The 288,358-nt window shown below is 38.3% G+C and overlaps 1 protein-coding gene across 4 annotated transcripts; it reads left to right on the top strand.

Annotated features, from left to right (window-relative positions):
• Window positions 1–97,503: 97,503 nt before the first annotated feature.
• Window positions 97,504–265,431, top strand: LOC126281255 (protein ABHD18). 4 transcript variants are annotated; one of them, XM_049980052.1, is made up of 11 exons: window positions 98,158–98,888; window positions 98,967–99,051; window positions 131,673–131,855; window positions 131,933–132,045; window positions 132,124–132,262; window positions 173,112–173,201; window positions 191,013–191,114; window positions 195,998–196,532; window positions 224,147–224,405; window positions 260,963–261,194; window positions 264,586–265,431. In XM_049980052.1, exons 1-10 carry the CDS (start codon window positions 98,794–98,796, stop codon window positions 261,021–261,023), a joined length of 1,662 nt encoding a protein of 553 aa, XP_049836009.1. In that variant the 5' UTR covers window positions 98,158–98,793; the 3' UTR covers window positions 261,024–261,194; window positions 264,586–265,431. The 4 variants fall into 4 exon arrangements, with proteins under 4 accessions (XP_049836010.1, XP_049836009.1, XP_049836011.1 ...); XM_049980053.1 differs by lacking the exon at window positions 260,963–261,194 and having other exon boundaries at window positions 97,504–98,888; XM_049980054.1 differs by lacking the exon at window positions 173,112–173,201.
• Window positions 265,432–288,358: the final 22,927 nt, after the last annotated feature.

Raw genomic sequence — 288,358 nt, 5'->3', positions numbered from 1 at the left:
CTTATTAAACTGAAAGTTCGGTAATTTTCACATCTGTCGACACCTGCTTTCTTTGGGGTTGGAACTATTATATTCTTCTTGAAGTCTGAGGGTATTTTGCCTGTTTCATACATCTTGCTCACATGATGGTAGAGTTTTATCAGGACTGGCTCTCCCAAGGCCGTAAGTAGTTCTAATGGAATGTTGTCTACTCCGGGGGCCTTGTTTCGAATCAGGTCTTTCAGTGCTCTGTCAAACTCTTCACGCAGTATCGTATCTCCCATTTCATCTTTATCTACATCCTCTTCCATTTCCATAACATTGTCCTCAAGTACATCGCCCTTGTATAGACCATCTATATACTCCTTCCACCTTTCTGCTTTCCCTTCTTTGCTTAGAACTGGGTTTCCATCTGAGCTCTTGATGTTCATACAAGTGGTTCTCTTATCTCCAAAGGTCTCTTTAATTTTCCTGTAGGCAGTATCTATTTTACCCCTAGTGAGATAAGCCTCTACATCCTTACATTGGTCCTCTAACCATCCCTGCTTAGCCATTTTGCACTTCCTGTCGATCTCATTTTTGAGACGTTTGCATTCCTTTTTGCGTGCTTCATTTATTGAATTTTTATATTTTCTCCTTTCATCAATTAAATTCAATATTTCTTGTGTTTCCCCATGATTTCTACTAGTCCTCGTCTTTTTACCTACTTGATCCTTTGCTGCCTTCACTACTTCATCCCTCAAAGCTACCCATTCTTCTTCTATTGTATTTCTTTTCCCCATTCCTGTCAATTGTTCCCTTATGCTCTCCCTGAAACTCTGTACAACCTCTCGTTCTTTCAGTTTATCCAGGTCTCATCTCCACCTTTTTGCAGTTTCTTCAGTTTTAATCTACAGGTCCATAACCAATAGATTGTGGTTAGAGTCCACATCTGCCTCTGGAAATGTCTTACAATTTAAAACCTGGTTCCTAAATCTCTGTCTTACCATTATATAATCTATATGATACCTTTTAGTATCTCCAGGGTTCTTCCATGTATACAACACTTACTGTATATAATTGTAATTTCTGTGTGAATAATTTTTGTAGAAATGTCAATATGTGCAAATGTTCTATTTTATTTAATGTGTTTGGTTGCTGCTATGTAAACTGCTGATCCTCACTTAGGGTTCTTAGTTATTCTGTATGTAAAAGTTGTTGTGGTTCCCCTCGGGAACGGAACTGTGTAGCGCGCGCAAATTGTGGTTGGCCTAGGTAGAAAAGGTGGAACAAGAGTCAGTCGGGGACGAGCTACGAGTCGAGGACGAGCTACCAAACTGTGCATTGCCATGTAAAAGATGCATATTGTGCTGGTTCCGAGAGAGGTTTTTCTGCTACTTTCCAATGCCTCGGAGGATGGATAAATAGCTGGAACTATTCTGGAATTTGTATCTATCATCGCCACCAAGAAATGACAGAGTCCAGCAATTCTACCTGCAAATCTATGTAGTTGCCACCACATTGCGCAATCACTGTATTGGAATGCTATAATAATGTACAGTGAAGGATCAGCTCATCGGATGTTTCAGTGTGCACCAATATAAGGTAACTTATAACTGAATTTATGTACCTACCTTGATTTTTTCCTTATAATAACACCTCTCAGGTTCCTCTCCATTTGAACTAAAGTGATTACCGAGTGTCCCTACTGAAATAACATTAAAGATCAGTGTTTTTGCTAATTAATGCCTCTTGAACATAGTAAAATGAAAGTTAAAGTTAATGTGGCAAGAGAGTGAGTTAAAGTTAATGATGCTTGCTGAAAATAATTTTCCTAGTGAAACTGCTTATTAATGTATTGTTGCCAACTTCAAATTAAGAGTTCTTAAGACTGAGGCTTATAAAGTTTTGCTTAGTAAATGATCACATTACTGCCTGTTGTAAATCGCAGAAGGTGAGTCAGTATCTTACATATATGTTAGTCTCTCAATGTAGTAAAAGTGGAAAACTGCAGTGTGAAACGTTATATACTCATGTTTGCTAGGTGTTTGTCTATCTTGTGTATTGGAAGTGCATATTAATAATATAACAGGATCCACAGTCTGTTGTGTTAATGCTAGGTAACAAGTAATGGGAAAATCACTAATTATGAAAAACATTATTTCTTTATTCAAATGATAGTGAGAAGCAACCTGTTAATGGATTCCAATTAACTTTCATTTTAAATAGTAAAGTATTTAACTGAGAGAGACTTAACCTATATCCAATTAATGATTCTGCAGTGAATAGTAATGATAACCTTATAAAGACCATTCAGTTTGTGTAAGCCCTGAAAGTAACAGTGTGTTTCGGTATCTGTTATAATTTTACAAATAGTTTGTGCTGCTCTAACTGTTAGTTTCAATCTTAACGTAAACATATGTATGTGTCAAGAGTTCACTGCACTTGCGTGTGACAAAATATAGGTTGTGTTTATCCTTTAAAGTTATTAATAACTATTTTCTTGAACGAGAATGTTAATCACTCTCTTGCCTAGTTAGGCTAGCGACCGTTTTCTTTATCCGTTGAACAGTGCAGATAGGCAAAATTTTGTTACTGTTCAAATATTTACGTAATTCTGACTTTCATTTCCGATAAGCCACCTCCGTTAGGTACAACACGGTCAACATAACAAAATTCCTCTCATAGGGTAACACTGCTCTGTTGCTTTATACCATAATTGCTTTAACAAGATAGTTTTATTTCACGACCTGCCTACAACTTTAAGGTTATGGTATAGCAGTAGCGGACGGTAGTGTTATATCCTGACCTCAACCCCCTTGACTTTTATTTATGGGGGCATTTGAAAGCTCTTGTCTACGCAACCCCGGTACCAAATGTAGAGACTCTTCGTGCTCGTATTGTGGACGGCTGTGACGACAATACGCCATTCTCCAGGGCTGCATCAGCGCATCAGGGATTCCATGCAACGGAGGGTGGATGCATGTTTCCTCGCTAACGGAGGGCATTTTGACCATTTCCTGTAACAAAGTGTTTAAGTCACGCTGGTACGTTCTGTTGCTGTGTGCTTCCATTCCATGATTAACGTGATTTGAAGAGAAGTAATAAAATGAGCTCTAACATGGAAAGTAAGCGTTTCCGGACACATGTTCACACAACATATTTTCTTTCTTTGTGTGTGAGGAATGTTTCCTGAAAGTTTGGCCGTACCTTTTTGTAACACCCTGTATATAGGTCAATGGAAGTATGGGATACAAATATTATGTACGTAGCTCCTTCTGCCATCGGTATTAGTACTATCTACGTAAGAATATACTATTAGTGGTAGCGGAGGCGAAACGAACAACACATGTACAGTTTGTATCCTGTGCTTCAGCTGACCTACATAGTTCAAATGAACAACAGGGTATTAATGCTGACGAAAACGAAGAAATCGGTTTACGTTAAACTTTTATCCCGTACTGCAGTTAACCAATACAGTTCGAATGAGGTTCGAGATAAACCCACATATATGTGACGTAAAGTATTCTATGCTACCAATATTTCCATCCATTTCTCCCCTTCATTCTCCACAGAAATAATACGATACAAACACGCGATATCCTTAAAGTGAAAATACTACTTCCCTTGATATATGTCAACTATATTTTTCGTCTCTCGAATTCCTTTGTTTCTGAACAGTCTGGTCAGCTCTTTCATTTGTGTAATAAATACTCTGTGGCAGTGTTATTTTTCATGTCTGGTGCAGAGTGATATCAAAAGAGCGCGAGAGTTTTTTTTCTGGTCATGTGTTGTTTTCTTACCTTTGCCGTAAGACTATAGAGTCTCCTAGTTTTTGTTACTTCACTGTTGTTTTTTTAGTTTCTTCTCATTGCGAATTTTTGCGAATAAATATTTTTCGTTAACACATTATACCGGACGGCTATGCAATTATTTGTTGTAGGCAAGTCGCCTACAACTCTCTGGCCAATTCTGACTTAATTGGTCAAAGCCGACGGTCTGCTTCACCAGACCCGCTGTTCGCGCTTCGCGGTATAAAGTTGTCAAAAGCGTTGCCATATGTCAGGGATTTCATTTAGTTGACTCGGTTGTAAGAGCTTCTTAATAGTGAAGGTTAAATTTATTAAAACTTTATGCCTGATTCGACATTTTTTCACGTATGTCGGTGTATATGACGCCATATCTCATGAGCTATATGTCGTACAATGATATATTTGTGTAGGTACACTGAGCAGCATACGTGGATACTATCAGCGAAATATGTTGCGAATAGAGTTAGTAGCAAAGAAGTAATAAACATACGTCAAGCATGCTGCGGCAGTTTTTCACGTATCTGTTTATTACATCATATTTCCTGTTCTAAGTTTCAGGTAATGATACGATTTTGTAGGTACATTCTGCTGCATATGTGGATACTGCCTCCATAATGTGTTGCGAATAGAGTGTGTAGCAAAGAAGCAATAAATTTAACCGTTATGCACACTGCTGCAGCTTTTCATTCATCTCATTGTTTATGACGTCATACCCCTGAATTATGATAGGTGGATGGTTCTTACCCCCACAGCGATTGGTGCCTTACACTAAGAGATAAATGTGTACCAAGTTTGGTTGAAATCGATCCAGTGGTGTAAGACGAGATGTGGAACATATAACACGCACACGTACACACATACATACATTTTTATAGCATGAAAGGATCGCGCGTTTCCTGTTGCATTCTGCTGCTAGAGGCTTGGCGGTTTTGCTATTTTGATGCACCCTCTTGAAAATGCTGACCATGGAATATTTGGTGTTCGTCCTCTTTCTGTGTAACTCATTTCTCAATTCAAAGTTTGCTTTGCAAAACAGCGCACACTTCCGATGATGAGTAGAAAAGCCCGATAATAACCACTCAGTGTGCTAGAGAAGGTTGCTGCCTATCGCCAGTCTCATTCGTCCTGTACTCACACATTTGATAAAACTATGGAAAGTAATATGTCCAGGACATATTCAGATCTAACGTATAAAGCTTTTAATACCTTACTTTTCCCTGGTAACGAGGTTGTTGGCGCCTGCTTTGAAGATATATGTTTTGACTACGTTGTGTAACAGATCTACTTCTACATTCGTACTCTACAAAACACTGTGAAGAACGTGGCAGAGGGTGATTTGAATGCACCATACCACACATAATTGTTTCCTCCTATTTCTTTCGCTCATGGAGTATGGGAAAAAAGACTGCTCAAATGTCTATTTGCCTGCTACAGTTAGGCTAATCTTGTCTTTGCGATTCCTACGGAAACTATACGTAAAGGGCTGTAGTATACTCCTAGAATCTTGCTGGTTCTTGAAACTTAGTAAGTGCCCTTCGCGGGATGGCTGGCGGCTGTCTTCGAGTGGCAGACGCTACACGTTTTTCATTCCTGTCAAGCCCACCCGTGAGTCAAACAAACTTGTATGCATATACGTTTAATCTGCCATATGTATTACCTACAACTAAGCCTATATGGTGCTTTAGTTTAATATCCCCATAAGCTGCAACACCCAGGTTCCTCATTCACATCGTTGTCATAGAATATCACTTCTCTGCGTTTTGTGAGGCGCCCAATTTTAAAATTCTGAATATTTAAAACGCAAGTTGCCAATATTTGCACAACTATGAAACATTATTCAGATATAACTAATATTTGTTCAGCTTTTTAGGCTTCTGTGCCCCAGTCGGTAAATGGTAACCCTTATAGGACCACTTTGAAGTCCATCTGTTGGTCTATCCGACTGTTAATACCTTTTTCTAAGGAACAGATAGAAGCAGAAGGGCAGTCTGAAAAGTTCTAGGCCTTAAAATGAAAACGCCAATTTACCCTTTCAAAGAAGTTTTATTTTTCAACATAATCACCTCCAATATCAACAAATTTCATCCAGCAGCGTTCGGATGCCATTATCCCCTCTCAGTAGTGTTCCTCCGGAACTGCTGCAAAGTACCCATTTGCAGCTGTAATGGCTTCTTGACTGGACGAAAAACACTGGTCAGCGAGGAAATTCTTCCATTTCGAGAACAGATGGAAGTCCGAGGGAGACAAATCCACGGAATAGTGTGAATGTTCCAGCACCTCACAGTGCAAATCCCTCAGTTTCCCATTACCAAGGCTCTTTTGTCAGCACACGCGTTGTCCTGATGGAAGATTATTTTTTTTTCTTCTATACTCCGAGTCTGTTTTCACGAAAGGTTACTTCCAGTTTCGTTAGAAGTTGATAGTGTGTTTTCCATTTATGGTTTTGCCTTTTTCAAGATAGTCGACCAATAAAATTCTTTTCGTATCCCAAACACTGAGGCAGTATCCTTTCCATCGATGGCACCATCTTTGCCTTCTTTGTATGTGAATAACAGGCTTCTGTCCATTGCGAAGACTGCAGTTGGGATTCGGCTTTGTAGAGGTGAATTCATGTTCATCCATTGTCACATATCGACGGAAAAATTCACTTCCGTTTTTCTTAAGAAGCACCAACCATTTTCCTGAAAGTGTCGTGCGAATGCGCTTTCGATCAGCAGTGAGAATATGCGGCACCCATCTTGCGCAAAACTTCCTCATGTCGAATTCCTGATTCAAGATGCGACCAACGCGTTCCTTCGATACCGCTAGAGCATTAGCAATTTCTCGCACCTTTATACGCTGATCTTCCAAAATCAGATCATGCACTTTGTCCATGATTTCCCCGTGTACTTGCAGTCTTTGGATTCTTTGACGCTTTCATAGTCATATATAAACTCGGCCGTCCATTTCTTAACAGTGGAAATTGAATGTGAAGAGCTGTTATACACAGTTACAAGCCGCAAATGAACTTCAGCCGGTGTTAAACATTCTTTTGTGAAGAATTTAATCACTTTAAGGTATTCGATTTTTTCCCTTTTCAGCACTACTTCTTCTTCGAAAGACTGCCTACAGTCTAGAATGACGTAATTTTACGTGGCATTTACTAACATCTGTACCAAAGGGAAGGGGGAAAAATCATTTGACTAGTGCTGCAATCTCTGGACGAGGCCGAGAACTTCTCAGACAGCCCTCGTATCAACTTGAAATCCACGTCATACACTAAGGTCAAAGATCCCTTGGCAGTGTAAAAGATATAAGTTTCTAAGTCAATGCAGTCAAAAGATTCATCCATGTCACGTATTTCGATACTCGTAAAAATTTAAGCTTTTAACTCAACGTAACAAAAAGATACAAACTCGTATGTCACATTTTTGATACTCGCAAATACACTCCTCAAAACCTATAGATGAACTATCTACATACATGTCGGGCCTGGTGGCCTAGAGGTAAAACTTGTGCCTGGAAACTGAGAGGTCCCTGGATAGAATCTCAGTTGGTCCAAGTGTATTTCTGTCTTCGTTTCAACCTAGCTTTCACGTGTCAGTGATGTGAGGAATCTCCAGAAACAACACACGGTTCGCATACTAAACTAAAAACTAAGGTACACCACAACCATCTGGTTGTACACTATCGCATCAGTCCTCCTGCTATACTGGACTCAGACAACAAGCAAAATTTCGATATTTGCTAAACTTCCCCGTGTCATACTTTCAATGACTAGCAGTGTACTTTATAATCTCTCTATTTAACCATTACGTCTCCAATAGATGACAATCGTTTCAAGACGCCCAGATAGACACTTGCTTTTAAGAGGGGATACTATAGGGGATTAAATTTAAAGCAGGCTGTAAACTTGAATTGTGAAGACTGATACAGGTTCTCACCCTGTTGAACGCCAGCAAGCGGCGCCCAGTGGGCTGACACTTTGAGAGGCTACCGCATTAAACATGGGAGTGAACGCAGCGGGAGTTCCCGGGTTCGATTCCCGGCGGGGTCAGGGATTTTCTCTGCCTCGTGATGGCTGGGTGTTGTGTGCTGTCCTTAGTTTAGTTAGGTTTAAGCAGTTCTAAGTTCTAGGAGACTGATGACCATAGATGTTAAGTCCCATAGTGCTCAGAGCCATTTGAACAATTTGTTTTAACGCAGCGCCCGAAGGCACGAACGCACTGGATTTCTTTGGCTGCCACCGGCCTCCGCGGGAGCAAAATATTACCTTACCACATTGGCGTTTCAGTCAGTAAAGAGAGGTATCGCGACTGCGGTTTCCGCAGATTTTTCTAAGTAACAGTACGTAACTACCAGGGTGGTACATTTGAATACACACGGCCCATTTTTTCCCTGTCCTTAATCAGCCGAACTCATTCGTATCTAATAATCTTGTCGTCGTTGGAACATGAAACACTATTTGATGAAAAGAGAGATGAGTCAACAGTGTAACAATATCTTTTTACACAAACAACTTCTTTGGTAGGATGTATAAGTATTGTAAAAAATTGTAAATTTGTGGTAAGGTCTTATGGGACCAAACTGCTTATGTCGTCGGTCCCAAAGATTAAACACTACTTAATGTAACTTAAACTATGGACAATACACACACACGCCCATGTCCGAGGGAGGACCCGAACCTTCGTCGGGGGAAGCCGCGTGGACCGCGACAAGACGCCCAAGACCGAGCGGCTACCCCGCGTGGCCATAAGTATTGTAAGTTTGGGACAAACCGAATGATGTTGCATTATGTTAAGCGGAATTGTTTTGTAATTAGTCAGATAAAGTCTTAATCACCATCGTATGCAAAGATGGCGGCGAGTGAGTGACGTGCGTTAGCTTGGCTCGCAAGTTTACGTGAAATCTGGAGGTGTTTTAAGCAGTTACGCTAGTCTACATATACTGAAGCCGTATATCTACTGCCGAGTGTCGTATTTCACATCACATACTGAGCACCAGTTACACGGAATCGCACTTAAAATGGAAAATCGCCGAACAACGCGCAGTGCAGCCAACGGCCAGGCCGGAGACAGCGCAGCCGTGGAGTCCACACCGGGAGTTGCGGCCGCTTCGCCCGGCATCGCTGACATCGCCGCATTCGTGAAGGCTGAGGTGAGTGCCGCGCTGCAGGCTAAGGAGACGCTCGGGCTCGTTGTTCAAACCATCACTGATGCTATCACTGCAGCAGTGACGGACAAAATACAGAAATCTCTGGAGGCTAATGCGAGCGAGATCCGTGCACTGGACACATCGTTAAAAGCAAGTGAGGAGAAAGCACGACTGCTCGAACAGAAATTGATCGGGAAGACAGACGAGCTCGAACAATATCAGAGACGCAATAATCTCAGACTGTTCGGCATTCCAGAGAGCAGCAGAGAGAGCACAGATGAACTTGTGATAAACCTTGTCCAAGAAAAGCTAGGCGTGCAGGTGACTCTGAGTGACATTGACAGAAGTCATAGAGTGGGTCGTAAGTCGCCAGGATCTACAAAACCAAGACCTATAATAGTGAAGTTTATGTCGTATAGAAAAAGATCTGAAATCTTCATAGCAAAGAAGAATCTCGCGAAGTCGGGTCTGACAGTACGCGAGGATCTGACCTCTGAAAGACTAAAGATTTCGAAGAGCGCGATTTCGAAATTTGGGCTACACAACGTATGGACAAATGACGGCAGGATAATGGTTAAGACCGAAAACGGAAAGAACACAATTTGCAGTGTTAATGAACTTGAAAGCCTGTGCGTTAGAAGCTAAATCATGTCTAATCTTGCTGCCACTAACCTGTATGTTTATACTGTTTACACTGTCAACTATATCGTAACTAATGTATTATCAAATTATTCGTTTCTCCACATAACTATTTTTTTATCTCTAATTATTTTTTCTCGTGTAATTTTTGTTATTATTTGTGTTATCAACTTTTCGTTTCTCCACATAACTATTTTCATCTTTAATTGTTTTTCTCATGTAATTTTGTTAATTATTACAAAGGTAGTCTCACTTCCATGCTTAATTAGCAACCCACCATCATACTTTAGTTGTAATCCTCATAAGTGAAATTAATATCACACTCTGTCGTAACGTGCAGATTACTCCCGTTGTGTTTAGCGAAATTCCTTACCCTGCCAGCCCACGGCTGCTTCCAGAACCGTTGCAGACCTTGCTGACCTTGGCCGCAGATCCCGTTGCCTCCCCGGGAGGAATCGTTAGCGCTAGGATTTCACCCGGAACAAGTCCCGCCCACTCATCCCCGGCTTTCCCGGTCTTTGTTCGGCGCTTGGGCATCGTTTCAGTTGACCCAAGGGTTTACCGCGTTCGGCTGCACCTGGAGTGAATGTTACATTAATATCTTGCTAGGTCTTAAATTTTGCCAGGTAGTTAAAAGACGCATTACAAAAACTGTGCACAATTGGCCTCAGCTGTGTCAGGTACTTCCACAGCAAACATAAGAGAAAACAATTTAGCACTGAATTCTTTAAATACGGGAACTCAGTATTCAGATGACTAGCCTATGAAGAAACATACTTTTATGTGAGAAAAAACACCCAAAGCTACAACATGAAAAACCTACCCTCAAAGAATAATTTGCTTGGAGAAACAGGAACCACAGTATACTTGACAATTGTTTCAGAACTCAGACAGTAGATTGGAAACAAGCACCAACGTTCACTATACTTCCAGAAGGCATCAAGATTACTTTGTTCTTGCTAGATCGATCCAAGCTGTTTTGCGTCTTATTCACTGAATAGTTTTGCTGACAGGTTTTAGAGGTGGAAGAAGCGCGATCACAGCATGAAGGACGTTTTACAGCCGTGAATCACTGCACTGTGCAGCTGGTCCCGGTGGAGGTTCGAGTCCTCCCTCGGGCATGGCTGTGTGTGTTTGTCCTTAGGATAATTTAGGTTAAGTAGCGTGTAAGCTTAGGGACTGATAACCTTAGCAGTTAAGTCCCATAAGATTTCACACACATTTAAACATTTGAAATACTGCAGCATTTATATGCTCCATAAGTGCTCTGTGACAAACAGACACATCATCATTATTATTTTTAAGAAATGGTGTGAATGACATTTACGAAATTAATAAATCTTTTGGTTAAAAACAGACAGGAGAAAGAATAACGACAGATTATTTTCCTGAGACGTTTCCAACAGCATATAGGACACTAATCACACAGAAACAGCCACAATTCTTTATAACCTCGTTTATACAGTGCATTTATGGCATTGGAAGAATTTACAAGTTAAAATTCACTCATTACCCATGCAAATACTAACGAAATATGGCATATAATCAAATATCTTACTGCTTTTATTAGGCATTTCTACTTCATGGCATTCTTATAATCTTTAATTTTTGTGAGCTTCTATGAGGGCCTACATAAACAAAACGACTTTCACTTATTTCCATATAACGTTGATTTTGGACAACAGAGTTAGTCGACTGCATCCGTGGCTTTACTACCGACATGACACATTCAAGACCATTGTTTTCGCACGGTATGTTTGCTCTGCTGTTTCCCTCAAACAAACGTATTATAAAAGTGAATTACTTAATGAAAATTTGTCCCTATTGCCCTTAAATAACATCACGTTATTTTTTGTTTTCTATTGCTGGCTATGCTTTCAATTCTCTATAAATACTTTCATTTCTTAAATAATGCACATTCATATTATGTTACTGTCCAGAAAAACTTAAATTTCTTATCATAACTGACTATATCACAGTGTAACGTGTGTTGGTCTGTGACGATAACAAGTTTGATGTAGCTTCCAGTTTGTGGAACTGGCGGCTGTTTAGGGGAGGGCCTTACACTACGGATAGGCGTGGAGGGGGGTGAATGGGCGGGACTTGTTCCGGGTGAAATCCTCGCGCTAAGGGCACGTCACCCCGGGGACCTACCCCCTCCCCTTCCTGACCGCTTTCACTGCACAGAACTGGGAGGACACTCCCCCACCCCCCTCCTTCACACGCCTTCCGCATTCCTCATGCCAGACCCTCTTGTCACCGCCAACCACGACCCGCAAACATCGGTCGGCAGCCTCCTCGGGCAATCAACACCCGAACGCACCAAGTTGCATATTGCACATGCAAATGTCCAGTCTCTGCCAGCTCACTTCGACGAGTTCAAATATATATTTCAAACTGCTGATATACACGTAATACTTTTGTCAGAGACTTGGCTCAAACCAAGTATTCCTACAACTTCCGTAAACCTAGATGGCTATATCTTTCTCAGGCACGACAGATGCAACAGACGAGGGGGTGGAGTAGGGGCGTACATACACTCTGATTTGTCACCTACAGTACTACACACATCCGACAACAATGTAGATAAACAAGTGGAATATATGTTCATAGAGATCAAATCACTTAACAGAAAGTGCTTAATATGTGTCCTTTACAAACCTCCTAAAGTAGGTGGGTTCGCCTGCTTCAAAACTGCCCTCTCTAGTCTCGAATCGTCATATGAACATTAATTTTCTGTGCAATAGTCCTTCCACTGAGAAATTTAAGAGGATGCTTTCTTCCTCAAATATGACGCTACTTCAGCTGGCACCTACTCATCACACGACTACCAGTCACACTTTCATTGATATATTCGCAACGGAATCTCCGAACAGAATAATCCGCACCTCTCAAATATCTGCGCCTGGCATGTCTGCCCACGACATCATTTCCATGACGTATTCACTAGAATGTCCTAGAAACAAACAAAAACTGTCTACATACCGAGACCTCAAACGCTAAATTTGCCTGAACTCGAAACTGAGGCACAAGAAATAGTTTGGGGGATGACCTCTACTCCCCTCATGGACATAAACGACAAACTCCAGGATTTCACTAACAAAATTACTCAACTGTATGATAAATATGCTCCAATAAAGACCAGAAAAGTAAAAAGGCAACCTGCACCCTGGCTGACTGATGAACTAAAACAGCTCATGAATCTCAGAGATGCTGCACATCGAGCATACAAGATACACCCTACACCTGAAAATCATGCAGTATACAAGCAGAAACGAAACAAAGTCAGTCAAGCGGTGAAAAACGCTAAGCTCAGACATGCCCGTACCTTAGCTGACAATAGATGCAGACCAGCTATCCTATGGAAAATCTTCGTAGTCTCGGTTTAGTCAAAATAAAAGTTGCAGAAAATCAAATGGTCCCAGCTGAAGAGCTAAACCGATTCTTCATGTTAACTGCAACCAAAATTGTACCGCAAAAAAAACAGAGACTCATTGATTACTTCATGGGGTTGAACGACGGTAGCAAAGAAAAATTCTATCGACAGCACGTCACTTGCAGTACTGTCAAGAAAGCCATAATGCAGATTAGATCAGCATCTACTGGACATTATGGTATCACTATCCAGATGGTAAAACTTATTATTGACCAACTACTGCCCTCTATAACAGACATTTTCAACGATTCATTAATCACAAGTGTTTTCCCTGAGGCCTGGAAACTGGGACAAATTAAGCCACTGCCTAAAAAGGACATAGCCACAGCACCCTCTGACTACCGCCCCATCTGCCTTCTTCCTGCACTATCAAAGGCCTTAGAATATATAGTTCATGACCAGCTCACCATCTACCTCACTACTAACAACCTACTAGACGAATACCAATCAGGTTTCCGTAAACATCAAAGCACAACATCTGCTTTGATAAAGGTGACAGATGACCTGAAACTTGCCATGGACAGACAAGAACCGACTATCATTTGCTTTTTAGATTTCAGCAAAGCGTTTGATACTGTCGACTTCGACATCTTACTGGCCAAACTTAGCGGTCTAAATTTCTCACCAAGTGCAGTGCAATGGTTTCGCTCATACATGACGTCTCGTCAGCAACGCGTCCTATCTGGGAATATAAAATCACAATGGCGGCAGGTAGTGTCAGGCGTTCCCCAAGGCTCAGTATTAGGTCATATACTCTTCTCTCTGTATGTCAACGATGTGTCATTGGTTCTGACGTATTGCAAATACCATATGTATGCTGATGACGTTCAGTTGCATCTAAGTGCAAAACAAAGCAATCTCAAGAAAGCTATTGAAAATTTCAATACTGACCTCGATGCACTGTCAAAATGGGCACAGGACATAGGTCTAAAACTAAACCCATCGAAAACCCAAGCGGTACTTGTTGGTCACTCTAAGCTCATTAGCCCAAAACATCGGGAATCCTTACCACCTCTTATCCTAAATGGAACAAATATTAACTTCTCTCCCTCAGCAAAGAGTTTGGGAGTAATAATAGATGAAAATCTAAATTGGACAGAGCACGTAACTGCAGTGTGCAAAAAAGCATCAGCATCCCTTCATGTCCTACAAAAATATAAAAAACTCATCCCTTTCGATCTGAAAAAGAAATTAGTACAAACGCTTATACTCCCAATCATTGACTACAGCTATATTATCCTACAAGGCCTCTATCAGGAAAATTCCTGACGTCTAGAACTGGTCATGAATGCCTGCGTCCGATATATCTGTGACGTTCGACTTTTTGATCACATTTCACCAGCATATGCAAAATTGTCCTGGCTGCGTGCAGACAAACGCAGAGATTTCCATACGCTCTGTCTCATCTACTGCGTTATAAATATAAACTGTCCCTCATATCTCTCCTCGTCCCTAACGCTCATGTCAGAAACACACGTTCCCATTATAATAAAATCCTCTCCGTTCCACTGCATCGCTCAGTCACCTTCTCCAAGTCCTTTACAGTAGCGGGAACCCGACTCTGGAATAACCTCCCTCGTTATGTTAGACAACTTAAAAACATGTCCAGCTTCAAAAAACAGTTAATGACGTATCTACTTGAACAACAGTAGTGCCTTCCTCTGTACATGAATGCACTTCACCTCATTACTTCCCTCTTTCCCCCTCCTTAAATCTTCATTCCCCAAAACACGCTAAACTAGTAAACATCTACTTTACACACCAAGATATTATGTACATCTGCACAAACCTTCATTACTATTGCCAATCCTTCTCATGTTTGTCATTATTATTTGATTTTTTTACTGTTATTATTATTGCTTATTATTGCTTTTATCATAAGCCGTATGTATAGCACCTCCTGTAAAAATACTGCCAGCATTTAATTTATTAAGTCTTAGTCATGTTTATCATTACACTTTTTTTACTGTTATTATTATTGCTTTTATCATAATCTGTATGTATAGCACCTGTTGTAAAAATACTGCCGGATTTACTTTATTAGGTCTTAGTCACTACTCTTTATTCATATTGTCACTAGAGTAAGCTAATATTCTCATTTAAACTATGGTCATGATGTAACTCTGATGTGTGAAATGCTGCATGTGTGGAACACTGGTCCGATGTAAGAGAGGGCCTGATGGCCCTAATCTGATCAGGTTAAATAAATAAAATAAATAAATAAATCATTTTAGTCCATAGTTTCCCTAAAGTAGTTCAGGCAGAAGCCCAGATGTTTCCAACTATATTAGCATAACAGAGATCATATCCCATTATTGACCTGAAACTTCATGATAGATTAAAAATTGGTGCCGGACCAGTTCTCGAAATTGAGACCTTCCCCTATCGCGTCACGTGGTCTACCGCCTCAGGGATCCAAGCGCGACTGACGGCCCAGACTCACAGCTTCACTTTCACAAGCACGTCATCTCCTACCTTCCAAATTGAAGTGTAACTGTGAGGGTGGATTGTGAGTCATGTTTGGATAGTTCACTCTCCGGACGGTGACCAGCCTTCAGGGAGTGTCAACGGCAGTACTCATATAGCGCATTATTAAGAGAGATCGACTACAGGCCACGTATTCCGCACTACACGCTCACTCTAATTCCATATAATCCTCCGAGGCAGCCGACCAGGTCATCGCCATGGCAGGGCTGTGTATCAGCGGAAATCGTAAGTCAGTCTCCGAAGCGGGGATGACGACGTCCTACAGTTACCTTAGTCACAGCTGGACTATAAACCAACGACTGCTGCCTGACGGCTTAACCGTCTGGGCGCCAACACTCGTCCGTCATTCCCGCGGTGCTGACTGGCCGCCATGTCATCCTCACTTCATAGGCATCATCACTGGATGCGGATATGGAGGGGCACACTGCTCTCCCTGCCGTACGCCAGTTTGTCTCAAAGCCGCTGAGTGCACCCCGCTCATTAGACCAGATGGTCACCCACCCAAGGCTAGTCCAGCGCGACAGCGCTTAACTTCGATGATCTGACGGCAACCGGTGTTAGAACTTCGTCAAGGCCTTTAGCACTTGGTTCGGCCACTACGTTGAAATGTAGGTCCCCTTTCCCCATATTAGGGACATGCAAGTCGCCGTTGTGGCGTATAATTTCACCACATCATGGATTCACACGACTTTGTACGGAGCCCTTTATGAAGGTAAAAAAAGAAAGGGGATGGCGCTATACACTTCCGGTGTACGTTATTTTGAAGCCAGATTGAGCGGGGCTGCCGCCATCTGAAATAGCCTGAAACGCTAGCTTACTACCGTTTACGATGGTTTCTCGTTCATTATTTCTGTCTTGTGCACGGAAGAGCTGTATACTCGCAACGTACTAAAGTAACAGTGCTTACGTGAATAACATAGTCTACTGAAGGCAACTTCGAACGTTTTGCTGTTCTTATGCGTATTTACTCTAGTAATATGACAGGTACCAGGAGTAAATCTAATGATTATGTCTAACTAGAAGTCTGAAAATATATGTGTATACGAATTAGCTTATTTTAATTTGGTCTAAGCCTGTAATTACTTTGACATGTCCTATATCATTGTAAACAGATATCTGCGAATGAATAAAGCTAATACTACAATTTGGTCTCGTTAATGTAACTTGTCTACTTGTGAATGCATTTTGCATAACCAGGAAGAGGAGGACGTGATGTGAAAAGGATGTTTTCGTAGTCCATTTAATTCACTTTTAGTGTATTTGTATCGATAACAAATGAAGCTGGAACTCCAAAATCAATGCCTGTTTGCTTACGGGTACTGCTTCTTCGCCATATTATCAGTTTCAGATCGTATGCACAACATTTTTAATGTTCACATTGGCGAAAATCTTACCTACGTGTTCTTTGTTAGCCCGTAAATGTGTGCTGTGTAGCATATAGGGCTATCCTTTCAACAGTAGCCTATTTGCTTATATTCACGGAATATTTTCCGCCAGCAACTCTGTCAGTTTTTAAGGAATAACCAAACGTACGACAACCGGATTGTGTGTCTACTTTGATCATATGCTTCATTTTACATTTACATTTCATTTTGAGATTTTAGAAGTATATGATCTGTACCATCCCTTCTGATAAGCCAACTGTTAGTTAATTTCAGGTTCCATGTATCATTTGCACGATAAATCGTAGTGTCACGGAGCGAGTTATTTTATATTAACATAATATTTTCTTCGAAATATGCCTCAATGCTGATAATTATTACATTTCTTTTTCTTTTAAAATCGAAAGCATACAGATGATGGTCTGCAGTTCCTGCCCATCACCATTTACACATTACAATAACAGATAGTCTTCTGTGCAATTCGGGAAGTTCTCAAAGAGAAACTTTTCAGTATAGTTTCAAATTTTACTATGCTGTCTGTCAGACATTTCATATCAATGGATAAGTGACTCAAAAATTTTGGTTGCAACATTCTGAACCCATGTTAGTGCTACCGTCAACTTTATAATCTGGCGTAATGAATATATTTCTTTTTACTTGTGGTATGGTAACTATGTACATTATTGTTCCTGTTGAAGTGAGGGGATAACTATGCTGTGAAGCAAATAGATTGCTACTGCTAATGGTAGCAATTAGACCTGGACAATAGGATTTCCACTGGCACCAGTGACTTTTACGACGTTGTAGCAGCAATGCAGAACGTAGTGTGCCAAACTTTTCGTCGCACTACGTTTCTGGAGAGATGTGGAACGTTAGCATAAGCAGAGACGAGCATCACGCTCTTTATTTGTGATGGGTCAGATGCGTGACGGTTGCTTAAGACCTGTGAGCCGACGGCCAGCCTGTAATAGAAGATTCCGCTGCACTTGAGTGCGCCCCAACTGTTATTTAATGATTGTACGCTGTTTAAGAAAAATCTGTGGCTTGGTTCTAACAGAGTCAATGTCAATATCTTTCAAAACTGGTTTTATTGGTGTACGCCATTTAGTTTCACATGCTCTTCATAATGTTAAAACGGCCAATCTCTAGGCCACGTAGGATGAGAGATACGGGGGTTTTAAGTTGTAAGCCCCAAAGTGTTTTTTCAAGTTACAATCAGCATAAAAGGGCCAATCTTGACATTGGCCATTTTTGCTGACAGATGGTTTCAACATTGAAACAGTGCTGTGACATTGGACTTAAATCTGGCGGGAATACACAATAATAAGAGTTGTTCCTTTAACAATTCCCCTTACCATTTGCCACCTTGTTAGAGAGGAGTCTAGACAGTTTTGGTGAACACAAAGGCGATAAGGAAGAGCTTGAGGAACAAAATGCATCTAAAATATCACTGCTTAAGTCATCACTTTGCCTTGAAGACAAATAAAATAAAATAAACTGGTATCAGGAGCATTTATCCCTAATTTGTCCAACACAAGACCATAAATTGACTGGTATCTCTATTTAGTGCCAATCTAATATATTATCAACTGGTTTTTAAATTTATTTCATTTTTACTTTCTTCAAGGTCATCCCAGTACCTGTACAGAAGAAAATGCATGTTCGTTATTATTGGCAGTCGTGACTTCAAGTTCTGATGAAGCTGTATTTGAAGATTCTGATGAATATGTTCCAAGTGGTGGCGAAAGTAGTGGTGAAAGCAATGATGGAGAGAATATAGCTGTACGAAAGACAATTAAGAAATCTTCAAGCATTGAAGGAATTGATCTAATTCAACAGCAGCCTGGCAATGAAATAATAAAGTTCAGTGGAAAGGGGAGGAAGAAATGTGGTCTGTGGGGTTCATCCCGAAAAAGAAAGCGTAACGAAGAACTACGGAAGAAAAATTGGAGGAAAGAATTTAAAACTGCTGGAAATGAATGTGTAATGTCTAAAAAAAAGTTATACCTGCTAAAGTTATGAAATCATCGTGCTAGTGCAGTAAAAATTGCGGAGTAAAAGTAAATGACGATGAGAGAGAAAAAAATGTTCATAGAATAGTACAAATTGTCCCCAGAAGCTCAAAATCAGTTCATAGCTAATCATGAGTCTGAGGAAAAGAAACATGGGGAGCATTTAAGGAACAAACCTGAAGGAACTGCAACCAAGCGAAAATATCCCAGGAAGTACTTTCTTTATAGTCTTTCTTTGTAGACTAAGATAGAAGTATGTCAGGATATGTTCCTTAGTACATTTTCTTTAACACAAAAGAAGGTAAGAATAATTGTGGAGAAAAGACGGGGCTATGATGCAGGGGTGTGTTCTGAAGATGGACGTGGTAAACATTCTAATCATCTGTAAGTTCTATCTGATGACATTGATTTAATATAGGAACACATTATCATGTTTCCTTCCAACGAAAGCCATTATTCATGATTTCATTCTTCTAAAAAATATTTATCTCCAGACTTGAGTATTACAGGAATGTACAGCCTCTATCAAGAATTTTGCCAAACCAAAGGTATGAAGTGAAGAAGTGAAGCGTGTTGCTGAAGAGTTTTTGTGACCTGTTTCAATCTTAGCTTGCACAAAACGAGGACTGACACTTGTACAAAATGTGACAAATACGTCATGCTGCTCAAGAATTGTACTGATGATTCTGAACGTTGTAAGGTTGAAGTGGAATGACAGCAACTTTTGGATGTAGCCCAGACTGCTAACGGCCAGAAAGATAGTGATAAAAAGAAAGCTGAGCAGAATTATAATGTAGTAACCCTGGCCTCTGATTTGCAAAAATGTCTACCCACTCCTTTTCTACGCTGTGGTGTGGCATTTTACGAAGGACAACTTTGGACCTTCGACTTGAACATCTATGTAAAGAGACATAAAGAATGTTCTGCAGTATGTTACATTTGGAATGAAACAGTGGCAGGAAGAGATGGCCAGGAATTAGCTTCTTGCCTATGTCATTACTTGATGAAACTGGCCGACGGAATTGATGAGGTACACCTGTACAGTGATTCGTGTACCAGACAAAACAGAAATATTTGTATTGTCATCGTGTTTCTGAGAGTAGTGGAAGAATTCATGATTCAGGGAAGACGTTTGGAAATCAACCCCAAGTTTCTTGAAGTTGGACATACTCACTTCGAAGCTGACTCAGTTCAAGCAGCCATTGAGAAGACAAAGACAACAACAATTACTGAAGTGCAACTGCCAAGCGACTGGTCCAAATTAATACACATGGTTCCCCAAAAGCCATCCATAACTGCAATAGAGCTGGAACAAAAAGACTTCTATAACTTTAAAGACCTGATGAGAAGTCATTATCTGCACAAGAAATTAACACAGAAGGGAATCCTATTGTTTGGAACAAGATAAAATGGATAAAGTATCACTCAGGTATACCAGGAATTGACTCCTACAAACACAGTTACTCCTCAGAAGAACTATTCAAGATGATAGATGTGAACAGAAAGAAAACTCGATGCTTGTCTATGCCAAAACTTGCACCTATTTCAGATGCCATCATACCCATTTCAGAAAAGAAATTAAAGGACTTAAGGTATCTCCTTCTGTACACCAATGTAAGCAGTCGTCCATTCTACAAGCAGTTCATCAATCACCTGAGAGTCAATACACAATCAGATGAAAGAGATAAACAGATATCTTACGAAGGGGAGGTGGTGATGATGACAGAAATGAGTGATATATTTTTCTCTCCCCTTTTACAGTATCAACCATAAACAGTGTTTTCATGATTTACCGTGATAAAATGTGATTTTTGGAACATGTAATAGTTGCTATCAGTTATTAAATTCTAGAGGAATAAATAAAGTGATTTAATTAATGAGTACAAGGACATATTTATCTTAAAATTACCTGTTCTTGGTTATTCAGTGTACCTGACCCTTATTTCCAAAGGGCCAATGCCAAATAATTTAAGAGAGTTCATGAATTTAAAAAGGGCCAATGTCCTCTAAAGTCCTTTAATTTTGAAGTTGAAAATTCTAGAAATTTCTTATTTAAAAATAAGCTTTAGTTAAGATGATTTACTATAATGATAGTAACAAATAGCCCAAAATATACTGTTAATAGTTGTCAGGAAATGATTGACTATATTCAGAAGCTTATAACTTGAAACTAAGATTCTTGACAGTGGCTCATTTAGAACCAAGCTATAGAAATATGAACTATGTGTCTGTTTTGAGAGGAATGAGTGTTCTACTAGTAGCCCATAAGAGTACATGTGCAGCTTTGATGTGACATGTACAACAATACCTTTGAAGCTAACAAGTGACATTGGTGGACACTAATATGTGGTTTGTCCACCCTACGCCTTCAAGATGGCTTGAACTCTGTTGCAGATACATTAAATGAGATGTCCAGATGTCTGTGGAGGAATGACTGTCCATTCTTCCTCAAGAGCCGAAATCAGGGAAGCTATTGAAGTTGTACTCTGGGTTCTGGAGTCAAGTCAGGTGTTTCATTGAGTTCAGGTTGGGTCTCTCGGCAGACATTCCATTTCAGGAACGTTATTGTCCACAAACCATTGCCTCAAACATGCCACTTCATGACACAGTGCTTTCTCATGCTTTCACAGGCAACAAAGACTCCAAACTGTTCCTTCATTGTACGCAGTACATAATGCTTCCTTCAGCACTTAGTGTTATCTTAAGTGCAATAAGAGGAAAACACCCTAACCACAAAAAACACACCCATACCATAAAACCACCTCCTCCAAACTTTAATAGGGGCCCTACATATGATGGCAAGTAACGTTCTCCATCATTCGCCAAATGCAGATCCTTCCATTGGATTGCCAGGGGGTATAGCATGACTCACCACTCTTTATCACTCGTTTCCAATCTTTACACCAACTCGTTTCTCTTAGCGCTGACTGCAGAAATGTGTAGCTTGTGAGGGACTGCTGGGCCATTGTATCCCATCTTTTTAACTCCCTGTGGACAATCATTGTGCCAGCTGGACTGTTGCTAGTACTTTAGAACTCACGAGTGATTCTTTCTTTTGATTTCATGTGATTTTGTACATCGACCCTCCACAATACTTTACGGTCGCTGTCTGTCAGTTCATGAGGATTCCCTGATCTTGATTTTGCTGTGGTTGTTCACATGTCTGCTTCACAATCATGTCAGAAACAGCCGACTTATTAGATGGTCGTGGTGCGATATTTTGAGAGTATCAGTAGACGTACAGCTGTATTTAAGATATCTAAATCCAGCAATTTATGTTTGTTTTAGCGTATGTAAGGACTGGTATTGATAGTTAGCATTATGTGTTGACAGAATGTCTTTCCTGGGTTGCATTTGAAGACAGTAACAAGTGATGCTGCAGACACTTTGTAGATTCTCTCTCGCTAAATTGAAGAATGTGAATCACCGATGGATGGTAGGAAACCTGATACTGCAAGCAATAAGGGCACAAATTAAAATATGGAAAATGTGGAGGAAGTATGGAAAAACATGCAACATATGGAAAAATATGGAAAAATCCGGATACGAAAATCGGAATACAGGATTGCTATACTTATACATAGGAAATAATCGAAATTTGCTGCATAAGTGCTAGATATATAAGAGAGGGATGCCACCACACATACGCTTAGGAAAAAAGCGTTATACAGAGAAGATAATCGCAATTTGTGGTAGCATCTGTAGCACTTTAGTGTAAGCACAACACGTATTTCAGCGGTGACACCAAATATGTGTACTTTAATAATGGGGAGACGGAACATTCTACAGATGTAACTGCTACATGTAGTGGTAGACCATACTGCACCAGCAAATGGCATCTTGGAAAAATTTAGCAGAGAAGCAATGGAACACTGGTTAGAAGATAATCATATGTAACGACGCGTAGCTGTGATGCGGTCCAGCACCAAGAGAGATGTTCCAATGCTTCTCAGAATAGCACAGGGTGCATTGTTCCTCCCACAACATGAAAGATGCTTCTACCAATGCTTAACTGACCAGCGTGACTGATACAACGCCCCAAAGTGAGCATGCATAGCTACAAACCCTTGCAAGAGCATCTAACAACATTCTCAATCTCATACTGATGTCACATGACTATGTAAAAAATAAGAGCCAAGTCCACCTCGCTGAAATTGTATAGTGTACTAGAAATAGTTAACGCTCGCTTTCTTGATGTCTCAGCTTGGATGCACGGAAATTCTTGCCCTAACAGAACCTGTTTATGAAAACAGCGGGGAATAACGCTGAATGCAGTCTTTCTCGCAGACCTAATGTCGTACCCAGTCCACGCATTACCCTTCCTACTTTCAACACACACAAACGTTCCCTCCGCTATGTAGAGGCTCCTATACCCCAGCACAAAGCATGTGAATGAATCGATCATTATGATTGGCTCTTATCGAATTTATCCTCCGAATTACTATTGTCGCCAGTACCAAAGCACCATCAGCCTTTTATCCTTTGGCAGACGAGACTTTCAGCGGTTATTTTGCACAGATCACTAAACTACATTGACAGTTAAACCTGCAAAGTCATTTATAGATCATCAAATACATATGAGACTCACAAGAATATTGCCATTTACCAGTGTAACTACAAATAAATATAATAAAAATATTATATATGAATATAATATATATATATAATAAATATAAAATAACTATAATAAAAATATTTAAAAAATTAAATATAATAAAAAATAATAAAACTAGTCTGACACTGATTGATATACAGGTAATGTCTCCTCTTAACGACTCCTGGAATGAATCTCAGTATCTACAGCAAACATAATTTTCCACGTAAAAAATCTATCTCATACCCTCACAGTTATGATGTGCTGAATTGTATGTCCCTCATGATAGAACACACACTCATCGTTTCTAGTCATGCCACAACATAACCCATAGTAACTCTACAATGCAATATATACATATTTACACAATGTAAGCCACAATAACTTTACAATACAACATATACACATTTTACACAAACAGTGGTAGTTATCTTTTATATCTGTACAGCAAGCAAAAAAAAGTATGGTTGCCTATACTCACACTGGCTATATGTCACGATGCTCCTCTTTCTGCAGACGCAACATTTAGCGGCAATAAACCATTTTACACTGATCACCATATTGACCAACAACTAAACCTCGCAAAGTGCCCTACATATCATTAAATATGGAAAGACTATTACTCAGTTGCACTGCTATCCCACTGAGGACAGGAGATTGAATATTAGAGCGTGAAACTGATCTCAAACCCAGCAATATATCACCACATACTGTGTCCAAGTAGTAAGCATACAATTCATATCCTCCACCATACAAAATCATCCCTTTTACATCAAAACACCCTCAGCGGACCAAAGTCGCTCTCAGAACTGTTCTATAAATTCGGGATCGTTTCCGCTCAGCACAAACACGTTACTGTTTCTGCTCTGAACCTGCTTCCTTGCTTGTGCTTTTTCTAAACACATCTCCAGTCTCGGGGATTACAAGGACACACATATTTTCGCATGGTGCGCAATAATATTATATCATTTTGGCGGTACTTCTCGATATCAAGCACCAGGCAGCATCATGTCGATCGATAGCGCAACATAATTCCGAAGGTGTAGACTGGAAAATATTTCTCTACAAACCCCAAACTTTAGCGAGGTTCAGAGTGCTGTAAAGCACTGAGTAACTAGAATCAAATAGAGGAAACTCATATTTCCACTCTCGAATACCAATCACGGTGATGTAACAGATTCCAAATCACGCCTATGATTTACAAGCCAACTAAGGTCTTTCCCATTTCTAGAGAACAGGCAAGCATGTCTTCCACATGCTAGATGCACACACCACAATCGATCTTCTCTCAACTAAATAAAGGCTCAAAATGTGCAAAAGCAGTCAACCAAAAAATTCACATGGGAGGGAATAACGGTCCAGTGCAAACGCATCTCCATACACAATCTTCTCAAATTTCTGCTTGATCACAGAAGGTGCCCAACACATACTAGGTATTAGTTCGCTATTCGGTCGTCTAGAGGACGGCAAAGTTAACTCAGATACATTCATACACTACAAAAGGCCTCTGCATTCGGACGGGAATGGGAAACATGAATCATTCCCACCACAGGCCACGTATATACGGAATCATTCTAGAAAACCGTTCCCATATACGTTTTATCCCTGTACTTACAACTAAATGTTACGCTCGCACTCTCAATTGAACAGAATTCGACAATGAGCGAAGGCTGAAGGCTGTGGCTCTCCAAATGGAAATATCTATACCTTCCTTATGACTAATCATAGTCGTCTCCTTTACACACGTCAGAACACAAACACATACATTATTAGCCTGATGCTCAAATGCGAACATATCACGCACCCCCACTACTACTAAGTATAATACTTGACCAATAAATGATTCCACACGATGCAAAATAATACTGACTGAAAATCAAAGGTAGGTGGGCTTGTCTCTTGGGTTTTTCTTGTGAGTGCTACCACTGTGTCTCAGAAAGAGAGACGTAATCGGCCAGATGTTAATAAAACTCGATCGCAAGAACTACTGTATGTTACCATCACAAACGGTCTTGGTTCTACAGCTGCACACAAGTATCCATGTTAAAAGCTATACCTGCTTTACAGGTTAAGGTACGACATTACCTCTGAATGAGATGGCTTTTTTCCAGGCAAATACCATGACGGTGATCGTAGGAATGTGTATTATCAGACCAACACGTAGCCCATGATGCAACCTTGTGATAAAATTACCGCACTTTGAAAGTGATTCGGCTAAAGAACGTGGTATGTAAGCGGTATTTGCGACTCCCTAACACCACCCCAGCTAGATAATTCTATAGCATTTGTAGTGCATTCTGTCTCGATGCCATATCAGAGGTTCCACGATATATCCACTGAGTTTGAGGCGATGACTGATTGAGAAGGAACACAAACAGTAGTAGTAGATGATGTGCTGATTGAGGTCATAAGAAAATGTAACTAGCTTCTCAGATCTCTAGTGTTACACTATTCACTAGAAATGATGTCCATGATTTGGAATAAGGACTTTCTATTCAAGCACATACATGTGTTGGATCCTATTGACAATTCCTTTACTGATTACAACCACTACTCAGTTATATTTTTGGCACTCTCATATCTCGCAATGAGTCACCTTTCTCGAACCAGACTGCTACAGTAAAATTACAACCTGGCTTTAGTCAGTCCCTACACATCTTGCAACTGATCCCATTTCTACAGCTTTACACATGTGATCATTCCATTTTAAGTCGGAACTGAACAGTAGTAAGAGAAAACCATATCCACCACCTCCTGCAGGCCGCGTAGAAACAGAGCGACTTGAGTTAGTGCGACAGTAGCATGTTTTGACTATTTGGCGGAAATGAGCATGACGTGGTGCATCCGCAGACTACTGTACACACAAGTACCACAGATCCGTGTCCATTCAACTCAATCAGCCCAACATGCTATCATCGATATTCTCTACCCCCCAACAGAGAAAAATTTACAAACTATATAAGCTCTACTATCTTTATCCGATATAAGAGTCACCTAGGCACCAGTGCTGGTGCAATGACACATAGCTGCTGTGCAGTCCAGTGCGGAGAAAAAGATTTTGCAATGCTCCCCAGAATTGCGCAGTGTGCAGCCATCCAAGCATTCCTAACAGTATACCATGTCCCTCACCGAATTTACACCTCAAACTGCTGCTGCTACTATTGCCTGTGTGGCACGATCCTATTAAATATACAGACACTGCAGAGGCCACTTTAAAGTTTGATCACCTATACTTTAGACGAATGATCGTACCCCACAGATTATACTAAATCACATGAGACGCTCCCTCTGGTCCTGTTTAGTTGTTTGAAACACTGTTTTCTAACACGTTTATGTACAATGCCAAACATTTCGTTCTTTCTGCCACGACTTCGAGGCCTGTGCCAGGTTCTAAACTGACATTAAGAAGTTCTGACCCACGGCCTTTCACAGGAAACTAGACGTTGCATGGTGTAAATCATGTTCTTACAGAGAACAGCATAACACGCCACACATCAGCTGATTTTAAATAAAAGACAGTTACAACATAAGCAAACTGGAAGAGTTTTATGGCGTTGGCGTAGCTTTCCAAATTACAGTCCAAAGGTGATTCACGAGCTCTACATTTAGACTCATCTCTCACGCTGACGGAATAGCTGATAGCTCTATGTTCCCTTTCGACTGATTCCTCATATTGCACTCATGTAGGCAATCAGTGTTTCGGTGCTATACACCCCAGAAGGTACTGTTCATCTCCATCCAGCAAAACTCTTTCCCTAACTCAAAGAAGTGATATCAGTCAATCATTATGTTGTAACCAACAGCGTGACATTGCACAGATGGGATGGAAAAGACGCCATCGATGTACTCTAATAATAAGCATCACAGCTCATAGTGCGAACAGTTTTAGCAATTTTACAGTAATTTCAACACTGGACAATGATGTGACACCATGTTTCCCTCAATTTCAGTATCATGGCTAAACTATCTCTTCTCCAATTTGCGAGTATAATTGCGAACGTGGATAGAAGGCTGTGCAATACGTCCACTCAGTGTTAATTCTCGAACATATAAATCATCAAAGTACACCAGACAGTGCTCCACATATTTCTAGCACCTCGAGCGCAGTGCTTAATTTACGATCTATCTCTCTGCATATGGGAATCACAGGACATTATCGCTGTCTTAGGGTATAATTAGAATGTAAAGACCCTCCTCACAAAGTCATTGACCAACCCGCCATGCAGCACCGTTACCGAATTAATCTGCAACCGACCAGAAGAAGACCGATACACTCCACGTCTCGTGAATGAATGGAACCTTCCGAGTCCTCACCCATCTAGAGATGCATCCATGTCGAGGAGCTTAGCACTCCTTGTCAATGTATAGTAAAAGATTTCAAAGTGCTATGATGTAATAGCAGACAGTTAAGAAGAACAAGTAACGAATGATTTTTATGCGCAATGGAGCGCCATACAGATGAAGTTCGACGCATTTTTACGTAAATCAACCAACCTATCTACTCTAAAGTATTGTTCTGGAGTCTAGGATCGGTACCTGGAAAGGTATTGGTAAGAGAGAACATAAACACATTCACTGCTGAGACTACAACGTTTTGTACTTAAAACGGACTATAATGTTAGATCGCTTGCATTTCCGACCTATCAGTCGTATGGAATATAGTGCTGTTAATATTCCAATGTAAGAAATATATATCAAGCGCTGGACATTCATCCTTCTTCCTGGTTTCTCTACGATAAACTATGTTATCGAACTGTAAAACGAAAAAACTACCTCAGTAAAAGACTTAATGTGCGTAATACATGCACAATATAGCTTTCTGGAAACGTATCCACTGATCACATCTGATCATGGTTCTGAAATCATTCGATGCCTGCATCTGGCGTATATAAAATTATCGTTATTAGCAAGGGATATCTCCTACAAGGAAACAGATAAACGCATAGCAGCAGCGTCCGACGTGAAAATTACAAGTCATTCCATCACTAACCCTGTACACAGCACATCTGTTGGGCAAATGTGTACATGGGGATTGTAGCGCCTTACAAGTACCTATCGCTAACTTAGTTATGACGCTGAAGTCTCGATTTTGCATCCTAAATGCGACGCGGGAGGGGGTGGGTTGAGTACATCGCATAAATCAAAGTTCGTTTAGAGGAATGTGTCAAGTTTCATCACATATGAGATGAAAGTCCTCTGATGACCGACAGGTTCACTTTTAACGATTGTCTGGTACCACGCACCGTGGAATTTGAATATGCACCAGACGTCATGGACATCAAAGACCCCTAGAGGTCTGCTCTATCGCGGCTCCTGGTCCATATTAGTGATAATTTACTATTAATAAATGAGTCTGTTATTTCAAATCAGTGGTTATTCATCATTTCTGACGATCAGATTAAATGTACCTGTAACAAATAGTTGTAAAAACCCTACACTAGTTGGTTTTTATGCAACATTTTAACTCCTAATGCCACATCAAATAACAATAAACTGTATTATGATATAGAAACAAATTAAATTTCCATTTTCAGTATAGTTTAAAAAGTAAAGAAAAATTTATTCATACAACTAAACCTAGGAAATACATTATAGCAGATCAAATTTTAGATAGATTTATTATTAATTGTGATTTTAAATTGTGTATGGAAATGAATGATAGTATCAGAATTGTGTTACGACTTAACAATCATATTATTCTGGTTAATGAAAACATTATTGCTAATAATATTCCAGAAATTATACCATTCGAATTAATTTATCTTAGTTTTAACTTAGCTGGTGGAATTCCTGTAAAAGATGATTATTGTTTCCATCGAGAAACTAATATTATTCCTTCATTTAAGAATAATGTTAAATTTGGTGCACAGACAATTTTTGAACTACATTAATCTTATCTTTTCCAGTTCATGACATAATTCAGAATTTATAAATAAATATTCCTGATCAAAATGATAATTTCATTGATATGAAAGGTCCTATTGTAACAGATACCTTAGAAACCAGTTAATATTTTCTTTTTAAATTAACAAGACAAAACTATCAGTATTATTCTTTTCCTGTGAATGAGAAAAGTAAAATTTTTTTAATATACTCATAAATATGTAGAAATTAACATTCGTATTGCTGATAGTTGGATACATCCAAATCATTATAAGAGGTTTAAAACTGCTACAGCTAATGGAACAGATTATCCAACATATGATGGAAAACCTAATAAAAAATGAATAGATAACTATGTGTTAAGTTATCTTATTCCCTCACCATCCAGAATTAATATAATATTTTGCCTAGATTCGCACATAATTTTTTCTCTGCATCTGTTTTAACATGTTTAATTTCATCTCTTGCTGCTAAAATGTTTATGGTAGGACATATACTTAATAATGGTAAAATAAGGAGCAAAAAATGAGTTATATATCCACAGGAGGTATTTGGTTATTTTTAAAGAAGTAATGTGGGAAGGAGATCGTACTGTAATTTTTACTTGGAGCTTCAGTTCTAATGATGTTATTTTTCGATGGCTGATTATAATTAGTCAATAAAATTGCAGCAAAATAGCTATATAGAGTTACTTTGCTTCACATTTTACATTTATATTTTACATTTTTGTATTATCATTTATAGATTTCACTCTTTTACTGCACATTTCTATGTGATATCGTTACCATACTTCGTTACACAATTCATGTACACATGTTGTGGTGGGTCATAATAATTTTTGTTTTTGCAAATTAGATGATGGAAGCTGCTAGTAGATAATCTAGGTATGACATGTTGCAGTTCAAAGTTTGGTGCTGTTCAAGAGTGGTTCATCATTGCTTTGTTGCCATAGAACTCCGGTCATATTTTTTCTCTTTTATCCACCATGATCTTCAGTTGATTTCTGGAAGCCTTGACGTATGCCATCATGTACCAAAGTTTGACGTCTTCAATTAGGAATGTCTCGCTACCAGGTACACTAGTCTAAATCTTGTTGTCTTCAAGAGATCTAGAGCTCTTTTTAGATAAGTCGATTGTACCTTTTCTAGTATTTCTATTTTTTTCTGTCAAGTGGTCCCATACAACCTCTATCCCTTAGGCCAGGATTGGCAAGATTTTTGCATTGAATAATTTCGTGGCCATTTCTAGACTGAGTAGGTGGATGTTTTTGATGTCATGTATTGCTATTATTGCTTGGGCTGCACGTTCTGTTGCATGTTTTGTGAAGCATTTGGCTCTTGGTTGCAATGTCACCCCTAGGTATTTAAAGTCTGATGAGATTTTTATTTTTTGTCCTCTGATGTTGATTTCCGCATTCTTGGGTGTTTTGCCTCCTTTTCTGAAAATCACCATTTCGGTCTTTGTTATGTTTATTTGTAGTTTGTGTTCACTGCACCATATATCTATTTTCTCAATGATTTCCTGCAGCTTTTATATATCTGTTGATCCTATGCCTATGTCGTCATCATATGCATATATCTGTACATCTTTATTTTCTCCAGTTCGCAGTACTTCTTCAGTGGCAAAAATGTACAGCAAAGGGCTCATTGGGTCACCCTGTAAGTCTTCGTTCAATTGCAAAATGAGGTTCGAAAAAGAGAGATTGTCTGATATTGTGATTAAGTTGTAATGGAGGAGTGACTTGATTATTCTTGCCCATACACTATCTTCTTCCATTGTGTTTTCCAGTTTTCGGACCATGAGATCTCTTTCCAGTATGTCAAAGGCTTTGGTGAAGTCTATGAACACTGTGAAGAACATTTGTCTCTTTTGTATCGCTTTGTCAATGTTATTTACAAGAAGCCTGACTGTCCTAAGTGTTGAGCTTCCAGATTTGAAGCCCATTTGTGGTTCTGGTAGGTGAATGTCCACACAGGCTTTGATTTTTTGTGTAATTTTCTTTGAAAACACTTTTTATTTTCTAGGGCTATGCCTGTGGTCTTGTTTGTGTCCATTGGGTCTCTTCTACCTTTCGAGAGAACTTTTATTATGGAGTGTGTCCATTGGGTTGGAATTCTTCCAAGTTCCAGGCATTTGTTGAATACTTTGATCCATATGTCTTGGAGACCATCTTTCACATATTGCATATGTTCATTATATATATTATCAGTTCCTGCTGCTTTCTTGTGGTCAGTGTTTTTATTATTTCTTTTACATCTTATTCATTTAGAGATTCCCATACATTGTCTTTTTCCTTTGTTTCATATTGATTCTCTTTCCTTGGGAGTAATTGGATTCCTCGTTTGTTTAGTGTCATATTAAAGTCGTCTTCCCATTCCTTCATGTCTGTATTTGGTGTATGAGCAAGTTTTCTGGGTCTTGCTGCTATGTATGAGTCTTTCTCTGCTTCATCCACTTCTTTTTTAGTGTAAGATCAGTGTCCAGTGGGAAACTCAGCCATGCAAGTACTAAAGATGTCAAAAAAGTTCAAGATAGTTGCAAAAGTAAAATGAAAAATGTTAGTATATTTCATCAAAATATTGGGGGATTGAACAATAAAATTGATGAGCTTCTGCTTTGTTTAGAAGATATAGAAACTGAGAATGTAATAGATGTACTATGCCTGTCTGAGCATCACATTGTCACTGATATGCAAAAGGTTAGCATCAATGGGTACAAATTAGCTGCACATGTAAGTAGAGATAATATGATGAGAGGAGGAGTTGCCATATATGTGAAAAGCTTCCACAGTGCAAAAAATTTAGAAACTAAAAAATTTTGTGTAGAGCAACATATGGAAGCATGTGCCACTGAACTTAAACTAAAGGATGGCACTTTCATAATTGTAACAGTGTATAGGTCCCCCTCAGGGAATTTCCAGCTATTTCTGGAAAACTTGGATGCTTTGTTGTGCTATCTGTCAGACAGGGGGAAGCAAATTATCATTTGTGGGGATTTCAATGTTGATTCCCTGAAAGAGTGTAATAGGAAGAATGACCTTTTAGTATTACTCAGTTCTTTCAATTTGAGCTCCGTCATTGATTTTCCTACTCGGATAACAAAGAACAGCAGTACATTGATAGATAACTTTTTTATAGACCAAGATAAGTTTAAGGACATAAATGCTTATCCTGTTGAGAATGGTCTTTCAGATCATAGTGCACAGCTTGTTACAGTACATGACATAGCTCCATGCAGTATAATAAATCAGACTTTCAAAGCAGTGCGTTCAATTAACAATATAAATATTGCAAACTTTAGGGAAAGCCTACAGCAGCTAGACTGGGATGAAGTGTATAAGGAACCCGATGCAAACTTGAAATATAACTTATTTCACAATACATTTTTAAGGGTATTTGAAAATTGTTTTCCCAAGAAAATAGTTAAACATAATTCCAAGAAAACATATAAAAAACCTTGGCTAACTAAAGGAATAAGAATATCTTGCAACCGCAAAAGAGAACTGTATCTAACAGCAAGATGGAGTACTGACCCCGAAATTGTTCAATATTATAAAAACTATTGTGCGGTACTAAGAAAAGTTATTAAAAAGTCCAGAAGCATGTGTATCATGTCTGAGATCAGTAACTCTGATAATAAAATTAAAGCAATTTGGAATATTATTGAAAGGGAAACAGGGCAACCAAGAGCACAGGAAGACTTTAGTGCAATAAAATTGAATGACAAGTGCACTAACAAACAATCAGAAATTGAAAATATTTTGAATAATCATTTTTTAAATGTTGTGGAGAAAATAGGATCTAGATCTTCACTAGAAGAGGCAAGGCTATTAATAGAAGAGGCCATACCTGCACAGTTTGAAACAGCTGTAATTCCACCAACCTCTCCCTCTGAAATCAGTAAAATAATAAACTCACTGAAAAGTAAAAGCTCTTACGGAATTGATGGCATTTCCAGCAAAGTACTTAAAGCTTGTTCCCCACAGATAAGTAGAATTCTCAGCCACGTATGTAATAGCTCTTTGGAGCAGGGTGTTTTCCCTGATAGACTGAAATATGCCATTGTAAAACCATTGCATAAAAAGGGGGATATGTCGGATGTCAACAACTACCGCCCAATCTCTCTTCTGACAGCTCTATCAAAAATTTTTGAGAAAGTAATGTATTCAAGAGTAGCCTCCCATATTTGTAAAAATAAAGTACTAACAAAATGTCAGTTTGGTTTTCAGAAAGGCTTTTCAACAGAAAATGCTATATATGCTTTCACTGATCAAATATTAAATGCTCTGAATAACCGGACATCACCCATTGGTATTTTTTGTGATCTCTCAAAGGCCTTTGATTGTGTAAATCATGGAATTCTTTTAGATAAGCTAAATCATTATGGTTTGAGTGGGGCAGTGCACAAATGGTTTAATTCATACTTAACTGGAAGAATGCAGAAAGTTGAAATAAGTGGTTCGTGTAATGTTAAAACAGCTGATTCCTCAAACTGGGGTGCTATCAAGCACGGGGTCCCACAGGGTTCGGTCTTAGGTCCTTTACTGTTCTTGATATACATTAATGACTTACCATTCCACATTGATGAAGATGCAAAGTTAGTTCTTTTTGCTGATGATACAAGTATAGTAATAACATCCAAAAACCAAGAACTAAGTGATGTAATTGTAAATGATGTTTTTCACAAAATTATTAAGTGGTTCTCAGCAAACGGACTCTCTTTAAATTTTGATAAAACACAGTATATACAGTTCCGTACAGTAAATGGCAAAACTCCAGTAATAAATATAGAATTTGAACAGAAGTCTGTAGCTAAGGTAGAATTTTCAAAATTTTTAGGTGTGTCCATTGATGAGAGGTTAAACTGGAAGCAACACATTGATGGTCTGCTGAAACGTCTGAGTTCAGCTACGTATGCTATTAGGGTTATTGCAAATTTTGGTGATAAGAATCTCAGTAAATTAGCTTACTATGCCTACTTTCATTCACTGCTTTCGTATGGCATCATATTCTGGGGTAATTCATCGTTGAGTAGAAAAGTATTCATTGCACAAAAACGTGTAATCAGAATAATTGCTGGAGCCCACCCACGGTCATCCTGCAGACATCTATTTAAGGATCTAGGGATCCTCACAGTAACCTCACAGTATATATATTCCCTTATGAAATTTGTTGATAATAATCCAACCCAATTCAAAAGTAATAGCAGTGTGCATACCTATAACACCAGGAGAAAGGATGATCTTCACTATGCAGGGTTAAATCTGACTTTGGCACAGAAAGGGGTAAATTATGCTGCCACAAAAGTCTTTGGGCACCTACCAAACAGCATCAAAAGCCTGACAGATAGCCAACTAACATTTAAAAATAAATTAAAAGAATTTCTAGATGACAACTCCTTCTACTCATTGGCTGAATTTTTAGATATAAAGTAAGTAAAAAAAAAAAAAAAAAAAAAAAAAAAAACTTAATCATTAGTGTCATGCAATATTTTGTGTAATGTAATTTCTTGTACAGACATCTTTTATTAACCTGACACGTTCCACATCATTACGAAGTGTCGTATTCATGATCTATGGAACAAGTATTAATCTAATCTAATCTAATCTAATCTCATTTTGCATGTATTCTCTTTTCTTCTCTTCTGCGTATAGTCCGCACGTTTCTTTGTCGTGCTGGTTTCTTAATCTGTGGAGTGTTCTTAGAACAGTGTTCCTTTTGCTATAGTATTCAGCACCAAACCACCTTTTTGCTCTCCTTGTTTTTGGGTCTGTTTGTATTACTGAATTTTGTAAGAGGTCTTCTGTTTTGTCTGCTGCGGTTTCAAGGTCGCATTCCTCTATTAAACTTTCTACTTGTGTTATATGTTATTGTTGGTTTGTTATTTTATCTTTATCTATTTTTCTTTGTGTTATGTGGTGGGTCTTTCTTGCTGGTGGAGAGGTGACGTTATTTATTTTTTATCTTTATAGGAATGTGCTTATGTGTATGAATGATGGAGTCATGCCATATTGGTTGAATATTTCCTTTTATTTCTCGTCTTGTAAATGTGATATCAATGGTGCTTTTCCTATTGTGGCATATATATGTAGGTATTTGTCTATTGTGCAGTAAGGTGAAACCATCTTCTTCTACGGTTTCAATGACTAGTCTTGTTTTATAGTTCTCTGTGACTATTCTGCAGTTGAGATCGCTTGCAATAATGATTGGTTTGCTGTCACATTGTGTGATGAGTGTGACTATTTTCTCAGTTATTTCTACTGCATTTGTGTGGGGTTGGAAACAGGCTGCAATTATATTTATGTTTGATGCTTCTACTAGCATACTCTTTTCTTGTTTTATGATTTTTTTGGTGGGGGTCATCCTGGGTTTCAGTAGGATAGATATTCCTCCCATGGATAGTCCTCTTTCTCCCTTCTTTGCCATTAGGTGAAAATTGCAGAAATCGTTATGTTGCCAGTCGTCTATCAAGAAGGTCTCTGTTAGAATTGCGAGACCCAAGTGTTTCAGAATGTCTGTTAGTATTAGATTAAGAGCACTTTTTATTGCCTCTGTATTCCACAATACTGTTTTTGATTTTTGTTCTTCTGGTTTTCTCTTAGTTTAGTTGAGCTCTGCTCCCTCTTCCATTGACCTTCTTGGGAAACGAAATCGACATACTTTTATGTTTTCAGGACAAAATTCTGGTTCTTGTGTGATTTGTAGCTCTTCAAATGGAATGCTTACTTTGAAAGCTTTTTTGTCGCCTAGTGTGATCAATTCTTTAGGTTCTAGTTGTCCTAGTATTCCGTTCTTGTTGAGGTGTTTCAATACTGTATCAGTTATGGTGGTTCTCTTTAAGTTACCAATATATAGCCATGCTGTTGTTTCTGCTGCTTGTATTTCTTCGTCTTTTTTATGGTTTTCCTTTTACTCTGGTTTCTTCTCCTGTGCCAGCTCCTCCCTACCACAGTACTCCAAGATGGTTCCTCTATTCATTCACCTGATTTCAGGTTTTATTATGTTGCTCATGTGAGCTCATTTGGACTTGTGGCTGATTTTGTTGCTGGAACAGAGGATTTCTGTATACTGTCGTTACCCCTGGTTCAACATTGTTGTTATACTTAGTTTGTATGTTGTTTCCATCAGTTTTGGTTTTCTCTGGTTCTAAGTGACTTCTCTTTTCTAGAGTTTTCTTTATTTGCTCCTGTATTAATATCGCTAGTTAGTTTTTTAGGAAATTGGTTATCTCCTCCATTTTATGCCTCAGTTCTCCCATTTCCATCTGAGCTCTTGATATTCATGCAAGTGGTTCTCTTTTCTCAAAAGGTCTCTTTAATTTTCCTGTAGGCAGTATCTATCTTACCCCTAGTGATATATGCATCTACATCCTTACATTTGTCCTCTAGTCATCCCTGCTCAGCCACATTGCACTTCCTGTTGATCTCATTTTTGAGATGTTTTTACTCCTTTCTGCCTGCTTCACTTACTGCATTTTTGTATTTTCTCCTTTCATCAATTAAATTCAGTATCTCTTCTGTTACCCAAGGATTTCTACTAGCCCTTGTCTTTTTACCTACTTGATCATCAGCTGCCTTCACTATTTCATTCCTCAAAGTTACCTATACTTCTTCTACTGTATTTCTTTCCCCCATTCCTGTCAATTGTTCCCTTATGCTCTCCCTGAAACTCTGTACAACCTCTGGGTCTTTCAGTTTATCCAGATCCCATCTCCTTAAATTCCCACCTTTTTGCAGTTTCTTCAGTTTTAATCTACACTTTATAACCAACAGGTTTTGGTCAGATTCCGCATCTGCCCTGCAAAAAGCCTTACAATTTAAAACCTGGTACCTAAATCTCCGTCTTACCATTACATAATCTATCTGAAACCTGAAACTTCCTGGCAGATTAAAACTGTGTGCCTGACCGAGACTCGAACTCGGGACCTTTGCCTTTCGCGGGCAAGTGCTCTACCAACTGAGCTACCGAAGCACGACTCACACCCACTACTCACAGCTTTACTTCTGCCAGTATCTCGTCTCCTACCTTCCAAACTTTACAGAAGCTCTCCTGCGAACCTTGCAGAACTAGCACTCCTGAAAGAAAGGATATAGTGGAGACATGGCTTAGCCACAGCCTGGGGGATGTTTCCAGAATGAGATTTTCACTCTGCAGCAGAGTGTGCGCTGATATGAAACTTCCTAGCAGATTAAAACTGTGTGCCCGACCGAGACTCGAACTCGGGACCTTTCCCTTTCGCGGGCAAGTGCTCTACCAACTGAGCTACCCAAGCACGACTCACGCCCCATCCTCACATCCCACGAAAGGCCATTTAGCTGGAACACATGTTGTTATGGGTGTTCTGGGGTATGCACAAATTAAGCTGTACTGGGAGCAAGATACTCAGGTTCCAGTTATTGCTAAGTGTATGACAAGAGACCGTTTCTGTGAACTGAGAAATTATATGCATTTTGTGGATAACACAAGTGAGCACAACCAGAAGCTTTGGAAGGTACAACCTTTTCTTGATTGTGTGCAGAAGAAGTGTCTAACCCTTTGAAGATCACATCATCTTTCCATTGCCGAACAGATAGTGCCATTATCTGCTAAATGTAGCTTTGTGACTTACGTACCATCAAAACCTAATCCATTAGGTTTAAAATGCTTCATTCTGGCTGCACCTGGTGGCCTTGTGTTGGACTTCATGTTTTATATTGGGTCAGGTACTGTCAGCTGAAGATATGAAAGAATATGGTCTTGGTGCAGCAGTTGTTAAGATGATGACAGAAAGTGTTTGTAGAGACAACCACATTGTGTATACACCGATAGATTTTTTACAAGTGTAAAATCTGTAGGCATGTTGCTGGGAAGGAAAATTTATCACACAGGTATAGTTATGAAGAACAGACTGGGTTCAGTAGTGAAGAAATTGAAAAATGACAGGCTATTTCAATGGAGGGAATGGGAAGAAAGTGTTAGGGAAGATGATAAAATTGGTCTTATTAAGTGGAAAGACAATAGAAGTGTCCTAATACTCTCATCATGTGTTGGAAGCAGCTCTCCAACCACATGTAAGAGGTGGTCAAGAGAACAGAAAAAGAAGATAGATGTTCCTCAGCCAGTGGCTGTGAAGCATTACAATGAAAACATGGGAGGTGTTGATCTCTGTGATAGATTTTTGTCATATTACAAATGCTACATTCACACATGAAAATGTCCTGTAAGAATGTTCAATCATTTTATAGATATTTTGATTGTCAATTGTTGGCTGATGTACCGCAGATGGTGCTCAGAAAATGAAATACCCAAACAAAGAAGGTTGTCACTGATGGATTACAAAATGCACATGGGCAAAGCTATGATTAATTACAAATATGTTGAGCCTGTAGCTAGTAGAAGAGGGCGCCCTTCTGTAGTCAATTCCTCTGATAGTGAATATGTAGATGATGCACAAAATATGGAAAAAAAGCTAAGAAGAGCTCTGTCACAACCAATTGCAGAAGTTAGGTTTGACAATGTAGGCCATTTACCAAAATTTGTTGAGACAAAGAATGCCTCAAAATGCAGGAATCATGGCTGCAGTTCCAAGACAAGGGTCATCTGCATCAAATATGAAATGTATTTGCGTGTCATAAAAATTATTATTGTGAAGCCTATCACAAAAAGTAAAGATTCATTTATGGGCAATATCAAATTAATATTTGGCAGAAATTGTTGTATGATTTTTTATTTTCTTTCATTTGTGGAGTATCAACAGAAACCTGTATTGGAAACACTGTATTTAAAAATACTGAAATTAAAATACTTATTTTCTGTGTAAATTAACACATTTAGTTAAGTTTACAATAAAATAATTATTTTGTTGAAAAAAAAGTTTTTACTGAGGAAGAGAGAGAAAATGTAATCAAAGACAAGTACATTATTGTGATAACTGTGACCCGAGGTCCACACATGTGGACCTCCATTTATGCACTAGTGAATAACCATTTTTTTTTTTGGAGTATGTGTCATGCTTGTATACTAGTTTGTTGGAAAATATAAAAATAAAATTTCCTGTAAATTTTTTTCATCTCAGGAGTGAAAAGGTTAAGGAAAGGCAAACCTACATCGCTGGCATTTGCAGACTTAGAGAAAGCTTTTGACAGTGTTGACTGGAATAATCTATTTCAAATTCTGAAGGTGGCGGGGGTAAAATACAGGGAGCAAAAGACTATTTACAATTTGTACATAAACCAGATAGCAGTTATAAGAGTCAAGGGGGACGAAAGGGAGCAGTGGTTGGGAAGGTAGTGAGACAGGGTTGTAGCTTATCTCTGATGTTATTCAATCTGTATATTGAGCAAGCACTAAAGGAAACAAAAGAAAAATTTGGAGTAAGAATTAAAATCCATGGAGAAGAAATAAAAACTTCGAGGTTCGCCGATGACATTGTAATTCGATCAGAGACAGCAAAGGACCCGGAAGAGCAGCTGACCAGAATGAGAAGTGTCTTGAAAGGAGAATATAAGATGAACATCAACAAAAGCAAAACGAGGATAATGGAATACAGTGGATTTAAATTGGGTGATGTTAATTAGATTAGGTAATGAGATGCTTAAAGTAGTAAATCAGTTTTACTATTTGGGGAGCAAAATGACTGATGATGGTCGAAGTAGAGAGGATATACAATGTAGAACTGCAATGGCAAGGAAAGCGTTCCTGAAAAAGAGAAATTTGTGAACATTGAGTATAGATTTAAGAGTCAGGAAGTCGTTTCTGAAAGTATTTGTATGGTGTGCAGCCATGTCTGGAAGTGAAACGTGAACGATAAATAGTTTAGACAAGAGGAGAATAGAAGCTTCCGAAATGTGGTGCTACAGAAGAACACTGAAGATTAGATGGGTAGATCACACAACTAATGAGGAGGTATTGAATAGAATTGGGGGAAGAGAAATTTGGGACGCAAATTGAGTAGAAGAAGGGATTGGTTGGTAGGACATATTCTGAGGCATCAAGGTATCACCAGTTTAGAATTGAAGGGCAGCGTCGAGGGTAAAAATCGAAGAGGGAAACCAAGAGATGAATACAGTAAAAAGATTCAGAAGGATATAGGTTGCAGTAGATACTGGTAGATGAAGAAGCTTGCACAGGATAGAGAAGTATGGAGATCTACATCCAACCAGTCTCTCGACTGAAGACCACCACAACTCCCATCTGTATGTTATTTTCCTCTTTTTATGGTTTTTCCAGAGAGCTCCACACTCTGAAGATGTTCAAACGTCCCCTTAGAAAATTTTTATGAATTACTGTGCTGATACACCCCTTTCGTTATTTGATTTTCAAACAGCCGAGCAAAACTGAACGTACTCAGACATTTCACTCTTTACTTATTCTGATCAACACTAAACTGACACACAATATTTTTAGCACAACTCAATCCAACTTCCAATAATCCCTACAAAAGTATGGCCCTCACTAACAATAACCTATACCTTTCATGAATCACTTTCCTCACAAAAATCTTCATTACTTGAACTTCTGCAATACAGCAAGCATTAATACTGGCAGCTGAATAAAAGATTCTAACTACTGAAGGCACTAACTACTGATAGGCATAGTTAGCAAAAGAAAGATTTTGAAAGAGACAAACAATGTATTTACTTTAATAGTGTTCAAAAGTCATAATATATATATAGCAGTTCATGACACCCAGTCTTACAAATTTACTGTCTCTGATGGACACTGGTCCAGATCATCCCGTCTCAAAACTCCGCCATCTCTCTCCCCACATCCACCACTGCTGGTGGCTCACCTCCAACTGCTACATGCTGCTCACATCCAACTGCCCAACACTACAATAGCGAATATTCCACAATAATGCCAACCAGCCACCTACTGCACACAGCACAGCCAATGATTTTCATATAAAGAGCTATGTTATGTTACCAACATAAAAACCTAAACAGCCTACTTACATAGCTTCTCACCAAAAAAAAATACAAATTGTTTTGGGCAGTTCCCCATACAGATTTGAAAAAATTTCATAATTACAATAACAAATATATTAACAGTACACACTTATTGATACACTCTTGGTCAAAAGCAAAGATTTTCTCATAGTTCATAAAGACATTCCTGATCGTTCATCACAGAAAAATTGCAATGTTTTTCTCAAAAGTCTGAGCAGTAAAAGAAACACAGAAGTAGTGGATGTCCGTGCAGTCTTGAAGAAGTAGTATTGTCCTTCCAACGGGAAGACGGTGCTCACTCTTGACACACAGACAGGTAATGGGCCACAACAGAGCAAACCCACAGCAGAGTCAGTCGAAGTTCTTTGAAGAATATTGGTAGGTAGGTCATCACAAAGTAGACCCACCGTAGTCCTGGTAGAGATTATGGTATTGGTGGGCGACCAGATTGCAGACCCACTGCAGTCCTTGTAGAAATAATGGTACTGGTAGGCCATCGAAGGTGCACAACCACTGTAGTCCTTGTAGAAATAATGGTATTGGAGGGCCATCGAAGGTGTAGACCACCTGCAGTCTTTCTAGAGATGGCCAGCAGATATCTGTTGCGACTGTGTATTTGCACAATCACCATCAAAAAGTCTTGCAGACAATATAGCAAGTCCATAAACCACCACTTGTGTACTCACAAAGTTTTTAGAGTAGTCCTTAGAACCAGCAATGCTGTTAACCAGTCCCTTGCTGAATTATTAACACATATACAAACACTAACGGTCCCAACTTCTCACATATTGTGCATATACTATGACCAAAAGAAATGTGTGCACTGAAATGAATGCTTACAAGTTACTTAATTTGATGAACTGGTGTCAATTATAATTTTATAACATGAGAATACAATTACAAAGGTACAGAAAACATAATTAAAAACATAATAATACAGATAAAATTTGTAGTAATACAGGCTAAACAGAAGAATAGAAATAAACATATACATCAGTGTTACAGGAATTATGAAATAAGTAAATACATAAAAGATCAGAATAGCTTTCGAAAATAATGTCTAAACATTTTTACAAAGTAAATAACATATTATTAGAAAAATTCTATAACATAACTCTTATCAGATAAACACATAAAGACAGGAAGAACACAAATACACAAAGGTACACAAACACGTAGCAGAATAACACAAAAGGAAAGGACAGTGTTTGTTTTACTGCAGTATTTTGCAAACAAAACTTTCTTTATGTCTTGGAGATCTCCCTTCGTTCATCATTATTCCCAAAAAGTCCTATCTATATCTGCTTTCTGTATTCTATTCATATCCTCTTCCAAAATAATATTCTTAATTGTACAGCACCCTTTTTTTAAAAAAAACTTTTTCTGTATGACTTCTCAATGCATTTCTTCCAATTCATCACAACTCATTCTCATATACAGCCTACCCCCTCTTAAGCTAACTTATATCTACTGAGCTCAGATGCATAAACTAAGGGACAAGGCAATGTAGCAGCACATAACAAATTAACACAAACAGTAATGACAAAAATATGCAAATTCGCAAAGCAAGCAGCAGTATATCTAAGTTGGCAAAGCAAGTGCAACATTGCAACTAATATGATGCAATGTGCAGCAACAAGAAAAATAAATCAGTAGTAAAACTGGCTTAACAAAAGGTAAAATTCACTAGGTCAATGCCTGATAAGCAGCAGCAGCAAATGCAATAACTTAAACCTAAACATGACAAAGCTCAAGGAGAAAAAATATCACAGTAAAGATAGAAAATGTCTAATACCTATGTCAGATCTTAACTCTAGAGTGATGCATTTCAAAAACTTGCTCTGCAAAAATCACGAAATCGTTAAAAAAAATATGTATGCAATTCCTGTGAAGGGAAATGTCTATTTGTGCTCTCTTTTCTAAGAAAGTAGATCATAAAATTATTCTTTGCTGGGTCTGTAGACAGAAAATAGTGATATTAGTACATCTATTACATTTTATTTTAACCAATGCTGCAGTGCAAGTAGAAACTAGATATTAAACAAAATAGTATATATATATATATATATATATATATATATATATATATATATATATATATATAATGATGATGTAAATAAAATAGAAAGAAACTTCCACATGGGAAAAATATATTAAAAACAAAGATTCCAAGACTTACCAAGCGGGAAAGCGCCGGCAGACAGGCACATTAACAAAACACACAAACACACACACAGAATTACTAGCTTTCGCAACCGATGGTTGCTTCTTCAGGAAGGAGAGGGAAAGACGAAAGGATGTGGGTTTTAAGGGAGAGGGTAAGGAGTCATTCCAATCCCGGGAGCGGAAAGACTTCCCTTAGGGGAAAAAAAGGACAGGTGTACACTCGCACACACATACACACACATATCCATCCGCACATACACAGACACAAGCAGACATATTTAAAGTCAAGTTTTTGTTAATGTGCCTGTCTGCCGGCGCTTTCCCGCTTGGTAAGTCTTGGAATCTTTGTTTTTAATATATATATACAAAGCAAAGCATGAAACATCATTCACTAGCCATATTGCAATTCATAAGGTAGTAAAAAATCTCTCAACTATAAAAACAGTAGTCATAACCAGGTGTATAGACATAAAATATTTATCATCATTTCATTACACATTTCAGTAAATATCAGAAAGAACAAGCTCCAAACTGTAATCATACGTTTTCAGGTGTCGTATTTGCGATGCTTTCTACAAAGGAATGTCAATAGCGAGGTTAATGACCTCTTTTTTCTCCACCTAATGGCTTTTTCTCCAGGCGACTGGCGCAGCATTACGTCAAGGTCACTTAGCTTCCTTATCGAAATATTTATGACAGCAGTTTGTGCTACAGTTAAAGTCTCATACAAAAAAAATTTACAGGTCGAGAATTTGCGTTACAAATATGTAGAAACAAAATCCTGTAAATCTAACAGTGTCCAAAAAATTTTCGTCCGCATTGTGATCCATTCACGCATTTACACACATTTCATAACTCTTAAAGTACGATCCTTGGTTTCCAACATCCTTTTTCACAAACCAGAGTCCCTAACGACTACTCATTATTCCTTACTTTATTACACATATTGTGAGTAGGTTCTTTAGGGTTTTTTTATTGGTAACGCCACGTAGCGCTCTGTGCTGTGTGCAGTCAGTGGCTGTTGGCATTGTTGTAATACTCGCCATTGCAGTGTTGGGCAGTTGGCTTATAACAGCGCGTAGCGTTGTGCAGTTGGAGGTGAGCCACCAGCAGTGGTGGATGTTGGGAGAGAAATGGCGGAGTTTTGAAATTTGTAAGATTGGATGTCATGAACTGCTATATATGTTATGACTTTTGAACACTATTAAGGTAAATACATTGTTTGTTTTCTATCAAAATCTTTCTTTTGCTAACTATGCCTATCAGTAGCTAGTGCCTTCAGTAGTTTGAATCTTTTATTTAGCTGGCAGTAGTGGCGCTCGCTGTATTGCAGTAGTTGAGTAACGAAGATTTTTGTGAGGTAAGTGAATTGTGAAACGTATAGGTTAATGTTAGTCATGGCCATTCTTTTGTACGGATTTTTGGAAGTCAGATTGCGTTGCGTTAAAAATATTGTGTGTCAGTTTAAGCACAGTCTTGTATAATTGTCCTAAAGGGACGTTTCATATGTCGACCCTCAGCCGAGGATACCTCACGGAAATCTTCTGACTTTTTTCTTGTAGTTTGTGCAATTAGTGCAGCCTCTGTTTATTGCTAGTGCGTAATTGTAGAGAGAATTTCCTTTGTAGTTGTAGTTTTTCATTCTTGTACAGTAAAACAGTTGTGGCATGCATGTAGATTTGCACCAAGTATTTCGCAGCTGCGATTGCAATTAACGAGATATTATTTTCAATGTTATCTTAATGTGTTTTCTTGTTTTGCTCTTCAATTTGTGTTTTTCTGTGTTTTCGTGTGAAATATTGTGACAATAATGGCCTGTGAAAAACGTAATACTAGGCTCCAAAGTAAATTGAGAAATGACAGTGAAGACGAAAGCAGTGTGTTAGCGCCGCCATGTAATGAATTAACTAATCTTCAAAGTAGTAATGTGGTAATTGTGCATAGGGAAATGGAGCGGGCTGCAAATAATGGAGTAGGCACTGAAACAATTAGTGAACAGGGAAGCATTATCGATCGATCGGTCGGCAGCAGCTTGCCTCAGGAATCTGAAATGACAGGACACAATCTTGAAAATACTGTAGATTCCGGTTTTGCGTCCTCTCCGTTTTCTCAAATAAGTCCAGACACATTTTCTGCTTTTCAAAATGCCAATATTGCCGGTTCAAATGGATTGCCAAATAGCACTGAGGTACATGTTTCCGACACCAGTGCATTGTTATTACAATTAGTGCAACAAATGGGACAAAAGCTTCAAAAGTTAGACACAATGAAACAACACCAGGGACAAACACAGCAACAGTTAGACACAATGGAACAAAATCATAGACAAACACAGCAAAAGCTTCAAAAGTTAGACACAATGGAACAAAAGCTTCAAAAGTTAGACTCAGTGGAACATACGCTTGAACAAACACGTGAAGATTTAACTACTGAGTTACATAAAAATGAATCGAAATGCCAAAAAGTGTGTAATGACGTAAAAACACAAATTTGTGAGCATTTCCAACCCATTTTTTCGCAGCATGAAAATACATTACAGAATTGCGAATCAGCCATAAAAGAACTGCAAACTATTGTTCATGAAAATCATGAGACCTTGCAAGCTAAAATTGACTCAGTTGCATCCACCGATTCGGTTACGCAACTTGCAAAAACTCAGGAAAACTTAAAGGATACAGTAGATACGATTTCAACACAAATGGACACTCTGAAATTTGGTTCAGAAAAACACACTTAGAAAATAAGTACACTATCGGAGAAAGTAGCCGTACTTTCGGATCAGTTCACTAACTTATCTGTAAAGGTAGATGATGATCTGAATGACACAAAAGAGTGCGAACAAATTAGGAAATTCAAACAAAATCAGAATCAAATTAATACGCAACATCAAAGAGAAATCCGGGAAGTACAAGATCAGCTGACACAGGTAATACAAGAATTACATATTTCAGAGGACACTCGCGCTCCAACACGGGAAGAGGGACTTAGAAATACGGAAAAGCACAAAATAATAACACAGGGCATTTCGGAAATAATGAAAGAAATTGACAAGGTGCACCGAATTTTGAGATAGAACCGCCGACATGGTGTAACAATGATCGATATGCTACTCGCCGACACAATGATTTTGACTATAAGCTGTTGTTCATTACTACACGTAAATTCAAAACATTTAAGAATTCCGGCAACGACATCCATCCACAAGCGTGGCTTCATCAATTCTCTCATTGTTTTCCTACCAACTGGTCATTAGAGCACAGATTAGAATTTATGTGTGGCTATTTAGAGAATGAACCAGCTGTAAGAATGCGATCTGTCATTCACGAGTGCCACAGTGAAGGAGAATTGTATCATACCTTCCTCTCAGCATATTGGTCTCAAGCTACAGAAGACCGAGTAAAACATAGCATCATAATGATGAAACATTTCGAACAATCTGAATTCTCCAGACTTGTGAAATTTTTTGAAGGCATGTTGCACAAGTATCAGTACTTGTCAAACCCTTACAGCCCCTCAGAACTCATCCGCATTTGCCTAATCAAACTACCTGACCATTTACGACATATTATTTTGGCAGGACGTTGCAAAGATAACATTGAAGCTTTTCAGACATTGTTACAAGAATTGAAAATTGACACTGACAATCGCGGAACGCGGAAACAGAAACACAACAATTACAGGTCACATCCGTCGCAATCCGCGATGAAAGAAATAATAACTGGGCACGACAAGGCTATTCTCACAATAAAAATCGTGACCAAAACAGACACCACCCGTATGACAACCGCTTGCAGAGTAGTAATAATTACAGGGGAAGATCACCTCTCCACGGTAGTGACTATCACAGAGACAATCAGAGAAACAGACAATATGGGAACAAAAATAATTAATATCTAGGGAGACAGAATAACTTTAGACGCAATGGTCCAGCGCGCAGTTACGATGCAGGGAGAAATTCAACACCACTTGACCGACAAGAAAGAAACTATGGAATCTACCGACATGACGACAGACGATATGATCGTAAAGACAGACCTGAACTGCATCGGAACTGGCAGGATTCAAACATGGTGGGGCCCTCTCGAGAAGGTGAATTTGTAGAAGTTAGGTCTCCAAATCCCAATAACGACGCACGCCAACAAAGAGACAATAGGCAATGACTCATACCGGTAGCAGCCACAAAACGTACTTCTGAAACTGACGACGCAGCTGCCGTAGATAGTAATTACGCAAAAATGGAGGATATTAGGGACATCTTACTCCAGGAACACAGTGTAGCACATAACAACATTGCATATCCTGTGATTCACATTGCAGTAAATGACGTAAAATTTACGGCAGTAATTGACTCTGGCAGTCCAATTTCAGTAATTAATGAAACAGCCTTTAGCAAATGCAGCAAATCGAACGATTGCCCCACACTTCCGTTACGTAAGATTAAATTACAAGGTGCAGTCTTTGGAAAAAGTGTAGATGTACGCCAACAAACCAACTTAGAACTCTTTTGCCAAAGCCACAGATTCTCTATGAACTTTCTTATTGTTCCATTATTGTCGACGGAAATTGTATTGGGAGTAGACTTTTTGAATTTATACAAAGCGATCTTAAAAGTTCAAGAAGCTGAAATAAGTTTAGAGAAAGAAGGTAAGTCAATAGCTTTGAAATTTGAAGATTGGCTCTCAAACCATGACGAAGAAATTAGCCGGCTTTACCTCCTGTTAGACAACAGTTCGGAATTTTCGACGGAACTTGACACTAACAATCACTCTGCAAGAACTGACAGGGATGATATCGATGGCGCATTTGATACTAATGAGTTAATTCAGAATAAAATTCAAACAATTGAGAATTGTAATGACACTGATGGGCAGGACCTTTTTGAGATTTTACAAGCACATTCCACAGTTTTTATTCACAAAACAGGAACAACCAAGGGAATTCAATACCATTTCGTGTTCGTGAGCATACTAAAATTTGTGTTAGACCATACGCAATTCTGGCACGTTATAGGGACCGTGTTAGAACAGAAATACAATATATGCTTGACGAGGGAATTATTGAGCCTGCAGTAAGCTCATACAACAATCCATTACATGTTGTTGAGAAGAAAAATGGATCGATCAGGCTTGTCTTAGATTCGAGACAAATCTATACTATCATCATTCCTGAAACAGACAGGCCGCAAACGTTGGAAGAACTTCTTCAAAATTTTAATGGTGTAAAAGTGTTGTCTTCTATTGATCTCAGATCCAGCTTTCATCAGATCGAACTTCATCCAGAATGTAGAAAATACACAGCTTTCCTTTGTTTCGGCGTTTGTTATCAATTTCGGAAACTTCCTTTTTGTTTGAACATTTCTTCGTCAGCATTCATTCGCGGGCTAAATTCCATATTACCTGAGTTCTTAAAACGTCACATCACCTTATATGTGGACGATATTCTGATAGCAGAAGCCTCATGGGAACAACACAATCGCATCCTCAACAGTGTGTTACATATTTTTGCAGAATCTGGAATTACAGATAACTTGGAAAAGTCTGGGTTCGGTAGAACAAAGGTGAAGTTTTTGGGAGATATTATTTCTTCTGAAGGGATTCAGCCGGATCCTGAAAAGTTAGAAGCAATCAGAGCCATTCCAGTTCCATCAACAAAAAAACAAGTCCGTTCTAAAGCGGGTCTTAGTGCCCATTTATTTCAAGAAACCACAGAAAATGACACTACTGTTCAGAAAACCATTGCTTTTGCCAGCCGAGTGCTAACAAAATCTGAAAAAAATTATTCCGTTACTGAATTAGAAGCTTTAGCTATCGTTTGGGCATTTAACAAATTCCGTTTCTTTCTTTTTGGTAAGCATGTAAAAGTAAACAGTGATCATCGTGCATTACAGTTTCTTATGTCTTCAAAATTAAATCATGACAGGTTAAAACGTTGGGCATTGTTTCTGCAAGAATTCCACTTCCCAATAGTCTACATTCCTGGCAAGGAGAACATTGTTGCGGACGCACTGTCACGCGCACCGGCTGGGCTTGAGAAAAGTAACACAGAATGCAACCTCGACAAAAATTTCAGTATTCTTTACATTCAGAAAGTCGCCTTTGAAAACTTCATCTCCACATCTTTAAAGGACATTGCTCATGAACAAGATAAAGATCCAATTTGGAAACACATCAAAAGTAAATTGCACGAAAAGACACACACTCAGATTCGGCATTATTATCTGGTTAGAAACAACATACTGTTCAAACGCTCCACTGTTGATAACAAGCTATAGGTACATTGCATTCCAGATGATTTTGTTAATAAGCTCATTTGGTACATTCATTTCAGCTATGCACGTTTTGGTCCACGAAAATGTTATCATAATCTTCGAACGACTTGTTATTTTAACAATATGGAAAAGAGAATTCGAAGAGTCTTGTCTATTTGTAAACTTTGTCAAAAGGCGAAACCATCTACTATCTCCCAGCGTGCTCTGTTGTTTCCGATTATTCCTTCTAAATTGAAAGAATTTGCTGCTGTTGATCTCTTGGGACCACTTGTCAAAACATGTAATGGATTTTCGTATGTTCTAGTCGCTGTTGAACTTACTCCAAAATATGTTTCTTTCACACCGTTACGTAAAGCCACTGGACGGTCTGTATCCATCGCCTTGGCTAAAAATTTCTTACGTGAAGTTGGACACATTAGTAAAGTCATTTCAGATAACGGACCGCAATTCAGATCTGCTGTTTGGTCACGCATGCTTCGGAACCATAAAATCAAACCTGTTTTTATTTCATTGTACTCACCACATTGCAACCTGTCTGAACGAATTATGAAAGAAATCAATAAGCTTTGCAGACTTTATTGTCACAGAAAGCACCAGGATTGGGGCAGATATTTTCATTTATTTCAAAACGTGCTGAATGAAATGCCTCATGACTCCACTGCTTTACCACCTATTCTTGTACTGAAGAATGAAGAACCACGGAACAGAATCAGAGAGCTTGTACCTTTTCCGAATACACGTAAACTTCGACACAAAGACATTATTGATTTGGCTATTAAAAATATTAAATCTGGAGCAGACAAAAGGAGAAAACTACACGGTAAAAGAAATGCAAAGAAATTATATATTGGTCAGAACGTTCTCATTAAAGCTCATTCATTGTCACATAAGAAGAAACACCTGAGTCACAAATTATTTCTGATTTACAATGGACCTTACAGAATCCGACGTATACCACATGATAATTGCGTTGAAGCTGAAACTCTGCGTACTAGGAAGAGTAAAGGATTGCACTACATTTCACATGTAAAACCGTTTATTCAAAGATAATCTGCCTTTTAACTAAGTCTTTCCTATAAAATTATTCACTTCACATTTCTAGTATGCGTTGTCAGACTTAAGAAACTGTTAACATGCAACAATGTTTGAAGTTAAATATCCAGTCAAGAACCAAGAGAACATATTTAAACAGAAATTAGGAATGCATTGTTATAGTGAACAGACGACACAGTGTTATTGTGTGTGTACATTCTTGCTTGTTAGTTGCACAATTACGTAACGATTATAAGGCTGACATATTTAGAACATGTACTGGTACTGCCAATGAGATTTTAATGCAACATTTTGGTTTACTTGAAAATACATTCTGGATTTAAATACTTTTTGAGAGATACCAGATGACACAGTGGTTAGTTTATTTGACAGCCACACGATTATATCACGACGCTACTAATATGTGACACAATTCACATTGTTGCTTTTGCGGTGTATCTGTTTTATATCACAGTTTTTCTGTATTATTCTGGAAAGGAAAACAAGTTTTAGTAGTAACATTTGTCGTATAGCTACAATGTGACAGCCTTTTTCGTAGCACAACAATACGTTACAGTGTAGTACTTTCTTGATCATGGTAAGGTATGTAATAACTACGATATCTATACGCAAAGCACTTCACTTTCGTTTATGATGAGGCAAGTAAGTACATTGACTTTAGCAGAACTTTGCTCACAGAGGACGATGAGCACGACACATCCACAGAATTATCTTACAGCAAGACGCACATATAGTGCTACAGGACACGCATTTGAGTGATTAATTTTGTACTTAAACCATTTATTTTTCAAGATTTGCAATTATAAAGAAAGTTTTCCGTGATACATTTCATTCCATTGCTATAATCTGTAACACCTGAGGGTATAATTACATTTATCATCAGGGGGTACACACTTACTTTGTGTACCATGTGTACATATTTCTCTAACACAAAATTACACAGCTATCTGATCATTTAACTGAGAGAGACAAGTATTTATTTTACTACATCAGTGACAGATGTTTACGTAATTACACAGTTGGATAACTCCACACTTATGAAATTGTATTTTGTCTGTACTTTGCGAAATGTTCATATTTTTTCAGAATCATTGTGATACTATGAGAGCTTTGAATGATGTATTTGATATGGGATCATGATTTTTAAAGTACGTTTGAGGTTGATGACACTTTTGACATGAGCAGAGAATTTTTTTTTAGGTTTTGAAATTATTGGAGGAAGCTACGAAGATTTTGAGATTCGGCTGAAGTTTTATGATGTTATGATGACGATGTTTATTACGCTGTTGCGGTATGTTTATGATCAATAAGCTGATGCTATATGAGGAATTTGTTTATGCTACGTATTTATTATGATGAAATATTGAAGAAGTGGTGACGAATATGTATATGTGTAATAAAGGTAGGAATAATGAGTAGTGGTTAGGGACTCTAGTTTGTGAAAAAGGATGTTGGAAACCAAGAATCGTACTTTAAGAGTTATGAAATGTGTGTAAATGCAGCTGAAAATTTTTTGCACACTGTTATATTTATAGGATTTGTTTCTACGCATTTGTAACGCAAATTCTCGTCCTGTGAAATTTTTTATATGAGACTGTCAGTGTAGCGCAAACTGCTGTCGTAAATATTTCGGTAGGAGAGTTAAGAGACCACTTTCACTTAATGCGTCGTGGGCACCCAGCTGTGCGACAGTCGCCTGGAAAAAAAGCCATTAGTGTGTGCCTTTCAGAGGCACAGGTGGAGAGAAAAAAAGAGACCATTATCCTCGCTATTGACATTTCTTTGTAGAAAGCATCGCAAATACAACACACTCAAACTTGGAAACATATGATTATACTGTGGAGCATGTGCTTTGTGCTACTTACTGAAATGCTTATGAACTGATGGGAAATATTCTGACATCTGCACACCTGATTGTGACAAGCGTCTTTCTACGAAAGTTGAGACAATTTCTACTAACTTATGAAATGTCACATGACTATTGAATGATATTTTTATGCTTTACTTTGTACATAGTTGCTTATTTCATTTGATATCTGGTTTCCATCTCTGTTGCAACATTGGTTTTATTAAATAAAATTAAATGCATTTGCTAATGTGAACACTTTCTTTCAACAGATCTATTAAATAATTATTTTTTGATCCACATTCTTCGAAAAAGGAACTCTTGGAATGGAAAGAACAATATAAAGGGACTAATAACAGTAACTGCATATATAATTTTCTTTACAAGTACTTGGTAATTTTTTTGTAGAATTGGTTTTTGTGGTGCATCACTTTAACTTCATTGACATTAAGATGTGAATATACATTTCCCGTATCTGCATTGTTGTCTTTAGTGTACTGTTTTTTTCTGCTTGTGGGTTTGTCATGTTTAGATATGTTATTACATTTACTGCTGCTTGCTTTGCCAGTTTCCATTTATTTGTCATTTCTGTTTGTTTTAATTGTTTTGTGCTGCTGCATTGCCTCGTCCCTTAGTTTAGCATCTGAGCTCAGTAGATTTAAGTTAGCTTAAGAGGGGGTAGACTATATAAGAAACTAACTATGATGAATTGGATGAAATGCATTGAGAAGCTATAAGAAAATGGTTTGGCCAAAAAAAGTAGCGTACAGGGGAGAAAAACTATTTTTGAAACAGGATGTGAACAGAATACAGAAAGCAGGTTTCGATATGACTTTTTGGGAATAATGATGAACGAAGGGAGATCTCCATGCGATATACTGCAGTAAAACAAACCCTATCCTTTACTTTTGTGTTATCCCTCTATGTGTTTGTGTTCCCTTGTGTATTTGTGTTTTTCCTGTCTTTTTATGTTTAGCTGATGTTGTTACATTGTAGAATTTTTCTAATACTATGTTATTTACTTTGTAAAGATGTTTAGACATTATTTGTTCTGTTTTGGTTTTAATGCTCATGTGTGAAGTTGATGTTTCAAAAGTTGTTCTGATATTTTATGTATTTACTTATGTCATAATTCCTGTAACACTGATGTATATGTTAGTTCGATTCTTTTGTAAAGCCTGTATTACTACAAATGTTATCTGTATTGTTATGTTCTTTAATGATGTATTTTGTACCTTTGTTATTGTATTCTTATGTTATAAAATTGTAATTGACACCAGTTCATCGAATTAAGTTACTTGTAAGTTACATTTCACTGCACACGTTTCTGTTGGTCATAGTATATGGACAATATGTGACAAGTAGGGACTGATAGTGTTTGCACATGTGTTGATAATTCAGCAAGGGACTGGTTAACAGCATTGCTGGTTCTAAGGACAGTTCCAAAAACTTTGTAAGTGCACAAGTGGTGGTTTATGGACTTGCTATATTGTCCGCAAGACTCTTCGATGGTGACTGTGGACGTGCACAGTCGCAACAGATGGCTGCTGGCCGTCTCTACAAGGACTGCAGTGGGTCTGCACCTCTAGTGGTCCACCAATACCATACTCTTTGCCAGGACTACAGTGGATCTGCTCTGTGATGACCTACCTACCAATACTCTTCAAAACTTCGACTGACTGTGCTGTGGGTTTGCTCTGTTGTGGCCCATTACCTGTCTGCATGTCAAGATTCAGCACTGTCTTTCCATTGGAAGTACAACACTACTTCTTCAAGACTGCATGCAAATCCACTACTTCCGTGTGCATTGTCTTTTACTGCTCAGATTTTGAGAAAACAAACGGTAGTTTTACTGTGATGAATGATCAGGACTGTCTTTATGGACTGTGAGAAAATTTTTGCTTTTGACCAACATTGTATTAATAAGTGTGTGCCTTTGATACTTTTCTTACTGTAATTATGAAAAGATTTTTCAAATCTCTATTGGCCAGTGCCCAAAACAATTTGTAAAATTTTTTCTGGGGAGCATGAGAGCTATGTAAGTAGGTTGTTTAGGTTTATTATATTCGTAACGCCTCTTAGCGCTCTGTATGAAAATCAATGGCTGTGCTGTGTGATGTCAATGGCTGGTTGACATTGTTGTAAGACTCACCATTGTAGTGTTGGGCAGTTGGCTGTTAACACCGCGTAGCTTTGTGCAGTTGGAGGTGAGCCACCAGCAGTGGTGAATGTTGGGAGAGAAATGGCGGAGTTTTGAAATTTGTAAGACTCGATGTCATGAACTGCTATATATATTATGACATTTGAACACTATTAAGGTAAATACATTATTTGTTCTCTATCAAAATCTTTCTGTTGCTAACTATGCCTATCAGTAGCTAGTGCCTTCAGTAGTTTGAATCCTTTATTTAGCTGGCAGTAGTGGCTCTCGCTGTATTGCTGTAGTTCGAGTAACGAAGATTTTTGTGAGGTATGTGAATTGTGAAACGTATAGGTTAATGTTAGTCAGGGCCATTCTTTTGTACGGATTTTTGAAAGTCAGACTGCGTCTCCATGAAGCTGGGCTACGGTCCCGCACACCGTTAGGCCGTCTTCCGCTCACGCCCCAACATCGTGCAGCCCGCCTCCAGTAGTGTCGCGTCAGGCGTGAATGGAGGGACGAATGGAGACGTATCGTCTTCAGCGATGAGAGTCGCTTCTGCCTTGGTGCCAATGATGGTCGTATGCGTGTTTGGCGACGTGCAGGTGAGCGCCACAATCAGGACTGCATACGACCGAGGCACACAGGGCCTACACCCGGCATCATGGTGTGGGGAGCGATCTCCTACACTGGCCGTACACCTCTGGTGATCGTCGAGGGGACACTGAATAGTGCACGGTACATCCAAACCGTCATCGAACCCATCGTTCTACCATTCCTAGACCGGCAAGGGAACTTGCTGTTCCAACAGGACAATGCACATCCGCATGTATTCCGTGCCACCCAACGTGCTCTAGAAGGTTTAAGTCAACTACCCTGGCCAGCAAGATCTCCGGATCTGTCCCCCATTGAGCATGTTTGGGACTGGATGAAGCGTCGTCTCACGCGGTCTGCACGTCCAGCACGAACGCTGGTCTAACTGAGGCGCCAGGTGGAAATGGCATGGCAAGCCGTTCCACAGGACTACATCCAGCATCTCTACGATCGTCTCCATGGGAGAATAGCAGCCTGCATTGCTGCGAAAGGTGGATATACACTGTACTAGTGCCGACATTGAGCATGCTCTGTTGCCTGTGTCTATGTGCCTGTGGTTCTGTCAGTGTGATCATGTGATGTATCTGACCCCAGGAATGTGTCAATAAAGTTTCCCCTTCCTGGGACAATGAATTCACGGTGTTCTTATTTCAATTTCCAGGAGTGTAGATGTAGCATCACAACCCTATAATTACTCAGTTACCTACGAGATAATTAGTAGTCGAATAAGTATTTGGCAGGGATGTAATGCAAATGTGCTGTTTAATTCTCCGAGTGGGTCATTACTGTATGGTAACACTGAACACCGCAACACTTACACAATGAATGTTTATTTTGTAATTAAACAGTGCTGTAACTTATTTGGCGTAACTTTATTTCATTGTTGTTTATTTGAACTAAGATTAAACTGATTTTGCTCATACATGTTTACCTTGGTAACATAAAGACATCTGTTCTTTACATATGTACAAAGTTATGAAAATCAGCGAGCCTGCTCGAGCGTTAGTGAAGGGAATGCATATGGATCAGCGTCCCAGATGTGCGAGTTGCTCAAAGACTTCTTAGTAATAAAACCCAGTCTTTAATCCTCAACAGCAAGTGTTCAACAGATATAAGGGTATCGTCAGCAGTGTCCCAGGTCAGTGTGACAGGAACCCTCTTGTTCTCTATACACCTCAATGATCTGACAGACAGGATGAGCAGCAATCTGTGACTGGTGAAAATGAAGTAGTGTACAGGAAGATGTCGTTATTGAGTGACCATAAGAAGATAACAGTTTTAGTTGGTGCATAGAACGTCAGCGTGATGTAACTATGAAGTATTTCAGTTAATGAAGATGATTAGGAAAAACAGTCCCACAGTATTTGAATACATCATTAGCATTATCCTTCTTGGCATGGTCTCATTGGTTAAATATCTAGGCGTGATTTAGCAAGGCAGTATGAAATGAAATGGTGATAGGGAAGATAAATTTTCGACATAGGTTTAGTGGAAGGATTTAGGAAAGTGTAGGTAATTTATAAAGCAGACCATGTACAGAACACTAGTGTGAATCACTCTAAAATACTGCACAGGTGTTTGTCATCCCTGCAGGATCAGATTAAAGAAAGACTTCAAAACAATTCAGAGGCGAACCACTAGATTTGTTACATCAGTGTTAAAGAGTTGCTTTGTGAACTCAAGTGTGAATCACATGAGACAGAAAGATATCTTTTCATGAGACACTGATGAGAAACTTTAGAGATGAGATGTGAACTGCAGAATCCTACTGCTGCGCATGTACATTTTGCTATATGGACCATGAAGATGTGATCTGAAAAGCTAGGGTTTGTATGGGGGGATATAGACATTCGTTTTTCCCCGCTCGCTTTAGGAATGGACAGGAAAGGGAATGACTAATACTGGTATAAGGTGTCGTCTGTCATGCCGCATATAGTGGGTTATGATGTATGTATGTAGATGTAAATGGAGATGTAAAAGTAGAAAACATAATTACATTGTTCCTCTCTAATGAACCACTAGTTAACATCGGTCCCTCATTCCAAAATACTCAGAAAGATTCCCTGAATAACGTCTGAAGGTTTGTTGGTGCAGTTATGTTTCAACTTGTGTGTGAGTGTGTGTGTATGTGTGTGTGTGTGTGTGTGTGTGTGTGTGTGTGTGTGTGTGTAGAGCATAGATGAAATTTAAAAAGGTTGTAAAAATTCAATTTTTTTTCAAATAAATATTATTCTAACTATATGGAAGGTGTCCAATATAAGATTTGGAAACACCCTTTGCTAGCGAAATCAATTGATAATTTTACTTTACAGAAATTTACAAAAGATATAGAACAATGTGTAGACCTTGTTTGAACCCATATTTGAAACAAATCCCGAATGGATGACACACAAAAATATTATTTTCTAAGGAGATCGCAAAAAAGATGATGAAAAGACTGCCTTGGAAGACGCAAATGTTTAGAAATTTGCAAATTGTCAAGAAATTAAAGATTTAGGTTGTATGGATAAGAATATTACTTGCAAGGAAAAACAACAAATTAATGTAAGAAATATATTCTAGAACAGAACAGTGAGTCTATCTGAGAGTAATTTATTATTGGAAAACATAAATATATTAAATGTGAATTTTAAAACTAATTATTTATTTTATAGTTTGATATGGCAATGTATGTATTTTATTTTCCAAGAAACATATGTCTTATAGATGTTTAGAACCAGTGTTTTCTTACATACTGTACCTTATGGATTACATGTCTTTGCTTCAAATCATGATCCTTGTTCTATATTTTTCAGTATTGTTGAACAGACAGTACTTGTGTCCTGAAGGAGTTTTCTGTTCTTTATGACACATTTCTTGATGCCATTTGAATTTCCTGATCCTTATCATCAACTTTATGAATAAGCATATCCGCTCTTAAGTCACAAAATTTGTCCAATTTAATCTCTTTACATTAATCATTTATTTTTCATAATATTTTTTATTTACTAGAGAAACATTATAAATATTGTTTTCTGGATAATTACTCGTATAAAAAATTAATTATAGAATATTTGTCTTCACAAAAATCTCCACACACAAACTATCAGAATGTTGACAGCAAAGTTCAATATTTTTCATAAGTTGGCTTCATAAGTTTATAATGAACACTGTTTCTCTTCATAAATCGAGTGTAGTCATTCCAATATAAACAGATTTATTAAGGAAAATTCAGTTTTATTCATATGGATGAAAACTAAATTTTCATTAAATAATCTTCAATTTCCATAATTTGGTGTAGCTATTAATTTATCACATTTATCTCTTCCTGAGGTTAATTTGACATCAACTCTGTTTTGCCTAGTTTCCATTTTTTCAAATCCTGAATTTTTTATCCATTTTTACTATTGTTGTTCAAAATAATTTTTTGCTCTTGACCTTATTACTGTATTGAAACTCATACACATTTTGAAAGCAAACATATTGTTTAAATTTTAAAACTTTATGTATTTTTGTTATTTTCTTTCCTACAGGTAAATATAATTTTGGATATCTATAATGATCAACATAATTATATTTATTATCGAAAATAATTGACAATTTTTTGTTTAGTCTGTGGAACAATTTAATAATTGTGTCTTTATTCAAATTTTAACCAACAACAGAAGTCTTATTAGGAATAAAATCATAATCGTAATTATGAATTTTTCATTCATTTCCTGAAATAAATGTAAATTACAATATTTCTATATCTTGGATTTTCCGCGTTTAAAGGGCATAATATGTAAAACTAATTCGTTCAGTAATAAATAATCAGATAATGCTTCTTTTATTTCTTTTTTTGTAAAGTAATTAGTTAGTCCCAGACTAAGTTGCTTACTGAAGTCAGCGATAGCTAATACAAAGTCTGCTTTAGCTGATGTTAATACTTGTTTCGGAACACAATTTCTGAATTCTGTCAGAACACTTGCATATTCAGCCATTTTTCTCTAAAATTTCTTTACTACCAGAAACATTCCCAATTAATGGATCTTTTATATTGACTATAATTTTTACCTTAAAATTAATATATCCAATAGGTGTTCAAAAATATTATTTAATTCTTTCTTAAATGATTTAATCATGGACTTAGACGATTATAAAGTCGATTTTATCTTTTGTAATTCTCCCAAATTTATTTGGCTGCCTTTAGGGCACATCTTATTTCCAAAAATGTCCATTTATTATGTATTGCTGCATATGATTTCACTAACATTTTCTTTTTGCTGCCCATTATATAATAGCTCACTTGAGCCAAGATATTTCAGTAGTTCTTTGGGAGTATTTCCTCCAAATGAATCGAACACAATTTTTTTAACATTGTTCTTATAATAACATATCCAGCTCTTAAGTGAAGCGTAGCTAAATATTGTAATGTCACCGAAAATAATAGAAAAAGTCCTCCTTCACGTTTTGATAAAACAGAACCATCTTTATTTTTTGTTAGATATTTTATCATTTTTTCTCAACATGTATATCTTATATGATGAGTAAATCTCCATCAGTTTTCCCTTCTGCCTTTCTTTTTTGTGCGTCAGTTAAAAACTTGTCAATTATAAGTAACTGATCATAACAGACTTTAAATTTAATTGATTATGGTCTAGTTTTGCTACTAGGTAGCAAAGTATATTGAATGATGAAGTTATTCAGTTTATATAGATAAAATTTTTGATAAAGATTGATATTTTTATAGTCCCTAACCATTATCATCAATATCCAAACCCATGCCTAATATTTTTCCCTTTCCATATATAATTCCTCCAACTGCTGTAGCAGCTAATTTTTCTCCAGTTGATACATCAAAAGCATACAATTCTTTCTTTTGCAGCTATATCTTTATTGTCACTATACGCAATAATGTGCTTTTTCCAAGCTTCATCAAGTGGATGTATTCCCAGATCCGCTTTACCTAATCTTTCTTCTAATTTTTTTCTTAGGCTAAAATAATTATAGCCAGAAAGAAGCATTCCATCTTTTTCATTATGATAATTTTTATTTTGAGCCAATTGTTCTGTGTTATTGCTAATCAAACGATTACATCTCTAACACCATTCAGCCAAAGACATTCAATAGGTTTTTCTGTAAATTTTTATTAAGCCTTCACTTTTTAAATGTAAAATATCTGAACCAGAAAAGGGGTTTTCTTAATTTTGGAAAAAATCTTCACCAATTTTTCATCGAACTATTATATTTAATACCTTTACGTGATCTTATTTTATTCCAATCATTACGAGAATATATTGCTCCTGAATTGAATTATGTATTTGCATACTTTAATAAATAAATACCAACAAAGTTTTCAACTATATCATCCATAGTAACGTGTTTTGTAGTTAGCAGTTCAGTCATCAATCTGTACCATCATATACTTTTTCACCAATGGTTCATTTATCTATATCAAATGTTACTGATAATTTACCAACGAATTTAAATGTACCGATAGGTCTTAATCCAAACACTTTATTCTCACTGTGATTAATATATTCTAGCAGTCTTTCACATATGTTAATTTTTTAATGTGTTGCTTCTCTTGTCCTTATCTATTTTTTACCTCTTCTTGATAGTTCTTCAACAAATCTTGCATTTCTCATTTCTTAATGTATAATCTCTTTCATTACTTAATTGCTGGTGCATTATTAAATTCTTCAAAATATTTACAAGGAACCATCTGCCTTCTTACTTCTCTGTTTTCTTCTATAGCTTTCATTCCTGGTTTAACTTTTTCGATTGCATCAACAACAGGCTGATCTTCTTATATTTTTCACATTGTGTTGTGGGTTGTTCCTTCCATTTTTTTAACTTCCTTACGTTTCTATTTCACTTAGCCTTTTTAACAAGCTGGGGGTCATACACAGAATGCATTCTGAGCTCATTCAGAAAGATCGTATTTTGCAAATATTTAATGAGAAGAAAAACATTAATAATTTATTTTTAACGTTTATTGTTTTGTTTAATGTCTATTTTTTATGTTTAACTTTTGAAACAATTTGATCGTACCATTTTCTTGTCATATCTATAGGAATAAAACCAAATTTATCTTCATTCCAGGATTTATTTAAAATTATTTTAGAATCATCAAATTTTAACTCACCACCTAAAAACTCATGATAAATATGATTTAAATTTGTGTCTTAATATTTCACATCAAGAACAATTTGGTAAAACCTTCCTATGTTTATTTGTTATCTCTTCTCTGGAAGTCTTATTTTAGAGTGCCAAACAGTTTTATTCATTTAATTACATACTTTTTTATCAGTATAGAAGAGTCACCAATCACAACTGAGTGCAAGTCATCTGTTCTCAAATATAGGTTGAGACAGCTAAAATAATGTTTCTCTAGACAGTTGTTATACAATATTTCTAACGCCAAAATTATATTTAACAATAAATTGTATTGCAATAGAGAAATTATAGAAATTACTGTTGGAAAATATACCTTGAAAAATTTATGAAAATTTGTTCCCACAAAAAGTCTAATATACACATTAAAGTGGATAAATTTGAAACAGAGTTTTTTTCTTTACAGTCATTATATATTAGGTATAGATTAAAGGATACCATTGGAAGTATATTAAGTTTTAATATACACTACTGGAAATTGAAATAAGGACACCGTGAATTCATTGTCCCAGGAAGGGGAAACTTTATTGACACATTCCTGGGGTCAGATACATCACATGATCACACTGACGGAACCACAGGCACATAGACACAGGCAACAGAGCATACACAATGTCGGCACTAGTACAGTGTATATCCACCTGTCGCAGCAATGCAGGCTGTTATTCTCTCATGGAGACGATCGTAGAGATGCTGGATGTAATCCTGTGGAATGGCTTGCCATGCCATTTCCACCTGGCGCCTCAGTTGGACCAGCGTTCGTGCTGGACGTGCAGACCGCGTGAGACGACACTTCATCCAGTCCCAAACATGCTCAATGGGGGACAGATCCGGAGATCTTGCTGGCCAGGGTAGTTGACTTAAACCTTCTAGAGCACGTTGGGTGGCACGGGGTACATGCGGACGTGCATTGTCCTGTTGGAAAAGCAAGTTCCCTTGCCGGTCTAGGAATGGTAGAACGATGGGTTCGATGACGGTTTGGATGTACCGTGCACTATTCAGTGTCCCCTCGACGATCACCAGAGGTGTACGGCCAGTGTAGGAGATCGCTCCTCACACCATGATGCCGGGTGTTGGCCCTGTGTGCCTCGGTCGTATGCAGTCCTGATTGTGGCGCTCACCTGCACGGTGCCAAACACGCATACGACCATAATTGGCACCAAGGCAGAAGCGACTCTCATCGCTGAAGAGGAAACGTCTCCCTTCGTCCCTCCATTCATGCCTGTCGCGACACCACTGGAGGCGGGCTGCACGATGTTGGAGCGTGAGCGGAAGACGGCCTAACGGTGTGCGGGACCGTAGCCAGCTTCATGGAGACGGTTGCGAATGGTCCTCGCCGATACCCCAGGTGCAACAGTGTCCCTAATTTGCTGGGAAGTGGCGGTGCGGTCCCCTACGGCACTGCGTAGGATCCTACGGTCTTGGCGTGCATCCGTGCGTCGCTGCTGTCCGGTCCCAGGTCGACGGGGACGTGCACCTTCCGCCGACCACTGGCGACAACATCGATGTACTGTGGAGACCTCACGCCCCATGTGTTGAGCAATTCGGCGGTACGTCCACCTGGTCTCCCACATGCCCACTATACACCCTCGCTCAAAGTCCGTCAACTGCACATATGGTTCACGTCCATGCTGTCGCGGCATGCTACAAGTGTTAAAGACTGCGATGGAGCTCCGTATGCCACGGCAAACTGGCTGACACTGACGGCGGCGGTGCACAAATGCTGCGCAGCTAGCGCCATTCGACGGCCAACACCGCGGTTCCTGGTGTGTCCGCTGTGCTGTGCGTGTGATCATTGCTTGTACAGCCCTCTCGCAGTGTCCGGAGCAAGTATGGTGGGTCTGACACACCAGTGTCAATGTGTTCTTTTTTCCATTTCCTGGAGTGTACAATTAAAAAACCTATTATTAATGATGTGGCTAAAATTATTCCTTTTTAATTGGTCAATATAAATTTTAATTTGGCTGATCGAACTTATGTAAAGCATGGTTATCATTTTCATACAGAAATCAATGCTACTGTTTCATTCAAACCCAGAATTCGGTAGACGAAAAATTGATGAACGTCACTTCAGTATATTTTCTAATTTTTTATCCTACACAAGAATAAGAAATATCTCTAATAAATGAATATGATATTTCGATTGCCTTCAATGGGGCTAGTGTAAAAGTTGTTTTAGAATTGTGTCTTAAGAAATTTTACCCTTATTAAATGAATTACATTGAGAGTTTCAGTTTTATTCATTCAATGTGACTCAGAAGATGAAAAATAATGTAAATATTCCTTATAAAGAGACAGAGATTAATAGTCGTATTGGCGATGGTTGGGTACTTCCTAATCATGAACAGTTGTCTATGAGCTCCTCTATTATTAGTGCTGATGCTACAGATTATCTGGCAAATGATGGGAAATACGGTAAAAAATTGATTGGAACCTCTGTGGCAAAGCTATTTGATGTTATCACCATGAAAAAGTAACCAAAATTTTGTCTAGAATTGAGTACCATTTCATTTCTTTGTATGTGATTGAATTTTGCTCTGTAGAAAGTCGTATCCTCAATAATGCGAAGATAAAAAGTAAGAATGAAGTACTCTTTCCACTAGATTTCCTTGCAGTGTTCTTTGAAATCTAAAAGGAGGTTATGTGAGAAGTAGGTTTAACTGTAATTTTTAGCTGGAGTTTTACTGAAATGATGCGATTCTTCATTGGTCTGACAGTAATCAAGCTGCAGCTGAAATAAATGATACTCTTTCAAAATTGCAGAATCTATAGAAATTCGTGTTCCTGTTGTCATATGTGAGTCAGTGTATTCACTTAACCAGAGCAAGACAGATTAAAAAATCCAAAAACTCCCGCATCTTTCTTGCAATCACAAACGACTGAGACTGCCAGACTAATTGGAAAGAGAAATTTTGAATTAGATATCATTAGTCGCTATAACTGGAGAATTTGATATGCTTATTGTAGTTTTGTATTTTTCAAACTAATCGAAAAAATATGCAGTTGGGTGATTCTTTTCTTTATTCGATATATATAAGGGAGGAATGAGGCTCTTTCTTTCAAGAGATGTGGAATTTAGATACAGTAAAAACTTTTTGAAGGCTTATGATGTCTGAGATTTTAAATGCATTTCACAAATAAACAGTGATATCAATGTAAATCCATACAATCTCATAGAGAATAATCCTATTTTTGATACAAATATGTCTAGGAGAATACACTTGGTAATCTCACAAAAAATTACTATGAGATTATGTTCCATACTCAGTGACACAATTCCTATTGATACTCTTGTTTCTGTAATAACGTATAGTAAGAAAAATTTAACATTTGACGCTCAACATACGATATTAAATGAAAATTTAAAAAAATATTTTTTTTGTATCTTTTACCCATAACCATCACAACTATCTGGAATCTCTCGAAAATTCAAAAAATTATAAAAATTTGAACTTCATATCAATTCTTACATATAAATCACATTTTAAAATTTGCAGATAAATTTTCATTTTTAGATATTTCATGCCAATCTTTTATAAAATTATATGGTAACATTTGCCTCATAGATACATAAGACCATTTTACTTTATCTTTAAATGCTCTTAAAATTTTCTGATCATTTTAGCTCATTGAAATATAAAACCAATCTATCTTATCTTTAGATCTCTAATAAAATCCGATAATTTTTGGTACTTAGAAATACAATGCCAATCTACTTTGTCTTTAAATTCTCTAAGATAATTTTCTGATAATTTTTGCTGACAAGAAATTAAAGCACTAGTAACTTTATCTTTAAAATCTCTAATTAAGGCCTCTTATAATTTACAAGTAAATTAAATATCTCCCCATTCATATTCATCTTCAAATGGTTTTTCCTTTTGGTAGAATCAACATCAGAATTTCTGTATATCTGATTCATGAAATATAAATTCTATAAATCTGTAAATTTTAAATTCATATGTATATTTTCAGATATAAGGCGTTTATTAAAGAGTAATAACAAATTATTATTATACTTAATAATTTTTCTCTCTCCATTTATAAACAAAAACATTTATCAGATATTATATATACGTCTGTGTATATATTTTTATGGAAAGAACGAAAATTTAATATATAAAATATTTCATCCCTTTATTCACAAACATAAATTTTTTCACGTGTAAGATTTTTTTAATCCGCTAAAATATATAATTCTTCCGATTTTTCTTGTCAGTTATTAGATACAGTTACGTTTACTGAATAAATTAGATTATGATGTGAGGGATGGTCGGGATTTGGCAGTAGTAGATAGATAGTGCTGGTAGCTCCAAGCCTTAGGGTAGAACCAGCAATATCCAACTATAGAAGGCTGTGCCTGGTAAAGACTCACTTGTATATAATAGTTGTAGTACCTCTCTCAACCCCTCCTAAAAACTGGAGCATTTTGCATTGTAATAAAATAGTGTATTTATTAAATTTTTTGCTGACAATTTTGAACAATGTAAGTGTGACAACAGTGATTTGTAGCATATGTTCACAACACATCACTGGATAATTCAGAAAATTTTCTCAGAGTAATTAAGAAAAAGGATATTTGCTTTAAAATTTTACAATTAGTAAGTCACAAGGACAGAAATAAATACAGCAGATAAATCCACTGTTGACAATTCAGTAATTAATGTACAAGCACAAAATGGTGCTGCATCTAATGCGACAACAAATGATAATGAGCATGAACATGTCAGTAAGCCAGATGACAACCATGAGTATTATTTGAGCTCACCTATACTTGAGGATAACAATGTGGTGATCAATGACATGGCTTTACTTATGGTAGACAACATAAATTCACAAACTTCACTGGGTACCCTAATTCACATGAAGCTAGTGAAAGGCATGGTAGCGCAGGTAATAGTAGGTCTAAAATTTTCACATCAGACAAAACAAACTGAAATGTACTCATACACAACTCAGTAGGCCTTCAAAATGATAACCCCACATTGATGCAACTTATGCAAGAGATGATAAAAACTTTTAATAATTTTAGGCATGAACAAACAAAAATGTAATGAACAAACACAAAACTCTAATTATTTAACAAAAAGTTGAAGATTCTTTAAAACACAAACACAAGCAATGATTTTAGGAATCATGAGAAAAAAATCTCACAAATTTTCAAATGAACAAATGCAAAAATTTCATAACTAAGCTTAAAAGTTGCACACTATCTGTCAAATGATTTAACATGTAAGTTGTCTGAAATGGGAAAAGAATTAAAAATGGAGTTATCCATGGATCCGTCTCAGGGAATAGATAATCTAGGTAAAGAGGTATCGGATGTTGACAAGGCACAGGGTGAAATGGCAGGTAAGCTGAAAAACGTGAGTCACACATCGATAGAAATGAAGGGAATTCAATCAGTAGTTAATAAAACTGTAAAGGAGATGCAAGATATTATTACTGAGTTGCAAAGCATGTCTAGAGATTTGCCTGAAGAAGTATAGGAGCTGTATGTAGACGTAATTAATTTAAAATAGAGCAGTAAGTTTGTAAAGAACACACTAGATAGAATTCATAATGACATAAAGAACTTAAGGGAGAGAGTCGAATCATGATTACTAGATAATGGTACAACATTAGCACAGAGGATAATGCAGGAGTATAAGACATACAAAGAAGTGGATGAAGAGGTAATCAGGAATTAAGAATATGAATTAATTACAAGGATTACATCAAGTTTACAGGCTGCTAAAGAATAATTGCAGAACAGTTTAACTAGTGGCACTGATCTCACAAAGGAGCCAATAATCGATAGCAATCAGGTGCAATCTAGTCCAGTCAAATTGCAGATATACCCAGATATACCTTCCAAAAGGTGGGGTAGAAGATTTTATTTTTTTTACTCGTTCATATTGTTGGAAACGTTACAAAACCAAGTTTTGCCAACAAACTTTCTCTTGGGAAAACTTTCTGCAGTCAAAAAACTTCGAAAATTTCGGACTTTTTTCAGTTTTTTCAAAATATCTCAGTTTCATTTGCTCCTATCGCTTTAACATCTATTTTATTTTTTAAAGAGTACAAAATTCTCTACAAATTTTATTCTTACGATTTTTTTCTACTCCAAGTATCTACGGCGCTACAGCGCGTCAAAAAATACCAATTTTTCAATTTTTGAGCATAGTGGCATGATACCTTATTTTTGAACACTATTTTTTCAGTTTCTCTTTGTGTAGTATAAATACATTATACATCATGCTATATGTTGGAATTTACCACCTCACTTTCAGGTATTCAATTTCTCTGTATGCAACATGAGGATTGCTGGGCAACAAACTATTGTGATTCTTACATCACTACCTGAGTTCACTATGGGCCACCTCAGCCCTGGTATTTGTAAAACTATAAATATAAAAATACATCATTAAGAGACACACACACACACACACAAAATAAATTGTCTCAGGAAACTGAACTATTATTAGTGCAATAGGCAACCTAATTAGGTAGGTAATTATTCTTGTGTAAAAAGGCCACACAGCTGACATTAAAAATAAGTAGCTTTATTACAATTAAAATGCATTGTCAGTTACTAAAAAATGTTGACAGTTCTGGGTGTGTAATACTTGTAATATCGCACTTTAGCGCACTTGAGACAGATACGAGCATCACTTCCAACGTTTTGAGTTACGGATTCAGGGTCTGTACATAGAGTTGATCCCAGATTGACCTCTTATTTAAACATCGAGTCAGCCTCAGCAAGTTCGTTGATTTCGTCAGCGGTTTCCTCAACATCCTCCATAACATCTGCTTCACTGTCTTCATATAAAAATTTTGGCACGTTTTCACACTTGACCCCAATGCATTTCTTGCAAATTGAAGAATATTTCAAACCCGCTTTTCTGCAGGAGCACGCTCCGCCACAGTTCAGCTTGCGTGAGCATGAACAATGTGAAGAAGTGCTTCAGGTGCTGGATCTTGGCTCATTATAACGGGCATTGGACCGTGGTCACTGTGATTCCAGCCCCATTTCCCAAAAGGTTTCCAGTTTCCCATCCAACTTTGGACTTGTTGGTAAGTCCGCAACGAATGATGTTGTGCAGCACCTTGTGTAGATAGCAACCATGCAAGATTCAGCTTGCTTTTTGTGGCAGACTTGGCGAATAGGTGGTACCGCAAATGGTCTAGTGTGTGGGAACTGCTGACACCTCCACTATACTATGCGATAGTAACCTGTTCTTCTGCTGTTATTATTTCTTCATGGGTAGCATGTGGTTTATTGAAGTTGCAAAGCGCTGAGGTTAGGTGTTCATTTTTGGCAACAGTATTGCAGCACTTAATTTTTCCATGACCAAAAAAAGCGGATGCTGCATCACATCCGCTAAAGGCGTGAGTGAACAGAATATATTCAATGTCAGACTTGTAAGATGCAGTGGAAAACCACTTGTCTTCTGCGTTTCCTCTTCCTGGCTTTAAGAAAAATAAGTTCTCATTGCATTGCCCCTAACCGGTCATGAGCAAAAGTAGGTCAACATCTTCTCCTACAATGACAACAATTTAAAAATCTTTGGTTCTTGAAATGGCAGATGTTACAATCATAATGTCAACATCTTCTTGTGCCTGGCTTTGAAGCTGTTTCAGCTATCACCACATCGTCACCATATTTCTGGAAAAGGCAAGCCTTGACAGTACGAATATCAGGACAAGGTGATGTGGGTAATTGCTCTAACAGATCGTCCATAGAAAACTTTCTTCCATATTGGTTTCTAGGTAGGCAAATATAGCCTCCATGTCTTCATCTACCTGTGTTGCAGGTAGGTAACCTCGATTCTGTCCTTAGCTGAAACATGGTGAAAGAACTTTCTGTAGCAAATTCTGTGGTATCACCCATCTGCAGCAACCAAATCATTTGCAGTTCGTATCCGCTCTATCACTTGTTGACCAAATTCATCACCACGTCGTTTAGCCTGTTCTAATACGGTCGGTTGCACTTCCAATTTCATTACTTTGTAAAAAAAAATTCATTTGGCATATGGCAATCTTAACTGCTTAGTTAAAAAGTCATCAGAATTCCCTTTTGCAAATAAGAAGCATTTGTCTTTGAAATTGAACTGACCTTTTTCCTGCGACCGAGGTAGCACGCCTGTAGGTTCCTGAGGATGTCGAAGGCTAGCTGTTATCATTCTCTCATGAATGTACTTCTTGTGGCATGCTTCACGCAACATCACTTCACTGAGTGTTTTCAAAAAACGGGGGTCGGCAGACTCCCTGCGTTTACCACTACAATCGATAAGTGTGCTCAGTCCTTTCTTTTTCACAAATGGTTCAAATGGCTCTGAGCACTATGGGCCTTAACATCTATGGTCATAAGTCCCCTAGAACTACTTAAACCTAACTAACCTAAGGACATCCCACACATCCATGCCCGAGGCAGGATTCGAACCTGCGACCGTAGAGGTCACGTGGTTCCAGACTGAAACCACACTGGTCGGCTTCTTTTTCACGTTGCGTCCACCACTCACCACAGTTTTTTCGCAAATGAAACACAAATTAATCTCAGACATACTCATTTCCAGCACCACAACATATACTGAATGGAAGCGACTCCAAACTGTAGGACCCTTATTGTTGTGTGCTAATAGCTGTCAGCATGCTGCGAACATTCAAGATGAGAGTTGGTTAGTACCCTTGTTATTTCTGTGAGAGGGCAGCAGCATTCGAAATGCTTCAGCACTGCTCTATAAATTTTTTCCCATTTGTTTTTGGACTGTTTAGTCTGGTAAATAGTGTCCTATTTCTCCTCTGCTAACTTAGTTTTGAAGGTGCTGATGTTGTTGCTAATAAGTTTCTGCTTCTTCTCAGTTATCTTAGTTGCTGTTGGTACAGCAAATCTTAAATATTCTACCACCTGACAATAGTGATCTGTGTAACGAGAATCAACACTTTGAACGTTAACACCGCCTTTTACATTTTTATTGACTATTAGATAATCTATCTTACTGGATCTTGATTCTTTTACCCTAGTGTCTGAGTTCGCTATATTTGTGAGTTTATATGAGTTTAATATATCTACTGCTGGAATTTGCATCAATATTTAAATCTCCAAGTCTGCTATGGTCTGCTATGGTCAGTAGCACCTGTCTGTCTAATTGCCCTGTTAAGTCTATCAAGGTAGTACAACACATCTGTATTTTGTGGGCTGCACATACCAATAACTTAATGTTTAGCTAACCTGCTTGAATGAGTATTTATGTGGACCACAACACCAGCCATTTTAGTTGATCCTTCTTTACAGTATTGTTTGAACAAATGAGATTTTCTTAAATGGAAGATCTTCATTTACATATATTGTCACCCCACCCCCTTTGTGTTGTTGCCTACCGTAACTATCTGCTAACACATAACGATCTATTTTGTAATACTCAATTTCATCATCCTTCAGTCCATGTTCTATAATTACTAATAGGTGTGGTGAATTCTCATCCACAAATACTTGCAGCATATTGAGTTTATTCCTGCGATACTGCACATTTAGATGCATTATGCTAAAGGACACTGATGTTTTACAACACTTTGTGACATGGTATTATGAATCAATCGAATTATTCCACAAGTCTTTAACACTGCACTGTAATAACAATTTACTCACTTTGATGAGGTCTGCTAATATCATGTCTATGCCAGAGGCCTTCCCATTTTTTAGTCTTTTTATTGCTTCCTTTGCCTCCCTCAGAGTTGGTTCTTTGACAAAGGGTTGTACTTTCTGACTCTTTCATTCGTTGTTTTCTTTGTTGTAGGTATCTACCGGTTTGTTCAGCAGTTCTTTGAAGTATTTCCTCCAGTTCCCTAAATTTCCTTCATTTGTAGTGATCAGTTTTCCATTCTTGTCCTTCATTATCACTGACTTAGCTCGCCACTTTTCAAACCTCATAGAAAACAGTTCATTTAATGAAGTTATCTATAGGACAAAAAACATTTCTAGTAAAATTCTACATGAGGTCAAATGTATGTTTAAGCAAGGTAATTAGTTTATGAGTGCTAAAATTTGAAAGTAAAAAACGATGACATGTCTTTTAAAGCAGACTTTTATTTATATGGAACAGTTTGGCTTTATAGCTTTTTGCTTTAGACTTATGCAACCTAAATTATTGGAATAAAAATCACTTTTTATGAAAATTAAGAATTACTGTAAAACTAATCAACAATTATTTTTGTTGTAATATATTTACAATCATATGTACACAATTGTAGACAGTGAAAATACCGCAATATCTATCAAACAAATAAATTATTGTAAAAAAATTTTTACATAAAATTATCATCCAAATCTTCTGTCAAATCACTGCAAGGCATATTAGCACAGCTTTGTTCACAACCGTTTTTGCACATTGTTGTGCAATGTGGGTCAGCCATCACACATTCCCACTTTCTCCCACAGCCTTCAGTGCTGCCACATGAAATCAAAGTATTTTCTCTGGAGCAGGTGGTCTTTTCATGTGAAATGGGGAGAGGGATGAGTTTGATTCCCTCTAGCCCCAGTTTCTGTTATCGAAGTTGTAAAGCTATCTCTGGACTTGTAGGTAAACTCGGTAAGAGTGGAGTCATCCTGTATCAGTAGTGGGTGGCAAACGAGAGAGTATGACAGCATTGTTTGCTTGACACACAAGTACATTAAAACATTTAAGTCAAACCGAAATTAAGTTATCATCAGGACTCTAGTGTATTTATGTAGAGAGAAAGTATAAATTTCTCTCATGCTTTTGGATTTGTATCAGGAGAGGAAGCACGATCGTTGAATATCTGTGAAATATTATGAATTTGGGGATACCAGTTGAATAATTTGAAAACTTGCAGCTTTCCTTTCCCAAGCAAGGCTGAAATGCTGTCACAACCACTTACTGCATGAAGAAACAGTATAGAATTGATGGTATACAATTGTTGCATTCATGAATGAGTGGGAAGTTATGTATATCTTTAGAACTTTAACATCTTGTTCTGATGCTACGTTTACCTTCCTTTATCAGGATTATGTCTGTACCGTCTGGAGCAAGAGCGATAAGTAGCACTAGAACATCTACATCTTGACCCACTATAATCAGTTGTTGGTAAAATTTTGAAGCATTTATTGCTTTTGCAACAATTTCAACACCTGCATTGTCACTCACAATAATGGTTTCAATACCAAAACTGTCTAGTTTTTGTACAAGCTGTGTAATAAACATTTCTTTATTGCTGGGTTACTAAGAAAGCCAGACTGTGATTCAACACATCCAATCTTGACATTAAAGAAAATTTATCGTGAGCTGTGCTTCATCGTTCGCCTTTGGCGTTCAATAGTTTTATGTTGAATATCCATCAAATACAACAGTAACATCATCTTTATAACGTCTCTGAATGTAGGTTATTAAGATTTTATAAATGTCACCAAAATTTCCATTAAAAGTAAAAAGAATGTAGCAATCAGTTGCGGGATTATAATTTATTTATCTTGTTGCAAATCGATATTGACTGAGATTTGGCAGATTTCTATCAAGCACTGATGATGACTAATATCAGTCAAATTCGACTTGGAACAAGATAAATAAATTATGTTTCCGTGACTGGTTGCTACATTCTTTATAATTTTATATTCCACAGTTGCTGCACAGAAGGGGAACCTTATGGAGCCCGACATTCAAAAGTTCCATTCTCAGGCCATATGACATGGTGGCTAAGAAACCCTCCATCTATAACAAAGAACGTCGATTCATGATTGTCAATATTCCTTTCAGGACCTTGATTGAAAAGACTGTACAGTGACGACTTTTTTGTTCTTCTCATCAATCCACTGCAGTCAAACAGAGACATAAGTACATTCAATAATTCATACATGAAGCAATCCTTTAAAGCATTGGGCGAATGAAATGTGCACAGTATTCTCAGAAATAACTGCATTGTATATGCTTCAGTTTCATTGTTTTCAAGCCTAACAGTTGACATGCACATTGTCATAACCATGCTGCATCGCTTAAGCTTCAGAGAACCAAACCTTGGCGAGACAGTAAATATTGTTTGAGGAGCTTCTTCCCCAACAGACACAACTTTGTAGCAGTTTACTTCCTGAAAAGCTACTGATCCATATTCAAATCAATACAACTGTTCCTTACAAGCGAATGGAGTGTGTTGTTGTAACCATAGCTGAAATGTTCAGCGAATTTTCTCATAAGTTTCTATCCTCCCACTCCTCAGTTCAACATGTTCATCACTCGAAACCGAAGGTAAGTTGCAGAACTGTGACATGGCTTCACATATGTGATGGGCTGTTGGTATACTGCAAATGCATCGTTTCAACACACTATCGGTGAAATCTCTTCCATATGAAACACCTCCACAACTGTTCACGTCTTCATAAACATTTGGTCCATCGTCTTGAGGGTAAATACTCCATACTAATATTCATAAGAGCATCGAACTGTGTAGAAGCTTTCCTTGGTGAATTTATCGACTCTCGGGTTTCATTGTTTGTTTCAGTTTTTCTGTGTCCTGGAAGTACAAATAACATATCTTTGCATAAGGAAAGTGAGCAGTTGCATGAAATACTGGGAGCATAGCTCTCACAACTCTTTATGGAGCTACCAATTCCCTATACTCTCTGCCTGCATGAAATGTGTAAGGTGTCAGGCAAATGCAACACCTTACATGAAAACCCTGACATGATAAGCAAATCCAGTAGTATGTCACATAGCTCCGAATAAATCGTGACATTAAATTAACCAAAGTAATACGAGTAACGAGTGAGCAAATGGAATACCACAGACTAATACAAGAATGCCTAAATGCATGTCGTACCTTCCCACCGTGAGGCAGACGCAGTTCAGAGGGGAGAAACGAGGACAGAAGCCGAGAGCAGAACCATGTTAAGCTAGAAGGCCCTACGATAAGGGACGGACGGGCCAGCCTACCTGTACGATCACCACCCACACGTTTTAGCGTGAGGCTTTTTCGCGTCTGAGGTACGTCAAGGACCACCCCCAGCCCATGTTAAAAGCTACAGCCCTCCAGAAAAACAGTATAGATCTTACGATAAGACAAAAAAGGGCCACTACCACCCGCAAGTTTTAGCGTGAGACTTTTTCGCGTGTCTGTTACATTAAGACAATCCTCCAGCCCATGTTAAAAGATAGAGCCCTCCAGAAGAACAGTATAGATCTCACGATAACGCTAAAAGGACCACACCAGCTGCAGGTTTTAGCGTGAGACTTTTAGCGTCTCTGTTGCGTTGCAAACTTTTAAAAACATTGCCCCACCACGGAAAGTATAACGTTTCTCATTGGATAGACAGAATTTTTGTAGGCGGAGCTTAAGGTTAACATTGAGACCCTGACTGGTCAGATGAAAACATAGCCAGATAGTTTTTTTAAAACAACTTCGGTAAATTGTAGTAAGGAGAAGTTAGAGGAGAGTTAGTTCCGAGACGGCGAGCTGGATGGCTGCTGCGCCGGCCGCTGTTGCCCTGACGCTGCCTAAACACCGACAAGGTAATGAACGCACGCGATGCCGCATTTTTGAGCGCATAAGGCTTCACTCAGAACTGCAGAAGACTCATCTGTTACACCCCCTTTTTGCGTAATACTAGTGTCGATCGTTAATTAAAACTCATGGTGTTCACATTTGCCACTTGAAAAACAGATCTGAAACGCGATGATTTTTCTTTTATATAGTTATTGAGAAGCTACATCAGCCACTGTAATTTACGACAAGTTAGATAAGTAATTAAAGATAATTGAGGGTCACTGTAGACCATTTTGATAGTTTGCTCTTTTGTGAAACTTAATTTAAACCTAGATTATAGATGTGATATGGCATAGGTCATCCTTCGATCCATTGTAGAACTTGGAAACCCATTCAGGGAATATTCGTTCACATTTTTGTTGAACGCAGTTGGTTTTTACCATCCTGTATTAAAACATTTCCTTTTATCAATAGTGCAATTTATAAACGATGTTTTGTGAGTAGAATAAAATTCCCTATGGTAAACTTAACTGCTTTTTCGAGGTTATTTTACCAGCTAACTAAAAATAGGAAAGCCTTGAACCCTTTCCACTAAATTTAGTTAGTATTAAGATTCTTTTTCAGGGAGTGCAGTGGAGCTGACGCTGAGATCATTAAGTATTTGGTTATATCATCGCTAGTCTCACTGAACTCTTCTGAATTCTACATGTCATGTGTGGTCTGGCGTCTCCTTACCAGCAACAGGTCCCAGATTCAAACTAGTTAATTCCCTAAAAAACACGCTCAGAGCGTCGTTGCGCGAAAGTGGTAGGGAGACACGATATAGAACAAACAGACACCACCATGAATGTTCAGAAATGCAATGCATAGATGACAAGCTGAATGTACTGTATCGATAACTATGAAGTTATCCCTCTTTGTTTAATATCACCTAGTGTGTTGATAAACTGATTTCTCAGCTTTTCAATCACTTTGTTCTTTTTCCAAATCGCCAAAAGACACACAGTTTCCACTCAAATAAGAATTTTGCTTCTCCTCCTCCAAGACTGCAATTTCCTCCAGTATTACAGTGGAAAGAGCAGACTTGACTGCAAAGTGAACTTGAATTGTCCTTGTGTATGCATGACCAGAAACTATATGAGGAACTCAAGCTGCAGATTATTCAATCTCCAAAAGTTGAGAGAGTCCACTGTCTCTCATTTAGAATCCTATTGCTCCTAGAAAATTCATTATCAAGTGAAAGGTGACTAATCCAGTAACTACATTAATGAATAGCTCATTCCCTCCATTTGCCTCCACACAACTATATCTTTTGCTTTCATGTAGAGCAGTTGATCAAACGTCACAATACATGTTTGCTGTGTGGCCTTCTTACCCTCCATAATGGCATAAGTTAAAGTAGTTACAATAGTACTATAATCTGTAGGCGGGTTGTTGATGGAAGCGCTAATACATTTGATTGCGTATAAGATTCTCCAATTGTGATTTTGTCCATAAAACGTTGCCAAGCAGGAACAGAAAGCTGTAAAAACTTTCCCATCATCCAAGTAAAATCGTGATCCGTAGGCACTATTGCTTTAGTGAATGATTGTTCTAGTAGACATTTTACAGAACAATTTCCTCAATTCAAACTCTATTCTGCCTTTGGAATGTTGGCAGACTAATATTTTGGGCACTTGCTGTTTCAGTAGAGCTCAGCATGACAGAGAGTTTCGCTACTTTCTGATGTTCTATCACTCTCCCAGGAGTCACACGCCTGATTCCACCTGCAGCATGGAATGTACCTTTGGCCATCATTGTTGCAATATTGAAGTCAGCATTTTCGAAAACGAATTGTGAGAACTTATCATCTTAAATATTTAGTTTCCAGAACTGAATGGCAGAAGCCTTAAATAAAGCCACAGAGCTGTATGAAGAGCAGAAACCCATTTTCGAGACAATTTCAACAATTTTATTTGATCCCACTTTACGAAACAAGTACACTGCAAGACCAATTTGCAACGGGGAGACAAATCAACGAAGCCTGGTAGTTGACACAATAGCATGGGGTATTGGTGTACATTTTTTTAAAGGGAACTGTTCACTACCTTCCTTCTTTGACAAACCCACACCCATCAAAAATTCGTGTTAAGTGTCAGGAATCATTACTTCAGCATTCTCTGTCAAGTCATTGATACCTGGTGATTGGTAATACTGTGAGAAGACATTCTTACATCTTCATGGACGATAGTTGCTGCTTCTTGTACTAGACTCTTTCTCTCATCTTTTTCTTTAACGGCTCATTCATTGTAGAACTGATTAAAAAGTTTGTGGCCAGTGTCAGGAAAACGTACAACTGGGGGATGTTTTGGCGTTGTTAACTTTCTGCAACAAATTGACATTCCTCTGAACTATCCATAAATTTGCATAATTCTTGAAAAGTGCTGTCAAAGTTGGTATCTTGAGGGCAGCTCTTTTTCGAACACAGGAGGGGTTCGACACTAATTTAGCGTAGCAATCTTGATAATAACGGGCTTCTGCAGCTACTAAACATAACACACTGTTGATGTGTTTGGCAATTTTTCTACTGGAATATAATGGTAGGGAAGCACTGAGTGAATAGGAACGGAAACTTTATGTTTTCGTTGTTTGCATGTACTACTGATTTCAACAATACTGATTGCAAACAAATATCATCAATTAGAATGTATAGGTTAAGAAATATTTCCACACCTAATTATGCTTTTCATTGTAATACTTTGCAAGTTAACAAAAACTGCCAGCTATTACATTAATAGAATTCTTTTCCAATGTATCTCAAATACCTTTCATATAAATGAAAAGATGCATGAGATCTTTTTCGTGTACGATTTTATGAGGTATATATTTACTAATAAGAGCTCTGTTCGAAAAATGAGACTTTTTGCTTATAAATTCAAAATATGGTACAAATTGACTTTTGGAGGGTATAACAGGGGGATGCCCCTCCCCTGACCCCGTCACGAAGGGGAACTTTTCTATTACTTTCCTATTACTACACCTCATATGAGGATTTTCATGAAGTTTCAAAACTTTATACATTTTTCCCCATTTTCTGATTTTCTTACTAATTTGCCTGAGGTAAATGTGACAGAGTGGTTTTCTCTCTTTCAAATGAAATACACACTATTTGTTTTCTTGAAGTTCAGTGTTTTCAGTGTTAATATATGAAGCACTATACAGTTGGACGCAGCTAGAAGTTCTGGAGTTTTATCAGTGACTATAACGTTTCTGCCATTAGCAAAGGGAATATTTTCGCTCTGTCTTATATTGTCAAATCTGTCCAAAATAATAGAAACACTGATTGGTAATTGGATTATAAATCTTCAAAGAGAAACAAAATATATTGTACAAAGCACAAAATGGATTCATAAAGAGGAGATCCACAAGCACAGCAAGGGCAAAGTTCATAACATACATAATTAATTCGTTGGATTACATCAAGAAGGTAGCTGGTGTATAATTAAATCGCAACAAAGCTTTTGATTGTATCTGTCTTAGAATTCTTCTAGAGAAACATCACTGCTCTGGCATAAGAGAGAAAACAATAGTAATCAAAAAACATTTGTTGAAAATGGGCAGCAGTGTTTTGAAATGAACCATAAAGCTTGAAATGCTGAGAAAATGTGCACTAAGAGTTTCTGGAGGTAAAGTATGGAGTATTGCAGAGTTCAGTGACAGGATCTTTGCTGTTTAAATAAATGACATGCTCACTGCAGCAAACGAAAAAAGTGGTTATGTATGTCAATGACACAACTTTACTAGTATGTAATGACTCATAAAGGATTTGGAAATAGAGAACCTGTGAAAACATGTAAATGGAAGAGAGATACTTTAGGGAAAATAATCTATTGATCAACAGGAGGAAAACAACTTGTACAAAAATTTCAAACAAACAGAATTGTCAGTTCAGGAAATTTAATTCTGACTACTGGTGATGCAGACATAGAAGAAGCAGCTTGTAAGAAATTTACAGAAATAGAGGAGGACAAATTTCTGGTATGGAAAAAGCTCATAGGTAAAACCTGTTTACAAATGGGTACAAATGTATTCCTAACTGAGAAAATGTCTTATACTGTGGCTACTAAAACCATGCTAAAAATTTAACATAGAATTATTGTCAAATATATATTGTACTGTATACCACTATGGAGAGGAGCAGCAGATGTACATAGGAAATGTTATAAATTCATAAGTAAGCCATCAGACGTCTAGAGATACTAACACCAAAAAAATCCTGCAAAAACTAAATTAAATAATTTAACATATTAACTCTACCTATCCTGTACATATTCATGACAATATTTCTCAATATTTCTTTTAATAGTAAATTACAAAACACTTGTCAGTTGTGATTCTTAAGGCCACAACACAAAAGCTAGAGATTACTTCATACATCTTTAGCAGAAGCTGGAAATGTAAGGTAGGGACCTTAGAAATGTAGGAAATTTATATTATAACAGACTGCCACTTAGCACAAAGAACATAAAGGAACAGAGCAGCTTCAACGAAAATGTAATGAACGTCTCATTTCTGGATGGTAATATGAGGTGTAACAATATTTCACCCAGGGAAAATACTAGATGAAAGGTAAATTTAAAATTGGGATCAGTGTAAAACACTCCCAGTCCATATGGAAGGCAGCTTCAGAGAACTGAAAAAAGAAAGATTAATTTTAGTGCTGAAAATACAGAAAAAGAGACCTTATTAGGTGTAAATTTGTGTTTCTGGTGTGTATTGGTGAAAAGCTTATTCTAAAAATTTCCTTTCCTTATATCTGCAAGACTGTGTATGAATTAATATAGGCTGCTATTGTTTTTCATTATTATATATTACTAAAAACATTGTTTTTCACTGTGTTTGCTATATTTACAATATATGGTTACTGTTTATTATCTGTTTACATTATTATTTCTTTAGCAAACATTTTTTTCTGTGTCAGTGGCCAATTTGTAACAAAATCTTGTTTATTCTGTATAAAACTTTCACAAGTTATGTCTAGCATCATTATTAAAGAAAATCTACAGAAAAGTAAACTAAATATACAGTATGTTACAAAAAGTTTTCCATATTTTGAGATGTGGGAGAATGGACCAATACAAGAAAAAAATCCAGTAAACGTAGGCTCTAAAATGTATACCTTACTAGCTGTAAGCACTTGTTCATCTTCAGTTGTGTGAAATGCATAATTTCTAGTGTAAGCTCTTTGCTGTTATGAACAACCTACAGAAAGCAATGAACAAGTTAGTAAACAAATGTGAACACATTATTCCATTACTGCAAAACAGCAAAGTATCTAACATTATCTGCTTTTATTATGTACACCCTTAATTTGTGAGTCATCATTAAAGGAGGTGCTCTATATGTAGTCCAGCCATAGTAAGGCATCCTTCTGCTGACTTCTTAGGAATTTGTATACTCTCTGAAAAATTCTAGATTGGTCACAGATGCGCTTAGAGACACTGATGATATGCTCCTGTAGTGACTGTACATCGTTGTGTCCATCACAAGTTTAACTTATCCCCACAACTAAAATTTCAAGGGATTAATTCTGGGAAATGAGCTGGCCAACTTACTGAATCTCCCCGACCCACGCATTTCCCAGTAAATGTCTCTGTGAGGTGTTGTCATGCTTTTCAGACGAAATGGGCTTATACTTTATCATCCATAAACAGCACTCCTTCAATTGCTGGAGTAGTACCTCTTCTAGCAAGACAAATTAATCGTTTGATAGAACTGACATTACCTTCCATCAAATAACCTTTTTGGTAGTATGTAAGATCTTATTAGTGTATGGTCAAAAATACCTGTATATACAGTCACTGAATATTGAAGCTGATTCTTTTGCATCTTCAACTGTGTATAGATCTCCAGCAGCCCACACATGCTGGTTATGAAAATTCAGTTGTACCTAACATGTACCCAGCTTCACCTGTGAACAATATCTTTGTTGTGACAAGTGGATCTTCATCCCATGTTCAAAGCTGATATTGGTATAACTGCATTCTGGCAGGCTGATGTCGTGACCCAAGGGCTTGTACACGCTGTAAATGATACGAGTGTAGCAGTTGTTCACACAGGATAGACCAGGGTAAAGGATGACTAAACCAATAGATGCTGAAATTCTATGTACACTAGTTCCAGCATATTCTTACACTTAATGCAATATTCGCTCCTCCACAACAGGAGTAGAAATGATGCGAGGTCTGATATGTTCTGCCAATGCTGGAGCTACACAACCAGAGTCCGCTGGACACTGAAAATGACGGCTGAATAATTGTGAAACTGTTTCCCTCCTTTCTGAATGTTTTTCAGCATACAGAGGTGCAATGGTTGCTTCCATTTGTCATATTATAACAAAAAATCATGTCTACCATCCCCCATTTGGAATAACAGACTTTCATTATGCTGGTGAGTGTCAAGATAAACTGCAAAGTAAAACCATTTCACAAACTTATCAAAACACGAATCATTTCCAATAGAGCCTATATTCTGTATACCTTGTGCTTATCCAGAACTATGAGTACAGTGTACAGTAACAATACTACAAGGTGTCTGCTGCATGCTATATCCATGGACAATAACAGAATAATGTGTTCTCATTTCATGCTTTCTGTAAGTGGTTTATATTGTCATAGAGCTTGTATTAGAAGACATGTGTTTGACAGTATTGAATATGAATACTTGCTCATAACTACTAAGCTGGGTTACACAAACACAATTAACATGACGCCACAACTAGTGGTGTACTGCGTGGTGCCATTGTTGCATATATGAACACAAAGTTTACAGCTCTGTCACTAAAAAGGGGCAACTTGAGTCATGCCACAAACAGTTCAACTTGGTCGATTGCTCCCTGGTGGCTGTATTTCGAAGTATCAGCATTCTGTCATAGTTATCGTGGAATTATTGCTGATGTACTCAGTTTGATATCATTGCATTTTGAATTTCTTATTGTAAAAAAAGTCGAGACATTAGTCAGCAGGTGCACTTTTTAAAGGCACACCTATGGGAAGAGTGTATTTTTCAAACAAAATTTTTGAAGTATAATAAATAAATAAATAAAGTATGGATTAAAAATTAAGTACTATGAACGGTTGTATCAACTGTAGGGTACAACCTCAGGAACAAACGTAGAATTAGGCCACTGAATTGTTTTGGTGAAGGGGGTTTTAGAAGCCAGCCAAGGCGGACGCTATTCTGTGATTGCAGTATAGAGTTATACTGCACACAGCCAATATTATTTATATTTTGCTTAATGTACCACTGTAAATTTATTCTTTATGTGTGATAATCGAATACAGTGCTATTACTTAATATTTGTTTCATTTTATGTTAAAAGTCATCCTCAGCTATACTACGTATTGACATGGTGAAAGGTTCCATGCTCTTTAAATGCACATAAATAATACAGTACGAACCATTTCTTCATTGAGTCCTATAAATGAAGTTTTCATTTAAACAGATATCTGTGGTCGAGTAAAAGAATCAGAATGGACCTCACACACAAAACCATTGTCAAGCATACCAAATAAGAGAAATAAATTAACAAAAATTATTTATTTAAGAAATTACTTAAGTACACTCCTAGCATTTGTCCATGCACAATCCCATCAGACTTCATAATAAAAGAAAATTTAGAACTCCTAGTCTGCAGGTACACTTCTGTAACTTCTGGAACTACAAGAAGAACAATCTGATATGCCTGTTAAATTTTCTTCAGCAGTAACTGTGAATGTGTGTGTGAGTTTCCGTGTGTGTGTGTGTGTTCACACACAGTATGTTGCGATAGTACGCCACATAAATATTGACATTTTTATCGGTTGTAAACCATAGTTAAGTATTTTTTGAATGTAATTAGTATAAAAGGTAGCGTTAATGTTCTTGAAACAACTGATATGCAGTGATAATTTAAGAGTAGCATCTTTATTTAATGTCTATGAAAATAAAAAAGGATCGAAAGAGATGCTATTGTACGGCCGAAGAGGAAGGACATATTTTATGGGACACACAATGTTTTGTTTCGCTATATGGAAGGCAGCCATTGAGACAGCTACACATATTTTATGTAAGTAGTTCGTATTTCTGGTACAATAAACTTGTTATTGTTATCACAAATTGAATTTCTTTGTAATAGTTGTCACCTCAAATGCTCGCACTGGCTACTTATTTTTAATAAGCATTTTTTCAGTAATTTGCGCTGAAAGCAGCTCATCTTCCGATACAGCCTCTGGTCGGCCATTACGCGCCAAAGTATTAATTTATTTTTCAAAGTGTTAACAGTAAATGTAATTGCTCGAGATTTCGTTGTAAGAACCTTTCTAAATTGGAACAGATAATTTATGTTGAAGTTCAGTTATTTAAATTGTGCAGATTCCATGAGTTCAGTAAGTTTTATCTTGGCCAGTCCATGGCAACAATCGAATTTCTCTCGAGCCTTGCTTTGTAATCAATAAATAGAAATTAACAAAATTACATTCAATTCAGTTAATGGCGACTATATTTTAGTCATCATGTTCAAAATCTAAGGTTGCTACATGAATAACAGTGGCCCTTCAAGAACCCATTTCATATTTCTTTATGCACACAAGTAAAAGTGATAAGAAAAGATAATATCTCTGAGAGAAAATAATCATGCACTAACAAAAGAAAAATTCATGCTGTTAAATTAAAAATAAAAACATATAAAATATATATGTAGTTTTTTGTATATTAAGTAACAAATGTCACTGATGTCACAAATGGCACCCAACAACATGAGGGCCCGAAATTTTATGTACCAATATTGAATACACAGAAATTGACTGAGATATTGTTGTCTGTCTATAAAACTATATTTAAAAGAAAAATTTTTATGTATGTAATTATATGTATGTGAAATTAATGCCATATATGTAATCTATTTCTAACACAAAATACAAAACTTGTACAAAATCCAACCAGTGAAGATATATGGACATGAAGCTGACTAGATGCATACCATTGTCTCGACTAAGACAACACCAAGCAACAATAACTAATAAGGTAAGGGTTTAAATGCATGCGCTTCTGGGCTGGAAACCAAAGGAAGAAAGGATCTGGGGGGAATGCACTGTGTTCAACTTCTTGAGTTAAAATTTGTCAGAAGTGTTAATTCAATTTTTTTAACGTCAGCGGATAGTGAAACAGGTTCATTTACTACCACTGAACAAAAATAAGTGTTAGAATTCTGAGGCAGTGATTAGTGTTCTGCATTTGAGGTCACACAATCAGCGGTGTGAATCAAATAAATGCTAGTGCAGTTGATTGTCAAAGTAGTGTGTCAGCAGAACTAAAATTTTTCACAGTGCAACGGAAATATTACGAGTGTGAAGGTGTAACTGTTTGTTTCAGTAGTAATAGCAGTAGGTAGCTTCTTTGCTTTACTTGATTTCAGTGTTTTGTATGTGCTTTGTGTAGTTAGTATATAGTTAGTATATTTTGTGTGTTTGTCATTTCTGGGGGAAAATAGATTTTGTGCGTACTCCTGTCTTGCCACTCAGGATTAATACTAATCGAAATGGTGAAGGCATGCAAGGACAAACGGTCAAAGGGGGAAGATCTATCAGGCTATGACACAGACGAAAATATACATGTGTTTCCAGTGAGGAACCCACCCACCCACCCACAATGACAGGTTATCAAACCTCCAAAACTGGAAGCCGAGCAACCTGAAACGGACAAAATATTACGCACTGATCAGGATCAAGCTCAATTGAGCAAAGAAATCCACTCGATTACTGGCACAGGAAAGGAGGTTACTACTGCATCGACAGCAAATGTGCAAGTACCTGTACCAATGACCGATTTTCTAACGGTGCTGATGGCACAATTAGACATGAGAGACAAGCAATGGGAGCAGGCATTAATTACCCAAGTTAAGGACATTTTAGCGGACGAACGTCTCGAACGTGAGGAAAAGGAAAGACAGGAACGCCTTGAACGCGAACGCAAGGAACAGTAGCGTGATGCTGAGTTCCTGGCAAAAATGAATGAAATGTTTCAACAACATGACAAGGCGCTGGTGTCATATTTGTCACAGGAGATCGATGTAGTAAAACAGCAAGTGGCTGAGTTGGTAGATAAGAACAAAGACATTCCACAAATAGTCACACAATGAGACGAACGCGTAGACCAATTAGACAGAGCGCAGTGCGACTTAGAAAGTCAAGTGAAAAATGTCGTCAGTGCAGTTGAAATTTCCAACTCGCTCGACCAGCGAGTTGAGGATTGTATAACACAGGTGGTAGCTCGATTAGAGCGGACCGAACAATCATCGACCCCCGCGCCGTGTAATAGTACGTAAATGTACCGATAAATGTATACCGAATGGGAAAAGCTGACTGCGAGAAAGTACAACTCTACTCGCCAGTCAATTGTTCAGGCTTTGTCGCCGCAAACGGAGAGGTAATACTACCAACTGTAGCGCAAGTAATCACGAGGAATCACTATTAAAACACAGGCAGCTCCAGACGTTTAATGATGAGAAAAAGAATGTCCATCTGGTAATCTTTATAAAAAGTTTCCGGAATGTACTCCCAACAGCATGTACTAAGCACCAAAAGGTTCAGTTTGTGATCTCTTTCATCATTGGCGACGCGGCACTGTGGGCGATGGAAACCATGGATCAGGATCCGTCGTTGTCTGAATTCGAAAGTAAATTTCTTGCCAGGTACTGGTCCAAGTCTGTTCACGAGTGTCTCCGTAAACAAGTGTATAGCCCGGAACCATTCAATCACCGTTCAAGTAACTTGAGAAAATATTTTGAAAGATACCTGAACAAAACGAGATACTGGGACGAACCCAAGCCTGCCAGGGACGTTCTAAGAATTTTGAAGGGTAAACTACCTATAACGATTAGAGAGAAGCTCGTACACGTCCCTGACACGGACTTGGAGTTGTTTATGGCAGCCATAGACTCCCTCGATTTAATACACGAGGATGCCAGGCAGGGAGGTCAGGGGAGTACAAACAGCACACAAGCTAATGGTAAAGGAAAACACCAATCCAAAAACAGCCCTCGTAAGAATGGGTATTCAAAGAATGACGAATATTCGCAACGGTAAAACTTCTCTAAAAAAGGAAACACTATGAATAGTGTTCCCACTGTGGATGGTCACTGGCGCAGCACTGGATACAATACGTACCTGCATGGCCAGTCAAACCTGTCTTCACCAAAAAGAGGTGGAGAAAACTACAATCGAAAGAGACGAGGCGAAGGGTGAGGAAACTCCAACTTTGGCAATAAAAATATGAATTCTAACAATGAGCAGTGGCAACGGGCACGGCCAGCAGACTGGCAGGTACATCAAAACATACCGTCAGGTCATGTGCCTGTTAATCACATCAATGTCATCCCGATGCCACCGCCTCCACCTCAGCCTCCAAACAATCAGTCATATATGTATGCACCGCAGTGCACGTCACCAATTGTGACATAATGTTCGAATAACCAATGTGTCTGATCATGTGTCAGCAGGGTGCGACAGGCCATCAAACTCTGACCGGCCTCTGTAGGCCCTTCCCAGACAATCGGTAAGATGAAAGAGGGAGCAGACAGAATGTGAGGGTGAAATTGCTCCGCTACAATGACGGATGCTAGATGAAAGATGAACTGACAGTTGATCCTCGACCTGCAGACCAAGAAGAAATAGAACATGTGCAGGCTGCCTTTGCGGCAAAAATAAATGGGGTCGAAGTAATAATAATATTCGATACAGGGGCTAGTGATTCTTGTATTTATGAGCAGCTATTCAAGTGCGAGGATCATGTGAAAAAGTTACCAAGCCTGCCAGTAGAAAATTGTCGGATAGCAGGTACCCTACGGGGCAGGGTGCAGCTAATAAAGTATCAGGTGCAGGCTGAGATTGCCCTGGAAAACGAAGCCATACTGTGCTCATTCCTGGTGGTCAAAAATCTCACAGTACCTTGCATCCTGGGCCTTGACGTGCTTAGGGAATTGAAGCCAAAAATTGACCTCCCCCGAGCCAGATGCACTTTAACCTATCTAAACCGACAAATTGATCTGGCATTAATGAGGACTCCGGACGCGTGTGTGTACTGCTGCCAGAACGCCCGGGTAACTTTACAGGATCCTGACGCACTGAATCACAACAAATGTGTTGTAAATCAAGACAGCAGCGAACCGGAACCCAGTTGGGAATGGGAAAATGCTATTATTAAGCAACATATTTGCATCAAAAGTAGCCGAATATTCGTACCTGAGCCTGTCACTGCAATCTGATTTGAGCCAAGTGCTGAACCAATTTGTACAAATGTTTTCAGAAAAACTGAGGATAATAAAAGAGTATGAGCTCTACATGCAAGTAAAACCTCACCAAACTTTCTGCCGTGCCTCCTATTCAATGCCGTGGTCGAAAAGAAAAACTGTGGGGAGAGAAATTCAGAGAATGCTGCGGTGGCAAACAATAGAACCGTCAACATCACCATATAGTAGCCTGCTGTTAGCGGTTACAAAAACAGACAGCAGCGTTCGTCTGGTGCTAGACGCGCGGGATATTAATAATATAATAATACCTGTTCGGACCCGGCCGGAAAGTATAGAGGAACAAATTCAGAAATTTCAAGATGTTAAGTACCTAAGAAGCCTGGATTAAAAAAGTTCGTACTGACAGGTCCCATTAACGCCAAATTCAAGAAAATATACCTCGTTTATATAAGCTGGTAGAAGCTATCAGTTTCGAGTTCTACCGTTTGGACTGAATATATGTATGGGCGTGTTCATTGCAGCTCTGGACACCGTGCTAGGAATTGACCTTCTTGAAAAGGTTACGGTGTATGTCGATGACATTCTCATCACCATAGAAGCCTGGTCTGAGCACATCGAGATTTTGTACCATGTGCTGGCAAGATTTGCAGCTGTCGGGGTTACTGCCAACCTCGAAAAGTCAAAATTTGACCGGCAAGAAATAAAGTTCTTAGGACATACTATTTCTCTGGTGAGGATTCTACCTAACCCAAAGAAGCTGAAAGCGATAGAGGAGATGCTGTACCCAAAGACGAAAAAGCAATTGAAAGCATTCCTTGGAATGGGATCCTTTCTTAGGCGGGTTTTACTGGCGAAGTTGCTAAACAGTGAGATCTTACTAGGTGTGCTTAGAAAGAATCGGCCATGGAATTTTACGGAAGAATGCAAGAGAGAATACGACCAAATTAAAGCAGCATTAGTGAATGCAGAAGTCCCACACCATCCTGACATGTCACGAGATTTCTATCTAGCAACAGATGCATCTTTTTGCAGGCTAGGATGTTGTTTATTCCAAGAAGACAACAATGGCCAGCAAACAGAAGTAAAGATAATAGGATTTGCCAGCCGAGTGTTGAATTCATGTGAATGGTCCTATTCTGCAACTGAATTGAGGCGCTTGCAGTAACTTGGACCTTGAAGAAATTTCACTACTATGTATATGGAAAAAGAGTCATAATCTTTAGCAACCACCAGGTGCTCAGCTATGTGCTTACGTGCCATTTGTTGCACAAGCGACTCACAAGGTGGATATTAGCTCTACAGGAATATGATTTTCAAATCAGACATGTGAAAGAGTCAGACAATATTGTGACAGACGCATTGTCTAGATTACCCTGAGCATTACCAGAATTTGCAGAGCTCATAGAACAATCTACGGAATTCAAAATCTTGGTACTGGGAGATTCCATCCGGCGGAATAAATATGTGCGTATGTGTCGAAAGATCACACACATGCAGCATGATGATCCGTTGTGATGTAGAATAATGGATTCTCTAATAAATGATCCATATGGGGTACTTGCCAAATTATATATGACACAAAATGATATTTTGTATCACCAAAGGACTGAAACATTTGAAAACTGGTTAGTGTGCATACCAACACAGTCAGTAGAGAACTTAATATGGGGATACTTATATGGGGATACTTTGGCGGAAAGAAATGCGCAGACTTTGTCTAGGTACTGCTACTTCCCAAATTTACATCGTAATGTGAAGGCTCTAGTGAGAACTTGCCTTATTTGTCAAAAGACAAAACCGTGCACTCATAGTGCGAGACACGAGCTACACACAATAGTGCCAACAGCACTAGCACAGATTGTTGCTGTTGATGTGACAGGACCCTGCTGGTACCAAGAGGCGGATTAAAGTATGTTGTAGCAGCCTTGGACATTTTTTCAAAACATTTGAAGTTGTATCCTACAAAAATGTCTACCACAAAAGCAATAGTCAGGAAAATGGTATCAGATTACATAACGTACGTCGGAAAGCCGATGACCTTATTAACTGACGATGCTACTTATTTTGAAAGTCCCGACTGGAAAGTGTTTGTTTGGGAACATAACATCAAGCATGTTTGTGTGTCATTGTATAACCCGTGCGCAAACCCTGTGGAATGTTGCTTCCGCGACTTCAACAGGTTTGTCCGCACATACGTGGCAAATCATCAAATGAAGTAGATTGAATTAGTACCTCAATTCGAGAAAATACATAATAATTTAGCCCATAAATCTACTGGGTGCACACCAAATGAACTCATGACACAGGATTCACCCAACGAGGATGGGTTAAACCCTTTGCCACGAATTCCACGACGTGTAAACAGAGAGCAGAAGCTACAGCAAGCCCTGCTCTCAATGCAACACAATACAACCATTACGAAGAAGAAGTATGGTCGCACATTGAATAAACTCTACATGTACAACAGAGGAGACTTGATGATGCTCAAGAGTCATCCCAAGTCCTCGAGTATCAAAAAAGTCAACAGAAAGTGGCAACTCTTGTATACAGGACCAAAGCAGATGGAGCCATCGAGAAAAAAGCATTTGAATGGAATCCCCAGGGAACAAGGAAGACAGGATGAGCAAGGGCCACATTGAAGAGGACAGTGGAAGGGGAAGCAAAAAGAGTTGGCAAGACCTGGGCAGAATTGAGGCAAATGGCAAAAGACAGAGACGCACGGCGAGTTCTCCTGAATGCCCTGCGCCCCCACAAGGGCCAAAGGAATTACGTCAAATGACGGGTGTTACCTGTTGGCACACCTAGACACAGGAAAGATAAGAGGGTTGTTCCCACACAAGGAATTAAAACCGTTTATATCCAGGGATACTTAAGGGTTTAAGTCTAAAATGTGTAGTGTGTAAAGATAGATGTAAGTTGTACCCCTAGTTAGTAAGATTTATTTCATGTTCATTTGATTTTATACTTGTGCTTGTTGTATACAGAGTAGTTGCTAAGTGTATGTATGAGTGAGTTGTGACAGAAGAAGAATACTGCAATTAAACAAGTGCCATGACAGAAAAGAGATTAGGGACTGAATCTGCTTAAGGACGCTCTGCACAGGATAAACTTTGAAAAGGGAATAGGCATTGTTCATGGTGGCCAGACGCGCACATTAACAGCGAATCGCTGTACAAACGCGAGAATTCGCGTAATAAAAGATTTCAAACAGAATAATATCTCTTAACTTCCAAAAATGTTGTAGTCGACGATGAACTGATACACCATGTAAAATTGTAACAGTCAAAAACACAAAGACTAAAACAACTATTGGTACAAAAGAAAAAAAAAGACTGTTGGACGTTCTGTAATTCCATCTTTTAATGTTGATTTTTGTAATGTAAATGTATATGTATATATTTATCTGCTAATTTTTGTGTATGTGCTACACATTTAATCTAGAAGCAAAATTAGCAATCCGAAGGCTCCGGGTGGGGTTTTTTTGGCCCGTTTTTTCCCATTACGCCTGTAACCCAAATGGGGGAGAATAAGTCAAAGTGCATTGGTCTGTAAGATATTAGATTGTTCCTGTTCATAATAAAACAGAAATACAGATGGGTCTGATAGATGTACTCACCTGCAATTGTGAATAATGTATGACACCCATAATAGTGTAATGAACAGAGTATTGAATAGTGAATTGAAATAGGTGGGCCAAACATAAACTTTTGGTCATCCACAAAACTGAACAAAGCATAAAACCATAGTGAGTCTGTACATAAACAGTGGACTTTATTATGTACACCCTGACAAGGACCCATGTGACGGTACATCACATAAATATTGACATTTTTATCGGTTGTAAACTGTAGTTAAGTATTTTATGCATGTAACTAGTATAAAAGATAGAGTTAATGTTCTTGAAACAACTGATATGCAGTGATAATTTAAGAGTAGCTTTTTTATTTAATGTCTACAAAAATAAAAAAGGATCGAAAGAGATGCAATTGTATGGCCGGGGAGGAATGACATATTTTATGGGACACACACTGTTTTGTTTCGCTATACGGAAGGCAGCCATTGAGCTGCATATTTTATGTAAGTTATTCGTATTTCTGATACAATAAACTTGATATTGATGTCACAAATTGAATTTCTTTGTAATAGTTGTCACCTCAAATGCTCGCAGTGGCTAATTATTTTTAATAAGCATTTTCCAGTAATTTGCCTTGCGAGAAGCTCATCTTCTGATGCCGCCTCTAGTTGGCCATTATGCGCCGAAGTATTAATTTATTTTTCAAAGTGTTAACAGTAAATGTAAATGCTAGAGGTCTCATTGTGAGAACCATTCTAAATTGCAACAGATAATTTATGTTAAAGTTCAAATTTTAAATTATACAGATCCCATGAGATCAGTAAGTTTTATCTTGGCCACTCCATGGCAACAATCAAACTTCTCTCGAGCCTTGCTTTGCAATCAATAAATAGAAATTAACAAAATTACATTCAATTTAGTTAACAGCAACTATATTTTAGTCATCACATTCAAAATCTAAGGTTGCTACATGAATAAAAGTGGCCCTTCAAGAACCTATTTCATATTTACTTAGGCTCATAAGTAAAGTGATAAGAAAAGATAATATCCCTGAGAGAAATAATCATGCACTAACAAAAGAAAAATTCATGCTGATAAATTAAAAATAAAAATATATAAAATAAATAACTATTTTTTTGTATATAAAGTAACAAATTGCACCGACATCACAATGTGTACATGAATGATGTACCATACAATCTTGATTTTTGGTTGAATAAATGAATAAACTTAATCTGTGCCATAACCAAAAAAGCAAATTGTATGAACCTTGTAGTTTCAGAGACCAAGCACTGTATAAATTGTGGACTACATCTGGGAAACAGCTCCCAAGTGGGATGTGGATACTGAGAAAGAAAAATTAGTGGTACTGTATTCGAAATGAAAACAATAAAGTTCTAAAATCTAATTTACAAGACATTTGTTGGTTGATTTTCCGTATCAGACAATATTTTCGAATTAAGAGTTATTTTTTTTACAGAAGTGTTTGTTGCTCTATTTTTGGATCCAACATTTCCGTTTTGTATTCCTTATATTTAACTCCTGTCACGGTTATAATGCTATAACTTGATTTATAACATTAATATGATTTCAGTTGTTGTAATTCTGAAAACTGTGCAACTACATAGAATTTGTTTCATACTTTGTGAGCTCTAGCTCATAGTGACGCTACAGAACGACACAAGCTGTGGCATCACTTTAATGCATGTGTGAATCTGATAGATTTTAGAGCTCTGGGAGTTTTTTTTGCTTTGGACTGTAATGCCATATTTCAAAATATGGAACTCTTTTTTTTTAACAGTCTGTATTATAAGAACAACATGGGTCCAATATACTCCCCTGAGGTCTACAACAAATTTGTGTCATCCAGTGATGATTTACTAATCCTTTTTGAAAAAGTTGAGGATTTATGAATTTATTTTCAAAGTTCCCAGTGGAGAACGTACAGTATAGTAATTGGTGGTGATATAAATGCTGAGCATCATGTAACAAAAATATACACAATGTAAATGAATTTAAAAATCTATTAAGACAATTTAATTTTAGTTTTACAAATGTAAACCTAAAAGAGAGACTTCTTGTCCTGACAATATAGTTGACAATGTTAGTAGAAATTTACTGTGTTCTGATGTAGCTGTTTTTTGCTTTCTCAGATAATGATTCAGTTTGGGTAGAAGCAAGCAGGCTTAAAGAGCTCAAAGAATCTAAAGTGGCTACAACAATTACAATAACACAAGAAAAAATTTCTCATTTTATCGTTTCAGTCTTGACTTATGATTGAAAATATTTGTTTAACAATAATAATTATTGTCCTGCTAATGTGTCTTTGGTAGATTTTTGTGCTTTCCTAAGCATTTTTGGGGATAAACTTCCCAAAGTACAAACGTTAAGTCACTCACAACATATGTAACATAAATAATCATTGGAATAAGAATGTGAAGCCAATATAAAAAACAGATTGTTAAAGTACACAGATTTTTTTTACACTATGCAAAACAAATATGACTTAGCATGTGGCTAAGTCAAGACACTCAAGAGCCGGAAAGGATTATAAACATGCAGCAATAAGGCTAAGAAACAACATAACTTGTTCAGTATAGCATCATCCAAAAATAAATACAAGAGATCGTGGTGTGTAATAAACACAGTGGCCAAAAACAAATAAAAAGAAGCTCTAGTAGCACCAGCATTTAAATTTAATTGCTTTTGTGTATGGTCTATTAATGAAATTTGTGAAAACATAATTAGGCTTCATGAAACTAAACCTGACCTCATAAAATGTCATAATGTGAGCTATACAGAAAAAGATAATTTTTTTCTCAGAGGTAACATCAGATGTAGTATTACGTATTGTAAATAATTTTTGGTCTGCCAATAATGTAGATAAATACGATCTTTCTAGTAATGTTTTAAAAAAGATAACTGTTGTATAGTATTTCCTCCCACTTAATGTGTGTATAAATAAATTTTTAAGGGAAGGGGTATTTCCAGAGGTGTTAAAATTAGAGTTGTGATCATTTATAAGAAGGGAGAGTAAAACTGTCCCCCTAGTTAACACCTAGTATCCCTGACAAAAGTTTTCTCTAAAGTTCTAGTCTCTGTCGTCTATTACGAGTAAGTGATTATTTGTAATTTAATAACATTCTTCCTGCTGCACAGTTTGTCTTTTGAAAGGTCAAACCTATTGTTCATCCTACTGACTCTGTGATTAAAAAGGTGTTTATTGCTTATAAGGAGAGAAACTTTGCTGAGATTGCTTTTTGCCCTTCAGTTGTGTAGAGAATGATTTGCCTCTCAACAAATTACTCCATTATGGAATCATTAACAATAGAGTTGGTAACATTTTTGAATAACTTCTTAATCAAGGTTAACAATTTTGTGTATTGAAAAGAAGAGACTGTAGATAGCTAAATTAAGTATGGTGTGCCACAAATTTCAGATTTGGGAACTTTGTTGTTTATGATGATGGTAAATGATTTGCTGATTTATATAAATACTCATTCCATTCTCTGTACTGGTGAGACCATTTCTTTTCGATGACTGTTCAGATTTGATAGTCTTCAATTTATGACTAAAGATACTTTATTGCAAGCTTCAGTCCCGTTTTGAGTAAATTGATTTTTGCTCAATGACAGTGAATCTCAACAAACAGTATTAAGTTTAGGTAGTGTTAAGTTTTTATATATTGTTACTGATAGTAACTGTCTTGGGATTTACACAGTAAATATAATAGTGCAACATTGTCTAGAGTGGTATACTTGGTAAGAAATTTAATAAATCACATATCTATGTCTTATGTAAGGTCAGCCTATTTTGCTTTTTTCATAGTACTATATTTTATGGGCTTTTATTTTGGGGCAATATTACACAAGTTCAGGACATTTTGATACCTCGATACACAGTTATTGCACTGTTAGAATCTCTGAAAAACGTCCCACTGCTGATCTTTGATTACTGTCCTAAAAATGTTAACTAACAGCTATAAACTTGTACATTTACAGTGTTCTCTTGTATACAGAGAATCACTCGTAAGAATATCAGCTTAGACAGGCTTTACACTCCTGTGGTACTAGAAATAATAGGTATATTGACATGCCCACTGTAGACTATCAAAATCAATGAAAATGTTCAACAAACTGCCTCTAGAATAAGTGGAAGCTCCATTCGAATTATTTAAGCACAGATGTACAGTTGGTCAGTTAATGACTTCTATGAATGTGTAATTTATTGCAGTTTTAGCGTTCATAAATTTATCTTTTTTGTGTACTTACTGTATATTTAAATACATTTGTAAGCTGACATTGTGTAACAGATGACTGACATTGTTAATTCTCTTTCACCTTGGTTCATTTTTAAGTTTTCTCCTTTCATTAGTTAAATTTAAAACCTCTTGTGATATCCAGGGATTTCCACAAGGCATAGTGTCTTTATCTATTTGATTCTCTGCTGCCTTCGCTATTTTATCTCTCAAAGCTACCTATTCGTTTCCTACAGTATTCCTTTCGCTTGCTGTAGTCAATCGTTGCCTAATGTCCCCTCTGAAACTCGCAACAACATCTGGTTTTTTCGTCTTACCCATATCCCATCTCCTTAATTTCTACTTTTTCGTTATTTTTTCAGTTTTAATCTATAGTTAATAAACAATAAATTATGGATAGAGTCACTGAAAATCTTTTACAGTTTAAAATCTTGCAAAAATCTCAGTCTTAGCATTATATAATCAGTCTAAAATCTTTCAGCGTCTACAGGTTTACTCCACATACACAACCTGCTTTCATGATTCATAAAGTAAATGTTAAGGTCAGTTCACATCAGCTGTCATGGCACTGCCACATGAAGGTGTATTCACACTGTCTGTCACGATGCAGATCATCAAGTCAATTCATGTCACATGATCTCAACTTGCATGGCTGTCCTCAGCTGCCATTTCTTTTTTTTCTTCATTGTAACTGCGATCTTCGCCAGATGATTTTCATGTGTTTTTAAACATTAAGTGCCTACACACAATGCAGTAGTTATAGACGTGAATACTGGAGTCCACATTTGTAAGACAATGACATTTATTGCACTCAAATAGTTTGCAACTTGCAGAGACAGCTATGGAGAAGAAATACAAGAGCAAAACAACAGAAAAAAGCGTGGCTCCAACATACGTGGTACAGAAGAGGAATGGCACACATTATACAAAGAGCTTGAGGAAGAGGAATGTGCATTTTATACCTATTTTAGAAAGTCTAAGCTCCAAGTTTTTAAAATTTATGACGTCAAATTGCACCCAGAGTTACTGATAGGAACATGGTGTCATGGAAAACTGGTCTGTTTAATGTTTAGTCGCCAGTTCCGTGCAACTTTTTCTCCAGTAGTCATATCTCTCTCAATAACTTTCCCTTTAAGATTTACCAGTTTTCTTTCACATCGTGCATTTGGCTTTTAATAGTTTAAGTGCCTTATTTGTAGTGGGATTTGCCAGTGAAACCCCATAAATATTGACCACTGAGACAAAATGTTTCATACATGATGCAGAGAGCTGCTTAACACTATATAACCCTGCAACAAGCACATATTTAAATAAACAACTGTAATACATTACTTGCTGTATAGTTCACAAAATAGCATTCTGCCACTGTTGCAGTGTCTGCATCTTTCAGTCCATTTCTTTACGAAACACTACAAATACCTAACAGTGTACGCATTCCATTTACTGCTCAATCTGAATCTACCCACAGTGTTTTTTTTCTCTTCAAGTTGTAATGATATTGCAATTCATTTCATTGTAACATATTAAATACAGTATCGACATGTATAAAAATCCACTTTATAAATGTGGTTGGTTGGTTGATTGATTTGGAGGAGGGAACCAGACAGCGAGGTCATCAGTCCCATCGAATTAGGGAAGGATGGGGAAGGGAAGTCAGCCATGCCTTTTCAAAGGAACCATCCCAGCATTTGCCAAAAGCGACTTAGGGAAATTTAGACTGCTGCCTCACTGCTTCAATTAATCTTTCGTCAATTACTATAAAATTACAAATAACGAAACGAAACAGTTTATAACAAGTGACTAAAAATGACGAATAACAACTGATATCAACCATGCAAACCACAACGAAACGAAATATGCAGATGTGTGCATGGCCGTGCATCGGGAGGAAACGAGCTTCAGGGTCATGTGATCGATAATGGGCAGATTAGGTCAGTCACAAATATACATGTATGTCGGTAGGTCAGTCATCAAAACTTTCTTCCCGGTAAGCTTTGACAGTGGCGTGCTGTGATGTGACATGACGAGACAGCCGGAGTGGATATCGCCATTTGAAATGCATCGCAGAATGTTTTGATGTGACGTGACGTGATATGATGGCCAGCTGAATTGTCTTTAAGTTAGGCTCTGTGCAAAATTCTACAAGACGAATTCCTCTTTCATTTCTTTCCCCAATCAACGTTCACCTACTATTTTTCCTTCTGTTCCTTTGTCTGCTATCGAATTCCAGCTGCTCATCACAATTAAATTTTGGTCTCCCTTAACTATCTGAATAATTTATTTTTGTCTCATCACACGTTTTTTCAGTCCCTTCCTCATCTCATGTATAATTCGTATTGTCGAACATTGTAATATTTTATTTCTTGTTATTATTAAATGTAGTGCATTATTAATCATCTCTAATAATGTCTCTGCCTGACTATCCCTGTCTTCTTAACCACATCCGTATTTGCAATAACATCGTGTGACACAATCCATAGTAGCGCTATGTCGACTTATTGCCCATCAAACGTACCTGCAGTTCATCAAATGATTTATGTGTTGATAAAGTACAATATTACAAAAGTCATCAAATTGAAAGAATTTATTACAGCAGAAAAAACCATGAGTAGTTAATCCGAATTCGTGAAGGCAATCTAATCAAAATCGAGTCTAAATTTTGGAAAACACCTCTTTTTTTTTTAAAGGAAATTACATTTTACATCTACGTTGGCGAGTCTCGGAAGCCTGAAATCCCATTGTCTTTTAACGCATGTACATATAAATATGAAAGGGAACCTTACATATATCGCACTACTAGTAGAATGAGTAATAGCGAAGTTTAAACGAATCTCCTACCGTAGTTTATTGGTGTTTCCATAACGGAAGAATTTCATGGCTAAGAAAGGAAAATTGAGTTCATGTAGAGTGAGATGCTACATTTCATTTTTGTAAAAACATATATATCACTTTACTTATAAAGATATTCAGTTAACAGCAACTATATTTTAGTCATCACATTCAAAATCTAAGGTTGCAACATGAATAAAAGTAGCCCTTCAAGAACCTATTTCATATTTACTTAGGCTCATAAGTAAAAGTGATAAGAAAAGATAATATCCCTGAGAGAAATAAACACGCCAAACGTGATTGCTCATAATTTGAAGACGTCTTCAGTTTCATTCCAAAGTACGGAGTTCTTTGAAAAATTACAGCTGCTGAGAACTGTGTGGAGTCCTACTCTATTTGCCACGTAACGAATGATAAGATAGCTATAATTAAATTAGCGGAAAGATCCGGGAAGTCAGTGTTCCGAAATGACTGATAAGCGATAGTATCCGCCAGCGCTCTTCTTGAAGAAAAAAAAGAAAAGAAAAAGGAACTTTTAAGTAGAATGAATGGACATTCGTTGACAGTGAGTGGAGAAAGATGTTCGATTTGCGACGAGTTACTAAAGGATAAATGGGAGATTCACTGAAAGATGTGTGGCTGATACACAGGAAAATACTTGACTGCATTAAAATAGACGACTAATATGTCGCGTGAAGATACTTTCTTACACTGCTGGAAAGTAGAATTGACAAAAAAGTAAAACATCTTCGTGTTGACGAGAAGTGTTAGAGTCGGATGTGCCTCGGGTGTGAACAACAGGCTTAGCGTCTGCTCGAATTGCCTGTTTGTAGTTCTGTGCAGTAACATCTGTTCTGTTATCATAAAGTTAAATGCGATTGTAACATGACATATTTCTGCGATAGGTGCACGTAACTACGTGTTGTAAATATGTCTTCTAGCAGTCGTTTGGATCGTGTTTACCGAAATATTTTACAGACAAAATTTTTTACGAAAGGTTGGGGGAATACAGAAAATCTGAAAAGGTAAAAACAAGGAAAGTATGTTGTTACCCTTAGATTTTGTTGCACCTGACAGATATCAAAACTTTTGTTTTGTTCCAGGCTGTTTGAATTTAGAAAAGTGGTTTCAAGGCGAGAATCTTGTTTTAACTTGGTACCCCCGGATTATCCCGTTTCTGTGTTCAAAGTAAGTAACGACGTTCCTCAGTGGTTCGTGAATTACAGTTACAATTGCAAAACATGTGCCTTAAAGACCGCATGCGGTTATCTGACTTGCAATAGGGATTTTTTTTAAATGTGCATTGTTTGCTAATGATTGAGACTGTAATGTATACTGACGCAAAAGAAAAAGAAAATCCCTGCAGAACGGCAGCAGGACTTGCGGTTAATATGAAACTTAGGTTGTGCAACAGGTAATTCTGTGGCGGCCTAAGGAAGTAATGACGAATTTGTGGCCCTTGTTATTTTGTACTAGCCCAGTACATTTTTGCGAAGTGCATCTACAAAATTACAAAGGCCACGAATTAGTCATTACTTCTTTAGGCTGGCATAAAATTATCTAGTGCACCTCCTAAGTGGTTGCAATGTCTGTCTATGTCGAAAATAATGGTATACAAAAGATGTAAAAGTTTCCTGCTGTAAACTACTGTATGTGGATCGGCCATAGACTTTAATGTGTATGTTAATGTAAATATTTCCTGACTCGTGTTGTATTCTTATGTGCGCCGAAACATACTATAATAAGAGTGTTGTACACACTTGCTTCATGCCCCAATTAGGGAGAAACAGCCTTCGGTCAGCAACCAGCAAAAACCACGTAAATGCTTCACCTTGTGAAGCACTCACGTGGAAGTCTCCAGTTTCCATGAGAAGAAACTGTTCACTACGTAACTGGCAGACAGTAAAGAAAAACTTGATGTTTAATGTTATTTTATAGAACAGACCTATTGTAATCTTTGAATAAAGTAGTTCAATCACAACTACTTATATAGAATTCATGATCACGCACACACACACTTGACTGAATGAATAAAGAGTCCTTTCAGCATTTTATTTACATATCTGTTCAGTGCCACAAATTCATGCATGTAAATTTATCTAATATGCTGATTTTTCTCCACTCTCTCCAGCACTGCACTTGGGCAGCTGACCAAGACTGATCTTTGATCATATTTATGCGTAACTATGTTTTCATTACAAAATGGAGACTTTATAGAATCTAGAAAGTATATTAATAAAGTGTGCTTTAATAGCACCTTACCCAAGTAAACTTTAAAAAACATGAATGCATAAGCTTTACATTTTTACATTAAATGATTTTGTATCAGGTATCAATTTAATATTAACTATATTTCAGCATGCTGGATCCCATTGTCTGTATTACCTATGGATGGAGATATCACATTAAATTTTACTGTATTCCATTGTTACTGGCAACAATTCATACCAGGGCACCTATTAAACACTCCTGGAATTCTTGAGCTTTACTTGAATCCATGTACCCACTGTCTTCTGAACTTCCTTTTTGGATACTGGCTAGGCACTTTGGGAGATTTTATTAGAGGAAGTGTGGATAATATGTTTGGAAGTATTCTGAACTTTAGCCAGATTAACATATGGCCCATCATCTGCTACATGTTGTGGTGATGTATGTGGACAGCCTTAATTAACACTTAATGGGGTTTACTATAACATGAATTAGACTGTTATAAACACATTGACTAGGAACAGTCACAGTGCTTGATTTGTAAAAAGAGAGGCCGTGGTACTATGACGTCCTGGGGGTTGGGGCAACAAGGGTGATTTTTTGACATTTAGGTATCTTAAAGTACTATTTTAACACTTTTTTCCGTAAAAGGTACCGGTACAGCATAATGTCACGTACAATCACAAATGAAGTACTGAGCAGTTATAATATTAAGCTCTTTGAGAAACTGTCTTCATGATTTTAATTTTAAAATTTGAGAAGTGTTCCAGATACCCTTTTCCTGAAAAAATTTTGAGACCATGAAATTACAGCTTAGAAGCAATTTGACTTCAGTTGGCAATCGAAGAAGGCATGTAGACCTATACTTGCTGTCCTTAAACTTAACATGTGTTTATGTGCATACTTTGCAAACCATTTTACAATCTGTGAGACAAAGTGCTTCTTATCATTCCCTCCCTTTACCTTTCCATTTGCAAAAAATGTGTGAGAAGAACAATCTTAACGAGCCTCCATATGAGTTCCAGTTTCTCTTATATTTTCGTTGTCATCATTTCACAAGACATAAGTGAGAGGAAGGAGTAATGGCCTATATTTCATGATTCTCTCCTGTAATATCTACCACAGTAGCTTTTTAAAGCATGTGTGTAACTGACTAAAGGAACCTGTGACTGAATTCACTATTCTATGTTTCATCTTACCTATCTCATGTATTTATCCAGCCTAGTAAGCATTCCAGGCTGATGAGCAGTACTCCAGAATCTGTCAAACAGATGTTTTGTTTGCCACACCTTCCATGGATGAATTATGTTTTATGACCATGTAACATGTGCTTTCCCTACAGCTAATTTTATGTGAATATTGCATTTCAGGTTCTGTGGACCATTACACATAGTTAATTTACAGTTATTGTTAAATTCAGTGATAATCATTAATACTTTTACATCCATTAATTTAATCACATTAACAACATGTTGAGTTCTATCTACTAAAAAGTCCCAAATGTCATACAGTAGTTGGAAGCAGGTACTGCAGAAATTTTCAGATGCCCTATGAAAGTCAATGAACACATCTGACCCCTTTAGATCATCTTGTGAACAAGTAATTTGTGTCGAAGTTCACAATATCTCTGTTTGTTGAATGCATGTTGATTTCTGTAGAGTAGCCTTTTGTTCACCAATAAAGTCACAATATACTAGCACAAAATGTTTTCATTAATTCTACAACAGATTCATGCCACCAAAGTGTACCCCTAATTATGTGCATCTGACAACCTGTTTTTGAAAATAGGATTGCCTTAACTGCTCGATACTCTTCGTTGCTCTAATGACATCCAAAATATTGCTGCTAATAGAGCAGCAAATTATTTAACATAATCCATTTAGAATCTTACAGGGGGTCACCCATCCGCTGTGACATGTGATGTAACTATGCTGTGTTGTGTGACATCATAGAGGCATGTTGTTTGTGAAATGGTTTGCGTTTACAGAGGGCATGTTAGAGGATATGGGGGTGCAATCTAGTGGTTGATGTTTCTTTTTCTAATTCATTTGTTAGTGATTTTAGTATGGCATTGGTTTTTTCCTGTGTACTGCACATTGTTTTTGGAGGTGGTAGAATTGAGATTTTCAGTAATCCTATTTATCTCACTGGATCTGGTCACAGCAGAGCAATTTTAGTTGATTTTCTATTCTATGGTGACTTACCTCAGTGTGTGTCATTTCAGCTTTTCTGTATGATTGAGCTATATTATGATCACGTGCAGTGAAACAATTTTGGAAGACCGAATTCAGTACAGCAGTTGTCTCTGTCACCATCTGCTTCATTGTGGGGAGTGATGGGACAACCGTCTGGTTTCGTTCCATCAGTTTTTTCAGTAGAATGAAACTATTATCTATGTCTCACTCACTGTCCAGGTTCGAGATGTTTCACTTAATGAGACACAGCCACAAAGCTGTAAGTGGTACTGTTACCAGCAGCCTACTGCTGCTGCTGCCAGGAGCACAACTGACTTAAGGAGTTGGCCCAGCTGCCAGCACTTGCAGTGACCAGTGGTACTGGTAATGTGCCGCCATTTCACTCTGACTGTGCTCCTGATGAGAGCAGGAGGCTGACGTGTAGGGTGCAGGACACATGCAATTACAGGGGGCTACATTGGTTCTTTGAGTGATGGATATGATCATACCTTTCAGTAAATAGGATGCAAACAGTTGCTGAAATTCTGTGTCAGCTTTCTGACATGGCCATTGAACTATGGTGGGGCTGCGTGTCCCTCTGAACCGTGCTCGGAACTTACATTTTTAAGGTGTAATGTATTATGCTTTCAAATTATATCTATTTATATGCTACATTTTTGTCCTCAGAGGTGATTGAGGTTGACTGCCCAGATACTCTGCAGTTTGTTTCCTATTGTTCTTGCTAAACAAAACCTTTTCTACCTTCCTTAACATTCCTTGTTGCCTCTGTAGTCATTAATGCTATAGCTGGTCTGTGGTCATGGACTCTCAGCTCATTAAGTGATTTGAAGGTTTGAGTCTGTTAGTTATTAGGAGGTCAAGGACATGAGTTGGTTCTGTAAATGGATGAAGTATATTTCCATAAAAATCTTCAGAATGATATTGCATGAATCCCTATATCTGGCACCAGTTTTAACCAGACGACTCTCTCATTCTAAGGGTGCCAAATTAAAGCCACTATTTATTACAGTAGCACGGCAGGGAATTTATCTGCAACGTTCTCCAAATTTTCTCAGAAATGCTCTGGAACTCAGTACAGCAGCGATTCCATGTTCCATTGATTTCACAAGCAATTGGTACATTTTCAGAGGTATATGGACCATATGACAACACACAAGTCATTCAGTTCTCATAAATTACGTGTTCATCAAGCACTTTATAGTGTTGTCAAGTTCCAGTTGACCCATCTTCTTTAGTGTAAGGGAATCCATGTGAGTTTACTATAATGCTCCTCAAACCACTGTAATATCCATGGAGCTATTTTCCATCTGTGCAAATAATTGAAGGCAGTCTGTTTATTGCCATATGCATTTTGCTGCTTTTATTTGTGAAGCATTTTCAGTGGGCAGTAATACATGTTTCTTTTTATACATATAATAAAACTATTATGTGGTATTTACAGTATGTTATTATGTTTCATTTTGTTGTGTTTTAGCCCATGTGTGTCGTACTGGAGATGTGGTCACGAGTCTCCATGCTCCAGTTGGCCAATTTTTGCTGTTCTTTCACCCACACAAATATGTCTGCTTGTGTCTGTCTGCTTGTGTCTGTCTGTCTGTCTGTGTGTGTGTGTGTGTGTGTGTGTGTGTGTGTGTGTGTGTGTGTGTGTGTGTGTGCGCGCGCGCGCACACCTGTCCTTTTTTTCCCCTAAGGGAAGTGTTTCCGCTCCCGGGATTGGAATGACTCCTTACCCTCTCCCTTAAAACCCACATCCTTTCATTTTTCCCTCTCCTTCCCTCTTTCCTGACGAAGCAACTGCCAGTTGCGAAAGCTCGTAATTCTGTGTGTGTGTTTGTGTGTTTTGTTAATGTGCCTGTCTGCCGGCGCTTTCCCGCTTGCTAAGTCTTGGAATCTTTGTTTTTAATATATATAACACACACACACTCAAGAAAGAACACCACACATGCATGCACACGACGAACAAAAATGTCAAACCACACACACAAAACACGCTAAGGATGAATTATGAACGCTCAGCGACAGTTGACAATACAATTTGCAAGTGATGTATGGAATGTGTTGAATCAAATCTGGGTGGAAGAATGTCGGAAATTGGCCAACTGGAGCATGGAGACTCATGAACATATCTCCAGGACCATGCACATGGGCTAACAGTGCTGGAAATCATAAGTAATACTGAAAGATATTGTTGCATCACAAAATTTATGCTACAAAAGTTGATTCCAGCCTAAAAAACAAGAGAATAACATGTCAGAATGTAACATATTGCAACCACCACATATTAAGTTTATTATATGTATAAAAGGAAGCATGTATTACTGACCACTGAAGATGCTTCACAAATAAAAGAAACAAAATGTGTATGGCAATAAACAAACTGTCTTAAATTATTTGCTTAGATGGAAAATACCTCCACAAATTTTGAACCAACTAAGGAACGGTGAAAAATAAAAAAAAAAAAATGATGACTGTACTATCATTCTGGCCTTGTGACATGGACAGTTATCTTGCTGGAAGATGCCACTGCTGCTGGGGAAGATGTCAAGCATAAAGCAATCCAGGTGTTGTACAATAATTTTCATGTAGTTCATAGCTGTCATGGTGCCTTCAATTACTATCGCAAATATAATGGAAACCCAGGTGAATGTCCCCGATACCATGCTACTGCCACCACCATCTTGTGCCATCCAATGCGTGGTGCATATTTAGAGCATTCACCAGAATGAACTCCCGTGTCCAATCAAAAATGGTCTATAGGTGTCTCGTTTACTCATCTGCATCTATACAATCCACCATTGAGGTATATGTTTGGCCTCTGGAGCTTTCTACAGTATTCCAGTTACGAATCTCTATGTAATTGCTGCTAAATTACATCTCTCATAATGATGTGATGTTCTCATCAGCAGATATGCATGCTGTCTGTCCTCCATGTCCAACCATCCATCCCATGCATCCTTTTTTTATGACTCTCATGAACACCAATATGGTATTAGTGCAACTTCTTTGTTGCCTCCCAGAGTTTGCTTTTGTATACGGCTTTGGAGTCTCAACCTTACATTACTTGCCATGTTCCTGATGGGTGAGAGACTTTCACCACCTTGGCTTTGCGCAGAAAACTCCATTCATGTTGGCCTTAGTTCGCTTGCCAAGGACATTACTCTAGATTTGACCTACGCTGTACGTTTCTCAAACTTTGCATCCAACTTCGAGAAAGCACCTTCATCTACGGTAATGGCTGCAAGACCATCTGTGGTGTCAGTTGCGCCCTTGTCATTGGCAACAAACATTTTAGATGCCAGCTTTTGGACCAGAGCTCGTTTTTTTACTGCAGAGCTTTTTGCCCTCCATCAAGCCACCCAGTACATCCGATAACACACTTCTCGATTGTGTATTATGTTCAGATACACTTAGTGCCCTCCAGAGCCTCTGTGCTATGCACGTACCACCCCTTAGTACAAAAAATCTAAGTATGCCTCCACTTGCTCTCTGATGATGTAGCCACTGTGATGTCCATGTTGGTCCCTGGTCACACCAGAGCATCAAGAAATGAAACTGTCAAGGCTGCACTTCAATTACCCAGGACTTTCAGCTGTTCTGTTGCTTCAGATGATTTCTGTGTTGCTGCACCTAGTAAAATTGTCACTCCAGCATAAATATATGGGAACAAACTTGAGGAAATTAAACACTTCCCAACAGCTTGGACAACTTCCTCTTGCCCCCCTCATTGTGAAGAGATACTTTCAGCTGGGCTGTGTATTGGGTACTGTCATTTCATATTTGGTACTGTCATTTCATTCAGTCATTTGTTAAGTGGCGAACACATAGCATTCTGTGCTTACTGCAACCAACCATTGACAGTATGCCATTTTCTGATCTAGTGCCATTTTTAGAACTGTTTATATTAATGTACGTTTGCCATCTGAAGTATCAGATATTTTAGCGGATACAGCACAAACTGTAGATCACATTTTACTTTTTATTCATCGTAGTAATATGGAATAGGATATTTGTCAACCATTTGAGCAACCTCCTCAGAGGGGACGTGATCATTGCTATTCCTCTGCTCTAGTCGATTATGCTGATTATATTATCAACTTCAAATTGATTCAGTAATTGACCATTTTAAGCTATGACACGGGCACTTATGACCTCAGCTGTCTTCCACCCTAAAGAAATATCAGTCAATTAAACAAATAAACAAACAAACTGACCAAAATGATGGGCTATCCAGACACAACCGTAATGCTGGTGTAACATGAGGCGTGATTCATCTGATCAGATGACACATTTGCATTGATCCTCAATCCAGTCTCAATGGTCCTGTCAATATTGGGTTAACATAGGAACCCGTGTGGGTTGCCTGCTATGGAGCCCCATGTTCAACAGTGTGTCCTGGACAGTGTGCTCCAAAACACTTGTGGCTGCACCAGCATTCTTCTGTCATTAGATCTGCCACCAATCCTGCTTGACACTGCAGCAATCCTCCAGCCTCTACGTAATGTAGTGAGATGTGGACATCCAATATCTTGCCAACTGCTCATGATTTCACCATCCTTCAGTCACTTTCCACAGATGCTTACAGCAGTAACCGACCAGCTTCGTTGTTCCAAAGACAACTCATTCCCAGGTGCTGGGCCATAGTGATCTAGCCTTTGTCGAAGTCACTTATGTAATTGGATTTCCCCATTTAAGGGCTGTATCATCATTAGAATGTTTCCACTGTTGTCTCTGTTAACTACATTCCTTACCACATCGCATGCACATAAAGCCGCATTCAGTCTCGTAGAGGGCAGTGGTTATGATGTTTTGGCTCATCAGTGTATGCCTACTTCGATTTACAGGCCTGAGCTGCAACTGTATTTAAATAGTGACCGAATGTTTCTTGGCATTAAAAAAGGGATACAACAATGATTCTCTTAAAATGTAAAAAAAAAAAGTTATTGCTGTAAAATTTGATCCATTCTTAGCTATGATAATAGTTCTTTTAAAATATAAGAAATTGTTGTAAAATGTTATTGACTGTTGGCTAATTTGTAAGAGTGGATACATTATTCATTTTGTAGCCTCTATGGTGGGGGTTTGATACACATTGATTGTGATCATGTTGGAAAAAATAATTGTGCAAATATTATTCTTTCTCCTTAGTTGAAGTCGGAGTTATGTAACTTATTATCCGACACTAAATGTGATTATATTAAATCTCATATACAGAATAAAAATATAAAAAAAATGAATGAACTTTGATGGGCATTAGTTCACAGAAAAGAATATGGTTATCGATTTTCGGATTAGATATTTTAGAATAAGAAATATGTGCAGTGGGTGTCATCATGAATGTCTGTAATTTGGTTCAGTTGTGGAGAAGAAATTGCAGAACATAAATTGATAATGACTGAAAAATTGTAAATCAGTTATTTAGAATAACTAAAAACGCAAGATTTTTGCCCGGCAGAATCTTGGAAATGTGATTAATTACAGTTCATATATTATATATGAGCTTATGATATTGCTTTTGCTCGGTTCTAAATATAGTTGGGAAAAATAGTTGTGTTCTATGCGATACACATAATTACTTTGTTTGAGAGTGCACTAAGTTATATTCGTGCAGGTGATCCCAACTGCTAACATTAAACATGGAAAAAAATGGTCTTATTGCCCAACAAAGACGATTGTAGCCACACTTGTCACCAAATGCGTTTGGAAATGATTTACATTTGTCTTTTACAAATAACACTGAAACTGTAGATACATCCTTTTGTAAGACAATGAACTAATTCTAGCAGGTACACCACGCACACACTAGATGGCAGTTGTGAACACTGTGTATAGTGAAAGGACGCCACTTGTTTGTTGTAAAATAGAAAAAGCTATGAACAAGATGGAAGTTGACTATCATGGACAAAGATGAACCGTATGGTTTTTGTGGAAGGAAGTAGTGAAAAACAACAAATATTTGTAAACATTTAATGGTGGCATGTGGTGAAGAAGTACCTGCTAAGAGACAGTTTACAACTGGATTGCTGAGTTTGGTAGTAGAAGGGAAACTGCAAGTAAGAGTGTAAATCGTCTTCAAAAAACCGCAGTCTGCAGGAACGTTGAGGTTGTGTCAACAGCAGGTTGTACCGTGACACCCTTATGTGATTTAGATGTAGGATTCAGCAAAGGCAACAGAGACATTTGTGAAAGGAATGCCCTTTAGCACGATAGGGCATGGTCCAATACCAGCAATGCCACAACTACAAAGTCAACATCGCTGGGATTCATTGCTGTGCTACACCTACCATATTCACTGAGTGTCACTCAAACAGATTATGCTTTATTCAGTAATGTGGAGGATGTGCTATCAGGTAAGTGTATCAGCAGCAACAAAGAATTGCAGGCAGCTGTCCACCAGTGGGTGCATAATACCCCAAAACAGTGGCTCTGTGATGCAATAATGAAGTTGCAAGAAAGGTGGCAGCAGTGTGTTGTCATTGGGAGTGTATTGAGAGATCCCATGTACGTTGACACTTGCTCATTAATAAATAATGTACAAAAAGCTGCTGTTGTAAATCATTTCCGAATGCCCCTCATAATAAGAAATATCATTTACTTAGTAATAATGTATTGATTACCCTTGAATTCACATTTATGAAATGGGTAACATTTCTGTTTCAGTTGCAAGGAGAATTCAAAAAGTAAGTTACACTTGTCGCCTAAATATATGACAACTGTGGAGCAACAGTGGTTCATGCGCAGAACACATTTAATATCCTGACCTTCAAGAGGGAAACCAGTGTTCTCAGAATAAGGATTCTATTACAGAATGGAGACAAGAGCTGAGCATCAATTGGAAACATCCCATGTAACACTGTATAATGCATGTGGCCAAAATCCCTTTCACATTCAGATGAATAACGAAGCATTGGTTGTAAATGCACCTTTTGCTGAAGTAAGGGGGATACACCCTGAGCTTGTGTTAGAAATGGACAGAATTGCACAATACATGGAGAACTTTATTATTGTATTTCTATTTGAGAGTTATGGCAAGAGATACAATTAATGTGCAGATTCTTATTGCTAGACAAGTTGTCTTGAATGGCGAGTTATTGGCAGATTTAGAAGCAACTTGGTGTGCCCCAGGGGGGAAGTGTTGAGTCCCCTGCTGTTCATGTTGTATATTAATGACCTTGCAGGCAATGTTAATAGCAACCTTAGATTTTTATGCAGTTATCTATAATGAAGTACTGTCTGAAAGAAGCTGCATAAATATTCAATCAGATCTTCATAAGATTTCAAAGTTGTGCAAAATTGGCAACTTGCTTTAAATTTTCAGAAATGTAAAATTGTGCACTTTACTAAACAAGATGGTGTAGTTTCCTATGACTATAATATTAGTGAGTCCCAGTTAGAATCATTTAACTCTTACTACTACCTGGGTGTAAAACTTTGTAGTGATGTGAAATGGAATGAGCTTGTAGGCTCAGTTGTGGGCAGACTTCAGTTTATTGGTAGAATAGTGGAGAAATGTAATGAGTGTACAAAGTACATTGTTTACAAATAACTCTTGCAACCCATCCTAGAATATTGCTCAAGAGTGTGGGATACATATCATATAGGACTTACAGGATATTGAGTGTGTACAGAGAAGTGCAGCACGAATGGTCACAAATTTTTTGACCCATGGGGGAGTGCCACAGAGATGCTGAAGAAACTTAATTGCTAGACTTTTGAAGGCAGACATAAACTATTTCAAGAACTCTTACACAGTTTCATAGCGATTGTGAGGACAAGATTCAATTAATTACAGCACTCAAGGAGATATGTACACAATCATTCTTCCTGCTGTTGATACGTGAACGGGATGGAAAAAAAAAAAAACTTGATAAAATGGGATGTACCCTGTGCTAAGCACTTCACTGTGGTTTACAGTGTGTAGATGTTGTTGTTTTTGGGCAGAGCTTTGAAAACCAGGTGTTGGTTATAAGTTGAGAAGATTCATTGTTCAACTTCATGATAGTGCGAAACATCTTTTGACAGGCAAAATGCATTATAGGTGCAACATAATGTGTTTCCACAGAGCTCTCACTGATATATACAGCAGCATGTGGCACTTTAACAGTGCAAGTATGCACCTGTAAGTGCAGTAATGTTCCTGAGGTTGATAATTTACCTTCAGATGCAAATGATGCTCCTCCAGTGGCCTTGCATTTGGAGTGGATTCATGTTGTCAAGCACTTAAGACTGCAGTATATGAGGAGTAAATTTATTGCAAAAAACCTATGTTTTAGTTACAATATATTTTGTTGTACTGCTGTAATCAATAAATTTTTGCGTTGGAATAATCAAGTGTAACTTACTTTTTGAGACCATTTCCTCTCACCTGTGTTCTACTCCTCCACCTTCTAGGTTGTAATCTACTTTATTGATACAGCGATACTGAATGTTCGTATAGCTGTATCTGTATTTAGAAAAGTTATATATAATTTTTGTATGACAGATAATTAAATGCATACTTGCAAATTAAACATATTGCAATTAACATTATTTAAGACTGGTGTTGCCTTACTCATTGCCAATACAAGAACTCCTAGTGCCAGCTGACAAGACATGTCCACCTGTATTACAAAAGTGGATGTATGTTCCACATCTCCTCCTAAACCACTGGATTAATTTCAACCAACCTTTGTAAACATATCATTTGCTCTCTGGAAAGAAGCCCTGTGGGAGCAAGATCCACTACCTCATAGAGGGCTGGAGGTGGATAAGGAGACTATTTTCATCCTGTATTTGAGAATGACAGCAGACAGCATTTAGTTAGTTGCAACTAACTTTACACCTAGTTTTAAACTTCTACAACACTTTTTCTTGCTGCCAATCCTGCTTCTCCCCCCCCCCCCTCCCCCTTTCCCCTTCTCTCCCACCCCACCCCCTCGCAGACAGAAAGAAACAAAGGTTCAAGCAAAGTCAAACAATAGAAAGTCCAAGAGAGAATAAAAACAATATAGAAAGTAGAGGTTGCATCTCGTCATATACAGGGGACAGTGAGTCACATAGTTGCAAAACAAACACACAGGCATGACACACACAGATATCACCACTGTCATCTGCAGGTGCTAAGGCTCAACTAAGTCGGCCTTAGGGCCCAGAGAAGACTGGCCGTGTGTGTGTGTGTGTGTGTGTGTGTGTGTGTGTGTGTGTGTGTGTGTGTGTGTTTTTTGTGCTTCTGATGAAGGATGTAGTCGAAAAGCTGAATATTTCTAGTGCTTTTTTTCATTGTCTGCTTCATAACCCCTCTGAACATTTCTAGCATTCTTTTTCGTTGTCTCTGTGACATAACACCTACTCTAGCAGTCTATCCTTTCCTTAATGTTAAAGTTTAAATAGAAGTGAAGATTGAAATAAACCTTCAGTTTGAGAAAAGAGAGAATCAATTCTGGCACATTGCATTAGTACAAACAGCTATTGATTGAAAAATTTTCAACAATCATCAAAAATGTCGTTTCCACCCAGTTATATCTGTCATTGTGATATAGCAGCTATCTTTATCGTATCACAATATTCAACGGTTGAGAAGTAAAATTAATGAACTGTTGTACTTTTCTTCATCAATGAATTTGTCATTAGTTGATATAATCTTCTCCGAATACCTGAACTTCATGTGATCACTGGTGCAGGGGTATTAAGTGCAACAAGATTTAATTTGGCATCTAACTTCTGTAGAACAGAAATGAAGACTGGAGCAGATGCCATATTCATCAGGAATTGTCATAAATTTAAGAACAGTCATTTGTAAATTTTGTTTAGAACAGCATATGGAAGCATGTGTGACAGAAGTAGAATTTCATAATAAATTCTTTATAGTACTCAGTGTATGCTGTGCATCTGCAGGTAATTTTAGTCTGCTGAAAAATGGCCTCAATACTCTGTTGACTTATTTAACAGTAAAAAAATTAAAAAAACTACAGAAAATAATGGTTGCTGGTGATCTTAATGTAGATTTTCTTTAAAAAAATCCGCCAGTAATAATTTATTATATTTAATAACATTATCATTCAACTATTTCCTACTTCAAGAATCCCAACCAGGATAGCTAATGTCTCAGTCATTCATAGTGTTACATTACAAAACCTGTAGTCAATGTCTTCTATGATTGTGACATGCAGTTCCTTTTGTTAAATGTTAATACCAGTCAGAATATAAAAGTTATTAAACCTGAGTACATGAGGATAATCAATAAGCCAAAAATGATTATTTTAGGAAACTTCTGAAACACATGAGATGGTGGACTGGAGTGATGTATACAGTCTTCATGGTATGAATGAAAAATATGATTCTAAGTTATCACAATTGAAAGCTTTTTCCTCCCAAAAAGTGACCCAAATCTACAAAGATTGTGCAATGAACAAAGGTATCTTGTAACACAAAAAGGAAACTGTATCTGTCTGTCAGAAACAGCTCTGTTGCTGATTCTGTCTCTCGTTACAAGAGATAATGCAAAGTGTTAAAGACAGTAATGAGGACAGTAAGGCAAATGCATTATGAGGAAAAGATTATCACATCAGATAACAAAATAAAGACAATGTGGGGTGTGGTGAAAAAGGAGACTGGTAGAACCACGTGTGAAGAGTAGTACACAGCATTAGGAATAAATGGTACATGGTGAAGTATGTGTGCAGGGTTGCAAAATTTTTTAATAAGCACTTCATAAATGTTACTGAATAGATGGGATTGTCAGGTTCAGTAGATGCTGCCATGGAATGTATCAGACTAGCCATTAACAAATAAATCAGTAATATAAATATGACCCTCAGTGCACCAGTAGAAGTAATGTGCACTATAAAATTTTTAAAATCTAGTATGATAAAATATGAACAAAGCTGATTGAAGAGTGTGCTTGTGAGTTTGGTAACATATTAAGTTATCTGTATAACCTGTTATTTACCAGTGGAACGTTTCCCTAATGGTTGAAATATGCAGAAGTTAAGCCTTTGAGACAGAAGATACAGTTATGCTGTCAAATTTCAATTTTGCCACTATTCTCAAAAATTTGCTAAAGGTAATACAAAATCGGCTTATTAACAATCTGACTGCAAATAATATAACGTCAAAGTTACGTTTCAGATTTGTAAATGGAACCAATGTTGAAAAGGTTGTTTACATTTACCTTGAAAATGTAGTTAACTCTTTAGACGATAAATTACAGCCTACTATTATATTTTGTAATCTCTCAAAGGCAGTTTACTGTATAAATCCCAATATCTTTTAAGTAAATTGGAATATTACAGTTTAACAGGAAGTGCGGAAAACTGGATTTGATTGGATTGATTTGGGGGAAGAGACCGAACAGTGAAGTCATCGGTCCCGTCGGATTAGGGAAGGAAGTCGGCCGTGCCCTGTGAAAGGAACCATCCCGGCATTTGCCTAAAGTGATTTAGGGAAATCACTGAAAACCTAAATTAGGATGGCTGGACGTGGGATTGAACGGTCGCCCTCCCGAATGTGAGTCCAGTGTGCTAACTACTGCACCATCTCGCTCTGTCGGAAAACTGGTTCAAATTTGTATCTCACTGACTGGAGGTGAAGGGTGTCACTAGGGAAGAGTCCTGTATTAATCTATCAGATATCATCCAACTGGAAACTAGCCCCAGGAGGCTCAATCTTAGGGCCCTTGCTTTTTCTTGTGTATACCAGTGACATTTCACCAGGAATGTTACCAGAAGCAAAGTTGGTTTCATTTGCAGATGATATAAACATTGCAAGAAATACCAAAACAAATATAGTTTTAGAAAAATCGGCTAATGAAATTTTCAGGGACACTAATAAACGGCTTCTATCCAATTCTTTGTCATTAAACTTTGAAACAGCACAGCATATGCTGTTCGAAACTTCTAAGAAATTGCCTTTCGCTTTATATGCCTGAAATATGAGGAGAAGTGGATAGAAGAGGCTCACAATGTTAAATTCTTCGGATTACAGCTTGGTAATAAATTCAATTAGGAGGAGCATACTACAGAATTTCTGAAGCTCCTAAAAAAATTTTCATTTACAGTGTGGTGGTTTTGGTGACATAAAAATAAAAGTTATCACACTTTACCTACTTTTAATCCATAGTGTCATAGACCTTTTTGGGGTAGCTCATCAAGCCAAGTTAGAGTTTGCAAGTCCAAAAAAAGTGTAATTCAAACTATTTGTGGTGTTAATGCAAGAACATCCTGCACAGGCCTGTTCAAGGAGCTGGGGTTACTAACTACTGCTTCCCAACAGATTTAGTCCTTAATGAAATTGATCATAAAATTATTGAAAAACAGTTTGGATTGCAGCCGATGTTAACTTCTAACTGGTTTTGGCCTCTTAATTACGGGTCCTTATCAGAGTTTGCACCCTCTGGATGACGACGATAGCACCTGATGTGCTGCGGAAGCCTCAGTCCCTGTAACGGTAGTCACCACAGCGGGTCAAGCGCCATCGCCGTCATCCAGATGGTGCAAACCCTGATGATGGCTCATAGTTAAAAGGCTGAAACCAGTCAGAAGTTAACATTGGCTGCAGTCAAGACAGTTTTTAAGTAATTTTATTATGATGAAGATCGCTGTTCTCCAACAATGTTGTATAAAATTGGGAAATTTGATCATAAATAATATCTCTCTTTTCTAAACTAACAGCTTACTTCATGGAATCAGTACTAGAAATAAGAATAACTTTCAGAAAGATTATAAAGGTCACTTTGGTCCAGAAAGGTGTCCATTAGTCAGGAATACACATTTTCAGTGATTTGTCAGCAGCTGTAAAAAATTTAACTGCTATTAAAGTTCATTTAAGATGAGCCTAAAGGATTTATTGGTGGCTGACTCCTACTATACTTACGAATTTGTTAGTAGAACCGACTGATGTGTATATACTAAAATATCAAATAATGAGTTCACTTAAAAATCTGACTTGTACATCTTCAGTGCAATAATGTGATCAAAGTAAATAAATGTTTTAAAATCTTTAACATGGCTGAAGGCAGCAATAGTAGAATGCTGTCTTTGTGAGGAAGAGCTGAAAAACAGCCAAATCAGTTGCAATAGTAAAAAGATTTATTAAAACATGTTGACATAGGTTTTGATACCTGTAAAAAGTCATGCTTTTTTAAAGATATCGAAACCTATATCAAGGGGTTTTAACAAACCATTTTACTCTTACAACTGATTTACTGTTGTTCACTTCTTCCTTAAGAAGATTGCATTCTACAGTAGTTACAACCATGTTAAAGATTTTAAAGTTTATGCCTGCCCACAGTTCACAGGGTGTCTCCAAACAAAATGGAAATATCTTTTAAAATTCCCAAACAGCTGTCAGTCATTGATTCGTCTGAAGAAGATGTTTTCAAATACCTCAGAACGTAGGTTAAAGGGTTTAAATAAATCTTTTTACTATTGCAACTGATTTGGCTGTTTTTCACTTATTCCTCACAAAGATTAAATAAATGCTGCAACTGATTTTGCTCTTTGATGTTGATGGCTACAATATCCTGAGAATTATTATATGGATTTCAATGTATTACACATTTATGTGTTTTGTTCTTACCTTACAAATGATGAGATATTCAAGTTTTTTTCTTTTACTTATTCTACATGCATGAGAACCATTTCACTTGGGATCTGTGGAAGATACATCAGTATATTTTCTTTATCTGTGTAAATATGTATTGTTTTCTTGCTTTCTTTCATGTCCTACATTCTTGAGAACCTCCTCACTATGAATCTTTGGTATGAAAAATACATTTAACCTAATGTTGTTGAAGCTTCACTCTTAAAACTCAATGTTTGGAAGCAACTGTAGAACATGTTGTCTTGGAATATGATTCAGCTAGTCATCTTTTGTAGTTATTTATAAGCAATTGTGGAATAAAAGGAAAAAGCTGTACTTTAAAACTGTTACTGTAAAATTGACTGCCATTGTAGTAACAAGGGCTGTTCAAAAAGTAAGGTGACTTTTCAAATTGTGGAGGTAACGTACATTTGAATATCGAACTTTTTTTTTTCTTATGTTGGTACACTTGTCCCAAACATATCTTCACATTTTCAAGTGTACAGCATATGTCATTTGTTTACGACAGGTAGAAAGGATACACATGTTTTAGTGTGCTCGACGATTTTTTTTTATTATAAAAAATGGCATAAGGAATTTGCATCAAATTTTGTGTGAAAAATGGTATCCAAGTGCTCTAAAACACTTGAAATGCTGACAGTGGCATACGGTGAGTCTGCTCAAAGTAAAAAAAAAAAAAAAGTTTACAAGTGGTACAAGCTCTTCCAAGATGGCCGAGAAGATGCCAATGATGAACTTCACTCTGGATGCTACAGCACATCAACAACAGGTGATAACGTGGAAGCTGTGAAGAAAATTGGTTTGGAAAATCATCAAATTTCTGTAAGGAAGTTGCTGAGAAGGTTGGCATATTGGTCAGCTCATGTCATACAATTTTTCAGATGTTTTAGGTATGAGATGTGTGTCAGTGAAGTCTGTTCCAAAACTTCTCAATCTCGATTAGAACCACCATCACATTGAGCATCACTCAGGAACTCTTGAGCGACGTCAATGATGATCCAGATTTGCTCAAATGGGTCACGAAACATGGGTTTATGGTTATGACATCGAAACCAAAGCCCAATCATCCCAATGGAAGCATCCCCAAGAGCCAAGACCAAAAAAGCATGCCTAGTTCAATCAAATGTCAAAATTTTGCTTACTATTTTTTTTTAATTACTGTGACCTGGTGCATCATGAATTTTTGCCTCAAGGTTGTACGGTCAATAAGGAGTATTACCTTGATGTTATGTGCCATTTGCAAGAAGCAATACACAAAAAAGTCCGGTATTACGGAAAAACAATTCATGGCTTTTGCATCACAACAGTGCACCTGCTCATTTGTCGTTGCATGGGAGAGATTTTTTTGGCCAAAAACAACACAACAATCATTCCTCAGTCACCATATTCACCGGATTGGGCCCCCTGCGACTTTTTTGTGTTCCCAAAACTGAAGAGACCTATGAAAGGATAAAGATTTTCAATGATTTAGGAAATGAAAACTGCATCGCTGGAAGTACTAAAAGCTGTACCGTAAAGTGCTTATGACAAGTGCTTTGAGGATTGGAGGAAGCGTTGGCATGAGCGTATTTTATCTGAAGGGGATTATTTTGAAGGGGACAACATGAATATTGATGAATAAATAAATATGTTTTCATAAAAATATGAAGCCACCTTACTTTTTGAAAACACCTCGTGTATCCCTAGAGGATTTGTCAGTATTCAGGCACAAACAGGAAGTCCTGTAAAAATGGGCTCTGAAATGCATACCTTAAGAACTATGAGCACTTCTCAATCTTTGATACTGTGAAACAAATCACCACTACTGCAATCTCTTTGCTTTCCATATTTTCAGAGGAGGAACTATGGACCAAAACAAGAAAACTTGTCCAGTAAACATGTGCTCTAAAATGCACACCTTGAGAGCTGCTTGGTCAGTAAAAGAGATGTGTTTTGCAATAGTGAAGGTGAACAAATGCTCATAGCTCTTAAGGTATGCACTTTAGAGCCCAAGTTTACTGGGCATTTTTTCTTGTTTTAGTCGATATTACCATCTCTCAAAATGTGGAAAGGAAAGAGGTTGCAAAGGTTGTTTCAAAGTACTGAAGGTGAAGTAGTGCTCATAGCTCCTAAGGTATGCTGTTTAAAACCCATGCTTACTAGACTTAGAAAATCATCACACAGAACAAGGAAGCAAAAGTGAAATGGTTACAGAAAAAATGTGAAGAAATCAAAAAGGGCATGATTGTCAAAAGGACTGATTCAGTATATAGGAAAATTAAAATAACAATCAGAAAATTTAAAAGCGAAGTTGTCAATGTTACGAGTGCTAAAAATATGCTAATGTCTTATGCAAAGGAGAGAGAGGTATATGGAAATAGGACACCGAAGGTCTCTAGAAGAACATGGTAGGAGAAGAAATTGGTTTCAGTTTGGATCCAGTATTAGTCAGTTCAGTAGAATTTTGGAAGACTTGCAGTGAAACAAGGCAAATGTGATAAACAATGTTCCTTTGGAGTTTCTGAAATGATTGACAGCAGTGACAGCCAAATGATTGCTCAAATTAGTATTAAGAATCTACAAGAATTGAGTTGTACTATTGGACTTAAGAAAGAATATCATTTATACAATCTTGAAGGAGGAGTAGATAAATGCAATAATTGCTGCACAATAAGCTTCACAGCTCATGCATATGAGTTGTTGACCATAATAAATAGGCAGAAGAATGGAAAAGAAAATTGTTGATCTGTTAAGTGAATCAGTTTGGGTTTAGAAAAGATAATGGTGTTTTACTTGATACTGGGTGCAAGAAAAATCAAAACACAAGAATTTGTCAACCTAGATAAAGCATTCCACACACAAGGAGGTGCAATATGTTTGAAATCCTCATAAAAATAGATGTATGCTATAGGGAAGGACAGGTAATATACAAGATGCACAAGAACAAAGAGGGAAAAAGAAAGATGGCACACCAAGAGAGAAGTGCTCAGATTAAAATGACATAATGAAGGGATGCACTTTTTCTTTTCTGCTGCCCAAACTGTATGAAGTAAATAACAAAAAGTTGGATTAAAATTCAGCGTGAAAGGATGGTAACGAAAAGATTTTATGATGACATTGATATCCTCTCTGAAAATAAGAAAGTGTTACAGGATCCATTGAATGGACTGAACATGTTACTGAACACAGAAATGGACGGAAGTATTGGGAAATATCAGTTATGAGGTTAGTGACAAACTTAGTATCAAAACTGAAGACCGTAGAGTGCATGAAGTGAAGGAATTCTGCTCCCTTGTAAAGAAAATGACACAAGATATATGAAATGAGGAGGCCATAACACATGAATTAGCACAGATGAAAAACCATTCGTAACCAAAATATGTCTATAGATATGAAAAAATATGATATTATCTGCGAGAGAAATTTCTGAGAACGTACATTTTGAGCAAAACATCTTGTAGAAGTGAATCACGGACTGCAGGTGAACCAAAACAAAGAGAATCAAAGTATTGGAGATGTGCTGTTGCAGAATGTTGATAACTGAGTTGATGAATACGATAAGAAATGAAGAGTTTTTTAATACAAAATTGATGATGAAAGGAATATTTGGCAAACATTGACTTGGAGAAGGGTCAGATGATAGGATATGTGTTAAGGTAACAAGGAATAACTTTCATGGTACTGGAGGAAGACATAGAGGACAAACATTGTAATGGAATACAGAGATTAGAATATATACAACAATAATTGGAAATATAGGGTGTAAGTGCTACTCTGAGGTGAAGCTATTGGCACAGACGAGAAAATAATGGCCAGCCAGAAGACTGGCTAAAATCCCCTGCTCACCACCAGTGGGGAAAAAATACACACCTCTGGCATTTGCCACAATTTAACTTATGCGCTCAGCAGTGTCATGTTTCTCAGTATTGTATTGTGTGATTGATTCCAAGGATCATTAAGTGATGGTGTACTTAATCATATTTGGGCCTTATCGGATAAAACCGCATATTTCATTATCATTTAATGTGTTGGAGGTCAGCAGCCAGTCTTGACTCCAGTGGTTAACCATCTGTACATCTTTCTACTTTTCACAGCTGTTTCCTGATGAAACCACTTTCTGTGCAGGGTTGTCACCCAATAACAGTCATATTTAGGTATCACTGTTACCTTTCAATTCTGTTATTATTGCAGTAAATAATAACTGTCATACCTTACATGGAAGACAGCAAATGCCAATAAGAATACTGTAGCTAAGCCAGTGAAAGCACGGGAATGGTATTGTTAATGATTGTCAGAAATAATGCCCTCCAACTGTTATTCTGTGGAAAAGACATGTTAAATATAATTGCGTAGACTTCCGCAGCTAGAGTCAGTTGACATAAAAGTTTTCTGGGTGTGGTAACACGTCATAATGTATAAAACTCTCCAGCAGTAGTTTTATACATTATGACATGGTACCACACCCAGAAAACTTTTATGTCGACAGACATGTTAAACTTTAAGTTATCACTTCTAACAGAATTAGTAACATTTTTACTATTTGAGATAAGTGGGAGCATCAAATCTACGGCAGTCAGCTCCACCCAGCTTAAAAAAATGGTAGTGTACTGGAAGCGAAGGTGGTCCAAATTCCAAGGATTCAATTCATACATTTATTCATTTCGGAAATAGCATTTGGTGAGTGAAGGCAAAATGTGCATGGCTTTGAATTACATCAGTGACGGGATCTGAGTGTCTTGACTGCTGGCACCATGAAAGGCAGCTGCGAGATGATCCCAGCCACTACAGACAGTTTGATGATTGGACAAGTCACTCACTCAGTTGTGATGGCAGTGCTCGATGGTCCTGTCGGGATGGACTGTGCTCTGGCATGGCTTCAGGGGCAGTGAGCTGGTGATGTTTGGTAGGTGGTATTTCTGGCATTGTCGGCACTTCAGCTCTTTACACTAACTCCAAGGATTATGCAGTATTCAACACACTGTCAACAGTAGCGTCACGTAAACTGAGAGTGATAGACACAGCCATCTATCACAAGGCATTTTGTACCAGGTTAGCCTGTATGATGATGATAGTGTATCATTTAGCTCATCCATAGCTAATGTAGACATGCCATCAGTACTGACTCAGGCTTTATAATGTGCTGGGTGTCCAGGTGATTGGTGAACTGGGAAAGAAAAAGAAAAGTACACAATTTCTTGGACACAATATGTGCATGCCAGTCATTGTAGGGGCAAGCATGTTGATGGGTTCCTCAAGAGTGAAAATAGAGGGCTCATGCTTGCAGGCAGTACCTGATAAAGACTGAACGCCCGTTCTTTTAAATTGCAGGCATGACCTGCTGTGAGTTATGAAGATGTGAGGCATACAGCAGATTTTTCCATGCTTTAATATTTTGATGCAATAGGAGCTCTTGCTACTACTGTTTCTAGAATGGAAACCACAAAGGTGAAACTCATATAGGGACTGCCAGTAACATGATCTTGGTTTGTTTCCAGGCCACTTGGAGTGCTGCAGGTTTACCAAATCTATCATCTCGATTTCTTATTGGGTGATTTTAGTCTTTAATATTTGTTTTGATTTCATTTGAAACAGATGATGTTTTCACAACATTGTGTTCCTTATTAAAACCTTTGTATGTGTATTGCACTCTTTGAATTGCGCGATAAATTGCTTATATTGTGCTTGATTTTTGTTCGCATTGGTAATGTTGGGTGGAGCAAATGATTCCAAATTTGGTTTTGAGACAGGTGGTGGTTTCATCACATAGTGTTCTGGGAATATTTGTTCCTGCCTATGAATCCATGTGAACTGCTCTATTTAAATCTGTTGTAAGCATATTTCATCCGTTTTTCATACTTTCTCACATTTAATGGAGATCTCTTTGTTAACAGCTTTTGACAGAATAAGTCATCAACTTTTTAAATCTTGCCACAGATTGAGTATGTACTTATGCTTTGAAAGGTGTTGCTCCTTGTATGCATTTTAGTCTTAGTAACATAGTATTTTGCTATTGTGCCAAGTACTATAATGAAGCAAAAATATTCTACATTGAAGTGCAAATTTGTATGTGATATAGTGTGAACATACTTCTACCATACTGAATGATACGACATTTAGTAAGCTTTAGTAGATCCAGTGATGAAAATGTGAGTGTGTATACTACATGCTTTTAAATTTTCATTGGAGTGGGAGGATGATTGTTGTACATTGCTTTCTGCTAAAATGCATTCTATGTAGTACCTGTTAACAATGTGTGAACACATTTGCGTGACTACTGTTGTGTCTTTAGCACTTGCAAAGAAGATTGCCTTAGTCACTAAGACTACATAGCATACTCAGCTGCAAGAAGCAACACCATTCAGAGCAGATATACATATTCATTTTGTGACAAGATGTCATAAAGATGAATACCAGTTGTGTCAAAAGCTGCTAACATGGAGTTCTTCAATAAATGGGAGTTGCTCCAAGAAAGGGTGCAAACTAAAATAAAGTAGAACATAAACAGAATACCTAAAACACATTTAAACTGATAGGTTCAAGACAGCTTTGTAAGCAGGAACAAATGTCCACAGAACACTATGTGACTTCTGTTTTATGTGAAGCAAAAACAAATATGAAATCATTTAATCCACCCAGTGTTATGGATGCATACAAAAATAAAGTAGAATGCAACCAACATATTCATAATGCAATTCTAAGTGTGCATTCCAAACAAGAACTTGTAGTGAGGAACACAATGTGATGGAAGCAGCTTCTGTGTTATGTCATGTCCATATGATGTTTAGGTTTTGACATGTGTTGAGGCACACTTATTTTACACTTGATTGTGGCTATATGGTCAAAATTGCAATATTTTGTTTTATAAGTAAATAATTATACAGTTAAAAAGCAATCACAACACCATTTACAAAATTTTACATGACTTCCCTAGCTACGAGTGTTTACTCTTAATTATCGAGTGAGATTTCTCAAAAATATTACTTTGCAAGGTCACCTAAAACACTTCTTTTTAAGGTGTGCCCTTATACTTTATGTCTGAGCCTCATAGTCTAGAAGTAAATGAAAAAGATTGTTATCTAAATTGTGAATTTCAAATTAAAAATACAGATTTTCGTGCCATATTTTCTCATATTCAGAGTTCACTGCCAGGCCTGTTGGAACACCGCTGTCGTTCTCTGTTTCTGTGTTTTAACATGAGCCTTGCACTTCTGACATTTCGGTGTTCTGTGATGGCAACATCCTTTGCTCATGCTGCTTTTTGAGCAGCACTGTTTGTTTTTTAAACTGGCATTGCTACTGCAGTGCCTCTAAAATTTACAGTGTGAGCAGTTCCACAAGGTCACCAAGCATCCCACTGTCCGTCAACTGTAGGAACTAACAGGCTATGTTTGACAATTCTCATACCCAATTTTGTCTGTCCCCCACTTACCTACATTGGACACAAAACTTGTCCTACAACAAAAGCTACTGCATTCGCTGATAATTGTGAGTTTTAAAGGACACAAACACTGAAGCTCTTGGTTGGAACAATTGCAATCTACGTAGTGTTCCTCAATCGCTAAGAGTTAAATTGGCTGCCAAAGTTTGAAGTCCTGTGAAGTTACAAAAGGTGAGTTGCTGGCAGTGAGAAGAGACAGAGTTCCATCTGGAAACCTCGGCTTCTATTTTTGTTTACTTCTGATAGGCTTCAGATGTCTCATAGGACACCTCCATCAGAAAATTTCCACAGTAATTAGTTTTAAAGAGTTCAAACAACTTGCATGGCTGCCGCAGGATGTTTCTTGTGACACGATCTCTTATTTAACGCCACCTGTGATAGGATGATGGAGCTGACATAGTTGCTGATTACACTTCCATGGCAGGCAGAGAAACAATACATATGTGGGCTCTTCTTCTGTAAGCCCATATTTTGTTTACAGGGTAACACTCCAAAACTGTATTAAAGGCTTTTCAGAAGTAGAGAAAAAAGCATCAACTGTAGGCACATGTTCCATACTCTATATTTTTAAAGAGGGTATCATAGTCCAGCTATCTTTCTGTGATCTTCCATTTCAGTGCCAGTGTAGTTAAAAAGCAATTGTGTATGTAATTTTGATCCATTACGTAACTTTATGTGGGTCTGAAATTTTTTCAGGTATTCTTAGTAGATTGTGCTTTTATATTCTTTGAATGGTTCTTACTTAGTTGTCCTTACATTGGTTTTTTTCTGTTCGTGTTTTTTTGGTTCAATAAAACTTTAGCTTTGTTGGAATGCGAAGCTCACTTTACATTTCTGGCACCATCCTAACATTATCATTGAATCATTGTGCCACAGTACCACACAGAGCAGAAACTAATCTAGTATGTACCTTAGAAAATTGTATGTAGTTTCCATACCCTCCAGATTTTGCTTTCAGTGTTTACCACCAGTTTCTTGACAATCAGCTACTTTACGACATATTTTCCTCCTTCCTTAACAATTCTTTCAAAATCAGTAATTGTTGATGGTTTAGCAGCCTTCTGGTCACGACTTATTTCCATTTGTTCACTTAATTGAAAACTTTGAACATGTTTGTTATGAGGAGATGTAGGATGTCATCATTGCAAGTTTTTTTCTCAACATACCAGTCAAGGTTACACATGAGGATCGTGTTTTATACAATATCCCACACGTATCTTGGTGGTACATTGAAGCTGATTCCTGTTACAGCAGTGTAGTTGAGAAAATTGAAATTTGCAGACTCTTGGAAGTGTTCAGCTACTTTGGTATTCTCTGAAGATGGTTGGTAGACACAATCAGTTACCTTTTATGCCTGTCTACACCAAATTATCTTTCATTCTGAACTGGTATTTTTCTCACTGCTCAATACCTTTTTTTCCCCTTTTTTTCAGCAATAAATACACCAGCACTATTGCCATTCTGTTATTTTTCCAGTGTTTATTCCATTAAGAATTAAAGATTTTTCTATGTCTTATTTCTTTCTTTGATCAAATATCCATTCCAAGTGTTAAGAAATGAGTGTAATTGCAGATTTTCACTCAGAATTTTCCTCCAGTTAACTTATATCAGGTTTACAGTTTCTTTTTCTCATCTGCAAAGACATAAATTTCCAGTTCTAATGAATGACTTTGTTTCACGAGGTTTATCTTATATAAAGCCCTCCACGTGTGAACGTCACACATACTCCTATTGCCTGGATAGCAGCTTCTTGTGTATACTGTGTGCTTAACCAGTATTTTATAATATGAAAGTAAACATAAGATCTTATCAGTACAGTAATGGGCTAAAGGATAGCAATTGTACTATTCTGTGTGGTAAGCCAGTTTCATAGTGTGCATAAAACAGTTTAAGAAGCATGTAATAATTCATAAACTTATCCAAATACAGAAACAGACAAAATAGAGAAAGGAAATCTCCAGTAATTATGCTGCATTGACATCTAGAAACACACATCTAAATGGAAGTGAGGTAACACAAAATGGAAGTAGCCCAAATCTGAGCAGGGTTGGAGGAATCAAAATGAAAGTGATGAACATTTGCTTTTCAATAAGTGTATCTCCACCCCACCCCACGCCCCTACCTCTGCGTAATATCTCTTCTAGTTTCTCCTGTTTCTGCATCTCCACTTTTAAGCGTTTGTAATAGTCAGCTTCAAATTAGTCTTGATTTGTTGATTTATTACTCTTCTGTTATTTGATTTGATTAACTGCCACTCTTTTCAGATAACAATGAACTTTTATTACATATATGTGAGTGTGGTGTAAATCAAACAATGGAAGATTCATGATGGAATGTAACAATATTATGAAAAGGAAAGTTGCTACTCACCATATAGTGAAGATGCTGAGTCACATATAGGCACAACAAAAAGACTGTCACAAATAAAGCATTCGACCAGTAAGGCCTTTGTCGAAAATAGAATTAGCATCTCCTACTAACAGTTTTCAGTCCATACGGACGAGTTCCCTACATTTGTTAAATTTTACATGAAAGTTTGGACATTCTTGCCTGCTGTACACAAGAAGGGGAAACCACCAAAACAATTACATCATAAATTACAAGCCTGAACAAACTGCCTGTGGGAGCCCTGGAAATGGGGAAGCGAAGCTAACTGCAGGCAAGTCCTGCTTTGCGGCGTCGCATTCAGTAATGCCTTATTAAGGCATTGCAGATCTTCAGTCTCTACCAGGATTTGCTCGAGCATTCCTTGCAGCTTGTAGGCATCCCTTTAAACGGAGCACATCTAAAGAAACAAAAGTCTTCATTGACAGTTTTCTACACACCACGAGGGGTGTAGTCAGAATTGTAAATTGGTGTTAGTAAATGGTACTCAATTTTAGAAAAAAGAACTATATCAGTTTGCTCATGGGGATTACATGTTGAGAATTGCTGAGCCGACGAGAGAAGACAACTTCATACTGTTGACACTTTCACATTGTGTTCATCATTCACTTTATAGGTTTGATTTACAAATTGTGCGTTTGTAGGAAGAAGGAAGTTTAGAGGTTGACATCCTGCTGACAATGAATTGATTAGAGGCAGAGTACAAGTTCAAATTGTGGGAGGCTGAGAAGTAAATGAACTGTGCACTTTCAAAGAAACTATCCCAGTATTCATCTTAAGTGACTTACAAAAACTGCATTAGGACGACCAGATGTGGACTGGAATGACATCCTCTCAAATATGATTCAGTTGTCTACCCACTTAGTGGTAAATTTCAGAATCCTACAACAAAACACTCTTTTGATGGAGTGAGCATCGTATTTCTCAAGTAATTTAAACTCATATTTCTGGTGTACGCAACACTAACATCTTTGTTCTGTTAATGGGTCTCAGTAGTTGGAAGCATGTGAACTCATGTGGTTATCGCATAGCTACAACATAAATTTTAGATGTAAATTTGTGCAACAGGCAAAGAACCGAGCTTCTGTGTTTCATTGTAGAGAACAATGCAGAGTACTCTGATGTGAAGCCAGTAGCATGCGGTTTCTTCATAAGATCCTGAATGTAAAACTTCCAAGAAATCATTCCATTGAGATATGAATCCATCTAGACATTAAAATTGGCCTTATGTAGTAATTTCTTAATATTAGGATGTTACAGAAGACAGAAGTTATCTTTTCCGGGCACATAGCGCCGCATGGATCAGGCCAACTGTGGACCAAGCCGACACTCAGCTTCCCCTCCCCCCAGAATTATCATGAGCTCCATTTATTCTTAGGAATTTGGAACTTTAACTGGCATCATCTGCCACAAGAAGTAGACTTACAAGCACCCCTCACCGACGTGCTGGCAGGACCTAACAAGAAAGGGAGAAGGAAGACACATTCGAACTTGCTAAGGATTTCCTTGCACACACAATCTCATTGGCCCACCTCATTTCAGATGCACAACTCTCACTCACCACTGATGCATGTGACACCATGATTGGTGCTGCACTGCAACAGCTAATTGCCAAAGGGGTACACTCCCTTCATTTCTTCTCACGGAAACTTGCATCCCCTTGGTCCAAATGGTCAGCCTTTGAATGAGAAGTTCTCACTATTTTTGAGGTATTGAGATAATTTCATGAAGATGTCGAGGGCAACATGTTATGATTTTTACAGACCATGACCCACTTGTTGATGCTTAACAGCATCCGTTAAAGGATGTCAGCCCTCCACAGTACTGACAAATGGACCTTATCCCACAGTACATTGTGGGTATCTACCAGCTACATGGGGCTGAAAGTGTCATTGCCAACTACGTATCATGAATCAATGTCATTTCCCTCCAACTTGATTAGGAGGAACTAGCCACCAACCAGTGCAATGATGAGAGCATCGCAGAATTGATGTGTAATGATGCTACTGGCTTACAAATTGCACAGTGCACTGTTCCAGGGACAAACACTAAACCTCTCTTAATAGGATCTGTCTGTTGTTGCCACAAACCATGTGTCATGCAATTTTAAACCATCTCCACAGCAAGCCTCACCTGGGTGTCAGATGCGCAGTCTGGCCCATTACAGAATGCTTCGCGTGGCCCAACATCAAGTAGGACTGCCACACCTGGACACAGGAATGTGTACTGTGCCAATACAATAAAGTTGGAAGACATGGTCAACCACAGTTAGTCATTTTGAAATTTCAATTGCCATGTACACATTGATTTTTGTTGGCCCTCTCTTGAACTCAGAGGGATTCAAATATCTACCGTCAGTGGTAGACAGAGAGTCCCGGTGGGTGGAAATGGTCCCCCTTAAAGACATCCTGGCAGAGTCTACCATCTACTCCTTTATGGAAACACCGGCAGCACATTTCAGCACACCAAACACGATAACTACAAACTAAGGGCACCAGTTGAAGTCACACTGTTCAGCACGCTGTGTAACCTCTGCGGAATGAAATGCAACTGCACTACAACCTATCAGTAAAAGAGTAATGGGTTAGTTGAAAGATGATATGGCACAGGTCTCTCAAAGCCATCCTTATGTGGCATGGCAGATTGTGGACCAAAGCTTTAATTAAGTTACTACTTGGTGTCTGAACTGTCTTCAAAGAAGACCTACAAATGTCTCAGGCCGAAATGCAGTATGGGAAATCACTGGTGCATTCTGGCAGTTTTGTTATACCCTGAGCATATGGACCTTCCAACACTAGTTCAACACATTAAACGTCCTGAATGAAATTTTCACTCTGCAGCAGGGTATGCACTGACATGAAACTTTATGGAAGATTAAAACTGTGTGCTAGGCTGAGATTCAAACTTTGGACCTTTGCCTTTCCCAGACAAGTTGTCTACAGACTGACCTACCCAAGCACAACTCATGACTAGTCACAGCTTTACTTCCACCAGTACTTAGTCCCTTACCTTCCAAACTTCACAGAAGTTCTCCTGTGAAACTGTCAATTGACTAATATCGATTAGGACATGCATAACTGGCAAGCAAGGAGAGGAACATTTACACTGTGGTGTCTTTGACTTGTTCACATTCTGAGCAATGATATCTAGTGGATTAGCTATTCTGTCAAGTTTCGTGAATGCAATATGTGTACAGTTAACCACTTTAACTCTGTTTCTGGGACATTCCCTGTCACCTGGCAGGGCATACTTCTGCAAACTTAAACAATCAAATTATTTCATAAAATGAAACTAACAATGTGGAAAAGATAGATTGCTACTTACCATAACGAAGACACGTCAAGTTGCAGACAGGCACAATTAAAAGACACTCACATGTAGCTTTTGGCTACAGCCTTTGTCAGTAAGGAGAGACACCCGTACAACATTCACATACACACCCAAGCAAGCATACCTCATGCACACGTGACTGTCAACTCCAGCATCTTGGGCCTGAATGCAACATCACATGGGATGCAAGCAGCAATCTGGAGGGGGTGGGGAAGGGGTAGGAGAAGGGGAAGGGCAAAGGATAGTAGTGTATTGCTGGGTAGAGAGATGAATGCTGTCTGGTGGAGTGTGCAGGGAGATTTTTTAGGGAGGGAGGTGGGGTAAAAAGGAGTGAGAAGTTATAAGGGCAGCGAAAGATGGCTGGATGCATTGGCAGAGGGCTGCAAATAAACAGAGTGTGAGATGATAATGGGGAGGAGATGATAGGACATAGAGGGTGGAAACTATTGGGTGGAGGGTGTGGGGACAGTATGTTACCATAGGTTGAGGCCAGGATAATTATGGGAATGGAGAATGCGTTGTAAGGATAATTCCCAATTCCCTGCCACAAAGGATCATATCCCTGTGGTAGACTTGTGCAAAACCTGCCCAATCCACCCACCCAGCACTCCCTTTCCAGTCCTGTCACAGGTTCATCCTACTCCATAAGGGGCTGGGCACCTGTGAAAGCAGCCATGTCATGGCCTACGGTTTTAGACTGAGTTTTTAATATGTTTCTCGGTGGTTGGCTTTTCCTTTTGTTTTCTCTGTTGTCGGCCAACCACTGTCACACTCTGTGTGATTTTAATTTGTTTTGTCTGATCTCTGTCTGAGTCTCTCTTGTCCTGTCTCGTCTGCCGTCTTTTCTGTTGTTCGTTTTTTATTCTCTGTGGGTGATTTTCGTTTTTTGGAAAAAGGGACCGATGACTGTCACAGTCTGGTCTCTTTAACCCCCACAAACCAACCAACCATTTTCCAGCTCTGCTGCAGCCATTGCACAGCTTTTTATATTGGTATGACTACCAACCAGTTGTCCACCAGGATAATTGGCCACTGACAAACTGTGGTCTCGAGCAAACTGACCACCCTGTGGCACAACATGCAGCTGAACAAAACACACTTTATTTCAATGGCTGCTTCACAAACTGGGTCATCTGGATCCTTCTCTCCACTCTCCGCTTTTCTGAACTGCACAGATGGGAGTTATCCTTACAACAATTTCTCTGCTCCCTTAATTACCCTGGCCGCAACCTACAGTAACATACTGTCCCCACACCCTCCACCCAACAGTTTCCATCCCCTATGTCCTATCATCTCCTCCCATTCTCGTCTCCCACCCTGTTTATTTGCAACCATCTGCCAACTCATCTGCCCATCTTTCCCCACTCCTCTCATTTTCTGTTCCTTTTTTCTTCAACTCCCTGCCCCACAACCTCTTGACGCTGCACCTGTTGGAGTCTAGTACTTGCATGCTCCACCAGACAGCATTCGTCTCTCTCCCCACCTGTACACCCCTCCTATGCCTCCCCTTCCCCTTCCCATCCCATTTCCCCTCCCCTCCCCCTCCCCCTTCCCCTTCCTCTTCCCCAGCAAAGGACTTGGAAGAGCAGTTGAATGGAATGGACAGTGTCTTGAGAGGAGTATATAAGATGAACATCAACAAAAGCAAAACGAGGATAATGGAATGTAGTCGAATTAAGTCGGGTGATGCTGAGGGAGTTAGATTAGGAAATGAGACACTTAAAAAAGTAAAGGAGTTTTGCTATTTGGGGAGAAAAATAACTGATGATGGTCGAAGTAGAGAGGATATAAAATGTAGACTGGCAATGGCAAGGAAAGCGGTTCTGAAGAAGAGAAATTTGTTAACATCGAGTATAGATTTAAGTGTCAGGAAGTCTTTTCTGAAAGTATTTGTATGGAGTGTAGCCATGTATGGAAGTGAAACATGGCCAATAAATAGTTTGGACAAGAAGAGAATAGAAGCTTTCGAAATGTGGTGCTACAGAAGAATGCTGAAGATTAGATGGTTAGATCACATAACTAATGAGGAAGTATTGAATAGGATTGGGGAGAAGAGAAGTTTGTGGCACAACTTGACTAGAAGAAGGGATCAGTTGGTAGGGCATGTTCTGAGGCATCAAGGGATCACCAATTTAGTATTGGAGGGCAGCGTGGAGGGTAAAAATCGTAGAGGGAGACCAAGAGATGAATACACTAAGCAGATTCAGAAGGATGTAGGTTGCAGTCAGTACTGGGAGATGAAGAAGCTTGCACAGGATAGAGTGGCATGGTGAGCTGCATCAAACCAGTCTCAGTACTGAAGACCACAACAACAACAACAACAACAACATGGATGGATAGCTAACTCAAGATATGTTCTTATGTGTGGTAGAATAGAAATAAAATCATATTGGTTGACTGTACAGTAGATGTGAATTTTGTGTGATGCCGGTGTATTTAAAAATTATATACAGTGGTAATTACATAGTGTATGTGATAATTATTGTGTTAAACTGACAATGCAAATATGTACTTGGATCTGATCCATACATGTACATCGCAAGCTGTTCATTGCTGTAATGCAAGTTTCTGGCAATTTGATAGTATATTAAAATATAACACACAGCACAGCTGACAATTCTTGATAATCAAATAAAATACTGATTTTAGTACTGGTAAAACACAATTCTGATGCAATTGTTTCCTAATAATTATTTCAGGATGAAACTGTGGGAGACTATAGGATCCTTGAAGGAAAATTTTTGTCACCATTTGTGAAGCACCTGCCCAACATTTTGCCCAAAGAAGCAGAAACTGCCTATTTTCAGGCTGTTCTCCCAGCTGAATGGCAATCAAAGCAATACAGACCAGTATGCATACATTTGGCTGGTACAGGTGACCATGTAAGTTGCAGCACAGATGCCATTTTAAACAATATAGTGAATACTGGTAATTATAAATTAAAATGACCATTCCTCAGGGATACTGGAGGAGAAGACAAATAATGGCTAAACCACTTATAAAGGAATCTGGTATTGGTGCTGTATTGCTGGAGAATCCATTTTATGGCCTGCGAAAGCCTAAGGATCAAGTGTAAGTTATCTAGTATTTTAGCCCACATTAGAAATTATTTCATCACCATGACTTAAATGTTCATATTTCCTGTTTCAGTCGTTCCAGTCTCCATAATGTTTCCGACATATTTGTTATGGGTGGTTGCCTGATACTAGAATCTCTGGCAATTCTTCACTGGTGTGAGAAGTCTGGGTTTGGACCCCTTGGTTTAACTGGAATATCAATGGGAGGACATGTAAGTATACTGGCTACATCATGTACTCTGAAGCTTAATAAATGTCTAATGAAAAAGAAACAATAAAAAATGAAACTTCAATGATAAATGAAAATACAGAAAAAATTACTTACATGCGTGAAAGACAGTGCAAATCAACGTCCATGCATTAAATATATTGCTTGCACATTAATAGAGGAATAAACCATTCTGCGGCGTCAAGTCATACTGTTGTAATCTTATATGTAAACCGAAAGAGAGAAAAAGGAATGGAAAGGGAAGGGATTACTGATGTCAGTTGCATCAGAACAATTAAATGGAATCAGTGGAAAGGAATGGAAAGGGAAGGGATTACTGATGTCAGTTGCATCAGAACAATTAAATGGAATCAGTGGTGATGAGTGAAAATGTGTGCCAGGCTAGTATTTGAACCCGAGGTCTTCAGCTTACTAGGCAGATGTGTTAGCCACTGCACCATCCAGTGATGTTGTTAATCCCCTCCCCGATTTTTGAAGCTTTCCCATTGCATCCAAATGTCTCATGTTGGTGGTTGCATGCAAATGTCGCACATGATGTAATGATCACAGTTCATCACATTTGCCAGTTGTCAAGTACATTGAGATGAATCATTCTGGATTAATGCATTTAAGCAATCTTCATAAAACCCCAAAGTTCTTCCTGAATGTGGACAGTCACTAATGTCAAAACGATCCTCCTTAAAAAAAGAGAACCATTTTCTTGTGGTGCTCTGTCCAGTGGTATTATCCCCATACATGGCACAAATGTCTCTGGATGCCTATGCTGCTGTCACCCCTTTATAGAATGCAGACAGAATAACATGGAAATGTTTCTGATTTCTCCACTTGGCACTCCATTTTCTAGCACCTACAGTTCCACTCACTGTATCCAAATGAGAATGTATAAACTCAAATAAAAAAAAGTGAACTACAAATATAAAATTATAATCAATAAATAAACCCATAGCAACCATAATACTAACATGCAAAACAAAAATGCTACAAACTTATGTACCAACCTATTAAAAGTGTAAGATTTGGCAGTGAAATTAAAATTCAGGCGGAAAGTATAATATCAGTGATAAGGTTCACTGATGTCACTACTGCATCGGCGAAAGTGAAGAAGAATTATAGAAGCTGATGCATGGAATGAACAATTTGCTGAGTGCAGAATATGGAAAGTAGCGAGGGTTATCAGAAGTGGGATTGGAGACCACATAGTAGATAGAAGAGAAGAAAGCTAGATGATACATGACAGACAAGGCATGGTGGAAATAAGAAGCACACTAGCACAAGCAAAGTGAGCATTCCTCGTTAAGAGAAATCTACCAGTATTACACATTAAGTTTAATGTGAGCAAGAAATTTCTGAGAATGTATGTCAAGAGCACAGCATTGATGGAAGTGCATCAGGGACAGAGAGAGAGAGGGAGGGAGAGAGAGAGAGAGAGAGAGAGAGAGAGAGAGAGAGAGAGAGAGAGAGAGAGAGGGGGGGGGGGGGAGAGAGAGAGAGAGAGAGAGAGAGAGAGAGAGAGAGATGAGGATTATAGCATTTGATGTGTTGTTACAGAAGTGTGCTGACTATTAAGTAAGCCGATAAGTAAGAAATGAAGGTGTTCCACATAGAATCGGTGAGAGATGGAATATGGGAAAAACACATACTAGAAGAAACAACAGAGTGATAAAAGAGATGTTAAAACGTTAGGGGACAACTTTCATGGTACTAGATTAGAACTATAGAGGGCAAAAACTGTACGGAAAGACAGAAATTGGAATATATTCAACAAATAATTGGATGTAAGTGCTTTAGTGAGATGAAGAGATTAGCACAGGTGTGGAAATTGTGGTGGGTCACAGCTAATCAGCCTACTCCAAATGCTTTGTTGGAACTTAGGTCCCCATCAGTCAGTTTATCATAAAAGTAAAATGTGGAATATGGGAAGTGCTATAAAGGTAAAAAGCTGATACATTGGTATGAAAGTTGGTTCTACTAAATCAGTTTCACCACACAAAGAACATTTGGGCATTAAACAGCACTGGTGTATTCCTGTAAATTGACTCTCCAGCCTTCAACTTTCTTTTTCTCCTCCAGACTCGGGACATGACTCCTTGTTGCTTTGTGTAGTCCCTCATTTCATGCTTATGGTTGGTGAACCTGATACCATAACAATGGTGCTCTTACAGAACTAGATACTTTATGGTTTGAAATATTAAGCAGTAGAGCTCAACACCTTCCCCATAACTGCCAGCAAGTCAGAACTTACTGAAAATGGCTGTCTAAATGCAGCAACTGATCAATCTTAGCAACTTTAACTGTTTCTTGACTGTGGCATAACAACATTTAAATTTCAAGAGCTGCTGTTTTCTTGTATTTATATCATGAGGTAACAACTACTATAATGTCAAAAGACAGTTCAAGCACCACAGCATCCTCGGCGGTAAAAGCGCAAGTAACCCTCTCATTAAAATATATTTCCATGCTTGTCCTTTCTGACAGTTATCAGCTTGTTTAAACAGTATGGTTCATTCTAATTACTGACTGAAGTTATTTTATATTTACTATTTCCCTATGTTTCTTACTTGTCTAAAATAAAGGATTTCATTTCCAACAAAGGACAAAGCTGACTTAATTAATAAAGCTGCTTATTGCAGAGAAGGAAAAAATAAACTTTAAATGATGCAGTTCCTATAGTAGAAATTAGGAATAGATTTGTGTATGTTCACTGCAAGTTTCATACAATCCAAAACTAGTAGTTACACTGTTATACGGGTGTTTCTTGAGGAATGGTCAATATTCAGAGATATGACAGACGTGATCATTCAAAGCAAAAATGTCTGTTAAACATGAGCTCTAAAATGCATACCTTAATAGCTATAAGCACTTGGCCATCTTTGCTACTGTGAAATACATCTCTTCTACTGGACAAGTGCCCATATCTCTTATGGTATACATTTTATATCCCATGTTTACAAGGCTTCTTTACTTCCGATGATCGTTTCTGTCATATCTCTGAGTTTTGCCCATTCCTCTGTGGACATCCTGTGTCTTATAAATAATGTTGTATCAGGCAGATAATATAAAATTAGTAAAAACTTAACATAAATTATATTTGTGTTGCATCTACTGAATATTTGTTGGTGCCAAGTATTGTTGTGTTGTTGTTGTTGTTGTGGTCCTCAGTCCAAAGACTGGTTTGACACAGCTCTCCATCTTACTCTATCTTGAGTGAGCCTCTTCATCTCCCAATAACTACTGAAACCCACATCTTTCTGAATCTGCTTAATGTATTCATGGGCCTCTTACATGACTTCCTGTTGGAGGCATTTGGGAACCATGATTCTTGCCGCGAGACTAGTTGTTGAACACAGGACCCCATCCTCTAAACAAAACTGCCGCTGTGTCACATATCTTTTGTAATCTGCATCTGAAGCCTGTGCTTTTCGCCATTCTGCTGCATTGCAACATACTGCTTCTAATACCGCTACCATTCTGCTAAGACATCTACATCTACATTCATACTCCGCAAGCCACCCAACAGTGTGTGGCGGAGGACACTTTATGTGCCACTGTCATTACCTCCCTTTTCTGCTCCAGTCGCGTATGGTTCGCGGGAAGAACGACTGTATGAAAGCCTCCGTGCGCACTCGAATCTCTCTAATTTTACATTTGTGATCTCCACGGGAGGTATAAGTAGGGGGAAGCAGTATATTCGATACCTCATCCAGAAACGCACCCTCTCGAAACCTGGCGAGCAAGCTACACCGCGATGCAGAGCGCCTCTCTTGCAGAGTCTGCCACTTGAGTTTGCTAAACATCTCCGTATCGCTATCACGGTTACCAAATATCCCTGTAACGAAACTCGCCGCTGTTCTTTGGATCTTCTCTATCTCCTCCATCAACCCAATCTGGTACAGATCCCACACTGATGAGCAATACTCAAGAATAGGTCGAACGAGTGTTTTGTAAGCCACCTCCTTTGTTGATGGACTACATTTTTTAAGGACTCTCCCAATGAATCTCAACCTGGTACCCGCCTTACCAACAATTAATTTGATATGATCATTCCACTTCAAATCATTCCGCACGCATACTCCCAGATATTTAACAGAAGTAACTGCTACCAGTGTTTGTTCTGCTATCATATAATCATACAATAAAGGATCCTTCTTTCTATGTATTCGCAATACATTACATTTGTCTATGTTAAGGGTCAGTTGCCACTCCCTAGACCAAGTGCCTATCCGCTGCAGATCTTCCTGCATTTTGCTACAATTTTATGATGTTGCAACTTCTCTGTATACTACAGCATCATCCGCATGGAACTTCCGACACTATCTACTAGGTCATTTATATATATTGTGAAAAGCAATGGTCCCATAACACTCCCCTGTGGCACGCCAGAGGTTACTTTAACGTCTGTAGACATCTCTCCATTGATAACAACATGCTGTGTTCTGTTTGCAAAAATCTCTTCAATCCAGCCACACAGCTGGTCTGATATTCCGTAGGCTCTTACTTTGTTTATCAGGCGACAGTGCGGAACTGTATCGAACGCCTTCCGGAAGTCTAGTAAAATAGCATCTACCTGGGAGCCTGTATCTAATAATTTCTGGGTCTCATGAACAAATAAAGTGAGTTGGGTCTCACACGGTCGCTGTTTCCGGAATCCATGTTGATTTCTAGAGAGTAGATTCTGGGTTTCCAAAAACGACATGATACTCGAGCAAAAAACATGTTCTAAAATTCTACAACAGAGTGACGTCAGAGATATAGGTCTATAGTTTTGCACATCTGCTCGATGACCCTTCTTGAAGACTGGGACTACCTGTGCTCTTTTCCAATCATTTGGAACCTTCCGTTCCTTTAGAGTCTTGCGGTAAATGGCTGTTAGACGGGTGGCAAGTTCTTTCGCGTACTCTGTGTAGAATTGAATTGGTATTCCGTAAGGTCCAGTGGATTTTCCTCTGTTGAGTGATTTCAGTTGCTTTTCTATTCCTTAGACACTTATTTCGATGTCAGCCATTTTTTCTTTTGTGCGAGGATTTAGAGAAGGAACTACAGTGCGGTCCTCCTCTGTGAAACAGCTTTGAAAAAAGGTGTTTAGTATTTCAGCTTTACGCGTGTCATCCTCTGTTTCAAAGCCATCATCATCCCGGAGTGTCTGGATATGCTGCTTCGAGCCACTTACTGATTTAATGTAAGACCAGAACTTCCTAGGATTTTCTGTCAAGTCGGTACATAGAATTTTACTTTCTAATTCACTGAACACTTCAGGCATAGCCCTCCTTACGCTAACTTTGAGATCATTTAGGTTCTGTTTGTCTGAGAGGTTTTGGCTGCGTTTAAACTTGGAGTGAAGCTCTCTTTGCTTCCCCAGTAGTTTCCTAACTTTGTTGTTGAACCACGCTGGGTTTTTCCCGTCCCCCACAGTTTTACTCGGCACGTACCTGTCTAAAACGCATTTTACAATTCCCTTAAACTTTTTCCATAAACACTCAACATTGTCAGTGTCAGAACAGAAATTTTCGTTTTGAGCTGTTAGGTAGTCTGAAATCTGCCTTCTATTACTCTTACTAAACAGATAAACCTTCCTCCCTTTTTTTATATTCCTATTTACTTCCATGATCACTGATTCCCTGTTCTGCACTTACAGAGGCCAAAAGTTCGGGTCTGTTTGTTATCAGTAGGTCCAAGATGTTATCTCCACAAGTTGGTTCTCTGTTTAATTGCACGAGGTAATTTTCGGATAGTACACTCAGTATAATGTCACTCAACGCTCTGTCCCTACCACCCGTCCTAAACATCTGAGTGTTCCAGTCTATATCTGGTAAATTGAAATCTCCACCTAAGACTATAATATGCTGAGAAAATTTATGTGAAATGAATTCCAAATTTTCTCGCAGCTGTTCTGCCACTAATGCTGCTGAGTCGGGAGGTCGGTAAAAGTAGCCAATTATTAACCTAGCTCAGTTGTTGAGTGTAACCTCCACCCATAATATTTCACAGGAACTATCCAGTTCTACTTCACTACAGGATAATCTACTACTAACAGTGACAAACACGCCACCACCGGTTGCACGTAATCTATCCTTTCTAAACACCGTCTGTGCCTTTACAAAAATTTCGGCTGAATTTATCGCTGGCTTCAGCCAGCTTTCTGTACCTATAACGATTTCAGCTTTGATATTTTCTATCAGCGCTTGAAGTTCTGGTACTTTACCAATGCAGCTTTGACAGTTTACAATTACAATACCGATTGCTGCTTGGTCCCCGCATGTCCTGACTTTGCCCCACACCCTTTGAGGCTGTTGCCCTTTCTGCACTTGCCCAAGACCTCTAACCTAAAAAACCGCCCAGTCCACGCCACACAGCCCCTGCTACCCGTTTAGCCGCTTGCTGCGTGTAGTGGACTCCTGACCTATCCAGCGGAACCCGAAATCCCACCACCCTATGGCGTAAGTCGAGGAATCTGCAGCCCACATGGTCGCAGAACCGTCTCAGCCTCTGGTTCAGACCCTCCACTCTGCTCTGTACCAAAGGTCCGCAGTCAGTCCAGTCGACGATGCTGCAGATGGTGAGCTCTGCTTTCATCCCGCTAGCGAGACTGGCAGTCTTCACCAAATCAGATAGCTGCCGGAAGCCAGAGAGGATTTCCTCCGATCCATAGTGACGCACATCATTGGTGCCGACATGAGCGACCACCTGCAGATGGGTGCACCCTGTACCCTTCATGGCAACCAGAAGGACCCTTTCCACATCTGGAATGACTCCCCCCCCGGTATGCACACGGAGTGCATATTGGTTTTCTTCCCCTCTCTTGCTGCCATATCCCTAAGGGGCCCCATTACGCGCCTGACATTGGAGCTCCCAACTACCAGTAAGCCCACCTCTGCGACTGCCCGGATCTTGCAGACTGAGGGGCAACCTCTGGAACAGGACAAGCAGACATCTCCGGCCGAACATCAGTATCAGCCGGAGACAGAGCCTGAAACTGGTTAGTCAGACAAACTGGAGAGGCCTTCCATTCAGCCCTCTAGAACGTCTTTCGTCCCCTGCCACCCCTCGAGACGACCTCCCACTCTACCATAGGTGAGGGATCAGCCTCAATGTGGGCAGTATCCTGGGCAGCCACAGTCGTAATCCGATCGGGGGATGTGTGGGACGAGCTGGCCTTCCCCTACAAACCCCCATCCGGACCCCCACAGTGATGCCCATTGGCAACAGCCTCAAGCTGTGTGACTGAAGCCAACACTGCCTGAAGCTGGGAACGAAGGGCTGCCAACTCAGCCTGCATCCGAACACAGCAGTTGCAGTCCCTATCCATGCTAAAAACTGTTGTGCAAAGAACGTCTGAATTAATCTACAGAGAGCACAAATAATTCGACACAAAATTTAAACGGTTATTAAAATACAAGAATCCCTAGTAAATGCAGTAATGCTGCTACTTGCGCACTGTTGACACACTGCTTGGCAGCGGAAGGAGACTATGCGATTTTACGCTATTCAGGTTTCTAAAACGCGATGCTACAACTCTCAAGTACTATAATACGCCCAAAATTGATGAATTAAACAATGCAAGTACCAAAAACACGCATCTGCATTGGAGTGTTTCTTCCCCAGTTTATGAATGACTTCAAAGTCCATTTCAGAGAGGCATAGTGATCAATGCCACAAATGACTTGATGTGTGTCTTTTATCCCAAATAACCATTTGAGAGCAGCATGGTCCGTGGTTATCTGGAATTTATTCCCATACAGATAGCACCTGAAATATTTTAAACCATAGATGATACTCAATAACTCCTTTTCTGTTGTTGAGTAATTCTTTTCTGCCATATTTAATTATCTGAATGCTTGTCTGGATGCATAGGCTACTGGATGTTCTGCACTGTTAATGTTTTGACCCAAAACTTCACCGATAGCATGTCCAGATGCATTGCAAGACAGGATGAATTCTTTGCTGAATCTGTGTAGATTAATACAGGACTGTGTGTTAATTTGTATTTCTGTGTTTCCAGTGCTGTGTCACATTCTGTTGTCCAGTGAAATTTAGTACCTTATTTCAATAACTACATGAGAGGTCATGCTATTTCTGCATAGTCTTTTACAAACTTTCGATAATAATTTGAGAGACCTAGAAATTGCTGTACTTCTTTGGTAGACTATGGTGTTCGAAAATCTTTAACTGCAGCTATTAGCCATGGATCGGTGTGGATACCTTGTTCACTGATAACATGGCCTAAATATGTTACTTTCTTTAATGCGAAGTGACACTTTTCCAAATTTAATGTTAATTTAGCATCTCTGAGATGTTGGAAAACTTCTTGTAAGCGAATCACATGCTCTTTGATGTATTTTAAAAATATGATTATGTCATCAAGTTATATCATACATTGTCAGTTTTTAATCCATGTAACACACCGTCTAGCAATCTTTGGAATGTTGCAGGGGCAGTCTTTATTGTGAAAGGTATTCTTAAGAATTGCCAACAACCTGAAGGTGTGGAGAAATCGGTTTTATGTCTGTCCTCTAGTCCAACTTCTATTTGATGGTACGTGCTCCTCAAGTTGGCTGTAGAGAAATATTTACTGTTGCTGAGATGGCAGTGGTATCTATGATATTCGGTACTGGATACATGTCTGAAATTGTTTTGCTATTTAAATGCCTGTAATCATGGCAGAATCTACAATGTTTTGCACCGTCAGCAGTTTTTTTTGGCACAATTATATTTGCACTGTATGGCGAATCTGAAGGCTCTTTTATACCATCTTTTAACTGGTGATCTGTGAATTCATCAAGTATTGGTTGTAACTGGTGAGGAACTCTGTATGGTCTCCTATAAACTGGGGCGTTATCTCTTGTTGGAATCCTGTGTTCTGGGTCGTTTGTTGCTGGTAGTGGTCCCTGTCAACTAAACAGGTTGTGAACCTCGCCCAACACTGCTTCTATCACATCCTGTTCATTTCCTTTTTAGTGTGATATCTTCTGGCACAATGCAGTTTTGTAGGCAGCTGGTTTGTCACTATTGTCTACATCTGACCAATCAGAATTTGCCCTCCTCTAAGGCACTTATGTTAGCTAATAACATTCCCTTTCATAACTCCTTGTCTTCTGCCCCAAAACTATCTACAGGGTGTTACAAAAAGGTACAGCCAGACTTTCAGGAAACATTCCTCACACACAAATAAAGAAAAGATGTTATGTGGACATGTGTCCGGAAATGCTTAATTTCCATGTTGGAGCTCATTTTAGTTTCGTCAGTATGTACTGTACTTCCTCTATTCATCGCCATGATTTCATACAGGATACTCTACCTGTACTGCTAGAACATGTGCCTTTACAAGTAAGACACAACATGTGGTTCATGCACAATGGAGCTCCTGCACATTTGAGTTGAAGTGTTCGTACGCGTCCCAACAACAGATTTGGTGACCGATGGATTGGTAGAGGCAGAGCAACCCTCTTGACTTTCATTTATGGGGGCATTTGAAAGCTCTTGTCTACGCAACCCCTGTATCAAATGTAGAGACTCTTCGTGCTAGTATTGTGGACGGCAGTGATACAATATGCCATTCTCCAGGGCTGCATCAGCACATCAGGGATTCCATGCGATGGAGGGAGGATGCATGTATCCTCGCTAACGGAGGACATTTTGAACATTTTCTGTAACAAAGTGTTTGAAGTCACGCTGGTATGATCTGTTGCTGTGTGTTTCCATTCCATGAGTAATGTGATTGGAAGAGAAGTAATAAAATGAGCTCTAACATGGAAAGTAAGTGTTTCTGGACACATGTCCCCATAACATATTTTCTTTCTTTGTATGTGAGGAATGTTTCCTGAAAGTTTGGCCGTACCTTTTTGTAGCACCCTGTATATGCACTGGTATTTCCATCAATTGTTGCAGCACGATCTATACTCCTGCACACAAAACAATGTGCTGTATCTAATTCATCATTTTCCTCTAACAGTTCCACTATGCATAGTTCATTTGCAGGTAAAGCAGCATTAATGTCCATCCAAAGTAGCTTTCCTGTACCAAATGGTATTTTGTCCCATGAATCTATCTTCAAGAACATTGCTCGCGGTTTAATTGATTCCTCTTTCCGGGGAGAGGGATCTTATGGCAGAGCGTCCTTGGCAGCTGTGTCACCCAATCGAAACAATGTTCCGCTAAGCTCCACTGTTTGCTGCCCGAAGTTGATTATGACATAATGTTTATTTAGAAATCTAACCCTAGAATAGCATCATATTTGTCGCTTGCCTTTGATACAACTTCCAAAACTCCTGGAATCTTAAACACCCTCAATGTGAAATGTCAGTGACATACAGCCTAATGAATGTGTATCACCTCCACCTACACCACTTAACTTATATCTTGGAGGGTCATATCTCCTCACCTCAGTGCACTGTTTACTTATGACTGATACATGAGCCCCGGTTTCGACTAATAATATATGTGTTTTACCATTAATAGTGCCTGAAAACCAGCACTCTACCTTTGCATGCATTCTAATAGTGTGGAATTTTAATGAGAACGCCTGGCGGTGGTTCTGGGGTTCTCATTCCTGTTTAATGGACCCCTGTTTGCAAATTTCCCAGTACTGCTACACTCAAGATATGTATGGCCCATCCTTAGACAATATATACATTTTGGTTGGTGACAGCTTTTTGCTGTGTGTCCCTGCTGACCACATCTGAAGCAATAGATCCCAGTGGAAAATACATTTTTTCTTTCTTTGCACCTCATCGCGGCTTCTGTTTCCTCTAAAGCTATAGCAAATTCACTGCATCAGTTAAATTCTTTGGAAATTCTACACTAACTTGGCACAATGTTTCGGGTGGCAATCCTCTCAAAAAAGTATCTTAGGCTCTATTCTCTGCTTCTTGTAGAGTATACATATTGGCTTCATCACTGCGTGAAAATTGGTAAGTGCTACTATTAACCTTTCGTATTCTATACACAAAGCTTTCTATTGTTTTTTTGTGCCTTCGGGACTTGGTGTTCAACTGCACCGTATAAAAACAGCAACTGTTCTGCTTTTTAAACCCTTTGAGCAAACCTTGTTTCAATTCTTCAAAAGTTAATGCATTTTGTAACTCCTCATGATATAGTACATGCAACTTAGCTTCCCCTATTAACCCTAACTTTGTCATTTGCAACATGTGTTCATCTGACCAAGAACCAAGTTTAGCGGCTGTTAACAAATAAGCAAAAAATGCTTCTATATCCTCGCTTGGCTTGCCAGAAAAGGGAGTCACAAGGGTGGCTGCTGACAAATCTAGTATGGGAGAGATTGCACTAGATGTCAAACTATTGACTCAACAATTCATTATTTTCAGACCGCAGTTGGGCTACTTGATTAAGTAGACTCTGAATAATGTCGTGGATGGGAACTCCTTGTGTCTTACTGTCTTTCATTGTAATCCTTTCCTGTTTAACAAATGGTTATTCCCATACTTCCTGTGGCTACAAGAATATAGAAACAGCTATATAACAAGTAACATTAGAAATTCAATTACAATTTTGATCAAAAGAAACATCTAACACCCCCTGAAAAATTTGCTAGTGTCAAATTTGTTTGAAAATATGTGAGCTTTACATCATTTGTTTTTTACACCGCAAAAGCATTACTTGAAAAGAAAAAGTCTGGAACCAATTTGCACTCACAAGTGTACTAAAATACTGTCTGCTGTTCACGGGCTGTCACTGATGATGGCATTATGAATTTCTTGTACCACAAATTCCCTATCACATACACCTCAAAATAGAGCCAAGGTTATCTGACACCAAAAGTAGCGAGCGGATCAGTGTTTAGTGACTCTAGATATTGAGCATCAGTGCCAGAGGGTAGCAAAGGTCATTATTTTCTCAGGGTTGGTGGGAAGAAAGTGACACTTTGAAGACGGTGGAGTGGGCTCTTTCCTCAGCTCAGTGGGTGAGGTGTGAGTGTAAAACATTGGTGGTTCCAGTAAAAGTCATTTATTAGGACATAAGACTCTTAAAACAAACAGACTAATACATTATCTTTTGACTCGCTCAGCTTCTTGGGGCTGCAGAATGGCAGAGTCACAGCGTGTACATTCCAGTAAGAGCTGATATGGCAAAAGTTCGTGTTGCAGTGGGACGCCAACAGCATATTCTTCCCTCAGCACCACGCCCGTAACTCTCTGCGATGGTTGTGCAGCCTCCTTCTTGTGAATTCGCTTGTTGCGTATTAACAAGCAGCTACGGCATGATGTGAAGTGCTCCATTCTGAAATTGAACCAGTGACCCTCAGGTGTGATGTCTTCTGGTGGAGTTCATCAACCTCTAAGTTGACAGGTGACCTATTTGGTGCCGCCACAGTCCTTTCATCCTCGCCAGTCACCTGGGTAAGTACCACATGAACTTCTTTCTGGTGACATCTGGGATCGCATCCTCTGCATTGGCCTAGTGGCCCGGTACTGACATCTTCTGTTGAGCAGCATAGCAGCTAAGTCGTCATAGCGAAGTATGCCGTCCACTGACTGACTATCGGGCCATCCGTCCAGCCGACATTTCATCATATCTTCTTTCTCCCCTCAAAGGACCTTCCAAAGGACCACCTCGCACCCATTTGTCGGAGGTATTTATTCATTTTCTTTTACAATACTGCTAAGTTTCTAGGGCGGTGACTGACTCTTCAGTTGTTGATCTATGCTGCTCACATTGGGCAGAAACGTGACGAATATTGACACACTTCCCAGCTTTCCAGTGTTTTACCTCCATTCTGGTGTGGTCGTCTCCCGTGCATCGCCATATATGTCACACACCTGAGTTCAGTAAATTGACGGTTCCAGGAGCATTGACCACTAATGTGCAAAGAGTGCTGGCCGTTGTTCTACTTGGAAGCATTGCCCATCTGCTCAGTCATTGATCTGTCGAAGTACTGACTGCTGCTGCACAAACTCTGCTGGTCATTGGCCTTCTCATGTTGGTCAGAAACATGACCAGTGTCACACATGTGCCGTCCTTCTTTGTTTGACTGCAGCCACTTCCGAATGTTGTGGCTTAGTGTGTCAAAGTCTCTAAAATTTTCACTTAACCTCTAATAAGTCTACCTGCTTTGAACAACCATAAATAACATGTAATTATTATAAACAATTATTATACACTCTACGTTTCTAACGGAATGCCGTCTACTCCCGAGGCCTTGTTTCAACTTAGGTCTTTCAGTGCTCTGTCAAATTCTTCACACAGTATCATATCTCTCATCTCATCATCATCATCTACATTCTCTTCCATTTTATAATATTGCCCTCAAGTACATCTCCTTTGTATAGATCCTTTATATACTCCTTCAACCTTTCAACTCTCCCTTCTTTGCTTAGGACTGTATCTCCATCTGAGCTCTTGATATTCATATAGGCAGTTCTCTTTTCTTCAGAGGTCTCTTTTTAATTTTCCTTTATGTGATATCTATCTTTCCCCTAGCGATATACACTTCTAAGTCCTTACATTTCTCCTCTAGCCACCCCTGCTTAGTCGTTTTGCACTTTCCGTCATTCTCATTTTTCACTGGTTTGTTTTCCCTTTTGCCTGTTTAATTTACCACATTTTTGTATTTTCTCCATTCATCAATTAAATCCAATAACTCTTGTGTTACCCAAGTACTTCTATTAGCCCTCATCTTGTTACCTACTTGATCCTTTGGTGCCTTCATTATTTCATCTCTCAAAGCTACCCATTCTTTTTCTACTCTATTCCTTCCCCCTGTTCTTGTCAATCATTCCCTAATGCTCTTCCTGAAACTCTCAGCTACCTGGTTCTTTCAGTTTATCTAGGTACCATCTCTTTAATCTGTGACCTTTTTTTCAAATCTCTTCAGTTTCAATCTACAGTTCATAACCAAGAAATTGTGGTCAGAGTCCACATCTGCTCCTAGAAATGTCTTACAGTTTAAAATATGGTCCGGAAATCTCTGTCTTACCACTATATAATCAATCTGAAACGTGCCGGGTTCTCCAGGTCTCTTCCACATATACAGCATTCTTTCATGGTTATTAAACCAAGTGTTAGTGATAATTAGGTTCTGTGCAAAATTCTACTTGGCAGTTTCCTTTTTCATTCCTTCCCCCCAGTGCACATTCACCTACTATTTTTCTTTCTCTTCCTTTTCCTACTATCTAATTACAGTTCCCCATGTCTATTAAAATTTTGTCTCCCATAACTATCTGAATAATTTCTTTTATCTGATCATACATTTCTTCAATCTCTTCATCATCTGCAGAGCTAGTTGACATATAAACTTGTGATGTTGTACTGGATGTTTATTGGCTTTGTGTCTGTCTTGGTTACAGTAATGCATTCACTATGCTATTTGTAGTAGCTTATCTGCGTCCTGATTTTCTTATTCATTATTAAACCCATTCCTGTATCACCCATTTTAGATTTTGTGTTTGTAACCCTGTATTGACCTGACAAGAAGACCTGTTCCTTCTGCCACCGAACTTCACTAACTTGTGATATTTATCAGAATTAAATAACTATCTTTTTTGTAAATAGTGATATTAACAATTCAGCTTCTAAGTAATTAATATAGTTACCTTAGAAACCATTTAAAAACTAATAATCTTTCTAGTATCAGTGCTTCCTTTTATCACGTTAGTTTACAAGACAGTACCACTATGGAGTGCAAAACAGAACAAATAGCTCATGGTACTCTACACCTCCCTTGAAAGCCTGTTGTTTGGCATTAATCATTCTCATGTGGTTAAAAGATGGTTTTAAAGGTGTGACACTACACAGTTTCTAGAAAGATTTGTAGAATATACTATTCTCAGTCTTCCCCCACATTATGTTTTTGTAAACTCTGCAGAATCAGCAATGAAAGGAATATATGGAAAAAAAAGTCTGTAAGAAGGGACAGGATGATAGGACATGTATTTTGATCTCAAGGAGTAACTTCCATGCTATTATCATGAGCTCTGGAGGGCAAAAACTATTCAAGACAATATGTATTTGAATATATACAACGAATAATTGAGGATATTGGGTGTTTGTGGTACTCTGAGGTGCAGAGATCAGCACAGGAAATGAAGTCATGGCTGGCTGTGTAAAATCAACTCCACAACATTTCCTCGGCACAGTTGCATGACATCTTCATTGAAGTAGCTGAGCAATTGCTTTGTGGAAACATTGCAGAATCTACATAATTCCATCTAATGGCAAACCCTAGAGCCAGTTTCATGGGTCTCAGCTATCCTGGTGTAGCCTCCAGACTAACATAATTCACTGTCTTTGCCTTAATGAGATTGTTTTACTCATAGTGTGATGGCAGTTGGTGAATAACGGGATCTGTTTCTTCATGAAGTATACAGAACATAAGTAGAATTTATCTACATCTGTATCTATATCTAGAACATATCCAGAACGTGTCTACATATGCGTATGGGATCTGTACTTCTTATAAATTTTTTTTTTTAACTTGTACTTCCCCCTTCATTTTGTGTGTATAACATGGATAAAACAAGCTGCTCCATGAATATAACAGAAGATATTTATTTTCTGAATGTATTTAAAGCTTAATTCCACTCCAATAGTTGATTATTAAATATACTTTATTGTTGCAAAAATATGTACAATGAGGGAAAGGCAACCACCTACCTATAGAGAACTGGTGTGTGGTGCACAGAAATGTGTAACACAAAATAGTTAACTCTAGCGCTCAAGCTCTTGCTCTTTTTCTAGTGAGAGTACACATATTTACACACACAACCATGCACACACACACACACACACACACACACACACACACACACACATACACACATGTGCATGCTGGCAGTAGCAAGAGTCTTGCTGCTACTGTGGGCATGTATATTATGGTGTCTCTAAATCTGTAGTTGTATATGGGAACGTGTGTTTTTGCTAGAAAAAGGGCAAGAGCTCAATGCTGAATGCTGTTTCCTGTTATATGTCTTTGTGCTCCCCACATCGGTCTGCTATAAGTGACTGATTGCCTCTACTTTACTTTATTTTATGTATTGCTCCATTCAGTAGTGATTTTTTTTTATCTTTAATCAAAATAAATTTTTTTCACGAGTGATTGTTTTATGATATACCACCATGCTGAAAGTCTTAATAAGCGAGGCTGTGTTTAAATTGTGCTTTAGTCTGCTCATTACTCCTTCCCTCCTTCCAAAACCTATTGACCATCACCATCGTCAGTATTTTCTGAGTAAGGAGCCAAATAGATGACCTCAAGAATATTGTGAGGCATTCCCAGACCCATTCCACATAACAATAAACTTGTGTAGGAATAGGCTCCATGGAGCTAAACTTTGAATTTGCATTGTGCTTCTGCTTATTTCCAAGTAACTGAGAGGTTTAATGACTCAAATGTTGTTACTCTTTATTTTTATAAATGAGCAATCCTTATTTGACATCAATGACTTCTAGTGAGACAGACTTAATCACAGATACTTGATAATAGTGTGGGTAAGTAAATGGGTATAGCTCCCATCATATGTTAGTGATATGCATGTCATATAACTATCTTCTGTTCATTTATAAAATAGGTTATCTGACAGCTAATTATGCAATTTTGTTCCAAAAATTGTAAGTGGCTTAGTCGATCAAAGTGAGATAATTTACAAGTGGCATAGTTGATTAAAAAAAAGGTTGATTCTGAAAGATTCTAATAATATTCACATCCTGTATGTTCCAGTTTTTGCTAACCTGTGCCTTGGAATGTCAAAACAAGCTTTAGTTATGGTGACATAGTGAAGGATTTCTTTCCCTGAAACTCATTCTGTATTGTTGTTCCTAACATAAGAGTATAGAGACATGAATACATGGATGTAGATGTTTAAAACTCTTATTACACTAAGCTTTATTTAAAGGGGACAGCAGGGGATGGCATTGCTCTATAGAACATAACTTATACAACAAACTAGTAAAATAAAATTTTGAAACTCTCTCTTCTCAACATGTTCCTTAATACTACAACAGCAAATGGTTCCACTTAATTTCTCATGCTCAGCATTCCTCTTATTTATCAGATGGTTTTAAAGCACTGCTTTGGTAAGTCATTTGGAAATTTGTCTTTGCAACAAAAGTTTCCCTTACGTCTTCTCAGGAACACATTGTTAAAACTATGCTTATACAAAAACCACATATGGCACTACCAGACACAAGATATTTGTTAATGGTTTCACTTATTCCCTTTACTTTGCAACAGTGTATCATTAAAAGCAGTCACTCTCAGCTGAAACAATGTCTCCCTAATTTCAAGGATGTGCTGCCAAAGAACAATTACATGACATTTCCTCTTTCCTTCAGTGCCTTTAACATTGCCAGTATAATCAAATTTAAAAACTTCCAAATCCTCAGGTGCACATTCCCAGTAGCATTCTTACTTGTTGGCCCAACTGTTAGCCTTACAAGCGTGTTTCCCCTTTCTTCTCTTCCTCCCTCCCCCTTCTGAGGAGGCAATGCAATCACAGGTGGAAACAAACCTGTGCCCTTAAGAAATAAATGTATCCCTGTTGTGTCATTATCTATGACTTTTACGACACTATTAACATTATCAATAGCTTCCTGTGCATCCTTGCAGTATCTAAAACAAAATTACCATCTGTAGTTCCAATCTGCATGGCACAGAAATAATTGGAACATGTAATTCCTTGTAGATATGGCCCAACTCCACAGCCTCTCCACAACACCTGTTACCACCCAACAGTGTAGATACTACCACGGCTAAATTATTACCATCCATGTTGCTATTCAAACACTCATTTGCTTCAGTACAGCTCACATTCTCTGTGTCTGGCCCTATAGATAATTCATATTCTGCGTTATCACAAGGTATTGCAGTTGGTAATTTGATATTACTCACTATTGGAGTACTCCATTAACTTTTTTCTCATTACTACCTACATCCACACATTTAACGTATTAAGATTTTGCACAAATTTATTGTCAGACAACCATGCCGGTCCTTGTTTTTAATCCACTCATCATCCCATTGTTGCTGCCTCTTCTCTACATACACTGGAGTAACTCGCCATGCAAAGCCCACTTCTTTCCCTTCTTGAGCATTTGCATTGCCTGCTCCCAAAGCAATGTTCTTTTCCTTCTCAACCTTTATTTTCTCTGCTGTATCTGCCATCTCTGCTCTCACACAAGCTAACTGAGCTGCTAAAATTCACAATGTTTCTCCCTTCCCCTCTGTGGTACCAATAATGACATGTTTAATCCTCCATCAGTCACTCCCCCCCAAAAAAAAAAGAAAAGAGAACAAAATGCAATGATGCGAAGAACCATTAAGTATATTTCTAACATAACAGTTTTTCTGAATGGCTGTCCATGCCTACTACTTTACATGTTTCACAACAATGAGCCATGCTGCTTGCTATAGCAAGATACAACCATGAGCATCAGCATGCCAACTGAAGATAATGGTATGTGCCCACTCCAGGCAATGGCCAGTAATGTTGTAGGCCTGCACAAGCTGGATGACAGTGACACTGTAGCTGGGCAGCTAGCTGGCTCAGGTTCAAACTCACAGCCCATCAGGAAGTTTGACGACGACAGTAGGTATTCACCTAACAGAACAGAAGTGATCTATTCCCCCGAACAGAGTGGAAGCTACAAGTTGACTGCCTGCATATTTCAGCTCAGGTGAGACCCTGCAACCACAGTGGCAAAGTCCATTTATGGTGGATGGTTGTGCCATTTGTGCTGCAAGTTGTTATCATCAGTTGGCATAGAATGTGCTGCATGCCACACTGTATGTCCTTGGATGTTGCTGGATACAACAAATATCTAAGAATAAGGGTCTGATTTGGGGGGATATAAGTGAGCCGGCTGCTTATTATTTTTCCATTGAAGTTCTGCCACCACAGAAACCATAACAGGCAGAAACAGCCAGACATTGCCATTAGGTGGCAGTGAGTCATTTGCCCGGGATTGCTTGTTTAGTCAGCACCTCCAGAAGCCATGTGTGATCTGTAAGAAATTGCAAGTTTGGCTTTGAAGGATGTTGGCTACCATATTTCATGTAATCGGTTTACTGAATGAGTGTTCTTTCTCTCTTGCTGAATGATGCCTGGTCTTCAGTCTGACAGCCGCTTCTCCATCTATGATGTCAGTCTGCTTATCAATGCTTGAACATTTCATCACCTCCACCAAATCCATGATTCAACAAAAAGAAACATGCTATAGAACAGCAAATGATTTACACATTACGTGTTCTCCCAGTTATGTTAAGGCTCAGAATGAATTCCTAAAACTTTATTACTTTACTTTTCTACAAGTTCTGGTAAAAAGGAAGTAAATAATGCAAACTTATCAAGGTACTATTTATTGTGACAGATCAATGTGTGACTGATTTTTCAACCTTGAACTGTATCCTTAAGCTATGACAAATTTCACACAGTAGCAGTGCTAGATAATTTAGCAGTGTAATACATCATAAAAAAATAGTTCCATAGTAATGCAGGCACACATGTTCCATTTCCATCAAATTTCATCTGTTCTTAAACTAACCTAACGTAAGGTATTGGAACTTTGTTTGGTTTACAAATGGGTTTATAACTGAGCCCAATGGTTTGTGCATCACATTATCAGGAACTGAAATTTTATCACACGATGTAAATAAAGTTGTATCATCTGTACGGCAGATGACAGACTGTAATACACTCCAGAAAAAAAATGAAGCATCTAATCTCGAAGGTAAGAAGGAAATGTAATGAATCTTCACAAGTGGATTATCGAATTGAGTAAAATTACAAAAAACGATCTTATCAGTATGAAGTTGGAACCCTTTGACCTGTATGCATGAACTGATTTCATTGGGAATGATATCATAAACCTATTGTATCCTCTCCTGAAGCAAACTGGCCCACAGCTGTTGCAATTGGTCCTCGATATGTCCCCCATACTGGCACGAGGACGAAGTTGACTCTGAGTTTGTTTGAGACAAGTTCTATCAGGGATAGATCTGTGGATCTTTCTGGCAATTGCAATACCTCAACATCATGCAGATGTTCCATAGAGACAAGTGCCATGTATGTACAAGCATTGTCCTGTTGAAAAATGTCACCATGATACTGTCAAATGAAGGGTTACTCATGAGGTAGCAAGAAGTCATATTGTAGCATCAGTGTCCTCAGACACTACCAGTGTGTGGCCTTAAGTTACACCTCATACATCCCCATACCATGATGCCAAGTGTAACACTGCTGTGTCACTCCATATCAGTGAAAGAAGGGGTTACCACCATACTTGCAAATGATTATTATCTAGTATAGTTAAAAACTACAATTCATAGTTTAACACAGTGTGACGGTATTCATCAGTGGTCCATCCTTCCTAATCACAGCACCATTCCAAATGCAGCTTTTTGTATTGTGGTGTTAATGGCACCCTACACATGGGACAGTAATTCTCTGCTTCTAGTCTCTGACCAATGGTTCAGGATAATACGGGATGTTGCAAGGAGTCCATTACTTGTTCTGATATTGCAGGCACAGATGCAAAGCAGTTAAGTTATACTTGGCGTACAACAGGGCTGATGCACAGTAAGGGAAATCTTCTCTTGTGATGGTCAGACATGCTGAACTGGAAGCTTGACAACGAAAATGCTTGCTGTCACATTCCCATTCAGTCCAACATTGAGCCACCATTACACCCTAATCTCGATATCGCACAATTCAACCAGCTGGCCAAGTGATGACACTTTCAAACTCTTTTCACATGCTAATAGTGATGTCTCACACTAGTTTGTAGCATCTCTGTGTCCTTCACAGTGGTCACTTATCATTTGATGCTGTTCAAACCTTTTGTACACCCTATCAGGTCTGGTAACAACAATAAACACAAACAGCGCTAATGTACTTCGGTGGCTATTCTACTTGTCAGACAGAGTTGCAACTTGAATCAACTACATACTCACCAATGGTACCTACATGCATGATTTTATATTGACATCTGTCCAAGTCTTTTAGGTGCTTCACATTTTTGGTCAAGCACTGCATTTCACGGAATAACTCATTTATGTTGTTGTTGTTGTTGTTGTTGTTGTCATCTTCAATACAAACTCTGGTTTGATGCAACTCTCCATGTTACTATAGTGTGTGCAAGCCTCTTCATCACCAAATAACTACTTCAACACACAAGAGTGGTTCAGTAAGAAATGCCCCCAGCCCCCGACAGAACATATTTATTGTTAAGTGTCAGAATTTGGTGACAATATACGTCAACATATCTTGTCCATGTCCTGTTTTTCTATGCCATGTTCTGTGGCCATATGCCAATGTTGTGGAAGAGCATGTATTCTGTGCTGGGAAAAGCTCTTGTCCGGTAGGCATAGCCATGTTTTCACTGCGTGACTGACACACTCACACTTCACCAACAACTGTAGAGCCAATTGTCAAGTTTTGATGTGCCAGTTGGCATGAATAATGACATCTGTACAAGTCAGCATGTCTGTAGGAGTGGCTGTGAAAGAACGTCCCGAGCATGGCTGATCGTGGAGCTCTGTTTCTGCATATCCTGAGGCTGTAGTTTTCTATACCCATCACCCAACTGTACTCCTATCAACTGCAGCATCGCCATACACTGCACACAAATGTTTATGGATGTTCATCACAGTTTCTTTTTCTGCACACAAGAATTCAATAACAGCACAGTGCTTGTAACGTGAGTCCTATGCAGACGCCATTCTGACACTGTGCCACGACTCTGCCATCTGCCAGAATGGTTCGAAATTTCGCTGGTCCACAGAACAACATCAAATGTGGAACACCAACAAGAATGTTTATCTATGTATGTTAATGGCTTTTTAAAATAATATAGGGTATTACTTATTGAATGACCCTCGTATATCCTTCAGAACGTCTTGGTCTCCCTCTACAACTTCGAACACTTAAATCTATGCTTGGTATTAACAAATTTCTCTTTTTCAAAAATGCTTTCCTTGCCATTACCAGTCTATATTTTATACCCTCTGTACCTTGGCCATCATCATTTATTTTGGTGCCCAAATAGCAAAACTCATCTAATGCTTTCAGAGTCTCATTTTCTAATCTAATTCCCTTAGTATTACCTGATTTAATTTGTCTGCAATCCATTATCCTTGTTTTGGTTTGATGATGTTCATCTTATATCTTGCTTTCAAGACACTGTCCCATTCATTCAACTGCTCTTCCAAGCCCTTTGCTGCCTCTGATAGAATTAAAGTGTCATGTGCAGTCATCAAAGTTTTTGTTTCTTCTTCCTGGACTTCAATTCCTGCTCCAAATTTTTTCTTTGGTTACATTTACTATTTGCTCAGTGTACATTGTGGATAAGCTACAACCCTATCTCACTCCCTTCTCAACCACTGCTTCTCTTTCATGCCCCTTGGCTCTTATAACTGTCATTTTCTTTCTATACAAGTTGTAAATAGCCTTTCACTCCCTGTATTTTACCCCTGCTACCTTCTGAATTTTAGAGAGAGCATTCCAGTGAACTTTGTCAAAAACTTTATCTAAGTCTACAAATGCTGTAAGCATAGATTTGTCTTTCCTTAGCCTTTCTTCTGCAATATCTCATAGAGTCAATATTGCCTCATGTATTCCTTCATTTCTCTGGAATCCAAACTGATCTTCCCCAAGGTTGGCTTCTACCAGTTTTTCAGTTCCCCTATAAAGAATTAACGTTAGTATTTTGTAATCATGACATATGAAATTGATAGTTTGGTAATACTGTCAGTGCTTGCTTTCCTTGGGATTGGACTTATTATATTCTTCTCAAAGTCAAGCCAGGTGGAAGAGCTCTGACTATCAGTAGTTCTGACAGACCGTCAGTAGTTCTGATAGAATGTTATTTACTCCCAGGGCCTCATTTTGACATAGGTCTTTCAGTACGCTGTCAAATTCTTCATGCAGTGTCATATCTCCCACCTCCTCTTCATCTACATCCTCTCCTTTTTCTATAACATTGCGCTGAAGTACATTTCCTTGTATGAAGACCCCCTGTGTATCCCTTCTACCTTTCAGCTTTCCGTTCTTTGTTTAGGCAGGTTTTCCACCTGAGCTCTTGATATTCATACAGCTGCTTCTCTTTTCTCCAAAGCCATTTTCAATTTTCTTGTAGGTGGTATATATATTTTCCCTAGCGATGTGTGTGTGTGTGTGTGTGTGTGTGTGTGTGTGTGTGTGTGTGTGTGATCTTCAGTCCAGAGACTTGTTTGATGCAGCTCTCCATTCTACTCTATCCTGTGCAAGCTTCTTCATCTCCCAGTACCTATTGCAACCTACATCCTTCTGAATCTGTTTAGTGTATTCATCTCTTGGTCTCCCTCTATGATTTTTACCCTCCACGCTGCCCTCCAATACTAAATTGGTGATCCCTTGATGCCTCAGAAGTGCCCTACCAACTGATCCCTTATTCTAGTCAGGTTGTGCCACAAATTTCTCTTCTCTCCAATTCTATTCAGTACCTCCTCATTAGTTATGTGATCTACCCATCCAGTCTTCAGCATTCTTCTGTAGCACCACATTTTGAAAGCTTCTATTCTCTTCTTGTCTGCAGTATTTATCATCCGCGTTTCACTTCCATACATGGTTACACTCCATACAAATACTTTCAGAAACGACTTCCTGGCACTTAAATCTATACTCAATGTTAACAAATTTCTCTTCTTCAGAAATGCTTTCCTTGCCATTGCCAGTCTACATTTTATATCCTCTCTACTTCAACCATCATCAGATATTTTGATCCCCAAATAGCAAAACTCCTTTACTACTTTAAGCGTCTCATTTGCTAATCTAATTCCTGAAACATCACCCGATTTAATTTAACTACATTCCATTATCCTCGTTTTGCTTTTGTTGATGTTCATCTTGTATCCTCCTTTCTCAATATTGCCTCACGTATTCCAACATTTCTACGAAATCCAAACTGCTCTTTCCTGAGGTCGACCTCTACCAGTTTTTCCATTCGTCTGTAAAGAATCCATGTTAGTATTTGGCAGCTGTGGCTTATTAAACTGATAGTTCGTTAATTTTCACATCTGTCAACACCTGCTTTCTTTGGAATTGGAATTATTATATTCTTCTAGAAGTCTGAGGGTATTTTGGCTGCTTCATACATCTTGCTGACTAGGTGGTAGAGTTTTGTTAGGCCTGGCTCTCCCAAGGTTGTCAGTAGTTCTAATGGAATGTTGTCTACTCCTGGGGCCTTGTTTCGACTTAGGTCTTTCAGTGCTCTGTCAAACTCTTCACGCAGTATCATATCTCATATTTCGTCTTCATCTACTGTCTCTTCCATTTCTATAATATTCTTCTCAAGAACATCACCCTTGTATAGACCCCTCTATATACTCCTTCCACCTTTCTGCTTTACTGTCTTTGCTTAGAACTGGGTTTCTATCTGAGCTCTTGATATTCATGCAAGTGGTTCTCTTTTCTCCAAAGGTCTCTTTAATTTTCCTATAGGCAGTATCTATTTTACCCCTAGTGATATTCACCTCTACATTCTTACATTTGTCCTCTAGCCATCCCTGCTCAGCCATTTTGCATTTCCTGTCGATCTCATTTTTGAGACATTTGTATTCCTTTTTGCCTGCTTCATTTACTACTTTTTTATATTTTCTCCTTTCATCAATTAAATTCAATATCTCTTCTGTTACCCAAGGATTTCTATTAGCAGCGATATACACTTCTAAACCCGTACACTTGCCCTCTAGCCATTACTGCTTAGCCGTTTTGTGCTTCCTGTCAATCTAGTTTTTTAGATGTTTGTATTCTCTTTTGCCTGTTTCATCAGTTAAATTCAATATCTCCTGTGTTATCCAAGGTTTTCTACTAGGCCTTGTTTTTTTATGTATTTGACCTTCTGCTGCCTTCGTTTTTCATCCCTCAAAGCTACCCAACTGTATTCTGCTGTATTCCTTTCCCCGGTTCTTGTCAATCATTGCCTAATGCTCCCTCTGAAACTCTCAACAACCTCTTTTTATTTCATCTCATCCAGCTCCTATCTCCTTAATTTCCAAATATTATTGTTATTATTATTATTATTATTATTATTATTATTATTTGCAGTTTCTTGAGTTTAATAAACTGTGACCATAGTTCACAACAGCCCCTGGAAATGTCTTACAATTTAAAATCTTATTCCATAATCTCTGTCTTACCATTATACAATTTGTCTGAAACATCCCGGTGTCTCCAGGTCTTTTCCAGTTGTACAACCTTCTTTCCTGGTTCTTAAACCAATTGTTAGTGATGATTAAATTATGCTCTATGCAAATTTCTACCAGGCTGCTTCCTCTTCCATTCCTTTCCCCCAGTCCATCTTCACCTGCTACTTTTCACTTCTGTTCCCTTTCCTTCCATTGATTTCCAGCTCCCCGTCACTATTAAATTTTCATCACTGTTAACTATCTGAATAGTGTCTTTTATCTCTTCATCATTTCTTCAATCTCTTCATCATCAGCAGAGCTTGTTGACATATAAACTTGTACTACTGTGCTATGTGTGGACTTTGGCTACTATAATGCATTCTCTATACTGTTTATAGTAGCTTACCAACATGCCTCTTTTCATATTTGTTATTAAACCTGATCCTGCAATAGAGCTGTTTCATTTTGTATTTAGAACCCTGTATACAGCTGACCAAAAGCCTCTTCCTCCTGCCATCGAAATTCACTAAGTCCCACTATATCTAACTTCAACCTACTTTTTCCCTTTTAAAATTTTCTAACCTGGCCAATTAAGGAATCTAACATCCCACATTCCAACCTGTAAAATGCCACTTTTGTCCCCTGGGGATGACATACTCCTAAGTAGTCCCTTCCTGGAGACCCAAATTGGGACTGTTTTACCCAGAATATTTTACCCAAGAGGATTCCAGCATCATTTAATCATACAGTAGAGCTGCATGCCCTTTATAAAAATTACAGCTGTAGTTTGCTCTTGCTTGCAGCTGTTTGCAGTACCAGCAAAACAAGGCTGTTTTGGTTTATTTTACAAGGCCAGATCAGTCAATCATCCAGACTTGTTCCTGCACCTACTGAAAAGGGTGCTCCCCCTCTTAATGAAGTAGACTTTTGTCTGGTCTCTCAACAGATACCCCTCCATTTGGTTGCACCTATGTTACAGCTTTCAGTATCGTTGAGGCCTGCAAGCCTCCCCACCAATGACAAGGTCCATGGTTATTTATAAACATATTGAAAAACAACAGCTCAAGAAAAGAACTCTGTGGATCACCAATACTAATTTCAGCCAATAGAGAGTGTGTATATTTCTGATATTTAGTGTATGGACATAAAGCTGTGTCCCTAGGCATAATTCTCTGCCTAACATTTCATATTCCCCTGCTGGAGACTTCATCAGAGGCTTTAATGACTCAAAAAGCTGTTTCAGACTCAAGCAAGCTGAACTGTTTATATGTATCTACTCAACGATTGACTCATGACATTAACAGACCACTGCCTAATATCACGGAGCCGCGCAGGTGCATGCTGTGGGGCTTGTAGTGGGGGAGAGCTTACACTGTTTGTTTTATTTAGCACCAGATCCCTCAACTCATCAAATTTCAATCCTCCTCCTTTTCTATTGAAATTGTTTATGTGCTATTGAGTCTCAAAGCCTCTCTGTACATCCGAACAAGGTGTTATTAGATCTTGCTGAAACTGCAATGTCAGAGAAATTAATTTTGGTGTTTTTTGAGTCCTCGTGAATCATCTGATACTGCTGGTTTAACCATATTGCCCAGGGAGCAATTGCTCTTGTATTCCTTGAGGCGGATTTTAATGCTTCTTCTTGTGGTTCTTATGTACAATTGGCCACAAGTGCATGAGATTTTATGTATTTCTGCAGTGTTCAAATATTTTCGCACCTTTCTTGTTGGTCTAAACAGTGTATCAGTTTTGTGTTTTCTGAGTACCTTGATGATGCAATCTGTGATGTTTTTTACAAATGGAAGGAAAACTTTCTCTTTAGTTGGTTCTTTTTCATTAGAAACTCTATTGGTTCTTTTTCATTAGAAACTAGACCTTTGAGGATGTAGCACCCTATTTATCTCTTTGTCCCCATAGCCATTTCTTATGAAGGCCATTTTGAACGATCAAGCTTGTCCTCCAAGTACTGTGCTTCCTAGGTTCTCTTAGCTTGGTCTGTCAATGTTTTCATCACTATTCTATTCTGCTCAGGATGGTGATAGGAATTTATGTTAAGGTATCTATCTGAGTGAGTGGGCTTCCTGTAGGCTTTATATCCTGAAGTTTTGTCATGTTTTCTAATTACCTGTAAATTCAAAAATGAAATGTGGCAGTCTCCCTCTTTTTCCATATTGAACTTTATGTAAGAATTAATATCGTTCAAAAAATTAGAAATGCAGAGAGTTCTTTTTCTGGATGAGACCAGATAATGAAAACATCATCCACTTTCTGAAGCCAAGATGAGGGTTTCTTCTTCATCGTCTGAAGGGCCACTTTTTCATATTTTTCCTTGTAAAAATTCACTACGACTCTGCTGTGTGGGTTCCCCATAACCACACCATTAGTTTGCTCATAGAATTTGTTGACCCGCTGAAAGTAAGTTGACATGAGACAATGCTTAAAGAGATCTACTGTATCCTTTGCGAAAATACTTTCCAACAGTGACATCGCCTCATTAAGAGGAACCACAGTAAACAGTGATGCGACATCAAAACTGACCATAATATCACTTGGACTGAGTCTGAAGCATTTTGATTTTTTGATAAAATGACCAGAATTTATAATTTTAGTTTTTTGTATAGTTTTTTCTATAAATAGGTGTAGGAGAGTGTAAGTTTTTGGCAACCCCACATCATAAAGTCAGTGGCACCAACATTCGGTTTCAATGGAATGCTCTGCTTGTGAATTTGTAGGATAACCATACAATCTTGGTGGCAATGCTTCTGACTTGAAGAGACCTTTCTTGTCAGTGGGAGAAATTGAAGAGAGCTCCATTACTTATTCATTACCCTGAGAACAGAAGTTGTTCTCTATATCTTTCTGGTTCTTATAAATCCTGAATTTTACTGTGGGAATCTTCATTCTTCAGTACCATGTAGAACTGCCTTTATCTGTTGGATGAATTACAATATCTTTATCAGCATTTAAATTTCAGAGGGTTTTCATCTCACCTTTCATTAAATTATTTCTTTGCCCCTAAGCAAAATTCTGGCTGATTCTATGTGTATTTAATCTGTGGCTATGCCCACGACTTGCCACAGCACACCTATTCGCTTGTGGCCAAGCATACATAGGAACTACTAAAGAAATTAATACACTCCTCAAGAAACAAAAGAGCAATTAATAGTGAGCTTCCAGATACTCAGCTAAGTTATTTCCATTTTCTGCTTCAAGAGTTCCTGGGACATGTAAACTCTGTCCATAGTAAAATAAAATTCACAATAGAACTTTAAAAAGTGGACCAACTATCTTTCCTTAACATAGTAGTTAAGGGAAGACTGGCTTGATTCCTGGGTCACAGTATATAGAAATTTGACACTCATACTCTCTTGCCTCCACTCCTCTAGCCATCACCATCCACAACAAAGAAATTCGGTGCTATAGACTCTGGTCCATAGAGCTAGAGCACTTTCAGAATAGGAGAGCCTCACCAGAACATTACAACACCTACAACTGCTGTTCTGAAGGAATGTGTACTCATAACATCAAATTGAACTGGTGATGCAGTCAAATCAGTAACACCTGAGAGAGAGGGTGAGACTGAGACCAAGGAAGAGAAGCCAAAACTTGCTTATCTGCTTAATACTGGCCCAGTATCCAGAAAGACCAGTAGACTCCTAAGAAAACATGGTGATGCAGTCAAAAATCAGTAACACTTGAGAGAGAGTGTGAGACTGAGACTAAGGAAGAGAAGCCAAAACTTGCTCATCTGATTATTACTGTTCCAATATCCAGAAAGCTTGGTAGACTCCTAAGGAAACATGCCATCCAGTGTATTTTACCCCCTTCAACTAAGATAAAAAGTATTCTTTATAATGTGAAAGGTGATTTATATCTCTCAAAGCCAGGTGGGTATCACATCCCATGTGAATATGGCATGTCTTAAAGAGTCATGTCTAGAAAGTAAGTATTGTTCTGGAAAAAACTTATGAAACCTTTTTTTCAAATCAAAATTTATTTTTACAAGAAAGAACAATTCTTATACTGTTTTTCTGATTAGTTGCCACCATTGTTCATATTTTTGTCGTAGTGGGAAACCAACTTTTGTATTCCTTCTTCATAGAAAGATGCCACCACTGAAGACAGCCATTGCTGACTACATTTTTTTGTGTCATCATCAATGTCAAAGAGCCTTCCTCCAAAATCCACTTCAACTTGAAGAACAAGTAGAAGTCAGAAGAGGCACAGCTGATGCTGTACGATCAGTGATAGAAATCCTCCCAATCGAATTGTTGAATAAGGTTTTGAGTGAAACCAGCAGAATGGGGATGTACATTGTCATGAAGCAACACAATGCCTTGAGTGAGCTTTTCATGCCTTTTGTTTTGAATTGAGCTTTGAAGTTTTCTCAGTGTTTGACAATGCGGTACCGTATTGACAGATTGACCTCTGAGGAGGAACTCAACGAGTATAATCTCATGTGTGTCCCACAGTTCACATGATTTTTTTTGTGCTAACAACATTGTTTTGGTCATGAGTGCCTCCATTCTATCAACTGTTGTTTTAATTCTGAAGTGACATGACAAATGCAAGTTTCAGCACTGGTCACAATATTGTTTAAGAATTCATTTCCCTCATCACTGTATCAGGTAAGAAATGTCAAAGCACTGCCAAGTTGCTTCATTTTGTGCACATCTGCAAGCATTTTCAGAGCCAAACAAGAACACAGTTTGTGAAAATTTAAGCAGTCTGTGAGAGTATCGTGCAAAACAGATTTTGAAATTTGTGGAAACTCATCACAAAGCATTATTATTGTGAACCATCTGTTTTCATGAATGTTCTCATTCACTTTGTCAACCAGACCATTATTAAGAACAGAAGGCTGCCCACTCCATGCTTCCTCATGAACATTGGTTCGTCCATTATTGAATTGTCTCACCCACTCTCTCACTGTTCCATCAGTCAATATATTTTGATTACAAAGCTCCACAAGTTGACAATGAATTTACTGGATTAAAGTCCTTTGTATTCAAAAACCATTCTACAGAACACACTTCACAGTTGGCAGGCTCAAAGATTGTCTTAATTATTTTGAATGATCACTAAGAAATGTAAAGACAACACAGTTGGGCTGTAATGGTGTAGTGGGGAGATAATGAACCAAAGAAACAAGTGCAGCTGTGCAGAACTGCGACACTAGTGCTATGATGGTGGTAGATCAAAATGGTTCTTATGTTCCAGATGCACGTTGTACATAGGGCAGACTGTCAGAACATTTGAGGAAAGATGCAAGGAAAATCAGCTACACACTTGACTATAATAACTGAGAAGATCAGCTGTCACCAAGGACTGCTTCGAATAAAATCATGAAATGAAATGTGATGAGACCCGTATTGTGGTGCAAACGCCAAATTTGTGGTCCGGCATAATTAAAGAGCCTGTTGAAATAAAGATATCAGAAAATGTAATAAACAGGGATGGAGGTTTCAATTTAAATAATGCTTGGGGTCTGTCACTCAATTTGTTAAAATCTTGCCAACCATTACATCTATCAGAGCTGGGAGACACTTAGGGAATTTGTGTTTCACAGAGTATCAGTGCATGCTTTGTAAAAGAAGAAAGCATCAAAAGGTGCAGTTCATGTCGGAAATCAAAGTCATCCGTAAATAGCAGTGTGAAATTAACAACAGCTCTGTGTTGTTTGAGTTAAGGTAGAACATGCCCATAATAACAAAACTTCAGCACCTGAAGAAGGCGGCTGGGTTGGTCATTAAAATATTGTGGGGAAAATGGAAACAAGAACTCACCTGAACACCTGGAAGTTACTATTAACCAGTCCCACTGAGAAAACCTAGGACATTGCAACTGTCTCTTGGGCAAGGTGTATAAATCAGCAATAGCAGACCATGCACCAGGACAAGGAAAGCAGATTTATTTCTCTGACACTGTGAGTTTAGCAAGACCGCCTGCTTAGCTGAGTGTTAATGTGCTTGCCTTCCATGCAGTGGGCCTGGGTTCAATTCCAGGCTGGGTTAGAGATTTTCTCCACTCGTGGACTGAGTGTTGTGTTGTACTCATCATTATTTCATCCTCATCACCATAAAAGTTAGGCGGAGAATTATGCCTCGCACCATGGCCTTATATCAGCAATATTAAAAACACTGGCCATGAAAGCCTATGTCATGAGAGATTTTTGGCTCTGACTGAAACATCTTGTGTATTATTTTTCAGGTGGCAAGAAATTAATCCTAATTTGAAACTGTGTACATTGTTAAATCCAGTTTTTATAGTAAGATGCCAAAACAAATGTTATCAAAGCCCTCATTTTGATTACATTACGCAATTGACACCATATTTTTATTTCCTAATGCTGTAAAAGTTAGATAAGCTATTTCCAGAACATCTGTAGTGTACTTTTACCCATTTGAAAACCAACAGATTGTACAGAGAAAGCCATGTTATTAAAAGGTATGGTAAAGTTGTCATCAACCTAAAGGTTGGTTTGAACACTGCTTTACTGGATGTAATCCTAGTCAAGTTGATGTATCCTTGACTTCCCCTACCCATCCTATGAACTGACTTACTCAACCAGTTATTGGGAGGCGAGAGACAGGAGTGCTACAGCTTATTATGGCATTTAAGTGTGGTACAACTTAGCATTTTTCACATTTGCAAGAGATGAAGTGATAATTGAACATAAATAAATAAATATATAAATAAATAGCCAGGACTGACTGATGGTTGACCCCTCCAGTTATTTGGAACTCTAATAAGATATATACACACTGAACCACATTGTTTCTCAGTCTAATTACTTAACTGCATATCTACGAGTGGTTCAAGTATGTTCATGACTACTGACACAATAGAGATGGGTTAGTAACACAGGATGAATTATTTATCATACTTTTTGAGTGCTGTGCCATCTTCCATTGTCTAAAAAAAAAAGAAAAAAAGCTCAAATATGAAAACATTTTTTTAAAATCAGAACTTAATACACTGCATATCAAGTGCATTGTTATATCAACAATATAATGAAAATATTTATGGGTATTATAATATCCCTAATAAGACGTTGGAAAAATGAAAAGGACTTGTAGTGGAAGGAGAAAGAATAAAAATGTTATTAGGAAGGCAAAAAGTATGTGGTAAGCAAATAGAATAGCTAAGTCTCAGGATAAAATTAAAACCATATGGTCAGTCGTAAAGGAAGTGGCTGGTCTGCAGAGACAGGTCGAGGATATAGAATCAGTGCGTAGTGGGAATGCCCATGTTACTGATAAGTCGTATATATGTACAGTATTTAATAATCACTTCCTGAATATAGCAGGTGAACTAAATAGAAACCTAGTCCCAACAGGGAATCACATAGCGCTCTTAGAAAAAAGTGTTCTGAGACTGTTACCTGAAATGCTCCTCCATGATACTGACAAGAGGGAGATTGAGTTAATAATTAAATCACTAAAGACCAAGAACTCTCATGGATATGATGGGGTATCTAGCAGTATACTGAAGTATTGTTCTATGTATGTTAGCCCAGTACTTAGCCACATCTGTAACTTTTCCTTTAGGAGTGGTCGCTTTCCTGACCGATTAAAGTACTTGGTAGTGAAGCCACTTTATAAAAAGGGAGGCATTGATAATGTTGACAATGATAGACCTATTTCTATGCCATCGGTGTTTGCTAAAGTTATCGAGAAGGTTGTATATACAAGGTTACTGGAGCATTTAAATTCATATCATTTGCTGTCAAATGTACAGTTTGGTTTTAGAAATGGTTTAACAACTGAAAATGCTATATTCTCTTTTGTCTGTGAGTTTTCGGGCAGATTAAATAAAAGGTTGTGAACACTAGTTGTTTTCTTTGATTTAACAAAGGCTTTTGACTGTGTTGACCACAAAATATTACTGCAGAAGTTGGACCATTATGGAGTAAGGGGAGTAGCTTACAATTGGTTCGCCTCTTACTTTAAGAACAAAAAGCAGAAGGTAATTCTATGCAATATTGAGAGTGGTAGTAATGTTCAGTCCCAATGGGGCACTGTTAAGTGGGGGCGTTCCGCAAGGGTCGGTGCTGGGGCCACTGCTGTTTCTTTTTATATAACCAAGATAGTCCTGAATTATTTATTTTTCAAAATTGATTTATATCTTATCTACATTCATTCACAAGGTTGTAAGGAAGAAAGTAAAATAAGTTTTGAGTATTTATTTTTATTTAGTATTTCCAAAAAGGGACGTCCTTCCAGAAGGACGTCAGGACAATAAGGGAACATGTTTTTAAAGTATATGACATTGCACAATTAACTTGTTTTGGTTTTTTACTTTCAAATAAACGTAAATTAATTTTAGTTATGGGCTAAAACAGCCAATAAATACAAAAAAAGAAAATAACCTATACACATATTTTATGCACTAGCATGATAAGCTAAAAAGCAACAAACATAAAGTGCTTCTTTACATTTTACGCACTAGTAGTAGTTTTTTTTGTGGCAACTTCGACATTTCAGCTGCTTCTTTTTTGTTATCTCGTCCGTTGGTAATTCAGCAACATAATGTTCTCTTCCTACAAACCTAGAATCTAGTTTTGCCCTCTTACTAGGATGTCCTCTGCTGGTAGCGACTCTTTTGTTACTTTCAAGAATTGCAGTGACAATTTGACGACGGTATGTTAGATGATCTATGGGTTCTTCGTTGTGCTTGTAAAGATCCCAGGCATTTTGCTGTGCAATGTCTATAAAATGGGCAATTATCGGGAAATACTACTTTTTCCCTCTTATAGAGCATCTATATAGGGATACATTTTGCTCAGCGCGATCTATGCCTCCCATATGAGTATTGTAGGAGTGTAATAAGTTAGGTTGAGGCACGCTAATCCTTTTCTTTTGTTCCCTGGAAAATCTTGCTGCAGAGTGTAGTGGTTGCACTCTGTCAAAGTTGGTGGCTACAGTGACAACATTGTTGCCATTCCAACGTACAATGGAAATCCCGAATGCTGATTCAGAACAAGCATCATATGATCCTCTATTTTCTTTTATCATTTTATCTACAGACGGTAGAGTACAATTCTTAACTCTGTTTCCTCTTATTGTTCCAGTTGCTTCCACGCCCCTCTCTTTTAGGTCATGTGGTAGTTCAACACTAGTAAAGAGGTTATCAAAGTATATTCGATATGGAACATGTGGAAGTAACTGGTTAACATAAGTCATTACCACACCGTACCCCATACCTTTCGTTTCATAATCCTTACTACACGTGCCAGCTCCTTGGTAGGGTTCGAGTGAAATAATATATCCACCACTTGTGCCTCCACACCAAAATTAGAATCTGCGTCAGATTGGTTTCCCTTTTATGAATTGTTTGCACCCGTGACTTCCGAAGTATGGGACCATCGATTCATCTACAGAATGACGATTTGTGTAAGTGGCCATCATCTGAAGCACTTCATTATCAAAAAACTGTTCGAAATACTCAAGCGGTGTTCACCCTTTCTTCATTGAAACTGTGAACGTTAGAGGCCATACAGGCATTGGATTAACTATTTCACCACTTTTCCAGTTACATTTCTTGAGGTTTAGAACTTTATTCTTCGTTAGCCTTGATGGTTTGTTTGTGGTTGTTGTTGTTATTGTTACTGTTTTTGTACTGCTGGAGGATGCTGGAACAACATCAGAGGTAAAGGATTGTTTCTTGTTGCATTCAGAGCATTACCATTGGTAGAAATGTCCTAATCACAAAGCGCAGTAGCATTGAGCTGACTTGCTGGTAATTTATCTACACTGGGATTTTCTTCAGCACCCGATTCCTCATCTGTTATGCCATCAGTTGAATTTAGAGGAGGGTGTAATGTTACATTCACACCAGTATTAGGTGTTTCCTCTTCTTTTGATTCTAACATGTCCAAAAGTTCCATCAGTGTACATCGTTTTCTGTAAACACAAAATGACAACATATTACCCTGACGTCCTTCTGGAAGGATGGTTGAAAACATTATTGAATTACAACGGACTAAAACTTTCAATCATAATATCAACCCATAAATAATATAGGTTAATTCTTTAAGATATTATATGACATGTTTCAGAGTTATTGACGCAATATGAAAGAAAATATACATATTCATTGATGACGAGATCAGTCAGTTCGTCCATGGTAAAATTGGCCCTATTTTCAAGACACAGTTTCTCACTCACTATGAACAACAGCGTCAAACTAACAGTCGCAGCACGCAAGTGACTCTGCCTACTTCATATAACAATGTGCCACAGTCCGTTGCAACAATGCGTTATTCGCAAAATTAAATAATTTCAACAATGAGTGGCGTCGTCCTTCCAGAAGGACGTCAGGGTTATCTGGGATAAATGATATGCCTTCTAGTATTGCAGGTGATTCAAAAATATTTCTGTTTGCTGATGACACCAGATTGGTAGTGAAGGATCTTGTGTGTAATATTGAAACAGTATCAAATAATGTAGTTCATGAAATAAGTTCGTGGCTTGTGGAAAATAATTTGATGCTAAATCACAGTAAGACTCAGTTTGTACAGTTTCTAACTCACAATTCAACAAGAACCGATATTTTGATCAGACAGAATGGGCATATTATAAGCGAGATGGAACAGTTCAAGTTCCTAGGCGTTCGGATAGATAGTAAGCTGTTGTAGAATGCCCATGTCCAGGATCTTGTTCAGAAACTAAATGCTGCTTTATTTACCATTAGAACAGTATCTGAAATAAGTGACACTTCAACATGAAACATAGTCTACTTCACATATTTTCATACGCTTATGTCATATTGTATTATGTTTTGGGGTAATTCTTCTGATTCAAAAAGGGTATTTTTGGCTCAAAAACGGGCTGTTCGAGCTATACGTGGTGTAAGTTCGAGAACCTCTTGTCGACCCCTATTCAATAGTCTGGGAATTCTGACATTGCACTCACAGTATATATTTTCTTTAACGTCATTTGTTGTTGGCAATATTAGCCTACTTCCAAGAGTTAGCAGCTTTCACTCAGTTAGTACTAGGCAGAAATCAAATCTGCATGTTGAATGCACTTCCTTGACTCTTGTGCAGAAAGGAGTGCAGTATTCTGCAGCATCCATTTTCAATAAGCTACCACAAGAACTCAAAAATCTTAGCAGTAGCCCAAACACTTTTAAGTCTAAACTGAAGAGTTTCCTCATGGCTCACTTCTTCTATTCTGTCGAGGAGCTCCTGGAAGAGCTAAAAAAATAAGCAAATTCCAGTGTTACATTGTTGATTTTCTTTATTTAGACTTACGACTTGTCACCTGAATATGGTTTTTTTATATATATATATATATATATATATATATATATATATATATATATATATATATATATATATATATATATGTTTCTAATATCATCTTATAATTTCATGTATTGACTCGTTCCATGACCATGTAGACTTCTCCTTAATTTGGTCCCACGGAACAATAAATAAATAAATAAAAATAAAAACTATCAAATACGCTGATGATATGACGGTGCTAGCAGAAATGGAAGAAGAGCTCCAGGTAATGATGGAGAATATTGTAAGTGTGGGTAAAGAGTTTAGAATGACCTGAACATTGGCAAGACCAAAGTGACGAGAATAAGAAAAGAAAATGACATAGTGGAATGGTACTAGAATGGTTTCAGTAACATCAGTATTTGGGAAACTTGATAACTTCAGCAGAAGTTGTACTGATAAAGTGAAATGCAGAATCTCCGTGGGAAAGGGGTGTTTGGCAGATAGAAAGATTTGCTGACAGCCAGAAGATCCCTATTACACTTAGGAAGAAATTTTCCTAATGTTTTGTGTGGAGTGTGGTGTCTTATCATCCTGGAATGTGGACAGTCAGAGAGAAAGAGCAAAAATATTTAGAAAGTCTTGAAATGTGGTTATGGAGAAGAATGGATCGATGGAATGAGAAATGAGGAGATACTGAGCAGATAGGTGAGGAGAGGAACTTCATGAGCATGATACAGAAGAGGAAAATACCTTTGATGGGACACAAATTACATAGCAATTTTTTACTACAGAGGATCACAAAGAGAAAAGTAGAAGGAAGGAAAGGTGCGGGAAGAAGAAGATTTGGAATGCCAACATAAGTGAAGAGAGGAAGAAGTTACAACCAAATGAAGGAAGATGCTCTGGACAGTTAGATATGTAGGACGTCTAGTTGACACCTGTCTGATGATAGATTTATTGAAAAAAGAAGATGACTATGCCTATCAGAGGCTTGTCCTGCTAACGGTTGCACTCTCTGCAGTCTTCTTCATTCTGTTCCAGGTTCACTCATTAAGGATTCATAATAATCATTAAGTTTTCTTGTCTCATAGAAGCCTTCACATACTTACTTGGAGGACTTATCTTGTTTTATATCTTCCCTAGCTGCTTTACTATTATTTGGAGCTCCTTTCACATATTTTTTTACAATTTTCTTTAGTCCCTTGTAGAGCTCAATGCGCAAAACTTTTAACATATAAGATTAAACTTGTAAACTGTATATTTCTGCTGAGTCTTTCAGTTATAATCATGCCTATGTATGTGACACAATAAGTACATTTCCTCTAATTTGTATTGGTTCATCTGCATATCTGTTTTTAATTTTTAAACACAGGGAGGTAATATTTATTGTTGGTGAACAAGAGTATCTCTGAACTTCCTTTTTCTTTTAAGTTCAATTTCAGCTCTTCTCAAGCGTCAACCTTATACAGTGGAATTAGGTGTTTCATGTATGTGCATAGTTATTAGCATCTGTGTTTAGATGTCACACATGGAACTCCTGCTGAACCAGAGAGCAAGAAGAACTGAAAGGAAGAGAGCCTGCTGGGTTGATACACCACTGAGAAAAGTTTATTCCAAAAGTTGAGAAAAGTTACTGTGTCAAGGACCCTTCTGCAAAGAGAAGAAAATGTGCTTGTCCTTCTTTAATTAAAATGTTACCTTTGGCTTCTGGCCATGCGCTTCATTGCCTTAAAGTTGAAAGCAACACTAATGTAACTGCAGTAATAATTCTTTTCTGACACAGGTACAACACTTTAACTGCTGACCATAATTTACTGTGCTGAGAGGATTTCTGAGGTATCATTGCATATTTAAAACCATAGAGATTTACTCCTTATTGACTTTTACATGCTTCCAGTTAACCAGCATTGATTGTGTACTTAATACAAAAAAATATAATTTCTGGACACCTTGCTTAGTCATTATTTGCTGTGAGCCCACTATCTTTTGTAACAGTTTGCTTATAATATTGACACTTTTTAGCACAATACTAATAACTTTGATGCTTGTATTTTTATACTTCTCCTTTAATAATTCTTGTAATTCAATAAGAAAATACTGCTCTAATACATTACCGATGTAGGAAAAGACAGATTGCTACTTACCGTGAAGAAGACATGTCAAGTTGCAGACAGGCACAATTAAAAGACACTCGCATAGAGCTTTTTGCCACAGTCTGAATCAGTAAAAGAGATACACACACCAGTCACTCACTCACACACAAGCAAGCACCCCCCCCCCCCCCCCCCCCCCCACACACACACACACACACACAAGCGCTAGCTCAAGCATGTCACGTCGGAATGCAACTATCATGTGGGATGGAAGCAGCAATCTGGAGGGGGCAGGGTAGGGTAAGGGATAGTAATGTATGGGTGGGGAGAGAGACAAATGCTATCTGCTGGAATGTGCAGGGACTAGACTCCAAAAGGCACAGTGTCAGGGGGTTGTGGGGCTGCGAGGTGGAATAAAAAGGAACAAAAAATGAGAAGAGTGGGGAAAGAGGGTGGATGAGTTGGCAAAGGGCTGCAAATAAATGGGGTGGGAGATGAGAATAGGGAGGAGATGATAGGACAGAAGGGGTGGAAACTGTTGGGTGGAGGGTACAGGGACAGTATGTTACCATAGTTTGAGGCTAGGATAATTACGAGAACAGAGAATGCATTGTAAAGATAACTCCCATCTGCACGGTTCAGAAAAGCTGTTGGTGGGGTAGTGAAGCAGCCATTGAAATCAGGCGTGTTACATTCAGCTACGTGTTGTTGTACAGGGTGGTCTTTGCTCTTGGCCACAGTTTGACGACGGGTGTTCACCTTGGTGTACAGCTGATTGGTAATCCTATCAATATAAAAAGCTGTGCAATGATTTCAGCAGAGCTGGTAAATGACATGGCTGCTTTCATGGGTGACTCTGCCCCTGATGAGGTAGGTTAAACCTGTGACAGAACAAGAGTAGGAAGTGCTGGGTGGATGGATTGTCAGATTTGCACCTGGGTCTGCCGCAGGAATGTGATCCTCGTGGTAAGGGGTTTGGATTGGGAGTGGCATAGTGGTGAAATAGGATGTTGTGGAGATTGGGTGGGTGACAGAACACCACTTTTTTTCTCCACCTCCCTGCCCCACAGCCTCCTGACAATGCACCTATTGGCAGTCTGGTCCCTGCACACTCCACCAGACAGCGTTCATCTCTCTCTCTCTCTCTCTCTCTCTCTCTCTCTCTCTCTCTCTCTCCCCCCCCCCCTCCCTCTCCCTCTCCCCCTCCCCCTCCCTTCCCCCCTCCCTCTCCCCCTCCCCTTTACCCATTTCTGCCTCCTCTAGGTTGCTGCTTACATCCCACGTGATAGTTGCATTCCAGCCCGAGATGGCGGTTGTGCATGGATGCGGTGTGCTTGCTTGTCTGTGTGAACTGTATGTGTCTCATTTTTACTGATGAAGACTGTGGCCGAAAGCTTCATGTGAGAGTATTTTAATTGTGCCTGTCTTTCTTCTTCACGCTAAATAACATTCTGTCTTTTTCCACCTTGTTAATATCCCTACCTGGAGTCTCCATTGTTTTCTTTAATACATTGATGGACTTAGAAACACTCCTAAGCATATACCAGAAACCTTTTATAGAACCAGGCAATAATGCAGTTTCCCGTTGTCTCTGAAATATTGGATTCTGATGCTTGTAAACCATTTTTGTCATTAGTACCTAAAAATAATTTGTTTTCTATAGAGAAGTGGTTTCTGTAACAGAATGCCCACTCTTTTAAACAATGTTTTACTGTTTTATAACAAACTCAGTAAACTATTGTTTTCTTATGCTTAGTTTGTGAAAATTTTCTGCATTAGTTTGTAAAAATTTTCTGCAAAAACTTAATTAACTTCAAACAGTAGAGTTCTTATGCAGCATTCACAATATTCCTGAATGTTTCCTTCTTGTGGTTTTCTTTCTCTGTTCTTTCTGGGTCATACAGTCATTAATAACATTCTTCCTTGCCTGCCTTGTTGTGTTGTAAATTGATCTGCTGCTCTCTTGTCTCTGAAACCAAGTGCTGTCTCTTGTATTATCTTTTTGCTTGTACCCACTGATGACTTACACATCGTGTGGAATGGAATATTTTAATCCTGAAGTCAGCCAATTCTTAGGAGTAAATCAGATTAGATTTGTTTGAATATGATTGTTATTCCATCGGTTGATAAGCAAGAGACCCTGTGGGCACCATTTGTGATTATACCTGCTTGATTTGCTATGAAGTATCAGTTTTTTACATTTATAATTACCATGAGTCTATATATGCAGGTAAGTTCATAACCTTGTAAAGTATTCTAAAGTAAAATACAGTTGAGACTGCCTTCAGCAGCTTTTGTTAGTGCTTCCAGTAGTCATATGTCATCTTCCTAGAAAATTTATATGTTTGAACCTGTTTAATTCCAATAAATATTTAAAATGCTTTTGCATTGAAATCAGATGGCATCACTGGCAGCTACGAATTGGCCAAAGCCTATTGTACTAGTTCCTTGTCTGTCTTGGTCTACAGCATCATCTGTTTTTACTGAGGTATGTATCAACTGTGTTAATTCATGATATTTTCAAGAAGGTAGCTTGTTTGAGTGTACTAAATTGATAGTATTGTTTGTCAGTATTTTGATTAATGTGTCAGTAATTATGTTGTGGCAGATAATTTCTTTGGGAACTTGTTTGTAACTGTCATATTAAAAAAAAAAAATATTGCTTTTTACACATAGATGTGAGCAAGAAACTGCTATTGCTAGCACAGAATTGGTGCTATGAAAATGATTATCTAGAAAATGTGTGTGTGTGTGTGTGGGGGGGGGGGGGGGGGGGGGGGGGGGGGGGGGGGGGGGGGGGGGGGGGGGGGGGGGGGGGGGGGGGGAGTTGTTTGTGTGTATTTTATAAGCAGTCACATGATTTTGGAATGTGTAGCCTAACATGAAGAAATGGGCAGTGAGACAAAAAATAGATTTCAGTCTACACTCCAAAACTGTTATTTAGTAATCATAGCACAGTGTGACCATGCCCATTGCATATTCGCTGTTGAGACATATTTCAAATAGATTATTCAGATCCAGCCTATTTTCTGGTGTTATTTCACCTGTAAGCTGTGGTAGGATACCAGACATAAGATATTAAGTCTGCTCACCAAGCAGTGGCAGGAGGACATACATATAAAGGAAGGTTTTACATGTGCAAGCTTTCAGAGCCAGTGGACTCCTCTTCTGTCAGAAGGGTCGAAGGGGAAAGAGGAGGGGTGAAGGAAAAGACCTGGACAGGCTTAGGAAAAGGGGTAGAATTCGGAAAAGTCACCCACAACCTCAGGCCAGGGGAGACGTATCGGATGGTATGAAAAGGACCAACAATTAGTCTTTTTCTTATCATCCTGTCTGGTAAGTCTCTCTTGATCTAAGATTCTGGGTGACTGTTGCGAACTCTACCTGTTTTCCTAAACATCTCCAGTCCTTTATCTTCACCCATCCTCCTTCCCCTTCATTTCTTCTGCCAGAATAAGGAAGTCTTGGGCCCAAAATCTTGCATACGTAAAACTTTTTTTTAATTTGTGTGTTCTCTTTCTGCTTCATGGTGATTAGATTTTTTTCCATCCAATTACATTATATTGTCAAAAATGGATTATTTTTCATTGTTAGACATAAGATATTGATTTAGATGCAATAGTTCAAGAATGGGACGTCTACCAACTGAAAGTCATCTAACATATTCTGGTTCTAAAGGACATTTCAGTGTGTGGAGTTGGTCAGACAAGCAGTATGCAAAAGTCATATCAGTGAATGTGGAAATAGGCTTTGTTCTGTGAATGGTGGAAATATGTCTTTACTGGATTTTGTAACTTCATTTGAAATTCCACCCACATAATATTGCAGCAAAAATGTGTAGAGAATGTTTCCTAATACAAAGAAGAAGAAATAATGAAAAGGCTAAAATAGGATGACCAGACAGGGATTGAATTCAATTTCACCTAATTTTTATATGAAATCTCAGATGCTGCTCCATTTCAAAAAACTTTTGTTCTATTTCTAATCATTTTTGCTGATTGTTCAGACTATAAATCATTATCAGTTTGTTTGCTTTGCTGTGTCTTTGTATTGAACCAACAGCCTGGTGTTGGTAGCATCCCCCTATATTTGGTTATCTCTATTACATGCTGGTAAACAGGAGTCCAGATTTATGTAATGTTTCTGTCACAAATATTAACCAAAGGAAAGGTTGTTTTATCAGGTACATTTTGTTAACTTTCAGATCTTTGCAAGCAAAAGTATTTTCAAGTTATTGCATTGTGCAAAATGTTACACACACACACACACACACACACAAATGGGAAAGCAGATTCAGCTTCAACTTTTTTTAGCTTGATGTTTCTTTGTTCAAGTCACTAGCATCAGCAGATTGTAACAGACCAGACTCAAATTCAGTCATGCAAGAGAGCATGTTGCAGTCATGTAACAAGTCAACCATGAGAACTTCTCACCAGAATGCATTAAAATTAAAAAGTCTGACAAATAAAATAAAATAAATAAGCTGAGAAAAAAAATTATGTTTCAAATGATTATCAAGATAATGGAGGGACCGGACAGAGAGAAAGGAAATAGAAAATTATTTACAAGGAACACTTTTGGTGAGGGCTGGCAACTATACATGGAGGAGAAGGGTGAGGGGGGAGAAGGGGTGGAGGGAGGAGGTATGGGAAGGGGAGTTACTGTGTCATTTAGTTAAAAGCGATGAAAGTACTGAAGAAATTATTTGAAATGTTGTATAGGAAAGAGAAATGATTGTGTGTGAACTGCCCTTCATATAAAGTCAGAGATTGGCCTGATGGATGTTAGGATGATTGGTGAAGACTGGTCATTTTTATAGTGAAAGCAGGAATGAGGACAGCAAATAACAAAGTGAGTTCACAAATTGAAAATGGATCAAATCGATAAAATGCTGAAAGGAGTATTGCAGGACATAAAGAAGAAAAATTTTGAAATTTAAAGTAAAAAGTGAATCATATGGAAATCTGAATGTCAGAACTAGATAAGAAGATAAAACAAACAAAAAGCAGAAGTTGCATTTACAGAGAGGATGCTGCGTAATTTTGCCATAGCCGTGAAATAGATAAATGCCGTTGTGTTCCAGACCAACTTCAGATTTCTGAATTCCTCTGTATTAATAATTTTAACTGAGTTTGGCTTAGCTATGGAATTAATGTGGTCTCTGATGACAATCTATTGGTTATGACCTGTAGGTTAAAACTGAAGAAACTGCAAAGAGATGGGAATTTAAGGACATGGGATCTGGATAAGCTGAAAGAACCAGAGGTTGTACAGAGTTTCAAGGAGAGCATAAGGGAACAATTGACAGGAATGGGGGAAAGAAACACAGTAGAAGAAGAATGGGTAGCTCTGAGGGATGAAGTAGGGAAGGCAGCAGAGGATAAACTAGGTAAAAAGACGAGGGTTGCTAGAAATCCTTGGGTAACAGAAGAAATATTGAATTTAATTGATGAAAGGAGAAAATACAAAAATGCAGTAAATGAAGCAGGCAAAAGGGAATACAAACGTCTCAAAAATGAGATCGACAGGAAGTGCAAAATGGCTAAGCAGGGATGGCTAGAGGACAAATGTAAGGATGTAGAAGCTTATCTCACTAGGGGTAAGATAGATACTGCCTACAGGAAGAGAACCACGTGTATGAATATCAAGAGCTCAGATGGCAACCCAGTTTTAAGCAAAGAAGGGAAGGCAGAAAGGTGGAAGGAGTATATAGAAGGTTTATACAACGGCGATGTACTTGAGGACAATACTATGGAAATGGAAGAGGATGTAGATGAAGATGAAATCGGAGATACGATACTGCGTGAAGAGTTTGACAGAGCACTGAAAGACCTGAGTTGAAACAAGGCCCTGGAGTAGACAACATTCCATTAGAACTACTGACGGCCTTGAGAGAGCCAGTCATGACAAAACTCTACCAGCTGGTGAGCAAGATGTATGAGACAGGCGAAATACCCTCAGACTTCAAGAAGAATATAATAATTGGGGAGAAGAGAAGTTTGTGGCACTAGAAGAAGGGATCGGTTGGTAGGACATGTTTTGAGGCATCAAGGGATCACAAATTTAGCATTGGAGGGCAGCGTGGAGGGTAATAATCATAGAGGGAGACCAAGAGATGAATACACTAAGCAGATTCAGAAGGATGTAGGTTGCAGTAGGTACTGGGAGATGAAGAAGTTTGCACAGGATAGAGTAGCATGGAGAGTTGCATCAAACCAGTCTCAGGACTGAAGACAACAAAAACAATGGAATTAATGGTTACTGTGGGAGTATGGTTTTTATGTTGAAGGAAGATTCTGTTCAGCAAATGTAAAATTAAGTATCTGTGGTAGTGTAGTAAGGGAAGGTGGACAGTTTGTCAATTTCTTTAAGTAAAAAGGTATGTTACAGTGCTTTGTTACTCCAGACTCAAAGAGAATATTATAAACTGCACAATCAAATGTTTTCGTCAAGTCACAGAAAATACCAGATAGTAATACTTTCTCATTTAAATTATGTAGAACCTGATATAATTAATTGACAAATGGCATTTGTGTCGAAAACTTAGAATTCAAACTGAGAAGAAGTATTTCACTTTGGGAGAGTTGCGTTACTGTTCTTGCCATAATAATCTTTAACAAGCAGGTAATCTGTGAAACTGGTTGGTAATTGTTATTGTCTGTCTTACTATCTTTCCTGTAAAGGAATAGGACAGTAGCATATTTCAGCTTGTTCAGACATATATCCCATGTCAGTGATTTACTGTATATGTCACTGAATTTATTGCATTACAAAGAACATTTTTAGTAATTTGCTTGAGAAATTATCAAGGCTTGATGTTTTATGCTATTGAAACAGTTAAATATGCTCTTAATTTCTTTGGTGGGGAATGGATTGAATGGATTTGGCTGTATGTATTTATTTTCATGTATGTTCTATTACTTTATCTCTTGAACTGTCTATGCGTATCTGCGGAGCTACTTCCAGGAAGTATTTATTAAATATGTTTACTTTATTTTCCTGAAGAGGTTTGAGGAAATGTTGTCCAGGGGTCAAGTGAAAGTTGTTTCCACTATGTTGCAGAAGTTTTGTTGGGAAGCCCTTACACACCATCTGCATAGGCTCAGTCTCTCCCCATATTATTTCCATACTTATGGAGCCCTGAAGAAAGATATTTGTGGCCATTGATTTGCTTTGGGCAAATGAGTGAATGTGTGGGTATGATCAAAGTTCCATAACCAATAACAAACATTTTTCTATGAGGGCTTTGACCCTCTTGTCTCAGTGGGATAAATATATTACCATTTATGGTGATTTCTCTGGAAATAATAAAAAACTACTTCCTTTTTTGCCATCTGTCTCGTATCACTTTGACTGCTCCCCTGTACATTGGTTATGTCAGTAATCTTAATGCTTAATGTTCAGATTTAGCACTCAAGTTGATTTTGATTACTCTTAGCACACACAACGAAAATATTGTATCTGAATAACCTCATACAAGTATGCGGTGTGATCAAAAAGTAACAAGAATTTTTTAATTTCATCAGCGTTATACATCCAATTATCAGAATATGTTTTATCTTGTTGGTACACATGTTTCTGGCCCATATATGCATTTTCAGTTGTTTTGAATATTTAGTTTATTGTTGACATTCGAAAAGGTTACTTGTGTTTTTGAGTGCATGGCAAACATTTACTTTTGAAAAAAATTTATCAAAGAATCCGCATTAAATTTTGCTTGAAAAATGGAATATGTGGAGGGCTGCATTTGATATGTTGACTGTACCTTGTGGTAAATCTACTACGAGTAAGACAAGAGTTTACAAAATGTATAAACATTTCAAAGAGGACTGAGAAGACATTGAAGACAATGACTGTCTTTTACACCCTGATGATGATGATGATGAAGTCCCATAGTCCGTGATGGGGCATAGGGGCACGATGCGGGAGACACACACCGCCATACTAGGGAAGGTCCTAGTGGAGGTGGTTTGCCATTGCCTTCCTCTGACCGTAATGGGGATGAATGATGATGATGAAGACGACACAACAACACCCAGTCATCTCGAGGCAGGAAAAATCCCTGACCCCGCCGGGAATCGAACCCGGGACCCTGTGCTCGGGAAGCGAGAACACTACCGCAAGACCACGAGCAGCGGACTTTTACGCCCTAACACATCAATTACTGATGACGATATGAAAGAAATAAGGAAAATTTTTCTCGAAAATCACTGAATAACCATCAGAGAGGTTGCTGATGATGTCAGCATATCCTCTGGCTCATGCCAGACCATTCTTTTGGATGACTTGGTAATGAAATTTGTAGTGCTAAACTCTGGTCCAAACTTGTTGAATTTTGACCAAAAATGACATCACTCAGGAATTGCTGAATTAGGTTGACACTGATCCAGAACTTCTAAAGAAGATTATAATAGGTGATGAAGCATGGGTATAAGGGTGTGACATCAAAACCAAGGCCCCATTTTCGCAACGGAAACTGCCTGAAGACCCAAGCCCAGGAAAATTTCGACAAGTTTCATCACATGTAAGGTGTTTCTCACTGTTTTCTTCGATTATAATGGACTAGTGCATCATGAGTTCCTGCCTTATGCTCATATGCTCAATAAGGAATACTACTTTGAAGTTATGTGCCATTTGCATGAAGAAATCTGAAGAAAATGACCAGAATAGTGGCAAAACTACTCATGGAAATTGCATCACGACAATGCTCCTGCTCACACCTCAAAGCTTGTTCATGATTTTTTGGCAAAAAACTACTTGTTATGTTGCCTCATCTACTGTATTCACCAGACATGGCCCCTGTGACTTCTTTCTATTCCCGAGACTGAAGAGAACCATGAAAGGATGTTGTTTTGCCACCAGTGATAAGATAAAAACAGAATCACTGAAGCAGCTGAACACCACAATTAAAAGTGAGTTCTAGAAATACTTGCAAGGTTGGAGAAAGTGCTGACACAAGTGTATTATATCTGTGGGGGATTACTTTCAGGGCAAAGTTGATGCTGACAAATAAATAAAGATTCTTTGAGAAAAACAAACATTCCATATACTTTTTGACCACACCTCAATAAGCCAGTTTAGACCTTGGCCAAAGGCTTTTGTTAAACATTATTTCTCAGAAAATCAATCTATGTGGATACTGATAATCTCAGTATGAAGCTCATAGTTGCAACTTCGAAATTTTCTACTACTAAAGATGAATTTTAAAAAATCTGTAGAAGCTATTTGTCTAATTCTCAAAATATTTTCTTTAGTTTTGAAAGTCTCTTCAGGTTTGCAGCCTGATGCTAAAATCAACCCGATTCAATATTTCGGTGATCCAACTATTCACCATCCTCAGGAGAATGTTGCTACTGCTGATGAGTCCCATTGAGAACTGACACCAGGCTGCAAATCGACGTCCTATAGAGGCCACCATACCGTACATGACGCATGCACTGCCTATCATGGTTGCTGCCCTCCAAGACTGGGTAGGTGCACTGCCCTTAGTAGAACGCCAGCGGCAATGATGTATCGCACTCAGGGATCATTTTTGAACACTTGGAGTGGCCACACCAAAGAATGTTCTGTTTTGATATGGGATAGTACAGGATTCCATGTCCCACTGTGAGGAAACCCATTGTCTCTATTAATTAAATTATCCACCAACCTAATTTCAATTGCCTGTTTATAGACACTGTTTCAAAAACCGGAAGTGTTGGTAATTAACACAGTTTTGTCAAATTTCATACCGTGTCCCTCATTTAAGCAGTGTTCTGACACTGTTGACTTTTTAGGCTGTTATAGCCTCATTAGATGGCAGGGCCCTAATCTTGTAAGGTCGATGGAATACACTCTTAATGTTAAAATTCTTTCAGTTTTAAATGATATGCCCCCAACATAAGGAATAAAGACAACTGATCTATGTTCCTCTTCATGCACTTTCGGTGATGGTCCAAACTCCGTAGCCCGATGGATCCGCTTCTCAGAGTATCCATTTTCCTTAAAAACATCCATAAAATGCACATTTCTTGGGTTAAACTGTCCACATCGGAAATGACAAATGCTCTGAGTACCAAAGTCTTAAGGATGCCACTACATTGGTGTCGTGGATGACAACTCTTAGAATGCAGATACCGATGTGTGTACGTCAGCTTTCTGTGAACACTGTGTCCCAAATTACCATCTGTTCTTTTGTATACCATAGTGTCCAAAAATGGAAGCATCCTATCACGTTCAACCTCCATGGTAAATTTTATACAGGGATCAATAAATTTACCATGGAGGTAAATTGAAAATCTGAGAGCTTATAGTTGGAAGATAGGGTAATTAGCAAAACAGATATTACTGACAAAATATCATGCAAGAGTTAACAAGAACGGAAACCTAAGCGCATTATACATGGTAGACATGTGAGGTGGGGGGACAAAGAAATACAAAGGACTGATGACTGTAGCAGTCTGGTCCCTTTAATACCACAAACCAACCAACCAAAAATACAAGGTGTAGACAACTAGAAGGGAGCAAAGAAAGGAATTATCACTGAAAAAAAATGCTGAAACTGAAGAAATTAATGTAAATTTAAGGCCAGATGGATGGTGAGAACGAAGGACATGTTGTAATGCTCGTTCCCAGTAATCTCTGTCTTTCTTATTACCCTTCATTCCAACTTTAAGCTCTCAGGTTTTCAAATCTCATCAGGTGAAGTCCCTGACAGTCTTTCTTTCTCATCCCTTCTAGTAAGTCTCCCCAACCAAGGGTTGGGGGTACTTTCCCATAATTCCAGGGATATGCAGTAAATGCTGCAAAGAAGCAAACACATTTCTGCCATTATGCACTTGACATCAGAGAGAAGCATTTCACACACATATTTGTATGTAGGAGTCTGTGTGATTTCTTGAGTGATGTCATTTTTGTTTTGTTACTTTTGTGTAATGAATGATTCGCAAGTGAAAAGTGTGTGTGGTGCAAGCAATACCGGGTTATGCTGTCGTTGGCTGTAGTCCTCAGAACTGCAACACTAAATATACTGAAGTAGGTGCTCTTTGCTTTCCTTCACGATCCAATTTAATTTTTTTAAATTACTTTTTACACTGTGGACAATATTAAACACAATAAATAATTAAAATACACAGCATTACAGTATTGCAAGTTATATGGTTATGATGATATAGTTTGGGACTCATGGGAGTTGTGACATTGGTTGACAACTGTCTAACTTAGCACTGCTCACTCATGTTGAGCAACAAACATTTTTTAAATTGTAAATTACAGTTAATGCAATAGACAATATTAAACACAGTACATGATTGAAATACAGAATATTACATTATTACAAGGTATACTGTTGTAATGTTGATTACAGCAAAGCATTTGATACTGTCGAACACCCAAACATACTTCAAGCACTAAGAAACCAAGGAGTAGAAGCAAAATACATCAAATTACTAAGAAAAATTCAAAACTACAGCTTCGCTAGAGCTGAAACTGAAAAGACAGGTGAACCTTTCCGCGTGGAAAGAGGAGTTAGACAAGGGGATCCAATCTTCCCAAAACTATTTACCTGCATGCTGGAGGACATATTCAGGAAACTAAAATGGAATAAGAAAGACTGAATATGCCTCAACAGCAAGAGACTAACAAATTTGAGGTTTGCTGACGACATAGTCCTCTTTGCCAAAACTGCAGTGGAACTGCAATCAATGCTCCAGGAGCTTAACACACAAAGCAAGATGGCATTACTCATAATGAACAAATCTAAAATGTGAGTAATGACAAATGGATTAGAAACCCCAATATACCTTGAAGGAATGGAACTAATGTATGCATCACAATACACATACCTAGGCCAAATAATTTCCTTTAACAACAAAATGGAAAAAGAAATAAAATGAAGAGTTTCCTTAGCTTGGAAAGCTAGACAGAAATCTGAACATTAAGCTCAAAATGAGGCACTCAAAAGTTGCATTTTTCCAGTGTTATTACCTGGATGTCAGACATGGGCTCTCAAAGCCAAAGAGAGAAACACTATACAGGTATGCCAAAGGAAAATGCATTTCTCTGAAAGGCAGTATATCAAACACCTCAATACACAAAATGTCAGCAACAATAGACGTGGTGCAACAGACTACTAAGACCAAATGGAAATGGGGCGGCCATGTGGTGAGGCTGCAAGATGACAGATGGATGGCACGAGCTACCACATGGACCCCTGCAATGGTGAGAGACTCTTAGGAAGACTAAGACGCAAATGGTTGGACTTATTCAGAAAACAAGCAGGAAGACAGTGGACCAGTGTAGCCAGAAACAGAAAGGAGTGGAAACAACTAGAACTACAACTAATTGATCAAGTGTAATTCAATGTGTAGTGTGTATTAAGTGCGGTACCATCTTATTCGGACTAGCCCACTGCGTTGAGTCTTTAAAAGCAGCCACCCCTACTTGTTGGAGGCCTTTGCCCTCAATGGGACAGCATAGGATATTTTCATTCATTCATTTTCACTTAGTCGTTTCATTCATTCATTCATTCGATATTAAAGGTAAGGAATATGGAATTCTATTGTGTTTTAATTTTGCGTAGAAGTATGTGCATCACGTGAAGCTTGAAAATGGGGGTATTCTCCGCTGTAACTGATCATTTAGAACCAACTAGGGATTTTAAACTAAATGTTTGTTTATGTCAAGTGGTTCTAACAGAGTTGGATTTCTTCCTTTTTTGGCTATATGTAGCACTTATGTGTGGACTGGTATCTGTATCAAGCCTTCAGTATATGTTTGGTAAGTGTAGAGACTGACTTTTGTAATCTTCAGCTGCATTCATGTTCGATCAGCCTAGTTTCTATAGCCTTGCCTGTTTAGCCAATATACAGTTTGTTGAAATCATTGCAAGTGATTTTATAAAGACCACTGTTACTTAATAAATCTGCTTTGCCCTTGCTGTTGAATAAGATGTGAGCTGTAGTGCCTCTTACATAACATGAAGTTTTACAAGTTTTAAGAGTTTGGTTAATTTGTTGGAAAGCTTTCCTAAATAGGAGATAGTACACCAGTTGGTTTTAAATATGACTGTTACTGCAAGTTGGCATTCACATAGGGCAGCATTTTTCTTCTTTTTGTATATCCATCCTGGTCTTGGGGACCATGGCTGTTCACTATTGTAAGAAAATGAAATGCCTACAGCCATCCTTATGGTCTTATTTATTGTGTAGCTTTCTTCTTTGTTTCTTATGTAGAATGTTGTCAGTTAACTGATGGTTACAGCCATTGTTAGATACAATACATTGAACGGTATCTATTCTATTTTTAAATTGTGTTTTAACCATGGTACGCACGTAAGACATCGTGAAATAGAAGGCAGCATGTTTGCGTGCTATTAGGTTTTGTGGACAAGAGCATATTACAGTGTCTGTGGTTGTGTTTTTTTTTTTTTTTTTTTTTTTTTTTTGTAAATTTTGAAACTGTGTGTATTTTTACATTGAGGCCTATGAAGTTGATGGATTTTTCACCACTCTCCATGGGAACTGTATGTCTTTGTGTTGTGAGTTTAGGTGTTCTAGGAATGTGTTCAGATGTCAGTTGGTACCAGTCCACAGACAGAGTACATCATCTACCAATATTTGATATTATCACTAAGAATTTAATTTTAGGAACTGATTTTCAAAATGGTCCACAAAACTTTCAGCTAGAAGAGGACCGAGGGGAGACTCTATTGCCAAGCCATCTAGATGTGTGTATAGAGTATCTTCAATGAAAATAATTTTGTAATAACAACAAAAATATTTTCAGTTTGAAGATACTCTATACAATATATAATTTTGTAATAACGGACTGGACTAAGGGGTTGCAAAGAAGGGCAGCACGAATAGTCACAGGGTTGTTCAACGCATCAGAGGGTATCATGAGATGCTGAAAGAAATAAACTGGCGGACACTTGAAAACAGATGCAAACTACCCCCTGAAAACCTACTCAGAAAGTTTCTAGAACCAACTTGAAATGACAGATCTAGGAACATATTATGAGCCCCTATGTATTTTTACAATGGGGATCATGAAGACAAGATTGGATTAATTATAGTATGCAAAGATGCATTTAAGCAGTCACTCTTCCCACAATTCATTATGTGAATGGAATGGGAAAAAGCCCTAACAATTGGTACAGTGAGACATGCCCACAGCTATGCATTTCAATGGTTCACAGAGAATAGATTTAGACATAGATGTAAATGTAGGAAAGCTTTCACCACAGAAGAAGGCTGCTACTGAATGTACAGTACAAGAGAAGCTATTTGTAATAATTCAGATAAAGCCAGTTTACAGAATTCCATAATGACTTTATACCAAAGAAATGCTCACCTTAAAAATGTGGATGAAACTGCAAGTATGTAATAAAGATCTTTGTAGTCAGTCGTCACGAAGAAAGTAATAAAAATGCACTTGTATCTCACAAAATTAATTGAATACTGGTCAAAATATTTTCACTCTGTCAAATCGGATATTTGTTATAGAGTCAAAATGGGCTTGATGGGTCAAAGAGTATATATCCAAGTTTAGTACTTAATGCATCACTACACAAAAAAATTACAATTTTCTCAGTGATAAAACTTAGATAACCTGTACCTGCAGTGTCAGTCTTGTGTTCTTGGATGAATCGTAGTTCCAGTTGCCAGTTAGGGATTTTGAATCATGTTTTAACTGTTGTTGTTGTAGTTTTGATCTTGAGTCCAAAGATTGGTTTGATGCAGCTCTCCATATTACTATATCTTGTTCAAGGCTCTTTATCTCTGAGTATCTACTGCAACCTACATTTCTCTAAATCTGCTTACTGTGTTCATCTCTTGGTCTCCTTCTATGATTTTTACTCCCCACATTTCTCTCCAGTACTAAATCGGTGATCTCTTGATGCCTCAGAATGTGTCCTACCAACTGATCTCTTCTTTTAGTCAGGTTGTACCACAAATTTCTCTTTTCCCCGATTCTGTTCAGTACCTACTCAGTAGTTACATGGTCTATCCACCTAATCTTCAGTATTCTTCTGTAACACCACATTTCAAATGCTTGTATTCTCTTCTTATCTAAACTGTTTATTGTCCATGTTTCACTTCCATACATGACTACACTCCATAGAAATATTTTCAAAAAGGACTTCCCCGCACTTAAATCTGTACTCAGTTTTAACAGATTCCTCTTCATCAGAAATACTTTTCTTACTGTTGTCAGTCTACATTTTATATCCTCCCTACTTTGCCAACATCAATTATTTTGCTCCCCAAATAACTTTAAGTGTCTCATTTACTAATTTAATTCCTTCAGCATCACCTGATTTAATTTGACTGCATTCCATTATCCTCATTTTGCTTTTGTTGTTGATCATCTTATCTCCTCCTTTCATGATACTGTCCATTCCGTTTAACTGCTCTTCCAAGTCCTTTGCTGCCTCTGACAGAATTACAATGTCATTGGCAAACCTCAAAGTTTGTATTTCTTCTCCCTGGATTTTAATTCCTATTCCACATTTTTCTTTTGTTTCTTTTACTGCTTGCTCACTATACAGACTGAATGACATTGATAAGCTACAACCCTGTCTCACTCCCTTCTCAACCGCTGCTTCCCCGTCAACTCTTATAACTGCCATATGGTTTCTGTACAAATTGTAAATAGCCTTTCATTCCATGTATTTTATCCCTACCACCTTCAGAATTTGAAAGAGAGTATTCAAGTAAACATGATCAAAAGCTTCCTGTAGGTCCACAAATGCTATATATGGAGGTTTTTCTTTCTTTAACCTATCTTCTATGAAAAGTCGTAGGGTAATTATTGCCAGGTGTGTTCCTACATTTCTCTGAAATCCAAACTGATCTTGCCCGAGGTCGGCTTCTACCAGTTTTTTTATGTGGTAAAATTTTTCTTCATTTCAGCCATTTACTTTGACAGAAAATTGCAAAAACAGATTATACTTTGCATTTTTTTTCTTTTTCCATGTTTCAATTTGATAGGCAAATGATTTTTTTTTTTTTAAAGAAAGGAATCTGCAGTGCATGTTGAAAAGGAAAAGCTGGACAAGTTACAGAATGTAGCAGTAACATTCTAGCAGTAGCAGAATAGCAACTTACAATTAAGTATTTCAGTAGAAACTAAAACATGCTACAAGTACACTGCATGAATGAGCGGCCTCGATGTTATAGCACTGTTCACAAGGCAGCCAACAGCAACACAGAATGCTTATGCCCAATTTTATCTCTCTATGGACCTTGACATAACTCTCCGCTTTTCTTAAACCTCACCAGTCCTCTTCCTTCATATCTCTACCTTCCCATTCAACCCTTCTGCCAGGAGGAGAAGCCACTGGCTCCGAAAGCCTGTAAATATCCTTAACTTATATACATTTTCCCCTGCTGCCACTTGGTGAGTAGATTTTTTTTATCTATCCATTTATATTATGTTGTCAAAAATTGTTTATTTTTGCTGATGTGAAATAATTAAGAGTATTGCATTTAGAAATAGAAGGCATGCACAGAACAAAACAGCATCTTCATAATAATAATTATAGGTGCACCAAAGGCTTCAATACTGGGTCTAATCTTGTTCTTCTTACATAAAAATGAGCTGCCATCATATATCCAAAGAAACAGTAATAGTTCACTTTGCTGATGGTGTAGGTATTATAATCAGACCTAATTGAGAATGATCAAAATATAAATACATTTTCTTGAATATTATAAACTGGCTCTTTATAAGTGGACTGTCACTGCACCTAGATAAAAACATGCAATGCTGTACAGCACAAATCCTGTCCTCACCATTAGAAATTATGCTTGAAGAAAAATCAGTAAATGGAACAGAATATTCTGAATTCTTCGGTGTTTATAGTGAGCCCACAAATGCTTTTACAAAATTTCAAGAACCATTATTGAATGAGTAATTATTCACTCCTGTAGGGATCGCAATTGCTAATTATGGTGCACTAAGAGCCATTTAAGCTGTAATTCTTCCTGTGCTTTACCTGCAAATCAAGTGGGAAGAAGCTGTAATGTGTGGTACAATGGGTAATATCCTCTGCCATACATTTCACAGTGGTTTGCAGACTATCTACATCTTCATATATACTGTTTGTACCCATTATTAGAGCTTTTCCCATTCCATCCTCATATGGAGTGTGGGAAAAATGATTGTTTAAATGCCTCTGTGCATGCTGTAATTGATCTAAACTCACCCTCATGACCCCAGTGGGAGCAGTATGTGGGGATTGTAATATATTCCATAGTCATCATTTGAAGCCAGTTCCTGGTACAATGTCAGTAGACTTCCTTGGGATAGTTTCCGTCTATCATCAAGAGTCTGTGAATTCTTTTCTTTCAACATGCCAGTGACAGTCTCCCTTGGGTCAAATAAACTTGTGACCGCTCATGCTGCTGTTCTCTGTGTACTTTCAATATCCCCTTCAGTCGTATTTGGTATGGGTCCCACACACATGAGCGTTATCCTAGGAAGGATCACATGTGATTTGTAAGCAATCTCCTTTGAAGACTGATTGCACTTGCCTAGTATTTTACCAATAAACCAAAGTCTGCTACCTACTTCACCCAGGACTGAGCCTATGTGATCGTTCCACTTCGTGTCCCTATTAAGTGTTACACCCAAGTGTTACGCCGCTCATACCTCACCTGTCTTTCAACAACTTCTTTGCCTCTGTACTTCCGCCTCGACTGACATCTCTGGCCGAACTCTTTGCCTTTACAAATGTCTGCTTGTGTCTGTGTATGTGCGGATGGATATGTGTGTGTGTGGGAGTGTACACCTGTCCTTTTTTCCCCATAAGGTAAGTCTTTCCGCTCCCGGGATTGGAGTGACTCCTTACCCTCTCCCTTAAAACCCACATCCTTTCGTCTTTCCCTCTCCTTCCCTCTTTCCTGAAGAAGCAACCGTCGGTTGCGAAAGCTAGAAATTCTGTGTGTGTGTTTGTGCGTTTTATTTATTGTGCCTATCTACCGGCGCTTTCCCGCTTGGTAAGTCTTGGAATCTTTGTTTTGAATATTTGTACAACTTCATTGAGACTGTACTTTACTGTAGATAACTACATCATCTGCAAAAAGCCTGAGGTTTGAACAGTGAGGAACCCAACACACTTCAGTGGGTTACACCTGAAGTTACTTCTGCATCTGTCAATCCAAGATAAGATGCTGCATTCTCCCTACCAATATGGATGTATATGTAGATAAGAATCTGTCTGGAAGTCACATTTTATAGATCTTCTTAAACAACTAAGTTCTGTGACAATTACATAACACATGATAGCAAACTCTGAAGATGAAAATGTCAAGAACATTGACCAGCTTTTCCTACTTTCTTCCATTGTTGTTTTCTAGCGTCATATTATGGAACAACCCTGCATTGAGGAAGAAAGTGTTGCAAGTACAAAAGTGTGTATTAGGGTTAATATATGGTGTCCACTCTAGACCCTTTTATAGACAGCTCTTTAAACAGTTGCCGGCCGCGGTGGTCTCGCAGTTCTAGGCGCGCAGTCCGGAACCGTGCGACTGCTACGGTCGCAGGTTTGAATCCTGCCTCTGGCATGGATGTGTGTGATGTCCTTAGGTTAGTTAGGTTTAAGTATTTCTAAGTTCTAGGGGACTAATGACCACAGCAGTTGAGTCCCATAGTGCTCAGAGCCATTTGAACCATTTAGCCTTCAAACAGTTGCACATGCTGACAATAACATCACATTACAGTTACCCCTTTAGGAATTTTGCTGTCAATAATTAATCACAGTTTGAACACATTAGTAATATTCATGAACATGGTACTAGAAGGAGAAATGATTCACACTGTCCAATACTTATTCTTAGTGTGGCACAGACAGGACTGATGCATACAGCTACAAAATTCTTTGGATACTTACCCAGTGATGTGAAGAATCTTGTAGACAGTAAAATAAAATCCAAACATATATTGAAATTATTTCTGCTGTATAACTCAGTCTGCTTTTAGAAAACATAACTCTATTGTGTGTGTGTGTGTGAAAGAGATAGATAGAGAGAGAGAGAGAGAGAGAGAGAGAGAGAGAGAGAGAGAGAGAGAGAAGGGGAGGGGGGGCTGAGAGAGAAAGAAGTGTAAATAACAATAGGTAAGAATATATCAAATGAAACAAATTAAAGGTACCTTAAGATTAATGTCAAAAGAACCATTTAAGAACCATATTAATGCATATAAGTGTGTATCTATCATGAGTCAAAACTGGTAATAAAATGCTTTTCAGACACATTGGAAGATTAAGTTTGAAAGTCTGTTTAGTTTACCAAAAGCACTCAAAGGAATTTTTATATTCTTCTGTTTATCTTCTTTCTTGTCTGTCCACTCATTGTCTTCAACTGCACTAAATACAAAAACTCATCAACTGGTTCTCTGACTTCATTGTTAACATGTACAGTTTTCTTTTGAATGTGTTTTTTGTACATTATTTAAGTCATATTATAGTTGATTTTCAGGCCTATTTTCAAACTTGCTCTATAAAGTTCTTACATTTATTGCTGAGCCACGTGGGATTAGCCGAGCGGTCTAAGGCACTGCAGTCATGGACTGTGCGGCTGGTCCCAGCGGAGGCTCGAGTCCTCCCTCGGGCATGGGTGTATGTGTGGTTGTCCTTAGGATAATGTAGGTTAAGTATTGTGTAAGCTTAGGGACTGATGACCTTAGCAGTTATGTCCCATAAGATTTCACACACGTTTTTATTGCTGATGTTTACCTGCACTAGAAGTTAAAAGTACAATGTCATTATCAAAGAAACATGGGCCCTGTATGTTACATTAACAAATATTCCTTCTTTGTTTTCCTAGTATGATTAGAAAACGTCCTCTAATAATCACAAGAATGTTTTTGATGGGATGGAATCCCCTTTTAATGACTTCTCTTTCAATTTTGAATTCTTTACTATCCTGATGAAGCCTAAAGAAATATGTAGCATTGACTTATATATTAATCTGTATAATTATTTAAAAAGAAAGCACACAATGTTTCTGTTGGTCTGTTAGTATTCATTTCATTGAAACTAAGTGAAAAACCTTCTAGAAGTCTATAATCTACAGAAAAAATGCTAATTCATACTCGTTTCATTTTATAATTTTATTTACAATTTTCAAGTGGTTAGTTCTAAAGTCAATATGTTTCTTTGAAATTAAATTCAAATAGTTTTCCGTTATTGCTGGTAACTTTGGTGAATATCTTATACATTACTAAATGCACATGTGCGTTACATCATATACAGCCATAACAAATGTTATTATAAGTCATATTCCATCAAAAATGTCTTAATGTGTAATTTTTCTAGGGAGTTATGAGTGAGTCCATCAACTGGGATTTGCTTGCATCACAGTACTTTTCTGATGACACCTATAGAGAAGAAATTCGTAAAATGGTGACTGTGAAAGAGGTAATTTCTATTTCATTTCTCTGTACACATTCTGTAATATATATAATGGGTTTTCCACAGATATACCACAAACAAAAAGCCTAAATCTGCGAACTTTGCCCAGTAGTTACATATGTTGGTACTGGTACGTAACTCATGGTGAATGACCTTGAATCTGATAAACACAGTTGAGGGAGAGATTATTTTTAGTATTTTATATTGTACTTTAGTGATATTGGTACATGTTTTATTGTTAGATAATTTGCAGCTATTAGGAATTATATTATGGCACATAATCACATATTTTAATGCACTCAAACATCAGATAGAGTTGTAGTTTATAGTTCAGTAAAAAATTAAGTTTTAAATATCATGTTTCTATAAACAATAGTCAGTATGTAATTATTGCCACGTGCACACTTAAAATTACTGTGCAATGTTAGATAGTTGGCAAGAATCCCTTAAATAACAATATGGATTGCTCCCCGAGGAATATGTTTAAGTTATAGAAGCAGATGTCATTGCATTTACCTTCAGTCTGACTTTAAAACTTGACATACTGCCGAAGAGATTAAATTTCTTGTGTATTCCAAATTTTTTTACCGAAATGTAATGTTGCTCCCTGACTTGACTAGTTTTCAGTTTTTACTTGTTCAGAGTGGAATTTATTTTTTGCTGTTTGTTACAACCACTGGTACCTCTCCCTTTTGAAATTAAGGCTGCAGTAGTACTTGTAACACAGTGAACAGGATAAGATTTCATGTGCTCTGCAGGTACAAAAACTATAAAAATTTCTACTACTTTGTGTGTAGAGGAGAGGGGATTAGTCAGATAGTTTTCTGTTTCCCATACCTCCATCTACTTTTAATAACTTGGAAGGTATCTGCATGTGACCTAAATGAACTCAGATTAGTCAGTGCTCAGTACTGCATTAACTTCCTCATATGTCCAAGTCGTGGTCTTCTCATTCCCTCATACAAAAGATAGGTTTCCTACTTTACCCAGACAATTTACATATTCCTAACCTTACTTCCACTTCCCATCTACACTTTGTAGTGTAACACCTATGTTTCACAGTCTGACACGAGCTAGGCAGCTCACTGAAGCGAACCATATACACTTTGTGATTAAAAGTGCCTGGACACCTGGCTGAAAATGACGTAAAAGTTCATGGCACCCTCCATCAGTAATGCTGGAATTCAATATGGTGTCTGCCCACGCTTAGCCTTGATGACTGCTTCCACTCTTACAGCCATATGTTCAGTCAGGTGTTGGAAGGTTTCTAGGGGAATGGCAGCCCATTCTTCACTTAGTGCTGCACTAACAGAGGTATCAACGACATTCAGTGAGGCCTGGCACAAAGTCGGCGTTCCAAAACATCCCAAAGACATTCTATAGGATTCAAGTCAGGACTCTGTGCAGGCCAGTCCATTACAGGTATGTCATTGTTGGTAACCACTCCACCACAGGCCATGCACTACGAACAGGTGCTCGATCATGTTGAAAGATGCTATCACTATCCCCAAATTACTCTTCAACAATGGGAAGCAAGAAGGTGCTTACAACATCTATATAGGCCTGTGCTGTGACAGTGCCACTCAAAACAACAAGGAGTGCAAGCCGCCTCCATGAAAAACACGACCACACCATAACACCACTGCCTCTGAATTTTACTGTTGGCACTACACATGCTGGCAGATGATGTTCCCCAGGCATTTGCCAACCCACACGCTGCCATTGGATCACCACGTTGTGTACCGTGATTCATCACTCCACACAATGTTTTTCCACTTTCCAATCATCCGATGTTTACGCTCCTTACACCAAGCGAGGTGTCGTTTGGCATTTACCGGTGTGATATGCGGCTTATGAGCAGCTGCTCAACCATGAAATCCAAGTTTTCTCACCTCCCACCTTATTGTCAAAGTACTTGCAGTGGATCCTCATGCAGTATGGAATTCCTGGATGGCCTGGATAGATGTCTGCCTGTTACACATTATGGCTCTCTTCAGCCGCCAGCGGTCTCTGTCAGTCAACTGACAAGTTAGGCCTGTACGCTTTTGTGTTGTATGTGTCCCTTCATGTTTCCACTTCACTGTCACATCAGAAACAGTGGACCTAGGGATGTTTAGGAATGTAGAAATCTTGTGTACAGACATATGACACAAGTGACACTCAATCACCTGACCACAATCAAAGTCCGTGAGTTCCGCAGAGCTCCCCCATTCTACTCTCTCATGATGTCTAATGACTGCTGAGGTTGCTGATGTGGAGTATGTGGCAGTAGGTGGCTCCACAATGCACCTAATATGAAAAACATATGTTTTTGGTGGTGTCCAGAAACTTTTGATCATATAGTGTAGCATGTGGAATCTGAGATCAGTACTAAGTTGTTGGCTGAAAAGTCATGTTATTACTACAAGTATCATAAGCTTAAATCAGTATCGGTGAGCAAAACCAGAAGATTCATAAATTACAACAGAATCAGAGTTCCAAAGTCAAAGTGCAGTTCCAGAAAGAGAAGTAAAACGGTTTTATTTTATGATTGGTGTATAAAGACTTCATCACCAAGATTATACAGTCACTGAGGTAGGAATTTATTTCTTGTAGCACACCATCAGCTACCCCCATGTAATGCATTTGCCACTGTTTCTGGAGCCATGACTGCTTCTTGCGGAACTATCTGCTGCACAGATACTATTGCCACTGTACTCAGTTGGTTTACATATATCTGAATGATGGAATATTAGTTCCCTCTCCATTTTAACTAGCCCATAGGTGCAGCAGCGCCTGCAGTGAAACTGGGACCAGCAACATAGGTAGCCAGGAGACATATGTATCCCTGTCATTGACAGAGTGAAAATTGGGAGAAGGGCCTCAGGGATTTATTTGTCTTGTGACAATTGTACTTTCAGAGCCGAGTGCAGCAGTTCAACCTCCATAACCTTCCAATAGTCAGTTACTATGGTGGTCCTGGCATAATAAATCAACAGGAGGGGCACAACATCAATGCCCTGGTAGGTGTGGAGCCAAGCAACATCTATGATCAGTGTGTGGAAGTCTGGGAAGTGGTGGTCTGAAACTATGCCAACTGGGAAGCATTGCCTCTATTGTGGCAGTCACAGGTGGTTATTTGAGACTAGACAAGCTTGTATTAGGGGCATAACTTCATTTAGTTGTCATAGCCACCATTGGGGTAGGAGGAGGAATGTATGCGGCCTTATGAATGGTAAGTATGAGTAGACACTGTAGAGGAATGTTACAAATATTACTAGGTAGTGAACACTAGAGATAAGAAAGGAAAAACTGAAAGTAAACACATGGGACAGCTGTAAAGGGGTCCTCTGACAACAGTTTAAGGACTTGGGAAGTGAATCCACCCAAAGCCCAAACTTCTTGTCTCTATGTTTGCATTGAATATATCTTCGCCATGTGGACCCAGGGTCAAGACACACTATCTTCAGTCCTCTTAAGCCTCAAAACTTCTCTCCCATCTCTTCATCTGGCCCTACTCAGCTGACTGTGCCATCTTCCAGGAAATTGATCTCCACTTCCCCACTGGCTTCATCCAAATCTCTGTTCTAATTAAGGCTACTAACCATCAACAATATCTGCAATTTTATAGCTGCTATCTCTCCCACATGAAAGAAAATCTCTCACGTAGTCTGCACTGATAAGCACTCCCTCCCTTAATATGTTAAAGGTCTCTTCATAGGTGAGCATTATTCCCCCCCTCCCCCCCTCCCTCCCCAACTCCAAACCTATTCTGCAAGCAGATTTCCCGTGTCCTATCCATACACACTCCTGATCCTCCAGCTATGCCCAGGAACCAGCTGCAAAGAGCACCCCATCAGCATCAACCTGGACCATGACAACTGAACATTATCATTTTCCCCTGCTTTGACTACTTTATCATCGGGTCAAGAGATGAGGAAGAACCCATCTCAACCTGCGCCCCATGACCCTAACTTCACACATCCTGCCCTCACACCCTTCTCTCCACTTTCTCCTTCTCCTCTATACTACCTCCCCTCCAAATCCACTCCTCCATTGAGCATTGTGCACAACCCCCTTTCCTGTGGGCAGAAGGAGCTCGCCAGTGTAATATCCCCTCCATGTGCCTACTGCCTCTGTCTCCCTACTGTCAGCCAGTCTTCATCAGTCCTCTGTCCCAGTCCTTTCTCTCCTCACTCACTCCCCTCCCCCCCCCCCCCCCCCCCCAACAAAACCCCCACTTCAGTCAAGTTGCTGTGCTGGCACATAGTAGTCATATAGGACTATGCGGGCATGCAGGTGTGTTTATGTATATAGCTCTCAAGGAGGATTCATCCAAAAGCCAGCAATATTTTCAGTCTTATTTTTGTGTCTGTCAACAGGTCAGCTCCTCTACTATTCAATGAGTTGTTACCTTTTTGCATTACATTCTCCCAGTTACTCTCCATTACCATAATTCTCCATAGTATCTTTTTACACTTCCTCCTGGTTTCATTGCTAAATCACCTATATTGCTGGATTCATACTTTCCCTTAAATTCTTGTGATGTTTGATTCTATCATTTCTAAGCATGGATGACTGATGAATTAGCTGTGGCCTTTTTATCTCAAGACTTTTCTGTAGCTATAGTGACAGTTCCAGGCTAACAATTTTCTGCTTTGTTAGTCCTTCTGGTCTTTTTCTGAATTATCAGTGCTGTTCTTACTTTTACACTAGCTTCTTCAAGAATTTCTACATTGTTCGTACTTTCTCAATTTGTCATTAAAATTTATCATTAATATTACTGTAGACAATCATTGATAATATGCCAATATTTGTAACTATAAACAATTTATTCTTATGTTTGAATAAATAGTGTTACTTAAAAAATATACCTGTTTGAGATTAAAATTATCTATTATTTTCATTAGGATGCATTCCGAGCTGGACAGCATTTTGCGAAGCATTACCCTCAGAGTTTGGATCGTGTCAATGAACTGAGAAGAGAGTCACAGATCACAGATGCAGGTGATAACAGTAAGGAGGTAAACAGTTCAGAACCAGTTAAAACCAGAGCAGGCTCTTTAAATGTAACTTTAATGTGTAAAGACAAAGGAGTGTTCACGTTTCAAAAACAAAACGGAAATTCAGGTGCCTCCTCTAACCAGAATTCATCACTTAATGTGTCAACACCATCTGTAAATAAACAGGAAACAGTTAATGTGGGAGAAGTGTCACATGTGCAGAATAACATTCAGGAGTGCTGTAGAACTGTTAGTGGAAACATAAATAAGTTAGACAATGGTATTCCATATACTCATAGTGTGGTATCAAAATTAAGTAGCAACATATTATCAGTGAACATTGTTAACCAGAACCTGCCAACAACCAAAATAAAGGAATTACTGAGGGATCTGAAACTCCTAGAATCTTGGAGGAAGAATAATGAAGACCAGAAAAAGAAAGGTGAGAATAATATATAAGTGTCCTAAAAAGAAATAACTGTATTTGATTCACAAGCATGTGGCACAAAATTGGTATTGTAGCATGAGCAACTTTTCTATGTTTTTTGTCTTATATCTAAGATGCTTTTGTCAGTGTTCTTATTCAGGGATTTGATCTCTGTCTTTATATAGCATCAGACCAGTATTAGTTTTTCTGCAGGACACTTAGATGACTCACCTAGTTGTGTTTGCCATAGACGTTGAGCAGTGCTACGTGACAGAGTTCTGAATTTAAGATCACTGCTTGTAGCACCTGATGCAAATGACTAGGTAAATCAACATAGTGTTGTACAGAGAAATTGAGCTGTCATGCTAGGATAACCTCAGAATATGAAATCATCTGGTGCTGTTTTAAAAGCTATTATGGAAATTATGTACTGTTGAAATATTCATATTCAAAGTATGTAAGCCATTACTTCATTCTGACATTTTGAAATAACCCCAGAATGAAAATGTTTTTTTGTTTATTTTGTCCATGGATCATATTTTATAATGATATTAGCAGACAAACTCAGCATTGCCCAAGTATTAATTTTTCCAATTTTCTATAGAAACAAAAACTATTATTGTACTGTAATATCAAAAGAATTGTTTCCAAGTGTTTGTGGAAACACTTTTGAAATTATGAAACAGTCATACAAATAAAGGTATAATGTACAAATGTTTAAGTACAGTATATCTGTATGCTGGACACAGCTGCTTCGCATGTCTAAAGTGCAATTTTGCAAACATCTCTACAGCAATGCTTCTTCATAGTTCTGTGAATGGTTGCTGTTGTCACCTACAGCTGTAACATCACCCATGATGCAGCGTTTTTTCACACATCTCAGTGTTTATGACATCATATCTTTTGAACAGTATTTTGTGCAGTGATATATTTGTATAGGTACAATATGCAGAATATGTGGATCCTGTCTGTGAAATATTTTGCAAATAGAGTTGCTTGCAAAGAAGTACTGAATTTAAATGTCATGCATGATGCTGTAGTTTTACACGCATCTCAGTGTTTATGAGATCATATCTCTTTAACTATGGTAGGTATGTAGTTTTTATCCCCACAGTGATTATTGCCTGACAGTAAGGGATATGTGTCGCACGTTTTGTTGAAGGAGGAGATGTAGAACATACATACATACATACATTTTTATAATATGTATGCCTTAGACACATCACAGTGTTTTCTTTTCAAGATAAAACTGCATGAGTTGTTTGCAAAATAAGAAGATTACCAACTTTCAGGAATACCTTTTTAAATATAATTCAAATTAAATATTGACCGAGTCAAGTGTTATTTATTCATGTTTCCCAAAGAGACTTTGTTGCATTCCTGTCCTCTTCAAACATGTTCAGTCTTGAAATAACTTCTGTTTCTTACTAGTATTGCTGTATTCTGTTCCGTTACGTAATACCTGTGCTGTGCTGATCATTTGTGCTGTCCTTATACTATTTTTAGTTAGTTACTGATGATATTCATGCAGTCCATGTATTCCAGAATTATTTAAGCCATTACCTCTGCTGTCATTCTTTTGATGTGCTCATAGAATGCCAGTTTTATCTTCTGAAAGGATATTGTGAACTTTTCATTTTTATTATCTAATTCCTTATTTGACTGTGAGTTTTGCCAAATACAGATTTATTAAACCTAAACCATGGCTTTGACAGTTTTAAACTGTCTTCTTCAGAAAGTACTGTTAACAAATATTGTGACATTGTGTATTGGAAGAGAGATAGTATCATTACAGTAAGCAAAATTACAGGAGATGTTTACAAATAATTTTAGTGAAGCACATGCATAGAATCACATATTATGTATATCCGATGTTGGGGTCATTGACTCTGTTTAGTATGTGTGTTTGTCATCCACTCAATCACCATTTAAAATACATGATTTAAAAGTCGTAGCTTTCTGTTGTTTGGCTTTGTCTTAAAACTTTTTATAACACCACATATTTGGCAATGGATCCAACAACATGTAGTACGCCACTTGATAGATTTGTATATATATATATATGTCATTTTAATATAAAACGTGGCATCTATTGGGAAAGAAAGGTGGTAAAGTACAGAGTTCCACCCGTGCAGAACATTTATTTATTGCTGATCATACTCAGATGATTTAGAGGATACCATAATCATACACAAGGAAGTAGAAGCACATAGATTAGATTTATGAGGAGGGCTCAAAATTTTCAAACACTTAGGGAAAAATGATGGGTGCATTTTAAATGGTCAGCTTCAACTTGCAAGTAGACATTTCCTGAAATGCTTTAAGCCTCTGCTTCCAGCCAAGTATCTGGTTACTCCTCAGTGCTTGCCTCTGCAAAGTGTTTATTTTCCTCAAAATTCTATCTTTGGTAAGAATATATCTTGTATTTTGTTATTTTACAGTGTATATTTTATCATCCACAGTTAAGTTGCTGTTAAGCATTTTAGTAATGGGACCACCTTAGACCCAACCCCACCCCTGCACCCCTTTTTATTTTTAGTTTGTTTTAGTCTGCCTATAACTTCATGATTTCTAGGCATATATACAATACTCCAGGAGGCTTTGTTTATTCATTATCTTACTGAGTATTTTATAACGGCCTCCCTCCTTCTAGTATATTTGTTCATATAGCAAGCTCTACCAGCACAGCCACTTCGCATAGCAAGATGCTTCACAAGTGATGATCTACTCCCTACCTTTCCCTTTCCCAAATTTGAATTTGTCTTTTAATACTTGTATTTTCTCCATCATTGTGTGTGCTATCACAGTATACCTTCATGTCAGGGGTCAACTTAATACATCAGGTATTGGGCCTCTTATACATTGAAAAAATTTCTTGAAGCGATTTTGCTGTGACACTCATACTTGGTACAGTTGTGTATTCATGTACAAATGCTTCTCCTGTGTTTTAATGTGTATTTTTGCACATGTTTTAAAGATTTTGCTGTGTTTTCCTGAGCTTGCAGGCTCTATATAAGCCATATGATTTTAATGACACATTTTTTTACCCCCTCCACTCTCCCTCTTTTCAACTTTTTGGTTAATTTGTTACTTCTAGTAATGAATATGTACTTCTGAAATCACACATACTGCTCACTGGAGCAACACACATACAAAATGCCCAGGCCTTCCACCTACCCGAGGCAACCTAAGGCTTCTACATATAATCTTCAGCTAGTCGGCACATCACTAGCTTTGTATGTAGAATACTCATAAAGCCCTATAGTAGAGTGCTACTACTTGTATTCCATGTATTTTCAATGGTGATTAAGTGGATGACATGTCCATATACTAGGTCAATCAAGGACTCCTTCATTGATATAAATAATATGTGATTCTATGTAAATATACTTCACTTAAAGTATTTGTAAACATTTCCTGTAATTTTGGTTATTGTTCTAATGCCCATCTCTGCTCCACTAGACAATGTTTTAATATTTGTTAATAGGTATAATATCTTCTGAAGAAGACACTTTTAAAACTGTTGAAACCATGGTCAAGGTTTAATAACCCTGTATTTCGCAACTGGCTGGTCACTGTTTCCATTCCATTGAAGCATATATTGCAATGCTCACACACTCACTCATTAAAACCTATAGGGTTCTTCCAGTTGACTTAGATTCCTGAAATTTGACAAGAAGCAAGCTTTCACAGTAAAAGTAAAGAAGAAAAATCTGGAAATTGTTTATTTGTAATTATGTCACGTAAAAAATGCTTCCTTGCCATTTGTTGTCTGTATGTTATGACACCTTTTTCGTGAGAACTGGTAGAGGTACCAAGATGAAATATGTGGCAGGTACTTAGGTCTATTGATCTTGGGCTGTGCAAAACAATTTAAGCTGATAAGTCAGTGCAGTCAAGAGATGACCATTCATGTCACACATTTTGCTAGTTGCAAACTCTCTCATTGATACCTCCTGTTGACACCCTGCCCCCTCCCCCTGGGGCTCAGCATTCGTTTGCTGGGTACAGGCTTGGCAACCCTGGGTTCCTGAGCTGGGGACTGGTAAGTGCCACCAGTCCTCTGTTACCATAAGCTCTGGACATGCTTCAGTGACCACTGTGTGGTCCAGTGGTGGAATGTTGTGTGTTTTGGAGAATGGGGCCCTTGGTTTCACTATCTGGACTACGAAGAATGTACACACACACACACACACAGAAACTTCCACATGGGAATAATATATTAAAAACAAAGATTCCAAGACTTACCAAGTGGGAAAGTGCCGGCAGACAGGCACATGAACAAAACACACAAACACACACACAGAATAACGAGCTTTCGCAACTGGCAGTTGCTTCGTCAGGAAAGAGGGAAGGAGAGGGAAAAATGAAAGGATGTGGGTTTTAAGGGAGAGGGTAAGGAGTCATTCCAATCCCGGGAGCGGAAAGACTTCCCTTAGGGGAAAAAAAGAACAGGTGTACACTCGCACACACACACACACACACATATCCATCCGCACATACACAGACACAAGCAGACATATAAATATGTCTTAAGAGAGAGAGTAACGAGTCATTCCAATCCCGGGAGCGGAAAGACTTACCTTAGGGAGAAAAAAGGACAGGTGTACACTCGCACACACACACATATCCATACACACATATACAGACACAAGCAAACATTTGTAAAGGCAAAGAGTTTGGGCAGAGATGTCAGTTGAGTCGGAAAAAAAATAAAATAAAATAAAAATAAACCTTTCAAGGTTTCTCTTCAAAATTACTTATGTGTGATATCTGTTCAATGTTCAGTTCTTGTGCAACAAATAATTCAAAGTGTTGCTGGACTTTATGTACACCCTATATAACATCTGCCTTGAAGGCTTGACTAGAAGTAAGTGACATTTCAATTTAGACTTTCGTTTGTGTGTGGCTGTTTCCATTCTTGGAAAGAGTGTCAGTCAAGATGCCATAAAGTTGCAAACTCAAAACATAAAAGGCCCTAACCACAGAAAGTGAAGACATTTACTCGCCGTCGCGGCATTCTGACTGCTCAAACTGCACACCTCTCCATTCAACTCTGCACAAACATGTAACAAAATGACAGTGCACAGTATGTGTTTCCTGATTTTTTCACCATGAGACTCAGAGATCCATACACGGGTCCACAGGTAGATGCCGTGTTTCTTGACTTCCGCAAGGCATTCGATACAGTTCCCCACAGTCGTTTAATGAACAAGGTAAGAGCATATGGACTATCAGACCAATTGTGTGATTGGATTGAAGAGTTCCTAGATAACAGAACGCAGCATGTCATTCTCAATGGAGAGAAGTCTTCCGAAGTAAGAGTGATTTCAGGTGTGCCGCAGGGGACTGTCATAGGACCGTTGCTATTTACAATATACATAAATGACCTGGTGGATGACATCGGAAGTTCACTGAGGCTTTTTGCAGATGATGCTGTGGTGTATCGAGAGGTTGTAACATTGGAAAATTGTACTGTAATGCAGGAGGATCTGCAGGGAATTGATGCATGGTGCAGGGAATGGCAATTGAATCTCAATGTAGACAAGTGTAATGTGCTTCGAATACATAGAAAGATAGATCCCTTATCATTTAGCTACAAAATAGCAAGTCAACAACTGGAAGCAGTTAATTCCATAAATTATGTGGGAGCACGCATTAGGAGTGATTTAAAATGGAATGATCATATGAAGCTGATCGTCAGTAAAGCAGATGCCAGACTGAGATTCATTGGAAGAATCCTAAGGAAGTGCAATCCAAAAACAAAGGAAGTAGGTTACAGTACGCTTGTTCGCCCACTGCTTGAATACTGCTCAGCAGTGTGGGATCTGTACCAGATAGGGTTGATAGAAAAGATAGCGAAGATCCAACGGAGAGCAGCACACTTCGTTACAGGATCATTTAGTAATCGCGAAAGCGTTATGGAGATGGTAGATAAACTCCAGTGGAAGACTGCAGGAGAGACGCTCAGTAGCTCGGTACGGGCTTTTGTTAAATGTTTTGAGAACATACCTTCACCGAAGAGTCAAGCATTATATTGCTCTCTCCTACGTATATCTCGCGAAGAGACCATGAGGATAAAATCAGAGAGGTTAGAGCCCACACAGAAGCATACTGACAATTCTTCTTTCCACGAACAATACGAGACTGGAATAGAAGGGAGAACCGATAGTGGTACTCAGGGTACCCTCCGCCACACACCGTCAGGTGGCTTGCGGAGTATGGATGTAGATGTAGATGCCTCGTGATGACTGGGTGTTGTGTGATGTCCTTAGGTTAGTTAGATTTAAGTAGTTCTAAGTTGTAGGGGACTGATGACCATAGATGTTAAGTCCCGTAGTGCTCAGAGCCATTTGAACCATTTTGAAACAATGGCAGGAAGAGGTGGCTAGGAAATAGCTTCTCCTACTGGAGAACCCATTGGCAGTATTCAGTATGATTTGACAAAAACGGGCATGCATATTTATGACAGCAACTATATGAACCACTATTTCTGCAGTTTTGTTGGTGGCACTCTTCCTTCTTTTGGCAAATCTCCCAGTCTCTCAAATCTTTTGATGATATTAATGAAGGTGGGATGAATTAGACAGTGTCTAGCCAGGAACCGTTCTGTGTACAGTTCTACTGCTTTTGATGCACTTCGTTGACCTTTGCCATTAGAGCATCTCATCCAGTTCTTCGGTAGTAAATGACATTGCAGCCCAGAACGTGGTTAATGCTTTATGAACAGCTCAACTATCTGAATGTTTTACAAGTTACACACTGTAAATGGATTGCAGCATTCCTCATAACAAACTTGATCTTTGCAGACAGTGATTCCGATGCACTTTAATAAACTCCTCGGAAGGGAAACAATTAACTGACAAAAAGTTTCACCTTGATGATACAGATTTCCTTGAGAATAGCCAAATGTCATGTTGCTAATGCCTTCATGGTGCAAGCTTACTTGGAGAGTGCCATAAAATTCTGGTTAGTGAGTCATTCATTGACCACAACACCACTCAAAAATCCATATATACAATGTATTTTTGCTCCATGATTTCTTGTTTGATCAAGAAAAGAGTTATGTTACTGAAACAGTTTTTTGAGGTCTGCTTTATAATAGGGGAGAAAAGGATCATGTAGACAATTTTAGATGTATTGCTATGCCATCAGTGTTTGCTAAAGTCATTGAAAAGGCTGTGTATGTAAGTATAATTGAGGAGCAAATCTCCAAGGTCATGGAACATGTCAGTACATGAAATTACAACATAAAAGTAATAACAGATAAAAATAAATCCCCCATTTAAATCGTAATGGAAAACCAAAAGCTACCTGGAAAAATGTGAGACCAATAAATAAAGAAACAATAGAGACATACAGGCAGAAGCTACAGTTAGTAGACTGGTCTGAAGTGACCTAACAAAAGCATTTGACTGTGTAAATCACCAAATTATTTTACAAAAAGCTGCACATCTCGGTATAAGTGGTGCAGCAGGGAAATGGCTCGACTCATATCTGTCAAACAGGAAACAAAAAGTTGTAGTAGATAGTCAAGATGGTGTCCCAGTATCTTCAGAATGGGGTACCATCACATGTGGAGTGCCGCAGGGCTCAGTTCTGGGCCCCCTTCTTTTTATTATATTTATAAATGATCTTCCTCTATCTACGGAACATTGTAGATTCACCATTTTCGTGGATGACACTACACTACTTATTGATAATTCAGTAGATAAGCTTGAGGTAATGGCAAATAAGGTTTTAAATGAAACGGTGAACTGGTTCAACATTAATGGTCTTATTTTAAATTACTGTAAAACAAACTACATTCAGTTCCACAAAACATCCAAAGATGAGGAAATATTTGTAAAGGTAGGTGCGCAGACAATAACCAGGGTACATTCCTCAAAATACCTAGGCTTGCATATTGATAGCAAACTGAATTGGTCAAACCACATCGTGGATCTGTCCAAAAGACTAAGTTCAGTAACATATGCATTGCGCATTGTTTCTTCTTATAGAAATATGGAAACCATGAAGTCAGCGTATTATGGTTACTTTCATGCAATTATGGCATTTGGAATTATATTTTGGGGAAATCAGCCACTGGCTAAAAAAGTACTGTGTGTACAAAAAAAGAGCCATAAGGATCATGTGTTGAGTCCATCCTAGAGCCACATGCAGGAATCTTTTTAAGAAGCTTGAAATACATACATCCACTGCGCAATATATATTCTCGTTGATGTGCTTCATAAGAAAAGAAAAATCCATCTTTAAGCTGAATAGTGCATATCACAGTCACAATACTAGAAGGAAACATGATATCCACTATGAACAGCCAAATCTAAGTATGGTGCAGAAAGGAGTCCATTTCAGTGGCTGTAAGATTTTTAATGCCCTCCCTTCAAGAATTAAGTGTTTAGTAGATGATGATCTCTTGTTTAAAAAAACCTTAAGGCAGTTCCTATTGCATGGATCATTTTATACATTAGCAGACTTCCTGAACTACAGTGTTTAACATATCATATATTGTAAATTGCAAATGTATGCCCAAATTTGTATTTGTAATACCGAATATTTTGATTGTAAACATATATTTTGCAATATTTATTTCTCTGTAACACTTGTTATTTTGTAATCTTTATCTCTCTCTGAAATGTATTTTTGTAGTGGGACCTAAGGAACTGTTTACTGTTTTTTGTTGTGTAATCTCTATCTATATCTAAAATGTATTTTTTTGTAGTGGGACCTAAGTTACTGTTTACTGTTTTTGTTTTGTTTTATGTATTACCATAAATTGTGGCCAAAAGCTTGTAAAACTGACACGTTCCATATCCTGTGATAGTGTCACAACATGGATCACCGGAACAAGAGATAAATAAATAAATAATAAATCAACTCAGCATATGTTTAGTGAAATTATTCAAATAGTAAACTTGCAGTATTTGAACAAGCACCTGAATGTGGGCTTTGTACGACAGCTTACTATCTATACGGATACCTAGAAAATTTGAACTGTTCAGTTTCACTAAACATATGCCCAGCCTGTGAAATTAAAACATCAGGTTTTATTGAATTGTTTGTTGGAAACTATAAAAACTGAGTCTTACTGTGATTTAGCTTAACTTATTTTCTACAAACCATGAACTTAGGTAATGAACTGCACTATTTGAAACCAGGCCAATGTTGCACACAACATCCTTTACTACCAAGCTAGCATCATCAGCAAACAGATATATTTTAGAGTTACCCGTAATACTAGAAGGCATATCATTTATATAAATAAGGAACAGGAGTGGACCCAACACTGATCCCTGGGGCACCCCCCACTTGACTGTACCCCATTCAGACCCCACATCACAGCTGTTCTCAATATTGTGAATAATGACCTTTAGCCGTCTGTTGCTAAAGTAAGAGGTGAACCAATTGTGAACTACTCCCCGTATTCCGTAATGGTCCAACTTCTGGAGCAATAATTTGTGATTAACACAATCAAATGCCTTAGTTAAACCAAAAAATATGCCTAGCATTCGAAATCTTTTGTTTAACCCACCAGTACCCCACAGAGAAAAGAGAATATAGCATTTTCTTTTGTTAAATGACTTCTAAAGCTGAAGTGTACATTTGATAGCAAATCGTGTGATATATAATGATCAATTATACTTACATACACAGCCTTTTCAATAACTTTAGCAAATACTGATGGCATAGCAATACGTCTAAAATTGTCTACATTATCACTTTCTCCATTTTTATTAAGCAATTTTAGCACTGAGTACTTTAATCGTTCAGGAAACTGACCACTCCTAAAGGAAAAATTCCAAATATGGCCAAATACAGGGCTAACATGCATACCACAGTACTTTAATATTCTGCTAGGCACTCCATCATATCCAAGAGAGTCTAGTCTTTAGTGATTTAATTATTGACTCAATCTTCCCCTTGCCTGTATCACAGAGGAGTATTTCAGACATAAATCTTGGAAAGGCATTTGCCAAGAAAGTTGTATGATTCCCTGTAGAAACTAAATTTTTATTTAATTCACCAGAAATGCTCAGAAAATGATTGTTAAATACTGTACATATATCTGATTTATCAGTAACAGAAATATTTTTAGTACGAACTGACTTTATATCGTTGACCTTGTGCTGCTGACCAGACACTTCCTTCAAAACTGACCATAAGGTTTTAATTTTATCCTGTGAATTAACTATACTATTTGTATACTAACTACTGTTTTCCTTCCTAATAACATTTTTAAGCAGCGCACAATACTGTTTGTAATGGGGTACTGTAGCTTGATTGTGACTACTTCTAACATTTTCATATAATTCCCACTTCCCGCATGATATCTTTATCCCATTAGTCAGCTACCCGGGCTGCCTCTTACTGCTAGTACCCCATGTACAACATTCTAATGGAAAACAACTCTCAAAGAGTGTGAGAAATGTGTTAAGGAAAGCATTATATTTATCATCTACACTATCACCACTATAAACATCCTGTCATTCTTGTTCCTTGACAAGGGTATAAAAAACTCTCTATTGCTGTTGGATTAACTTTCCTGTATAGTTTGTAATTATATGTGTCATTTGTTTGAGTACAAAAGCCCTTTAGTGTTAAAATTTGTGCCTCATGGTCTGAAAGGCCATTTAACCTTTTACTAACAGAATTCCCACCTAGTAATGAAGAATGAATAAAAAACAGTCTGCATTATATCATATCATTTCTTTTTCTTGCACCATCATATACAAAATTTATATTGAAGTTACGACATATAACTAATTTCTGGTACTTCCTAATAAGTGCATCAAGAACCATCTCTAGCTTGAGCAGAAACGCTCTGAAGTGAGAATTAGGGGACCTATAAACAACAACAATTAGAAGTTTAGTTTCACTAAATTCAACTGCCCCTGCACAACATTCAAATATCTATTCAGTGTAGTGTCGTGATACATCTGTGGACTCAAATGGAATACTGTTTTTTACACACATAGCCACTTCCCCACCCCACAAGGAATTCCTTGAAATTCACCCAGCTAATCTGTATCTTGGTGAAGGAAACCTTTGAATTGTCAAATTATTTAAGTGGTGCTCTGATATACGAATAATTTCAGAGTCAACATCTATAAGCAGTTCACTAACTTTATCTCTAATACCTCTCATATTTTGATGAAATAGTCTAATTCCTTCTCTGCTTGGAAACATGACGTGCTATGAAGGTGAGTCCTTAGTGAAGGTGAGTCCTTAGTTAGTGACTTCCTTTAAGGAGGTATACCTATGAGCTGACTTCAATCTAAAAAGGTGCACCTCTAACACCAACTACTACAGGAATTTTTTCATGTGTGATCCCACTACCACCCACTACACTTCCACCTATAAGCTTTGCCAGCCCCCCCCCCCCCTTCTCATACCTATTGAGGTGCAGGCCATGCCTAGTGAAACCCAATCTACTGATTAGACCCACACGACTGAAATGTGACCCATGCCCTCCGCCATGAGCGCCCTCTCCAGTCCCATCTTAATGCACCAAACAGCCTCATTAAGATGAGGCTGATCATGGCGCTGAAACAGTTGCACAAAATTCACATTAGTTCCACCAGTTTGAGTAGCTATCTTTACCAGGTCACCATCTACATGATATTCCCCATCCCTATCCAGACTGTTCCCTGCTCCACCTCCTATCACTACCTGGTCCTTCTTTGTAAAATTCCTACATAGCGCCCTTATGATGTCAGTCACATGAGCCAACCCTACACTAGGCTTCACAATGCTGGTGACGTGGTACTCACTCCCAAACACTTTCTGCAACTGCTGGCTTACAGCTCTTCCATGCAAACTACCTAGCAGCAGAACCTTCTTTCTGTTAGGCTTTAAAGCTGACCTAGGCCTCCTAATTGCTGAGGACTGCTGCATGTTCCCTACATCTACAGCTACAAGACGTTCCTATCCACTCAACTTTGACATTTGGTCAAATCTATTGCATATACCAGGGTGTATATGAACCGGGACAACTGGGAAGAACTCGGAAATTTTTTAGAATCCCGGGAATTTTTCATTGTTTTAGTTTTCTGTTAAATTTTTGTTATTTTAACTGGTAAGAATCAATACTCTCACAAAGGATATTACTGTATCCTGCTACAGCAGAATAATACTTCAACAATGAAACATAAACAAGAGAAAAAATGGAAATAACTCAAATTACAAAGTAAATGTGCGGTATGCAACAACGACACACAGTGCTTATGCAAGCATCTGCCAACAGCAAAAAGTTTCAAAGGCTTTAGGAAGACTATGCAATGCTTCAAAACAACAAATTGGCTCCAATGAGTGTAAAGTCACAAATGTTTACATTAGATTCATTTTAGCAGTTACGAACAGGCTCATGTGCATGCACAGTTGAGTTTTGTGTGAGTAGTAAATCCTCCCGCCTCTGGCTACCGGTAAAAAAGGGGGCACCAAATTCATATTTTTGAGGAAACAAAAAACTTGTTTCACAAAGTGCCTAGGATTCAGCACACCTTTGTCTATCAATTGTTCATATGATTTTGAAATGCATCCCAGTTGCTTTTTGCACGTTTTTGAACACATTTTAATTTGATTTCTGACTGAATCATAAGTTGATTTATGAATGCGTGGATAGTGTACGTGATGTCTCTGTCAGGAGAATCCTCGTCGCATCTAGAAAGAAACTTTCCGCAGACAAAAGGAGACAGGGCTATATGAGCTGAGCGGAGAAAAGCCAAACGGATGAATGCCAGTCGCTGTCTGATTATGTGGTTGATTGTGTTTGTGAATTATCAGCGTTGCTATAATTACTAGCGAAATCCATAGATTCCGACTTCCAGAATGGAAATAAACGACTAACAGGAATAACAGGTGAGAAAGATTACGTATTAACTTCCCATTGTGTCCAAGAAAATGAAATTTTGACAAAAAATTTTAGGCCAGATCGCTACACTAGTAAGGACCAGTTGTACAGTCCCTGGCTAGCAGCCGTTTAAGTTCTGTTTTGGAAGTAATGAAACTGGTGCGTGTGAATGAAATGTGAAACTACTTCCTAACATAAACATTGTTGCTTGTAGTAGACCTTACAGGCATTTGATATTGGTACTTTGTGAATTATATTCTGTCATGTTATAAAAATGACCATTTGTGTCAAAACAGTCTCGTTTAATTGGTGGGTGTTAGAAAATTGTTGCAATGTTAGAAAGGCCTATTTTGTTTTACCTAGCAGACAGTGACAAGATAGACGTAATCAGATCGAGAAACCACACCAGTCTTGAGTATTATTTGTATTAACAGCTTTTTCAGTATGAGATAAGGACATTTTGATTTTACATGTAGCAAAATGTTTGACAAACTTGGATGAAGTAATAGATTCTTTCGCCAAAAGGAAAGCAAGCTGTGAAAAGCTATAGCAAGATTAGAGAGAAAAAATGCTAGGAGCTAAGGATTGAAGAAATGTGTACTTTCTTGTTTGTCTCTTGTCTTTATTGGTTTTATGTATCCTATATTTAATTTTATGTCACTCAAAACAGCAATTTATTAGCAAATAGGCAATAAAGAGTGCAAATTTTCTGAAGAGTTCGTTTTCTGATACAAGTAATCCCATCCACCATTAATTGCGAGATCATTTTGTAAGTGGGGCAGCCTGTCAAACCGGCCAACTGGGGGCAGGAGAGGCACCACAGGACATTTCAATTTCCACTGTCCTGAATATAGTTTGATGGCATCCATTACAAAATATACATGTTTCAATTCCTAAGAGCGAAATACAGTGACGTGTGATAGAAAAATGCTGTATGAAGAGGCGTAGCACTGCACTTCAGCACACTTAAGACCAAATAACATGTCTTACATTTCCTCGAACACATGTTTTATGTTTCAGACTTTTTAGAAAGACGTGCACCACAAGATGAACGTATTTTTGAAAATTCGAATTTTTTAGTTTTGACCCGATTAGCAAATTCATAGATCCAGGGCTGATGCGCAGATTAGTCTTGTGTTATAGTGGGTAGTCTCTACGTGACCCGTGTTTACATTTAGTCATTTTGCTGTTTCCCCTTTGTTTACTCTCACGTCAAATGAAAACAAAACGGATATTTGTGGAAAACAAAATGGATATCTGTGGCCGGGAGCGATCGAGTGAATTAAAATACATTCACATAATTACGGAAGGCAAAAATATGTTATTAGTTTCAGATTTTGTTTTATTTCCACCTTTCTGACAGTCAAGAATTAGTCGCCTCGCAGAACAACGAAGTTATTTTTGTCTGTTTGCTAAAGAAATTTGCCTTTTATTAACCTTTTCTACAGAGGTAGTCAATGTATTTGAAATGAAATTTTTAATTCCACAGTACTGGTTAGTTTCAACTGTTTGCTGCATTTCTACATCTACATGACTACTCTGCAATTCACATTTAAGTGCCTGGCAGAGGGTTCATCGAACCACAATTAGATTAGATTAGATTAGATTAATACTTGTTCCATAGATCATGAATACGACACTTCGTAATGATGTGGAACGTGTCGGGTTAATAAAAGATGTCTGTACAAGAAATTACATTTTTTTATTTTACTTACTTTATATCTAAAAATTCAGCCAATGAGTAGAAGGTGCACGTTTTTATCTTCTAGAACGTATGGTATAATGCCATAAGAGAGAACCAAACATGATATAATACAGTACTGGTGCTCCAAGAAAATTTACATCCCAAAAACCACACTGAAAAGCTTAAAATCAGGTCGAGGTCTACTTCATTGGGAATGTGGACATACGAATATACACTTTAAATGTGCACATTTTAGTATGGTTCACGAAATTCCGATGCTCTTGGAGTATCCTCTGATGTCTAGATAATGTATGGTCTTTCAATGTTTTGCACGTACGTACATATGGGCTTGTCCACAACTCGTGGTCTTGCGGTAGCATTCTTCCTTCCCGCGCACCGTGTCCCGTGTTTGATTCCCACCGGGGTCAGGGATTTTCCCTGCCTCGAGATGACTGGGTGTTGTTGTGTTGTCTTCATCATCACCTATATTTTGGCTTAAACTTATACTTTCTGATTGTATATTAATTGCTGTTGTAATAAAGTTTACTGCACCAGTTCACCGCATTATGGTCGGAGGAAGACAATGGCAAACCACCTCTGCTAGGACCTTGCCTAGTCAGCGGTGCGGGTCTTCCACAACATCCCCTACCCTCCTCGGAGTATGAGACATCATCATCATCATCATCATCATCATCACCACACACGGGCTTACTACATCATGGTAGCTGTGCAAGCACGGTGTTGCCTGTTATCTGCGCTCTCTGGGAACTGCTGAAACGAACCTATTTCTACAAGTTGCGGGAAAATATTGTGAATGGTAGTTTGAAAAGCGTTACTTTCAAGGTAAATATCCTTTTATGTAAGTTGGACTGGGTGTGGAAATGTTCCATGAATTTCTTAAATCACCGAGCATTTGACTCTCATTTAAAAATCAGCTCTTTGATGATGATCCACTTAGAAGAATTTCGAACGTTGAAGATCAGACATTTATGTCATTATTAAAAATTTTAAAGTGTAACATGCGCAGAAAAGGTCAACATTATACGTGAAAGCTTAGCTTCTCTTGCAGCTTATTAACTTTAGAGACCAATATTATCTATGAAAGCTTTGCTTTTCTTGTAGCAACACTATGTATATTAATTTAAACTATTAACTTTCCCTGTTTGTGTTCCTGTTGCTGTTGGCTGACTACATCACGTGTCCTATGCTCTAAATATCTGCTGTCATTGGCTGGCGAGATCACGTGACATGAGCTATGACTGGCTTACGAAAGCACATCACAATCTCGATTTTAATGATTCAGAAAGTAACATGCGGTGTTTGGTGGAATTCCAATGTATACTTTCATAATACGAAAACATGCAATGTACATGTCGCTGCACATCAAAGATATTTCCAAAACATGTCTTTTTCCCTGAGTTTCGTTTTCTAAAGTGCCAGGAAATTCTATGCCCATGTATAAAACCATAATAATTCAAAGGATTAATAAGTTTTGCAATTCCAAGGGAAAATATACTGTCACTTAACATGGAAAATGTGTGTTTTCACCCGGGAGAAAGTGTATTTTTAACTGGGAAATCCGGGAAAAATCCAGGATTTTTTTTACTTGTCCATATATACACCCTGATATTTGCAGAGTGTAACTGTCTGAATAACTCCTCCTCCTAACTGCCTTGTTGCCAACTGTCAGTTCCCAGTCCCGAACACCCTTCACCTCCTCAACCTATCTACTTTGTCCTTTGCGCTTTGTAACTGCACCTGAAGGGCACAGATCTTATGCTCCTGCTCATCTATCAACTTATTTCTACCACAGAGTCATGCACGCAAAAATGGATTGAAGTGTCTGTAATGGTTTAAGATGAATTTGAGATGAAAAAGTTAATTGCCTTGTTTTGTGTGTGTGTGTGTGTGTGTGTGTGTGTGTGTGTGTGTGTGTGTGTGTCAGGGGAAGGGTCATATACATGTGCATCTATGCACATATACAGTATTGCTCACAGTTTGTTCTACCCAGTATCTAAATAGACAGAAATAGTTTTTTTGAAGTCAGTAGCTATTTCAACTGTGGCAAGTGTATCTGCTCCACCACCAAACCCCTCAACACAAACACCAAACATTTTCCCCATGTATTCCTCTCCCGCAGCTACCCACTAGATCTTACTCACAGACAGATCTCCCAGGGAGGATCCTCCTCATGAATTCTGATTAATATAGTTCTCACTTTCAAAAAAACTCAGAAGTAAACACACACACACACACACACACACACATACACATACACACACACCTCCCCTGTCACCCAATACAGCTGGGACTTGAATCCTTCCTTTTCTGTTGTCTTGCAAACTTCATTACATCCTAGTCAAATCTTATGACATTCCCAAACCATTATTCCTACCCAAGGTTCCTAGCCCTGAAGAACTCCCTATATGAAACCTGCCACATGCACATGAAGACTACCATCTACTCCAGCACAATCATTGATAAATCTTACAATATCAAAGGGAAAAGCAACTTGCAAACTCACACAAGTTGTTTATCAACTTACTTGTATCCACTGCATATCATTTTATATTGCAATGACCATCACTAAACATCCTGAGTGCATGAATGTACGTAAAAGAACTCTCCACCTGTTGTTTCACATGCTTTTGAACCTGACACAAAATACCTGAATGCTTGCCACACCACACAGGCTATTTGAATTCTCCCATCTGATGCTAGTTTCCCTGAACTCTGGAAACTGGAACTTCCTTCTGACACATTCTTGCAACCCAATATCCTCTTGAACTTAACTTCCATCAATACATTCCTTCCTTTAATTTATTATCATCATCAGCTTTTCATTATATTGGTGGAGAGGTCTCAACACATCCTTTTGCAACATTTTGAACTAGGAGCACACCCCATTGAACTGCAAGGTTATGCCAATGTGCAAAATATCGGCACACAACTGAGCTCCGGATACTGTTCAATGAACAAGTCCAAGACATGTGAAGGTAATGCAACAAAATCTTGAGATCGGAGTCTGCTTTTGTGGCCTGTGCAATTTTTCTGTAGTGCAAGGGAAAAGATTCCGGCAGTTCAGAGTCCTGTGCATTGAATTGCAGCAGATGCATGAAAATTAGTGTCTAGGCCAATCAGAAGGTGAGATAAGGCATCTGCATTGCAATGCTTTGCCATAGGTCTATACACAATTTTACACTGATACTGCAAAAACGAGAAAGCCCATCATTGCAATTTTTTAGCAGTGCCTGTAGGAACTGGCTTTGATGGATGAAAAAAGGACTGCTTGTGATCTGTCATGAAAAAGACATTGCAACCATACAAATAGTGATGGATTTATGTCACACCATATGCAATAGTGAGAGCCCCTTTTTCGATCTGTGATTAATTGCAGTGAGTTAACGTTAACAACTTGGAGGTAAAAGCAATAGGCCTGTCTTGTACACCAATTCTCTGCGAAAGCACAGCGCCGATTCCATAGGAAGAAGTGTCGACTTGCGAAGCTACTGGCTTGGCAAGGTCAAAACGCATTAAACATCTGTCACTAAGAAAAGCATTTTTAAGTTCCTTAAATGCGTCTCGGCAGTCTTTATCCACACAAAAGATACATTCTTGCAACTCAGACAATGCAACGGAGCCGTGATCTGAGCAGTATTTGATATAACCAAATGTAGTATGTCACCTTGCCTAGTACTGACTTCAATTCAGACACATTACGAGCAACAGGCAGATCACAGATTGCAACTAAATGAGATTGGAGGTGCTACACATCCTGACCGTTTATCCCGTGTCCTAAGTACTGTAGTTCATTTTGAAAAATGTCACACTTTATGAGACGACACTTGAGTTCTTGTGATTAAGCAAGCTGGGATCCCTTTACTTCTTCTCTTGTTTTACCATCTGCCTCCTTAAATTCATTTTTTCATTTTTGACTAATTACCATTAACATACATGACTATAATCTGCATTTTCATAAAAGAGAAAGGTTGGCTCTCAGTCTTAAAGATCATAGCTCCAGATCTAATTTTGTGCTTAGTTTTGTTTATGCAATTAATTTTCTAATTTATATCAATTATTCCTAGTTAATACTTTTGTTATAGGATGAAGTCAGTAATTGTTTTGTGACTTAGATTCTTTTGTTGACTTATAAATAAATATAAATACTGTACTAATTATAAACATTTGGTAGAAAAACTACTGCCATTCTTAAAGTATGTATTTGGCTTATTTAAAAACATGTTAGCAAAGCCAGCCCTTATTTAATACCAAAATATTTACTAGGTTTGTCAAAAGCATTGTTTGCATAACTATATCTGTTAATCTCATTATTTAAACAAATAATTCGGCCGAACCTTTGTGATGGAAGGAACTGTTAAAAAGGAGAAATTTCTCAATGTAATCGGTTAATTGATTGAGTTATGTTTTAATTGTAATTTCTGTAACATAAATATCAAACAATGTAAAATTTCAGTACCTATTATTGTGAGGATGTATAAAGGCCCGATTTTTGGTCCTGAGACAGTCAGTCCATGGCTGAGTTTCAGATAGGAAATCTGTATCAGTTAGAGTAACAATAATGTAGTGGAATTAGTGTAACACAAATAGGCCATGTGTTAAAACTATGACAGTGTGTTCACTTTATATGCGAAAAAGTGAACTGTGTGGTTAGGTATTTACTGCTTATACATGCCGATGTTTGCCTGCAAATTATTAATGATGCTTATCAAAAGTTAACCAGTAATGAACTGGCCTTATAACGGTGTAATATTGGGTTGGTTGGTTGGTTTGGGGAAGGAGACCAGACAGCGTGGTCATCGGTCTCATCGGATTAGGGAAGGATGGGGAAGGAAGTCGGCCGTGCCCTTTCACAGGAACCATCCTGGCATTTGCCTGGAGTGATTTAGGGAAATCACGGAAAACCTAAATCCGGATGGCCGGACTCGGGATTGAACCGTCGTCCTCCCGAATGCGAGTCCAGTGTAATATTGGGGGTTGTGAACTGAAAGTAAAGAACTGTGAAACACAACTGTGCAATTCTCAGCTACATTATTATAGTAGTCAGTGTTGGACTTCCTCCCCCATTTTTCAGCCAGTATAACAATGTAGTACATCGACACCAAGGACTATCAACAAAGAAATAAAGCAGGTGAACATCACATCCTGCTTCTGACAACACTCATAAGAGAGTACGCAAATTGGCAATGTGTTCCTCAGGCGTATAACCTGAGACGACAATATCATCAAGGTAGTTTGAACAAAATGGCACTTTTGCAGTCAGCTGTTCCAAGTAACGTTGATAAATGGTGGGGGAGGATGCACTGCCAAAGGGCAAACACAAATGGTTGAACAGTCATAAGTGTGTATTTTCAACAAACACTTTCTGTGATTCTTCATCCAATGGAATTTGCAAGTAGGCATCACACAAATCTATCTTAGGAAAGAAACGTCCTGCACCAAGCCTGTTCATGAGTTCATCAGGGTGAGGTTACGGATAAGTATCAACTACTATCTGTGGGATGACTGTAGAATTTAAGTCATCACAAATGCGAATGCAACCAGTAGGCTTAGGCAACAAAATGAGAGGACTTGCCCATTGATAAGCTTGAATGAAAGCAATTACACCATTATCTTGCAATTCTTTGACTTCACCGGCTGCTTTATCTCTTAAAGCAATTGGAACAAGGTGGGCCCAGAAAAACTTAGGCTGTGCTTTGTCTTTCAGTGTAAAATGCACTGGATTCTAAGTCCAAACAAATCAAATGCATCTAAACCAAATATGTTCTTGCTGTCTCTCGACTTCGGCACAGCAAAATTCACTGTCCTGCTTTGAGATTTGTGAGTGTCAGGCAAACTACACTGTCCGAGGACTGGAATTCTGTAAATGCTGGCTGGATTTAGAAAGTTGTGGTGAGCCTAACTTTTTGTATGTGGCACGGTTAAGTAAAGTACATAGGCACCTGTGTTTAACTGAAAGTTTACACAATGGTCAGCAAATATTTCGTTACAACATCGTTCCGCAGCACTAGGACAAAAAGGAGGCACAACCTTAATCTGACTTGTCTCAGAACCTGTTGTAGAATTTGAAAACACAGCATTCAGTGTGTGTGCATGGGTCTGTTTTTTCTGGGAATGGGCAAAATAGGTGTTTTTGTGCCTTTGCAAACAAACTGCTTCACACAGCCTTTTTTATCCCACATGTGTAACACATTGCGTTACATGATGGGTAATCCTGCCTTTTGTGGTGAGCAAAACATCTACGGCAAGATTTCATTAAATTCACAGGCCTGTTTACATGTCTTCATGGCTGTCTGCTTGACTGTGAATGTGATCGTTGTTGTGGCTGCTTGAGGTGGTTGCGAGCAGGGGGTGACTCGACCAAACAAATCGGGGCCTGGGCAAACTTATCAGCCACTACGGCACCCGAATCATATTGCTCTAAGATTTTCAGTACTTAAGGAAGTGATGGATCAGAGTACTTTAAGATCTGTTCCCGTATTCTGCTATCTTGGACACTTAATGTTATTGCACCCTGAGTCATTAAATCACTGTAAAAGTTACCACAACTACACTTAAATTTACACTTCCTAGTTATGCCCGTTAATTCTGTGTACCACTAATGGTATATCTCTTCCCGATTTTTCTGCAAGCGAAACAACTGATACCTAGCTGCAGCTACTTGGACTTGTTGGTCGTAACATTGGTTTAATGCTGCGATTACTTGATCCTAGCTGTGTTCATCAGGAGATGCAGTTGGGAATAGTTTTTATATTAACCTGTATGCTGGGGACCCCGCAATCAAAAGGAACTATTGTAGCTTTACAGTAACGTGAACATGATGAACGTGAAAATGTGCTTGGAACTGAGTCAGGTATTCAAGACATTCCTCTTCTGTGTCCTTAAATTGCTGGAACAGTGGTATACTGGTCGGCAGCATTGATTGGGCTGGTTGTTGTTGTGTGTCCGACGTAGCTTGTATAGTCAACAGTTGTACCATTGTCAGCAGGACAGTCGTTTCTTGGTTCTGAAACTGAAAACTTGTGTGAGATCCATAACATTGGCCATCTGCAGCTGGGGCGTGGGGGCGGGGGAGTGTAAGGGGCAGATAATTCATAGTTTACACAAATATGTTATATCCAAATACAAGCAAATCCTCTGAAAAGAGAAATTTGACTAGTTCTGCTACTCTCCTCCTGGAATACATGCAGAACGCAACAACAAATTAGCAAATAAAAGAATACAATCCACGTGCAAATTAAAACACAAGAGAAGCAAGCAAAATCTTCAGCCAAGTTGATTATCTTTGATCAACACTGAATTATTCTTGTGCATTTGCAGTATGCTTGTTGCCACTGTAGATCTTGTACCATAGGAAGCAAGGGAGAGAATGTTGTTATGGGTGGCTGGTATCCTCTTTGTAGAACACAAATGCTGCACACATAGATTAGTATGGTTCTTTATTTACTAGAACTGAGACATTTACTTATCTTGAAAAGAGACCATGAGTTGTGGTATAAGCTCATCAGCAATAGACCTCTTGCAGACACTATCAGCATTCTTGCTATCGCAAACTTTAGTTTCATTGCTAGTTTTGATCTGGTCACTATGCAAGGTCGTAGCTTGAGTCAGTGAGTGAGTGACTGACTGAGCTGGTGACTAAGATTCTCTGGTCTGTGGCAACGGCCTAAAACTTTTGGTTGAGACGGTGTTGGCGGCGTGTTGTTGCGAGTCTGTCTTTGGCCTCTCTCGTGGTAGGCATGCATGATCAAGCACCTACTATTGATCTTTGCTCTACATCTTTGCCGACCAGTGCCCTGGTGACAGCTCATGCCATGCATCACTACACTCTTGTAGTCTTCACTGCTTATATCACAGCTCATCACGTGTAAGATTTTCTCATTGAAGTAGCAAAATCTTGTTCCTCCAAGAGGTCATTTTCCCTCAGGGTGTTCTACAACTACTTGATAGATATTTATTTCTTTTGGCGCTCAAAGTGCATGTCCAATCCAATTAAATCTGCCAGCCTTAATTTTGGATACACTGTCTGGTTTTCTATATAGATCATATACTTCATTGATAATATTGTCTGTTCTGGAATCTGTCAAATATCTTCCTCAGAATTGTCATTTCAAAGATTCTTAATTTTGCTACTTCCGATATATGGGGTGTCCTAGGAGGAGAGGTCAATATTCAGGAATATGATAGTAATGATTATCCGAAGCAAAACAAATGGGTTCTAAAATGCAAACCTTAAGAGCTGTGAACCCTCTTCATCTTTGATACTGTGAAACAAATCTCTTCTACTGCAAGCTCTCTGCTTTCCATGTTTTGAGAAGTTGTATAACGGACCAAAACATGAAAATAAGTCCAATAAACACAGGCTCAAAATTGTATACCTTAAGAGTTACAAGCACTTGGTCATCATCAGTATTGTGAAACACCTCTCATCTACTGAACAGCTTTTAAGGTATGCACTTTAGAGCCCATGTGTATGACACTTTTGTGCTTCAAATGATTACTCCTGTAGTACCTGAATATTAACCATTCCTCATAGGACACCCTGTATATATCATCATCATCATCATCATCATGTACATTTTCAGTGTAGATATCTTTGCCTATTCTGAAAGCAATCTTTGTGGTCATTCTATCTTTTTTTCTGCCATTGGGGCTGTAGTCACAGATTTGCCCTGATATCCACCTTTGATGATCATTCCATTCCTTTGTAGACTTTTTTGGGGAGAATTAATGCCCTTTGCTTTTCTGATATCTATATTGTAGACAAAATGCAATCTACACATGATCTGTCAAGTTTAAAACCGTTTTGTTCTTCTATCAGAAGAGTCTCTGTTAAACCATTTAATCTTTTGGAGAGTACCTTGGCAAATATTGTTATACCCACAGTGCTTATTGTGAGGTTTTCTGACCATCTTGTACCTTCAGTGGAGCAAACAATGGGATGACTCTCAACAAAATTCTTTTTTTGCTGTATCACACTACTCTACTAAAGTAGTAGTGCCATTCATCAAATACAAAATAACAGTTTATTATTTCTTCATAAACATAGACAAATACAGACAAGCAGGACTGATCAATCTCATTCTCACACCAGAAACAATTTAATTTCCCACTGACATTCTTGTCAGCTCTACGTTCTGGTCCTCAGTATTCCTAGGGAGCTAGCTGCATAAGGCCTGGGGTCTCTTTGCTGCTACTTACGATGATGTCATGGGCAGCCCATTTGTTCTCAGTGCCGCATGTAGCTCGAAAGCAAAACCTCAGACAAGAATACAACTGCAGACTACGAAAACAAAACAGTTCTAAAAATGAAATAAAGATAATTATCTTCTTAACAAGAAACACTCTAAATCTCAACTCGTTCTTCTTGTCCATTTATTTGAAGTTACACAACATGGTTATAAAATTAACATATGTAAGGGAGACTTTGTACCCTTACATTATACCTCTACAGTTATTGCTGTAATTTTCATCTTTTTCTTTAAGTACAAGCAAGACTACTGAGCTCTGCCAATCTTCTGGAACATGACCATTCTTCCACCATAGATTTATGAAGTTTAGAAGCCTAATCTTAAGATTTTCATGGGCATTTTTAATAAGCTCAGTATTTATTTTGTTTTCTCATGCATGCTTTCTGTTTCTCATGGTTCCATTGCATCTTCCTGTTCTTTCAAGGAGATTGGATCTATATTCCCATCTGACTGAGCTGCTACAATATTTTCTTCTTTCCCCGTCTATAGGTTTTGGCAGAAGTCTAGACATGTTTCATAGGAGATATTATTCCAGTGTAAGTTATCTTTCTCTTTTTAGCTGAGAGCCTCTACCGTTGTGTAAGCTCTGCTGTGCACTAAAGACCTCATTGTCATGCACCCAAGAAACCTTATCATCATCATCAGCATCACCACCACCACCACCACCACGATCATCATCATCATCATCCGAGGAATGCCCCCCCTCCCCCAATCTACCTTTTCACTCTTCTCATTTCTCTTTTAACTAATGCTATTTGTCTCTTATATTCATTATTTTCTTGTATTGAGATAATTAAAATAAGCATATTTTTCCCCCTAATCATTGCTGCTAGGTTTTCATTCCATACAGGGAGCCTTCTTTTGTTTGTTTATTTCTTCCTCTTTCCTATAGCTTCTTTTATTATTACATCACTAATTTCTTTCTATTCTTCATTTATGTTTACATGTATTTTTAATCTTTTTAACTTTTTCATCCATTCTCCATTGATATAAATGTTTCACATTGTATCTTGCAGAAGATGTATTTTAAGGACTTTCTCTCCTGATGGGTATAATTTTAAAAGTCTTGTGTTCTAGTATCTTGTTGTAAAGATGTGCTTTTGTAATTTATGAGGATATAATAAATGATTGACATGCTCCCTCTTGTACACAAGGGAAATCTGTGGATATTTTGTCGCAAAACACATTGTTATCTCCAGATTATTAAGTGTTGTGAAGTCTCGTAGCTATTCACCATTCCAATTCTTATTATTGTGTCCAATAGTTCCAACTACCCTTTTTGAAGGTATATGTAGGATGATTCTTATTAACATGTAAAAGTACAACAAACACCTTCCACATTGCTTGACAAATAATTAAGTATAAGCTTCTGAACTGCATCACTACCAGTAAATGACCCACTTGTTATTTACTAAATAAAATCTGTAAACAAAAAAAGAAGGGGACAAAATAATAAAAGGTTTTTCTTGGTTACAGCATGGACAATAATTTTTAAGTTCCACATTTACAACAGATCACATTTAAAAAAGGTGTTTGAAAACAGAGTAGCCTAGCTGAGCAACATGTAGCACTGCCTGCTACGGGTGTGGCTAGGATAGACAAGCCTAATCGTTGCACATGCAATGAGGTACGTCGTCTGGTGGTGTCACAAGTTCAGCATTTGCCATCTCTTTTTGGGATATTTCTCAACATTTGTGGCTCCATGTACCTTATGGTAAATTACTTCTCTCAGTGTCATCTGCATCACTACTGTGGTTTTTAAACATTGATAAGACCCTGTAAATAAAAAGCTATGAGACAAAATTGCTTGAAGAAAAACTTGCCGATAGAAACATATAATGGTTGTGTGTGTGAAAGAAAGAAAGAAAGAGAGAGAGAGAGAGAGAGAGAGATGTTAGGTCTGAAGAAAGACATTGCCTGAAAGGTCATCAAAGTTTTCAATCTTGTTTTTGTTCTTGTTGACCACCCAGGGCCTCACATATCACCTTTACTCATCTTGGGTTTTTTTCCCCACCCAGAACTTTCCAGTATTGCATAAATACAGGATAATATGTATGTCAGTAGAGTAGCCTTCATGTTACATCAACAATAGTTATTTCTGTCTTCATCTGAATTTCTGAAACTGTTGTAATAGCTAAAGGAAATTAGATGAATGTAATAAACTTGTAACCATTACACGTGTTTGTGATCTGTGTGACCATCTGCTCAAATTCTCTGCTGGAATCAGTATGTGCTATCTTTCCTGTTGTTAATTCAGCACTGCCAACTCTGTTACTTTCCACGTAAACTTAGTTTTCAATTACACAGTCAGACTGTGTAATTAATAGCTTCAAGCTCACAGTCTCACCATTGGATGAACAGGTGTAATGTATTAAACATAAGTTGGAAATATTCATATAATGTTTCTACTTCATCACAATGATCAGTAACTATAGACATGTAATTTACCATTCTGACATATAATTTAGCATTCCTGTTTTCAACAATGCAAAGAACTTGAGCTCAGCAGTTGTTTGGATACTCTTAAAGTCAAGACTCCACTTTAACATTTGCTTTTATTTGAAAATTACTCTTCATGTTTTATATATTGTTTCAGTGTTTTAAATGTATAAGCAGCATATTAGTGTCAATGTTTGTGAGAATTAAGTGTGTTTTAGAATTTTGATTTGAGATGTGATTTGCATGTTTAATATTTAGATTTTGACCCGACAAAATAGTGTTGACATGATTTAAAGTGAATTGTGTATACTCCACCCTCTGAGCTTTATTATTAACTATGAATTATTGAAAGGTAATGATTTTTAGAGTTCTGTACCTCAGTTAGTAAAAATGGAACCCTTATAGGATCACTTTGTAGTCTGTCTGTTGGTCCATTTGTTTAGACCCATTTCTCTCAGAAACAGGTCAGGGTATCAAATTGAAATTACTGTCTAAGTGCTAAGGCCTATTGTCCTTTGGGAGTGTGAGAGATTTAATCTTCAAATCAATACAGTTGAAAGACACAGCCACGTATTCACCTTCTTTGATACTACCAAACTCACTCATCAAGCCCTACAGATGAACTTTTATCATATTACATACTAAGTTATATACTAAATAATTTTGGATGGCTTTTCAGTTTCTTACACAAGCTGCAGTCATTATCAAAGTAAGCCTTACATGTCACAAACATGGTTGTAATTACAGTTTGTCAGAAATTTTTCTTTCCTTTATTAACTCATGAGGCATAAACTTAACAATAATTATATGAGTATAAACGCAAAATATAGTATCCTGATATTTATTTATTTGTCAAATGATATTTGGGTATACAAACTTCTATTGAAGAACTGAATAAGTGAAAAACAGTATTTTAGTATGCAGTGCATGACCTTATTCAGTAGTGTAGTATCTGATACATAGTGTAGAACATTTTATGTTTAGGTAATGGAGTCACTCATAAGTAAGCATTAATCCTACTATCCCTGGAAATCAAAGGCTTTCCCTAAGAATTAGATAAAGAAATAACAAAATAAAAAGGAGCTTGCGAGAGAGACAGTAGATAAGTTGCTTATGGGAACATACCATCAGCAGAGAAAGGTCAGGCAGCAAGTAATGTTGGTATGTTACATGATTTCCTTATTTCCTTTTATGTCTCATTTGCTTATTTCATATTTATACCCTGTAATCAAATTTCCTTGCAGTTTAAAACTCAGGGGAGAAGTAATAAAGAGAAAGAAAATGAAACAGTACCTAGCAATTGAAGTATAGTAGTTATATTTTGTAGTGAGTGACAAGAAAGTGTTTACTTTTTGTATCATGAAAATCATTGTCTTATTGTTTACAGGTAGTACTCAGCATCTCAAGAAGAAGCGTGAATATGAAGTTCTCCAGTTTATGCGCGGCATTATGGATGAGTGCACACATTTGCAAAACTTTGATGTTCCCGTGGATACCTCATTAATTATAGCTATTTGCGCTCGTAATGATGCCTATGTACCTCGTGACAGTTGTACTCACCTTAGTGAAATATGGCCTGGTGCAGAAATACGTTACATTGATGCTGGTCATGTGACTGCGTATGTGCTTCATCAGAGAATTTTCAGGTAATTTCTATGTCTTATTTAATTACATTTTTAGTTTTTAAATTTTTTTTCCCTGTTCAGTAACTGGTTGATACTTAACACAGGGAATGTGTTGTTGGAAAAAGTTACTGGACAAGGTAGTAGTGTAATTTACACAAACCTTCTACATCATTCACTGTGATTAATAACATTTTAAAAAGTTTTCATAATTAGTTGGCAATGTGAAAATTATATTAATGAGTTACACTTATTTACAAAGAAACAAACTTTCCACATGTAAACAAGCATTTTAATTCTTTTTTGAAACATCTGCCTCTTCTGTATCCCCATCACTCACAAAAAAATGGTTCAAATGGCTCTGAGCACTATGGGACTTAACATCTGTGGTCATCAGTCCCCTAGAACTTAGAACTACTTAAACCTAACTAACCTAAGGACATCACACACATCCATGCCCGAGGCAGGATTCGAACCTGCGACCGTAGCAGTCCCGCGGTTCCGGACTGCGCTCCTAGAACCACTAGACCACTGCGGCCGGCTCATCATTCACCCCAAGAGATTGCTGCTCATATCAGATGCAGTTGCAGTTAGACCTTAGTGCTTGGAGATAGTAGCCATGTGTGAGTTGAGTTGTCATTGTGTGAATATGTGTGAAATTTCCTTCTGAGAAAGGACTTTGTTTGAAAGTTTAAATATTTCTAACTTGCTTTGTGCCTGTCTGTGACTTAGTACCTCCTCAGTGTAGTGAGTAGCAACCCACATTTCTGTACTGTTGTTATTCAGTCTCCTTTGTACACTGATTGTGTTTTACTAGTGACCTACCAATGAACTGAAGTCTGCCACATGTCTTATGTATGACTGAGCCTATGTGATCGTTCCATTTCCTATCACTACAAATTGTAACACCCAATTATCTATATGAGTTGACTGATTCCAAGTGTGATTTGTTGATGTTGTAGTAATTGGATAATACATTTTGGTTTTTACTATTCTGATCATTTAAAGAAGGGGTCTCCAAACTTTTTAGTCCGCAGGCCACATTGACTCCTCCACGAAGTCATAAGGGCCAAGATCTACCTAGTGGGATTAAAGCACCCTAGCTCTCCATGATCACCATAATGTAAGGCTAAAGGAAAGATGAAATTGCAAAAATCTAAGGTTGTGGGAATAGCTAGCACTGAAATGAACTACGATTTATATTTAATTACATAATTTTGATTGGTGGACGTACCTGACCGAAATTCTGGCGTATTTTATTCTGGCAAATTTCACCGACAAAAAAGTATGTCACTGCACATTCTTCACGAAAGCATCCTGCAAAGTTAACAAAATATAAAAATCATTGTTAGCAACACTATTACTGCAAGACGTAACAGAGGTAGAGTCTGTCAACGCATTGTTATTTCAAGTGGTGCAACAATAAGTTTAGTTATGTAGTCTTATAGCGGGTAGCAGAGCCAATGTCGTGGTGTATTGGTCGAGATAGGCTTCGAAACTCAATTGTTGAGCAGTGTAGGTACCACCTCAAATATCTAGCAGGCCGGATACCAGGGATGTCCGGCCAGCTAACGCACGCCGGTTTTCCGGCTCTCGCGGGCCGGTTTCAGCCCGCAGGCCGTAGTTTGGAGACCCCTGATTTAAAGTATGTTGGCAGTTCTTTGCACTACTTTGGAATCTTATCAAGCTCTGGCAGTATTTGTGCAGATTTTCTCAGACAATAGCTCATTATAGATAGCTGCAGCATGCGCAAAAAATCTGGTGAAAATACTTTCAGATATACCATTGATATACAACTTGAAGAGTACAGGTCTCAAAACACTTCCCTTGGGCACACTTGAAGTCTGTCCATGACTTCTCATCCCAGATAATGAGCTGCACCCTCCCTATCAAGAAATCCTCCAATCTAGTTACAAAATTAGGCAATGGAAACTCCAGGTAAGAATATCAAAAGTGTAGGAAAAGATAGATTGCTACTTACTCTATACATTATGTTACAGGGAGGTACACTTATAAGACACTTACATAAAGCTTTTTGCCACAGCCTTCATCAGCAAAAGAGAAACACACACTGTTCATATACACAAACAAGCACACCCCATGCATACATGACTGCCACTTCCGGCTGCTGGAGTGAGTATGAATGGTGTGTGTTTCTCTTTTGCTGATGAAGGCTGTGACCAAAAGCTGTCTGTAAGTGTCGTCGAATTGTGCCTGTCTGCAACTTAACATGTCTTCTTTACAGTAAGTAGCAGTCAGTTACCAATTTCACTTGATCCCCTCTATGACTGTGTTTTAATAATTAAGCATCAGTGTGGTAATGAGTCAAATGCTTTACTGAAGTCAAGAAATGGTCCACCTTCTGGATTACCTCATTCCATGATTTCCAGGATATTTTGTATGAAAAACATGAGGTGGGTTTTGCATGGCCCATCATTTTTGGAATCCTTGCTGACTGTTTGAGATACATCCTTACAAAATTTTTGTTGTAGTGGAACAAAATTCTCATATCACACACATTATATTTATTAAGAGAAAAACTGTATAAACCATCAAAGCAGTAACAGAGCAAAACTTTGATAATCTTTTTAAATAATGTCAAAGGTAATCCAAACATGCCACAGAAATGGAATGAATATTAATTTTTAACATTATTGTGATAGCTTTACCATCAAGAAAACTACATACAGTCAAGTCCTAGGTGAAAGGTAAAAGAGTCCACCAATAAGCTCACAATATGAAGGATTTTTAACTCCCTCATCACTTTTGCTAAGGAAATTCAGTTTCATTTCCATTTGAGTCTTGGCTCCATTAGTAGCTGATTAATGTACTCCTTCTGAGAAAGAATAATTGTTCCATCTTCGTTGTTGTCAAATGTCACTCCTAACCTATGGACATCATGGGCATGTGATGTCAAAGCAGCTTTTAGAAAGAGTTTTTACCTTACCCAATCTTTTCATTTTGTGCGAATGTAAGCATATCAAACTTCCTGGCAGATTAAAACTGTGTGCCGGAGCAAGACTCGAACTCGGGACCTTTGACTTTCATGGGCAAGTGCTCTACCATCTGAGCTACCCAAGCACGACTCACGACCCATCCTCACAACTTCTGTTCTGCCCATACTTCGCCTCCTACCTTCCATCACAGAAGCTCACACAGTTTTAATATGCCAGGAAGCTTCATTTCAGTGCACACTCCGCTGCAGAGTGAAAATCTCATTCTGTAAGCATATCATCCACATATACAGGCAGAATAGTTTTTCCTTCCTTTGCACTTAGCTTGTACATACATGGATCTATAACATTTCAAATAAATCCCAGTTTTTCTAGTGAGTTATTTAAATGATTATTCCAGCATCTGCCACTTTGTTTTAGTCAGTTTATTGATTTGTTTAATGTGCAAACCAAACTTGCGTGGCCCTTCTTGATGAAACCTTCTAACTGGGACATATATACATTCTCCTTTGATTTGCTATCACTCTTCACATCATACTGATCAATATGCCAATTTTTCTCAGTACTGGCTGCTATCAGTATATGAATCATTTTGAAGTATGAAATAGGAGCATAAATCTCATTAGTCTACACTATCTACGTGACTAAATCTCTTTGTGACTAAATGAGCTTTAACAATTTGTTTGTCACTGCTATAACTTCCTTTGAACACTTTGTAGTTCTGTAGTGGATATTGGAGTGAGGAACAGATGCAGTTTGTGGACAGAGAATTCAGGATACTTGTCACAGAGTTGTTGAATTGTGGCATGGGAAACTTTTGTGTCTATGGCATGTATGTTGTCCTCTACGTCTAACCTGAAAGAATCAAATGCACCCATGTAGAAAATATTTGGACTCATGTATGAGCGAACTACAGCACTTGAAATGTTCTTCCTTAGTCATGTTTTTGTATTTTGCAGTTAAGTGGCACATTCCAAGCACTCAAATGCTGTCACCATTGTAGGCACTGAAATTCAAACTTAATGTTTGCAAAGGAGTTGGATCAAGTTTTTCATATGTATCTAGGTTCAGCGACATGACAGAAGCTCTGGTATCTAGTTGAAAAGGCACTGACTGGTCATAAATTTGCAATGTAATCCACAGTTTGTGGTGTGGCCTCAGAATACAATTGCCCATTCTGTGTTGTGAAAACCTGTTCTCTTTCCACATGCGTACTTTAGCCCTTCGATTAATTTTGAGATTGGAGAGCCTGTTTGAAGTGTGTGCATTTACCATGAAGACATATGTATGCATTTTCTGTGTCTTCGCTTGTCTGATTTTTTAGCAGTAGGATGTGCAGAATCTGAACATGAAATGACAGTTATTTCCATCTATTCCTGCTTTTCAGTATCCCACGTAAAACAGAGGAGGGCTTTCTAGTCTTTTACAGGCAGACCAGTTTGGCATATCCATGTAATGAAAAAAATTGCATTCAGCTTGTCTGAAGAAGCAATTCTTTCGATCATGAGGTGACATAGCATTTTGTACATGATTTTGCTCTTTGTGCAGAGCCGAAGCAGTGGAATTAGAGTTGCGTTGGTGCAGCAAATGCTGTATATAGTGTGTCTGTCCACCCTCCTCTTTTTTTTTTTAAGTAATCAGTCTTACCTCTTCATCTCAGAAAAGCACGTGCAACCTATGTCCTCAATTACATGCTGGATGTACTCCAATCTCGGTCTTCCTCTACAGTTTTTGCCCTCTACAGCTTCCTCTATTACCACAGAAGTCAGTCCTTGTCAGTGTTTCCCACATATTCCTTTCCTCTCTGATTCTGCGCAGAACCTCCTCATTCCTTACCTTATCAGTCCACCTAATTTTCAACATTCTTCTGTAGCACCACATCTCAGATAATTCAATTTTCTTCTGTTCCAGTTTGCCCACAGTCCATGTTTCACTATCATACAATGCTGTTCTCCAAATGTGTAGTCTCAGAAATTTGTTCCTCAAATTAAGGCCTATGTTTGATGATAGTAAACCTCTCTTGGGCAGGAATGCCCTTTTTGCGAGTGCTAGTCCACTTTTGATGTCCTCCTTGCTCCGTCCGTCATGGGTTATTTTGCTGCCTAGGTAGCAGAATTCCTTAACCTCAACTACTTCGTGACAATCAATCATGATGTCAAGTTTCTCGCTGTTCTCATTTCTGCTACTTCTAATTACTTTTATCTTTCTTCCATTTTCTCTCAATCCATATTCTGTACTCATTAGACAGTTCATTCCATTCAGCAGATCATGTAATTCTTCTTCACTTTCCGTCAGGATAGCAATGTCATCAGCGAATTGTATCATTGATACACTTTCACCATGAATTTTAATTCCACTCCTGAACTTTTCTTTTATTTCCATCATTGCTTCTTCAATATACAGATTGAACAGTAGGAGGGAAAGACTACATCACTGTCTTGTCATTGGTTGTCCGCTCTTATTATTCCCTCTTGGTTCTTGTACATATTGTATATTACCTGTCTCTCCCTATAGCTTATCCCTATTTTTCTCAGAATTTCAGACACCTTGCACCAATTTACATGGTTAAATGCTTTTTCCAGGTCGACACATCCTAAGAATGTATCTTGATTTTTTCCTTAGTCTTGCCGCCATTATCAACCGCATTGTCAGAATCGCCTCTCTGGTGTCTTTGCTTTTCCTAAAGTCAAACTGATCGTCATTTAACACATCATCTATTTTCTGTTCCATCCTTCTGTATATCGTTCTTGTCAGTAACTTGGATACTTGTACTGTTAAGCTAATTGTGCAATAGTTCTTGCACTTGTCATCTCTTGCACTCTTACAAATTGTGTGGATGATATTTTTCGAAAAGTCAGATGGTATATTGCCAGACTCGTACACTCTACACACCAACGTGAATAGTCGTTTTGTTGCCACTTCCCCCTAACTAATTTAGAAATTCTGATGGAATGTTATTGATCCCTTCTGCCTTATTTCATCTTAAGTCCTCCAAAGCTCTTTTAAATTCTGATTCTAATACTGGATTACCTATCTCTTCTACATTGACTCCTGTTTCTTCTTCTATCACATCAGACAAACCTTTCCCCTGATAGAGGCCTTCAGTTTACTCTTTCCACCTATCCGCTCTCTCCTCTGCATTTAACAGTGGAATTCCTGTTGCACTTTTAATGTTACCACCCTTGCTTTGAATGTCACCGTAGATTGTTTTGACTTTCCTACATTCTCAGCCAGTCCTTCCAATTATCATTTCTTCACATTTTTCATGCAGCCATTTCGTCATAGCTTCCCTGCACTTCCTATTACATTCCTCATCTACTTGTATTTTTGTATTCCAGAATTTCTCTGAACATTTTTGTACTTCGTTCTTTCATCAATCAGCTGAAATATTTATTCTGTTTCCCATGGTTTCTTTACAGTTATCTTCTTTGTACCTATGATTTTTCTTTCCAACTTCTGTGATTGCCCTCTTTAGATATGTCCATTCACAACTGTACTGCCTACTGGAGTATTCTTTATTGCTGCATCTACAGCCTCCTTAGAGAACTTAAAGCATATCTCGTCATTTCGTAGTACTTTCGTATGCCACTTTTTTGTGTGTGTATTCTTCCTGACTAATCTCTTGAACATCAGCCTACTCTTCATCACCACTACATTGTGATCTGAGTCTATATCTGCTCCTGGGTATGCCTTAAAATCCAGAATCTGATCTCAGAATCTCTGTCTGACCATGATGTAGTCTAACTGAAATCTTCCCGTATGATCTGGCCTTTTCCAAGTATACCTCTTCCTCTTGTGATTTTTGAACAGAGTATTCGCTATTACTAGTTGAAATTTATTACGTAACTCAATTAGTCTTTCTCCTCTCTTATTCCTTGTCCCAAGCCCGTATTCTCCTGTAAGCTTTTCCTCTAGTCCTTCCCCTACAACTTCCCCCATGAATATTAGATTTTCATCTTCATTTATGTATTGTATCACCCTTTTCAATATCCTCATATACTTTCTCTATCTCTTCATCTACAGCTTGCACCATCGACATGTATACCTGTACTATCGTCGTCTGCGTTGGTTTGCTGTTGATTATGATAATAATAACCCTATCACTGAACTATTCACAGTAACACACTCTCTGCCCTACCTTCTTATTCATAATGAATCCTACTCCTGTTATACCATTTTCTGCTGCTGTTGATATCACTCTATACTCATCTGACTATATCTAGTAGATATGAATATAATAGAAAGAAACATTCCACATGGGAAAATATATTAAAAAACAAAGATGCTGTGACTTACCAAACGAGAAAGTGCTGGTAGATAGACACAATAACAAACACACACACAAATTACAAGCATTCGCAACCCACGGTTGCTTCATCAGGAAAGAGGGAAGGAGAGGGAAAGATGAAAGGATGTGGGTCTTAAGGGAGAGGGTAAGGAGACATTCTAATCCCGGGAGCGGAAAGACTTACCTTAGGGGGGGAAAAGGACAGGTACACACTCGCGCGCGCGCGCACACACACACACACACACACACACACACACACACACACACACACACAAGCAGACATATGTAAAGGCAAAGAGTTTGGGTAGAGATGTCAGTCGAGGAGGAAGTACAGAGGCAAAGATGTTGTTGAGTGACAAGTGATGTACGAGGGGCCCACCAGGCCTCAATTTCCGCTAATTTCAAGTTGCCACCCCTCGTACATCACTTGTCACACTCAACAACATCTTTGCCTCTATACTTCTGCCTCGACTGACATCTCTGCCCAAACTCTTTGCCTTTATATATGTCTGCCTGTGTCTGTATATTTGTGTATGGATATGTGTGTGTGTGTGCGAGTGTATACCTGTCCCTTTTTCCCCCTAAGGTAAGTCTTTCCACTCCTGGGATTGGAATGACTCCTTACCCTTTCCCTTAAAACCCACATCCTTTCGTCTTTCCCTCTCCTTCCCTCTTTCCTGATGAAGCAACCGTGGGTTGCGAAAGCTTGAAATTTGTGTGTGTTTGTTATTGTGCCTATCTACCAGCACTTTCTCATTTGGTAAGTCACAGCATCTTTGTTTTTTAATATATCTAGTAGATACTATTATATCTAGATTGAGCCTTTGCATTTACCTTTTCAGATTTTCTAGATTCCCTACCGTATTCAAGATTCTGACATTCAACACCCTGACTTGTAGAATGTTATCCTTTTGTTGATTATTCATGCTTTTTCTCATGGTCACCTCCCCCTTGGCAATACCCTCCCAGAGATCCTAATGGAGGACTAATCCGGAATCTTTTGCCAATGGAGAGATCATCAGGACACGTTTTCAATTACAGGCCACATGTCCTGTGCATACACGTTATTTGTCTTTAATGGAGTAGATTCCATTGCCTTCTGCATCCTCATGGCATTGATCATTGCTGATTCTTCTGCCATTACAGGCAGTTTCCCACCCCAAGTGCAAGAGAGTGCCCTGAACCTGTCCACTCCTCTGCCCTTTTTGACAAGGCCATTGGCAGAATGATAGTGACTTCTTATGCCAGAAGTCTTCAGCTATCCTGATTATTAATCAAAATTTAAATGGTGACAGGTTTCAAACCCTGGACCGACGGCGTTTTGATTATGAATGAAAGATGCTACCCGTAGATCACTGGTCCCTGCCTTGTTTAAGCAGTGCTGATTTGCAAGTGCTGGTCTGTGAATGTGACTGTGTTTGGGGTGCAGGTTATAGGTAGCAGGGGTAAAATATAGGGAGCGAAAGGCTATTTACAATTTGTATAGAAACCAAATGGCAGTTATAAGAGTTGAGGGGCATGAAAGGGAAGCAGTGGTTGGGAAGGGAGTGAGACAGGGTTGTAGCCTCTCCCCAATGTTATTCAATCTGTATATTGAGCAAGCAGTGAAGGAAACAAAAGGAAAATTCGGAGTAGGTATTAAAATCCATGGAGAAGAAATAAAAACTTTGAGGTTCGCAGATGACAATGTAATTCTGTCAGAGACAGCAAAGGACTTGGAAGAGCAGTTGAATGGAATGGATAGTGTCTTGAAAGGAGGATATAAGATGAACATCAACAAAAGCAAAACGAGGATGATGGAATGTAGTCAAATTAAGTTGGGTGATGCTGAGGGTATTAGATTAGGAAATGAGACACTTAAAGTAGTAAAGGAGTTTTGCTATTTGGGGAGCAAAATAACTGATGATGGTCGAAGTAGAGAGGATATAAAATGTAGACTGGCAATGGGAAGGAAAGCGTTTCTGAAGAAGAGAAATTTGTTAACATCGAGTATAGATTTAAGAGTCAGGAAGTCGTTTCTGAAAGTCTTTGTATGTAGTGTAGCCATGTATGGAAGTGAAACATGGATGATAAATAGTGCTGTGGTTGGCAGGAGAGCCAACGTGTTTTTCTAAAGGAGGCCGAAATGCACGCGTTTTAGCTCACGCAGGCTGGCGTGAGGTCTGGAACATGACAAGGGAATTAGAATAGAGAAAAATGGACGTAGCTGGTGGAATACTTAACTTTAATCCATTAATGTCGAACGTCGCTCTTTATGGTACATGATTCACAATATCAATAGTACAGATTCTGGCGCCTTGCTAGGTCGTAGCAAATAACGTAGCTGAAGGCTATACTAACTATCGTCTCGGCAAATGAGGCGTAGAAGTCAGTGAACCATCGCTAGCCAAGTCGGCTGTACAACTGGGGCGAGTGCTAGGAAGTCTCTCTAGACCTGCCATGTGGTGGCGCTCGGTCTGCAATCACTGATAGTGGCGACACGCGGGTCCGATGTATACCACCGGACCGCGGCCGATTTAAAGGCTACCACCTAGCAAGTGTGGTATCTGGCGGTGACACCACAAATAGTTTAGACAAGAAGAGAATAGAAGCTTTCGAAATGTGGTGCTACAGAAGAATGCTGAAGATTAGATGGGTAGATCACATAACTATTGAGGAGGTGTTGAATAGGAATGGGGAGAAGAGAAGTTTGTGGCATAACTTGACTAGAAGAAGGGATCGGTTGGTAGGACATGTTCTGAGGCATCAAGGGACCACCAATTTAGTATTGGAGGGCAGTGTGGAGGGTAAAAATCGTAGAGGGAGGCCAAGAGATGAATACACCAAGCAGATTCAGAAGGATGTAGGTTGCAGTAGGTACTGGGAGATGTAGAAGCTTGCACAGGGCAGAGTAGCATGGAGAACTGCATCAAACCAGTCTCAGGACTGAAGACCCCAACAACAACAACAACAACAGTCATGAACTACAATTCCGCAGTGCATTCTGTAAAGGATTGATCACTATGACGTTGTGTGTAGAAAAATTTATACCATGCGGCATCAACGTGTATTTGACTCCAAAACAATCTATAGGGCAGGGTTTGGGGTTCACTGAGAAGAAATAATTTCACTGGCGGCTGGTATGTGTAAACTCCTGCACGTGAAAAGAAAAATGCACATCACAATTTATCTGTGATTTTGTAGGCATTGATGTGTTGATGCAGCTGTGTAGTGTACTCTTCCCATGTTTCCTTCTTCTCATTGAATTGTTGGAAAGGCAGAGGTGGCAGCTGGGCTCCATCTTAAGCACCTGGCAACTCTTGCTGCTGGGCTACTTGTGCTTTTATAAGGCAAGAGACTGGTGACAGCAGTTATGTTATTTGTTGACTATGAAACTGAACAAGAGATATTAGACACTTCTCAGCACTTAGAACTTGCTGTCTCTGGCTTGCCATGATAATTATCTCAATTTAAATATTTCAGCTTCTTTATTTGACCTCAATACATGCACACACACAAAAAAGAATTCAATAGGAAAAAAAAGTTCTGTTCCGGTGTCCAAAACTCTTTGTTCCACTAATCCCTTCATCGTCACCAATATGTAGTGACTTCCTTTGCACACTTTGTGGTTCTTTAGTGGATGCAGTAGTAAGGAACAGATGTGGTTTTCAGACACAGGCTTCAGATATTAATTTTCCTAAATCTAATGTCAAATAGCAGTAGTAATACATAACTTTGTTTGCTGCTGCTGCAGCATGAGTTGATGAGTTGCTAATTGTGGATTTGAATGTTGAAATATATACAGTTACAAAGGATTACAATTCAGTCAGTTTTCAATACAATGACTCTGTAAATGTTACTAAATGTTAAACACCCAAAATGTCTTATAATAATAATAATTGATTGTGATGAAGCTGGTTGTTTGGCTGTGGCCAGAGCAAACCAACCCATGTCCTGACATTGCATTTTGTGAGCACCAGGGAAACTGTCCTGGGAAACCAGACGCAGGATGCATCTGAGGGCACAGGTAGGAGTACTGAGGGTGCTGCAGAGGGTGCTGGTGACTAGCTGACAGTGACAGCGCTGATGTCCAGGGGAGAGGTGACGTGCAATGGTGACTGCACAGATGGGCAGGTGCTGTCTTCCTTAGGTTAGATGGCTGTGGGCAGAGGCACCCACAAGTTAAGCTGATTGCAGTGGTCAGACGTGGCTATATATCACAGTGGTTGGATGTTATGCAGTGAATAAATCTGGAAGAGTTTGATCTACAGCAAGATCACTGAATTTACAGAGCCATAGCTGATTTTGGTGGTGCTGTTACTTGCTTGTGCTGCTGCAAGTAGTATACTGCACTCTGCCTTCTTCTGAGAACAGCACCAGATTCCCATAAATGTGGCTTGCTGAACATTTGATATTGAACTCTGACATTCAGGTGAAACTTCATGGTGAAGTCTGAAGCTGGAACAAAAAGGGAAGGGTGAAGAAAATTCAGCAAGGTCCATTGGCATCTCCCATGCAAACATTCTACCAGTGAAATATCAGGAGCAACCTAAGTATGGTATGAATTTGAAAACATCAGGAAGTCATCTTTACTTTGATATGAAGATCCAAGTATTGACATTTGCATTGATAATATGACATAAGTATTCTGTAGTTGTGTTGAAAAAAGAACATTTCTGCAAATTTCATTTGAAGCCTGCCGCCTTGAGACCTTGAAAGACAGTCTAGATTTTTAATATGGTGTTGCAGTGTTTGTCTGGAGATAATTCTGTTCTCAAGAAAATGAAAACAAGAAGGCATCGGCATCATACATGTTATTTGTTCGAGAAATTTTTGAAACAATACAGGTATAGAAGCACTTTCGTAAGGTAGGTACCGATATTCAAACAAGCCAATATGAGTATTCATCAACAAAAATTTTCTTTGTCTCTTCGTTCAATGATGATTGAAAATGGATGTCTGCAATATTAATTTTTGAGAGAGCAACTGTCTTCCTCCTAGACAATCCAAAATATCTTCAAGATGTGGGAACAGGTAGGAATCAATGACTGTCTATGAATGTACCATGCATTTGAAATCAGCACAAAAACAAATCTTCCCATTTGGTTTATGAATGATGATGCCCACTGACTTGCTGAAATAATTTTGAAGACAACAACGGATTCTAGTCTTGAATTTCTGTAGCGACATCACTGCGTAATGCATGCAGCACAGGGCATACACGGAAAAATTTTGGTATAATATGAGCATGAAAATCTTCTGCTGCTGGAGTATGGGAGAGGGGATGCATGCATATTATTCGCAGCAGTGTAAGTGGTCATGGCAGTGCCCTCATGCTATGGTGGCGGCTATAGGAAAGTGTAATCTACCCCTTACTCACATCATTTGTTGATTGTCTCTGACTTCATAATTAATTCTTTTAATAAGCTTCGAGAGGAGTAAGATTTGCAATAAATTTCTTGCCTATCTTTTTTTCTCATACATGGCTCCAGTTCTTCATGTCTAGGGGCTGATTCTTGAAGCTGAAATTTTTGACATTGTAGGTTCTCATGGTTCCAATTGACGTAAATAATGCTGAAGTATTGCCTGAGCAGTTAATTTTATTCTCTCACATTTTTCTATATCACACTGTCTTCACAACTTCCACTTCAAAACTGAAAATTACATTGTTATTGCCAAAAATAAACACACATCTGATCACACCACAGGCATGCCCACTACTCATCTGTTCTGTAGTACTAACAATATTCCAAAGAGTTTACAAATTTTCTTGACAAATGAATCTCCACCAATTTATATCATTATTTTAAAAATGCATCCAGAAGTAAGCATAATAAATATCATCATATTGTGCAATTAATAATAGGAATTTTAAGCATACCAAATATTTTGTAATTTCAAATGTTTCTAAAAGAAAAGTAATTTTAACTGTACATTCAAAGCTAGGACATATTGATTGTAACAATGAAAAAAAAAAAGTTATTTCTTTTTATACATTTTAGCCTGAAATATAATACATTGTATACAAAATCATATGCAGTTCTTATAGAAAAAGCAGTTGAGATAATATTAACCTGCTTTAAAAGTTGTAATTGTTTGTGGTATCGACCATTTCTGTTGAGGAAAAGTAATGCTAGACGAAGGTGTCCCTTTACTAAACATGGCAGCATGACTGTTGGTTTATATATTTCAAAGCGCAGCTGACCAGATGGTGGCTAATAGCCCTCTCACCAAGTGTCTTCTTTCTAATAACCATCTGTTCTTAACAGGAATTACATCAGATGATAGCTCAACCAATTTTCAAGTATCATGATTCTTCAAGGAGTTAATTCCACTTCCTCATCCAAATTAGCTACTTCATGATACAAGAATGGTTCGTCATTGCTCACACGATATTTATTTGGTCTTTTTCAGCATAAGTTTTCTCTTTGGAATGGAGTGTCATTGGATGAAATTTGCGTAAACTATTTTTTTCTTTTGTTGTTTTCTTTCTCCTATCTACTTCATGAAATTTCAGCAAGTTCCAAATGTTCGTGATTACCTTCAGTTTCTTCCAAATTTCCCCCTTGATGTGAGAAACTATAAAATTCCTCTTCAGTATTAGAATCTTCCCTTTCATTTTGTATTTCATCTTCAATACTTGGAAATGATAATGCTCCTTCATCATAGAGTTCAATCAATTCTTTCTGTTTCTTATTTTCAGTTGAGCACTTAACATTAAAAAATTCTTTGAATATACAGTCCCTCGCTTCCACAACCGGTTTCATTTCTGGCATCCAGATCTCATACCCGTGGCTGCATAGAGAATATCCTGTAAGAATGCCTGTTCCCGCTCTTGTGGGTAATTTAGAATGATGTATTTGTTTGGATACGTGAACAAAAACTTAGCATCGTATCACAGGAAAATCTCTCACATTAGATTTTACATCTGCCCACAATTCATAAGGCATTTTCTCATTGTTGTGGCTATTTGTGACACTATTTCTCATCTATGCTACAGTGTACATCAACTTAGTCAAGAACTCATTGGTAAACTACTTCCTAGCAACTGTAACCTTACCATATCCATTAACATTCTGTTGAGGTATTCGGCTATACCATTTTGCTGCAGTGTGTGTCTCATTGTTATTTCATACCAAATTCCTTCAGACTCGCAGAACTGTGACCATTTGCACAAACAAGATTCTAGGTCATTGTGCGTGCGAATTCTCTTTAAGTGTTTTCTAGTGTGTTTTTCCGTTTGAATCTTCCACTTCTTTAATTCTTCAAATACTTCATACTTATTTTTTAAGAAATGTACAAATATGTATCTGCTTGCATCATCCACAATACTTATTAAAATTTGATGAGTATTTAATACCTTTTGGCTCCTACACTTGGACCATCAATAGGAGACATGAGATCGCGGTGAACAAGCACCAAAGTGGTTGTTTGTTTCTTCAAATCTTGTGATACAGTTTTCAGAAACAGTCTTCATGATGACTGACCTGCCAAATACCCATCACAAGGGTTTATTTAACCTTTTTCACAGTCTAATTCCAGGACTGCTTCCTTTCTTATTATGTTATTCACTGTATGCCTACTGACATGCATGATTTTCCAGTGCCACAAGTCTAGTGATTTTGTGTTACATTCATTATTTATCGATATGTTTATTGATCTGTCAGATGCACGTTGCTTTAATTTTTGTATAATATAAATAACCTTTCTGCTGAGTTGTAATGAGCAGTCTTCCAAATCCATCATAGATCTTGCAACCCTCTTTACCAGAAATAATCTTCCAATCATTTTTAGTGAGCTGCCTCACAGACGAGATTGCATGGTCAATCTCAAGCACTAGTGTATTGCTGTATTGTTAGCTATGAATTCTTTAGCTAAACCTTCATTGTCAATTATCTTCACCCTTACTGTACCTTTCCCCATGGCTTCTGTTTTTCTGCCATCAGCTAAGGTTATGATCTCAGTTAAGATATTTTTATCAACAGATGAAAAATAATTTTCATTTGGAGCTGTGTGATGAGCTGCCCTGGAATCTACCATCCAGTTATCACCATTCAATTTAACTGTGCTGCTATCAGCACTGATACTAACAGCACCATTCAATTTAACTGTGCCACAAGCAGCATTCATACTAACAGTGCCAGTTTCTTTTGTTCCTTTTTAAGTATCCCCTTTTAGGACAGTTTCTGGATTTGTGATCGACTTTGTAACAAATAAAACTACTTTACTGTGTTGCTTCTTTCTTTGTTTGTTCCTGTCCTTTGTCGTGTTCCATAGATGCCATTTTTCGGTGTTTTTGATTATTCAAGAACATTGCAGAATGTTTATCTCCATTATATTCATAATGTCCAGCATCTTCTGCAAGTAGACCCTTTTTAATTGTAGCACACTTGAAATCATTATCTGGTAAATTGTACAAAGCTGTAACTACTGCTTCCAATTTGTACAGAAATCCACACAGGATAGTCATTGCTCAACCTCCAGCTTCACTTTTGTCACCAGTGTTTTACTAGATCTGTTAAAGTTTTGTTTATCAGTCCTACATAATTTTCCATAGATTCACAATTCTTCATTTTTAATGAATATTACTTCCATCTCAGTTTCACAGTGCGAAATTTGGTATCCCGTGGAGTGTATGATTTTTAAAGTTCTTCCCATACTATTTTTGGATTTTACAAATTTCATATATGCATTTACTGCTCAGCGCATTTGGGAAATGCAACTCTTGCTAGAACCTCATCTTGACATGATATATATGCCTTTTTATCAATGACTGATGCATCTTCACCAGATTCCATCTCACCTGTGGCTCAAGTATCACCCACAAATCAAAATCTGTTAGTGTCATTTTCATTTGACAAGACCAGGGAGTGCAATTCACTCCATTTAGTTTCTCAAGAGTATGTCTGTTTTCCATCATCTCTGTATATTTCACTGCTGATTTTACCGATGTTTTCATTTCTGTGAGAGTCACAAACACAACTCGGCATTGCTTAACCTTTTCCAAACGCATCACACGAAAAATGGTCAGCCAGTGTCAGCAGATATTTCATATTTGTCATACAAATGAATTTAAGATCAGCTAATCCACACTAACAGTTTTCTAATTTCCTTGTTAGCAGGATTGAGCCTGTAACCATTGTTATAGTAGAATAAAACTTTCCTATTGCACACATTATATTTATTAAAAGAAAAACTGCATTCACCATCAAAGCAGTAACAGGGCAACTTTGTATCATTGATTTGATTGTCTTTCTAAATAATGTTAATGTGGTGTCACCGCCAGACACCACACTTGCTAGGTGGTAGCCTTTAAATTGGCCTCTGTCCGGTAGTATACGTCGGACCCGAGTGTCGCCACTATCAGTGATTGCAGACCGAGCGCCGCCACACGGCAGGTCTAGAGAGATTTCCTAGCGCTCGCCCCAGTTGTACAGCTGAGTTTGCTAGCGATGGTTCACTGCCTACTTACGTTCTCATTTGCCGAGAAGATAGTTTAGCATAGCCTTTAGCTACGACCTAACAAGGCGCCATCATCAGTTACTATTGATATTGTGAACTATGTACCATCAAGAGCAACGTTCATCATTAATGGATTAAAGTGAAGTATTCCATCAGCTGCGTCCATTGTTTCTAAATTCTAATTTCCTTGTCCTGTTCCAGACCTCACGCCAGCCTGCGTGAGCTAAATCACGTGCCTTTTGGCCTCCTCTATTAACACGGTGTTGGCTCTCCTGCCAACCACAACAGTTAGAGATAATCCAGTCATGTCACAGAAATGGAATGACTAGAGTAAATAAAGGAGCTCTTTTCCACTTTTTTATCTCTTAAAACAACATATTTACTATAGTAGTCTCAGTTGTACATCTTCACATGTTATTATTAGCTGCAATCACTTACTGATCATCAGTGTCAGATAGCACTGAATGGTATTACAAAACTGGCATAAGATTATTGATCTTATTTTACTGCTTATGACTGAGTATTTTACAGAAAAATTTTACTGTTCACAGCTTGTGATCAACCGGATCTGGAATAATTATTAAGTGATTGAAACTAGTAATTATTTATGATAATTTGCAACTGAGACTGTAAAAACAAATACATTAAAAAAATACACAGTTGTGGTGTCTCTCATGACACTGTTACCTATTACACATCATTATGTACAGTGTAGGAGAAGATATATTGCTACTTACTGGAAAGGTAACACACTAAGTTACAGATAAGCATAATTAAAAGACTTACAAATAAGCTTTTGGCCACAGGTTTCATCAGAAAAAGTGAAACACACACTGTTCATTCACACAAGCAAGCACACCTCACACACCTGGTCACCAACTCTGACAGCTTGGGTGAGAATGTAACTATCACATAGGATGGAAGCAGCAATCTGGAGGGGTTGCGGAAGAGGAAGGGGAAGGGGGAGATATAGTAGGGGTACGGGTGAGGGAAGAAAGGAGTGCTGTCTGGCAGAGTGTGCAGGAGCTAGAATGCCAACAGGTGTGGTGTCAGGAGGTTCTGGGACAGTGGCAACACATTCTCCACTCCTGTAATTATCCTTGCTTTAACCTTTGGTAACATATTGCCCCACACCCTGCACCCAACAGTTTTCACCCCCCTCCCCCATCCGACCCCTCCTCCCCATTCAGCTTCCTACACTCTTTATGCCACCCTTTGTTAACGAACCCACCCATCTTTCCATGCTCCTCTCCTTTTTCGCTCCGTTTTCCCCATCTCCCTGCCATACAACCTTGTGACGCTGAACCCGTTAGCATTCTAGTCCCTGCACACTCTGGCAGACAGTGCTCCTCTCTTCCCGATTTAAATCTTTCTCCTCCCCCTTCCCACTACTTCCATCCCACATGACAGTTGCATTCTGGCCTGAACTACTGGAGCTGGTAGTCATGTATGCATAAGGTGTGCTTGCTCATGTGAATGAATGATGGGTGTTTATGTTTTTCTGACAAAGGCTGTGGCTGAAGGTTTACGTGTAAGTGTCTTTTAATTGTGCCTGTTTGCAACTTCAATATTGATAAAATATTCCAGGTTATTATGCTGTAGTTGAAGGGAATTCAGTTTTAAACCTGACATTTCATCCCCATCTGCAGAGGACATTTTCAAGAGGGATCATAGCTTTGTTGAATGTCTGATTCACACCCTGGTTCGCTACTGACTACAGCAAAATTCCATTTCCACAAGCTCCCGCGCAGTGGTGTGACGTCACATGTTTTGAATACACAATTGCAATTGGCTGTTGTCGACTGCCACCGTCCGCTGTTACTATCATCCTATGGTGGAAGACTGGTACACATTTCTTCCGCACCGGAATCCAAATTTCATTCCAGCGTGTACCAGTCTTCCTCCATGGGATGATAGTAACACCGGACAGCGACAGTTGACAACGGCCAATTGCGATTGCATATTCAAAACGTGACGTCACACCACTGTGTGGGAGCTCATGGAAACAGAATTTTACTGTAGTCAGTGGTGAGCCAGGGTGTGAATTGGACGTTCAAAAAAGCTACAATCCCCCTTGAAAATGTCCTCTGCGAATGGGGACAAAACTTCGAGTTTTAAAGTGAATTACTTTTGACCACAGCATAGTAGCCCATAATATTCTATCAATTGTGACAATTCCGGCTTTGAAAGTTCACATTATACAATTGTTTGCAACTTATCGTGTTACCTTTACAGTAAGTAGCAATCTCATTTCATACATTGTTGACATTCCTACCTGGAGTTTCCATTGTTTAATTCCTCAATATGTTTGAGCTCAGAATACGTTATACAATATTACAATGGATGAATGTTGTAGATATTGGGTGGTAGTTTTTTTAATCACTTCTGTTATCCTTCTTGTAGACTGGTGTGAGCTGAGTCATTCCATGTCAACACACCTATTTTACCTCACCCTCTTAGATTTTGCTGAAAGTTGGTGTACTTATAGTGGACACTGAGACTAAGAAAAATACCAAATTTCAATTTTTTATCTCAAACCATTCCTGAAATATGGCTATGTAAACTTTTCAAAAACCAGCCAAAAAAGTGTGAACGGACTTTTTTTTAAATTGTCCTAGGAGCTGCCCTAATTGAGCTAGAGAACTGGGAAAGGTGTCATTTTGGATGCTCTTTCCAGGGATATACAACAAAACATAGCTTCTAATTAATAACCTTTTTCAAAATACTAATTAATATTTTGATTTAATTTTAATTTTTTTACAAAAAGTACATAACTGAAAAGTTTCAAGATATTTCCATAACTACTTCATACTGTTGTAAATCACATGGCAATATATAAATGTGGGATGATGATGGGTTCATTGTTAAAAAAAATTATTCCAGACTCTTGTTTTTCACTAACGGCCCTAGTTCGACAAAATTGACCTTTAACAAACAGGAATTTCTTCAAAATATACTGAAAGGTAAGTAAAAAAAGTATTAGAAATATCAAAACATCACCTTATTAAACCAAAACTAATCAGCATATTTTACAATTAAGTTGATTGCTTATTTTAATTTCATACAACTTCACTAGCAGTACATTAACCAATATAACAAAACAATAAATTGAGCATTTAATTACAAACTGAAATAAAGTATGAATAAGTACAAGTATTTACATAATAGTTATGGTTCATGGTGATTGAAATGGAACTATTAAACAAATTAAATACGTAATGCTTGTTTTTGAGTAACAGGTATCTGTACATAGCTAAATTTAACACAATAGGTACTAACAATCATTTTGAAACAACTTTCTATAAAATATACATTAACACTAACCTGAGACAAAAATTAAGTTTTGAGTTGAAAGCAGTTTCCCAATAAATTGTATTGGAACTTCACATATTACATTTTAATAAAGCTGACTGGGTTTGGTTTACATCACTTTCATTAAGAATGTATGTTCTCCCTGTTGGAGTAAATGGATTCACTTTTGTGAGAACACCCACAACTGACACCCACAGGACATCTGCACATGCAGGATAAGAGAATGACTTAGCTGGTCCACATGGATGAAGAAAAGTTATTTTCACTTCATCAAGTTCTTCGCTTTTTCTAATATGTACCCAAGCCACCAGTTTCTGCCATATACATTGGTGACATAGCCTGATACACCTTGTAACTTCAGTTTGTCTGGTGATGTAGTTACTTCCCTCTCCCAACTCTGCATATCACCTGAGAAGTATTTGACTATTAATTTTGATGTAGTGTTGGGAATGAAAGCGTGAAATTGCTGTGTTCCTTTGATTGTCAATGCCTCTTCAAGTCGGCTTTTTAAGAATATTTCTGAAGCAGTGTCGTCTTCTTGAGTGGAATATGCAAAATCAACATTTGTGATATTATCTACTGCCCACTCAAATAGATTTCGTGCAGTTTAGACCTGAGTTTGGTATGGCCTGTGCAAACTTGCACAAGCTGCCAGTCTCTTTACTGAACCCCCTACTCCTTCACAAGGCCCTTTCCCATGTGGTGTGGCTGAAAAGTGCCACCCAGCTTTTATGTTGAAGTCTTCATCATGAAGGCAAAGGTTCAGGAAGTTTTTCTTATTTTTATACTGAGTGGCAGAACCGTCAGAATAATAGTATATCTTTTTTGGAATCTTTTGAAATTTATTTGTTAGATATGAAATTAGCTTCTTTTGAAAGGTGTAAACTGCAATTGTATTGTGCTCAAGGCAATCAGAAACAATGACAAAGCTCTTATGCTCAACTTTGTCTTCCTGTTTGTAATATATAACAAAAGCATGAATGGTAATCTGTTGTCTTGTCCAGTGGAAACGCTGAGCTTCATCCTGTAGAACTATACTATAATTTTCTGAAAAATCACATATGACAACAAATTCAGATTCCAAAAGGTTTTCTCTTGTGGAGTTAAGGAATGTTCGTTGTTGCTTGGCAATGAAATTATGCCGAATCAAAGTCGACATCTTACTACAAAATAAAACTATGAATTCTTCAGAAGATTTCTGAACAATTTCCAGATTACATCGGTCAACTGACATCCACTGTCAGAACTGAACTTTTTCAATTAAGTTTTCATGAAAAGAGTCTTTTAAAATTTTACGTATGACAGTTTCTCCTGGGCAGTATTCACAGTTTCCCATGTTGCTGATGATGGGTTGCAAAGCATTTTTGCAATGCACTGCTTATAATTGTTTAAGCTGCTGTTTGTTACTGTATTTAGTTTGGCATTTTCTATCATTAATTTTATGTTTTGGTGAGTTGTGCACATGCAGACAGTGTGTGTGTCACCCCGGCCAGCTAATACACAATGTTTTGGTCTCAACTCAGCAGATTTAAGGAAACCTATTTTTATGTCAGGAAACTTGTCTTTAAAATGTCTGTAAGCTTCTTTAAGGTTACACAAAATAAGTCTTTTTGGTATTTTTGTTTTATTTCCACTTGTTTCTGTAATTGTCACACAATCTTTAATACCTGGCATTGCCCTGCTAACTTCATCATTTTCATAAAATGAATGTACAGTTTTGACAGTTTCTGTTAGTAAACACTTCCCTGGTTTTGGATTTGGACCTTCCATGAATCCTCTCTCTTTCAAATTTTTTTTTTTTTGGACTGCTGAACAATGTAATTAGGAGCATTAAATTTCCTCATTATTTTCCTGACACTCCACTTTTCAGGTAAACTTGTAAGAATCATTAGTTTTTTGCTCTACTTAGAGAATTTTTATAAAGTTTCTTTTAAGATTTTCAAGAACAGATTATCAGTATCAATATCTGACGAAGAAGTTTCAGGAGGAACAAAAAGTTTACGTGTCATTGATGAGATTTTCTTCACTTTTGATTTGGCGTAATGCCTAGATGTTAGTTTTCTCTTGTCAGTTGGGGACTCACCTAGTTCTTGAAGTGTTTTGTTAAATGTTTTAACAGCTACTGAAGTTGGAGTGTGGAGTGAAGTCAGGGTCTTGGTCTCGGATGATTATCTCTGATCCAGAAGATTCTTCTTCAACACTTTCATCACTGATGGGCTCTGGTGCATTTTTCAATTTGGTTACCTCTTTCCTACAGTTATCACAAATCTTGGCACCACTTGATATTTGAGGAAATAATTTGGGCATTCATGTTGTGACATTTCTCAGTTTTTTTCTGTCTTTAATAAAATTATTTGACTTCTTCAATGGATTACAACACTGCACTCTTACAGCACTGCACTTTTTACTTGGTTCCATATTTATACAAAAACCACTTATAAACTGTCCTTCAATGTATAGATTTACTTGAAAATGAACTATTAAATATAATAGATACAGACTGGTCAACACAGAGGTAACAACTGATTTGCACTAAAACCACAGTGCACAATAATGCTGTAGGCACACAAAGCCTTAGAAGGTAACAATGCAGACTACATCATCTCAACAATGGCTCCAGTCTCTGAATTATTGTACAGACATCAAGCCCTATGTATACGGTCCTCTATGGTCAGTTTGGTCAAACAAAAGTCCATAATTTTTTTTTTTTTTTTTAACAATGAACCCATCATCATCCTACATTTATATTTTGGCATGTGATTTACAATAGTATGAAGTAGTTATGGAAATATTTTGAAAATTTTCAATTATGTACTTTTTGTAAAAAAATTAAATCAAAATATTAATTACCATTTTGAAAAAGGTTATTAATTAGAAGCTATTTTTTGTCTAACACTGGAAAGAGCATGAAAAATGCTGCAAAATGACACCTTTCCCAGTTCTCTAACTCAATTAGGGCAGCTCCTAAGGAAATTTAAAAAAAGTCCGTTCACACATTTTTGGCCAGCTTTTGAAAAGTTTACATGACTATATTTCAGGAATGGTTTGAGGTAAAAAATTGTAATTTGGTATTTTTCTTAGTTTCAGTACCCACTATAAGTATACCAACTTTCAGCAAAATCAAAGAGGGTGAGGAGAAATTTTTATTTAAAGCGTGTTGATTTGACATGGAATGACTCAGCTGTATTTTCTTCCAGTTACTGGGAAAAGTTTTTTTTAGGCATATTCAGTATGTTATGGCTAAAAGGGGCTAAATCAACCAAAAATTCGTAGCAGAATCTGATTGTGATTCCACTTAGCGAGCTTTCTTCCATTTTAGTGATTTCAGCTGTACTCAATGCTGCTGACACTAATATTTAATTAAAGTAAGGCAATATTCCTGGATTTTCCTTTTTAAAGGAACATTTGACAATGGAGTTCATCATTTCTGCTTTTGCTTTACTAGTCTCAATTTCAGTTCCTATGTCATCCATGAGTGTCGGATACTTTAGTATTACTGACTGCCTTTATATGTGTTCAGAATTTCTGTATGGTTTATGAGAGGTCTGTTGATTGGTAAATAAATAAATAAATAATAAATGGTTTATCTGTCCATAATAACTTAACAGGCATGGACATAGTCAGTTTAAAAACACAAGAACATTAAAAAAGTTTAGAAGTAAAGATAAATTACACACAATAACATTAAAAATCCTTGATGGAGTACAAACATTTATCAATTAACAGTTGCTTTAATTTTGTCTTAAATATGTTTCCTTTTAACAATTGTATATTATTTGGCCTTCTATTATAAAGATGTCTTCCAGCAGAAAATGGACTATGATATGTTGCTCTTTTATTACTAAATTTTATGTTTTAATCCTCTCTTTTCCTTTATTATAATTATAGATTTCACTATTGATTCTGTTTTATCAGCTTAGTTGGCAACGTGAATCCAGATGGATAGGATTTGCTTACCTCTTGACAGCCTGTGTGTATATGTAACAGGGCCCACAGGTGTAAGTAACTTACACACTTTGTTTTAGATGGTGACAGCCAGTCCAGCTTCATCAGCAGATCATTGATCGACAGTTTAAAACTTGAAGTTGTTTTGAGTCACCCGCTGGCAAGCAATGCCTTTGAGTCTTCATTCACTATGTTGCACTCACATCAGTTGGTTCTCCTACATTGAGGAGTACATGTAACAATGCCCATGTTACAATCACCACATTCAAGAGTTTTCATTCCTTTTCAAGACATATGTCATTACATCAAGGGTTCAAAAGGCAATACATTAGTAATTTACAACTGCCTAACTCCAAAAAATGATGCAATGATCTCCCCACCAAGCTATTAATTGGAGAAGATCACTACTGGAAAGTTGTTAAAGACACTGCACCGAAATGTGCACCTCACTGGCTTTCCTGCTTTCAAAATTCAGCTGAATCCAAAGCAGAAGCCTCCCAAGGGCTTCAAGTAAATAATTCTGTTTTTACCCTCATCACCACGTGATTAAATCAATGATTTGACAATTCATTCTGGATTTGCAGTTAATAGTAATATCTGATGATCAGGATCAGTCAGGGAATGTGAAGGATTCAGCACTTCATGAGGAACTTTGCACTTACCATCTTATCAAGGATCAGTGAAGAGTTGTCCATCTCCCAAAAAATTTGGCAGTTGTTTTTCCAAATAACATCTTGTAATAGTGATAAACACTTAGTTATTTTGCAGAGGCACCTTGGAGATATGAATGTCAAATTGCATCCAAAAATATGTCAGATTGACTCACACACCCCTCCCCCCTCAAAAAACTCATCAAATAGTGATAAAAAGAGACATGGAAGCAAGTCATATTCAGTACATCTCTGTACTAAAAGGGCTCTCCCTCACTTAATGATGTCTTTGAAATAGGGCCCAAAATTCTTCCTAACGTAACTGCAGTACTTGTGTCTTTTCAAATGCAATATTTTGCCGTTGGTGCCAATATTACCAAGGCCTTTTGGCAGTTACATCTCCATCCAGATGAAAGAGACTTGATGAGGTTTTTCTGATGATGACATGATCATAGATCATATAAAGCTGTCATAATACGAAGAACAACTACTTACTAATTCAAAAGACTCGCCTTTGGGCTTAAATGTAGTTTGTTCTGACTTTGAGCAACACTGAGGGAGCTGGCAGTCATGTACCATGTGCTGTTTTCCAAAACAATTGCCTTATTAGACTATAACAAATGTATGACTTTGCAGTGGCACTGCAGTAGTAAATGGAGTGACAACCCTTTACTACAAACTGATCTCACTCATGAGTCAAATTCAGCTGTCTACATTGAAATGGGCAGTGAACTCTCAGCATCTGATTGGAATATGGAAATTGGAAGGCCGAGGGAGATCACAAAAACTTTGCACATGTTGAGAGCTCAGTGGAATAAAGTAGATGATACGTTTTGTATGGATCAAAAGGAAACCGTTTACATTTTGTGTGGATCAGCATGAAACCATTTATAAAATATCATAGATAGTAACCACAAAGAGAAGCTTGTTACAGGCAATTGCTAGCTTTTATGAACCCTTGGGCTTATCAATCCAAGTATCTATAAGAGGGAAGATTTTGTTTTAAGGGGAGTTAGAACGGAAATTTTTTTTTTCACATTTTCAGGTTATTATCTCATTATAAAATTTGCAATTTTCTGAAGACAATGATAAAGAAACTTCCACATGGGAAAAATATATTAAAAACAAACAGACTGCTTGTGTCTGTGTATGTGCGGATGGATATGTGTGTGTGTGTGTGTGTGCGAGTGTACACCTGTCCTTTTTTTCTCCTAAGGGAAGTCTTTCCGCTCCCGGGATTGGAATGACTCCTTACCCTCTCCCTTAAAACCCACATCCTTTCATTTTTCCCTCTCCTTCCCTCTTTCCTGACGAAGCAACTGCCAGTTGCGAAAGCTCGTAATTCTGTGTGTGTGTTTTGTTCATGTGCCTGTCTGCCGGCACTTTCCCGCTTGGTAAGTCTTGGAATCTTTGTTTTTAATATATATATATATATATAATACACCTATTCCGCCTACAGGACCTACTCCACCTCCACCTCCACCTACACCACCTACTCCAGTCCTGTAACCCGGAAGGTGTACACGATCAAAGGCAGAGCCATGTGTGAAAGCACCCACGTGATTTACCAACTGACCTGCCTACACTGTGACGCTTTCTATGTGGGAATGACCAGCAACAAACTGTCCATTTGCATGAATGGACACAGGCAGACAGTGTTTGTTGGTAATGAGGATCACCCTGTGGCTAAACATGCTTTGGTGCACGGCCAGCACATCTTGGCACAGTGTTACACCGTCCGGGTTATCTGGATACTTTCCACTAACACCAACCTATCAGAACTCAGGAGATGGGAACTTGCCCTTCAATATATCCTCTCTTCTCGTTATCCACCAGGCCTCAATCTCCGCTAATTTCAAGTTGCCACCTCACCTGTCATTCAACATCATATTTGCCTCTGCACTTCCGCCTCGACTGACATCTCTGCCCAAACTCTTTGCCTTTAAATATGTCTGCTTGTGTCTGTATATGTATTGATGGATATATGTGTGTGTGTCTAACCTTTTTCCAAGGAAAAATGATAAATAGATGGGTAAATCTCTCAAAAGGTAAAGTATGACACCAAAACAAAGTGTTTTTAAGAAACGTGGGTTTCATGGTAGTAGTTTTTCGAATAAAGGGAAACATTGTGTTCAACATGTGACGTGTGAAGTTACAGACAATGAAATACAGAAAAACTCATCAGTAACTAGAGAAACACCCATTTGTGCTTCAGAGATTAAAATAGAACTTTGTGAAACACAGTTTTCTCAAAACGATAGTGTTTCTCAACACTAAAGTGATGTAAATGGTAGGTTAGGTTATAATGATAGATTTACACATCCTAAAAGGGATGTTAGGTGAATGTGTGTTTTGTAAAATATGTGGAGGGCCAGTTAGTTTACATGAAGATAGTGAGGAATCAAATGGACTAGCCAGGAAACATATCATTAATTGTGCCAGTTGTAAATATACTCATTCATTTAGGAATTCTGATAAGTGTAAAGATAATTATTTTGAAGTAAATGTTAGGTGGTTTTATGGATTGAGAGCTATTGGCAAAGGACACACTGCATCAGAAAAAATGTGTGCTGTGATGAATATGCTACACCCACCTTGTAAAATCGACAAGTATGTTGGATTTATTGGAGCTGCTGTAAAATCTGCTGCATGTGGGACAATGAAGGGTGCTGCAAATGAAGCTGTTGAAATAAATGTGGTATGACTGACTTACCAGCAGCTTTTGATGACACTTCGCAGAAGTGTGGTTCCAGTTCTAAGAAGTCTGTTGCTACGGTGACCAGTGTGGATACTGGAAAGGTATTAGACTGCCAGATTTTAACCAAACATTGTTATAAGTGAAAATCAGAGAATGAAGAAGGGCATATCTAGGACAGAAATTATGAAAGGACAAGTGATGGTATGGAGGCCTCTGCAGCTACTGAAATTTTTAGTTGATCTGTGAACAAAAGGGGAGTGTGTTACAATAAGTTCTGTAGGTGACAAAGACTAAAAGGCATATGACAATGTAGTAGCCACTCAGCCTTAAGGTGAGAAGATTATCACAAAATTGGAATGTGTTGGTCATGCCCAGAAGAGGATGGGCACCAGGTTGAGGAAGTTGAAACAAAGTTTGAGAGACAAGAAACTTTCTGATGATAAAACCATAAGAGACAGGCTGACAGACAAAATGATTGATGAACTACAGCAGTATTATGGGATAGCCATTACAAATAATACACAGGATTTGTTGAAAATGAAGAAGGCAGTATGGGCTACTGTCTTTCACAGACTGTCAACTGATGGAAAACCAGTACACCACCTTTGCCCTCCTGGACCTGATTCATGGTGCAATTACCGCCATGGCTTCAAACAGTTCATACAGCCATAAACATTCCATCCCAGCAGTAGTCATGGATATCATAAAACCTATTTACAGAGACCTGGCAAATCCTGAATTACTGAAGACGTGTCTGCATGGTCAGACTCAAAATCACAGTGAGTCGTTCAATAATCTTATATGGACTCACTTACCAAAAAATGTTATTTTGTAATGAAGACACTAAAGTGAGGGGTCAGTGATGCTGGTATTGCTTTTAATGGTGGCAGCATTGGTAGGGTGAAAGTGCTACAGCATATAGGAATTAATCCTGGAGCAAACTGCATCAGAAAACTTGAACGGATGGACAAGGTTTGCATTGATAAAGCAGAGTATGCAGCACAGTTGGCCACTAAGGAGACCAGAAAGAAGAAAAGAAGAAAAAACTTGGAAAAAGATCAAAAGGATGGTATACAGTATGGTTCAGGATGCTTCTGAGTGACTAAAAATAAAAAAATTAACCATGTATTAAGTGAGTTACACTCTTTCGAAACTTTAGAAGCTGCTCCTGAAAATTTACATTTTCTGTTGCATTTTTCCCTAAATCTCAGAAACCACTTCAAGTAGAGTATTCAAATTTTCAGGGAGTAATAACATACATATCCTGAGTCTACTGAACTAATAGAAGAACATAATGTTATGTATAATTAAAATTATTTAAGATAACATACAAAAAGTACACAGAATTTTAACCATGTAATTAAAAAATTGTGTTTCTGAAAGCAGTGGCTGAAATGCAATTATTATAGTTCAGTCTACTCAGAACATAAAGTTTAATGTGCTGTAAAAGTTGCATGTCAGTGGCTACAGTGGTTCCTGAAATGCAGGGAAGCCAATTCACTAAATTTAACATTGTTGGGATAGGGCGTTCCAACTCCCCTTAAGATCCTTTGCTACTTGGACTAGGCGGATGAACTTCTGCCTCAGCATCTTGCCACTCAGTAGCACATTTGGGTGTCATATCTTCCAAGCCCATCATACATTTATGTATCATGGTGAATCACAACCTATGAAGAGGGTAGCATTTCCACCCATGTGTTTTGTGATGCTTCCAAGCAAGCATATGGTGCAATCTTGTCTGTCAGGTGCACTGTAAATAGTGAGTCTCACGTTCACTGGATTTGTAGCAAAAGCATACCAACACCCTTGCAACAGCTGCCAGCATTAATGAGGGTGAGACTTCCACATTACGGCTGCAGGGCTACCAACATAGATATAAGTAGGGTGAACTTTGGACCAACTCCATAGAGACATTTGCTTGGGTAAGGGGTAGTTCCAATACTTAAGGCGTAGTTCCAATACTTGGAAAATTTTTGCATGCAAAAAGCTCACAGAAATTTACAAGTAAACTTACCCATCCCAGTGGAGATAATGCCCAGGTAGAGACAGTCCTGCAGATTATCAGTCAAGAAGAAAAATGTCTCACAATTACACACAATGGACATATGGTGGCTTGGACTGCCTTGGCTCTTACAACAGCCCTGTCATTGGCCGAATGAATATGGCAAGTATATTGCACCTGTTTATTTACCAGAAACTAAAAACTCATGTCTAGATCCACAATTTTTCTCTACTGAGACACCCCAGACACCAATAAATACTGGAAGATTTAGTTCCTATTGGAAATGGTTGCAAGTCACTGCCCACATTCTCCAGTTGAAAAGGAAAGATATTGACCAGGTGAATTTTCGTGGTGAATTTACAACAGAACAAATGGCAGCAGCTCAGCGTTGTTGAATGAAGACAGAATGTCCAATCAAAATACCTTTCAGCCATCTAAGTTTCCAGATTGTTATTTTGTTGAGCAACAAGTTTCAGCAATATATTACACCATAATCAGGCCTCCTAACTGACTTGTAGGAAGATTCCCACCACTGGTCTAGTCAATATAGGGGCTAGCACTCAATAACAGGTATCTGTAGATTTTTGCCCCAGCAATCACTTCAATCATCAACTGCCTGCCAAATTAACCATTAAAGAATTACACCCACTTCTCCTAGATGGAAATCCTCACTGCATGAGGCTTTTAATACTACATACTCACATCTGTTTACATCATTTTGGAGTTAGAATCATGCTTTCTGGGTTTCATTCCTCATTCTTGGTACTAGGCATGTGATGATCAAATCGATCAGTGTGTCAAAAATCTGCAGATGCCAGTCAATGAATGCTGGCCCTTATTCTGGCTGGTCTAGAGGTGGGAATCTTCCTGCACATTGGTCAGGGGGCCTGAAGGTGGAGTAATATATCACCAAAACTGGTTGCTCAATAAAATAACAATATGGAAATTTAGACAGCTGAAAGGAGTTTTGGTTCAACGTTGTATACTGAACACCTGAGGTCTTGCAACTATCTGTATAAAGAAAAACCATCTTTTTTTCATTAAATCGGGGCTTTAGAGAAAAAAATGTCATTACCCAATGCACCAAAAATAAAGTCTTAATCCTGTTTTGAAGAGGAGCTGTTGCATCTAGGTGATCAGCATTATGCCAAATTAACCATTGAAGAATTAAATTCACCTATCCTAGATAGGAACAATCACTTTGTGAGGCCTTTAATACTACATACTCACATCTGTTTACGTCATCTTGGGGTTAGAATCATGCTTTCTGAGCTTTGTTCCTTCTTCTGGATACTAGACACCCATTGTGCCATAAACAAGGTTGTTCATCAGTCACTCCCATGTAAAATAGCACGCAACATTGGTGGTCATGGGATAGAAGCACCGCTGCCAGCCAACTGGGCAACAACTGCACAGACCCTGCCAAAATGATGGCATTGATGTTACAAGATCAGTGTACACCAAAGTAGGAAGTGCATCAAATAAGGGAAAGATAACAAGTTATCTATAGAGAATTAGGCGCAGAGCACGGAAAAGTGTAATAGGGAACACTTAATACTAGGTTTCGAGTTCTTGCTCTTTTTCTGGTAAGAGTACACACATTCACACACACAACTAAGTATATGGGCTGGCACAATTGTAGCAACCTGTGGGAAGCGACACACTGAAGGCAACATGGGGCTGTGAATTGAGAGGAAGTGGCAGGGCAGAGGCAGGGGAAACGGTTGGGTGGAGGGTGCTATGACTGTGGGTTACCTGAAATTGAGGCCAGGATGATTTGTGGGAGCAGAAGATGTGTTGTAAAGAGGGTGCTGGGACAGTAGAATACATGAAATTGAGGCCAGGATGAGTATGGGAGCAGAGGATGTGTTGTAAGGATAATTTCGTCTGCATAGTTCACAAAAGCTGATGGTGAAGGGAAGGATCTCCAGGTGACTCAAGTTATGAAAAAGCCATTGAAATTGAGCTGTTGAGCTCAGCTGCATGTTGTGCCAAGGTGGTACTGGGGATTGGGAGGGGCATAGGGATGGACTAAGATTTTATATAGGTTGAGTGGGTGGTGGAACACCACTTTAGGAGAGGTATGAAGGATTTCGGGTAGGATGACCCTCATTTCAGGGCAGGACAAGAAGTAATCAAAGCTCCAGCTTGTCAAAGAATAACTCAGAAAACTAGCAAGTTTCCTTTTTTGTGTGTATGCCTATCAACAACTTGATGCTTCTTCTTTTTGGTGAGTAATCTCCAGTGGGTCCTAAAGTATTTACACACTATGAAGCACCATAACTAAATGCTATATTGTACTGCTCACCCGTGTTGTGGCTAGCACCATTCACATAGAGCTAGTTCATAACACAACAACAAATTGATTTTTGTTGGCATTACAAAGATTTATTGCCAGGCGTGGCATTCCACGCATCATCTACAGTAACAGTGCCCACACATTCCACCGAGCCAACAGAGAGATATAATGCATCTGTGGACAGTCACCCCTGCTGATAAGAACCACCAATATTGTACACAACAAGGCATAATGTAGTAGTTTATAGCTTAGTGTCCAGCTTGGCTGAGGATGGTGGGAGAGAATGGTTGGTTCAACCGAAAGATGTCTCCAAAAAGTGCTCAGACATTCGATCAAGGATAAGAAAGAGCTAGAGACTGTGCTCGTGAATACTTAAACCGCTGTCAACTTGAGGCCGATCTCCCAAAATGAAAGTGAATTGCACTCTCCAGCAATGTTCCTCATGGGAGACAGACTCACTACACTGCCAAAAGGACACAAGCCACCATTGTAACTGAGTTGATAAAGAGTGTTGACTGTCAGAACATGACAGAAGATTCCTGGAAGTGCTGAAGCAAAGAATATCTCATGGTCTTGTGAAGTCCCCCCCCCCCCCCCCTTTCAAATGGCCCAAATGTAAGATTAGTGGGGATCCATGTCAGTGACAGTGTCCTTCTGCAAGAAGACGTTCTTCCATGGCTCTCGTTGCAGAAGGCAAGGGCTGAAAGAAAGCAGTGATGAGGTCCCACATTCAGCCATTCTTTTTCATGCCAAAGGAAGATGCCTCACCATGCCTGTCCATCTGGTCATATGCTGGAGGTAAACCAGGGTGGGTTTTCCATCATATGTAAGGTCTGTGTAAATATAGTTGTATGTTGACTGACATTAAATCACATTCTAATTGTTCCCATGCATTTTCTGGTGGTAAAACCCTGGAAAAGTGTCAGGGATGGGAACTTTTGGAATCTCTTACACATTTATGATAATCCAGAAGGGCTTATCATTGATTTTGAGCGACTTAAATGGCAGAATTCCTTCTTGTATAACATATAGCACATGCTCTCAGCTAAGACGTTTAAGCATTGCAACTCTGAGCTTACTTGCATTGATCATTGACTGATGACCTCCGATGTTAAGTCCCATAGTGCCTAGAGCCATTTGAACCATTTTTTGGCATTGATCATTATAATGTATCAGATTATTGCACGTTAGAGTAATACACTGGTGTCTAAAATTAAAGCAACAAACCACTATTTCCCCATGTTCAGATGTCCGTACAATTATGTTTTGCACAGAAGACAGCATTTCCGTCAATGGACAACCACGTCAATAATGACGTCATGGTACCTATCAAACAGGGTAGTGTTTACTGGGTAGTCCCACATCCACAATCACTGTGTATACAGTCACAGATGGTGCAGTATGGCACAAAGAAGCCACCCACCAAGCAGGGTTTATGTGGTGGAGAGCCATAATAAGAATGGAAGCAGGACAGTCGCAAACTGATGTGACCCAGAGGCTTAATGTGAATCATTCTGTTGTTTCTCGGATGTGATGACGATTTATTGAGACCAAAACAGTATCCCGAAGACCAGGGCAGGGCCAACCACATGTGGTATCAAAAAGATAGGACCATTATTTGGCCTTAAGGGGACGACAGTAGCCCCTTAGTACTGCAAGGCAACTGACATCTGATCTTGCAGCATCTCCTATACATGTTGTGTCAAGACAAAGGGTGTTACAGAAGGCTTCAGCAGAGAAGCCTTTATTGTTGGAGACCTTTTGTATGTGTACCTCTGATGCATCTTCACAGAAGGGAAAGTCTAGAGTGGAGTCATCAGTATGCCGCATGGACGGTCAAACAATGGGCCAACGTTCTTTTCACAGATGAGTCCCTATTTGATCTGTAGAGTGATTCTCGATGCAGTCACATCTGGAGGGAATGTGGAACACAATTTCGGAATCCAAACATTGTGGGAAGAGACCGATATCGAGAAGGATCCTTAATGGTGTGGGCAGGGATTATGTTGACCATTTGAATACCTCTTCATGAAATTGTAAGGGTGAATCAGCAAGGTTTAACTGCTGCCAGGTATCACAATGGAATCTTGGGACCTCATGTGCAGTTGTTCCGATATAGGGTGAGTTCATAATTCGTATTGATGGACAATAATACTCTCATAGAGCACAAGTGGTTGAGGTTTTCTTGGAAATGGAGGGTACTGCATGCATGGCTTGGCCTGCTCACTTTGCCAGTTTGAATCCCATAGAGCATGTTTGGGATGTGCTAGGGAGACAGGTTGCATCACATCAGCATCCATCAACCACTCTCCAAGACTTGCGAGCAGCTGTGCAGGAAGAATGGGCTTTATTGCCTCAATATGAGGCTGATGACATCACTCACAGCATGCCCCATTGTTGTCATGCCTGTATTGCTGCCTGTTGAGCACATTGACCAGTTGTTGGAATGTACGTGCAAATCCATTAAGTTAGAAAAAAAAAAACAAAGAAAATTTTTGTCTACCATTACACATGTTGCAGTTGTTTACGTTCTGTGTTCTTTATATTGTTTCTACTTTACTATCATCTGTTTACATTATTTTGTGAAAACACAACCTTGTAAAATTTCCCTTTGTTGCTTTAATTTCAGGCACCAGTGTCTTTCAGTAGAGGGTAGAATAATATTATTGTTAAATAACATAACAAATGCATAGCTGAGATTACATAACAAGTGCATCGCTGAGCTCTAGTGAGGAAGCTTAACATTAAGACTGATCGATGTTTGCCACCTGTCAGTGACACTACAATTCAAACTAAACATGAGAAAAGTTGTTGAAATAAGTGACTGTCTCTCTAAACTGAAACATGAATAAGAAATGCAGTGTTCCAATGATATACACTTTGCTAATCAAATAAATTCATTGGACATTTCACACCACAAAAATGAGACAGGATGCATTAGCAGTCAATTGCAGGATACTTTGGCTAGTTTAATGACTTTAGGCAACACCAGCATGGATTACTTGACGTCGCAGGATATGGGGCTGATGTCTTAGTACATAAATACTATACAAACTCTGAAATTGGCAGTCCCAAAGGAAAAATCCAGTATTGAGAGAATGCCTGCCGAAGTTTTATTGCCACTGCTAAAGTTTTTGTGGGGACATTGAGCACTAGAATCTTTTCTGAGAACAGTTCAAATCTTCTGTTGATGCAGACCTGGACTTGTCAGTGAGCATGTTATGGAAGTAAGTTCTGAAATTTCCCTTGTGTATTTCTTCTTCTAATAATTGTCGGGTGTGCAGCTGAATCCCGTCGACATTCTGTCATGATATTTCGGGCCAGAGACATCCAACTATTGAAGAACACAGGTGCATTCACGGTATTTATGCCAAAACTCGTGCATGCGAAATGTGCTGGAATTTTTCAATGCAGTGTGTACTGCCCTTGGTGGTGGAATTGAAAGATGAACTAATCATTGAGTATCGAATGACTCCATCAATTCCACTGTGACTGGATAATTTTAATTATAGGATTCCAATTGTTTCCCGTTGAAAGCCATTGTCATAATTTATAAGATTATTAGCAAGATGTATTTCCACCAATTCTTTGATTACTGAATCCTGAAAACTGGAAATTGGAGCTAAAATTTTTGTTCTATTGTATTCCATTGAGTATCTCACAGAAATACAGTGTTCTGCTGTTGCTGATTTCACAGTTGCCGAAAATGGTTTTATCTTTCGTGTTCTGTACAAAGCTCCTAGGCAGTTCATGTCATCTGGCCTATATATGCAGCATCTTGCTTACAAGGAATGTTGTAAACACCCACTTTTTTCAGTTGTAAGTTATCTGTAAAGGATCCAGCCAGGGCCAAGCTCTTCACTAGTAGACAGAAGATAACATTGAATTTATCTGCCTATTTTAGAAGACACATTCCCAGTATATAGAAGAATCGTAGCTCATTCATAGTCTTCATAGTGTCCTCAGTGCGTTTCTTCTTGTTATTATAGCTGTCCATGGCCTTCCTTATTTGGTGTGAAGCGTAGCCATTCTCTTAAAAAACCTTCTCCAAGTATTCTCATTCTGTGTGGAGGTTTTCATCATTCGATATTAAGTACACCAGGTGTATTAAGGTACTAAGAACGCCAACAGTTTGTGAGGGGTGATGGCAGCTAGACGCATGGAGATATGGATCTGTGTGCGTGAATTTTCTGGACACAGAATGTCCCAATGACCCATCATTATGACTGCATACTAGGATGTCTAGAAATGGTAAAGTGCCATCTTTCTCAGTCTCTATCATGTTTTCATGTAATGAGTTTAAGTGACAAAGAAACTTTGTCCAATTCTTTCTGCCATGGGGCCATACAACAAAAGTATCATCTACATAATGCCAGAAAACTGTGGGCTTTCAAACAGCAGACTCAAGTGCTTTCTCCTGAAAGTCCTCCATAAAAAGATTAGCCACCACAGGGAACAAAGGGCTTCCCATGGTGACACTATCCATTTGTTTAAAGAATTTGTTGCTAAATAAAAAGTAAGTTGAGGAGACTGTATGTTCAAACAAGCCCGTCAAGTCAGCACTGAATAAGCTATCAATAAGATGTACTAGCAATCTGATAAAAAGTGAGACCATATCAAATCTAACTAATAAATCCAGGCTGCTAAGCTCAACTGTCTCCAAGTGATTGACAAAATCCACTGAATTATGTATATGGTGAAAACACCCACTTATGGCTTCAGTAGAGAGGCCAGACTTTTGCAGTACAATAGGTCAAGTTGCCTATATTACTCACTATTAATCATAGTGGGATACCATCCTTGTGAATCTTAGGAAGACCATATAGTCATGGTGGTACTCCATTCTGCTGTTTCGGTCTCTTAATAACTTGTTTAAGTAGAGAACTATCATTCAGAAGAGTAACAGTTTTTCTTGATATAGAGCTTGTTGGGTCCTTTTCAGTCTTGCGGTACATAAAATAACTTAGCTGACTATATCTCTTCTCATTGTAGGCTTCCCTTGTCAAAGGACCCATGGCATTACCGTTATGAGCAAGGAGTACAACTATGCTAGTATCTTCTCGAAGGCCACAGAGAGCAGCTATTTCAGTTGGCGTGATATTACTCCATTCTGGAGCTAATTTCAACAGCATTTGGCAAGATTATCATTGAACTTCATCTGCAGAATCCACAGAGAGAGGCTTAATGGCTTCCGCAATAGAACTGATGAAATCCATTAAAGGAGGTGAGTGAATTGGAGTAAGAGCAAAGTTTAAACCTTTTATAAACACTGATATCGTTGCATCGTCAAAAGATTACCCCATGGGATTCACCATGCATCGTCCAGAAATAGATTCTTGTGGCTTTCATGTTGTGAGTCGGCTAAACTTTGCACTTTGTCTATTTGTACTCTCCCTGTGGGCCCAGTCTGCCTTGGCCCAGGATACATTATCAATAGAGTCTCCGTTGAGGGAAGAACATCTTGCTGCAATCTTCAGATTTAAATAAAGTAAATCCCTGCAAACAACTTATAGCTCATGATGTAGAAAACAGATTCATTCTCTGACTAAGGCCAGACTCACTTTGTATTTTATACCATTGGCATCTAGACTATTAATAAAATGAACAGCTCTGTGGAAAGTTGGAATCAAATTATTGTCTCTACATTTCATTAAAAAAAAATTAAGTGAACACAATAACCTGGCTCTCTCATGTAATTTATCCAGTCTGTGTTTATCCTGAATCTCTCCTCCCCATAGAGGTATTTCATGTAACTTCTGAAATTTTCCTGGCATATTTCTTCTTCTAACAATTTTCGAGTGTGCTGCTGGATTCCAGAATATTTTGGTCCAGAGATGCCCAGCCATCTTCAGGTGAGTTGATAACTACTGAAGAGCCCTGGTGCATTCATGTTATTTATGCCCAATCTTGTGCATGCAAAATGTACTGGGGTCTTTTGGCACATGCATCAAGTGATGACAGGTGTGGGACAGCCGTGTTGTGTTTGCTGTCCTCAGTGGAGAAAGTGAGAGATGATCTTATAATTGAGCATTGAATGACCCCTTCGAGGGCAGCATACACAACTCAACTGTCCCGTGCAAGTCATCTCTTGACACAAAAGGCCTCAGCACATTTCGCATGCACAAGATTGGGCATAAATATCAAGAATGCATTAGGGCTCTTCAGCAGTTGTCTACTCACCCGAAGACAGCTGGCCATCTCTGGATCAAAATATTGTGGAAGAATGTTGATGGGATCCAGCAGCACACCCGAAAATTATTAGGAAGTGTTATGAAGCCTTGCGTGCACTTGGGGGAGGACATAGATTCTTATGGCTGAGTCTTAATTTTAAAGATACTTTTTACTTTAACGATTGTTAGAAGGAAACATCCTGAAATTGATGGAATTCTTGCTGGAAGAAGTAGATGGGGCCTTGATGGTGCAAAAGATTCATAGGAAAACTTGCAAACCAACTAATAATGTACTGTAAACAGCGGCACTCAATGTTTGATCTAAGTCAGGATGTACAGCACACAGGTACTTACAGAAACACGGCTGTGCATGGGACTTCATCCCTGCCTTTTTTCAGCTCCTGCACTTATTTTCTTTTTGTTCTTCAAAAGATACTTTTTGCTTCAAATCTTCGAGTCCTAATTTGCTCTTTTCTAAGTGAGACTGAATTCTCTCATTGAGTCCATTACAACTGGTGGGGCTCAGGTCTTTTTGGCATTTCATCTCCCCCCCCCACACACACACACAAGAAAAAGTCTTTGTTTTAGGTGACTGGTCCCAATTTGAAGGTGGCTCCACCATTCATCAGCACAGTCTGTAGCATCCAAGTACTTTTTGGAGACATCTTTTCATTCTCTCCCACCGTCCTACACACCAAGCTAGATACTGGTGGGTCTTACAGCTGTGTTCTCTCTTTGTTGGCTGGGTGGAATGTTGGGGCATTGTCACTGTGGTTGGTGTGTAGAATGCCACATTTACCAATAAATATTTTTAGTGGCAACAAAAATCAATCTGTTGTATTGTGGACTAGCTCTAGGTGAATGGCTCTAGTAACAGCATAGGTGAGCTGTACAATATAGCATTTAGTTGCAGTATTTCCAACTGCAAAGTCAATGCCAGTGTCTTTGAAGGGTCTGTTCAATGTTACCTGGTTGGCTGGCAGTGCAGCTCCTATTTCTAGACTAACAATGTCATGTGCTATTTTACATGGGAGGTGGAAATGAACAGTCTTCTGTATGGTGGGATGGACACATAGTGTCCAGGAGGAGGAACGAAGCTCTGAAAGCACAGATCTAACCCTAAGATGATGTAAGTGGGTGTGAAGGTGGAGGATTAAATGTCTCGTGAAGTGATAATTTCCACTGAGGATAGTTGGATTTCATTCTTCAGTGATTAATTTGGTAACTCAGATGACCACCTAGATGCAACAGGTCTCATCCAAAAAAGAATTAAGACTATTTTCGATCCATTAGTAGTGGTAAGCTTTCCTCTGTGGCCTTGATTTCATGAAAAAAAGGATTATTCTTATACACCTTTGATCTAGTAATAAATTGACCAGCCACTTTTTCCACATTGGTTGTCTTACAGCATTGCACTTGAAGACAAGCTGACGTTCTTCACACTGATTTCTGTTTCTTATGAATCTAACATAGTTTCCATATTTGTCCATTTTGATAATAAATACTTGCATGATTTAGCCTGTTACTTATACTGTTGTTTAAGATTTCATTTTTTCTTGTAAATGTGAATTATGTAGTTTGGTACAGATTACATTTTGTGGTAATATAGATATACTGAACCTAAAGATCAAAGCAATGCAATGTGAATTTTGCCTCAAGTATGCCAAAGAACTGAAGACCTTGGTGCAAGAAGGAAATAACTGCATTTTTTCCCGTAAACCAATTTTGTAGTGCTGTATAAAGGAAAAAAGATTTTCTTCTTGCTTTTTTGCCTACAAAGTAACCTTTAGACTCTTACTCACCTTATATAAATGGTAGCATGAAGTATAATATCTAGATTTTTTAAATTAGTTTTTTGTGCCTCCTGAAAATGTGAGTTATCCTATTTGCACCTAGGGCTTTACTGTAAATTGATAAGCAATGCTATATCTGTGGTGATATGCTAACTGAATAAAATAAATATCTGAGAGACAAGTATTTACGTAGAAGATATGTCTAGAATGTTAGATCCCCATGCTGTGTGACTGAAATTTCAGATTCAGGATTTGATAAACAGCAGAATTTTGCCTTTACTAAAAGTAAAAGATACATTGACTTGATGTTTACATGAGCTCATCAAGCTTGACAATTCCAATTTGATGTACGAAGTGGAATTGCTAACCTGTGTCAACATTCAAAAATACAATGTCTACTAATCATGTCAGAAAAAATCTCATAAATCACAAATGTTGCATTATGGACCTGGGCCATCCAGCCATGTATAATGCCTAGATGCACTATATTTACAAAAATAAAATCTCAGTTGTTCTCAACAACTTCTTCATTGATGGGGCATTACACTGTGATCTACTTTTGTTCATAATTCAACACATATTTTTTATATTTCATTTGGTAAGAAATGTATATATTACTTCTTTTCTAAATAAAATTTATTATTATTTTCAGAGCAGCAATTGCGGAATCTTTTGAACGTCTCAGAAAGAAGTACTATTTGTGATCAGAAGCTCGTAACTGTCATAGTGAAACAATTAAATGTTGTTGTGGAAGGTGGCTTTTAAATTGTATTAATTTATATTTTTTATTGTAAATAATGGTGTAAATTATTTTCATCAGTAAACTTAATATGTTTAGACAAAAATAAATATTAAAGAATTCTGTACTGTGGTTTAAAAAATGGCAGAAAAAGAGAGAGAGCAGTGGTGATGATGTACAAACAGTGCACAAGAAGTATCATGTTGATGTTAAAAGTAGATATCATTGTTGAAATGTAGTATTTAATATCATTACTACCATTCCTTGTTTTAGCACATGAACATCTGGGGTCCAAAAATGACTGACTGGCAATTTATCGATCACTCATTTTACATCAGTCTTGTAAAACTGCAAAGTGTTCAAGCCATTTAAGTATTTTGTAAGATTGTTACAAAATTGCATCAAATTATTTTTTAAAGATTTTTCAAGGACAGTCACAAGAGGTAAATGAATAAATTACTGCCATTTACTAAAGATTTCAGAAACTATTTAGTAGCATAGCAGTTCATTTTGAACAGAGGGAATTCTCTTGATTTATACAGAAATTTTGTAAACTTAACTTTGTAACTGAAGACTGCAATTTTTGATCTTAATTGAACATAATATTGTTGGGAATCATATTTCAGCATCACTTGTTTGAGTGGGCAAACATGAGTATTTTGAAATCAGATTATTATTAATACTTTTTTACATTATGACTGCTAAAATTGAAATATAACTGTTTGTAACTAAAATTACAATAAATGTGTTCAACAAATACTTTTCACATATCTTATTGCAATAAAAATATTCAGGTTAACATGTTATTAGTATTAACATTAGTACAGACAAATCCCATATCATACTCTCACTCAATTGTCACCAGTTTCAGCCCATTCTGGGAAGGAAAAGAAGAGCTACTGGCATGACACCTGCACACATGCCTGTTGGTTACATGAAGGAAACTCACATAAAGTTAACTTAAAATAAGGTGCTTTTGACCTATTTAACTGCAAGTTCTCATTTATATGTTGGAATTCTCAGGGATAAAATGAAGTGAAATATTATTTAAAACTTGTGCAGAAACACCACCACAGTTATAAGAACCAAAGGATATGAAAGGGAGGCTGTAGTTGAGGAAGAAGTGAGGCAGGTTGGTAGTCTCTACCCTATGTTATTCAATATGCACATTGCACAAGTAGTAACAGAAATCAAGGTGAAATTTGGAAGAGAAATTAAGATTCAGGGAGAAGAAATAAAAACTTTCAGTTTTGCAAGTGACACTTTAATTCTGTCAGAGATGACAGAGAATTTTGAACAGAATGCATATTATCTTGAGGGGCACATATAAGTGAACGTGAATATATGTAAAACAAGGGTAATAGAGTAAAGTCAAATTAAATCAGACAATTCTGAGGGAAATCAATGAATAAATGTGACACAAAATAGTAGACAATGATTCCTGTTCCTGCTGCCACTGAACTTCACTAATTCCCATTATATTTCACTTAAACTGATCCATTTCTCTTTTTAAATTTTCTACCCTACCTGCCCAGTTAAGAGTGGCATTCTCCGACTCCAGTTTTGTTTCTCCTGGCGACAACATACTGCTGGGTAGCCCCACCTGGAGATCCAAATGGGGAACTATTTTACCTTTGGAATACTTTACCCAAGAGAATGTCATCAACCATACAGCAGAGCTGCATGCCCTCGGGAAAAACTATGGCTGTAGTTTCCCCTTGCTTTCAGCCGTATGTAGTACCAGCACAGTAAAGCCGTTTTGGTTGATGTTACAAGGCCAGATCAGCCAATCATCCAGAGTGTTGCGCTAGCAACTACTGACAACGCTGCTGCTGCTCTTCAGGAACCATGTGTTTGTTTGACCTCTCAACAGATACCCCTCCATTTTGGTTGCACCTGTGGTACAGCTATCTGGCATGCATGCCTCCTCCCCCCAATGGCAAGATCAATGGCTTGTGAGGGGAGGGAACAGTGTAAACGAATACCTTATCAGCCACTCCTCCTATAAGGGCAGTTTTCTGGGTATTCAACTGTGTTAGTTTTTCACTTTTGTGCACAATATTTCCACAAATGACCCAGTTCTCTTCTACAGCTGCAACCAGTTTTACTGTTGGTTGGCATTCAGGCAGTGAGCACACATAGCAGTGAAACTCACAGCTTATGAAAAAGGTGCCAGTCATCTAAATATTATGCACCAACTGGAAACAACAACTCGGCTGAATACCTGGAAGAATACCATTATCAACCACATCAAGAAAACCTGAGAGATAACACCACTCCTCCTGTAATTTATCAAATATTTAGACTTATGGGTGTAAATTCTGGTTAACACTAGTATCCATATTAAATACGTTTTAAACTTTTCTGGTACATATGCTGTTGATATTAGTTTCTGAAACCAATAAAGACACACAAATGCTTAGTACAAAGCAATTGACAGAAACAGAAGCTGATTACTGTAAGAGGAAGAGCAGTGGTTTTTCTCGAAGTAGTTACATCTTTATTCCATAATTGCCTGTGTGAGTAAAATAGCACATGACATAATTTATTCTTAATACACATTACATAAATTGCCAGTACTGACTCTTCTGTCTGGCTTGTTCCCTATCCATGAAGGCTCCCCCTCAGAATGCGATTTGCTGATCACAATGTGTAAGTGAATGAATTAATGAAAAATAGAACCTAGTTCACATAATCAACTGCAACCACTAAACCAAAGAAAATTCATACTTTCCTCAACCACTTATCTGTCATGCATGTGCCTAACGAACAATATATTAAATCTGTTGATGCTTCAGTGTTGACCACTTGTCAATCCACCAACAAATTACAAAAACTGAGATCTATTACTATTCCTTTACATATTGCCTTTTACCGGAAACTACCATCAAACACTTGCTTTTTGTCCTGCAACAATGACAAGCCTGTCCTACTGTTGGGACCCTTCAATATAATTTGCAAACACAACCTTGTTTCTGGGTACACTTTTAAAATGATGAAAACCCATAGGTTTCAAATGTTTTTGCATTTTGGTGCCAGGGAAAATGGAGAGTTTTCTGACAGTAAAATGAGTAGCAGCCAGTTTCTAAATAGGATTCTGAATCTGACATCTAGAAACAAAATTAACTATTATTGGTTTTTTACTTAGCTCAATTATATTTTAGTGTAGTGTAGTACAAATAATCAAATTGTTTTATTAAATCAGAGAAGATACCTACTTCTGGCAATGTGTTACACAGAAAGGAAAAATTGAGTTCTTTGTTGATAGCCACTTGATGAGGCCAAATTCTGTCACACAAAAGATCTTGTGCAATGCATGTGTTTTGTAGATGACCTCAAAAACCTCCAAAATGATGTTAGTGATGAAACTGGCATTACCTTTCTATGTGATATCTTTCTGTATTGCGCGTTCAAATCTTTGCTCTTCAGTGATATAATAATAGTTGTTTCTTGTAGCTGAATTATATGTAACTGCCATGGAACACTGACTTCCAAAGAGTCTTGTACACTCCCCTGTAGCAAAAAAATTTTGATTTAGCGTGCCAACTGTTAACAGAAAATTATTAAGTTTCTGCATGTTTGTTACCTCACTAATATTTTGATTCATCCCAAAATTCAGCACTCTTCTTTGCCCTGCTGCTTCTTTCACAATTGACCATAGCGTATTGGCCCAAAAATAAGCTGCTGCTGCATACAAGCAGCGTCCCTAAGAAGGAAGAGATTTAAAAATAATTGCACTAAAATAAGCCAAACACTGAGAAAAAAATTACCAGAAATTTACTTGTACTTACATGGAAGACATAGGTAAGTACTGCAAATATTTGTTCTAACATTTGACACAACACACTGGCTTGTAACACACTTGCACCATATTTTGTCTTATTCACTCTCATCACTATCAGTATTGGTATTCACTTCATCACTCTCACTTTCATTTCCATCATATTCTTCATCCTCTTCCCACAGTACATCATCCTCACTGCCATCCAGCACATTTCATATGTGGCATTTCATGAACCTGTTGATGGTGGACTCTATTGAAATGGAGGACCATGAAGCAAGAACCCACTTGTAGAGAAGGGCAACTGATGGCTTCTTACTTTACCAGACAGTGTAAGGCTATTGTGTTCTTCCAGGAGCCAATTTGAACACATTTTTAGAGGTTGTCTTTGAACGGCTTGATTACAGCCACATCTAGAACCTTTAGTTTTGAAGTCATTCCTCCAGTTTTATGGCAAGGATTGTCTTTTGTGCAGCAAATTTATCTTTTACTCCAGCAGTTGGATGTCCCTTAAAAGCATCCAAAACCAGCATGACTCTCACAGCAACCAGAGCCCAAGGTCTCCAATTTCAAACAGCAGACAGCCAGTCAACAATTAATTGCATTGTCATCCAGCTCTTTTCTTGGCAGCAAATCTGTAAGTCATTAGGCAAGTTTTCTTTGGATCTAGTTTTTATCTTCAGAATGATATAAGAGGGTAAGACTCCACCATTGGATGTAACAGCAAACATCATAGTTATTCTATTTTTTTCATTCCCAGTTCCTTTTAACGAAATACTTTTTGCCCCTTTGAATCTACTGTCATATTGCTCAACATGTCAAAAACACTGGCATTTCATCAGCACTAACAGTCTGATGAAAAGGGTATGATTACACATATGCAATTGGATGACATACCAGTGGACGTTAACTAATTTCTCCTTAAAAATCTGCTGGCATTCTCTGTACTAGTATAGTACTTTGTCGGAGAGCAAGGCCATTTTTCTGCGCAAGCCAACGACAGCATATGTACCAGAAAAGTTTAAAACGTATTTAATATGGATACTAGTGTTAACCAGAATTTACACCCATAAGTCTAAATATTTGATAAATTACAGGAGGAGTGGTGTTATCTCTCAGGTTTTCTTGATGTGGTTGATAATGGTATTCTTCCAGGTATTCAGCCGAGTTGTTGTTTCCAGTTGGTGCATAATATTTAGATGACTGGCACCTTTTTCATAAGCTGTGAGTTTCACTGCTATGTGTGCTCACTGCCTGAATGCCAACCAACAGTAAAACTGGTTGCAGCTGTAGAAGAGAACTGGGTCATTTGTGGAAATATTGTGCACAAAAGTGAAAAACTAACACAGTTGAATACCCAGAAAACTGCCCTTATAGGAGGAGTGGCTGATAAGGTATTCGTTTACACTGTTCCCTCCCCTCACAAGCCATTGATCTTGCCATTGGGGGGAGGAGGCATGCATGCCAGATAGCTGTACCACAGGTGCAACCAAAATGGAGGGGTATCTGTTGAGAGGTCAAACAAACACATGGTTCCTGAAGAGCAGCAGCAGCGTTGTCAGTAGTTGCTAGCGCAACACTCTGGATGATTGGCTGATCTGGCCTTGTAACATCAACCAAAACGGCTTTACTGTGCTGGTACTACATACGGCTGAAAGCAAGGGGAAACTACAGCCATAGTTTTTCCCGAGGGCATGCAGCTCTGCTGTATGGTTGATGACATTCTCTTGGGTAAAGTATTCCAAAGGTAAAATAGTTCCCCATTTGGATCTCCAGGTGGGGCTACCCAGCAGTATGTTGTCGCCAGGAGAAACAAAACTGGAGTCGGAGAATGCCACTCTTAACTGGGCAGGTAGGGTAGAAAATTTAAAAAGAGAAATGGATCAGTTTAAGTGAAATATAATGGGAATTAGTGAAGTTCGGTGGCAGCAGGAACAGGACTTCTGGTCAGGTGAATACAAGATTATAAATACTGAATCAAATGGAGTCAGTGTGGAAACAGGTTTAATAATGAATAAGAAAATAGGAATGCAGGTAAGTTACTATGAACAGCTTAGTGAATGCATTATTGTAGCCAAGAAAAACATAAAAGTCCACATCCACCACAGTAGTACAAGTTTATATGCCAACTAGCACCGCAGAAGAAATTGAAGGACAATATAAGACGAGGTGAAACAAATTGGGTTTCTTGAAGTTTTCCCAGCATACTGAATATTCTGTATGGTTTTCTAATTGATGCCATATCATGTTGACTTCTTGCCACAATATTGTAGCTGGCAACTGTCCAGCCATCTTCAGGTAAGTGTCTGCCGCTGGAGACTGTCAGTACATTATCTCAGGTTTATGCAAAAATTGGTACAGTAATGCATGCATATTGGCAGCCATCACAGGAGCGTCCTCTATCAAAATCCACACCCTCTGCAAATACTGTTCCATCTGTGGCATGCAGGCATATGTGTAAAGGTGAAACTACATCTCCTCCCTCTGTCAGAATAGCGCTCGCAACGCTAAAGCAAATGTTAGATGTCACCTGACATGACATTATGAATAAAATGTTTTCTTTCAGAAGAAATTAAAGAGATCGCCAGGTCCCAAGCCTTGTCCAGTTGAAAGCCGCCATCAAAATATATAAGGTTTGTGCTAGAAATGCTTCAACAGATTCTTTAATTGTTGAATCCCAACAGGATCTCACTGAGACCAAGATTTTTGTGGCAGAATAATCCACAGAGTATCCTGTGGTAATACAATGCTCAGCTACAGCCAACTTACTGGGCTACAAATGCTGGATGTGGTGCTTATGTTCACACACCTTTCATGTACTTTGCCACACTGGCAAGGAATTTTGTAAATCCCGGCCTTCCTCAAACTCAGATCATCCTTTGCAGAACCAAAAAGGGCACTAATCTTCACCAGCGGCCAGAAGACCACTTTTAACTCAATGTTTCCCTATTTTCCTGCCTACTTATGACAAAAGATTGCCAACATAGGGGAGGAACACCCTGGACTTGAACAGCTCCTATCTTCTTGGTGTTGTGGGTGCTCACATTTCTTCCTTGTTACCAGTGTACTAATCTGATGTGGAGAGTAACTGCCATCTTTGAACACTGATTGTAGGTTTTTCTAGATCCTTTGTGAGGCTGTCTCCATCAGAAACAACATAAGCCCAATGCACCAAGTTCCAAAGATGCCAGTAGTCTGTGTAAGGTGATGGTGGCTTGAACCTTGCAGATAAAGGTCCATATGTGTGGGCGTACGGTAGACGGAATGCCTGATGACCCATCCACTCTCCTAGTAACCATGACATCCAAAAACAGTATGAAGCCATCCTTCTTTCTTTCCATCATAAACTGGATGTTCTTGTGGATTGAATTCAGATGTTGCAAGAAGTGTGACTGTTCTTCTTCAGCATGGGGCCACACTGCAAAAGTGTCATCTACATGTCACCTGAAGACTCTCGGTTTAAGGTCTACTGAATCACACACCCTTTCCTCAAGATCTTCCAAAAAAAAGTTTGCTACCAGAGCGGGGAGAGGACTTGCCCATGGGAACTCCATCAGTCTGTTCAAAATATTCATGGTTAAGATTAGATTAGATTAGATTAGATTAGATTAATACTTGTTCCATAGATCATGAATACGACACTTCGTAATGATGTGGAACGTGTCAGGTTAATAAAAGATGTCTGTACAAGAAATTACATTACACAAAATATTGCATGACACTAATGATTAAGGGTTTTTTTTTTTTTTTTTTTTTTTTTTTTTTTTTTTTTTTTTTTAAACTTACTTTATATCTAAAAATTCAGCCAATGAGTAGAAGGAGTTGTCATCTAGAAATTCTTTTAATTTATTTTTAAATGTTAGTTGGCTATCTGTCAGGCTTTTGATGCTGTTTGGTAGGTGCCCAAAGACTTTTGTGGCAGCATAATTTACCCCTTTCTGTGCCAAAGTCAGATTTAACCCTGCATAGTGAAGATCATCCTTTCTCCTGGTGTTATAGGTATGCACACTGCTATTACTTTTGAATTGGGTTGGATTATTATCAACAAATTTCATAAGGGAATATATATACTGTGAGGTTACTGTGAGGATCCCTAGATCCTTAAATAGATGTCTGCAGGATGACCGTGGGTGGGCTCCAGCAATTATTCTGATTACACGTTTTTGTGCAATGAATACTTTTCTACTCAACGATGAATTACCCCAGAATATGATGCCATACGAAAGCAGTGAATGAAAGTAGGCATAGTAAGCTAATTTACTGAGATTCTTATCACCAAAATTTGCAATAACCCTAATAGCATACGTAGCTGAACTCAGACGTTTCAGCAGACCATCAATGTGTTGCTTCCAGTTTAACCTCTCATCAATGGACACACCTAAAAATTTTGAAAATTCTACCTTAGCTACAGACTTCTGTTCAAATTCTATATTTATTACTGGAGTTGTGCCATTTACTGTACGGAACTGTATATACTGTGTTTTATCAAAATTTAAAGAGAGTCCGTTTGCTGAGAACCACTTAATAATTTTGTGAAAAACATCATTTACAATTACATCACTTAGTTCTTGGTTTTTGGATGTTATTACTATACTTGTATCATCAGCAAAAAGAACTAACTTTGCATCTTCATCAATGTGGAATGGTAAGTCATTAATGTATATCAAGAACAGTAAAGGACCTAAGACCGAACCCTGTGGGACCCCGTGCTTGATAGCACCCCAGTTTGAGGAATCAGCTGTTTTAACATTACACGAACCACTTATTTCAACTTTCTGCATTCTTCCAGTTAAGTATGAATTAAACCATTTGTGCACTGCCCCACTCAAACCATAATGATTTAGCTTATCTAAAAGAATTCCATGATTTACACAATCAAAGGCCTTTGAGAGATCACAAAAAATACCAATGGGTGATGTCCGGTTATTCAGAGCATTTAATATTTGATCAGTGAAAGCATATATAGCATATTCTGTTGAAAAGCCTTTCTGAAAACCAAACTGACATTTTGTTAGTACTTTATTTTTACAAATATGGGAGGCTACTCTTGAATACATTACTTTCTCAAAAATTTTTGATAGAGCTGTCAGAAGAGAGATTGGGCGGTAGTTGTTGACATCCGACATATCCCCCTTTTTATGCAATGGTTTTACAATGGCATATTTCAGTCTATCAGGGAAAACACCCTGCTCCAAAGAGCTATTACATACGTGGCTGAGAATTCTACTTATCTGTGGGGAACAAGCTTTAAGTACTTTGCTGGAAATGCCATCAATTCCATAAGAGCTTTTACTTTTCAGTGAGTTTATTATTTTACTGATTTCAGAGGGAGAGGTTGGTGGAATTACAGCTGTTTCAAACTGTGCAGGTATGGCCTCTTCTATTAATAGCCTTGCCTCTTCTAGTGAAGATCTAGATCCTATTTTCTCCACAACATTTAAAAAATGATTATTCAAAATATTTTCAATTTCTGATTGTTTGTTAGTGCACTTGTCATTCAATTTTATTGCACTAAAGTCTTCCTGTGCTCTTGGTTGCCCTGTTTCCCTTTCAATAATATTCCAAATTGCTTTAATTTTATTATCAGAGTTACTGATCTCAGACATGATACACATGCTTCTGGACTTTTTAATAACTTTTCTTAGTACCGCACAATAGTTTTTATAATATTGAACAATTTCGGGGTCAGTACTCCATCTTGCTGTTAGATACAGTTCTCTTTTGCGGTTGCAAGATATTCTTATTCCTTTAGTTAGCCAAGGTTTTTTATATGTTTTCTTGGAATTATGTTTAACTATTTTCTTGGGAAAACAATTTTCAAATACCCTTAAAAATGTATTGTGAAATAAGTTATATTTCAAGTTTGCATCGGGTTCCTTATACACTTCATCCCAGTCTAGCTGCTGTAGGCTTTCCCTAAAGTTTGCAATATTTATATTGTTAATTGAACACACTGCTTTGAAAGTCTGATTTATTATACTGCATGGAGCTATGTCATGTACTGTAACAAGCTGTGCACTATGATCTGAAAGACCATTCTCAACAGGATAAGCATTTATGTCCTTAAACTTATCTTGGTCTATAAAAAAGTTATCTATCAATGTACTGCTGTTCTTTGTTATCCGAGTAGGAAAATCAATGACGGAGCTCAAATTGAAAGAACTGAGTAATACTAAAAGGTCATTCTTCCTATTACACTCTTTCAGGGAATCAACATTGAAATCCCCACAAATGATAATTTGCTTCCCCCTGTCTGACAGATAGCACAACAAAGCATCCAAGTTTTCCAGAAATAGCTGGAAATTCCCTGAGGGGGACCTATACACTGTTACAATTATGAAAGTGCCATCCTTTAGTTTAAGTTCAGTGGCACATGCTTCCATATGTTGCTCTACACAAAATTTTTTAGTTTCTAAATTTTTTGCACTGTGGAAGCTTTTGACATATATGGCAACTCCTCCTCTCATCATATTATCTCTACTTACATGTGCAGCTAATTTGTACCCATTGATGCTAACCTTTTGCATATCAGTGACAATGTGATGCTCAGACAGGCATAGTATATCTATTACATTCTTGGTTTCTATATCTTCTAAACAAAGCAGAAGCTCATCAATTTTATTCTTCAAGCCCCCAATATTTTGATGAAATATACTAACAGTATTTTTCACTTTACTTTTGTGAGTATCTTGAACTTTTTTAACATCTTTAGTACTTTTATTCTTCAATCCCCCAATATTTTGATGAAATATACTAACATTATTTTTCACTTTACTTTTGTGAGTATCTTGAACTTTTTTAACATCTTTAGTACTTGCCTGGCTGAGTTTCCCACTGGACACTGATCTTACACTAAAAAAGAGTTTCCACCATGAGATGTAGTTCCTCCCCCCTTTAAATTTCCTGCTATCAGTCCAGCCAGTTTACCCTTCCCTTTCCTGTTGTAGGTTGAGGAAAGGCCATGGTGAAAAAGTGCTGTTATATCAGCTGTGAACTTATTGCTGATGAGTGACAAAGAGTCTATAAGAGAAACCTTAGTGGAAAGTGAGATAACATCAAAGTAAGAAACTAGTAAGAAAGTTTCACTGAGTTAAAGTGGCTTCAGTCTACTGATCAAGTCAACAGAGTTGCGCAAACATGATGCACGCACTTCCCCACAAAAGGTATCAGTAGGTAGGCAAGATTTATTGCCAAATCATACATGAGGGCATCAATATTACTGACGATCAGCTGTAACGGAACCTCTTTTTAATGAATCTTCTGAAGACCATATAACTTTGGTGGCACAGAACTATGAGATCTTAATCTTTTGGCCACTTCTTGCAGAATGGAAGAAGATTTCAGCAGTGCTGATGTTTTCCTTTCCCCTTTCCCTTTGGGGTCTTTCTCAGTCTTCTGATACATTGGTTCACACAGCAAGTTATAAATCTTCTCTTCAGAAACCATACATGGCAACAGCATGGTGGCATTTCACTTATCCACTGATAATACCACCATATGAGGACCTTCTCACAACTTTCATAGTGCATCCCTTTCCATAGCAGAAACATTGCTCTTCTGAGGTGGAGCTTTTATGAATTTATGATGTGTTTCACATCTTATTTCTTCTGCAGCATAACTAGAAAGAGGTCTAACAGCTTCCTCAACACCACTAATAAAATCAGACAGAGACAGCGTTCTCAGATTAGGGGTGAAGTTCAGGTCTTTCCCAAGAACAGACAGTGTTGCGATTCACAAAACCTCATCAATTAAATTGACCATGGAGCGCTCAAAAGTATCTTTTGTAGTAACATTGCTGACAGCCGGGAGAACTTTGAAACTGTCTTGAAGTAGACTCCTTATGGACCCTGTCCAACTTTGCCCATGTCACATTATCGACCCATTCCCGGGAAAGTGATGGCAACCTGGATGCAGTCTCCATATGCTAATGAAACAGTTGTTTTGATACGACATCCAATTCATGGTGAGTAAAACGGATCCTCTCCTTCACTAGCACTAGGCTCACCTTTCATACAATGAATTTTGCAGCGGTGGTCTGGATAAAATGTCTCACTCTGGAAAACTTCTGAATAAGGCCATTGCACTGATACATGAGTAAAAAATACAGAGACCTTAACAATGTTGCTTGTTTATTGCATAGCTTGTCCAACCTTTGGATTTGTAATTCCATTGTCTCACTGAAGAAGTATCTGATGTGATTTTTGAAGCCTTCCTGGCGGTTGCAGCCAGATCATGTTGCCACAGTATTTCGGGTGGCATCCGCTGAGCCATCTTCAGGTGAGTGTCCACCACTGGAGACTGCTAGTTCGAATTTTCAACTTTATAGCAAAAATTGGCACAGAAATGCATGCACATTGGCAGTTGTCACAGGAGCATCCTCTATCATCATGTCCTTTCCTCATCCTACTTTTTATTTAACAACAAATATTTTGAACAGACTGATGCTGTCACCCTGGGCAGTCCTCTCACCCCTCTGGTAGCAAACTTTTTATGGAAGAATTTGAGGAAAAAGCACTTTATTCAGCAGAACGTATACTGAGAGTCTTCTGGTGATCTGTAGATGACAATTTTGTACTGTGGCCCCATGGTGAAGAAGAACAGTCACACTTCTTGCAACATCTCAGTTGATTCCAGAAGAACATCCAGTTTACGATGGAAAAAGAGAAGGATGGTTGCTTACCATTTTTGGACATTTTGGTTACTAGGAAAATGGATGGGTCATTAGGGCATTCTGTCTACTGTAACCCCACACATATGGACCTTTACCTGCAAGCATCAAGCTGCCATCATTCTTCACAAACTACCGGTGTCCTTAGAACTTTGGCGATCCAGGCTCATATTGTTTTTGATGGAGACAGCCTTACAAAGGAGCTAGAACACCTACAGCCATTGTTCAACGATAATGGTTACTCTCCATATCAGATTAGTACAGCGCTAATGAGGAATAAACGTGACCGCCCACGCATCAAGAAGATAAGGACGTGTTCAAGTTCAGAGTGTTCCTCCCCTATGTCAACAACCTTTTGTCTAAAGTAGGCAGGAACCTAGGGAAACATTGAGTTAAAGTGGTCTTCTGCCCATTGGTGAAGATTAGTGCCCTTTTTGGTTCTGTAAAGGATGACCTGAGTCTGCGGAAGGCAGGGATTTACAAAATTCCTTGCCAGTGTGGCAAAGCTTGCATAGGTCAGACAACATGCAAAGTACATGAAAGGTGTGTGAACGTGAGCACCACATTTACCTTTTGTAGCCCAGTAAGTTGGTCATAGCTGGGCATTGTATTACCACAGGACACTCTATGGATTATTCTGCCTCAAAAATCTTGGCCCCGATGAGATCCTTCCGGGATACAGTAATTAAAGAATCTGTATGTCTAGCACAAAATCTTATAAATTGTGATGGCGGCTTTCAGCTGGACAAGGCTTGCTTGCTCTTTAATTTATTCTGAGAGGAAACACTTCATTCAAACGAGATGTCTGGCAACATCTGACATTTGTTTTTTGCATCGTGAGTACACATACAACAGAGGGTGGACATGTAGTTTCATCTTTAAGCATGCACAAGCATGCCACTGATGGAACAGTATTTGCAGAGGGTGTGGATTTTGATAGGGGATGCTCCTGTGAAATCTGCCTATGCGCATGCATTTACACACAAGTTTTAGCTATAAAGCCGACAATGTGAACTATCAGTCTCCAGTGGCGGACACTCACCTGAAGATGGCTGGACAGTTGACAGCCATAATATTGTGGCAAGAAGCCAACATGATCTGGCTGCAATCCCAACACTTCATAGAATGAAAGAAATTATTGAGATATATCTGTTAACAGAGAGGAAGATTTGTGATGAGGGCTGGAATTCAATTATAGGAAAATAGTGGGTTAAAATGGACTGGGGGAAAAGGAATGAAAGAGGAAGCCACTTGACAGAGTTTTACACAGAAAATAATTTAATCATTGCCAATACTTGGTTTACGAAGCATCGAAGAAGGATGTACACATGGAAGACACCTGGAGACACCAGAAATTTTGCAGACTGATTATGTAATGGCAAGACACAGTTTTCAGAACCAGACATTAAATTGTAAGACATTTGCAGCGGCAGATGTGGACTCTGACTACAATTTATTGGTTATGAGCTGTAAATTAAAACTGAAGAAATTGCAAAAATGTAGAAAATTAAGGAGATAGGATCTGGATAAGTTGAAAGAACCAGAGATTGTTGTAAGAGTTTCAGAGTGAGCATTAGGCAACAATTGACAAGACCAGGGGAAAAGACTGCAATAGATGACAATTGGGTAGCTTTGAGAAGTGAAATAGTGAAAAAGACAGAGGATCAAACAGGTGAAAAGACAAGGCTTAGTATAAACCTTTGGATAACACCGGAGAACTGAATTTAATTGATGAAAGGAGGAAATAAAAAAATGCCATGAATGAAGCAGTCAAAGGGGAATAAAAATATCTAAAAATTGAGATTTACAGGAAGTGCAAAATGGCTATGCAGAAATGGCTAGAGGACAAATATAAAGATTTAGAAACATATATCACAAGGGGAAAGAAAGATACCACCAACAGAAAAAGTAGAGAGGCCTTTGGAGGCAAGAGATGCAACTATATGAAAACCATGAGCTCAGGGGGGGGGGGGGGGGGGGGGGAAGTGGTCCTAAGGCAAGAAGGGAAAGATGAAACATGAAAGAAGTACATAGGTGGTCTATTCAAGGGAGATGTACTTGAAGACAATATTATAGAAATGGAAGAGGACATAGATGAAGATGAGGTGGGAGATACAATACTGCAGGAAGAATCTGACAGAGCACTGAAAGGCCTAAATTAAAACAAGGTTCCAGAAGTAGATGACATTCCATCAAAACAACTGATAGCCCTGGGAGTGCCAACAAGGTGTATGAGACAGGCAAAATACTCTCAGACTTCACGAAGAATATAATAATTCCAAATCCAAAGAAAGCAGGTGCTGATAGTAAACTATCAGTTTAATAAGCCATGCTTGCAAAATACTACCACAAATTCCTCAAAGAAGAATGGAAAAACTAGTAGAAGCGGACCTCAGGGAAGATCAGTTTGGATTACCGAGAAATATAGGAACACACAAGGTAATGCTGAATGCTGACCCTACAACTTCTTTTAGACGATAGTAAATGGAAAGAGAAAAAAATCACTCACTAAGCAGTGTTAGGAGAACATACATATAAAAGATATTACAGTTTGCACACTTTCGGTACCAGTGGCTCCTTCTTCTGGCAGAAGGATCAAAGGGGAAGGAAGAAGGGTGAAGGAAAGGGACTAGTGAGGTTTAGGAAAGGGGGGTAGAGTTCAGAAAAGCTGTCCAGAATCCCGGGTTAGGGTAGACTTAGCAGATGGGAAGAGGAGGAAAGACTGATTATTGAGGACTGCAGTGGATGAAATCCAAAAACCCAAGAGCTTAAGGGTGGAGGATAGGGTAATATGCAAGACAGAGATTACTCCTAAGACATCATACTTGAGCTAATAAGAGAGAAATGCTAAATTCATTGTATTTGACAGAAATGGGAGGGGGATGGCAAAAACTAGACAGGTCAGAAAACTAAAAGGGAGTTACTGTGAAGAGAAATTGAGACCAAAGAAATTAACATAAGTTCAGGCCACATGGGTGGTGAGAACCAAGGACATGTTGTAGCATCAGTTTCCACCTGTGGAGTTCTGAGAAATCTGTGACTCAGGGAAGAATCCAGATGACACATGTGGTGAAACAAGCACTGACGTCATGACTGTCATGTTGTAGAGCGTGCTCTGCAAAAGGATATTGTGTGCTGCTAGTATATGCCCTAGCCTAGCCCATTCATCATAACTGATAACTTGGTGGTAGTCATGCAGATGTGAAAGGCCAAACAGTGTTTACATAACAGCTAGTGTATGACGTGTCAATTCACTGGTGGCTCTCCCTTTGATAGTATATGTTCTGCCAGTTACAGGGCTGGTACAGGTGGTGGTAGGATGGTACATAGGGCAAGCCATAGGGTAGGGAGGTGGGTGTAGAAGGAGTATAGGGTCTAACAAGGATAGGACACTGCAGACATTGGGAGGGCAACGAAAAGCTAAGTTGGTGGGCAAAATCGTGGATTAACCTCATTTCAGGGTATAATTTTAGGAAGTCATATCCTTGTCAAAGTAACTGATTAATACCATTCAAGATCAGGATAATACTGAGTGCCAAATGGTGTGCTTTAAAGTTGTTTTTTGGAGTGATCAGTTTTGGATTTGATGGCCGAGGATACCTGCTTTTGAACAAGGCTGGTAAGGTAAAGACATCCAGTGAGGACCAAGGAGAGAATGGTGACGGTTTTTTGCTAGTCTGAATGTGAGCAAATATGTTTGCCTCAAAAGACGAGGCCATGTGGAAAGGAACAACTTATATGGAAAGGATAGCAGCTGTCAAAATGCAAGTACTGTTATTTGTTAGTAGGTTCAATATGAACAGAAGTGTGCAGCTGACCTTCGGCAATGATGAGATCAACATTAAGGAAAGTGTCATAGGATTCAGAACAGGACCATGTGACCTCCTACCACCTCTACCACATACAATGCACTTGGCTTTTCACTCTTATTACCTTGTTTGCAATGTTTCAGCAGTAATCTCTGTCTTGAAAATTACTGTAACTTTCACCTTTAAGCTCTCAGTTTTCAAATACCATCCAGTGCAGTCCCCAATAAAAAATCTTTCCTCCTCATCCCATCTGCTAAGTCTCCCATGACGCTAAGTCTCCCATGACCCTATGTTCTTAGCGACTTTTCTGAACTCTACCTCTTTTCCTAAATCTCACCAGCCCTTAGGTAAACCTCCAGAATCATCCTTCATTCCTCTTCCTCCCCTTTCAACGCTTCTGTCCGAAAAAGAAGCCACTGGCTCCAAAAGCTTGCAAACTGTAATATCTTTTAAATGCTTATTATTTGCCACCACATGGTGAGTAGATTTTTTATCTATCCAATTACATTATATTTTTAAAAATTGATTATTTTCATTGGAATATCATCTTTGAAATTCTGAAAATATCAGGGGTAAAACACAAGGATCAAAAGGCTATTTATAATCTGTACAGAAACCAGATGGCAGTTATAAAAGTTGAAAAGCATGAAAGGGGAGCATTGATTGAGAAGGGAGTGAGAGAGGATTGTAGCCTATCACCAGTATTATTCAATCTGTATGTTCAACAACCAGTAAAGGAAACGAAAGAAAAATTTGGAGTAGGAATTGAAGTCAAGGAAAAAGAAATAAAAACTTTGAGGTTTGTTGATGATATTGTAATTATGTCAGAGGCAGCAAAGGACTTGGAACAGCAGTTGGACAATGTCTTGTAAGGAGGATATAAGATGAACATCAACAAAAGCAAAATAAGAATATGGGATGTTGTCTAATTAAATCAGGTAATACTAAGGGAATTGGATTAGGAAATGAGACTCTGAAAGTAATATTGCTATCTGGGCAGCAAAATAACTGATGGTGGCCGAAGTAGAGAGTATATAAAATGTAGAGTGGTAATGGCCAGAGAAATGTTTCTGAAGAAGAGAAGTTTGTTAACATTGAATAGTTATTTGGTGATGAAGAGGCTTGCACAGATAGAGTAGCATAGAGAGCTGTATAAAACCAGTCTTCAGACTGAAGATCACAACAACATTACATCATTTTTGAATATCTGGAGACTTTCAATTTCCTGCCTCATCACTACCAGCAGCCTGTTACAGATTATCATACCAGGATATAGAACTCCATCCCGAACCCTTAACAGGGATGCATTTTCTGCGCAGAAATTAAATCTGTTGGTATATACATTTAAAAACTCAAATACTTATAGAAAAATGTAAACTTTCATGTCTGGAAACAACACAATTTAAAACTTTCTGACAGATTAAACATTCTAATAGGTGGGACTCAATACCGGGATCTTTGTCTCTTGCGGAGAAATGCTCTGCTGACTGAGCTATGCATGGCCAATTCATGAGCTGTCCTTACAGCTTTACTTTTGCCAGTACCTCTCCAACTTTCAAAATTGCACAGCAGCTCTCCTGCATACCACACGGGACTAGCTAGCACTCCTGAAAGAACATATACTGCTGCAAAATGGCTTATGCATAGTCTACATGCTTCCAGAATGAATTTAAACTCTGCAGCAGAGTGTGCAATGGCATGAAACTTCCTGGCAGATTTAAACTATGTGCCAAACTGGGTCTTGAATCCAGAAACTCCACCTTTCACAGACAAATGCACTACTGACTGAGCTCGCTGGGCACAACTCATGATCTACCCTCTCATCTATGCAGTAGGAAAGATGTACTGGCAGTCCCTGTCCGGCATACAGTTTTAACTTGCCAGGAAGTTAAAAGTCAATGCACACTGTGCTGCAGAGTGAAAATTCATTTCCCAACCATCTCCTAGGCTACAGTAAAGCCATTTCTGTGCAATATATTTTCTTTCAGAGTGCAAGTCCAGCAAGGGACCCAAGAGAAATGCTGTGAGACTTGAAAATTAGGATATATGTGCTGATGGGAGTAAAGCTGTGAGGGTGGGCTATAAGTTGGGTCTCAATAAAATGCAAAGATTTCAGGTTTGGGTATTGGTCTGGCAGACAGTTTTAATCTGCTGGGAAATTTGTAATCAGTGTGCACTGCATTGCAGTGTGAAAATTCATGCTGGATTGTCACACTTCATTAATATATTCCAGGTTACTGTACTGTGGTTGAATGAATTTATTGAATAAACCCAATGTTTTACACAGAGTAAATCTTCAAGGATAGTTGTAGATGCTATGAAATTCAGATTCACAGCCCAGCTTGCTACTGACTGAAGTAAAATTTCAACTCCATGTACTCCTGGGCACAGGTGCTGATGTCACATGTTTTAAAAACTTGATCGCAAGTGGCCATTGTTGGATGCTGTCACATGGCATTGCTTCTGCTTCAAAGTAAAAGACTAGAACACATCTTCTTCAGAATCTGGATCGAGATACCATTCAGTTTCACCCCCTTCTCCTTCCGATTAAAATTACTTATGTGTTAAGTAAACAGTACTGCCTCTCTGTATAGCTAATTGTAATATCTGCTAGTCCCCTGGCTGCAAGGCAACATCTGATCTTTCTATTTATCCCCTTCTACAGTTTCCCTTGTGTTCTTCTAGTCATTTTTCTGCATTATTTTTGCAGTACACACCTACATATCTCCACAAACACATGATACCCTGCAAATTCTTGATTTTTCTAGAAATTTGTAAGTGTCCATGAGCAGCCTGTATATTTCAGTCATTGATAGACCATGGCAAGTCAGATGCATCTCTAATGAATGGTAGGGAAGCTGTTTATTTCACAGATGACTTGCTGCATCTCACTATAATCTTTAGTGGCAATTGTAACACAATTTTTATGTCAGCTGGTGAATATCTATTCTCAGCAACAAATCAGTGAGAAATTCCAATTGTTTGTTGAGCAACTGTGATTCACAGAAGTTCTTCCTCTTACTGACAAATATTTTTATAATACTATATGTTTTCTGTGGATGTTGCTTTGCTTCTTACTGTAGGTAATGGTCTGGGTCTTTAGGCCCAAGCTACCACACTCCTTTCTTTAACACCAGCACATCCAGAAAATATAATCTTCAATGTTTATTTCTTCCTCCGAGGCAAACTGAATTTGCATTAATCACATTCCTTGGTTCAAGGAAATGATCTAGAACCTGTTTGCCACATTGCCACAACAGAAACATATCATTCACATAATGGAACAAGATGTTTGGTATTTTGGTGACAGTTCCCCGAGTTTGTTCTTTAAATTTTACCGTAAAGAAAATTTCCACCACTGAGCTTCAGGGGCTTTCCAGCAACACACTACCTCTCTGTAAAATTGATTGTTCCATTCAAAGTACATAGTTGTGAGACAGATTTAAAAAGCTTTATAATACTCACAGGAAAAATCTGGTTCAGCTATTTGAACATCGCATTAAGTATATCCATTGTAAACATTGACACTACAGCAAAGCTGACTGCACATCCCCCACAGATGGGGACAAAATGTTGGGTTTCTCTAAGAAATTCTATGGTATGAATCTCTAGGTCATTGAGGAGTGTTCTCAAAGATGTTCAGTTACCTGCTTTCCTTCTTTGCATAATAATGTTATTGCACACTTAAGTAGAACAGGTACCTGTTTTACCTTCACTGCATGGCCCCAGAAGATCATACGGCATGACAGGATTGAGTAATATGTTAGCAGCGTATGGTCCAATACAGTGAGAGATTTTTGTGAATACAATTGGTTCACCTCATACTTTTATGACAGTAAAATGTCGTTATTCAGAGTGTTGAGAATGGTTGTGGCATGGGCGATGCCCCAGGTATCAGTGCTGGAACCATTCCTGTTCCTTAGTTATATAAATAATATGCCCTCTAGTATTAAGGTAATTCTAAAGTATTTCTGTTTGGTAATGACACTAGCTTGGTAGTAAAGGATGTTGTGTGCAACATCAGCTCTATTTCAAACAGTGCAGTTCATGTCATAGGCTTGTAAAAAATAACCTAATGCTAAGTCACAATAAGACTAAGTTTTTCAGTTTCTAACACACAATTCAACAAAACTCAACATTTTAATTTCACAGAATGGGTATATGATTAGTGAAACTGAACAGTTCAAATTTCTAGGTGTTCAGGTAGATAGTAAACAGTCATGGAAAGTCTGCATTCAAGACCTTGTTCAGAGGCTTAATGATGCAATTTTTACTATTCGAACGATATCTGAAGTAAGAGATCATTTGACATGAAAATTAATCTACTTTACCTATTTTCATTTGCTTATGCTGTATGGGCAGTAGGCAGTGTAAGTTTGCGAACCTTTTGTTGACCCCTGTTCACTAGTTTGGGTATTCTGACATTGGCCTCTCAATATATATATTCTTTACTGCCATTTCTTGTTAAAAATATCACCTTATTACCAAGAATTAGCAGCTTTCACTCAGTTAATACTAGGCAAAAATCCAATCTGCATTTGCATTGCACTTCCTCGACTCTTGTGCAGAAAGGTGTAAAACATACTGCTGCATCCACTTTCAATAAGCTACCATAAACCTCGGTAAAACAAATTACATGCAGTTCCAATCCAGTTACATAAGCCCAGAAGAGATTAACATTGCACATGAGAGCCAACAGTTAGAGAACGATCAGTGCACAAAGTTCCTAGGCATTCACATAGATAACCGGCTCAACTGGGAATTCCACACACAGCAAACAATAAAAAGCTTAGTTCAGCAACATTTGCCATCCAAATAATCTCCAAAACTGGAGATGTATCAAGGTCTGCATATTTTGGCTACTTTCATTCAGTGATGTGCTGTGGAATAATCTTTTGGGGCAACTCACCACTTTCAAAAACAATTTTTGTAAGCCAGAAAAAAGTAGTCTGAATTATATGTAATGTCCTTCCAAGAACCTCATGTCAAAATCTTTTTAAGCAGGTAGATATAATAACCAAAACCTCACAATATCTCCGCTCACTCATGGCTTTCACTTTTCTCAATTCCTCTGAATACGAAACAAATGAGGCATACCATCATTATAACACAAGACCGAAAGGTGATATCCACTGTGAACGGTAAAATCTCTCTCTGGTACAAAAAGGGGTAAAGTACATCATCATCATCATCATCATTTAAGACTGATTATGCCTTTCAGCGTTCAGTCTGGAGCATAGCCCCTTTATAAAATTCCTCCATGTTCCCCTATTCAGTGCTAACATTGGTGCCTCTTCTGATGTTAAACCTCTTACTTCAAAATCATTCTTAACTGAATCCAGGTACCTTCTCCTTGGTCTGCCCCGACTCCTCCTACCCTCTACTGCTGAACCCATTAGTCCCTTGGGTAACCTTGCTTCTCCCATGCGTGTAACATGACCCCACCATCTGAGCCTGTTCGCCCTGACTGCTACATCTATAGAGTTCATTCCCAGTTTTTCTTTGATTTCCTCATTGTGGACATCCTCCTGCCATTGTTCCCATCTACTAGTACCTGCAATCATCCTAGCTACTTTCATATCCGTAACCTCAACCTTGTTGATAAGGTAACCTGAATCCACCCAGCTTTCGCTCCCATACAACAAAGTTGGTCGAAAGATTGAACGATGCACAGATAACTTAGTCTTGGTACTGACTTCCTTCTTATTCAAAAAAAAGCTAAAGGAATTCCTACTGGGAAAATGTTTCTACTCTTTAGATGAATTTTTCAACAGAGATAAATAATTTGAGTAGTAATTCAGATTATTTCCTTTGTAATTGTCACCTGTATGGTTTTTTATCACTATTGTATTTTTGTATTATATTGTTTACTATCTTGATTATATTATTGTATTGTACCAGTTTTGAATCATTCATCTACCATGTGTAATATACCAATATGTACTGTATTGTATGATATCGATATTGTATCTGCTTTGACTCGTTCCACATCCATGCATAATCATGCATTACAGGATCTATAGAATATGAATCTCAAATAAAATAAATAAATAAAATAAACCATAAGAATTCAAAAATCTTACCAGTAAACTATGCACTTTTAAATTGAAACTGAAGAGTTTCCTCATGGGTCAATCCTTCTGTTAGGAGTTCATTGAAAAATTAAGCTGATTCCTGTGTTATATTGTTGATTGCATTTCCTTAAACTGGTGTCGTCTTTTTTGGGCTCATAAATATTTTATTTTATCTGTTGTTACTTTTATGTTGTAATTTCATGTACTGACAAATTCCATGACCTTGGAGATGTGCTCCTCAATTTACTCCTATTGAACTAGATGTGTAAATAAAAAACATAAAAAAAATTATATATATATAAATGTAAATGTCATGTGACTAGGGCCTCCCATCAGGTAGACCATTCGCCGGGTGCAAGTGTTTCGATTTGACGTCACTTCGGCGACTTGGGCGTCAATGGGGATGAAATGATGATGATTAGGACAACACAACATCCAGTCCCTGAGAAGAGAAAATCTCCGACCCAGCCAGGAATCAAACCCGGGCCGTTAGGATTGGCATTCTGTCATGCTAACCACCTTTTTTTTCCGACAAAAACAGTAACAAAAATAGCTAGTTTCCAATGAAATGACATAAATAAGGTGACAGATGATTGCAGTCATAAATTACAGCATTCAAAGAATGAGGAATGATATGCAGTCTTTAGCAGTAGCATACATTTAGCACCTCCCATGTCACCTTCAACTGGTGGCAGTTCATCATGCACATTTTCTTCTTCTACAGCCTGAGGTTCCTCATTGTCTTTTCCCACAGCTACTGGGGTTGAACAATCTATATATATTAATAGATAGATAAATTTAAGAAAGTCAATGGAGCACAAATTAAAGAAGGAATGATACAGTGCCGACCAGAGAAGGAAAATCAAATTGCTGATAAAATATTAAACTGGTGATATGGTTGGTTGGTTGGTTGGTTTGGGGAAGGAGACCAGACAGCGTGGTCATCGGTCTCATCGGATTAGGGAACGATGCGGAAGGGAGTCGGCCATGCCCTTTCAGAGGAACCATCATGGCATTCGCCTGGAGTGATTTAGGGAAATCACGGAAAACCTAAATCAGGATGGCCGGACGCGGGATTGAACTGTCGTCCTCCCGAATGCGAGTCCAGTGTCTAACCACTGCGCCACCTCGCTTGGTACTGGTGATATGAATAAATGTGTTATTCAGCTGAAATTTTTGCAACACAAAGAAATAATACATAAAAACACAAACTTCATGCAAACAATTTATAGTACAGAACTGGAGCTCAAGAGAAGCCTGAGATATAGTTTTCTGTTTTATGCAATTTGGTTTTAAAAGATTAAATGTGATGGCATAATGTGTAAATGATATGACATAGTGCTGGATTTTTACA

Source organism: Schistocerca gregaria, chromosome 7, assembly GCF_023897955.1.
Source record: "Schistocerca gregaria isolate iqSchGreg1 chromosome 7, iqSchGreg1.2, whole genome shotgun sequence".
Lineage (NCBI taxonomy): Eukaryota > Metazoa > Arthropoda > Insecta > Orthoptera > Acrididae > Schistocerca > Schistocerca gregaria.
Note: the sequence above shows the minus strand (reverse complement) of the source record. Positions and strands in the feature narration are given on the sequence as shown.

What these genes read in the sequence shown, in the direction of transcription:
- LOC126281255 (XM_049980052.1), top strand. Translation starts at nt 98,794, where the DNA reads ATGTCTTCTAGCAGTCGTTTGGATCGTGTTTACCGAAATATTTTACAG. An exon ending in AATACAGAAAATCTGAAAAG is followed by an intron (nt 98,889 to 98,966) that starts GTAAAAACAAGG and finishes GTTTTGTTCCAG; the next exon opens with GCTGTTTGAATTTAGAAAAG. An exon ending in CTTCATCAGAGAATTTTCAG is followed by an intron (nt 224,406 to 260,962) that starts GTAATTTCTATG and finishes TTCTCATTGTAG; the next exon opens with GCTTCCCTTGTCAAAGGACC.